General features: G+C 45.5%; 3 protein-coding genes across 4 annotated transcripts in view; all 3 read left to right on the top strand.

Annotated features, from left to right (window-relative positions):
• VAX2 (ventral anterior homeobox 2) overlaps window positions 1-49937 on the top strand; it is a 160076-nt gene extending 110139 nt beyond the window's left edge. Inside the window, exon 3 of the mRNA XM_069745113.1 lies at window positions 45633-49937. Within this exon, the coding sequence (XP_069601214.1) occupies window positions 45633-46097 (465 nt within the window). The 3' untranslated portion in view covers window positions 46098-49937. The remainder of the gene's footprint in view (window positions 1-45632) is intronic.
• A 33680-nt stretch (window positions 49938-83617) lies between these two features.
• On the top strand, window positions 83618-220381 carry ATP6V1B1 (ATPase H+ transporting V1 subunit B1). Its single transcript, XM_069745112.1, has 14 exons — window positions 83618-84116; window positions 158961-159016; window positions 193528-193626; window positions 198118-198211; window positions 204589-204666; window positions 204806-204945; window positions 205909-206010; window positions 206096-206193; window positions 206297-206420; window positions 206770-206920; window positions 215929-216011; window positions 216294-216398; window positions 218627-218756; window positions 219521-220381. Exons 1-14 carry the CDS (start codon window positions 84008-84010, stop codon window positions 219685-219687), a joined length of 1536 nt encoding a protein of 511 aa, XP_069601213.1. The 5' UTR covers window positions 83618-84007; the 3' UTR covers window positions 219688-220381.
• A 17674-nt stretch (window positions 220382-238055) lies between these two features.
• LOC138657366 (shootin-1-like) lies at window positions 238056-288146 on the top strand. Of its 2 annotated transcripts, XM_069745110.1 has the most exons (17): window positions 238116-238273; window positions 252763-252806; window positions 252898-253014; window positions 261708-261747; window positions 262299-262396; window positions 263050-263212; window positions 264791-264888; window positions 265187-265268; window positions 266231-266325; window positions 270292-270438; window positions 279569-279722; window positions 279924-280065; window positions 282330-282391; window positions 282619-282710; window positions 284353-284415; window positions 284862-285030; window positions 287741-287981. In XM_069745110.1, the coding sequence occupies exons 1-17, from the start codon at window positions 238129-238131 to the stop codon at window positions 287836-287838; spliced, it is 1809 nt and encodes a 602-aa protein (XP_069601211.1). In that variant the 5' UTR covers window positions 238116-238128; the 3' UTR covers window positions 287839-287981. The 2 variants fall into 2 exon arrangements, with proteins under 2 accessions (XP_069601212.1, XP_069601211.1); XM_069745111.1 differs by lacking the exon at window positions 252898-253014 and having other exon boundaries at window positions 238056-238273; window positions 287741-288146.
• Window positions 288147-288358: the final 212 nt, after the last annotated feature.

Here is a 288358-nt window from a genome sequence, read left to right as displayed (position 1 = left end):
TCGGCCAAAAACGGTCCGTCGTGCGGAGAAAACGTTCAGAGGAACGTTTTTCCTGCACGTCGGAAAATCGCTCAGCGAAGCATCGTACGCTGGCTATAATGGAAGCCTATGGGCGCAGGATGCGTCGCTGACGGTGAAAAACAGGAATCCAGTGACGTATCACGTTTTTGTGTTCTAAGCATGCCCGGAAGGATTTTCTAGTCAGGGAAAGTCTTTCTCTCTCCTCCAGAATCTTATACCTGAAAATCCAGGCAGGAACTCCTTTGACGCATCCGTCATAACACTGGATGCGTTGCACACATTTTCTGCTACTTTCACAACATCTGTCGATACGTCGCTTCACTGCATTGCGACGCACCCGCAGCGACGGAAGTGTGAAAGAGGCCTAAGCAGGACGATGAGCTGAGCTGTCTCTGAACGATGAGAAGAGGGGGAGACAGAGAGGGCATATCCTGATACAAGAGCGGGCATGTCCGCTGCTTCTCAATAGTACAGTGTCGAAAAGGAGATACAGGCCGGGACAGCGGGACAGAGTCTCAAAATTGGGACTGTCCCGCTAGATCCAGGACGGATGGGAGGACTGGATACACTACGTGGAGAAAAGTTTTTTGGCCCTTCCACCTCCAGAGGCTTTTCCAACCTCCCATATTACATCCATAGACAATAAAATAGAGAAAAGTATGTGCCCCCTCCACACCCACCTCCTGAAGCTTTTCTGACCTCCATTGTACATCCATAGACATTAAGGTCTTGTTCACACAGTCAGTATTTGGTCAGTATTTTCCGTCAGTATTTGTAAGTCAAAACCAAGAGTGGATGATAAATACAGAAGTGTTGACGTGTTACTATTATATTTTTCCTGATTGTTCCACTCCTGGTTTTGGCGACAAATACTGATGTACAATACTCTGCTCCTCAGAGCTCGGATCCCCCCCGCTCTGTGACTTCTCTGCTTGTGCACCCAGGGCTGGTGCAGCGTTATTCCTGGATGAGGTCATTCTACGACAGCACGTGTTATTATATAATTTTCTGAGCCCCCAAGTGGTCGTTGACTTCTCACCGGCACTATTGACCGGCTTTCCTTTTCTATCATTGTGTTTTGGTCCCCATTAGTAATCGCAGAAATCCCTCGGAGCTGCACCGGGAACGTCCTAATCCGAGCCCCGGCTTCATATACTGCAGCATATAATTATTTATCCTTTGCTAAACACTAAATCCTAATTTCCTCTGTGTGAGCATATGGGATGGGAAACGCCTGTATATCGGCCACGTCGGGTATTTAGCAGAAAAAGTCACGGATAGGTTAATAAATTCTTTTAGGTTACAAGTTCAAGGAGGAAATCTGCAGAGAAGCATCTGGTCTCTGGATATTGAGACATGGAGGAACCCGGCAGCTGCAGTGGAAGTAGGTCGCTGAATGCAGAGATTGCATCCGTCACCATCCACCCCCCCCTCCCGGGAACAGACAGTGCCATCTATACATAGACGTCTCCTATAGGCTCTGAGCCCATCTATACATAGACGACTCCTATAGGCTCCGAGCCCATCTATACATAGACGACTCCTATAGGCTCCGAGCCCATCTATACATAGACGACTCCTATAGGCTCCGAGCCCATCTATACATAGACGACTCCTATAGGCTCCGAGCCCATCTATACATAGACGACTCCTATAGGCTCCGAGCCCATCTATACATAGACGACTCCTATAGGCTCTGAGCCCATCTATACATAGACGTCTCCTATAGGCTCTGAGCCCATCTATACATAGACGACTCCTATAGGCTCCGAGCCCATCTATACATAGACGACTCCTATAGGCTCCGAGCCCATCTATACATAGACGACTCCTATAGGCTCCGAGCCCATCTATACATAGACGTCTCCTATAGGCTCTGAGCCCATCTATACATAGACGACTCCTATAGGCTCTGAGCCCATCTATACATAGACGTCTCCTGTAGGCTCTGAGCCCATCTATACATAGACGTCTCCTATAGGCTCTGAGCCCATCTATACATAGACGACTCCTATAGGCTCCGAGCCCATCTATACATAGACGTCTCCTATAGGCTCTGAGCCCATCTATACATAGACGACTCCTATAGGCTCCGAGCCCATCTATACATAGACGTCTCCTGTAGGCTCTGAGCCCATCTATACATAGACGTCTCCTATAGGCTCTGAGCCCATCTATATATAGATGTCTCCTATAGGCTCTGAGTCCATACATACATAGACGTCTCCTATAGGCTCTGAGCCCATCTATACATAGACGTCTCCTGTAGGCTCTGAGCCCATCTATACATAGACAACTCCTACAGGCTCTGAACCCATCTATACATAGATGTCTCCTATAGGCTCTGAGCCCATCTATACATAGATGTCTCCTATAGGCTCTGAGCCCATCTATACATAGACGTCTCCTATAGGCTCTGAGCCCATCTATACATAGATGTCTCCTATAGGCTCTGAGCCCATCTATACATAGACGTCTCCTATAGGCTCTGAGCCCATCTATACATAGATATCTCCTATAGGCTCTGAGCCCATCTATACATAGATGTCTCCTACAGGCTCTGAGCCCATCTATACATAGATGTCTCCTATAGGCTCTGAGCCCATCTATACATAGACGTCTCCTGTAGGCTCTGAGCCCATCTATACATAGACGTCTCCTGTAGGCTTTGAGCCCATCTATACATAGACGTCTCCTATAGGCTCCGAGCACATCTATACATAGACGACTCCTATAGGCTCCGAGCCCATCTATACATAGACGACTCCTATAGGCTCCGAGCCCATCTATACATAGACGACTCCTATAGGCTCCGAGCCCATCTATACATAGATGTCTCCTATAGGCTCCGAGCCCATCTATACATAGACGTCTCCTATAGGCTCTGAGCCCATCTATACATAGACGTCTCCTATAGGCTCCGAGCCCATCTATACATAGACGACTCCTATAGGCTCTGAGCCCATCTATACATAGACGTCTCCTATAGGCTCTGAGCCCATCTATACATAGACGACTCCTATAGGCTCTGAGCCCATCTATACATAGACGACTCCTATAGGCTCTGAGCCCATCTATACATAGACGTCTCCTGTAGGCTCTGAGCCCATCTATACATAGACGTCTCCTATAGGCTCTGAGCCCATCTATACATAGACGACTCCTATAGGCTCCGAGCCCATCTATACATAGACGTCTCCTATAGGCTCCGAGCCCATCTATACATAGACGTCTCCTATAGGCTCTGAGCCCATCTATACATAGACGTCTCCTATAGGCTCTGAGCCCATCTATACATAGACGACTCCTATAGGCTCCGAGCCCATCTATACATAGACGTCTCCTATAGCCTCTGAGCCCATCTATACATAGACGACTCCTATAGCTCCGAGCCCATCTATACATAGACGACTCCTATAGGCTCCGAGCCCATCTATACATAGACGACTCCTATAGGCTCCGAGCCCATCTATACATAGACGACTCCTATAGGCTCCGAGCCCATCTATACATAGATGTCTCCTATAGGCTCTGAGCCCATCTATACATAGACGACTCCTATAGGCTCTGAGCCCATCTATACATAGACGTCTCCTGTAGGCTCTGAGCCCATCTATACATAGACGACTCCTATAGGCTCCGAGCCCATCTATACATAGACGTCTCCTATAGGCTCTGAGCCCATCTATACATAGACGTCTCCTATAGGCTCTGAGCCCATCTATACATAGACGACTCCTATAGGCTCCGAGCCCATCTATACATAGACGTCTCCTATAGGCTCTGAGCCCATCTATACATAGATGTCTCCTATAGGCTCTGAGCCCATCTATACATAGACATCTCCTATAGGCTCTGAGCCCATCTATACATAGATGTCTCCTATAGGCTCTGAGCCCATCTATACATAGACATCTCCTATAGGCTCTGAGCCCATCTATACATAGATGTCTCCTACAGGCTCTGAGCCCATCTATACATAGACATCTCCTATAGGCTCTGAGCCCATCTATACATAGATGTCTCCTGTAGGCTCTGAGCCCATCTATACATAGACGACTCCTACAGGCTCTGAACCCATCTATACATAGACGTCTCCTGTAGGCTTTGAGCCCATCTATACATAGATGTCTCCTATAGGCTCTGAGCCCATCTATACATAGATGTCTCTTATAGGCTCCGAGCCCATCTATACATAGATGTCTCCTATAGGCTCTGAGCCCATCTATACATAGACGACTCCTACAGGCTCTGAACCCATCTATACATAGATGTCTCCTATAGGCTCTGAGCCCATCTATACATAGATGTCTCCTATAGGCTCTGACCCCATCTATACATAGATGTCTCCTATAGGCTCTGACCCCATCTATACATAGATGTCTCTTATAGGCTCTGAGCCCATCTATACATAGATGTCTCCTATAGGCTCTGAGCCCATCTATACATAGACGTCTCCTATAGGCTCTGAGCCCATCTATACATAGATGTCTCCTATAAGCTCTGAGCCCATCTATATATAGACGTCTCCTACAGGCTCTGAGCCCATCTAATAATAATAATCTTTATTTTTTATATAGCGCTAACATATTCCGCAGCGCTTTACATTTTGCACACATTATCATCACTGTCCCCGATGGGGCTCACAATCTAGATTCCCTATCAGTATGTCTTTGGAATGTAGGAGGAAACCGGAGTGCCCGGAGGAAACCCACGCAAACACGGAGAGAACATACAAACTCTTTGCAGATGTTGTCCAAGGTGGGATTAGAACCCAGGACTCCAGCGCTGCAAGGCTGCTGTGCTAACCACTGCGCCACCGTGCTGCCCCAAATACATAGATGTCTCCTATAGGCTCTGAGCCCATCTATACATAGATGTCTCCTATAAGCTCTGAGCCCATCTATATATAGACGTCTCCTACAGGCTCTGAGCCCATCTATACATAGACGTCTCCTATAGGCTCTGAGCCCATCTATACATAGATGTCTTCTATAGGCACTGAGCCCATCTATACATAGACGTCTCCTACAGGCTCTGAGCCCATCTATACATAGATGTCTCCTATAGGCTCTGAGCACATCTATACATAGATGTCTCCTATAGGCTCTGAGCCCATCTATACATAGATGTCTCTTATAGGCTCCGAGCCCATCTATACATAGATGTCTCCTATAGGCTCTGAGCCCATCTATACATAGATGTCTCCTATAGGCTCCGAGCCCATCTATACATAGATGTCTCTTATAGGCTCTGAGCCCATCTATACATAGATGTCTCCTATAGGCTCCGAGCCCATCTATACATAGATGTCTCCTATAGGCTCTGAGCCCATCTATACATAGATGTCTCCTATAGGCTCTGAGCCCATCTATACATAGATGTCTCCTATAGGCTCTGAGCCCATCTATACATAGATGTCTCCTATAGGCTCTGAGCCCATCTATACATAGATTTCTCCTATAGGCTCTGAGCCCATCTATACATAGATGTCTCCTATAGGCTCTGAGCCCATCTATACATAGACGTCTCCTATAGACTCCGAGCCCATCTATACATAGATTTATCCTATAGGCTCTGAGCCCATCTATACATAGACGTCTCCTATAGACTCCGAGCCCATCTATACATAGATTTCTCCTATAGGCTCTGAGCCCATCTATACATAGATGTCTCCTACAGGCTCTGAGCCCATCTATACATAGACGTCTCCTATAGACTCCGAGCCCATCTATACATAGATGTCTCCTATAGGCTCTGAGCCCATCTATACATAGATGTCTCCTATAGGCTCTGAGCACATCTATACATAGATGTCTCCTATAGGCTCTGAGCCCATCTATACATAGATGTCTCCTATAGGCTCTGAGCACATCTATACATAGACGTCTCCTGTAGGCTCCGAGCCCATCTATACATAGATGTCTCCTATAGGCTCAGAGCCCATCTATACATAGACGTCTCCTGTAGGCTCTGAGCCCATCTATACATAGACGACTCCTATAGGCTCTGAGCCCATCTATACATAGACGACTCCTATAGACTCTGAGCCCATCTATACATAGATGTCTCCTATAGGCTCTGAGCCCATCTATACATAGATGTCTCCTATAGGCTCAGCCCATCTATACATAGATGTCTCCTATAGGCTCTGAGCCCATCTATACATAGACATCTCCCATAGGCTCTGACCCCATCTATACATAGACGTCTCCTATAGGCTCCGAGCACATCTATACATAGATGTCTCCTACAGGCTCTGAGCCCATCTATACATAGATGTCTCCTATAGGCTCAGCCCATCTATACATAGATGTCTCCTATAGGCTCTGAGCCCATCTATACATAGACGTCTCCTGTAGGCTCTGAGCCCATCTATACATAGATGTCTCCTACAGGCTCTGAGCCCATCTATACATAGACATCTCCTATAGGCTCTGAGCCCATCTATACATAGATGTCTCCTGTAGGCTCTGAGCCCATCTATACATAGACGACTCCTACAGGCTCTGAACCCATCTATACATAGACGTCTCCTATAGGCTCCGAGCACATCTATACATAGATGTCTCCTATAGGCTCTGAGCCCATCTATACATAGGCGTCTCCTATAGGCTCTGAGCCCATCTATACATAGACATCTCCCATAGGCTCTGACCCCATCTATACATAGACGTCTCCTATAGGCTCCGAGCACATCTATACATAGATGTCTCCTATAGGCTCTGATCTCATACATTGTGGTTGAGCCACTTATTACTCTCTGACTTCATCCCTTAGCTCCACCATATATAACATTTATATATACAGTATATATTTTATTCTGCGTTTCGAGCTGATGACGAGGCTCTGAGCCCATCTATACATAGATGTCTCCTATATGCTCTGAGCCCATCTATACATAGACGTCTCCTGTAGGCTCTGAGCCCATCTATACATAGACGTCTCCTATAGGCTCTGAGCCCATCTATACATAGACGTCTCCTGTAGGCTTTGAGCCCATCTATACATAGACGTCTCCTATAGGCTCCGAGCACATCTATACATAGATGTCTCCTATAGGCTCTGAGCCCATCTATACATAGATGTCTCCTATAGGCTCTGAGCCCATCTATACATAGACGTCTCCTATAGGCTCCGAGCACATCTATACATAGATGTCTCCTATAGGCTCTGAGCCCATCTATACATAGGCGTCTCCTATAGGCTCTGAGCCCATCTATACATAGACATCTCCCATAGGCTCTGACCCCATCTATACATAGACGTCTCCTATAGGCTCCGAGCACATCTATACATAGATGTCTCCTATAGGCTCTGATCTCATACATTGTGGTTGAGCCACTTATTACTCTCTGACTTCATCCCTTAGCTATAACATTTATATATACAGTATATATTTTATTCTGCGTTTCGAGCTGATGACGATTTGCATGTGAGCACGTATAAACCGTGTCCATTGATTGTCAAGGACGTGTAGCCGCTGACATCCCTATCATGGTTTAATCCCCCCACCGAAAGGAGTGCAGAGCTTAAGGCTTAATCGACTGAGGTCACAGTCCCCGCAGCTGAACAGATTTTAAGGCCCAGGTCATCCACAGGGCAAAACCGATCCCTCCCGCAATGATTGCCAAAAAAAAACCAGCTACGACCATTGGCTCCCAACTCTTCCGGTGCAGTATAAGTGACAGAATATCAGCAGAACATCTAAACCAATAAGGACTCCAATGCAAAAGCTTGTTGTCAGGTCAATAGGGGCATTTACTTGGCAATCATTTATGTACAGCGGTGTCTTGCCCAAACCGAAGTTTCATTTATTTAACCGAAAAGTCTCAAATTTGTATTCATTTTTATGAATTTCATGGGTTCATTGTTGGTATTTTGTTTGCTACTGTTTCCAACTTTATTTAAAGAGTTCCCCCCTTCCAAAAAAATTTTTTTTTTACCTGGTGTAAATTCCTCTGTCTGGGATCCGGAGGTTCTACACTGACCTGCCGGCAGCGCTACATGCTAGAGAGGCAGACCTGTGTTACAAGCACTCTCTCATCTCAGAACAAGTATAAATTACAGAGAAAAAACTAACAATGACCGACTGGTACAGAGGGGAGAGGTCCCTGCCGCTGCGGGCTTACATTCTACAGGGTAATGGGAACAGAGACAGTAGTTTGGGAAGATTGCGGCAGCTCCGGTGGTGGTGAGGAGTCAGCTCCGGTGGTGATGAGGAGTCAGCTCCGGTGGTGATGAGGAGTCAGCTCTGATGGTGGTGAGGCGGCAGCTCCAGGAGTGGTGAGGCAGCAGCTGCAGAGGTGATGAGGTGGCAGCTCCGGTGGTGGTGAGGTGGCAGCTCCGGTGGTGGTGAGGTGGCAGCTCCGGTGGTGATGAGGAGTCAGCTCCGGTGGTGATGAGGAGTCAGCACCAGTGGTGGTGAGGAGTCAGCTCTGATGGTGGTGAGGCGGCAGCTCCAGGAGTGGTGAGGCAGCAGCTGCAGAGGTGATGAGGTGGCAGCTCCGGTGGTGCTGAGGTGGCAGCGCCGGTGGTGGTGAGGAGGCATCTCGGGTGGTGGTGGGGTGGCAGCTCCAGAAATGGTGAGGTAGCATCTCTGGTCGTGGTGAGGAGTCAGCTTCGGTGGTGGTGAGGAGTCAGCTCCAGTGGTGGTGAGGAGTCAGCTCAGGTGGTGGTGAGGCGGCAGCTCCGGTAGTGGTGAGGCAGCATCTCTGGTGGTGCTGAGGCAGCAGTTCCGGTGGTGCTGAGGTGGCAGCGCCGGTGGTGGTGAGGAGGCATCTCCGGTGGTGGTGAGGTGGCAGCGCTGGTGGTGGTGAGGAGGCATCTCCGGTGGTGGTGAGGTGGCAGCACCGGTGGTGGTGTGGAGGCATCTCCAGTAGTGGTGAGGAGGCATCTCCGGTGGTGCTGAGGTGGCAGCGCCGGTGGTGGTGAGGAGGCATCTCCGGTGGTGGTGGGGTGGCAGCTCCAGAAGTGGTGAGGCAGCATCTCTGGTGGTGCTGAGGCAGCAGCTCCGGTGGTGCTGAGGTGGCAGCTCCGGTGGTGGTGAGGAGGCATCTCCGATGGTGGTGAGGTGGCAGCTCCAGGAGTGGTGAGGCATCATCTATGGTCGTGGTGAGGAGTCAGCTTCGGTGGTACTAAGGAGGCAGTGCTGGTGGTGCTGAGGTGGCAGCGCTGGTGGTGATGAGGTGGCAGCGGTAGTGGTGCTGAGGTGTATTCCTAAGCAGCAAAAAAAGGGACTTAAAAATCCTACCAAACATTGAGATAAATATAAGTAGAGCAGAGATGTTTACCTGCCCAGGCCTCCAGACAAATGCACTAGCAGGATGCAGTGGACCCACTTAGCACAGGTGCAAAAAAAGACGATGAGACAACCACTCACGACCTGCCAATCAATGGAGGGGGTGGTTGCTGGGCATATTAATACACAAAAAAAGGTCTGCCTGTCTGTGGCGCTGTTCACACTAAGGCGATGCAGAGCATCCGTCTTCCAGCCTATTGGTCACGCCCCTACTATTAGATTAGGCGGGCTGTCCAGTGCTATCCAGAATGCTTCCCATGGTGCTGAGGTGGCAGCGGTGTCAGTGCAGGCTGTAGGTTTCTTTAAGAAACGGGTTTTCAACTTCCGTCTGAAAGTTCCAAATGTGGCGGATAATTGGACGTGTCGGGGCATAGAATTCTACAGGATGGGGGATACTTGGGAGTTTTTCAGGTGATTGGGTGAGGAACGTATGAGTATGGAGAGAATGAGGTCTTGGGAGGACCGCAGGTTGCATGTTGGAAGATATTTGATTAGTTCGGAGATATATGGAGGAGACAGATTATGGATGACTTTGTTTGTGTATGTTGGTAGTTTGAACTGAAAACAATGGGGAACTGGGAGCCAATGAAGGGCTGTGCAGTAGGTAGAAGTGGAAGAGTAGCGAGTAGAGAGGTGAATTAGTCGGGCAGCAGAGTTAAGGCAGACTGGAGAGGTGCCAGAGTGTTAGCTGGGAGGATGTTGCAGTAGTCAAGGCGGGAGATGATTAGGGCATGGAATAACATTTTAGTGGATTGAGGAAAGAACAGATTGTGGAAATATTTTTGAGTTGGAGGCAGCAGGAGGTGGTGAGAGCTTGGATATGCGGTTGTCTCCTTTCAGAAAATGTTTCCTGTTATATAAAGCTTTTTGCCAAAATCGAAGTGTGCTTTACTTACCCTTCCGGGGTCCAGTGCAGTGTCTCTGCTGTTACCCCGCTGTCTGTTATTTTGCTGCATTGGTGACGTCACAACAGCATCGCTGCAGACGATCACTGAGCTCACTTGTATAGGCAGCGCGTGCCACTGCGTTCACTGATCGGCTACGATATCATCATCACCGCATCCAAATAACGGAGACTGGGCCAGCGGTGGAGACTCAGCGCTGGACTCTGGGAGGAGACGAAAACTGCAGATCAGGAATAGTTTTACGAAAGGGGACAACCCCTTTAATGCCATGCTGACTTTCGACATATAGGAGAGGGGCCTAATCCAGATTTCTGCTATGGGGCCCCATGATTTCTATGTATACCCCTGAGCAAAGATTTCTTATAAATACCACTAGCAGAAGAACATATAAATCTATATGATATCATTATCACAGCCTGACATTAGTGAACTTAGCTGCCAGATAAAAGTTGTGTAGAAAAACAAAGAAATAATGAGAACTCAATACAGGGGTATATAGCGAAGTATCTAGGTCTATTTTATTTTAAAAAATTTTTAATCAGTCTCTAGAATTTCTTGTGAGAAAAATAAACATTTTTCACATAGAGAAATGTAGACATTTTTCAGTTTTCACATGCGCGTTTCCTGGTTACTTTAGCTCTACTTGTTTGCTTTGCTGTATAGACCTGGACAAAATAAGCAGAGTCATCTCGCTGTCATTACAGCATGCAAGAGATATCGGCAGTTCTGTTCTTCTACTACGGACCTTGATGAGTAAATATATGAAGACTGTATACCTAAGGCTCTGTATGCAGCTGCCCTGTCACTCCCGAGTCTGCGGGGGGCGTTAGAGTCTATCGTTATCCATCGACACTTCTCTGATATAGCACAAACCCTACTGCGCCATCTAGGCGGTAAAGGGATAAAATAATTATCCACATCGTTTGAAAGAAAAGCAAGCACGTGACGGCATTTGTGTTCTACAAGACGTGCATGTCATTAATGAATTAGAATGGGGCGCGTGAGACATCCCCTTTAAGGCTTAGCGGGGGTGATGTATATTATCAATGCCGTTCCATGTTTCTACTACTTGTCATTTGTCGAAGAGAAAAGGGAGTTTTTAGTGCAGACGAAGAAATAACCAGGCAGAGCGCTTGTTCGTGAGGTTTCCGCGGATGAAATATGGAAAGCTCCGGCAGGGGGCTCAGTTATAATAATAATTGAATGGTCGCCAGCTGAGATTACAAGCTGAGTCATTTGCCTGTTTATAAAAACAAGCCTTCTTCCCTTGAATTGAATCCTGAAAAAAAAAACCCGCCTCTTACAGTAAGTGTTTTCTCGAGACGCTTGGTAATAGCTCCACCAGGAATGTCGAAATCACTTCATTTCTCTCTTCCCTCTACTTTCTCTTTCTTCCCTCGCTGCCCTCGGAGTGGGATCGTGGACGCCGGTGGCCCCCTATAGTTACAGATTTCCAGATTGCAGCTGTGATGTCCTATCTTCCCGTTATTAAAGCAACCTGTTCTATCAAAGGATCTTACAAATTGTCTTTTCACCCGTGGCATAGCGCATCAAAGATGATTTACTGCCGCGGCGTAACGTCTTGTTCGAAAGGACGGCTGTCGCTTTAGCAAGCACAGGATTCTGAAAAGCATGGTGAATGCAAATAGTGGACCTGTTCTGTAACGCAAAACATTCCTGCTCTCGTCTCCAGGACAAGGTAAAGCTATTGGTGTACATACAAGACTAAGACGTCCAGGAACTGTCCCGATTTTGACATGCCGTGCACTTTTTTTCAGTTGAGTGGTTCTTCATCAGCATTCTGCCAGCTCTATCGGTGCAGGAACTTCATTTCTCTCACTTCCCAAAATACATTTTAGCAAAGCAGGAATTAAGAGGCCCGGACTTGCTCCCATTTCCGGGAGAGAGACAAAAAGTATCACCACTTCCTGTACAGAGAAGAAAAAAACACTTCCTATAGAGGTTAAAAAAATCCCACTTAGTGTAGAGAGCCACCTAATTCCGTAAGCACAGAAAAAGTCACACTCCTATTCACATTAGAGGGAGAAAAACCCACCCACACTTTCTGCAGGGATTAGAAAAAACATAATCAGTTTCTGTAGAGGGACAAGTCCCATCCCCACTTCCTGTAGAGAAACAACCCCCTTATATCTGGTAGAGAGACAACCTCCCATTTCCTGTGGAGAGACAACCCACCTACTTCATGTAGAGAGATAAGCCCCCATTTCCTGTAGAGAAATAAGCCCCCATTTACTGTAGAAAGACAACCTCCCATTTCCTGTGGAGAGACAACCCACCTACTTCATGTACAGAGATAAGCCCCCATTTCCTGTAGAGAAACAAGCCCCCATTTACTGTAGAGAGACAACCCCCAATTTTGTGTAGAGAGACAACCCCCCATTTCCTATAGAGAGACAATCACCCATTTCCTGTAGAGACAACCCCTCCATTTACTATGGAGAGCCAACCCCCAATTTCCCGTAGAGAGACTACCCCTATTTCCTGTAAAGAGAGACAACCCCCACATCCTGTAGAGACAACTCCCCATTTCCTATAGAGAGACAATACCCCATTTCCTGTAGAGAGACAACCCCCCATTTACTGTAGAGAGGCAACCTCAATTTCCTGTAAAGAGAGACAATCCCCCATTTCCTGTAGAGAGACAACCTCCCATTTACTGTAGAGAGACAACCCCCATTTACTATGGAGAGGCAATCCCCAATTTTCCATAGAGAGGCATCCCCTATTTCCTGTAGAGAGACAACCCCCACTTCCTGTAGAGACAACTCCCCATTTCCTATAGAGAGACAACTCCCCATTTACTGTAGAGAGACAACCCCCCCATTTACTGTAAAGAGACAACCCCCATTTACTGTAGAGAGACAACTCTCCATTTCCTATAGTGACAACTCCCCTTTTCCTGTAGAGAGACAATCCCCTATTTCCTGTAGAGAGACAATGCCCCATTTCCTGTAGAGAGACAATCCTTCATTTCCTGTAGAGAGACAATCCCTCATTTCCTGTAGAGAGTCAATTCCCAATTTACTGTAGAGAGACAACTCTCCATTTCCTGTAGCGATACAACCCCCATTTCCTGTAGAGAGACAACCCTCTCACTTCCTGTAGAGACAACCACCCACTTCCTGTAGTGAGAGACAACCCCCATTTCCTGTAGAGACAACCCCCATTTCCTGTAGAGAGACAACCCTCCCACTTCCTGTAGAGACAACCCCCTGCTTCCTGTAGAGAGGCAACCCCCATGTCCTGTAGAGAGACAACCCTCTCACTTCCTGTAGAGACAACCCCCGTTTCCTGTAGAGAGACAACCCCCATTTCCTGTAGAGAGACAACCCCTGTTTCCTGTAGAGAGACAACCCCCCACTTCCTGTAGAGATACAACCCCCCATTTCCTGTAGAGACAACCACCCGTTTCCTGTAGAGAGACAACCCCCGTTTCCTGTAGAGAGACAACTCCCCATTTCCTGTAGAGAGACAACTCCCCATTTCCTGTAGAGAGACAACCCTCCCAATTCCTGTAAAGAGACAACCCCCCATTTCCTGTAGAGAGACAAACCCCCATTTCCTGTAGAGAGACAACCACCCATTTCCTGTAGAGAAACAACCCCTCATTTCCTGTAGAGGTTAAAAAAACCTGCCTCCACTTCCTGTAGAGGAAAATAGACCCTCCCTCTCTTCGTGTAGAAAGCTAAAGACCCACAAAGTTATCTATAGAAAAAAAAGACCCCCCTATTTATTTTAGAGAGTCAAAAACAGAGAGAGAAAAAGATCCTTCCCCACTTCCTGTAGAAAGACAAAAACCCAACCCCACTATCAGTATAGGGAAAATGGCCCACCTCATTCTCTGTAGAGAGAAAAAGGCTTTCCCTTACTTCCTGTGAAAAGGCAAAGACCCAGCTCCACCGCCTGTAGAAGGGGAAAAAGACCCGCCTGTACTTCCCGTAGAGGGGGGGAAAGATCTGCCCAATTCACTATTAAAAAAAAGACATAAACTTGCCTACACTTCTTGAGAGAAAAGGCACCTCCCCCACCCATAGAGAGATGAAGATGTTTTCCCCAGTTCATGTGGGGGGGAAAAGCTCGGCCCTCACTTCTTGACATTCATCTGGATGTCTCTGCTGCTGGAAAGGAGTCACACTTTGCAATGAGCGACACGTTAAGAAGATCCCTTTTGGCCGGCACTTAGGACTGATTTTTCCTGGATAAGGCATCATTATTTTTAATAATGTAATTTGTCTATTTATCACATTATCTGGGTACCCTCCTTATCATTCCGGGGAAGAGGGTCACCAATAATTTTTGCTTTCCTTGGCAAACCCTTGGCTCTTCCCCTACAGGGAATAATCCAATCTAGAATGAGCTCCTTGGTCCACGGTGGTGGCAGCTCAGTTGGATGATGGATGGAAGATTGTCACTCCGAAGCTTTGACACCAATCCCTGGCTTTCTTTGTGGCCTTCTAATCTGTAGAGATGGGGTACTTTTTATTGAGTGCCCTTCTCCTCCTCTGTAGTTGACCACATCTGTGTGCACTTTTATTGTGTCCTTGTGTCACTGTTCACCTTTGGCCTTTCTTAGAAAAAATAATACATATAGTATATCACATTATCTATCAATTGAGATCTCGTTGTTGGAAAGTACAATAATTATTTTGGGTTTCCTCTAGACTTGCAAAAAGTATGTCCCACTATCTTGCTGCTTTCCACGATCTAGCAAGGCTCCGATTGTATTATTTACATACTGCTCTGACCTCCACATCAAGGACTGTATCATGTCCTAGATGTCCTCATGTGTCCTAGTGACTTCTGTAGTTATAGACATACAACAGAACACGTGGTCTGACCGAAGGTCGTAACCATCTCCCTTCTCCATACAGTATTATGTCGCTTCCTCTCCCCTGCTAATGGGGATACAAACCTCCATTCTCACCACTGGTGAAAGTCCAAGATACAAAGCGTGTTGAACGGGACATCGCTCCTAGAAATGTCCGCTAGTTGTCGTTCAGGGTCTAGCTGCTTATTGAGAGACAATTGTGGACTTATTGGAGAACATGTCAGAACAGATTTTTCAGTTTTAAGACCTATCCTTACTACTTCAGTCACACCTACGAAACTAACATGGTTGGTATTTCAAATTCTTGTAGGTGATGTCAATGGCTCTACTAGAACTGCCCATCCACATACATGAACTGTTGTCCTAGATGCTTGTTTGGCCTACAACTGTTTTGATAACCCTCCATACACAAGCATGATCATATCCGCCAACTGTGCATTGATAAAATCAAAATCACCTGCAAGAATAAAGGATTGGGAATATTGAAATCAAGTACGCCCATTTCTTCTTTCTGCCCTTAATTTTATATCAGGCGGCCATCTGGACACCTTCACGCACCAACATTACGAAACATTTATGGGCACCTTTACCTACAGCCATTCCAGGGTACTGTTGGAGAGAAACCCCGGACAATTTCATCAGACAGAACAATTCCATGATTGATCTGTTCTGTGAGGATGAATTTCAAGAAGTTGGGTGTCTAGTATTGTCTCACTGAATGCCCGATATATAGTCAAACTCCGAGCTGCATGTGGCTCTTAAAGTACTCATGGACCACTTTAAGTCTAAAAATCTCTACAATTGTAGGGAAAAAAAATCACATGGCCGTTTCATCCAGAGAGTTCCACACTTGTTTGCTGGGTTGTGTGTGATATTGCAGCTCATCCATATCCACTTCCATGTTGGATCACCATTGCGTTTGAAGGACTTGTCCAACGAAGGGGCATTAACTTATCTCCTATCCTCAAGGGAGGAGAGTAATTATAGATCGGTGGCAGTCCCACCTCTAGGTCCAACACTGATTGCCAGGATGGGGCATAGTTATCTCTAGACTGGAGCGGCAGTGTACGTACTTGTCTACAGCTCCAATCCATCTTTGACACTGCCAAGTTTTGTGCTCTTCTCTTTCAAGAGCCACATAGAGAATCAACGGAGTGGTGGTCAAGCATGCGCACTGCAGCCCAATTCTATTGGGTATAAAAGGGCCCCATTCTGGGTCAGTCCCCAAGTAAATTATTCTGTGAGTAGGGGATAACTTCTTTTCACCAGACAAGTCCCTAAGTGGAAGGAATCCCTTCCAAAATGTCACCTGCAATTGAGATTAGGAAATGTAAAAGCTACGAGAATGGTCGTCTTCTTTGTACATGCTCCCTTACCAGCCGAGTTTTTCGGCTTCTACCCAACAAATTGCTCCTTTCTCACCTTATGTCAATTTTTCTTTTTTAAAGAAAGAGAAGGATGAAATCGGTTTTAACGATATAGTGATCGGAGGCATTGGTCACCTCCGCGCACACGTTCATTGAAGGATCTTTCCTCTTCCGAAGAGTCAAGGAGGTAATCGAAAACACTTATTTTTGTCCTGATACCTTTGACTTCCCAGCCTGATTGGTTTGCACGTACGGATCTACTATATAATTGTCTAAGGGTCACTTCCGTCTGTCTGTCTGTCACGGATATTCATTGGTTGCGGCCTCTGTCTGTCATGGAAATCCAAGTCGCTGATTGGTCGTGGCAAAACGCCCACGACCATTGCCACGACCAATCAGCGAAGGGCACAGTCCGGCGGCAATATGGCCGCTCCTTCCTCCCCGCAGTCAGTGCCCACTCCATACTCCCCTCCAGTCAGCGCTCACACAGGGTTAATGGCAACGCTAACGAACCATGTTATGCCACGGTGTTACGCACTCCATTAACGCTGCTATTAACCCTGTGTGTCCAAGTTTTTACTATTGATACTGCCTATGCGGCATCAATAGTAAAAAGATCTAATGTTAAAAATAATAAAAAATATAAAAAATCGTTATATACTCACTGTCCGTCGGCCCCTCGGATCCAGAACAGGCCTTTCCCGCTCTTTGCGACGCTCCGGCTACGTCATCATCTCGCGAGACCGCAATGCACTCTTGAGACCGGAGCGCGCGAGGAGTGTCGGTAAACGCTTCCTGGATCTGGGGGCCAACGGAGGGTGAGTATATAACTATTTTTTATTTTAATTCTTTTTTTTTAACAGGGATATGATGCCCACATTGCTATATACTACGTGGGCTGTGCAATATACTACGTGGGCTGTGCAATGTACTACGCGGGCTGTGCAATGTACTACGTGGGCTGTGCAATTTACTACGCAGGCTGCGCAATATACTACGCGGGCTGTGCAATATACTACTCGGGCTGTGCAATATACTAAGCGGGCTGGCCAATATACTAAGCGGACTGTGCAATATACTACGTGGGCTGTGCAATATAGTACACGGGCTGTGCAATATACTACGCGGGCTGTGCAATATACTGCGCGGGCTGTGCAATATACTGCGCGGGCTGTGCAATATACTGCGCAGGCTGTGCAATATACTGGGTGGGCTGTGCAATATACTACGCGGGCTGTGCAATATACTGCGCGGGCTGTGCAATATACTACGCGGGCTGGGCAATATACTGCGCGGGCTGGGCAATATACTGCGCGGGCTGTGCAATATACTGCGCGGGCTGTGCAATATACTGCGTGGGCTGTCCAATATACTGCGTGGGCTGTGCAAAATACTGTGTGGGCTGTGCAATATACTGCGTGGTCTGTGCAATATACTGCGTGGGCTGTGCTATATACTGCGTGGGCTGTGCAATATACTGCGTGGGCTGTGCAATATTCTGTGTGGTCTGTGCAATATACTGCGTGGGCTGTGCAATGTACTACATGGGCTGTGCAATATGCTACGTGGGCTGTGCAATATACTACGTGGGCTGTGCTATACACTACGTGGCCAGTGCTATGCACTACATGGCCAGTGTTATACACTACGTGGCCTGTGTTATACACTACGTGGCCTGTGTTATACACTACGTGTGTGGGCTGTTATATACTACGTGAGCTGTGTTATATGCTATGTGGGCTGTTATACACTCCGTGGGCTGTGCTCTATACTACGTAGCTGTGCTATATATTCCGTGGGCTGTGTTATATACTACGTGGCTGTGCAATATACTACGTGGGCAGTGCTATACACTACGTGGCCTGTTATACACTACGTGGCCTGTGTTATACACTACGTGGCCTGTGTTATACACTATGTGCGTGGACTGTTATATACTAAGTGAGCTGTGTTATATGCTACAGTATGTGGGCTGTTATACACTCCGTGGGCTGTGCTCTATACTGCGTGGCTGTGCTATATACTCCGTGGGCTGTGTTATATACTACGTGGCTGTGCTATATACTACGTGGCTCTGCTATATACTCTGTGGGCTGTGCTATATACTACGTGGCTGTGCTATATACTACATGGCTCTGCTACAGTGGGGCAAAAAAGTATTTAGTCAGTCAGCAATAGTGCAAGTTCCACCACTTAAAAAGATGAGAGGCGTCTGTAATTTACATCATAGGTAGACCTCAACTATGGGAGACAAACTGAGAAAAAAAAATCCAGAAAATCACATCGTCTGATTTTTTTAACATTTTATTTGCATATTATGGTGGAAAATAAGTATTTAGTCAGAAACAAAATTTCATCTCAATACTTTGTAATATATCCTTTGTTGGCAATGACAGAGGTCAAACGTTTTCTGTAAGTCTTCACAAGGTTGCCACACACTGTTGTTGGTATGTTGGCCCATTCCTCCATGCAGATCTCCTCTAGAGCAGTGATGTTTTTGGCTTTTCGCTTGGCAACACGGACTTTCAACTCCCTCCAAAGGTTTTCTATAGGGTTGAGATCTGGAGACTGGCTAGGCCACTCCAGGACCTTGAAATGCTTCTTACGAAGCCACTCCTTCGTTGCCCTGGCGGTGTGCTTTGGGTCATTGTCATGTTGAAAGACCCAGCCACGTTTAATCTTCAATGCCCTTGCTGATGGAAGGAGGTTTGCACTCAAAATCTCACGATACATGGCCCCATTCATTCTTTCATGTACCCGGATCAGTCGTCCTGGCCCCTTTGCAGAGAAACAGCCCCAAAGCATGATGTTTCCACCACCATGCTTTACAGTAGGTATGGTGTTTGATGGATGCAACTCAGTATTCTTTTTCCTCCAAACACGACAAGTTGTGTTTCTACCAAACAGTTCCAGTTTGGTTTCATCAGACCATAGGACATTCTCCCAAAACTACTCTGGATCATCCAAATGCTCTCTAGCAAACTTCAGACGGGCCCGGACATGTACTTGCTTAAGCAGTGGGACACGTCTGGCACTGCAGGATCTGAGTCCATGGTGGCGTAGTGTGTTACTTATGGTAGGCCTTGTTACATTGGTCCCAGCTCTATGCAGTTCATTCACTAGGTCCCCCGCGTGGTTCTGGGATTTTTGCTCACCGTTCTTGTGATCATTCTGACCCCACGGGGTGGGATTTTGCGTGGAGCCCCAGATCGAGGGAGATTATCAGTGGTCTTGTATGTCTTCCATTTTCAAATTATTGCTCCCACTGTTGATTTCTTCACTCCAAGCTGGTTGGCTATTGCAGATTCAGTCTTCCCAGCCTGGTGCAGGGCTACAATTTTGTTTCTGGTGTCCTTTGACAGCTCTTTGGTCTTCACCATAGTGGAGTTTGGAGTCAGACTGTTTGAGGGTGTGCACAGGTGTCTTTTTATACTGATAACAAGTTTAAAGAGGTGCCATTACTACAGGCAATGAGTGGAGGAAAGAGGAGACTCTTAAAGAAGAAGTTACAGGTCTGTGAGAGCCAGAAATCTTGATTGTTTGTTTCTGACCAAATACTTATTTTCCACCATAATATGCAAATAAAATGTTAAAAAAACAGACAATGTGATTTTCTGGATTTTTTTTTCTCAGTTTGTCTCCCATAGTTGAGGTCTACCTATGATGTAAATTACAGACGCCTCTCATCTTTTTAAGTGGTGGAACTTGCACTATTGCTGACTGACTAAATACTTTTTTGCCCCACTGTATATACTACGTGGCTGTGCTATATTCTACGTGGCTGTGCTATTTACTACGTTGGCTGTTATATACTACGTGTCTCTGCTATATACTACGTGGCTGTGCTATTTACTACTTTGGCTGTTATATACTACGTGTCTCTGCTATATACTACGTGGCTGTGCTATTTACTACGCGGGCTGTTATATACTACGTGTCTCTGCTATATAATACGTGTCTCTGCTATATACTACGTGGCTGTGCTATTTACTACGTGGGCTGTTATATACTATGTGGCTGTGCTATATACTATGTGGCTGTGCTATATACTATGTGGCCAGCCGCGAACAATCAGCGACAGGCGCAGTCCGCCCGCGAATTGGCGCGGGAGTTGAACCACTCTTTGCTAATTGGTCGCGGCCGGCCGAATCCTGTGTATTCAATGTATTATTCTAAAAATTCATAAATAAACTACATTCATATTCTATAATACCCGATGCGTTAGAATCGGGCTACCGTCTAGTGGTATATAAAATGGCTGAACAGCTCCTGATTTGTCACATCACATACTGAACACTTGTTTCTTTATGTATGTTGTATGCTATGGAAGCAGCTATTGCGCCTGATCTGCTTCACAACGGTCACATGGACGGTCGTCTAGAAATGCTCCTTGACTTCTACTGGAGAGTATTGTGGGCATTCTCTATCATTGTGTCATTGTGAATGGAGACGGAGGAGGTGAGCTGTGACCATCATCTATACTAAATGGTGGATCCTGGGTTATGTGCATGTAGGTGTGACCTGGCTGTGATGATGATGAGATGATTACGGAGCGGGCAGCATCAGCCTATTAGGAGGCTCAGAAAACACCAAGATTCCAAGACTTTTATAACTATAGATAGATATAGAAGATTAAAAAAATATATCAACTTTTTTTTTACGTCTGATGACAGACTACCTATAAAGTTGGAAAATATTTTTGTGGGGGATCAGCAAAAATGAACTTGATGAAAAAAAATAAAAAGCAATATATCAATAGATGGGAGCATTGAGCGTGAATTTGGTGGATGGTCCGGCACGGGAGCGGTTAAACTATTTTGATATAAAATGAGCTTTTTCCAGGACGTTTTTCGGTTCCTGTATAATTTTTGTACAGCTGTAATTGTCATAATGTTGCGTCCAGGACCAGCAAAGAGAGAAATGGAAGCAAAGCGCAGTTTCCCCCTACGGATGCCATTGTGCTGACCCACCTGGTTGCAATGCACGCCCATCGCAAAAGCAGGGTGTAAAAATAAATCGCCGTAGCATGGCGGAGCTTGTTACCGGGATTAGCTCCTTGCATAAATGTGTGTCTCACGTCCCCATACAATCAGAGGCTCTGCACGCGCATGGCTCCATTGTCCGGGCTACTGCCGCCACTAGATTGCTAGGTGTTTGAATTGTTCACTATGAAGAGAGCAAGGAGCAGGGAGCTTGAGCGGAGCCGCACGCGAGATGCCATATTGGGTGCTAGAACCAGCCTAATTTTGATTTGATGGAGGTATGCCAGGTTACTAGAATAGAACTCACCCGAGGAGCAAAGGCAGGAGGAGGAAGAATAAAAAGCTCTGGCATTTTACTCCCACTAAAGTACACAAAAAAGTTTTTTTTTTATTCTTTTTTTTTTTTATAGGCTTTTGTTAGTATAGATTAGGCCCTTCCCTGTAATAAGAATAACAGCAGGTTGTCCCAAGTACACACAGGTCAGGTTATTATGGTGGCAAGCAAATAAAATCTTATGCTCCGGACAATGCCTTGAGTTGCATTAAATTATAATAATCATTTGTTGTTTTTGTACAGGACTAGCAAAATGCTAGGTTAAAACTTTATATTGAATATTTGACCTGTAAAAAGTTTTGTTATTTGAGGACTAAGATGGCAAAAAAAAAAAAACTTTAGTTGAGGTTAGTAAACCCACCGCGACCCATGTAAAAGCCAAGCATTTGAATCTCAAATGCATGGAATAAACAGAAAATAAGAAAAATGTAGACTAATATGAGAATATAATGGAGGGAGACCGCCAAAGAAATCATCATTGTTCTATCGCAATTGTAAAAATAACAATAATAACGGCAGCAGCAAAGACAACAACAATTGCAACAGCAGCAACAAAGGCAACAACAAACCAATCAACAATAGAAGCACAAAGAACTACAAAGGCAACAGCAAAAGAAACAGCAAGAACAAAGGTAACAGCGAGGGCAAAATTCAATGCAGCAGCAACAACAACAAAGGCAACAGTAGAGGCAAAAAAAAAGAAACAGCAACAACAAAGGCAACAGCAAAAGAAACAGCAACAATAAAGGTAACAGCAAGGGCAAAATTCAATGCAGCAGCAACAACAACAAAGGCAACAGTAGAGGCAAACACAAAAGAAACAGCAACAACAAAGGCAACAGCCAAAGCAGCAACACCAAAGGCAGCAGCAAAAGCAAAATCCAATGCAGCAACAACAACAAAGGCAACAGTAGAGGTAAAAACAAAAGAAACAGCAACAACAAAGGCAACAGCAAAAGAAACAGCAACAACAAAGGTAACAGCAAGGGCAAAATTCAATGCAGCAGCAACAACAACAAAGGCAACAGTAGAGGCAAAAACAAAAGAAACAGCAACAACAATGGCAACAGCCAAAGCAGCAACACCAAAGGCAGCAGCAAAGGCAAAATCCAATGCAGCAACAACAACAAAGGCAACAGTAGAGGTAAAAACAAAAGAAACAGCAACAACAAAGGCAACAGCAAAAGAAACAGCAACAACAAAGGTAACAGCAAGGGCAAAATTCAATGCAGCAGCAACAACAACAAAGGCAACAGTGGAGGCAAAAACAAAAGAAACAGCAACAACAAAGGCAACAGCCAAAGCAGCAACACCAAAGGCAGCAGCAAAGGCAAAATCCAATGCAGCAACAACAACAAAGGCAACAGTAGAGGTAAAAACAAAAGAAACAGCAACAACAAAGGCAACAGCAAAAGAAACAGCAACAACAAAGGTAACAGCAAGGGCAAAATTCAATGCAGCAGCAACAACAACAAAGGCAACAGTAGAGGCAAAAATAAAAAAACAGCAACAACAAAGGCAACAGCCAAAGCAGCAACACCAAAGGCAGCAGCAAAGGCAAAATCCAATGCAGCAACAACAACAAAGGCAACAGTAGAGGTAAAAACAAAAGAAACAGCAACAACAAAGGCAACAGCAAAGGCAAAATCCAATGCAGCAACAACAACAAAGGCAACAGTAGGGGTAAAAACAAAAGAAACAGCAACAACAAAGGCAACAGCAAAGGCAAAATCCAATGCAGCAGCAACAACAGCAAAGACAACAGTTAAAGGCAAAAACAAAGGAAACAGCAACAGCAAAGGCAACAAGAACAACAAACATTTGTATTGCGCTTTTCTCACAATGGCTTCAAAGTGGATTTGGACAGTAAAAAGACCCAAAACTATAATCATAACAAGACGATCTAAAGCAGATAGGTTAGGAGACAGTCACCTGTGGTTGACATGTCACTCGAAGGAAGGATCACCAAACTATGACTTGCCTACATTGGACACATGATACAATGGCTGGAGAAGGACATCATGGTCGGACGAACATATGGAACAAGGCGAAGAGGAAGAAGAACAGATGGAACAAGGCGAAGGGGAAGAAGAACAGATGGAACAAGGCGAAGAGGAAGAAGAACAGACGGAATAAGGCTAAGATGAAGAACAGATGGAACAAGGCGAAGAGGAAGAAGAACAGACGGAACAAGGCGAAAAGGAAGAACAGACGGATCAAGGTGAAGAGGAAGAAGAACAGATGGAACAAGGTGAAGAGGAAGAAGAACAGACGGAACAAGACGAAGAGGAAGAAGAACAGATGGAACAAGGCGAAAAGGAAGAACAGATGGAACAAGGCAAAGAGGAAGAACAGATGGAACAAGGCAAAGAGGAAGAAAAACAGATGGAACAAGGCGAAGAGGAAGAAGAACAGACGGAACAAGGTGAAAAGGAAGAAAAACAGATGGAACAAGACGACGAGGAAGAAGAACAGATGGAACAAGGTGAAGAGGAAGAACAGATGGAACAAGGCGAACAGGAAGAAGAACAGACGGAACAAGGTGAAGAGGAAGACCTACAACCTAATGACTTGGTACTATTAAGATAATGGTGGAGAAGACCCTGGTGGACCTCTCTTGCACAAGATCAATGTTCATCCATCAAGTCACCATGGCTCGGGATCGAGCCTATGGCCATTACATAATAATAATATCCATTATACACAGATTTGTAGTTATTAAAACGAATTTGCCTACGAGTGTAGATTTTTTTTTTTTTTTTTTGATCGGTAATGATGATGTCATGTTTTTGAATGAAATCGACGTTTCACGCTCAATCTAGACCGACCCCTTTTCTGCTCGTAAACCTCAGCACCCACATATTAAACCCAACCAAGTGACTTTTGTTTGTTTTCAGATTTTTACGTCCGCGTCCTCCACGCAGCTTGTCTGTGTTTAATAACTCAGCGTCGGGCCGAGCCCTGCACTTTAGTCCTAAGCGCGGTCTACGCTCCGCAATCTCCGAGTGTAAAAAGCAAAAATGAAAACTGTAATTGTCCTTTTCTTAAGCTGCGCAGAAAATGATTTACTTAAACAACAGAGTGGGCTTAGGGCAAAGGATTTCCCAGCAGGCTCTTGTGCTGCCTTTTGTGTCTGTCACATTCACTTAACAATAACAGCATTTTTTTTTTTAATATAATGAATGATTTCGCTCAGCCACTTATTCTTTTACACGCTGGCTCCCGCGGACCCACTACGTGTATTTTAATTTATATTTCCTAGGCATATTTACAAGGAAAACTACATTTAGACATCAACCTCATTATCTCGAAAGACAAACTGGAAAAAAGAAGTCCGCTTACCCGTATCAATTATCTTTATCAAACCTAGGAAAAATTATCGCCGGGCGGCGGGCGGCCATAAAATGACTTCTGTTTGTCTTAAACTACATACAATTCCCAAGATTTAAGGAAAAGATTGGAACCAATTGTTCAGATGTTCTCGATGATTGCCATAAAATGGTTGGAATTGGACCTTTGTGGTAAATTGCAGAAATTTTACCCAATTTTAAGACACGGGGTGTTCTTTATCAATGGCCTTGAATGAATTTTTCAATGGATTGTCAATAATGAACTTGAACACAATTATTCTTATGGGTCAATTTTTTTACTTTTAAATGTTTTATTAATCATTAGAAAAATACGTAGATATAAAATAAGTCCCCAGAACAAATCCCTTCTTCCCGATAAGGTAGAAAACTTCTTACGCCCTAACTTGACTCTTCCCCTCTTTATATATACAGGTCCTTCTCAAAAAATTAGCATATAGTGTTAAATTTCATTATTTACCATAATGTAATGATTACAATTAAACTTTCATATATTATAGATTCATTATCCACCAACTGAAATTTGTCAGGTCTTTTATTGTTTTAATACTGATGATTTTGGCATACAACTCCTGATAACCCAAAAAACCTGTCTCAATAAATTAGCATATCAAGAAAAGGTTCTCTAAACGACCTATTACCCTAATCTTCTGAATCAACTAATTAACTCTAAACACATGCAAAAGATACCTGAGGCTTTTATAAACTCCCTGCCTGGTTCATTACTCAAAACCCCCATCATGGGTAAGACTAGCGACCTGACAGATGTCAAGAAGGCCATCATTGACACCCTCAAGCAAGAGGGTAAGACCCAGAAAGAAATTTCTCAACAAATAGGCTGTTCCCAGAGTGCTGTATCAAGGCACCTCAATGGTAAGTCTGTTGGAAGGAAACAATGTGGCAGAAAACGCTGTACAACGAGAAGAGGAGACCGGACCCTGAGGAAGATTGTGGAGAAGGACCGATTCCAGACCTTGGGGAACCTGAGGAAGCAGTGGACTGAGTCTGGTGTGGAAACATCCAGAGCCACCGTGCACAGGCGTGTGCAGGAAATGGGCTACAGGTGCCGCATTCCCCAGGTAAAGCCACTTTTGAACCATAAACAGCGGCAGAGGCGCCTGACCTGGGCTACAGAGAAGCAGCACTGGACTGTTGCTAAGTGGTCCCAAGTACTTTTTTCTGATGAAAGCAAATTTTGCATGTCATTCGGAAATCAAGGTGCCAGAGTCTGGAGGAAGACTGGGGAGAAGGAAATGCCAAAATGCCTGAAGTCCAGTGTCAAGTACCCACAGTCAGTGATGGTGCGGGGTGCCATGTCAGCTGCTGGTGTTGGTCCACTGTGTTTCATCAAGGGCAGGGTCAATGCAGCTAGCTATCAGGAGATTTTGGAGCACTTCATGCTTCCATCGGCTGAAATGCTTTATGGAGATGAAGATTTCATTTTTCAGCACGACCTGGCACCTGCTCACAGTGCCAAAACCACTGGTAAATGGTTTACTGACCATGGTATTACTGTGCTCAATTGGCCTGCCAACTCTCCTGACCTGAACCCCATAGAGAATCTGTGGGATATTGTGAAGAGAAAGTTGAGAGACGCAAGACCCAACACTCTGGATGAGCTTAAGGCCGCTATTGAAGCATCCTGGGCCTCCATAACATCTCAGCAGTGTCACAGGCTGATTGCCTCCATGCCACGCCGCATTGAAGCAGTCATTTCTGCCAAAGGATTCCCCACCAAGTATTGAGTGCATAACTGAACATTATTATTTGATGTTTTTTTGTTTGTTATTAAAAAACACTTTTATTTGATTGGATGGGTGAAATATGCTAATTTATTGAGACAGGTTTTTTGAGTTATCAGGAGTTGTATGCCAAAATCATCAGTATTAAAACAATAAAAGACCTGACAAATTTCAGTTGGTGGATAATGAATCTATAATATATGAAAGTTTAATTGTAATCATTACATTATGGTAAATAATGAAATTTAACACTATAGGCTAATTTTTTGAGAAGGACCTGTATATATACAGTGGGGCAAAAAAGTATTTAGTCAGTCAGCAATAGTGCAAGTTCCACCACTTAAAAAGATGAGAGGCGTCTGTAATTTACATCATAGGTAGACCTCAACTATGGGAGACAAACTGAGAAAAAAAAATCCAGAAAATCACATTGTCTGTTTTTTTATCATTTTTTTTTGCATATTATGGTGGAAAATAAGTATTTGGTCAGAAACAAACAATCAAGATTTCTGGCTCTCACAGAACTGTAACTTCTTCTTTAAGAGTCTCCTCTTTCCTCCACTCATTACCTGTAGTAATGGCACCTGTTTAAACTTGTTATCAGTATAAAAAGACACCTGTGCACACCCTCAAACAGTCTGACTCCAAACTCCACTATGGTGAAGACCAAAGAGCTGTCAAAGGACACCAGAAACAAAATTGTAGCCCTGCACCAGGCTGGGAAGACTGAATCTGCAATAGCCAACCAGCTTGGAGTGAAGAAATCAACAGTGGGAGCAATAATTAGAAAATGGAAGACATACAAGACCACTGATAATCTCCCTCGATCTGGGGCTCCACGCAAAATCCCACCCCGTGGGGTCAGAATGATCACAAGAACGGTGAGCAAAAATCCCAGAACCACGCGGGGGGACCTAGTGAATGAACTGCAGAGAGCTGGGACCAATGTAACAAGGCCTACCATAAGTAACACACTACGCCACCATGGACTCAGATCCTGCAGTGCCAGACGTGTCCCACTGCTTAAGCCAGTACATGTCCAGGCCCGTCTGAAGTTTGCTAGAGAGCATTTGGATGATCCAGAGGAGTTTTGGGAGAATGTCCTATGGTCTGATGAAACCAAACTGGAACTGTTTGGTAGAAACACAACTTGTCGTGTTTGGAGGAAAAAGAATACTGAGTTGCATCCATCAAACACCATACCTACTGTAAAGCATGGTGGTGGAAACATCATGTTTTGGGGCTGTTTCTCTGCAAAGGGGCCAGGACGACTGATCCGGGTACATGAAAGAATGAATGGGGCCATGTATCGTGAGATTTTGAGTGCAAACCTCCTTCCATCAGCAAGGGCATTGAAGATGAAACGTGGCTGGGTCTTTCAACATGACAGTGATCCAAAGCACACCGCCAGGGCAACAAAGGAGTGGCTTCGTAAGAAGCATTTCAAGGTCCTGGAGTAGCGTAGCCAGTCTCCAGATCTCAACCCTATAGAAAACCTTTGGAGGGAGTTGAAAGTCCGTGTTGCCAAGTGAAAAGCCAAAAACATCACTGCTCTAGAGGAGATCTGCATGGAGGAATGGGCCAACATACCAACAACAGTGTGTGGCAACCTTGTGAAGACTTACAAAAAACGTTTGACCTCTGTCATTGCCAACAAAGGATATATTACAAAGTATTGAGATGAAATTTTGTTTCTGACCAAATACTTATTTTCCACCATAATATGCAAATAAATTGTTAAAAAAACAGACAATGTGATTTTCTGGATTTTCTTTTCTCAGTTTGTCTCCCATAGTTGAGGTCTACCTATGATGTAAATTACAGACGCCTCTCATCTTTTTAAGTGGTGGAACTTGCACTATTGCTGACTGACTAAATACTTTTTTGCCCCACTGTATATATATGTATATATACGTATATATATATATATATATATATATATATACTAGCTGAAGAGCCCGGCGTTGCTTGGGCATAGTAAATATCTGTGGTTAGTTATAGCACCTCACTTCTCTTATTTTCCCATCACGCCTCTCATTTTCCCCATCACATCTTTCATTTTCCCCCTCACATCTCTCATTTTCCCCCTCACATCTCTCATTTTCTCCCTCACTCCTCTCATTCCCCCCTAACACTTGTCATTTTGACCTCACATCTGTCATTTTCCGATCACTCCACTATTTTCCCTCACTCCTCTCATTTTGCACTCACACCTTTTCATTTTCACCGCACACCTCTCATTTTCACCTCAGTATATACATGTTTGTCATCTCCCTTATATATAGTATATACCTGTATGTCATCTCCTGTATATAGTATATACTTGTATGTCATCTCCCCTGTATATAGTATATACCTGCTGTGTCATCTCCCCTGTATATAGTATACACCTGTATGTCATCTCCTGTATATAGTATATACCTGTATGTCATCTCCCCTGTATATAGTATATTCCTGCTGTGTCATCTCCCCTGTATATAGTATATACCTGTATGTCATCTCCTTCTATATATAGTATATACCTGTATGTCATCTCCTCCTGTATATAGTATATATCTGTGTGTCATCTCCCCTGTATATAGTATATACCTGTATGTCATCTCCTCCTATATATAGTATATACCTGTATGTAATCTCCTTCTATATATAGTATATACCTATATGTCATCTCCTCCTGTATATAGTATATACCTGTGTGTCATCTCCCCTGTATATAGTATATATCTGTGTGTCATCTCCTCCTGTATATAGTATATACCTGTATGTTGTCTCCTCCTGTATATAGTATATACCTGTATGTTGTCTCCTCCTGTATATAGTATATACCTGTAGGTCATCTGCTCCTGTATATAGTATATACCTGTGTGTCATCTCCGCCTGTATATAGTATATACCTGTATGTCATCTCCTCCTGTATATAGTATGTACCTGTATGTCATCTCCTCCTCTATATAGTATATACCTGTGTGTCATCTCTCCTTTATATAGTATATATCTGTGTGTCATCTCCCCTGTATATAGTATATACCTGTGTGTCATCTCCTCCTGTATTAGACCTCGTTCACACGTTATTTGCTCAGTATTCTTACCTCAGTATTTGTAAGATAAATTGGCAGCCTGATAAATCCCCAGCCAGCAGGAAGCCCTCCCCCTGGCAGTATATATTAGCTCACACATACACATAATAGTCAGGTCATGTGACTGACAGCTGCCGTATTTCCTATATGGTACATTTGTTGCTCTTGTAGTTTGTCTGCTTATTAATCAGATTTTTATTTTTGAAGGATAATACCAGACCTGTGTGTGTGTTTTAGGGCGAGTTTCGTTTGTCAAGTTGTGTGTGTTGAGTTGCGTGTGGCGACATGCATGTAGTGACTTTTGTGAGATGAGTTTTGTGTGGCAACATGCGTGTAGCAACTTTTTGTGTCGAGTTGCATGTGACAGGTTAGTGTAGCAGGTTGTGTGCAGCAAGTTTTGCGCATGGCGAGTTTTGCGCGTGGTGAGTTTTATGTGTGGTGCCTTTTGAGTATATGCAAGTTTTGTGTGAGGCAACTTTTGCATGTGTTGCAACTTTTGTGCATGTGGCAATTTTTCCGCGTGTGCAAGTTTTGCGTGTGGCGAGTTTTCCATGAGGTGAGTTTTGCACTTGTGGCGAGTTTTGCGTGAGCCTAGTTTTTGCATGTGGCGAGTTTTGCGCGTGGCGAGTTTTGAGCGGCGACTTTTGTCTTTCGACTTTTATGTGGCGAGGTTGGTGTATTTGTGGTGAAATGTGTGCTGAGGGTAATATGTGTTCAAGCACGTGGTAGTGTGTGGCGCATTTTGTGTGTGTTCATATCCCCGTGTGTGGTGAGTATCCCATGTCGTGGCCCCACCTTAGCAATTGTACGGTATACACTCTTTTGCGCCATCGCTCTCATTCTTTAAGTCCCCCTTGTTCACATCTGGCCGCTGTCAATTTGCCTCCAACACTTTTCCTTTCACTTTTCCCCATTATGTAGATAGGGGAAATATAGTTTGGTGAATTGGAAAGTGCGGGGTTAAAATTTCACCTCACACCATAGCCTATGATGCTCTCAGGGTCCAGACGTGTGACTGTGCAAAATTTTGTTGCTGTTGCTGCGACGCTTCCAACACTTTTCCTTTCACTTTTTTCCCCATTATGTAGATGGGGCAAAATTGTTTGGTGAATTGGAACGCGCGGGGTTAAAATTTCGCCTCACAACATAGCCTATGACGCTCTCGGGGTCCAGACGTGTGACTGTGCTAAATTTTGTGGCTGTACCTGCGACGGTGCAGATGCCAATCCCGGACATACACACACACACACACACACACACACACACACACACACACACACACACACACACACACACACACACACACACACACACACACACACACACACACACACACACACACATTCAGCTTTATATATTAGATATATATCACAAATCCTGGCATATATGTGCCCTATCCTGTTCTCCATCCATCCTGGTATATATGTCCATACTGAGCTCCGTTGTGGTGTATATATCCCCTATCCTGGTATATATGTGCATCCTTACCCCCGTTGTGGAATATATGTCCCCTATCCTGGTATATATGTCCCCCATCCTGGTATATATGTCCATCCTCAGCGCCGTTGTGGTGTATATGTCCCCTATCCTGGTATATATATCCCCCATCCTGGTATATATGTCCATCCTGAGCCCCATTGTGGTATATATGTCCCATATCCTGGCATATATATATATATATATATATATATATATATATATATATATCCCCCCATCCTCATATATATGTCCATCCTCAGCCCCATTGTGGTGTTTATGTCCCCTATCCTGGTATATATATCCCCCATCCTGGTATATATGTCCATCCTTAGCCCCATTGTGGTATATATGTCCCCTATCCTGGTATATATGTCCCCCATCCTGGTATATATGTCCATCCTGAGCCCCGTTGTGGTATATATGTCCCCTATCCTGGTATATATATCCCCCATCCTGGTATATATGTCCATCCTAAGCCCCGTTGTGGTATATATGTCCCCTATCCTGGTATATATGTCCCCCATCCTGGTATATATGTCCATCCTGAGCCCCGTTGTGGTATATATGTCCCCTATCCTGGTATATATATCCCCTATCCTGGTATATATGTCCATCCTGAGCCTCGTTGTGGTATATATGTCCCCTATCCTGGTATATATATCCCCCATCCTGGTATATATGTCCATGCTGAGCCCCGTTGTGGTATATATGTCCCCTATCCTGGTATATATGTCCCCCATCCTGGTATATATGTCCATCCTTACCCCCGTTGTGGTATATATGTCCCCTATCCTGGTATATATGTCCCCCATCCTGGTATATATGTTTCCCTTCTTGGTATATACAGCGGGTAAAATAAGTATTGAACATGTCACCAATTTTCTAAGTAAATATTTTTCTAAAAGTGCTATTGACATGAAATTCTCACCCAATGAAGGTAATAAGCCATCCAATCCACATAAACAAGCGGATTTTTATCAAGAATGTCTCTGTACATTTGTCCTTTCACCCATCCTTCAATTATATGAGGTTTGCCAATGCCATATGTTGAAATAGACCATGGTGTTCCCACCTCCATACTTCACTGTTGGTATTGTATTTTTAGAGTAATATGTAAAGTCTTTTTGGCCTCCAAAGATGGTGTGTAGTGTTGAGCATTCCGATACCGCAAGTATCGGGTATCGGCCGATACTTGCGGTATCGGAATTCCAATACCGAGATCCGATACTTTTGTGGTATCGGGTATCGGTATCGGATACATAGAGATGTGTAAAATAAAGAATTAAAATAAAAAATATTGATATATTTACCCCTCCGGCGGCCCCTGGACTCAGCGCGGGTAACCGGCAGGCTTCGTTGTTCAAAATCAGCGCTTTTAGGACCTGAGAATCACGTCCCGGCTTCTGATTGGTCGCGGGCCGCCCATGTGACCGCCACGCGACCAATCACAAGCCGCGACGTCACCGCAAGCTATTAACGCGCTCATTTTTACAAATGAGCGCGTTAATGACTTTCAAAGACGTAGCGGCTTGTGATTGGTCGCGTGGCGGTCACATGGGCGGCCCGCGACCAATCAGAAGCCGGGACGTGATTCTCAGGTCCTAAAAGCGCTGATTTTGAACAAAGAAGCCTACCGGTTACCCGCGCTGAGTCCAGGGGCCGCCGGAGGGGTAAATATATCAATATTTTTTATTTTAATTCTTTATTTTACACATCCCTATGGATCCCAGGGCCTGAAGGAGAGTTTCCTCTCCTTCAGACCCTGGGAACCATGAGAATACCTTCCGATACTTGATGTCCCATTGACTTGTATTGGTATCGGATATCGGTATCGGCGATATCCGATATTTTTCGGGTATCGGCCGATACTATCCGATACCGATACTTTCAAGTATCGGACGGTATCGCTCAACACTAATGGTGTGTATTATGGCATCCAAAGAGTTCAATTTTGAGCTCATCTGACCAGACTACATTCTCCCAGTATTTCAACGGCTTGTCTAAATGTTGTTGAGCAAACTGTAAATGCTCTTGAACACGCTTTTTGTTCAGAAATGGTGGTTGTGTGGTGAGCGTGCATACAAGCCATGGAGATTATGTGTTGAGTGTGCATATACGCCATGGAATTATATGGTGAGTGTGCATATACGCCATGGAATTATGTGGTGAGTGTGCATATTGTACATGGTGGTTGTGTACACTAATTATAGTTTTATTTGAAACAATTGTACTTGCTGATTGTACCTCTCTACAGGTGGTCTTTGGTTCTTCTACAACTCTTATGATAATTGTTTTCACTCCTCTGTCCAAAGTCTTGCAGGGAGCACCTGGTCATGGCCAAATTATGGAGAAATTATGTTCTTTCCACATCCGGATTATGGTACCAACAGTGCTCACTGGAACCTTCAATAGTTTAGAAATTCTTCAGTCCCTAATGCCATCAGTACATTTTGCAACAATAAGGTTGCGAAAGTCTTGTGACAACTCACTGATTTTACTCACCATTAGATTTTTTTGGTGCACCTTGGTAATAAGACACCTTTTTATAGTCCATCAGTTGAACAAGATAATATTATTTGTCACTAAGTGGCAGGATTGCTTTCTAATTAGTGAAATGTCAGCGGGTGCCAGGACTTTCCATGGCTTTTTTCACCTCTCTTTCTTCAATATTTTTTCCCTGTACCATTTCTTATTATTACACATAGATTAATGTATGGACATCTATAGCTTGATTTCTTTGCCTGTGTGGATTGGATGGGTTGTTACCGACATCTGATGAGAATTTCATGTCAAAAGCACCTTCAGAAATAGATTTACTTAGAAAATTGGTGACGTCTTCAATACTTATTTCATCCGCTGTATGTCTCCTATCCTGGTATATATGTCCCCCATCCTGCTTCCCTTACTGCTATATAGTTCTTTGTTCTACATTTAAAAGAAAAAAAATATTCTTCCCATCTTCCTTCACTCCCTTGATGTGTGGAGTCCTCTTCTGGGCTTGTGCTGGAGGGGGACCTGCAGAACCTAGACCTCGCTTCAGCTACATGTGTAAGGACGCACATACAATGGAAGTGTATTGCAGCGCATAGACCCTCCTGCTCCCTGTGCTGCAATACACCCCACCAGCCAATCAGAGGCCAGCATCTGATGCCGGTAGCTTACCTACTTTGGCAATGCATGATGTCACTACCATGTGACGCCAAAGCCTGGCATGCCGACATCAGCTACCGGGATCTGATTTGCTGGTGGCTTGTATTTCAGTGCATAGAGCCCCTGCATTGCAATACACTTCAGCTGGATGTGCATCGGTGGCACATCCAGCTGAAGTAGGTGCTGGGGTTGGCAGCTCCCCTTCTGAATGGGCCCAAATACTTTGCAAGTCAATTACCGTAGACAGAAGTTTTGGGATTCTGGACCCTTACTGAACCCTTACCGATACAGTACAGTGATTGGCTGGGTTAGAGGGTTCTGGTCCTCCCCTTAGAGATCAAGGCTGGGTTAGAGGGTTCTGGTCCTCCCCTTAGAGATCAAGGCTGGGTTGGAGGGTTCTGGTCCTCCCCTTAGAGATCAAGGCTGGGTTGGAGGGTTCTGGTCCTCCCCTTAGAGATCAAGGCTGGGTTAGACCGTTAGAGGATTCTGGTCCTCCCCTTAGAGATCCATCAAGTATAGGGAGCCTTACATGCCATACTTTTTGCTAAAAGTACTGGTATCTATAGTGTTCAGCCTGTTTTCCTTACAGAAGTTTCGTGATGAAGAAGACTCCAGATTGTCCTCACTCTCCATCTGTTGCTGATGAGTCAGGGGTGACAACCAAAACTGAGCTCACTTTTTTGTGTTCTCTGCTGTTATCCCATTTTTATCTTCCCTGGCTGCTTGCGTGTTATGTGAATGGGATCAAGAAAAAAATATATAACCTGAAGAATTAGGCAAGTTTGGGTGGAATTTCTCTTAGATTTGGTTCTCTTCTCGCAACTTCACCAAAGCCGGCCATACGCAGTATATTGGTCTAACGCGATGGGCTGAGGATTCATCTGGTGGGCTTACTCAGTGGCTACCTACAGGTGGCGCTCCTCTTTTTCATTGAGGAGAGCTCATTTGCGTACTTTTTCCCATGGACCATTGCCTGCGAGGCTCTGCTCTCATTGAGGAGATCCACCTGACGTAAATATTCTGGGGATCTGTTTCTGGGAAAATGTCCAGCCGCTATAAAAGTAGATGATAAAAATGACCAAATACACTCAGTTGTTTTTCTGTAGCCACAATATCCTATAACTGTCTGTTTGACCCCCGATTCCTTTATGGAAATAGTGGTCTTCAGCTTCACGCACCGGTGGTTTGCTGTCCTCGTCATCTGTGCCAACTCCAACTAAAACAACAAATTTAGTAAATTGAAATAATTCTTCCTTTCGGATCAATAAGGGATTTAGTTAGTAAGTTATTATACAGAGTCCAAGAGAGGAAGCCGGAGATTAGGCAGGTTGGATGATCGGGGAAAAATGCAGTAAAATTAAAGTCTAATTACCGGAGTTCCCAGTACCCCACGCACCCCAGCCTCTTGTTATAAGCAGGGTACTTGGATATCTACCATGTAATTACAATGTAGGCACAACGCCAGGCACAACAAGAACCTTACCGCCACCAGGTGCCGATCTCAGATTTCTCGTCCCCTTCCTTCTGGGTCATGTCTTATGCCTGATGGTTGCAGATTAGAACAACTTGAGATTGTGATAAACTGGGGTCCCCTAGGCCATGATTCTGAGGTCCACTCGCAGAAACATGACTTTTAATAGACAACATAATAAATGCAAAATTTGGGATAATTAAAGTGCACCTTTCACTTAATTGGATTTTTTATTCATTTTTTTTACCGCCTTGTCCTAGGACAATCTCCAAAGTAATGCCTCCAGGAAATAGACATTTTTCCAAAAACCAACGGAGCGTATACCGCAGAAGTTCCTTGTGGGTGTTTTTCTCCTTTGATGCTGGCCAATCAAAACATGGCCACACCCACATAGAAGTTTTGTGATACACCCCCAATTAGTTGAAGGGAAAAGTGTGCTTCTTTCTTTCTGGGGTCCATAACATTGTAATAGAGGGGCACAGGAATAAAAAAGAGAACCTGTTCCAGAATTTGAGGAACAGCATCTACTGGAGGAGTGGTAATCCAGTGAAAGGTCTACTTTACGAACCTCCACTAGAATCGACAAAGAATGCCCACAAACTTTTAGCCATGGTTTTGCCAAGACCAACCCCATTGTGGATAGGCATGCAGGTCTGCCCTGGAATATTGTCATTGTCAGATGTGCTCTTGTACACATTGCATTATAATTATCATTGCTTGCATACAACATCATCAATAAGGTCTAAACTGTGACGAGAGAATTGGCTCCAAACAAATCCAATTTATTAAGAATTTCCCAAGATTCAAGGATTTAGGCAGATCCAAACATTGAACAATCCACTTGATCATCCAAACTTTCAGTTGTGAAGCCCCTCTCCACTTCGGTATTTAGTCATCTTCTCCTGGTGCGTCCATGAAAATGTCATGAGATCCCCCCATGACTTGCAATCACCTGGACATTACGATGTTGCGTAAGACTTAAGTACTGAGGATTTACTTAGGGTGATGTCCCGACATGGGGCCAAAGGTGCTGGGCAGCAGCGACAGAAGATGACTGGGACTGAGGGCTGCATGGAGAGACAAGTGAGGGTTGGGGCGAGAGAAGTCTCTTATTTATATAATGCTCTGGAGTCTGGACAGATATTAGACCACAATAAAGCATTTTTCATACATGACAAATAAATTTGATGAAAATCGAATTTCCCGGCCAAATTCAAGCGAATCTATTGAACTGACTTTCAGCAGATCCGCTCCTCACCAGTGATTACAGATTCCAGGGCCACCTCTGGCTTTCCTGCTGCCTTAGGGAAGAGTCAGACGGCCGTATAAATCGGACGGGGATCACAATATAGTGCTCGGACTGGCTGGCGGCTCTCCCGACAGCTGTATAGAATACATGCTGTCACGATCGGGTCAGGCGAGCCGCCGGCCAGTCCGTTCATTGCGTTCAGATCCTTGTCCAACTTATACAGCCGTCTGACTCTTCCCTTAAACAAATATTAAAATGGTGCCCTACCCTGCTGTGGAATATAAGCCTTGGGAAATTAAACGCTGCCTTAAAAATAACCTGTTTTTTTTTTACTTTTCGGAGAGCTTGTTTTACATTTTTTACTTTATTTTTTAGTGGCCACAGGGCACTAGATTAATCCTGTGATCTTCAGATTGATTATGCTATACTACAGTGTATAGGACGAATCACCGTCTCTTCTGAAACTCAGCCTACGGACAGTCACATTTCCAGCGATGGCGGCCTCTGGTAACCTTCCGGCACTTCGCCATTGCGTCATAGGGGGCCAATGGGAGCAGAAGTGGTACCAACTGAACCATCCCAGAAAAAATAAGAACCCAGAAATAAGTGATGGCACAAAGGTCATCTCCAAATGGGGTTGTCTTCTGCTGGACTCATGGGATCCATTATTGTATCTACACCTGGTCCCACCAGAAGAATCCTCCTGTTCTCGATGGACAAGTGTCCTTATTTCACCGTTATAATGTAACAATATAACTAAGTTAGCAGGCGTGGACTGGCCGACGGGCAAACAGAAGAATCCTCTGGTAGGCCCCTGCAAATTAGCTAAAGAGTGGTACAGAAATGATTTTGTGTACTAGTGTCAGGTGCAGGTTGTGTTTCACGTAGCTGAATAGTGGGTCCCAAGAATCAACATTACTGGTGGACAGTGTTCCCCAAGTCCGGTCCTCAAGAGCCAACAACAGGTCATGTTTTCAGGATTTCCTTAGTATTGCACAGGTGATAATTGCATCATCTGGACAGGCAAGCATTCAATGACCTGTGCAATACTAAGGAAATCTTGAAAACATGACCTGTTGGTGGCTCTTGAGGACTGGACTTGGGGAACACTGCTGGTGGACCTTTGGCAACCCAGTCCGGCACTGTATGTAACCATGTCACTATGTACCTATATAGCTGTGTCCTGGTCGGCCAGACCTGAGTGATGACAGAAGACCCTTCCGCGCTAATGGAACGGTAATTTGGATGGTGCAGGTCAACTATGCCCAAGAAGAGAAACGAGCACTTAGGTCCAGCCTACGGTCTATCCTAGAACTGTATCATTAGCCTAATAACATAACACGGCCACAATAGAACCTCCCTTTACCGTTACGTTTAACCCCTGGTCGTCCAGCACTACGGAGCTCTGTACAGTATCTTAGTACATTATTGTCTAAAAAATAATAATCGGCTAAAAAGTAAAATATCGGGTTTAAAAAATAATAAAATAATAACAAAAATGTTATAAAATAACAAAAAACTGGCACCAAAAGAGCTAAAACCCCATATGGATGTAGCATGTTGTCAAAAATATCACGTGAAAAAAATACTGAGAGGCAAAACCAACAAAAACAAATCTTAATGTGCTGTTCCTCAAGGGGTTAAGGAAGAGGGTGGGTCAGGTGATGGCGGTATAGTTGCATTTTGCTACATGACATGGTGTAATTCGGGGACTGGGGTACACCGTGCACACGTGGCGCAGCGCCGAGGCCGTGCACTAAATGGACGGAGAGTGCTTGTCTGGCTCCAGAGAAAATCCAGCTCTTTAATGCCGCGGCTGATTGAGGAGCCATGCCGAGAGTCTGCTTCTCCGGTCGGAGGGAGATAATGGTCCATTTTGTACTAAAAACCCCGCAGCGCAGACAATACCGAGGCGCACGTCCCTATTGATTTGTTATAACCGCCGGCATTGAACAGTCTAATAGTGACTTCACTCCTCGAAGCTGCCGCCATTGTTCCAGGTATTCAGTCTTAAATTGTGCTCAGTCATAAAACACGGCGGCTTGGCCCGAGGTGTGAGCAAGAACAAGGAGAAAAGGGGGAGAACATAGAAGGCTCCACTGTCATCGCATTGTGGACTTAAAGGGTAACTCCACCTAACAAACCAAAATACACGGCTAATTTATCCACAAATATATGGAGTCGCGCTATAATGTGGCCAGACATTCAGGAGATCCACACGCCTGACAACAGGAAGACCAATCCCGAAACACTGTATTATAGTGCCTACAGGATGGTATTACTATAGTGCCTACAGGGCGGTATTACTATAGTGCCTCAAGGGCGGTACTACTATAGTGCCTAAAGGGCGGTATTACTATAGTGCCTACAGGGCGGTATTACTATAATGTCTACAGGGCGATATTACTATAGTGTCTACAGGGCGGTATTACTATAATTTCTACAGGGCGGTATTACTATAGTGCCTAAAGGGCGGTATTACTATAGTGCCTACAGGGCGGTATTACTATTGTGTCTACAGGGTGTTATTACTATAGTGTCTATAGGGCAGTATTACTATAGTGCCTACAGGGTGGTATTAATATAGTGCCTACAGGGCGGTATTACTATAGTGTCTACAGGGCAGTATTACTATAGTGCCTACAGGGTGGTATTATTATAGTGCCTAAAGGGCGGTATAACTATAGTGCCTACAGGGCGGTATTACTATAGTGTCTACAGGGCGGTATTACTATAGTGTCTACAGGGCGGTATTACTATAGTGTCTACAGGGCGGTATTACTATAATGTCTACAGGGCGATATTACGATAATGTCTACAGGGCGGTATTACTATAGTGTCTACAGGGCAGTATTACTATAGTGCCTACAGGGCGGTATTATTATAGTGCCTAAAGGGCGGTATAACTATAGTGCCTACAGGGTGGTATTACTATAGTGTCTACAGGGCGGTATTACTATAGTGTCTACAGGGCGATATTACTAAAGTGTCTACAGGGCGGTATTACTATCATGTAAACATGTCAATATTACTATAGTGCCTACAGGGTGGTATTACTATAGTGTCTACAGGGCAGTATTACTATTGTGCCTACAGGATGGTATTACTATAGTGCCTACAGGGCGGTATTATTATAGTGCCTAAAGGGCGGTATAACTATAGTGCCTACAGGGTGGTATTACTATAGTGTCTACAGGGCGGTATTGCTATAGTGTCTACAGGGCGGTAATACTATAGCGCCTACAGAACGGTATTACTATAGTGCTTACATGGCGGTATTACTATAGTGTCTACAGGGCGGTATTACTATAGTGTCTACAGGGTGTTATTACTATAGTGTCTACAGTGCGGTATTACTATAGTGTCTACAGGGAGGTATTAGTTGTAATGTCTACAGGGCGGTATTACTAAAGTGTCTACAGGGCGGTATTACTAAAGTGTCTACAGGGCGGTATTACTATCGTGTCTACATGTCGATATTACTATAGTGTCTACAGGGTGGTATTACTAAAGTGCCTACAGGGCAGTATTACTATAGTGCCTACAGGGCGGTATTACTATAGTGTCTACAGGGCGGTATTACTATAGTGTCTGCAGGGCGGTATTACTAAAGTGCCTACAGGGCAGTATTACTATAGTGCCTACAGGGCGGTATTACTATAGTGTCTACAGGGCGGTATTACTATAGTGTTTACAGGGCGGTATTACTATAGTGTCTGCAGGGCGGTATTACTATAATGTCTACAGGGCGGTATTACTATAGTGTCTACAGGGCGGTATTACTATAGTGTCTACAGGGCGGTATTACTATAGTGTTTACAGGGTGGTATTACTAAAGTGTCTACAGGGCGGTATTACTATAATGTCTACAGGGCGGTATTACTATAGTGTCTACAGGGCGGTATTACTATACTGTCTACAGGGCGGTATTACTATAGTGTCTACAGGGCGTTATTACCATAGTGTTTATGGAGTATCACTAATATTGTTTTACCACAGGTAATTACTTTGTATAACTTGGTATATTTTGCATATATGTGCTGTGAGAGGAACATAAGATTTGGAGGTTATTGTCACTAACGTTTTCCGGCCTCTGTGTGAATTATCCACCAACGTGTATACTTTATCTTTCCATATTACACTATTTGACATCCAGAGTTTTCTCGTTATCAGGGCACTTCCCCATTCCTGTCCGTACATCCCGGCGGACGCCATTCACACTGACTCTATTTGGCTTTCCTATGAATTCATTACACTGATCCCCTTATATTTGGGGGCAGCGTTCGTCTCGTGCTTCTGTTTCTGTCCATTACAATGTTTGTATGATTCTGTGGTGGTGGCGTCTCTTAGGGGGAACCATTCTTTTATGATGTTCATGGATTCCATCGCTTCTTGTACGTGGATGATGGAGGTCTTCGCACACTCTGCAGTTTCTCTGAAGGATTACGGAGGTTTTTATATGAGGCTCCTGACAACTCTTGCCGCTCTCATGACAAGTCTTCCCCGGTCCTCCACCATGATTGTTGTGTGATATATGACAGCTGCAAACAATCACTATCTACAAAAGTGATATTAGGGGTGCGGACAGTCCGTGATTGTCTGCAGCAGTCATGTGTAGAGACGCCATTCCATCACCGGAGTCCAGGGGATCAGTGAGGAATCGTCAACATGGCACGTGTGAGAATGACTCTGTCATTCAGGACTATTGGCAGCTGTTGCTTTTTTTAAGATATGTTCTTGGACGACCCCTTTAATTTTAGATCCCATTACACCAATCGATTTGCTTTATCACTTGTTGTATTTTGGAGATTTTTGTCCTTTTTTTTTTCTTCAATTGTGCACCAATCCGTCTATGGCTCCAGCCAATATCCACTAAACCCTACGAGTGACCTATGGGGAAAACCCGACATTTCCTGAAGCCGTAGATCTGGAAAATGGAAATGACAGTAAAATAAGCAACAACAACCTGATCCTACGGAGCGGCCAGTGGCCGACGAAGCTTCTAGCCAGAGTCTGACCATTTTGGATATTTGATATCCTCGAGATGCTTTATTTATGCGATTCTTCTATTCTTCTATGTAATAATTTGTCATATTTTACTTCCATGTTAGCATCCGTCCGGGGCGCAGTCACATCTGCATGCCTCCATTGTGCCGCCACGTCTTCTGTAAATGTGGCCGAGGCCATTGTTCGCCCGCTTTGCTCCGATTCCTTTTCAGAACGGAGACATGAATGATGACTGAGAAGGGGGGAGACGTTTTCCATACTGAATCAACCCTATTTATTAGACTTTTCTAGAATGGAAGGTGGCCTGCTGGGAGTACATAAAGTGTGACATGAATGGCTGTCCACGGCAGACGGGCTAATTAGCTGCTCCATGAAAGAGCCGGAGCAATGCGCTTAATACAAGAATTCATGTGGTCCCCACCGAAATCGCAGAAATTATACCGGGAGGTGAAGCCTTGTCCCAATGTGGGAAGCTCGGCCGGGTGCACCACACATGAAAGATCTATTGTGGCTTCTGGGAAGTCTATAGTATCACATGCTCCTCGCTGGGAGATACAGTATATGCTGGTTACCAAAGAGTGGAATGGGAACATTCTTAAAGGAATTGTACGCTTTTTTAAAATCCCTTTTTGAAGTCCTTTAAGGTTATATTTATGAAACACTGGTCGGATCCTCAAGAACATATCTACGACCTGCGCTTGACCATCAGAAATTGGTGGTAGGTTACAATTTAGTCCAGAATTTTGTGTGGTTAAGATTAGAGGAGGTTCTTATTGGTTCCAATAATTTGTGGTGATTTCTATGCACAGGTTTCGATGGTTTAGTGTGGTGCATAAGCCTTGAATCGAAGTACTATCTCCATGTTGAAGAGGTGCCCCATCTGGAGCCAAAGGGAAATGTCTCCCCAGCACCATCTTTAGCTACTACTGGCTTCTGGGATGATGGCCAAGTCGGGGTGGTGACTCCCATATGCACTTATGGCACTTTCCATTACCAGCACAAATTTCTGCTGTTTCTGGAATGGTGGTCATGTAAGAAAGATGTCCCCTTAAAGCACCTAGGACACATGTCCCAATAACACCCCTGCACCCAATTCTCTGGCTTCTGGAATGGTGACCATAAAAGAAAAATGTCCCCTTAAAGCACCTAGGACACAAGTCCCAATAACACCCCTTCACCCAATTCTCTGGCTTCTGGAATGGTGGTCATGTAAGAAAGATGTCCCCTTAAAGCACCTAGGACACGTCCCAATAACACCCCTCCACCCGCTTCTCTGGCTTCTGGAATGGTGGTCATGTAAGAAAGATGTCCCCTTAAAGCACCTAGGACACATGTCCCAATAACACCCCTCCACCCGCTTCTCTGGCTTCTGGAATGGTGGCCATGTAAGAAAGATGTCCCCTTAAAGCACCTAGGACACATGTCCCAATAACACCCCTTCACCCAATTCTCTGGCTTCTGGAATAGTGGCCATAAAAGAAAAATGTCCCCTTAAAGCACCTAGGACACATGTCCCAATAACACCCCTTCACCCAATTCTCTGGCTTCTGGAATGGTGGTCATGTAAGAAAGATGTCCCCTTAAAGCACCTAGAACACATGTCCCAATAACACCCCTCCACCCGCTTCTCTGGCTTCTGGAATGGTGGCCATGTAAGAAAGATGTCCCCTTAAAGCACCTAGGACACATGTCCCAATAACACCGCTTCACCCAATTCTCTGGTTTCTGGAATGGTGGCCATAAAAGAAAAATGTCCCCTTAAAGCACCTAGGACACACGTCCCAATAACACCCTGGCCACCCGCTTCTCTGGCTTCTGGAATGGTGGCCATAAAAGAAAAATGTCCCCTTAAAGCACCTAGGACACATGTCCCAATAACACCCCTTCACCCAATTCTCTGGCTTCTGGAATGGTGGCCATGTAAGAAAGATGTCCCCTTAAAGCACCTAGGACACACGTCCCAATAACACCCCTTCACCCAATTCTCTGGCTTCTGGAATGGTGGTCATGTAAGAAAGATGTCCCCTTAAAGCACCTAGGACACGTCCCAATAACACCCCTCCACCCACTTCTCTGGCTTCTGGAATCGTGGCCATGTAAAGCACCTAGGACACATGCCCCAATAACACCCCTCCAACTTCTCCTCTGGCTCTAGAATGATGGCAGTGTCATAGAATTGTCCCCATTGGGGACCCATGGTACTTGCCTCATCAGCACCCTTCTATATGACCCCCTGACATCTAGGTTGGTGATAATTTCAGAGAAATTTGTGATTGTAATATATTTGACAATTCTCCTAATATGAGTGTAGTGCTATGTCTAACTTGCGGTACCATATTTCACCACAACCATTTTTCATAGCAACAGCGCCTCAAGATCTGGCTAATCTTTTAACTACTTTGGAATGAAATGTTGGACCTCCAATCACGCTCATAGACATGTCCACTTCACAGGACGTAGGTGAAACCTTCCCTATATGGAGAAGACATTGTAGAGAACAAAATAGATGGGTACACTATCTATCACACCATGCAGATACGACTTTTCGGACGATGATACATCTGCAGATTTTCCCTCTTCCAGACCTTTCGTATGACTGCTACATGTGGAATCAGTTGCTCAGGTTTCCTTCTGCCTTCTGTAGATCCTTTCTACTGAAGACTGTATCTCATCTGTCCTAAAGTCCAGGCTAACGTCTAGAGCCTCAGTGTCCGGCACTGCTGACTCTATGGTTGCCCTGATGTGCCCGAGACCAGAACTTGGAGCTTATTAAGAAGAAGCCCTGAAAGACCCTTTTGAAGTTGCTTGGCCACTAATACGTTGTTTCTTCTTGTCCAGGTGATACTTCATTAAGAAATGTACCTGTGTGAGACGACCTCTCCTTGCTTTAGTTCTTTCTTGGTGAGATGGTAGAATAAGATTATTGAGCAAGAAATTGAGTAGCATTGGGGGGGGGGCATGTATGTCTGAAAGTCATATTTGTAAAATAACAGAAGGTGAAAACAAGAATCGCTACACTACATGACACATTCCAATGGAATATGGTGGTGTGTGGTTTGTTAGAGTCGTACCTAAAAGTTCTAGGTATCTCTAATGTTCGGATCAGGGCACCCAATGAGACTGTAATACCTTTTTATGGCCATCTGGTACTACTCGTGTATGGTGGTAGTGCAATGTCTGGAAATACGGCACAAGACCTACTGACCATGACGTCCCTGACCTAACAAAATCCTACGTCACTACTGTATATATATATATATATATATATATATATATATACTTGATCCATAAATGTCCCTAATGTTCACTCTCTTTCTTTCTCCATTTCAGGTCAAGGTCTGGTTCCAAAATCGAAGGACCAAACAGAAGAAGGACCAGAGCAGGGACTCTGAAAAACGTTCCTCGTCAACCTCCGAGTCATTTGCTACCTGTAATATTTTACGGTTGTTGGAACAAGGCAGACTGTTATCAGTTCCGGCTCCCCCCAACTTGCTTTCACCTAATCAAAACCCATTAGGCAATTCATCGGCAAACGGGTCCAGCCTGGGAACTTCGGGAAGCACATCGCCCAGTATGAGCAGTACCCCGCCAGGAGCTGGTGCCTTTACCCTCCAAGTTCCATCCTTAGCTTCCGCCACTTCGCCAAGGCTCCCGCCTCCCCTTTGTTTCCCTGGCCCTCTATTGGGGAGCTTACATGAAATACCCACTGGGTATGGACTAGGAAGCTCAGCCTTTGAGCCTTATACCCGGCTGGAAAGAAAAGACAATATCTCTAGCAAAAAGGCAAGCTCCTAAGAACCATTGCCGATGGGAAGGTGTCAAGTCCACTGTGTTTGCTTCTCTGCCCACACACCTACGTACTGGTCTTGCAAGTCGAATATCAAGAGACTATTGAGCCAAATGTGTCTCGTGGTGTGTGTGTGTTTGTTCTCACGGTGATAATATACATTGTACAGAGGCAGCTCTATGACATGTCCAGTGGGGGACGCCGGTCCTCATTTTTCCTACCACTGTTAATTGGTCTGTAAGCACTCTCGCAACATTGCTAAGTGGGGTTGTCCATCGCGGGATTGCTCTGAACTAAGAAAACCGATGAGAAGACACTCGCTCAAGGCTGGAAAAAAATGGAAGGGTGGGAGAGGGGTACTAATTATAATTGTGAAGTCATTTAATGCATATGGAGCCATGTTACCTTGTCTTTCCTGATGTTATGAGCTATGTTGACTGTGAAATGTAATGATCTGGCCACAAGCAGAGACAAAATGGAAGGAACAGAGTCTGCAGCGTCACAGGGTATTGTAGAAGTGAGGAGTGCCGATCCCGGGAGGGATGGTGAGTGACCTACTCAGCCACGCGATGATGTAAGATCAAGACTGGATGTATCCAGATTAGAGGAGGATAGAAGAGGACAACCGGAGACAATTATCTCAATGCATTCGTTCAATATCTACTGATTGTGCGCTCAATAAAGTATGTGCACTCCTAAATGCATATTGGAATACTACAGACATAAAAATCATGTAAACACCACATATCTCTGGAGTATTTTGGTGGTGGCTTTACATCAAACCAGCAGACACCTGGCATTGAGCACTATGATCTCAGGCTTACTGTATGTATGATTCCTCGTTCATAAAAGCCTATTTCAGAAATATCCTGGGGTTTTGGTGAGTTGCAACTTTAAGGCTCTTGTTGGACGGCTCCACTTCATGCATTTGACAATCTGATTTGGACCACCTTCTAAACCAGTTTTATGTTGAAGTGGCCTCTATAGGGAGCTTACATAGCTGTTTGCAGTAGGTATATCGGAGCCACACTCTTCTGGCCCTGTACCTAGTATCTTTGGTCTGTACAGTATTTAACAATCATGCATGGTCTTCATACCCTGACAGATTGTCCATGAGATGCCTACACCACCCAACCCCACCTCCGATCCTTCTCAATACATTTTTTTCTGTAGGGATCCTCATTAATTTTTATGCCATCTTTTATTTCTTGGGGTATAAAACCCCTTGATGAAATCTCTAAATGTTTCCGTCTCGCTACAATAATCCGAGAATAATTCATTGTTTCATTGCTATTTATTATAACTTAGTCTGGAATGGAAGGTCGGTTTGTAGATGCCAAAAAATGCAATAACTGTAAATGGGAAGAAATGTTTCCGTGTAAAATTGATGGGGCAGGAAGATAAAACTTTAGAAAGATTTTCCAAATCCTAATACTGGTAATTCATGTAAAAAGTAATTGTAACCGTTTTCTGGTGGAGAAAAAGATCACTTCGTGCTCCTGGCTTGAACTTCTGTTAAGTTATCATCACTTCTATTGAGGTGATATCACTCAAATTCAGGTGACATCACTTGGCATTGGATGACATCACTGGTGTTAAGGTGACATCACTCATGTTGTGGTGACAATACTTGTGCTGAGGTGAGGTCACTGGTGTTGAGGTGATGTCACTTGTGTTGCAGTGACATAATTGGTGTTGAGATGATGTCACTTGTGTTGAGGTGATGTCACTTGTGATGAGGTGATGCCACTTCTATTGAGGTGATTTCACTTGTGTTGAGGTGATGTCACTTGTGTTGAGGAGACATCATTAGTGTTGAGGTGATATCACTGGTGTTGAGATGACATAATTGGTGTTGCGTTGATGTCTATTGTATTGATGTGACGTCACTGGTGTTGACCAGTTAAAGCTATCAATGAGGTAACACTAACCATTGCCAGCAGCTTCCGGTTGGGTGGTCCCATTAACATTGTGGGATTTGCATTGATAATCATAAACTGCTTCAACCCACCCAAATTGACAGTTTTCCAGGAAATAAAAGGGTTCAGGTGACAACTCTACAATTTGTTCCCGCGAATACGAGCCTACTTACTTGGTTCCCACTAGTTGTTTTCACCATAGAGTCATCACATTACCACATGTGGAAGCATTAGATTGAATTTCCAAATTCAGTTAAACCCTTAAAAGGTATTTGTACCCTTTTTCTGGAGTTGCAGAAGACCACTTTGTGTCCTTGACCTGGAACTTCTGGTGAGGTGACGTTACAGGTGTTGAGATAATATCATTTGTATTGAGGTGACATCATTGGTGTTGATGTGACATCACTAATGTTGAGATGACATCTCTTGTATGGAGGCAACATCTCTTGTGTAGAGGAGATGTCTATTGTGTTGAGATAATGTCTTTTGTGTTGAGATGATTTCTTTAGTATTGAGGTCATGTCTCTTGTGTTGAGGTGACATCACTGAAGTTGAAGTGACTTCTCTTGTATTGAGGTGACCGCTCTTGTAATAAAGTGATTGTCTCTTGTGTTGAGGTGACATCATTTGGCCTGAGGTGACATCACTGAAGTTGAAGTGACTTCTCTTGTATTGAGGTGACCGCTCTTGTAATAAAGTGATTGTCTCTTGTGTTGAGGTGACATCATTTGGCCTGAGGTGACATCATTTGGCTTGAGGTGAGGTCTCTTATATTGAGGTGACATATCTTGTATTGAGGTGACATCACTGGTATTGAGGTGAGGTCAGTTGTATTGAAGTGTCATCTCCTGTAGTGAGGTGACATCACTGATATTAAGTGACGTTTCTTGTATTGAGGTAACGTCTCTTGTATTGATGGGACATCACTGTATTGAGGTGACATCACTGGTATTGAGGTGAGGTCTGTTGTATTGATGTGACATCTCTTGTATTGTGGTGACATCTCCTGTAGTGAGGTGACATCACTGGTATTGAGGTGATGTCTTTTGTATTTAGGTGACATCACCGGTTTTGAGTCATTGAAAATTTAAAGTTATGAAGAGGTGAAAATATGCTTTGCCAACAGTTTTCATTTGGGGTCCCATTGACTGTGTGTATTTGCATAGACCCTCAGCTGATGCACTCTCATCATAAACTTCTTAATAGATGAATGTATAACCCACCCGAGAGGGCAAGAAGTTTTAGAGGAGATGCTGGGTTTTCAGGCAACCGCTCTTCCATGAGTATCTGGTTCTCTTAAATACCCAAAAAACCAACTCACTCAACATTGTTTCTAAGTGGAACTCATTAATTATCATCGCCATATTGTCACCATCCCCCAAGACTTGGTGGCATGCTGAGATGCCAAGAATTGGCCAAGCAATACATGCAAAGCAGACCGAGAGCCCTTCAAGCTAACAAGACTTTCTCATGTCATGATCTGATTCGCTTTGTTCTGTAGTTTCATCCAGTCTTGAGCACCATTAATGGTCCTCACCAAAATGAACTGGTGCCAATAAGACATCCTTAGTTTACAAATGTAATGGAAGAAACATGGCATCATCACATGATGGTGGTGGCATATTAGAACTAACTGGTGTAGTCAGTCACAGATGAAGTAAAGGTCCTGGCACAGTCTGGACAGCATCCAGCCACAGATTAGATGTTACATGGTGTATCCCCTACCGAGGAGACGGGCAGAGGAAGATGTTGTAGTGATCAGCTCTAGTTTATCTTTCATCCGCTTTAAGAAAACTCTAAATTCATATTTCATGTCAGTCTAAGGACAAAGTGTTGTTGTGCTTGGTGCTCGGTACTGAAAGGTGTTTTGACAAATCATTTCTTTTCTTCATCTTCACAGAATAAAACTTCTCTGCTTTTGGTAAATAAGACGTGTCTGTGTCTTTCATGTCCAGGTCTGATCTCATTTATTAATAAGCGAAATACCAGGGAACAATTATCTGCAATTATGGTTAAAGAAGATATGAAGCCTCCTACTTATTGAGGCTTATTTGTGTTTTGAAAGGTATAATCAGTTGTGGTGCTGCAGTATAAAGCAGGGAGGCACCACTGATGGGTAAGAAGGAAGGTTTCCGATGACCGCAGTATAAAGCATGGAGGCACCACTGATGGGTAAGAAGGAAGGTTTCCGGTGACCGCATTATGAAGCATGGAGGCACCACTGATGGGTAAGACGGAAGGTTTCCTATCATCACAGTATAAAGCAGGGAGGCACCACTGATGGGTAAGAAGGAAGGTTTCCGGTGACCGCATTATGAAGCATGGAGGCACCACTGATGGGTAAGAAGGAAGGTTTCCAATGACTGCATTATAAAGCATGGAGGCACCACTGATGGGTAAGAAGGAAGGTTTCCGGTGACCGCATTATGAAGCATGGAGGCACCACTGATGGGTAAGACGGAAGGTTTCCTATCATCACAGTATAAAGCAGGGAGGCACCACTGATGGGTAAGAAGGAAGGTTTCCGGTGACCGCATTATGAAGCATGGAGGCACCACTGATGGGTAAGAAGGAAGGTTTCCAATGACTGCATTATAAAGCATGGAGGCACCACTGATGGGTAAGAAGGAAGGTTTCCGGTGACCGCATTATGAAGCATGGAGGCACCGCTGATGGGTAAGAAGGAAGGTTTTCGATGACTGCAGTGTAAAGCATGGAGGCACCACTGATGGGTAAGAAGGAAGGTTTCCGATGACTGCAGTGTAAAGCAGGGAGGCACCGCTGATGGGTAAGAAGGAAGGTTTCCGATGACTGCAGTGTAAAGCAGGGAGGCACCGCTGATGGGTAAGAAGGAAGGTTTCCGATGACCGTAGTATAAAGTATGGAGGCACCACTGATGGGTAAGAAGGAAGGTTTCCGATGACCGCAGTATAAAGCTTGGAGGAACCACTGATGGGTAAGAAGGAAGGTTTCCAATGACCGCAGTATAAAGCATGAAGGCACCACTGATGGGTAAGAAGGAAGGTTTCTGATGACAGCAGTACAAAGCAGGAAGGCACCACCGATGGGTAAGAAGGAAGTTTTCCTATAATTGCAGTATAAAGCATGGAGGCACCGCTGATGGGTAAGAAGGAAGGTTTCCTATAATCGCAGTATGAAGCATGGAGGCACCACTGATGGGTAAGAAGGAAGGTTTCCGATGACTGCAGTACAAAGCATGGAGGCACCACTGATGGGTAAGAAGGAAGGTTTCCGATGACTGCAGTACAAAGCATGGAGGCACCACTGATGGGTAAGAAGGAAGGTTTCCTATAATCGCAGTATGAAGCATGAAGGCACCACTGATGGGTAAGAAGGAAGGTTTCTGATGACCTCAGTGTAGTAAAGCATGGAGGTGTAATAGAGTGCAGAGTTGAGTATGTCATCACGGAACAGACAGACCAGCTGTTGAGGGGAATTTATTAACAGGAGTAAGATTCTCCTCGCAGGGAGTAAACAGGGGGTTAATAGAGATAAAGCAAACAGTAAACAGTTCAGCGGAATCGCAACGGTTAACGAGTGTTCTTGTAACTTATCAATCCAGGGAGGTCCTGACTTGAGGGTCCTTACTCCAACGTAGGTACAGTCACCAGCAGCGCTTGAAGATCCTGAAGTCTCTCCTCTGTCTCCTGTGAACTGGAAACTTCGGGGTTAAGTCTCTGCAGCCTTTTCTCCCAGTGAAGCTGGAAGCAGGAAGTCACACAGCCACTCTGCTGCAGGTCTCTGTATATTGGGCTGGCAGTCTCTCTCTCTGCAGCAGCAATGCTACACACACACTGAGCAGTTTACTTTGACACACTCAGGGGTCCTTGCTTGTCAGTGCGGTCACCGGGGCTGCGCGCTCAGGTCACTGTAAGGGGATACGTCTTCTCTGATTATGGAGGCCTCCAAGTCCACACTCTCACATCCATCCTCCACTACGGCTGGTATCTTAGCCTCAGTGCCCTCACGGGGAGCACTCTCTCATGGGGAGCGCGGTGCTGCAGCCTGCTTTCTCTCTGGCGGGCTGTCCCCTCTCTCTCGTGCGCTCTGCTCTCCCGCTCTTTTCTGACCACACCCCCTCTCTTCCTCTCCGCCCCCAGCAGTCACATGGTCCTTTCTGTCCAGGGCAGAAAGTCTTCCCCCCCGACAACCCAGCTGTCTGACTAAGTGGTTCCAGGTAAGGAGCAGGGAAAGCAACCTCCTTACAGAGGCACCACTAATGGGTAAGAAGGAAGGTTTCTGATGGGTTCAGACTCCAAAAACTGTAATTTAGAACAGGGTGTGGCCAGTAACTATTGAGATACTCTTAAGGAGAACAGGTAAAAAGCCAACAACAGGGAAGAAAACAAAAAGGAAAGATAAACCAAAATGAGCAATGTGGCCTATATCACTTTTAAATATCATATATATACAGGAGATGCCCAGGTTATACCAGCCATATATATATAATAATATACAGCAGATGGCCCGGTTATACCAGTCATATATATATAATTATATACCGTATATATAATTATATACAGGAGATGCCGAGGTTATACCAGCCATATATATATATATATATATATATATATATATATATATATATATATATATATATATATATATATATATATATATATCTATAATATAACGCTGGCAGCGTCACTCTGTCCGAAGCCTTTATAGACGCCGGTGCAGTCTGGGCCTCACAGAGTGACGCTCCCGGGAGATCGCGGTATGCGTTCACACTGAACGCACACCGCGATCTCCAACAGAGAAGCAGGGATGCACCAGGAGGGTGAGTATCGGCCATATTCACCTGTCCTGCGTTCCAATGCTGAGCGCCACCATCTTCCCGGTCTTCGGCCTGTGACCTTCAGTTCAGAGGGCGCGATGACGCGCTTACTGCGTGCCGGCGCCGCCCTCTGACTGAACAGTCACAGCCAGGAGACCGGGAAGATGGCGGCGCTCAGGGCTGGAACGGGACAGACAGGTGAGTATAGTAAGTGCTGGGGGGCCTGAGCTGGCGGCGATACCGGCACCTGACCCCCACAGCGCGCCGGTGTCCCCGCCTGCTCAGGCCCCCGGATGGGTGCAGCACATGACAGGATGGGGACGCAGGATGGTTGCAGCACATACCAGGATGGGGACGCAGGATGGGGACGCAGGATGGTTGCAGCACATACCAGGATGGGGACGCAGGATGGGGACGCAGGATGGGTGCAGCACATACCAGGATGGGGACGCAGGATGGGTGCAGCACATGACAGGATGGGGACGCAGGATGGGTGCAGCACATACCAGGATGGGGACGCAGGATGGTTGCAGCACATACCAGGATGGGGACGCAGGATGGGGACGCAGGATGGGTGCAGCACATACCAGGATGGGACGCAGGATGGGTGCAGCACATGACAGGATGGGGACGCAAGATGGGTGCAGCACATACCAGGATGGGGACGCAGGATGGGGACGCAGGATGGGTGCAGCACATACCAGGATGGGGACGCAGGATGGGTGCAGCACATGACAGGATGGGGACGCAGGATGGGTGCAGCACATGACAGGATGGGGATGCAGGATGGGTGCAGCACATAACAGGATGGGGACGCAGGATGGGTGCAGCACATGACAGGATGGGGACGCAGGATGGGTGCAGCACATACCAGGATGGGGACGCAGGATGGGTGCAGCACATGACAGGATGGGGACGCAGGATGGGGACGCAGGATGGGTGCAGCACATGACAGGATGGGGACGCAGGATGGGTGCAGCACATGACAGGATGGGGGCGCAGGATGGGTGCAGCACATGACAGGATGGGGACGCAGGATGGGTGCAGCACATGACAGGATGGGGACGCAGGATGGGTGCAGCACATACCAGGATGGGTGCAGCACATGACAGGATGGGGGCACAGGATGGGTGCAGCACATGACAGGATGGGGACGCAGGATGGGTGCAGCACATGACAGGATGGGGGCGCAGGATGGGTGCAGCACATGACAGGATGGGGGCGCAGGATGGGTGCAGCACATGACAGGATTGGGGCGCAGGATGGGTGCAGCACATGACAGGATGGGGGCGCAGGATGGGTGCAGCACATGACAGGATGGGGATGCAGGATGGGTGCAGCACATGACAGGATGGGGATGCAGGATGGGGACGCAGGATGGGTGCAGCACATACCAGGATGGGGACGCAGGATGGGTGCAGCACATGGCAGGATGGGGACGCAGGATGGGGACCCAGGATGGAGCAGCACATGACAGGATGGGGACGCAGGATGGGTGCAGCACATACCAGGATGGGGACGCAGGATGGGTGCAGCACATGGCAGGATGGGGGCGCAGGATGGGTGCAGCACATGACAGGATGGGGACGCAGGATGGGTGCAGCACATGACAGGATGGGGACGCAGGATGGGTGCAGCACATACCAGGATGGGGACGCAGGATGAGTGCAGCACATGACAGGATGGGGACGCAGGATGGAGCAGCACATGACAGGATGGGGACGCAGGATGGGTGCAGCACATGACAGGATGTGGACGCAGGATGGGTGCAGCACATGACAGGATGGGGATGCAGGATGGGGACGCAGGATGGGTGCAGCACATACCAGGATGGGGACGCAGGATGGGTGCAGCACATGGCAGGATGGGGACGCAGGATGGGGACCCAGGATGGAGCAGCACATGACAGGATGGGGACGCAGGATGGGTGCAGCACATGACAGGATGGGGGCGCAGGATGGGTGCAGCACATGACAGGATGAGGACGCAGGATGGGTGCAGCACATGACAGGATGGGGACGCAGGATGGGTGCAGCACATACCAGGATGGGGACGCAGGATGAGTGCAGCACATGACAGGATGGGGACGCAGGATGGAGCAGCACCTGACAGGATGGGGACGCAGGATGGGTGCAGCACATGACAGGATGTGGACGCAGGATGGGTGCAGCACATGACAGGATGGGGACGCAGGATGAGTGCAGCACATGACAGGATGGGGACGCAGGATGGGTGCAGCACATGACAGGATGGGGACGCAGGATGGGTGCAGCACATACCAGGATGGGTGCAGCACATGACAGGATGGGGGCACAGGATGGGTGCAGCACATGACAGGATGGGGACGCAGGATGGGTGCAGCACATGACAGGATGGGGGCGCAGGATGGGTGCAGCACATGACAGGATGGGGGCGCAGGATGGGTGCAGCACATGACAGGATGGGGGCGCAGGATGGGTGCAGCACATGACAGGATGGGGGCGCAGGATGGGTGCAGCACATGACAGGATGGGGATGCAGGATGGGTGCAGCACATGACAGGATGGGGATGCAGGATGGGGACGCAGGATGGGTGCAGCACATACCAGGATGGGGACGCAGGATGGGTGCAGCACATGGCAGGATGGGGACGCAGGATGGGGACCCAGGATGGAGCAGCACATGACAGGATGGGGACGCAGGATGGGTGCAGCACATGACAGGATGGGGACGCAGGATGGGTGCAGCACATGACAGGATGGGGACGCAGGATGGGTGCAGCACATACCAGGATGGGGACGCAGGATGAGTGCAGCACATGACAGGATGGGGACGCAGGATGGAGCAGCACATGACAGGATGGGGACGCAGGATGGGTGCAGCACATGACAGGATGGGGACGCAGGATGGGTGCAGCACATGACAGGATGGGGAAGCAGGATGAGTGCAGCACATGACAGGATGGGGACGCAGGATGGAGCAGCACATGACAGGATGGGGACGCAGGATGGAGCAGCACATGACAGGATGGGGACGCAGGATGGGTGCAGCACATGACAGGATGGGGACGCAGGATGAGTGCAGCACATGACAGGATGGGGACGCAGGATGGAGCAGCACATACCAGGATGGAGACCATATACCAATATAAATGCTCGCCACTCGGGCGTAGAATGGGTTCAATAGCTAGTATATATATTTATTTATATTTATATACAGGAGATGCACAGGTTATGCCAGTCATATATACATAGTTATATAATTATATACAGCAGATGCCCCAGTTATACCAGTCATATATATATATGATTATATACTGTATATACAATTATATACAGGAGCTGCCCAGGTTATACCAGCCATATATATTTATATATATATATATATATTTGTCTAAGGGGTGCTTCCGTCTGTCTGTCCTCAACTTTCGTAACGGAAATCCCGCTTCGCTGATTGGTCTGGGCAGCTGCCTGTCATGGCTGCCGCGACCAATCAGCGACGGGCACAGTCCGATTAGTCCCTCCCCTACTCCCCTGCACTCACTGCCAGGCACCCGCTCCGTAATCCCCTCCGGTCACCGCTCACACAGGGTTAATGGCAGCGGTAACGGGCCGTGGTGTACGCGGACGCACTTCGTTACCGCTGTTATTAACCCTGTGTGTCCCCAACTATTTAAAAATATGTCATATTAAAAATAATAATAAAAAAACCCTGCTATACTCACCATCCACCGCCTTTCCCGCTCCTCGCGACGCGCCGGTGACCGCTCCATTGCAAGCGGCAGCTTCCGGTCCCAGGGCTGGTATGCGAAAAGGAGCTGCCGTGACGTCACGGTCATGTGACCGCGACGTCATCACAGGTCCTGCTCACACCAGCCCTGGGACTGGAAGCTGCGGCTTGCAATGGAGCGATCCCGGGAGCGTGGCGAGGAGCGGGAAAGGCGGCGGATGGTGAGTATAGCAGGACTTCAATGGGCTATAGGTGAGTATATGTTTATTTTTTATTTTAAGTCTCTATACTACGTGGCTCTGTGCAATATACTATGTCGCTGGGCAATATACATAACATAGTTAGTAAGGCCGAAAAAAGACATTTGTCCATCCAGTTCAGCCTATATTCCATCATAATAAATCCCCAGATCTACGTCCTTCTACACAACCTAATATACTACGTGGCTGGGCAATATACTACGTGACTGGGCAATATACTATGTGACTGGGTAATATACTACGTCGCTGGGCAATTTACTACGTGGGCTGTGCAATATACTATGTGACTGGGCAATATAGTATGTGACTGGGCAATATACTACGTGGCTGGGCAATATACTACGTGACTGGGCAATATACTACGTGGCTGGGCAATATACTACGTGGCTGGGCAATATACCACGTGGCTGGGCAATATACTACGTGGCTGGGCAATATACTATGTGACTGGGCAATATACCACGTGGCTGGGCAATATACCACGTGGCTGGGCAATATACTACGTGGCTGGGCAATATACTACGTGGCTGGGCAATATACCACGTGGCTGGGCAATATACTACGTGGCTGGGCAATATACTACGTGACTGGCCAATATACTACGTCGCTGGGCAATATACTACGTGGACATACATATTCTAGAATACCCGATGCGTTAGAATCGGCCACCATCTAGTATATATATAATTATATACAGGAGATGCCCAGGTTATACCAGCTGTACATATATAATTATATACAGGCGATGCCCAGGTTATACCAGCTGTACATATATAATTATATACAGGAGATGCCCAGGTTGTCCCAGCCTGACCAAAGAACTGAGGCGAGCTTCCAGGGCTGCTGAGAGGATATGGAAAAGATCTCACTGCAACGAGCGCTTCATCGCATTCAAACAGTCTCTAACTACTTTCAAGGCCTCACTCGCCACAGCTAAACAAACCTACTTCTCATCTCTCATCCTCCCTGTCTCACAACCCTAAACAGTTATTCAACACCTTCAACTCCCCTCCGTCCCCCAGCACCTCCTCCCTCCCCAATCATTTCAGCTGAAGACTTTGCCTCATTTTCCAAGCAGAAGATTGATAAGATCAGAGCCCTTCCTCCCGACTTCCCAGCCCTCCACCTCCAAAACCAACTACTCCACCATTACAGAAGATCGACTCTCCACTCTACTCTCAAGATCGCATCTCACCACATGTGCACTTGACCCGATCCCATCCCACCTCATCCCAAACCTCACCAGTCGTCATTCCAACCCTAACCAGTCTCTTCAACCTATCACTAACAACTGGTGTTTTCCCCTCAAGCTTTAAACATGCCTCAATCACACTTATCATCAAAAAGCCCTCTCTTGACCCATCCTCTGTATCTAGCTATCGCCCTATATCACTTCTCCCTTATGCCTCCAAACTACTGGAACAACACGTCTACCTTGAACTGTCCTCCCATCTATCTTCTTGCTCCCTTTTTGACCGCTTACAATCTGGCTTCCGGTCACACCACTCCACTGAAACTGCCCTAACTAAGGTCACCAATGACCTCTTAACCGCCAAGAGCAAGCGACACTACTCTGTCCTCCTCCTCCTCGACCTGTCGGCTGCCTTTGACACAGTGGACCATTCCCTATTACTACAGACCCTCTCATCCCTTGGCATCACAGACTTGGCCCTATCCTGGATCTCGTCATACCTAACAGACCGGACATTCAGCGTCTCCCACTCACACACCACCTCCTCACCTCGCCCTCTATCTGTCGGAGTCCCACAAGGTTCAGTCCTTGGGCCCCTGCTCTTCTCCATTTACACCTTTGGCCTGGGACAGCTCATAGAATCTCATGGCTTTCAGTATCATCTCTATGCTGATGACACACAGATCTACATCTCTGGACCAGATATCACCTCCCTTCTAACCGGAATCCCTCAATGTCTGTCCACTATTTCATCCTTCTTCTCCACTAGATTTCTAAAACTTAACATGGACAAAACAGAATTCATCATCTTTCCCCCATCTCACGCGACCCCCCCAATGAACCTATCCATTACAGTAAACGACTGCCCACTCTCCCCAGTCCCACAAGCTCGCTGCCTCGGGCTAATCCTTGACGCTGATCTCTCCTTCAAACCACATATCCAAGCCCTTTCCAATTCCTGCCACCTTCAACTCAAAAATATTTCATGGATCCGTACATTCCTAAACCAAGAATCTGCAAAAACCCTAGTCCATGCCCTCATCATCTCCCACCTCGACTACTGTAACCTCCTGCTCTGTGGCCTTCCCTCGAACACTCTTGCACCCCTCCAATCTATTCTAAACTCTGCTGCCCGACTAATCCACCCGTCCCCCCGCTATTCCCTGGCCTCTCCCCTCTGTCAATCCCTTCACTGGCTCCCCATTACCCAGAGACTCCAGTACAAAACCCTAACCATGACGTACAAAGCCATCCACAACCTGTCTCCTCCATACATCTGTGACCTCATCTCCCGGTACTTACCTACCCGCAACCTCTGATCCTCACAAGATCTCCTTCTATACTCCCCTCTTATCTCCTCTTCCCTCAATCGTATACAAGATTTCTCTCGCACATCCCCCCTACTCTGGAACCCTCTACCACAACACATCAGACTCTCGCCTATCATCGAAACCTTCAAAAAGAACCTGAAGACCCACCTCTTCAGACAAGCCTACAACCTGCAGTAACCACCGATCGACCAAACCGCTGCACGACCAGCTCTATCCTCACCTACTGTATTCTCACCCATCCCTTGTAGATTGTGAGCCCTCGCGGGCAGGGTCCTCACTCCTCCTGTATCCTCACCCATCCCTTGTAGATTGTGAGCCCTCGCGGGCAGGGTCCTCTCTCCTCCTGTATCCTCACCCATCCCTTGTAGATTGTGAGCCCTCGCGGGCAGGGTCCTCTCTCCTCCTGTACCAGTTGTGATCTGTATTGTTCAAGATTATTGTACTTGTTTTTACTATGTATACCCCTCCTCACATGTAAAGCGCCATGGAATAAATGGCGCTATAATAATAAATAATAATAATATACAGTATAATTATATACAGGAGATGCCCAGGTTATACCAGCTATACATATATAATTATACCAAGTGGATGTCCAGGTTATACCGGCTGTACATATATAATTATAAACAGGAGATGCCCAGGTTATACCAGCTGAAGATATATAATTATATACAGTGGATGCCCAGGTTATATCAGCTGTACATAAATATATAAAGGAGATGGCCAGGTTATACCAGCTGTACATACATAATTATATACAGGAGATGCCCAGGTTATACCAGCTGTACATATATAATTATATACAGTGGATGCCCAGGTTATACAACAGGATCATGGGGTGCATTAAAAGAGGTCTGGATACACATGATGAGAGCATTATACTGCCTCTGTACAAATCCCTAGTTAGACCGCACATGGAGTACTGTGTCCAGTTTTGGGCACCGGTGCTCAGGAAGGATATAATGGAACTAGAGAGAGTACAAAGGAGGGCAACAAAATTAATAAAGGGGATGGGAGAACTACAATACCCAGATAGATTAGCGAAATTAGGATTATTTAGTCTAGAAAAAAGACGACTGAGGGGCGATCTAATAACCATGTATAAGTATATAAGGGGACAATACAAATATCTCGCTGAGGATCTGTTTATACCAAGGAAGGTGACGGGCACAAGGGGGCATTGTTTGCGTCTGGAGGAGAGAAGGTTTTTCCACCAACATAGAAGAGGATTCTTTACTGTTAGGGCAGTGAGAATCTGGAATTGCTTGCCTGAGGAGGTGGTGATGGCGAACTCAGTCGAGGGGTTCAAGAGAGGCCTGGATGTCTTCCTGGAGCAGAACAATATTGTATCATACAATTATTAGGTTCTGTAGAAGGACGTAGATCTGGGGATTTATTATGATGGAATATAGGCTGAACTGGATGGACAAATGTCTTTTTTCGGCCTTACTAACTATGTTACTATGTTACTATGTTACTATACCAGCTGTACATATATAGTTATACACGTGATACCAAGGTTATACCAGCTGTACATATATAATTATTTACAGTGGATACCCAGGTTATACTAGCTGTACATATATGATTATACACAGGGGATGCCCAGGTTATACCAGCTGTACATATATAACTATACGCACGAGATGCCCATGTTATACCAGCTGTAGATATATAATTATATATAGTGGATGCCAAGGTTATACCAGCTGTACATATATGATTATACACAGAGGATGCCCAGGTTATATCAGCTGTACATATATAATTATATACAGGAGATGCCCAGGTTATATCAGCTGTACATATATAATTATATACAGGAGATGCCCAGGTTATACCAGCTGTACATATATAATTATATACAGTAGATGCCTAGGTTATACCAACTGTACATATATGATTATACACAGGGGATGGCCAGGTTATACCAGATGTAGATATATAATTATACACAGAGGATGCCCAGGTTATGCCGGCTGTACATATATAATTATGTACAGGAGACACACATTTTATACCAGCTGTACATGTATAATTATATACAGTGGATGCCCAGGTTATACCAGCTATACATGTTGTAGGGGTTGTACTCGCTCGGATGCATAGGAGGAAACAGGAGGCACATTCTCTTCAGCGTTCATGTAGGTTTATTGCTCCATAAACCACATACCAACAGGAACAACAGATAAACAGTCTTACATCAGACAGTTGAATCCTCAATGTCCATAGTAGAGCTCCGCTCTCTCTCAGACCTGTAGGCACACAGGCTGTGCCATGTCCAGCACGTAGGCTCTCCAGCCTAAATATGGTCTCTGTGTGCGGTTCAGGACGTCTGTCCCCACGTGGAACCGTCCAACACACAGGCCACTCTGCAGTGTCCAGCCAGGACACATGGAAGTCTGTCCACCCTGACAGACTTCCAAACACTCTCTATGTCCTACACACACCTCTTTACATAGGTGTAACCACACCCAGGAACCCATCACATGATTAGACATGTGGTTCTGACATCACCACAGGTCCTGAAACAAACATAGATAGGCACGGTTATGCCCCTTACCCAGGGGTGAGGTATATGGGTAGCCAGACCCTCCCATCTCTCATAGCTACCCGTAACCCGGACCCAAATATATTAAACAATTTCTTATTGCTTTATGTGCATTACAGAAAACACTCCGGGTCACATCACAGCGACAAGCCTTCTCTGTGATACATACCTCCCGTCGACTATACAACCTTTAGCCACGCTACAATATATAATTATATACAGTGGATGCCCAGGTTATACTAGCTGTAGAAACAGGAACACATGGGCTACTTGCACAGTGAACAAGTCTGTAGGATCATGTTCACACACCACCAAGAAACCTGAAGACACAAAAGAGAATAGTAAAACCAAAAACACTCAGTTTGAAAAAATGTTGCAGTAATCCGCAAGTGCTAGTAAAAGATGTAAAAAACAGGGTATTTGGTTGATACGTTTTTTGCAAAAAATGTATACTAAGCTGCTCTACCAATCTTCACGGTATACCCTTATCAGAGCAGTCCTAACTAATGTATGCAATCCCTATCTGATGTATTTAAAAACCTGATCATCTGTATATAACCTGTGTGAACAGGGTTCAGAGAGGAAAAATCCATGTGTGCATACAGGGTAGAACAGCTATTGTGCAGATAGCCCAAGAGGAGTGGTGGAACTCCCCAGTCTTGTAGACACAAGAGAACAATTATGGAATTATGTTTCCATAATTGTTCTCTTGTGTCTACAAGACTGGGGAGTTCCACCACTCCTCTTGGGCTATCTGCACAATAGCTGTTCTACCCTGTATGCACACATGGATTTTTCCTCTCTGAACCCTGTTCACACAGGTTATATACAGATGATCAGGTTTTTAAATACATCAGATAGGGATTGCATACATTAGTTAGGACTGCTCTGATAAGGGTATACCGTGAAGATTGGTAGAGCAGCTTAGTATACATTTTTTGCAAAAAACGTATCAACCAAATACCCTGTTTTTTACATCTTTTACTAGCACTTGCGGATTACTGCAACATTTTTTCAAACTGAGTGTTTTTGGTTTTACTATTCTCTTTTGTGTCTTCAGGTTTCTTGGTGGTGTGTGAACATGATCCTACAGACTTGTTCACTGTGCAAGTAGCCCATGTGTTCCTGTTTCCATAATTGTTCTCTTGTGTCTACAAGACTGGGGAGTTCCACCACTCCTCTTGGGCTATCTGCACAATAGCTGTTCTACCCTGTATGCACACATGGATTTTTCCTCTCTGAACCCTGTTCACACAGGTTATATACAGATGATCAGGTTTTTAAATACATCAGATAGGGATTGCATACATTAGTTAGGACTGCTCTGATAAGGGTATACCGTGAAGATTGGTAGAGCAGCTTAGTATACATTTTTTGCAAAAAACGTATCAACCAAATACCCTGTTTTTTACATCTTTTACTAGCACTTGCGGATTACTGCAACATTTTTTCAAACTGAGTGTTTTTGGTTTTACTATTCTCTTTTGTGTCTTCAGGTTTCTTGGTGGTGTGTGAACATGATCCTACAGACTTGTTCACTGTGCAAGTAGCCCATGTGTTCCTGTTTCCATAATTGTTCTCTTGTGTCTACAAGACTGGGGAGTTCCACCACTCCTCTTGGGCTATCTGCACAATAGCTGTTCTACCCTGTATGCACACATGGATTTTTCCTCTCTGAACCCTGTTCACACAGGTTATATACAGATGATCAGGTTTTTAAATACATCAGATAGGGATTGCATACATTAGTTAGGACTGCTCTGATAAGGGTATACCGTGAAGATTGGTAGAGCAGCTTAGTATACATTTTTTGCAAAAAACGTATCAACCAAATACCCTGTTTTTTACATCTTTTACTAGCACTTGCGGATTACTGCAACATTTTTTCAAACTGAGTGTTTTTGGTTTTACTATTCTCTTTTGTGTCTTCAGGTTTCTTGGTGGTGTGTGAACATGATCCTACAGACTTGTTCACTGTGCAAGTAGCCCATGTGTTCCTGTTTCCATAATTGTTCTCTTGTGTCTACAAGACTGGGGAGTTCCACCACTCCTCTTGGGCTATCTGCACAATAGCTGTTCTACCCTGTATGCACACATGGATTTTTCCTCTCTGAACCCTGTTCACACAGGTTATATACAGATGATCAGGTTTTTAAATACATCAGATAGGGATTGCATACATTAGTTAGGACTGCTCTGATAAGGGTATACCGTGAAGATTGGTAGAGCAGCTTAGTATACATTTTTTGCAAAAAACGTATCAACCAAATACCCTGTTTTTTACATCTTTTACTAGCACTTGCGGATTACTGCAACATTTTTTCAAACTGAGTGTTTTTGGTTTTACTATTCTCTTTTGTGTCTTCAGGTTTCTTGGTGGTGTGTGAACATGATCCTACAGACTTGTTCACTGTGCAAGTAGCCCATGTGTTCCTGTTTCCATAATTGTTCTCTTGTGTCTACAAGACTGGGGAGTTCCACCACTCCTCTTGGGCTATCTGCACAATAGCTGTTCTACCCTGTATGCACACATGGATTTTTCCTCTCTGAACCCTGTTCACACAGGTTATATACAGATGATCAGGTTTTTAAATACATCAGATAGGGATTGCATACATTAGTTAGGACTGCTCTGATAAGGGTATACCGTGAAGATTGGTAGAGCAGCTTAGTATACATTTTTTGCAAAAAACGTATCAACCAAATACCCTGTTTTTTACATCTTTTACTAGCACTTGCGGATTACTGCAACATTTTTTCAAACTGAGTGTTTTTGGTTTTACTATTCTCTTTTGTGTCTTCAGGTTTCTTGGTGGTGTGTGAACATGATCCTACAGACTTGTTCACTGTGCAAGTAGCCCATGTGTTCCTGTTTCCATAATTGTTCTCTTGTGTCTACAAGACTGGGGAGTTCCACCACTCCTCTTGGGCTATCTGCACAATAGCTGTTCTACCCTGTATGCACACATGGATTTTTCCTCTCTGAACCCTGTTCACACAGGTTATATACAGATGATCAGGTTTTTAAATACATCAGATAGGGATTGCATACATTAGTTAGGACTGCTCTGATAAGGGTATACCGTGAAGATTGGTAGAGCAGCTTAGTATACATTTTTTGCAAAAAACGTATCAACCAAATACCCTGTTTTTTACATCTTTTACTAGCACTTGCGGATTACTGCAACATTTTTTCAAACTGAGTGTTTTTGGTTTTACTATTCTCTTTTGTGTCTTCAGGTTTCTTGGTGGTGTGTGAACATGATCCTACAGACTTGTTCACTGTGCAAGTAGCCCATGTGTTCCTGTTTCCATAATTGTTCTCTTGTGTCTACAAGACTGGGGAGTTCCACCACTCCTCTTGGGCTATCTGCACAATAGCTGTTCTACCCTGTATGCACACATGGATTTTTCCTCTCTGAACCCTGTTCACACAGGTTATATACAGATGATCAGGTTTTTAAATACATCAGATAGGGATTGCATACATTAGTTAGGACTGCTCTGATAAGGGTATACCGTGAAGATTGGTAGAGCAGCTTAGTATACATTTTTTGCAAAAAACGTATCAACCAAATACCCTGTTTTTTACATCTTTTACTAGCACTTGCGGATTACTGCAACATTTTTTCAAACTGAGTGTTTTTGGTTTTACTATTCTCTTTTGTGTCTTCATTATACTAGCTGTAGATATATGTTTATTTACAGTGGATACCCAGGTTATACCATCTGTACATATATAATTATATACAGGAGATAGCCAAGTTATACCAGCTATAGATATATAATTATTTACAGTGGTTACCCAGGTTATACCAGCTGTAGATATATGATTATACACAGGGGATGCCCAGGTTATATCAGCTGTACCTATATAATTATATACAGGAGATGCCCAGGTTATACCAGCTGTACATATATAATTATATACAGGAGATGCCCAGGTTATACCAGCTGTAGATATATGATTATACACAGGGGATGCCCAGGTTATATCAGCTGTACCTATATAATTATATACAGGAGATGCCCAGGTTATACCAGCTGTACATATATAATTATATACAGGAGATGCCCAGGTTATACCAGCTGTACATATATAATTATATACAGGAGATGCCAAGGTTATACCAGCTGTACATATATGATTATACACAGGGGATGACCAGGTTATACCAGCTGTACATATATTATTATATACAGGAGATGCCCAGGTTATACCAGCTGTACATATATCATTATATACAGTGAATGCCCAGGTTACCAGCTGTACATATTTACTTATATACAGGAGATGCCCAGGTTATATCAGCTGTACATATATAATTATATACAGAAGATGACCAGGTTATACCAGCTGTACATATATAATTATATACAGGAGATACCCAGGTTATATCAGCTGTACATACATGTATATAATTATATACAGGAGATACCCAGGTTATACCAGCTGTACATGTATAATTATATACAGGAGATGTCCAGGTTATAGCAGCTGTACATATATAATTATATACAGGAAATACCCAGGTTATACCAGCTGTACATGTATAATTATATACAGGAGATACCCAGGTTATACCAGCTGTACATATCTAATTATATACAGGAGATATCCAGGTTATACCAGCTGTACATATATAATTATATACAGGAGATGCCCAGGTTATACCAGCTGCACATATATCATTATTTACAGTGGATGCCCAGGTTATACCAGCTGTACATATATAATTATATACAGGAGATGCCCAGGTTATACCAGCTGTACATATATTATTATATACAGGAGATGCCCAGGTTATACCAGCTGTACATATATCATTATATACAGTGAATGCCCAGGTTACCAGCTGTACATATTTACTTATATACAGGAGATGCCCAGGTTATAGCAGCTGTACATATATAATTATATACAGGAGATACCCAGGTTATACCAGCTGTACATGTATAATTATATACAGGAGATGTCCAGGTTATACCAGCTGTACATATATAATTATATACAGGAAATACCCAGGTTATACCAGCTGTACATATATAATTATATACAGGAGATGCCAAGGTTATACCAGCTGTACATGTATAATTATATACAGGAGATACCCAGGTTATACCAGCTGTACATATATAATTATATACAGGAGATATCCAGGTTATACCAGCTGTACATATATAATTATATACAGGAGATACCCAGGTTATAACAGCTGTACATATATAATTATATACAGGAGATGCCCAGGTTATAGCAGCTGTACATGTATAATTATATACAGTGGATGCTCAGGTTATAACAGCTGTACATGTATAATTATATACAGTGGATGCCCAGGTTATACCAGCTGTACATGTATAATTATATACAGGAGATACCCAGGTTATACCAGCTGTACATATATAATTATATACAGGAGATGCCCAGGTTATAGCAGCTGTACATATATAATTATATACAGGAGATGTCCAGGTTATACCAGCTGTACATATATAATTATATACAGTGGATGCCCAGGTTATAGCAGCATGCTCCATGTCACTATATACATAAGCTGCATACTCCTTATTTTTCCTCCTTCCTTAGTGACCCAGGTCGTACCCCGGCGTTGTGTCCTTGGTGGTCCAGTGTTGGTGATAATTTAGTGTCGCTCTTCCCCCCTGTGTTGTGCGCACGGACTCTGCCGTCACGTTGTGGCTGAGATCTGCGAGTCACTTCTCCATAGATAGATGTGTCTGTGGCTGCCGGACCGGTTCTTCCACCTGCGATGTGTCCACGGGGCGCACAGGCTTGTTGTGACTTTCTGTTTTATCTTCGTGTTTTCAGGAGAAATATTTACAGTGACTTCTGGCAGAGCCCCGATCTGTGATGTGTAACCTGCCGCCACCTCCTCCGTGCTCCGAAGAAAGGAGAGGCAGAGGTTTAGGGTTATCCTGAACAACTATGGGAGGGTGGAAGTATCAGCTTCAAGGGGTTCACTTATCCACAGGGAGGAATATCAACGTATGATTACCGTGGGTGGGTCACAATATTGGGTGGTCCCTGTGTGATTGCGCAGCAGTGAGCATGTGCGACCCCTCTACCATTCACTGTTGGCAGGGTTGGTGGTCACACATCTTTACTGCTGATCGACTGACATCGGGGACTGTTGGCCCCTCATTCTCCAGATCTCAGGGGCCAGATTGCCAGGGATCGGTGATAATGTCCTGTATGGACAACCCCTTTAGGAGAATGTGGGCCTGTGCTCAGGACCCTCACCTCTAGGAGTGGTGAGCCCTTACAAAGATCTTCTCTCTCTCTGGAGGACTGCGGGTATTATACAGACCACCCATTAACGTGAACGGACCAGTGTTGACAGAATCTGACAAAATTGAAATTCTGAAGTTTCCTTGAATTTGACCATAACATTTTGGCAACTCTTCAAATTTATTGAATACGAATTCATTGTGTCCTATGTTCTTGACGTCTCTCCAGCTCCACAGCATAACAAACGTGGGGTGAAAAGAATCCACCTCTCGTTGCCCCTCTCCTTGGTCAAGCAGACCCCCACCTGGTCTTCAGAGGCCACCGTTGGTCCCGGCACACATCATGAAGACTATTCAGTCTATGTCTACATGACTGCATGAGGTTGTAACGTTGCGTGAGTCCAAGTCATGACAAACACCATCACATCGTGACTCCTAGTCGGTGCCAAAGATGCAACTGCGTGGAGAACACTGGTGACTTGTGAAGACCAGGATGGAAACACTAAGCGAGAGCCTTCGCAGACAAGGCGAGTGCTGGGGAGTGGTGGACATTAACTTTTAAACCTGAGGTCCTTTTTGAATCCAGAAGAATGGCTTTTATAGCTGGAAACCCCTTGAAATTCTGACACTGATCTTCTACTAGGGACGACGTTACTGACTAACTCCCTTCTTCAAGACTATGGTTATCTTATTAACACAAATTTATTAACACAAATTGTCCATGAGGTCAGGTCAAGTTCAAGATGGCTGGCCAATCTTATCAAAACCAGCATTGCTACTAAGTGTTGGAGGGAGCTGTAGGTTGCCCTGGTGCCTCCAGGGTTCATGCCATCATGTTGCCTTCTGTCCTTCTCAGGATTTACTTCCTGAAAACATCCCTTAGCTGCAACGCTTGTATAAAGTTCCCTCGGCTGGACTTGGTCAATACAGTTGGAGAGTCTTTAGTTAGAGTTACCACTTCTAAAAGGGGGCTGCTTCAACTTCATTGGTCCCTGTTGGGTGGTGCCCGGGTGCTGTAGGTTACAACTTGAAATCAGCAAACATGTTCGGAAAATGTTCACTAGTCTCAAATTTGGCATGAACGTAGCACATTCGGATTCGTGTTCGCTGTCACAAGGGTTTTTACTCAAAGTCGACAAAAGTCGGTCATAGTTTAGTAAATCATCGGGTTTCCACTAATGCTTTTGTTATTACTTTGCCTATGATAGTGGTGCTGTATGATGAGCGGGGGTGATGGGGGGGACATGTGTGATGAGGGATGAGGTGTCTCTAGGTCTGTGGAGAAGTTATAGCAGCGGGGTGCGCTTTTTTTCTTCTTCCATTAACTTTATGTGTGCTAATTCCGGCAACCAATCAGGGTGCAGAAACCATCCACAACATCATGACACTAGGTCTTCTGTGATTGGTTGCTGAAGTCACATGTCCCTGGCCATATAAAAAGCAGACATCTTGTTTTGCTGGCGCCATTTGCTGAGTGTCACAGTGCAGAGAGGTCGCTCCTGCGCTAGAGTTGCTCCTGCTGAAAGTGAACTTATCCTGTGTGAAATGGATCTTCCAGCATCAAAGTAGATTATTAAAAAACTGTGTGCCAGTCTCCGGAAGCCCCATTACCTACTCCAAATTGTCTGAGCTAATGTAACACCCCAGGTAACCGGTTGTAACAGTGATGTTGCCTTTTTGGTCTGAATCTGTGCATCAGTTGGGGGTTCAAGGGATCATTCAGGTGAATATATAACCAAGCGTTGATATTCCTTACGTGTGGTGATTACCTTATATTTGTATACATTTGGATCCCTCGGAGTGGTTTATTACAGTGATTTGTATATTTGTATGTTTTTGTATTCGTTATTACTTTGGGGTTATATTTGCAGCATGTGAGGGGTGTACAGGCCGTATACATGGGGGGTAGGCAGCTGGTAATTGTATTGGTTTTAACTGTTTTTAACTATGCTTCCAATAAAGTTGTTCCTTTTTGATATATATTACTGGTGGTGTGCGAATATGTTGTAGTGGCATCTTTTTCTTCTTGTCTTCACAGTGATGTTGCCTTCCTTTCGGGGAGGGTGATATTTGTTATGGACCTGGTGGTTAAGAGCACCCGAAATGACCTGATAGTTAAACCGATACAGGACAAGCTCTGGGAAATGGAAACTCTGCTGACCGCAATCCCTAATCCTATCACACACACTAGAAATAGCCGTGGAGCGTACCTAACATGGCCTAGATGCCTCGACACAGCCTAAGAACTAGCTAGCCCTAGAGATAGAAAATAAAGCCTACCTTGCCTCAGAGAAATTTCCCCAAAGGAAAAGGCAGCCCCCCACAAATATTAACTGTGAGTAAAGATGAAAGTCACAAACACAGAAATGAAACAGGTTTTAGCAAAGGGAGGCACGACTAACTAAACAGACAGAGGATAGGAAAGGTATCTGTGCGGTCAGCACAAAAAACTACAAAAGACCACGCAGAGTGTGCAAAAAGACCCCCGCACCGACTCACGGTGCGGAGGTGCCACTCTGCATTCCAGAGCTTCCAGCTAGCAAAGCAAAATCATGAAAGCAAGCTGGACAAGAAAACTATGAACAGAAAATAACAATCGGGGACTTAGCTTCTTGCAGGAAGAGACAGGTCACCAGAAAGATCCAAGAGCGAACTGAACCAGTACAGGAACATTGACAGCTGGCATGGAGTAATGATCTGAGTGGAGTTAAATAGAGAAGCCAGCCTAAGAATAACCTAGGTCACCTGTGGAAGGAACCTCAGAACCAGCAACTCCACTCACAGCCACCAGAGGGAGTCCATGGACAGAACTCGCCGAAGTACCATTCATGACCACAGGAGGGAGTTCGATAACAGAATTCACAACAGATATCACGCTTGGAGGCAAGGAGAATTCCCTTTACCAGGTAACGCACCTACATGCAACACATTCTGAATCCAGGCCTGAAGGGGGAGCTCTGAACCCGGATTCAGGGGAGCTTCCCTAGCTTTATATGTTCTGATCTGGAGGAGGAGTCAGTTGGAGACAGGAGTTGAGTTTGGAGAGACAGTGGAAGCGAGAGGAAGTCTGACAGCGGAGTCATGCAGCCAGGACTGAGCTGCAGCTCCAGGGAAGGAAGTGAACCCGAGGGGATGATTGTAGTGAAGCATTAGAGCAGGGGTCCCTAACCTGTAGCTCGGGAGCCACATGTGGCTCGCGGTCCCATGAATTGTGGCTCGCGGCTGTCTGTCAGCTTGGTGCATTAGCTCCAGTTGTAGCAAACCGTTAGGAAGAGCACATCTGAAAATGGTGAATTTTGTGAGCAGCCATGCACAAAAAAGCAGATCTGGATGCACATAGGGGTTTTGAGATGATTTAAGAGGAGGTGTTTGAAGCTGGATGTGACAGTGTCTTCGGAATGATTTATAGGATACTGAATTGGGGTATTGTAGGAACCCATGGATCTTTGTATACTGCTTTGGGGTGATTGATTTTTGTGGAAAAGCTTTGGTTACCAGTATTGTGTGGGGGACAGGAACTGAATGTGGCTCGCGACCCTCTCTCAGAGCTGAATGTGGCTCTTAAGGTCAGAAACATTGGGGACCTCTGCATTAGAGGAAAGAAGCAACAGGAGAAGGAAAGGGGCTCAAAGGGGAACTGTGACCGAGCACCCTCGCGGTTAAAGCGCAGGAACTGGGCACTGGGAGCCCGAGGTCGTGTTGTTCTCCAGGACACACGGCGGAACCAGAGGGCATAGGACTGTAGGTTATTTGCCCACACCACGCCTGGAGGTGAAGCAGCACCTGAAGAGCCCGGGTTGTGATAGAGACCCTATAAAATGGCTCAAGCTGCCCTCCATACAGGTACCTGTCTCAGGAGAGAGAGCAATTTGCCAGCAAGCTACAGGCAGCAGAGACCTCGCATACTAGCATGAGTGGGAAGGCTTAAGGACCTCACCTGGGAGAGGGATCCACTATTGCCTCCAAGCCGGCCGGACCACGTCACCACCTGTTCCTGGTAGCCTGGACTGTTGACTGCAACTGCCAGTAAACCAGGTAAAGACTTTACGACTTTGTATCCTTCGTTATTTACCAGCAACCCACCATGCTGGCCATACACCTTGGGAGCCCTGGGGACCTCGCTTCACCTGTGGGAAGCGTCACCATCTTGCTGCAACAACATCACCCCAGAGGACCCCTTTAAGCAGCGTCTGTCCCCCTGACCGAGAACCACAGGTGGCGTCACAAATAAACTTAGTTCCAAAATACCCTTTAAAGACCTTTCCCCTTAACTTGAGTGACCAGGGCACGGACTGGGTTGCTGCCACCGTGACCACCCCATTAATTGCGACCGGTCCCGGTGCCGAGTACCCCAGGCCCTGGTAGGGCGACTCACTAACTATCTGTAAGGCCAGGGTCACACTACAGCGTAAGACTGGAGTCACACTAGTCTGTAATATAAAATCGAATAGCACTCTGACCAGTGTTTCTCTATGGGGCAGCTCCCATCTTCCGTTTTTTTCTCGTCCGTATTACACTTGCGAGTGAAATCGCAGCATGCTGAGACTGTCCGCGCATCTCAGCTGAGAAACACTAATGCAAGTCTATGGGTGCGAGAAAAAAAAAAATCGCACAGCACACGGACCATCAGTGCGACTTGCGAGAAATTCTCAGGTATTGGCAGGTGACAGGAAAGGCTCAGCCATTATTTGCTCATTTTGCAAGTGTGTGAGAAAATCTCACCATACGGCAGGAGTCACACACAATGTATAAAAAATCTGTCCGATTCTGTCTGCCGAGAATCGCACAAATGTTCTCTGTATGGTGACCGTATCTCATCCGTGTGCAATGCCAGGATGCGTTTTTTTCTCAAAAAAGTATCCGTTTGTCATCCGTATGGTGAGATTTTAAAATGTGGACTAGCGGGCCTTGCCAACCACCGTCCGTCCCATAAACTCCATCTGCTGCTTCTTCCTCCTCTGTCACCATTCCAAGTCTTCACACACAGGTCTCCGGAAACAGAGACTACATTTGTTTACCCACCATAGTCGGGGTGAGTGAGAGCCGGTCACCTATTAGGGTATGTGTCCACGGGCCAGATTACATCTGGATTAGCTGCGGATTGAACGCTGCATACAACCGCAGCGTTCAACCCGCAGCTTCCAGATGTTACAGCATAGTGGAGGGGATTTTATGAAATACCGTCTCCACTATGCGTGCGAACACACATCCGGCGGCCCTGCTTTTACAGACATGCGACGCTTCTTTGTAGAACGCATGTCTGTTTACCTTGCGGCAACGCTCCGTCCTATGTATAGGGTGCGGCGATTACGGATGTGTGCAATGAACACATTGGGAATCACCGCACGTAGAAAAGTGTGGACAAACCTCCTCTATCTCCTCTAGGGCCTCAACCTCTCCCTTAATGAGTCACGCGTTCCAAAAGTGCAGAGACAATCTCCCCCACCTCAGTACTGTGCAGCCAGGGCTCACCACAATCAAGCAGGGTTCAAATTAATATGTCTTGTTAATTGCAATTGTGACGCCCCAGGGTCCTGGTCGTCACAGTGGCATTGTTTTCCTCATGGGGAGAGTGATGTCACGCTTGGAAGCGATGAAGGATCTCTTTTATCAGGTAATCACAATGCACACAACATGTTCCCACTCCAGGCCAGAAGGGGGAGCTCTGAACCCAGATTAAGGGGAACATCCCTATATTCTGGTCTGGAGGGAAAGGAAGTTAGGCAGTCTGTCAGAGGACAGAGAAGAGAGCAGTCAGACATTGAGTGTCGGTAGGACTGAAGAAGCCATGTAGCCAGAGTTGCTACAGCTCCTGGAGAAAGAGAGAGAATACGAAAGGAAGAATATTGTTTAGTGAGCGTGCAGGAGAGCCAAGCACAGGAGAGTGACATTTGGGGAGGACAGCTGTGGGTGAGCTATCTCCCTGTGAAACCCAGATTACCGGTAGCCGGAAGACCGAGGTTGTAATTGAGTCTAAGACTAACAGCAGAAACCGGCAGTACAGCTGGATTACACATCCCCTGTCTGCCCTAATACCCAAGAGGCACAGTGGCACATAGAGCCCAGGTCGTGATAGAGACCCTGTAAAAAGGCTCACCTGTCATATATGGGTTTGTGTCCCACCTTTATGTAGGACAGAGAGAACTGTGAGGACCTTATCAGAAGCCAAAAGCAGTAAGGGACTACAACACCACCACGCTATGAGGAAGGCTTTTAACTCCACCTGGTAAAAGGGACTCTGAATTCGCTTCCAAGCCGCCTGGACCCTGCCTGTACCTGTGATCTGGTGCCCTGGACTGTGGCTGCCTGAAGTCTTCAGTAAACCAGGTAAAGAGACTGCAACTCTGTGTCCTCCGTTCTTTACTGCACCACTCACCATCCTTATCTATACATCGGGAGCCCTGGGGACTAACTTCACCTGTGAGAAATTATACCATGTAGCTGCCATAACATCACCCCAGAGGACCCCTTTAAGCAGCGTAGGTCCCTACTGACCGAATACCACAGGTGGTGTCACGAACACGAACTATATTCAAAACCCTTTAAGGACATTCCCTTTAATATGGGCGCCCAGGGCCATGGACCGGGTCGCCGCCCCTGTGAATACTGGACATGGTACCGGGTACCCCACAGCCCTGGCGGGCGTTCCACAATCACACTGCTCAAGAGTTGTGGACAGATATCCAGGCCGAGTTAGAGCAATGGTTGTCTCCACTAAACCTGGAGCCAGGGAAGGTCGTGTGCGATAACGGTGCAAACCTGGTGGCGGCCCTACACCGTGGCAAACTCACACACGTGCCTTGCATGGCTCACGTCCTTATCCTGGTGGTACATAAATGTCTCTGCCACTATCCCAACCTGGAAGCGCTGCTGCAGAAAGCATGGTCGCTTTGTGCTCACTTCCGACGATCACACCCCGCAGGTCATTGACTTGCATCGCTACAGAGGTTTTTCGGCCTCGGGTTAACCATTTGATTAGCGATGTTCTGACATGGTGGAATTCCACTCTGCACTTGTTGCAGCAGCTATGGCAGCAGTGACGAGCCGTGGTGCTGTATGTCCTTTTGCATAGCCTGGGCCAACGCAGTCCAGACGTAGTGCAAATCATGCTTGTGGAGTGGGCACAGGTGAAGGACCTCCGCACCCTTCAGCACAGTTTTGAAATTACTTCTAAGATTAATTACTATTCTGGTCATTTATATGCTGGAGCACACTTTGAATAGTCTGCGGCAGGAGGTAGTGGTCCTAGAGGAAGAGTTGGAAGCAGAGGAGAATGTGGAAATGATAACAATATCTCAAATTTCAGGACTGTCGTCGCACAGGTGGGTGTCATGGGAGGGTGGTTTACAGCGATCAGGTGGGACGCAGGGTACCAGACAAACTGTTAGTAAAGGTGAGGAGGATGAGGTGATGGACGCTGTTATGGCTGGCAATCAGGCAACACAGCGTGCAGTAATCAGCGCACATACAGAGATCTGGCAATAACCAAAAACAATAGGACGAGCTCTGAGACGTGGAATCTCTGTAGACTGCAGTACCTGATCTATCCTCACACAACTATAAGCAGCAGTGGATTGCGCCTAACAACTACCTATGCAACTCGGCACTGCCTGAGGAGCTGACTAGCCTGAAGATAGAAATACAAGCCTGACTTACCTCAGAGAAATACCCCAAAGGAATAGGCAGCCCCCCACATATAATGACTGATAGCAAGATGAAAAGACAAACGTAGGAATGAAATAGATTCAGCAAAGTGAGGCCCGATATTCTAGACAGAGCGAGGATAGCAAAGAGAACTATGCAGTCTACAAAAAACCCTAAAACGAAAACCACGCAAAGGGGCAAAAAGACCCACCGTGCCGAACTAACAGCACGGCGGTGCACCCCTCTGCTTCTCAGAGCTTCCAGCAAAAGACAATAGCAAGCTGGACAGAAAAAACAGAAAACAAACTAGAAGCACTTATCTAGCAGAGCAGCAGGCCCAAGGAAAGATGCAGTAGCTCAGATCCAACACTGGAACATTGACAAGGAGCAAGGAAGACAGACTCAGGTGGAGCTAAATAGCAAGGCAGCCAACGAGCTCACCAAAACACCTGAGGGAGGAAGCTCAGAAGCTGCAGTACCACTTGTGACCACAGAAGTGAACTCAGCCACAGAATTCACAACAGTACCCCCCCCCCTTGAGGAGGGGTCACCGAACCCTCACCAGAACCCCCAGGCCGACCAGGATGAGCCACATGAAAGGCACGAACAAGATCTGGGGCATGGACATCAGAGGCAAAAACCCAGGAATTATCTTCCTGAGCATAACCCTTCCATTTGACCAGATACTGGAGTTTCCGTCTAGAGACACGAGAATCCAAAATCTTCTCCACAATATACTCCAATTCCCCCTCCACCAAAACAGGGGCAGGAGGCTCCACAGATGGAACCATAGGTGCCACGTATCTCCTCAACAACGACCTATGGAATACATTATGTATGGAAAAGGAGTCTGGGAGGGTCAGACGAAAAGACACCGGATTGAGAATCTCAGAAATCCTATACGGACCAATAAAACGAGGTTTAAATTTAGGAGAGGAAACCTTCATAGGAATATGACGAGAAGATAACCAAACCAAATCCCCAACACGAAGTCGGGGTCCCACACGGCGTCTGCGATTAGCGAAAAGCTGAGCCTTCTCCTGGGACAAGGTCAAATTGTCCACTACCTGAGTCCAGATCTGCTGCAACCTGTCCACCACAGAATCCACACCAGGACAGTCCGAAGACTCAACCTGTCCTGAAGAGAAACGAGGATGGAACCCAGAATTGCAGAAAAATGGAGAGACCAAGGTAGCCGAGCTGGCCCGATTATTAAGGGCGAACTCAGCCAACGGCAAAAATGACACCCAATCATCCTGGTCAGCGGAAACAAAACATCTCAGATATGTTTCCAAGGTCTGATTGGTTCGTTCGGTCTGGCCATTAGTCTGAGGATGGAAGGCCGAGGAGAAAGATAGGTCAATGCCCATCCTACCACAAAAGGCTCGCCAGAACCTCGAGACAAACTGGGAACCTCTGTCAGAAACAATATTCTCAGGAATGCCATGTAAACGAACCACATGCTGGAAGAACAAAGGCACCAAATCAGAGGAGGAAGGCAATTTAACCAAGGGCACCAGATGGACCATTTTAGAAAAGCGATCACAGACCACCCAAATGACCGACATTTTTTGAGAAACGGGAAGGTCAGAAATGAAATCCATCGAAATATGTGTCCAAGGCCTCTTCGGGACCGACAAGGGCAAAAGCAACCCACTGGCACGTGAACAGCAGGGCTTAGCCCTAGCACAAATTCCACAGGACTGCACAAAAGCACGCACATCCCGTGACAGAGATGGCCACCAGAAGGATCTAGCAACCAACTCCCTGGTACCAAAGATTCCTGGATGACCGGCCAGCACCGAACAATGAAGTTCAGAGATAACTTTACTAGTCCACCTATCAGGGACGAACAGTTTCTCGGCCGGACAACGATCAGGTTTATTAGCCTGAAATTTCTGCAACACTCTCCGCAAATCAGGGGAGATGGCAGACACAATGACTCCTTCCTTGAGGATACTCGCCGGCTCAGATAACCCCGGAGAGTCGGGCACAAAACTCCTAGACAGAGCATCCGCCTTCACATTTTTAGAGCCCGGAAGGTATGAAATCACAAAATCAAAACGAGCAAAAAATAACGACCAACGGGCCTGTCTAGGATTCAAGCGCTTGGCAGACTCGAGATAAGTCAAGTTCTTATGATCAGTCAATACCACCACGCGATGCTTAGCACCCTCAAGCCAATGACGCCACTCCTCGAATGCCCACTTCATGGCCAGCAACTCTCGGTTGCCCACATCATAATTACGCTCAGCAGCAGAAAATTTCCTGGAAAAGAAAGCACATGGTTTGAACACTGAGCAACCAGAACCTCTCTGTGACAAAACCGCCCCTGCACCAATCTCAGAAGCATCAACCTCGACCTGGAACGGAAGAGAAACATCAGGTTGACACAACACAGGGGCACAGCAAAAACGACGCTTCAACTCCTGAAAAGCTTCCACGGCAGCAGAAGACCAATTAACCAAATCAGCACCCTTCTTGGTCAAATCGGTCAATGGTCTGGCAATGCTAGAAAAATTACAGATGAAGCGACGATAAAAATTAGCAAAGCCCAGGAATTTCTGCAGACTTTTTAGAGATGTCGGCTGAGTCCAATCCTGGATGGCCTGAACCTTAACCGGATCCATCTCGATAGTAGAAGGGGAAAAGATGAACCCCAAAAATGAAACTTTCTGCACACCGAAGAGACACTTTGATCCCTTCACGAACAAGGAATTAGCACGCAGTACCTGGAAAACCATTCTGACTTGCTTCACATGAGACTCCCAATCATCTGAGAAGATCAAAATGTCATCCAAGTAAACAATCAAGAATTTATCCAGATACTCACGGAAAATGTCATGCATAAAAGACTGAAAAACAGATGGAGCATTGGCAAGTCCGAACGGCATCACCAGATACTCAAAATGACCCTCGGGCGTATTAAATGCCGTTTTCCATTCATCTCCCTGCCTGATTCTCACCAGATTATACGCACCACGAAGATCAATCTTAGTAAACCAACTAGCCCCCTTAATCCGAGCAAACAAGTCAGAAATCAATGGCAAGGGATACTGAAACTTAACAGTGATCTTATTAAGAAGGCGGTAATCAATACACGGTCTTAGCGAACCATCCTTCTTGGCTACAAAAAAGAACCCTGCTCCCAATGGTGACGACGATGGGCGAATATGTCCCTTCTCCAGGGACTCCTTCACATAACTGCGCATAGCGGTGTGTTCAGGTACGGACAAATTAAATAAACGACCCTTAGGGAATTTACTACCAGGAATCAAATCGATAGCACAATCACAATTCCTATGCGGAGGTAGGGCATCAGACTTGGACTCTTCAAATACATCCTGAAAGTCCGACAAGAACTCTGGGATGTCAGAAGGAATGGATGACGAAATAGACAAAAATGGAACATCACCATGTACTCCCTGACAACCCCAGCTGGTTACCGACATAGAGTTCCAATCCAATACTGGATTATGGGTTTGTAGCCATGGCAACCCCAACACGACCACATCATGCAAATTATGCAGTACCAGAAAGCGAATAACTTCCTGATGTGCAGGAGCCATGCACATGGTCAGCTGGGCCCAGTACTGAGGCTTATTCTTGGCCAAAGGTGTAGCATCAATTCCTCTCAACGGAATAGGACACCGCAAAGGCTCCAAGAAAAATCCACAACGTTTAGCATAATCCAAATCCATCAGATTCAGGGCAGCGCCTGAATCCACAAACGCCATGACAGAATACGATGACAAAGAGCACATTAAGGTAATGGACAAAAGGAATTTGGACTGTACAGTACCAATAACGGCAGAGCTATCGAACCGCCTAGTGCGTTTAGGACAATTAGAAATAGCATGAGTAGAATCACCACAATAGAAACACAATCTGTTCAGACGTCTGTGTTCTTGCCGTTCTACTTTAGTCATAGTCCTGTCGCACTGCATAGGCTCAGGTTTACTCTCAGGCAGTACCGCCAGATGGTGCACAGATTTACGCTCGCGCAAGCGACGACCGATCTGAATGGCCAAGGACATAGACTCATTCAAACCAGCAGGCATAGGAAATCCCACCATTACATCCTTAAGAGCTTCAGAGAGACCCTTTCTGAACAAAGCCGCTAGTGCAGATTCATTCCACAGAGTGAGTACTGACCATTTCCTAAATTTCTGACAATATACTTCTACATCATCCTGACCCTGGCATAAAGCCAGCAGATTTTTCTCAGCCTGATCCACTGAATTAGGCTCATCGTAAAGCACTCCGAGCGCCAGGAAAAATGCATCAACATTACTCAATGCAGAATCTCCTGGTGCAAGAGAAAACGCCCAGTCCTGTGGGTCGCCGCGCAAAAAAGAAATAATAATCAAAACCTGTTGAATAGGATTACCAGAAGAATGAGGTTTCAAGGCCAAAAATAGCTTACAATTATTTCTGAAGCTCAGGAACTTAGTTCTGTCACCAAAAAACAAATCAGGAATCGGAATTCTTGGTTCTAGCATCGATTTCTGATCAATAGTATCTTGAATCTTTTGTACATTTACAACGAGATTATCCATTGAGGAGCACAGAGCCTGAATATCCATGTCCACAGCTGTGTCCTGAAGCACTCTAATGTCTAGGGGAAAAAAAAGACTGAAGACGGAGCTAAGAAAAAAAAATGATGTCAGGATTTCTTTTTTCCCTCTATTGGGAATCATTGGTGGGGCTCCTTGTACTGTTATGGCTGGCAATCAGGCAACACAGCGTGCAGTAATCAGCGCACATACAGAGATCTGGCAATAACCAAAAACAATAGGACGAGCTCTGAGACGTGGAATCGCTGTAGACTGCAGTACCTGATCTATCCTCACACAACTATAAGCAGCAGTGGATTGCGCCTATCACTACCTATGCAACTCGGCACTGCCTGAGGAGCTGACTAGCCTGAAGATAGAAATACAAGCCTGACTTACCTCAGAGAAATACCCCAAAGGAATAGGCAGCCCCCCACATATAATGACTGTTAGCAAGATGAAAAGACAAACGTAGGAATGAAATAGATTCAGCAAAGTGAGGCCCGATATTCTAGACAGAGCGAGGATAGCAAAGAGAACTATGCAGTCTACAAAAAACCCTAAAACGAAAACCACGCAAAGGGGCAAAAAGACCCACCGTGCCGAACTAACAGCACGGCGGTGCACCCCTCTGCTTCTCAGAGCTTCCAGCAAAAGTTAATAGCAAGCTGGACAGAAAAAACAGAAAACAAACTAGAAGCACTTATCTAGCAGAGCAGCAGGCCCAAGGAAAGATGCAGTAGCTCAGATCCAACACTGGAACATTGACAAGGAGCAAGGAAGACAGACTCAGGTGGAGCTAAATAGCAAGGCAGCCAACGAGCTCACCAAAACACCTGAGGGAGGAAGCCCAGAGACTGCAATACCACTTGTGACCACAGAAGTGAACTCAGCCACAGAATTCACAACAGGACGCGCAACAGTCAGGAGATTAAGAGGATAATGATGCACTCTCTGTTTTCCGTGGTTGGAGGGAAGGCACGGAGAAAGCAACCTTGAGTGTTAACCCATCACCAACACAGCATGGACATGGACCTCATGGAAGCACCAACACCTGAGCGCCTTCTTGCTGCACTTCAACATGATTCTCATATTCTTGGTTTTAGAGATAGTGCTGACTAATGGGTTGCCACTCTATTAGATCCATGGCAAAGAGCAAATTTAACCAGATGCCTCCTACTGGAAAGGGATGCGCGCAAGCTGGAGTATCGAAATACACTTGTAGACAATCTTAAGAGTGGTTTTCTCCACTTGTAGACAATCTTAAGAGTGATTTTCTCCAAGACAGCAGTGAGGCACACAGTGTACATCACAGTTGTAGGCGTCCAACCCTGGGAACATCAAAGTGTCATCGCCAAGACATTAGCAGCAGCGCAAGTGGCAAAAGCAATTTCTGTGAGTTGTTTCACACAGTTTTTAGACCAGCCCGTGAACCAGCGGATCAGAGTCCAAGTCTGACACATTGTGAACGACTGGAAAGGATGGTGCAGGAGTATTTGGAGCTCAATATCAATGTCATCGGGGGGGTTTGGACCCTTTTACATTTTGGTCTTCAAAAATGGAAAAGTGGCCTGAGCTCACCTGTCACACCTTGGAAGTTTTGTCATGCCCGGCAGCCAGTGTTCTCTCAGAACGTGTCTTCAGCGCTGCTGGTGGTGTGCTGTCCCCAGAAAGTGTAGACCACCTAACTTTCATTAAAATGAACAAGTCATGGATCTTCGATGTCTTTTGCTCCCCAGTTGCAGATTGGGCAGACTAGGCGATAGTGTTGTTTTTAGTCTCATGTCTTGATCTCGCGTTATTACAGTCTGTGCCATCTTTGTGGTGTCTTCAGTGTGTGCTGCTGTTGCTACTGCTGTTGATGTTACAAACAATTTTTTGAAATGTGGAGACTCCAAGTTGGGTCTCCATCTGGTGGGTTTCCTGTGTAAGTAGAGCTCCAAGACAGGCAGGCTCTTACTTTCAGTCAACTACCCGTGTTACTTTCCTTACATATTTCTATCAATAGTACTCTATAAAACTGTTGTTTTTTGACATCTGAGTGTGGCTGGAATAAAAAAAAAAAAAATTGGAGGTGTTGCATGAGGTGTGAGGTCTCCCAGCTAAGGGCTTACACTGCCTCCTCAACCACCAGGTTCTCAGTGAAACTTCAGTTCCAAGCTATACATGTTGGCCCAGACCCTGACATGGCCCATGGCTGACTGCTGTTGTGCCATTTGCAAATTTCTATTGTAGGTAAATTGATGCCACTTTTTCTGGTGTCTGCCCCTAATTTTAGCTGTTTGGGAAGCCTTTTGTTACCTCTTAAGGGGATGTCTAAGCTTTTGGTTTTGCTTCCAATTGAATCTAATGAAATTCGGGTACGTTCGGTAAATCCGAACCAAACTGAACCTTGAAAGGTTCGATTATCTCTAGTTACAACAGTATTCAGCTTATGGCTATGAGCGCACGGAGTCTTTTTACAGAATTTTCAGAGCAGAAACTAAGTAAAACTTTTTGAGGAATTCCACGTTTTTGAGGAATTGCGATTTTCAAAAAGAGACTTTTGAGAATGTCGGCTTTGTTTCAGCTCCAAAACCTACTCAAAAAACACTGTGTGCACAGACCCTTGTTTCCAGACCACTTTCTCCACACAGTCTCGCATTCCGCTGTCGTCCGGCTCTCAGCCTCACAGGCACGTTCACGCCACCATTACCACGGCTCTGCAGTGGTCTCAGCCACACACTGACCCACTTCGTGCTATCCAGGTCTCTTTGTGGAGCCATCAGCCATGTAATGGCAGCAGATAGCCGCAGGCAAATACTCAATTCGATGATTACCGCTCCCACACTGTCCAACATATGACACATGGCCTCCACGCTATAATATTCTGTAAAATACTGCCTCCACTTCCTTCTCCCTTATATACTATGACCGCCACACCATCCCCCCTTATGCATCATGAGAACAATATGTACTATAACTGCCACACCGTTCTCCCGTATGTACTGTACACCGCCCTCCATATCAGCCATAACCATCACATTATCCTCCATTATGAGCTGTAACTGAGAGATCAGGGCAAAGAGGAAAAGAAAGGAGCACTGTTCATGCTTTCTATAAAACCAGCCTGTGTGCTGCCAGGGACAGTGTGCAGTCATTGTGAGCAGCGGTTTACAGTACACACAGAATGTTATGGGCAGGTAGAGCCGGAGTCAGGCTGGACAGTGCGGAGCCAGAGCCGGGCAGTCTCACCTGGATGATGGGTGTACACAATACAGAGGAGCAGCCAGCCCCCTATATAACACACAGGAGCACTCAGCTCCCTATATATATACATACAGTCAGCACCGCACTCACTGCACCCCGCACAGGCAGTACCGCAGTCACTGCACCCCGCACAGGCAGTACCGCAGTCACTGCACCCCGCACAGGCAGTACCGCAGTCACTGCACCCCGCACAGGCAGTACCGCAGTCACTGCACCCCGCACAGGCAGTACCGCAGTCACTGCACCCCGCACAGGCAGTACCGCAGTCACTGCACCCCGCACAGGCAGTACCGCAGTCACTGCACCCCGCACAGGCAGTACCGCAGTCACTGCACCCCGCACAGGCAGTACCGCAGTCACTGCACCCCGCACAGGCAGTATCGCAGTCACTGCACCCGCACAGGCAGTACCACCGTCACTGCACCCGCACAGGCAGTACCGCAGTCACTGCACCCAGCATGGCTACCAAAGTGGAGATAAGAGTCAACAGCCACCAGGCCAACATGGCAGCAGCCAGGGAACATGCCTTGGCCATCACCCGGGATTACATTTCCCATCCCAGACTCTGTAAGTACCTAATATGTCTAATATACTGTGTATATATAATCTGGGCTGTATGGTCTAGGAATGCTGTAGAAGTGCAATTCCCAGCAATCCCTGACAACACGTGTCAAACTACAGCTGGCAGTGTCATTGGAAATTATAGCAAGTAACTGTTGTACTGTATTGCTGAGCTTATTATGTGTGATACCATCCAATTCACCTCAGCATATAAAGTGTGATACCATCCAATGCATCTCAGCATATAATATGTGATACCATCCAATGCATCTCAGCATATAATGTGTGATACCATCTAATGCATCTCAGTATATCATGTGTGATACCATCTAATGCATCTCAGCATATAATATGTGATACCATCCAATGCATCTCAGTATATCATGTGTGATACCATCCAATGCATCTCAGCATATAAAGTGTGATACCATCCAATGCATCTCAGCATATAATGTGTGATACCATCTAATGCATCTCAGTATATCATGTGTGATACCATCCAATGCACCTCAGCATATAAAGTGTGATACCATCCAATGCACCTCAGCATATAAAGTGTGATACCATCCAATGCACCTCAGCATATAATGTGTGATACCATCCAATGCACCTCAGCATATAAAGTGTGATACCATCCAATGCACCTCAGCATATAATGTGTGATACCATCCAATGCATCTCAGTATATCATGTGTGATACCATCCAATGCACCTCAGCATATAAAGTGTGATACCATCCAATGCACCTCAGCATATAAAGTGTGATACCATCCAATGCACCTCAGCATATAATGTGTGATACCATCCAATGCACCTCAGCATATAAAGTGTGATACCATCCAATGCACCTCAGCATATAATGTGTGATACCATCCAATGCATCTGATTGCTGTCTGATCTGCTGCAATAGACTGTGATTGCTGTCTGCTGAATGTCATCTGCCGCTTCACCATCTAGAAACATATTTTAATGTGTTTGCTAATTCATTTGTATAATTCATTTGGTGCATTGTACTTAATACTCATTGTTGCATATCCATGACTGGGATCAGTGTAGATCTTATCTGGTGGAAGGTGTTAAAACAGATGTAGCCAGGCTGAATGTCTCTCATCATGTTCCTACAATCCATCTCCTCTGACCCAGCATTCTGGCCTGTAAATTTTGAAACATCCTTAGGGGTGCACGCGAGCATCCCAGAAGCAAAGCATCATGAAGATAAGCAACTTGATACAGCAGTTATTCCAGACTCTGCTCTCCCTTCTATCCAGGTGCTTTATTCCTATCCTCCTATGTTCCCTTGCAATCCACGTCCACCGCCCAATCCCCCCTCCATCAAGACTTATATACATCAGCTCCTCTCTCCTTCCCTCTCCCATGTACAGCTCCCATGCACTTCTCACCTTCCTGAAAAACCACAGCCCATCTTGACCAAACACACTGCACAAAAAAACTTCATACAATTCCTAAAACTACTTGCTCTTTATCTTCCTACTCCTACTGATTTCAGGGGACATCTCTCCAAACCCCGGTCTACCATCCGACAACCTCAACCCCTACCCTACCTCACATCGAAACCTTAATAGTCCTACTAATATTAATTGTACTCCTTCATCTCCTTCTTTTAATTGTGCCCTTTGGAATCCACGGTCTGTATGTAACAAGCTTCCTTTCCTGCACAATTACTTTCTGAAAAACTCTCTTAATCTGTTGGCCCTCACAGAAACCTGGATTCAGGATTCTGACATGGTCTCTCCTGCTGCCATTTCCCATGGTGGCTTACAATTCTCCCATTCCCCGAGACCCACAAACAGACCTGGTGATGAAGTCGGCATAATCCTGTCCCCACAATGCACCTTCCAGGTCATCCCCCAAGTTCCATCATTCTCATTCCCTTCTTTTGAGGTCCACACCATCAGGCTCTTTCGTCCCCTCTCCCTCAGAGTAGCGGTCATATACCGGCCCCCAGGCTCACCCACCCACTTCCTGGACCATTTCTCTGCCTGGCTGCCGCACTTCATGTCCTCAGAACTACCAACCCTTATCCTGGGAGACTTCAACATCCCCATAAACAGCCCCACTTCCACATCTGCATCCCTGCTTCTCTAGGCCTCTCACAGCTCTCAACCTCTAAAACACAAAAAGACAGTAACACCCTGGACCTGATCTTTGTCCGGCTCTGTTCAATCTCCTACCTAGATAACTCACCGCTTCCCGTCTCTGACCACAACATTCTATCCTTCACACTCACAATTCCTCGCCCACCCCAGCACTCTCCTACCTACCACACATTCAGAAATCTACATGCTACTAACCCTCACACACTTTCAGACTCCCTATACTCATCATTGTCCCCAATCTCCTCTTTTTCCTGTCCTGATCTGGCTGTACATCACTTTAAGCACCCTTGACCAAGTAGCTCCCCTCACCCTCAGAAACTCCAAACAGAGTAAAACAGCCCTGGCTTACATCGCAAACTCGATTTCTCCAGCGATGCTCTAGGTGTGCTGAACGCTTATGGAGGAAAACTCGCACACCAGAAGACTTCATACACTTCAAATTTATATTAAGAACTTATAATTCTGCCCTTTACCTCGCCAAACAGACCTACTTCACTACTCTGATCTCCTCACGATCCAACAACCCCAAGAAACTTTTTGACACCTTTCACTCCCTCCTCAGGCCAAAAGCACAAGCCCCTATCACAGATATTTGTGCTGATGACCTGGCCTCCCACTTTATAGAGAAAATAGATAATATCCGTCAGGAAATCCGCTCCCAGACACCAAGTGCAATGACTCCCATCCCTCCCTGCATCTCCCCTGGCTCACTCTCCACATTCGATCCCATCACAGAAGAAGTCTCCAAGTTCCTCTCCTCTTCTCGTCCGACTACATGCACCACTGACCCCATTCCCTCACATATCCTCCAGTCTCTCTCTCCAGTCCTCACAACTCCCCTAACTACAATCTTTAATCTCTCCCTCTCCTCTGGCATTTTCCCATCCTCTTTCAAACACTCTATCATTACTCCATTACTAAAGAAACCCACCCTCGACCCATCCTGCACAAACTACAGACCAGTCTCCAATCTCCCCTTCATCTCTAAACTCTTGGAGCGACTGATATACTCCTGCCTTACCCGTTACCTCCCCACTCACTCCCTCCTAGACCCTTCACAGTCCGGTTTCCGCCCCCTACCTACATTCGACAGAAACTGCACTCCTCAAGGTGACCAACGACCTTCTGACAGCAAAATGTAACGGTGACCACTCCCTGCTCATTCTCCTCGACCTTTCTGCAGCTTTCGACACTGTTGACCACCCTCTCCTACTCTCTAGGCTCCAGTCACAAGGCATTAAGGACAATGCTCTCTCCTGGTTCTCCTCCTACCTTTCTGACCGCTCCTTCAGTGTTCTGTTCTCTGGCTCCACTTCATCTCCTCTTCCTCTCACAGTCGGGGTACCTCAGGGCTCAGTCCTTGGCCCTCTTCTCTTGTCGCTCTACATGGCCCCAATTGGACAGACCATCAGCAGATTTGGCTTTCAGTACCATCTTTATGCCGATGACACACAACTATATACTTCATCCCCTGGCCTTACCCCCGCTGTACTACAGAACGCCACTGACTGTCTGTCCGCAGTCTCCGCCATCATGTCCGAAACTCAACCTCTTTAAAACTGAACTTCTTCTGCTCCCGCCATCCACCAACCTCCCTACCAACTTGACATTTCCCTCTCCGTGGGTGGCACCATAATAACACCCTGGCAGCAGGCACGCTGTCTGGGTGTTATGTTTGACTCCGATCTCTCCTTCACCTCCCATATACAATCTCTTGCCCGCTCGTGCCACTTACACCTAAAGAACATCTCTAGAATCCGCCCTTTTCTCACCATGGAAACAACAAAAACCCTCACTGTCGCCCTGATCCACTCCCGCCTGGACTACTGCAATGCTCTATTAATTGGCCTCCCCCTTACTCGACTTTCCCCTCTCCAGTCCATCCTTAATGCGGCAGCCAGGGTCGTCCATCTGGCTAGTCATTACTCGGACGCGTCCGCTCTTAGCCAGTCGTTACACTGGCTGCCCATTCATTACAGGATACTATTCAAAGTACTTGTTCTCACCCACAAAGCTCTCCACAGTGTGGCCCCCCTTACATCTCCTCCCTCATCTCTGTCTATCGGCCTAACCGACCGCTGCGCTCTGCAAATGACCATCCAATGCATGTCAGCATATCATGTTTGACACCATCCAATGTATCTCAGCATGTCATGTGTGATACCATCCAATGCATCTCAGCATATCATGTGTGATACCATCCAATGTATCTCAGCATATCATGTGTGATACCATCCAATGGATCTCAGCTTATCATGTGTGATACCATCCAATGCATCTTAGCTCATCACATGTGAGATAAGTATCCAGCATGTTCATGTTTAGACTGCAGATCCGTTTGTTCTCTAAGAGATAAGCCACAACCAAAAATATCTGGGAACAGCTATCCCAAAGAGAAGATAGGAGTGCTTGCTCTGCTGAGTTATCTACCTGGCTGTCGGCCTAAAGATCAGCTGAACCATCGTTCAACTGACAGCTATCCAAAATTTATGCAGCAATAGTCAAGCCCATGTACATCTGACATTTAATTTACCTTGCTCAGACAACAGCATTTTCAGCCTTTATGTTGTCAATATGTGTAGTCAACATCATACTGACCCTATAATGATCTATTTTTAAGTCTGACAAATTAATCATTACTACAGTTACAATAATACAGGATCAACACCATAACCACCATCAGTACATGAATAGATCACCTAAACCACCATCAGTACATGAATACACCACCAGACCCACCATCAGTACATGAAAACAACACTATAACCACCATCAGTACATGAATAGATCACCTAAACCACCACCAGTACATGAATACACCACCAGACCCACCATCAGTACATGAAAACAACACCAAAACCAACATCAGTACAGGAATACAGCACTAGAACTACCATCATTTCATGAATACTGTATCAGAACTATCACTGAAGCATAAATGCAGCACTAGAACCACTATCAGTGCATGAGTACAGTAGAAGAACTGCCATCAATACAGGAATACAGTACTAGAACCACTATTTGGACATGAATACTGCACCAGAACCACAATCAGTACATTAATATCTCTATATATAATTGGCTAAGGGGTACTTCCGTCTGTCTGTCTGCAACTTCTGTAATGGAAATCCCACATTGCTGATTGGTCTCGCCAGCTGCCTGTCATGGCTGCCGCGACCAATCAGCGACGGCCAGAGTTCGATTAGTCCCTCCCTACTCCCCTGCAGTCAGTGCCCGGCGCCCGCTCCATAATCCCCTCCAGTCACCGCTCACACAGGGTTAATGCCAGCGGTAACGGCCCACGTTATGCCACGGGTAACTCACTCGGTTACCGCTGCTATTAACCCTGTGTGTCCCCAACTTTTTACTATTGATGCTGCCTATGCAGCATCAATAGTAAAAAAAGTCATGCTAAAAATAATAAAAAAACAAAAAAAACTGCTATTCTCACCTTCCGTAGTCCACCGAGCCGCGTGCGGCCTCCGCCAGCTTCCGTTCCTAGAGATGCATTGCGAAATTACCCAGAAGACTTAGCGGTCTCGCGAGCCCGCTAAGTCATCTGGGTAATTTCGCAATGCATCCTGGGAACGGAAGATGGCAGCAGCCGCGCGAGCTTCGCCAGAGCTTCGGTGGATCCAGGCGGGTGAGTATATAACTATTTTTTATTTTAAATATTTTTTTTAACAGGGATATGGTGCCCACACTGCTAAATACTATGTGGGCTGTGTGTGCTATATATTACGTGGCCAGTGTTATATACTGCGTGGGCTGTGCTATATATTACATGGCCTGTGTTATACATTACGTGGGCAGTGTTATATACTACATCGCCTGTGTTATATACTGCGTGGGCTGTGCTATATATCACGTGGCCAGTGTTATATACTGCGTTGCCTGTGTTATATACTGCGTGGCTGCTATATACTGCGTGGGCTGTGTTATATAGTACATGGGCTGTGGTATATACTGCGTGGGCTGTGTTACATACTGCATGGGCTGTGCTATATATTACGTGGCCTGTGTTATATATTATGTGGGCAGTGTTATATACTATGTCGCCTGTGTTATATGCTGCGTGGCTGCTATATACTGCGTGGGCTGTGCTATATATTACGTGGCCAGTGTTATATACTGCGTGGCCTGTGTTATATACTACGTCGCCTGTGTTATATACTGCGTGGCTGCTATATACTGCGTGGGCTGTGTTATATAGTACATGGGCTGTGGTATATACTACGTGGGCTGTGTTATATACTGCGTGGGCTGTGCTATGTATTACGTGGCCTGTGTTATATATTACGTGGGCAGTGTTATATACTATGTCGCCTGTGTTATGTACTGAGTGGCTGCTATATACTGCATGGGGTGTGCTATATATAATGTGGCCAGTGTTATATACTGTGTGGCCTGTGTTATGTACTACGTCGCCTGTGTTATATACTGCGTGGCTGCTATATACTGCGTGGGCTGCGTTATATAGTACATGGGCTGTGTTATATACTGTTTGGCCTGTGTTATATACTGCATGGCCACTGTTATATATTGTGTGGCCTGTATTAACGCATCGGGTATTCTACAATATGTATTTATGTATTTTTATAGCAGCCACATAGTATATAGCACAGGTCACATAGTATTTGTCTGCTATATACTACATGGCTCCTATAAACTACGTGGCCTGTGCTTTATACTATGTGGCTGCTATATACATACATATTCTAGAATACCCGATGCGTTAGAATCGGGCCACCATCTAGTACCAACATAACCATCATCAATAGATGAAAATAGCCCCAGAAGAACCAACAGAACCAAACTTCAATTGAAATGTTAGGTTAGCCTCCACCATATAATTGTACGGAATGAACCTACAACTCCCAGTATGCCCTTATCAATGGTGATTAGATGATGGGAGTTGTTGTTGTTGCCAGCCATCATTAGATTGCGGACCATATATGAACTATAGTGCTAATTAAATCTTTAATATCGCTACTCTCAAAATAGTAACTTAACTTTTAGGAGATATAGTACATGTCTTATGCCCTTTAATTCTGAGCAGATTGGTGCGGTTTTTTTTGGTTCTTTTACACTGGTAAGTGAGTAAGAAGTGATTATCGATCTACGTAAAGAGGCTGTCAGTCACCCGATCCGCGAGCAAAATGTTATTTCATCAGATCCATTTATTTTTAAGCTTACCTAAATCTCATCTATCTCGGCAGCACATTGTCCTGTGTTAACACGTGCTGCCTAACACAATGCACGTTCTCTGCGCACTAATATGCCCGTTATATGCAGACCATTGAGTGACTGGCGATCGGCTTTGTATAGCTGTCACCCTCTTTGTGATTGGCCAGTGTAAATGCACCTTATGAGTGACGTCTCCACTGATTGGCGCAGTCCTTGCTCCTTTCTTTGTCATCCAAACCTGACGCCATGATGACTTGTCACATCCACAGCTGGATTCTGCAACGTTACTCTTCTCCGGCCTTCTGCAGCTCATCCCAACATGGTGCTCTTAAAAAAAACGTAGTCCTTAAAATGCAGCCTGTATAAAAGCATCTGCCCATGCTGTGCCCTAAATAAACCATACACTATGCTCCTGAATAGATGATCGCCACCCACGGTGCTCCCTGCATAAAAAACACTCCCACACTGTCCAACCTATGACTCACGGCCTCACACTATAACCCTCTGTAAAATATTGCCGCCACACCACCCCCTTATGCACTATGATAGCAACACCTGCTCTCCTATGTACTATAACTGCCTTATGCACTACACACCACCCTCCTTATCAACCATAACCAACACATTGTCCTCCCATATGAAGCATACCTGCCACATTGCCCTCCCATATGAACCATATCTGTCACATTGTCTTCCCATATGAACCATACCTGCCACATTGCCCTCCCATATGAACCATACCTGTCACATTGTCCTCCCATATGAACCATACCTGCCACATTGTCCTCCCATATGAACCATACCTGCCACATTGTCCTCCCATATTATTATTATTATTATTATTTATTATTATAGCGCCATTTATTCCATGGCGCTTTACATGTGAGGAGGGGTATGCATAATAAAACAAGTACAATAATCTTTAACAATACAAGTCACAACTGGTACAGGAGGAGAGAGGACCCTGCCCGCGAGGGCTCACAATCTACAAGGGATGGGTGAAGATACAGTAGGTGAGGGTAGAGCTGGCCGTGCAGCGGTTTGGTCGATCGGTGGTTACTGCAGGTTGTAGGCTTGTCGGAAGAGGTGGGTCTTCAGGTTCTTTTTGAAGGTTTCGATGGTAGGCGAGAGTCTGATATGTTGTGGTAGAGCATTCCAGAGTAGGGGGGATGCACGAGAGAAATCTTGTATGCGATTGTGGGAAGAGGAGATAATAGGGGAGTAGAGAAGGAGATCTTGTGAGGATCGGAGGTTGCGTGCAGGAAAGTACTGGGAGACGAGGTCGCAGATGTATGGAGGAGACAGGTTGTGGATGGCTTTGTATGTCATGGTTAGGTTTTTGTACTGGAGTCTCTGGGTGATGGGGAGCCAGTGCAGGGATTGACAGAGGGGAGAGGCCGGGGAATAGCGGGGGGACAGGTGGATTAGTCGGGCAGCAGAGTTTAGAATAGATTGGAGGGGTGCAAGAGTGTTAGAGGGGAGGCCACAGAGCAGGAGGTTACAGTAGTCAAGGCGGGAGATGATGAGGGCATGGACTAGGGTCTTTGCAGATTCTTGGTTTAGGAATGTGCGGATCCGTGAAATATTTTTGAGTTGGAGGCGGCAGGAAGTGGAAAGGGTTTGGATATGTGGTTTAAAGGAGAGATCAGTGTCAAGGATTACCCCAAGACAGCGGGCTTGTGGGACTGGGGAGAGTGGGCAGCCGTTTACTGTAGTGGATAGGTTCGTTGGGGAGGTGGCGTGAGATGGGGGAAAGATGATGAATTCTGTTTTGTCCATGTTAAGTTTTAGAAATCTAGTGGAGAAGAAGGATGAAATAGCAGACAGGCATTGAGGGATTCTGGTTAGTAGGGAGGTGATATCTGGTCCAGAGATGTAGATCTGTGTGTCGTCAGCATAGAGATGATACTGAAAGCCGTGAGATTCTATGAGCTGTCCCAGGCCAAAGGTGTAGATGGAGAAGAGCAGGGGTCCTAGAACTGAACCTTGCGGGACTCCGACAGATAGGGGGCGAGGTGAGGAGGTGGTGTGTGAGTGGGAGACGCTGAATGTACGGTCAGTTAGGTATGATGAGATCCAGGATAGGGCCAATTCTGTGATTCCAAGGGATGAGAGGGTCTGCAGCAGTAGGGAATGGTCCACTGTGTCAAAGGCAGAGGACAGGTCCAGGAGGAGGAGGACAGAGTAGTGTCGCTTGCTCTTGGCGGTTAATAGGTCATTGGTGACCTTAGTTAGGGCAGTTTCAGTGGAGTGGTGTGACCGGAAGCCTGATTGAAAGCGGTCGAAGAAGGAGCAGGAAGATAGATGGGAGGACAGTTCAAGATGGACATGTTGTTCCAGTAGTTTTGAGGCAAAGGGGAGAAGTGATATAGGGCGATAGCTAGATGCAGAGGATGGGTCAAGAGAGGGCTTTTTGAGGATAGGTGTGATTGTGGCATGTTTAAAGCTTGAGGGGAAAATGCCACTTGTTAGTGATAGGTTAAAGAGATGGGTTAGGGTTGGGATGAAGACTGTGGTGAGGTTTGGGATGAAGTGGGATGGGATTGGGTCAAGTGCACAGGTGGTGAGATGCGATCTTGAGAGTAGAGTGGAGAGTCCATCTTCTGTAATGGTGGAGAAGTTGGTTTTGGAGGTGGAGGGCTGGGTAGTTGGGAGGAAGGGTTCTGGGGGTTGTTTACTAAAATTGTCTCTGATGTTCTCAATTTTCTGCTTGAAAAATGAGGCAAAGTCTTCAGCTGAGATGAGTGGGGAGGGAGGAGGTGCTGGGGGACGGAGGAGAGAGTTGAAGGTGTTGAATAACTGTTTGGGGTTGTGAGACAGGGAGGATATGAGAGATGAGAAGTAGGTTTGTTTTGCTGTGGCGAGCGTGGTTTTGAAAGCAGTGAGGGACTGTTTGAATGCAATGAAGTGCTCGATGGAGTGGGATCTTTTCCATCTGCGCTCAGCAGCTCTGGAAGCTCGCCTCAGTTCTTTGGTCATGCTGGTGTGCCAGGGTTGTCTGTTGATTTTGCGAGCTTTGGTATGTGTGAGAGGGGCAAGAGATTCCAAAGCTGCAGCTATTGTGGTGTTATATAGAGCGGCAGCATCATCCGCATTGTGTAGGGAGCTTATGTCTGTGAGAGGGAGGAGGGATTCAGAGAGTGAGTGAAGATCAAGGTGTTTAAGATTTCTGCGAGGGTGTGAGAGTTTGTGGGGTGGGGGTTGTAGACAAGGAGTGGAAAGGGAAGAGAATGTAAGTAGGTTGTGGTCAGAAAGAGGAAGAGGTGAGTTTGAGAGGTTAGATAGGGAGCAGAGGCGGGTGAGAATGAGGTCCAGTGTGTGACCATCTTTGTGGGTGGCTGTAGAAGACCATTGAGTAAGGCCAAAGGAGGAAGTGAGGGATAGAAGTTTAGTGGCAGCTGAGAGGGAAGTGTCAATGGGGATGTTGAAGTCGCCCATGATGATAGTGGGGATGTCAGCGGCGAGGAAATGGAGTAGCCAGGTGGTGAAGTGGTCGAAGAAGGTGGTGGCTGGCCCTGGGGGACGGTAGATGACAGCCAGTTGGAGGTTGGAGGGGGAGTAGATGCGCACAGAGTGCACCTCAAAGGAAGGGAGGGTAACAGAGGGTGGCAGTGGGATTGGGGTGAAGGAGCAGTTATCTGACAGGAGAAAACCAACTCCTCCGCCATGCTTGCTGCTGGGGCGGGGTGTGTGAGAAAGGTGGAAGCCACCGTAAGAGAGTGCCGCAGGGGAGGCTGTGTCAGAAGGGGTGAGCCAGGTTTCAGTGATGCCGAGGAAGGAGAGTTTGTTATTGATAAAGAGGTCATGGATAAATGACAGTTTATTGCAGACAGAGCGTGCGTTCCATAGTGCTCCAGATAGGGAAATTGGGGGAGTGGGGGCTGGATGAATGGGTATGAGGTTACTGTGGTTGCGAGGATGTGTAGAGGATCGTGGCAGGGGATTAGAAATGAGTGTGGGGATGATGAGTAGGGCCAGGATTTGGGGATATGTCGCCAGCAATGAGGAGCAGCAGACTGAGCGTTAGAAGGTGTGAGCTGGATAGGTCATGATGTGTGATATGAAAAATATCTGCCACATTGCCCTCCCATATGAACCATACCTGCCACATTGTCCTCCCATATGAACCATATCTGCCACATTGCCCTCCCATATGAACCATATCTGCCACATTGTGCTCCCATATGAACCATACCTGCCACATTGTCCTCCCATATGAACCATACCTGCCACATTGTCCTCCCATATGAACCATACATGTCACATTGCCCTCCCATATGAACCATATCTGCCACATTGTCCTCCCATATGAACCATACCTGCCACATTGTCCTCCCATATGAACCATACCTGCCACATTGCCCTCCCATATGAACCATATCTGCCACATTGTCCTCCCATATGAACCATACCTGCCACATTGTCCTCCCATATGAACCATATCTGCCACATTGTCCTCCCATATGAACCATATCTGCCACATTGTCCTCCCATATGAACCATATCTGCCACATTGTCCTCCCATATGAACCATACCTGCCACATTGTCCTCCCATATGAACCATATCTGCCACATTGTCCTCCCATATAAACCATACCTGCCACATTGTCCTCCCATATGAACCATATCTGCCACATTGTCCTCCCATATAAACCATACCTGCCACATTGTCCTCCCATATAAACCATACCTGCCACATTGTCCTCCCATATAAACCATATCTGCCACATTGTCCTCCCATATAAACCATACCTGTCACATTGTCCTCCCATATGAACCATATCTGCCACATTGTCCTCCCATATGAACCGTATCTGCCACATTGTCCTCCCATATGAACCATATCTGCCACATTGTCCTCCCATATGAACCATATCTGTCACATTGCCCTCCCATATGAACCATACCTGCCACATTGTCCTCCCATATGAACCATATCTGCCACATTGCCCTCCCATATGAACCATATCTGCCACATTGTGCTCCCATATGAACCATATCTGCCACATTGTGCTCCCATATGAACCATACCTGCCACATTGTCCTCCCATATGAACCATACCTGCCACATTGTCCTCCCATATGAACCATACATGTCACATTGCCCTCCCATATGAACCATATCTGCCACATTGTCCTCCCATATGAACCATACCTGCCACATTGTCCTCCCATATGAACCATACCTGCCACATTGCCCTCCCATATGAACCATATCTGCCACATTGTCCTCCCATATGAACCATACCTGCCACATTGTCCTCCCATATGAACCATATCTGCCACATTGTCCTCCCATATGAACCATATCTGCCACATTGTCCTCCCATATGAACCATATCTGCCACATTGTCCTCCCATATGAACCATACCTGCCACATTGTCCTCCCATATGAACCATATCTGCCACATTGCCCTCCCATATGAACCATACCTGCCACATTGTCCTCCCATATGAACCATATCTGCCACATTGTCCTCCCATATAAACCATACCTGCCACATTGTCCTCCCATATAAACCATACCTGCCACATTGTCCTCCCATATGAACCATACCTGCCACATTGTCCTCCCATATGAACCATATCTGCCACATTGTCCTCTCATATGAACCATATCTGCCACATTGTCCTCCCATATGAACCATATCTGCCACATTGTCCTCCCATATAAACCATACCTGCCACATTGTCCTCCCATATGAACCATATCTGCCACATTGTCCTCCCATATGAACCATACCTGTCACATTAAATTCATAGCCATGAGTCTGACCAGACGTGTCTGACCATCTTAGAAATTGCATTTTTAAATTGCAGTTTTTTAATTGCTATGAATTAGACTAGAATTCCATGGGGCATTTGAGCATTCATCACTGCTGTACTTTCATCATCCTCATCACCACCTGTATCCTCTAATCAAGCTGTTTTGTCTACCCACAGGTATGCTGCTGTCCATCTACTCTGCCTTTCCTGCAATGTGTGTTTATGTGAACTGCATATAATTCCCACCTGGTATGCTGCTGTCCATCTACTCTGCCTTTCCTGCAATGTGTGTTTATGTGAACTGCATATAATTCCCACCTGGTATGCTTTGCTTACCCATTGTTTTCTATCCATTCGTATTTCACTTCCCTTGCTTCTTCCTTGCATACCTGAGTGGCCATCTACCCCACCCCCTCTTTATGACCTGGCTTAACTGTGAACATGTGCTCTAGACACACACGCCCACATCCTCCCTCTCAGCTGTGAGCCCTTAGGTGCCCATAAATTCATAGCCATGAGTCTGACCAGACGTGTCTGACCATCTTAGAAATTGCAGTTTTAAATTGCAGTTTTTTAATTGCTATGAATTAGACTAGAATTGGACTGGAATTGACTGGAAGGTAAAGGAATAGAAAACCACTATAATGTTTCGGTTTCTTTTAACATTCACCCCCATACTACTTTATTTCTTCCTATCTCCTGTAATCACTCCACCCAGTAAGGAACTAGTCATTTCTCCCTCCATCCTCCCCAGTCATCTCACCTCCTCCACAGAACTATTCCTCCACATACAATCCTTTCTCGCCAGGCACACACGGCCACATCATGACCTATCCAGCTCACACCTTCTAACGCTCTGTCTGCTGCTCCTCATTGCTGGCGACATATCCCCAAATCCTGGCCCTCCTCATCACATCCCCACATTCATTTCTAATCCCCTGCCACGATCCTCTACACATCCTCGCAACCACAGTAACCTCATACCCATTCATCCAGCCCCCACTCCCCCAATTTCCCTATCTGGAGCACTATGGAACGCACGCTCTGTCTGCAATAAACTTCTATTTATCCATGACCTCTTTATCAATAACAAACTCTCCTTCCTCGGCATCACTGAAACCTGGCTCACCCCTTCTGACACAGCCTCCCCTGCGGCACTCTCTTACGGTGGCTTCCACCTTTCTCACACACCCCGCCCCAGCAGCAAGCATGGCGGAGGAGTTGGTTTTCTCCTGTCAGATAACTGCTCCTTCACCCCAATCCCACTGCCACCCTCTGTTACCCTCCCTTCCTTTGAGGTGCACTCTGTGCACATCTACACCCCCTCCAACCTCCAACTGGCTGTCATCTACCGTCCCCCAGGGCCAGCCACCACCTTCTTCGACCACTTCACCACCTGGCTACTCCACTTCCTCGCCGCTGACATCCCCACTATCATCATGGGCGACTTCAACATCCCCATTGACACTTCCCTCTCAGCTGCCACTAAACTTCTATCTCTCACTTCCTCCTTTGGCCTCACTCAATGGTCTTCTACAGCCACCCACAAAGATGGTCACACACTGGACCTCATTCTCACCCGCCTCTGCTCCCTATCTAACCTCTCAAACTCACCTCTTCCTCTTTCTGACCACAACCTACTTACATTCTCTTCCCTTTCCACTCCTTGTCTACAACCCCCACCCCACAAACTCTCACACCCTCGCAGAAATCTTAAACACCTTGATCTTCACTCACTCTCTGAATCCCTCCTCCCTCTCACAGACATAAGCTCCCTACACAATGCGGATGATGCTGCCACTCTATATAACACCACAATAGCTGCAGCTTTGGAATCTCTTGCCCCTCTCACACATACCAAAGCTCGCAAAATCAACAGACAACCCTGGCACACCAGCATGACAAAAGAACTGAGGCGAGCTTCCAGAGCTGCTGAGCGCAGATGGAAAAGATCCCACTCCATCGAGCACTTCATCGCATTCAAACAGTCCCTCTCTGCTTTCAAAACCATGCTCGCCACAGCAAAACAAACCTACTTCTCATCTCTCATATCCTCCCTGTCTCACAACCCCAAACAGTTATTCAACACCTTCAACTCTCTCCTCCGTCCCCCAGCACCTCCTCCCTCCCCACTCATCTCAGCTGAAGACTTCGCCTCATTTTTCAAGCAGAAAATTGAGAACATCAGAGACAATTTTAGTAAACAACCCCCAGAACCCTTCCTCCCAACTACCCAGCCCTCCACCTCCAAAACCAAATTCTCCACCATTACAGAAGACGGACTCTCCACTCTACTCTCAAGATCGCATCTCACCACCTGTGCACTTGACCCACTCCCATCCCACTTCATCCCAAACCTCACCACAGTCTTCATCCCAACCCTAACCCATCTCTTTAACCTATCACTAACAACTGGCATTTTCCCCTCAAGCTTTAAACATGCCACAATCACACCTATCCTCAAAAAGCCCTCTCTTGACCCATCCTCTGTATCTAGCTATCGCCCTATATCACTTCTCCCCTTTGCCTCAAAACTACTGGAACAACATGTCCATATTGAACTGTCCTCCCATCTATCTTCCTGCTCCTTCTTCGACCGCTTTCAATCAGGCTTCCGGTCACACCACTCCACTGAAACTGCCCTAACTAAGGTCACCAATGACCTATTAACCGCCAAGAGCAAGCGACACTACTCTGTCCTCCTCCTCCTGGACCTGTCCTCTGCCTTTGACACAGTGGACCATTCCCTATTACTACAGACCCTCTCATCCCTTGGCATCACAGACTTGGCCCTATCCTGGATCTCGTCATACCTAACAGACCGGACATTCAGCGTCTCCCAGTCACACACCACCTCCTCACCTCGCCCCCTATCTGTCGGAGTCCCGCAAGGTTCAGTTCTAGGACCCCTGCTCTTCTCCATCTACACCTTTGGCCTGGGACAGCTCATAGAATCTCACGGCTTTCAGTATCATCTCTATGCTGACGACACACAGATCTACATCTCTGGACCAGATATCACCTCCCTACTAACCAGAATCCCTCAATGCCTGTCTGCTATTTCATCCTTCTTCTCCACTAGATTTCTAAAACTTAACATGGACAAAACAGAATTCATCATCTTTCCCCCATCTCACGCGATCTCCCCAACGAACCTATCCATTACAGTAAACGGCTGCCCACTCTCCCCAGTCCCACAAGCCCGCTGTCTTGGGGTAATCCTTGACACTGATCTCTCCTTTAAACCACATATTCAAACCCTTTCCACTTCCTGCCGCCTCCAACTCAAAAATATTTCACGGATCCGCACATTCCTAAACCAAGAATCTGCAAAAACCCTAGTCCATGCCCTCATCATCTCCCGCCTTGACTACTGTAACCTCCTGCTCTGTGGCCTCCCCTCTAACACTCTTGCACCCCTCCAATCTATTCTAAACTCTGCTGCCCGACTAATCCACCTGTCCCCCCGCTATTCCCCGGCCTCTCCCCTCTGTCAATCCCTGCACTGGCTCCCCATCACCCAGAGACTCCAGTACAAAAGCCTAACCATGACATATAAAGCCATCCACAACCTGTCTCCTCCATACATCTGTGACCTCGTCTCCCGGTACTTTCCTGCACGCAACCTCCGATCCTCACAAGATCTCCTTCTCTACTCCCCTATTATCTCCTCTTCCCACAATCGCATACAAGATTTCTCTCGTGCATCCCCCCTACTCTGGAATGCTCTACCACAACATATCAGACTCTCGCCTACCATCGAAACCTTCAAAAAGAACCTGAAGACCCACCTCTTCCGACAAGCCTACAACCTGCAGTAACCACCGATTGACCAAACCGCTGCACGGCCAGCTCTACCCTCACCTACTGTATCCTCACCCATCCCTTGTAGATTGTGAGCCCTCGCGGGCAGGGTCCTCTCTCCTCCTGTACCAGTTGTGACTTGTATTTTTCAAGATTATTGTACTTGTTTTATTATGTATACCCCTCCTCACATGTAAAGCGCCATGGAATAAATGGCGCTATAATAATAAATAATAATAATAATAATAACATTGTCCTCCCATATGAACCATACCTGTCACATTGTCCTCCCATATGAACCATATCTGCCACATTGTCCTCCCATATAAACCATACCTGCCACATTGTCCTCCCATATGAACCATATCTGCCACATTGTCCTCCCATATAAACCATACCTGCCACATTGTCCTCCCATATAAACCATACCTGCCACATTGTCCTCCCATATAAACCATATCTGCCACATTGTCCTCCCATATAAACCATACCTGTCACATTGTCCTCCCATATGAACCATATCTGCCACATTGTCCTCCCATATGAACCATATCTGCCACATTGTCCTCCCATATGAACCATATCTGCCACATTGTCCTCCCATATGAACCATATCTGTCACATTGCCCTCCCATATGAACCATACCTGCCACATTGTCCTCCCATATAAACCATATCTGCCAAATTGCCCTCCCATATGAACCATATCTGCCACATTGTCCTCCCATATGAACCATATCTGTCACATTGCCCTCCCATATGAACCATATCTGCCACATTGTCCTCCCATATAAACCATATCTGCCAAATTGCCCTCCCATATGAACCATATCTGCCACGTTGTCCTCCTATATAAACCATATCTGCCACATTGTCCTCCCATATAAACCATATCTGCCACATTGTCCTCCCATATAAACCATATCTGCCACATTGTCCTCCCATATAAACCATATCTGCCACATTGTCCTCCCATATGAACCATATATGGCACATTGTCCTCCCATATGAACCATATCTGCCACATTGTCCTCCCATATGAACCATATCTGACACATTGTCCTCCCATATGAACCATATCTGCCACATTGTCCTCCCATATGAACTATATCTGCCACATTGTCCTCCCATATGAACCATATCTGCCACATTGCCCTCTCATATGAACCATATCTGCCACATTGTCCTCCCATATAAACCATATCTGCCACATTGCCCTCCCATATGAACCATATCTGCCACATTGTCCTCCCATATAAACCATATCTGCCACATTGCCCTCCCATATGAACCATATCTGCCACATTGTCCTCCCATATGAACCATATCTGCCACATTGTCCTCCCATATGAACCATATCTGCCACATTGTCCTCCCATATGAACCATATCTGTCACATTGCCCTCCCATATGAACCATACCTGCCACATTGTCCTCCCATATAAACCATATCTGCCAAATTGCCCTCCCATATGAACCATATCTGCCACATTGTCCTCCCATATGAACCATATCTGTCACATTGCCCTCCCATATGAACCATATCTGCCACATTGTCCTCCCATATAAACCATATCTGCCAAATTGCCCTCCCATATGAACCATATCTGCCACATTGTCCTCCCATATAAACCATATCTGCCACATTGTCCTCCCATATAAACCATATCTGCCACATTGTCCTCCCATATAAACCATATCTGCCACATTGTCCTCCCATATAAACCATATCTGCAACATTGTCCTCCCATATGAACCATATATGCCACATTGTCCTCCCATATGAACCATATCTGCCACATTGTCCTCCCATATGAACCATATCTGCCACATTGTCCTCCCATATGAACCATATCTGCCACATTGTCCTCCCATATGAACTATATCTGCCACATTGTCCTCCCATATGAACCATATCTGCCACATTGCCCTCTCATATGAACCATATCTGCCACATTGTCCTCCCATATAAACCATATCTGCCACATTGCCCTCCCATATGAACCATATCTGCCACATTGTCCTCCCATATAAACCATATCTGCCACATTGCCCTCCCATATGAACCATATCTGCCACATTGTCCTCCCATATGAACCATATCTGCCACATTGTCCTCCCATATAAACCATATCTGCCACATTGCCCTCCCATATGAACCATACCTGCCACATTGTCCTCCCATATGAACCATACCTGCCACATTGCCCTCCCATATGAACCATATCTGCCACATTGTCCTCCCATATGAACCATATCTGCCACATTGTCCTCCCATATAAACCATATCTGCCACATTGTCCTCCCATATGAACCATATCTGCCACATTGCCCTCTCATATGAACCATACCTGCCACATTGTCCTCCCGTATGAACCATACCTGTCACATTGTCCTCCCATATGAACCATATCTGCCACATTGTCCTCCCATATGAACCATATCTGCCACATTGTCCTCCCATATGAACCATACCTGCCACATTGCCCTCCCATATGAACCATATCTGCCACATTGTCCTCCCATATAAACCATATCTGCCACATTGTCCTCCCATATGAACCATACCTGTCACATTGCCCTCCCATATGAACCATATCTGCCACATTGTCCTCCCATATGAACCATACCTGTCACATTGCCCTCCCATATGAACCATATCTGCCACATTGTCCTCCCATATAAACCATATCTGCCACATTGTCCTCCCATATGAACCCTAACTGCCACATTGCCCTCCCATATGAACCATACCTGCCACATTGCCCTCCCATATGAACCATACCTGCCACATTGTCATCCCATATGAACCATACCTGTCACATTGTCCTCCCATATGAACCATATCTGCCACATTGCCCTCCCATATGAACCATATCTGTCACATTGTCCTCCCATATGAACCATACCTGCCACATTGCCCTCCCATATGAACCATATCTGTCACATTGTCCTCCCATATGAACCATATCTGCCACATTGCCCTCTCATATGAACTGTAACTATTACATCATCCTCCCTTATGGAATAAATTCGTCACATCATGCTTCCTTATAAACTATCACCTGCACACTCCCTTCCTTATGAACTACAGCTGCCACACTGTCCCCCTTTATGAACTATAACTGCCACACTAGCCTGCCTTATGAACCATGGCCTCCACACTGTCTCTCACATTGTTCACTCTCTATACTGTGCCCCCCCTCTCCACATTGTGCCCTTACACTGTCCCTCAATCTCTATAATGAACCCCTGTCTATAATAAAAATGCCTTTTTTGTTGAGTTCCATGTAGCTCTTACCTTTGCCTCCTTTGCCACCTCTGTGGCACTGCAGCTATGTCAGCGGTGTGGTTACACTGTTGCACGTCGGGGCCGGGAGCTGATTCATGCTCCTCTGACCCCGAAAGTCCCAGTGTTCTTGTCTGAAAAATGTATTTTTCTCTCATGCCTCATGTGCCGCCACCCACAACCTGCCACCCGAGGCACAGGACCTCAGGTACCTAGTGGCAAATACAGCCAAGTCTATCATGTGTCGTACTGTCTAGTGTATCTCAGCCTATCCTATGTCACACGGTCCAGTGTATCTCAGCCTATCATATGTGGCACGGTCCAGTGTATCTCAGCCTATCATATGTGACACGGTCCAGTGTATCTCAGCCTATCATATGTGGCACGGTCCAGTGTATCTCAGCCTATCATAAGTGACACGGCCCAGTGTATCTCAGCCTATCATATGTGACACGGTCCAGTGTATCTCAGCCTATCATATGTGACACGGTCCAGTGTATCTCAGCCTATCATATGTGACACGGTCCAGTGTATCTCAGCCTATCATATGTGACACGGTCCAGTGTATCTCAGCCTATCATATGTGACACTGTCCAGTGTATCTCAGCCTATCATGTGTCGTACTGTGAAGCGTATCTCAGCCTATCATATGTGACACTGTCCAGTGTATCTCAGCCTATCATGTGTCGTACTGTCCAGCGTATCTCAGACTATCATATGTGACACTGTCCAGTGTATCTCAGTCTATCATGTGTCGTACTGTCCAGCGTATCTCAGCCTATCATATGTGACACGGTCCAGTGTATCTCAGCCTATCATATGTGACACGGTCCAGTGTATCTCAGCCTATCATATGTGACACGGTCCGGTGTATCTCAGCCTATCATATGTGACACGGTCCAGTGTATCTCAGCCTATCATATGTGACACGGTCCGGTGTATCTCAGCCTATCATATGTGACACGGTCCGGTGTATCTCAGCCTATCATATGTGACATGGTCCAGTGTATCTCAGCCTATCCTATGTGGCACGGTCCAGTGTATCTCAGCCTATCATATGTGGCACGGTCCAGCGTATCTCAGCCTATCCTATGTGGCACGGTCCAGTGTATCTCAGCCTATCATATATGGCACGGTCCAGTGTATCTCAGCCTATCATATGTGGCACGGTCCAGCGTATCTCAGCCTATCCTATGTGGCACGGTCCGGTGTATCTCAGCCTGTCGTATATGGCACGGTCCAGCGTATCTCAGCCTATCATATGTGGCACAGTCCAGTGTATCTCAGCCTATCATATGTGGCACAGTTCAGTGTATCTCAGCCTTTCATATGTGGCACGGTCCAGTGTATCTCAGCCTATCCTATGTCACACGGTCCAGTGTATCTCAGCCTATCGTATGTCACACGGTCCAGTGTATCTCAGCCTATCGTATGTGACACGGTCCGGTGTATCTCAGCCTATCATATGTGGCACGGTCCAGCGTATCTCAGCCTATCCTATGTGGCACGGTCCAGTGTATCTCAGCCTATCATATATGGCACGGTCCAGTGTATCTCAGCCTATCATATGTGACATGGTCCAGTGTATCTCAGCCTATCCTATGTGGCACGGTCCAGTGTATCTCAGCCTATCATATGTGGCACAGTCCAGTGTATCTCAGCCTATCCTATGTGGCACGGTGCAATGTATCTCAGCCTATCATATATGGCACGGTCCAGCGTATCTCAGCCTATCATATGTTACACGGTCTAGCGTATCTCAGCCTATCTTATGTGACACGGTCCGGTGTATCACAGCCTGTCGTATATGGCACGGTCCAGCGTATCTCAGCCTATCATATGTGGCACAGTCCAGTGTATCTCAGCCTATCATATGTGGCACAGTCCAGTGTATCTCAGCCTATCATATGTGGCACGGTCCAGCGTATCTCAGCCTATCATATGTGGCACAGTCCAGTGTATCTCAGCCTATCATATGTGGCACAGTCCAGTGTATCTCAGCCTATCATATGTGGCACGGTCCGGTGTATCTCAGCCTATCCTATGTCACACGGTCCAGTGTATCTCAGCCTATCCTATGTCACACGGTCCAGTGTATCTCAGCCTATCCTATGTGGCACGGTCCAGCGTATCTCAGCCTATCATATGTCACACGGTCCAGTGTATCTCAGCCTATCCTATATCACACGGTCCAGTGTATCTCAGCCTATCCTATGTGGCACAGTCCAGTGTATCTCAGCCTATCCTATATCACACGGTCCAGTGTATCTCAGCCTATCCTATGTGGCACGGTCCAGTGTATCTCAGCCTATCATATGTCACACGGTCCAGTGTATCTCAGCCTATCCTATGTCACACGGTCCAGTGTATCTCAGCCTATCCTATGTCACACGGTCCAGCGTATCTCAGCCTATCATATGTGGCACAGTCCAGTGTATCTCAGCCTATCATGTCACACGGTCCAGTGTATCTCAGCCTATCATATGTGGCACAGTCCAGTGTATCTCAGCCTATCATATGTGGCACGGTCCAGCATATATCTCAGCCTATCATATGTGGCACGGTCCGGTGTATCTCAGCCTATCATATATGGCACGGTCCAGCGTATCTCAGCCTATCATATGTGACACGGTCCGGTGTATCTCAGCCTATCATATGTCACACGGTCCAGTGTATCTCAGCCTATCATATGTGGCACAGTCCAGTGTATCTCAGCCTATCATATGTGGCACGGTCCAGCATATATCTCAGCCTATCCTATGTGGCACGGTCCGGTGTATCTCAGCCTATCATATATGGCACGGTCCAGCGTATCTCAGCCTATCATATGTGACACGGTCCGGTGTATCTCAGCCTGTCACGTGTGATACATTCTCAGATACGCTCCTCTCGCACACTCGTCCCCATCTCTGTGGGGTTTGTGTCTTGTCACTGGGGTGGCATCCAGGGGCCGAGGTCAGTGGCTCCCCCAGAGGTTCGGCTGGGAGTTGGCAGTGAAGTCTGCCATTCATTAGAGGCTGGGGGTGAAGGTTTGGAGGGTTGTCAGCGCCACACCATCTGGTCATTAGCCGCCTGAAAGCCGTGCGCACCGGTCAGCTCCTCTTAATGAGAGCAGCCACACAATTAGCATCTTGTCTACACTGCGGCCCTCTGTGCCGAAAGATGCAGACTGTGTGACCAGTAATCCCGAAATCCCTCATCTGTCCAACATCGGAGGTCTTAACCCTTCAAGAGATGAAAAATAGACAGAAAAAAAGCTAGAAAGAAGGCTAGATACAAAGCAGCCTCTGTAAGCACTAAACACTGACTACCAGACATCTGGTCAGCATCACTGCCGCATAGAAGATACTTGTAGAATAAACTAAGCCCACAAGGTGACCAATTAGTGTTTGCCCACTGGTCATGACAAGGTGACCAATTAGTGTTTGCCCACTAGCCATGACAAGGTGACCAATTAGTGTTTGCCCACTGGCCATGACAAGGTGACCAATTAGTGTTTGCCCACTGGTCACGACAAGGTGACCAATTAGTGTTTGCCTACTGGCCACGACAAGGTGACCAATTAGTGTTTGCCCACTAGCCATGACAAGGTGACCAATTAGTGTTTGCCCACTGGCCATGACAGGGTGACCAATTAGTGTTTGCCCACTGGCCATGACAAGGTGACCAATTAGTGTTTGCCCACTGGCCACAACAAGGTGACCAATTAGTGTTTGCCCACTGGCCACGACAAGGTGACCAATTAGTGTTTGCCCACTGGCCACGACAAGGTGACCAATTAGTGTTTGCCCACTGGCCATGACAAGGTGACCAATTAGTGTTTGCCCACTGGCCACTACAAGGTGACCAATTAATGTTTGCCCACTGGCCATGACAAGGTGACCAATTAGTGTTTGCCCACTGGCCACGACAAGGTGACCAATTAGTGTTTGCCCACTGGCCATGACAAGGTGACCAATTAGTGTCTGCCCACTGGCCATGACAAGGTGACCAATTAGTGTTTGCCCACTGGCCACGACAAGGTGACCAATTAGTGTTTGCCCACTGGCCACGACAAGGTGACCAATTAGTGTTTGCCCACTGGCCATGACAAGGTGACCAATTAGTGTTTGCCCACTGGCCACGACAAGGTGACCAATTAATGTTTGCCCACTGGCCATGACAAGGTGACCAATTAGTGTTTGCCCACTGGCCATGACAAGGTGACCAATTAGTGTCTGCCTACTGGCCATGACAAGGTGACCAATTAGTGTGCCCACTGGCCACGACAAGGTGACCAATTAGTGTTTGCCCACTGGCCATGACAAGGTGACCAATTAGTGTCTGCCCACTGGCCATGACAAGGTGACCAATTAGTGTTTGCCCACTGGCCACGACAAGGTGACCAATTAGTGTTTGCCCACTGGCCACGACAAGGTGACCTTTCTTTGGTGTCATCCAAACCACTTCTATAGCAAACTTCGCTCTTGGGTCAAAACCTCACAAGTATAACGGACAGGTAGGATCTGGCATTCATTTACTCCAGTCTTAGGACTCATTCAGACCTCTGTTTCTCGCATACGAGTTCTTTCCATGTTTTCGCACCTAGTTTAGTCTATGGGTAATTCACACGTCCGATCTTCTCATTGGACCGAGAGGTTCGTGCAAAATCGCGGCGACTTGTCCGATATTGATCCGAGGCTATAAATCCATAAAAAATCAGACATCACTCAGATGACATCGGACGCATAGACAGGAGCAGGTGCGGAAAGTTTTCTTTCTCATCTGAAAAAAACTATGCAAATTGGGCCAGACTCAGTTGAAAAGTCGGATCAAAAACGCTGGTGAAAGTCGGCCAATTTTTCTCGGAAATGAAAAAAAAAAAGGACTTCTGAAAGAGCCCCTAAGCTGATGAGAGGAGCTGACAGTATGCGCTGTGTGCGCTGAGATAGGCAAAACCTGACTACATGGAATATAAATGGCCAATTCATGGGAGCCCACCGGCCATGACAAGTAACTCATTCCAGGACAGACACATCTGATAGAAATGGTTAGGTTCTTTCCAGAGAGCGGTCGCCTTGTCGTGGCTGGTGGGCACATACAGTAGTAACGCTCCAATTTGTGCGCCAAGTCCCTTCATTTTATAAGTATATTCCATACACCAGTGATTGGTCACGTTTCAGCCTCTACACACGGAGGCCGTGGTATCCTTAGGTTGGTGTTTAGCAGGTGCTCAGTTTTTTTTTTGTAGTTGACAGAAACATCATTTTTAGAATGATATTGGCAATGGATATTGTTATTTCTGAACTTCTCAGATGCCTTCACTCCGGGGGTCAGCTCAGATTCCTTGTGTCCAGTCTTCAGAGGTTTCCATCTTTCTGGTGCAGAATTTGGGGATTCCGGCTCTGCAGCTGTGACTTGTTTCCTGGATGATCTGGAGCAGAGCTGATCCCATGTGACAGGATTCCGATAGGAGTCGGGGGTCCCGCAGCTCATGGCTTCTCCTCTATCACATACCATGCCTGGCGGTGTGAAAATGATTAGCAGCTCATTACTGCGCCTCAGCTCTCTGCCTCATCAAACCTGAGTGTCCTCTGTCAGACGTCGCCGCCTATTTCCTCTTTTCGTGCCTTTTGGTAACTGGCCATACACTAGAGATTGTGAGTGATCGCAAAGACCAGTTTAGACCATTTTCTGGTGACCGATGGCCATTGACCTGAAATCTGCGCCTCTCTCTATTTCTGTATCTCTTCTGCCAATTTGGGTTCAACACTCTCAGAGTTTCCCACCTTCCGTGACGGAGGTGCCCTGGACTTTCAGGCCTATTTTCTCTGACTAAGTCAGTCCTCTTCTTTACCATGACTGATGAGTAGTAGTGTTGAGCGATACCTTCCGATATCGGAAAGTATCGGTATCGGATAGGATCGGCCGATATTCAAAAAATATCGGATATCGCCGATACCGATACCCGATCCCAATGCAAGTCAATGGGACCAAAATATCGGAATTAAAATAAACCCTTTCTTGCCTTGTAGGTTCATTCTACATGAAGGAAAACAACTAAGAATAATGCCGGATGTATTTGGGGAGGTGGCGGAGACATTAAAGTCATAGAGGTTTATCCCAATCAAATAGAATAGCATGTTTTTTGGTTTTTTTTAAGACGTTCGGAGTGACAAAGATATTGACTATGTAAATTTTTTTTTTTTTTTTGTCAGATATTGATGTTTCACTATTCCACGCCCTTCCCCTTCTTTTTTTTCTTTTTTTTTTTTACTTTTCCCACACTTTCATCTTCATCATGATCATCAGCATCTTTGACATCAACTTCTTCTTCACCTTATTCATCTTCTTCTTCATCCTTTACCTTTTTTTTTTTTTTTTTTATTACATTCTTCATATTCATTTTATTCAACTATTATTATTCTTCCTATTCTACATATTCTTTTTATTCCACTGTTATTATTCTTCCTATTCTACTTCTTCATCATATTCTCATTTGTGACAGGCATTCCCGTAGTTGTTATCTATAAAAGTTTGAAGATTACACCTTCCGTTCTGCCAGTCACAAAAGTTACATTTGTCCGCGTTCAGTTTGGCCTGCAGCATCAGGCTTTATCCAGGGGCACCACGAGGAGGAACGGACTCACCCCCATACACTGCTTAGTCTTCTTCTGCATATAATTTAGATAATATCTTTTGCGCTGATATTAAGTCTTATGCTTAATGTTCTTCTGCTCTTTGTTCTGCAGCCTCTTGTTCTTCTGCTTCTCGGTCTTCCATGTCGTCGTCTCCAGGGTCGTCGTCTCCAGTGTCGTCATCTCCGCCGTCGTCGTCTCAGCCGTCGTCGTCTCCGCCGTCGTCGTCTCCGCCGTCGTCGTCTCCACCGTCGTCGTCGTCGTCGTCATCGGGGTGGTCTTCCGGGTCGTCGTCGTCGTCATCGGGGTGGTCTTCCGGGTCGTCGACTTTAGGGTCTTCAACTTGGAAATGTAGCAGAAGGTACAAGAAGGCTGAGAAAATGCCAAGAACCAGCTGATGGAACTGGAACTCGGATGGCTACCCGAAGGTTCAAGAGCCTATGGAACTACCGAGGACCAGCTGACGTTACTGGAACCCGGTTACTAAGCAGGAGGTACCCGTGCTAAAAAGCACTACCAAGGACCGCCTGACATTGGCGGAACTCGGATACCCAGAAGGAGGCACCTAAGCCAAAGGCTCTGCCCGGAACCAGCTGACGTTACTGGAACCAGGATGCGGAGCAGAAGGTACAAGAGCAAAAGACACTGCCGAGAACCAGCTGACGGTACTGGAACCCGGATGGGTAGCCGAAGGTCCAAGAGCCAATGGAACTACCGAGGACCAGCTGACGTTACTGGAACCCGGTTACTAAGCAGGAGGTACCCGTGCCTGAAAGCACTACCAAGGACCACCTGACGTTGGTGGAACTTGGATACCCAGAGGGAGGCACCTAAGCCAAAGGCTCTGCCTGGAACCAGCTGACGGTACTGGAACCAGGATGGGGAGCAGAAGGTACAAGAGCAAAAGACACTGCCGAGAACCAGCTGACGGTGCTTGAACCAGGTGGTGGACCCGAAGGCCCACAGGAGAGGAGAGAACAGCTAGGCCGCAAGGCAGCCGCAGTTACCGAACCCCAACAGTCCTACAGGGGGAGCTGGGCCTACTGGCACTACAGAACCAGCCTTGACTACCAGTTCACGCAGCCCACATAGGAAGCTCCTAAACTGGAGGCACCCTGGAGTTGGCTAACCCGACCGCACCACGACGGGGCAAGCATAGGCGTCTCAGTGAGCTTGACACAACCCGGAAACAGCTGACGGTGCTGAAACCAGGCTTGGCATGAGGGAGTACCTGTGACAAGAACACTGCCGAGAACCAGCTGGCGGTGCTGGAACCCGGATGCGTTGCCCCAGTGTGCAAGAGCCAATGGCACCGAGGACCAGCTGACGGTGCTGGAACCCGGTTACTAAGCTGTAGGTGCCCGCGCTTAAAAGCACTACCAAGGACCGCCTGGCGTTGGCGGAACTCGGATACCCAGGAGGAGGCACATAAGCCAAAGGCTCGGCCCGGAACCAGCTGACGGTGCTGGAACCAGGTGGTGGACCCGAAGGCCCACAGGAGAGGAGAGAACAGCTAGGCCGCGAGGCAGCCGCAGTTACCGAACCCCAACAGTCCTACAGGGGGAGTTGGGCCTACAGGCACTACAGAACCAGCCTTGACTACCAGTTCACGCAGCCCACATAGGAAGCTCCTAAACTGGAGGCACCCTGGAGTTGGCTAACCCGACCGCACCACGACGGGGCAAGCATAGGCGTCTCAGTGAACTTGACACAACCCGGAAACAGCTGACGGTGCTGAAACCAGGCTTGGCACGAGGGAGTACCTGTGACAAGAACACTGCCGAGAACCAGCTGGCGGTGCTGGAACTCAGATGCGTTGCCCCAGTGTGCAAGAGCCAATGGCACCGAGGACCAGCTGACGGTGCTGGAACCCGGTTACTAAGCTGTAGGTGCCCGCGCTTAAAAGCACTACCAAGGACCGCTTGGCGTTGGTGGAACTCGGATACCCAGGAGGAGGCACCTAAGCCAAAGGCTCGGCCCGGAACCAGCTGACGGTGCTGGAACCAGGTGGTGGACCCGAAGGTCCACAGGAGAGGAGAGAACAGCTAGGCCGCGAGGCAGCCGCAGTTACCGAACCCCAACAGTCCTACAGGGGGAGCTGGGCCTACTGGCACTACAGAATCAGCCTTGACTACCAGTTCACGCAGCCCACATAGGAAGCTCCTAAACTGGAGGCACCCTGGAGTTGGCTAACCCGACCGCACCACGACGGGGCAAGCATAGGCGTCTCAGTGAACTTGACACAACCCGGAAACAGCTGACAGTGCTGAAACCAGGCTTGGCACGAGGGAGTACCTGTGACAAGAACACTGCCGAGAACCAGCTGGCGGTGCTGGAACCCGGATGCATTGCCCCAGTGTGCAAGAGCCAATAGCACCGAGGACCAGCTGACGGTGCTGGAACCCGGTTACTAAGCTGTAGGTGCCCGCGCTTAAAAGCACTACCAAGGACCGCCTGGCGTTGGCGGAACTCGGATACCCAGGAGGAGGCACCTAAGCCAAAGGCTCGGCCCGGAACCAGCTGACGGTGCTGGAACCAGGTGGTGGACCCGAAGGCCCACAGGAGAGGAGAGAACAGCTAGACCGCGAGGCAGCCGCAGTTACCGAACCCCAACAGTCCTACAGGGGGAGCTGGGCCTACTGGCACTACAGAACCAGCCTTGACTACCAGTTCACGCAGCCCACATAGGAAGCTCCTAAACTGGAGGCACTCTGGAGTTGGCTAACCCGACCGCAACACGACGGGGCAAGCATAGGCGTCTCAGTGAGCTTGACACAACCCGGAAACAGCTGACGGTGCTGAAACCAGGCTTGGCACGAGGGAGTACCTGTGACAAGAACACTGTCGAGAACCAGCTGGCGGTGCTGGAACCCGGATGCGTTGCCCCAGTGTGCAAGAGCCAATGGCACCGAGGACCAGCTGACGGTGCTGGAACCCGGTTACTAAGCTGTAGGTGCCCGCGCTTAAAAGCACTACCAAGGACCGCCTGGCGTTGGCGGAACTCGGATACCCAGGAGGAGGCACCTAAGCCAAAGGCTCGGCCCGGAACCAGCTGACGGTGCTGGAACCAGGTGGTGGACCCGAAGGTCCACAGGAGAGGAGAGAACAGCTAGGCCGCGAGGCAGCCGCAGTTACCGAACCCCAACAGTCCTACAGGGGGAGCTGGGCCTACTGGCACTACAGAACCAGCCTTGACTACCAGTTCACGCAGCCCACATAGGAAGCTCCTAAACTGGAGGCACCCTGGAGTTGGCTAACCCGACCGCACCACGACGGGGCAAGCATAGGCGTCTCAGTGAACTTGACACAACCCGGAAACAGCTGACGGTGCTGAAACCAGGCTTGGCATGAGGGAGTACCTGTGACAAGAACACTGCCGAGAACCAGCTGGCGGTGCTGGAACCCGGATGCGTTGCCCCAGTGTGCAAGAGCCAATGGCACCGAGGACCAGCTGACGGTGCTGGAACCTGGTTACTAAGCTGTAGGTACCCGCGCTTAAAAGCACTACCAAGGACCGCCTGGCGTTGGCGGAACTCGGATACCCAGGAGGAGGCACCTAAGCCAAAGGCTCGGCCCGGAACCAGCTGACGGTGCTGGAACCAGGTGGTGGACCCGAAGGTCCACAAGAGAGGAGAGAACAGCTAGGCCGCGAGGCAGCCGCAGTTACCGAACCCCAACAGTCCTACAGGGGGAGCTGGGCCTACTGGCACTACAGAACCAGCCTTGACTACCAGTTCACGCAGCCCACATAGGAAGCTCCTAAACTGGAGGCACCCTGGAGTTGGCTAACCCGACCGCACCACGACGGGGCAAGCATAGGCGTCTCAGTGAACTTGACACAACCCGGAAACAGCTGACGGTGCTGAAACCAGGCTTGGCATGAGGGAGTACCTGTGACAAGAACACTGCCGAGAACCAGCTGGCGGTGCTGGAACCCGGATGCGTTGCCCCAGTGTGCAAGAGCCAATGGCACCGAGGACCAGCTGACGGTGCTGGAACCTGGTTACTAAGCTGTAGGTACCCGCGCTTAAAAGCACTACCAAGGACCGCCTGGCGTTGGCGGAACTCGGATACCCAGGAGGAGGCACCTAAGCCAAAGGCTCGGCCCGGAACCAGCTGACGGTGCTGGAACCAGGTGGTGGACCCGAAGGTCCACAAGAGAGGAGAGAACAGCTAGGCCGCGAGGCAGCCGCAGTTACCGAACCCCAACAGTCCTACAGGGGGAGCTGGGCCTACTGGCACTACAGAACCAGCCTTGACTACCAGTTCACGCAGCCCACATAGGAAGCTCCTAAACTGGAGGCACCCTGGAGTTGGCTAACCCGACCGCAACACGACGGGGCAAGCATAGGCGTCTCAGTGAGCTTGACACAACCCGGAAACAGCTGACGGTGCTGAAACCAGGCTTGGCACGAGGGAGTACCTGTGACAAGAACACTGCCAAGAACCAGCTGGCGGTGCTGGAACCCGGATGCGTTGCCCCAGTGTGCAAGAGCCAATGGCACCGAGGACCAGCTGACGGTGCTGGAACCCGGTTACTAAGCTGTAGGTGCCCGCGCTTAAAAGCACTACCAAGAACCGCCTGGCGTTGGCGGAACTCGGATACCCAGGAGGAGGCACCTAAGCCAAAGGCTCGGCCCGGAACCAGCTGACGGTGCTGGAACCAGGTAGTGGACCCGAAGGCCCACAGGAGAGGAGAGAACAGCTAGGCCGCGAGGCAGCCGCAGTTACCGAACCCCAACAGTCCTACAGGGGGAGCTGGGCCTACTGGCACTACAGAACCAGCCTTGACTACCAGTTCACGCAGCCCACATAGGAAGCTCCTAAACTGGAGGCACCCTGGAGTTGGCTAACCCGACTGCAACACGACGGGGCAAGCATAGGCGTCTCAGCGAGTTTGACACAACCCGGAAACAGCTGACGGTGCTGAAACCAGGTTTGGCACGAGGGAGTACCTGTGACAAAAACACTGCCGAGAACCAGCTTGCGGTGCTGGAACCCGGATGCTTTGCCTATCAAACATTGTCTTCCTACAGCCCCAACTAGCGGTGTTGGAGCAAAGGGTAAGCAGGGGGAGCAGAGTGTAGGCCGAAGCCTGCACTGGAGTCACCTTTGTGTCTGCGTTGCGTTTGCAGGACACTTTGCCGGCTACACAGTGGGGGAACAGCAGGCGGTGCTGAACCCCACTAACACATTGGCTGGTGTTTTTCTCTGTGCAGCTAGCACTTCCGGGCAAAATCTAGCGTTGTTACAGCCCAGGGTCAGCAGGAGGAGGAGAGGAGCAGAGTGTAGGCCGAAGCCTAGTTGAACCAATTTCAAAGGTAACCTTTAACCCCCCCTCAGGTGTTACAAAGTACAAGAGCCACACCTTGTGCAGCATTAATGCTGCACAAGAAAAGGTTGCTCTATTAATTTGTCTACTTGCACACGCTGAATGCAACACGTACACAATTTAGCCCATCCTACAGTCAAACTGTAGTTGAGGCGTGACTTGTATTTTTAAGGAGACGCAGTATAGGTGTCCCAAATAACGCCTTTGTGCTTGGCGCAGCTTCCTGAGCGTTGTTTTTTGCTGTACAGGAGTCTGCGCTCTTGTGTTATCCCTTGGCAATGCCCTGTTAGCGCTGCCCGTCTTATGACCTCATTTCATGTTGGCCGCTGCGGTTAACGATGGCCATAAATCCCAGACCCACACTGCCTTTTCATAAAGTCACACTGCGGTGCTGGGATTCGTGGCCTTGAGCAGTAAATATTTTCGACGCTCACACACGTGCTTACACCTGCTTCAGACTGGGCGGCCTCTGCTGATCCCATTTCGCATGCCGCGGCCAGGAGGCCGCACAGTCTGAAGAAGGCGGAAGGAGATGAGTGACGACAGGCGAACATATGCACTGCTCGTGCCCATAAACCACACCCTCGCTGACAAAATAAATAAGACAACGAGGGGCGTTGTTTCACGCAGGGCGGATGCACAGGCGCAGCCAGCTAACCATGATGTCAAAAGACGGGAAGCGCTAACAATGGGGGTGCTGCGTGTCATTAAAAAGGAAAGTCACACCTCAGGGACATTGTAATGGTCTCAATGAGACACATTTTGTACGTGTTGAGTTCCACGTGGGCAAGGAGAAAAAGTCAGCCACCTTGTACAAATGCAGCAGTACTGCTGTACAAGGTGGCTGTTATACATAGAAACACCTGGGGGTGGGGGGCAGGCTCCCTTCAATTTCAGTTCATGTGCCTGCATGGCGTTTGCAGGGCATTTTGCCGGCTACACAGCTGGGGAACAGCTGGCGGTGCTGAACCCCACTGACACATTGGCTGGTGTTTTTCTCTGTGAAGCTCGCATTTCCGGGCAAAAACTAGCTGTGTTAGAGCCCAGGGTCAGCAGGAGGAGGAGAGGAGCAAAGTGTAGGCCGAAGCCTGCACTGGTTGCAGCTTTTGGTCGGTTGTGCCAGCGTGGCTTGTGCTGGACACGATGCCGGCTACACAGCAGGGGAACAGCTGGCGGTGCTGAACCCCACTAACACATTGGCTGGTGTTTTTCTCTGTGCAGCTAGCACTTCCAGGCTAAAACTGGTGGTGTTATGAGCCCAGGGTCAGCAGGAGGAGGAGAGGAGCAGAGTGTAGGCCGAAGCCTGCACTGGTGGCAGCTTTTGTTCTGTTGTGCCTGCGTGGCGTTTGCAGATCACGTTGCCGGCTACACAGCTGGGGAACAGCTGGCGGTGCTGAACCCCACAAACACATTGGCTGGTGTTTTTCTCTGTGCAGCTAGCACTTCCAGGCTAAAACTGGCGGTGTTATGAGCCCAGGGTCAGCAGGAGGAGGAGAGGAGCAGAGTGTAGGCCGAAGCCTAGTTGAACCAATTTCAAAGGTAACCTTTAACCCCCCCTCAGGTGTTGCAAGGTACAAGAGCCACACCTTGTGCATCATTAATGCTGCACAAGTAAAAGGTTGCTCTCTTAATTTTGCTACTTGCACACGCTGAATAAAACACGTACACTATTTAGCCCATTCTACTGTAAAACAGTAGTGGAGGCGTGACTTGTCTTTTTAAAGAAAAGCAGCACAGGTGTCGAAAATAACACCTTGGTGCATGGGCGCAGCTTCCTGAGCGTAGTTATTTGCTGTACAGGAGTCTGCGCTCTTGTTATCCCTTGGCCATGCGCTGTGAGCGATGCCTGTCTTCTCACCTCATTTCATGTTGGCCGGTGCGGTTAGCGATGGCCATGAAACCCAGACCCGCAGTGTCTTTTAATAAAGTCACACTGCAGAGCTGGGATTCGTGACCTTGCGCAGTAAATTTTGTCGCCTGTCCCTCATGTCCTTACACCTGCATCAGACTGGGCGGCCTCATCTGATCCCTTCTCGCATGCCGCGGCCATGAGGCCGCACATTCTGAAGAAGGCGGAAGGAGATGAGTAAAGACAGGCGAAGATATCCACTGCTCGTGCCCATCAATCACACCCTCGCAGTCAAAATAAGCAAGACAGCGAGGAGCATGGTTTCAGGCAGGGCGGACGCACAGCCGCAGCCAGCCAACCAAAGATGTCAGAAGACGGGCAGCGCTAACAAGGGGGGTGCTGCGTGTCATTTAAAAGGAAAGTCACACCTCAGGGACATTGTAATGGTCTGTAATGAGACACATTTTTTCCGTGTTTAATTAAACGTGGGCAAGTAGACAAAGTCAGCCACCTTGTACAAATGCAGCAGTACTGCTGTACAAGGTGGCTGTTATACATAGAAACACCTTGGGGTGGGTGGCAGGGTCCCTTTAATTTCAGTTCATGTGCCTGCGTGGCATTTGCAGGTCATGTTGCCGGCTACACAGCAGGGGAACAGCTGGCGGTGCTGAACCCCACTAACATATTGGCTGGTGTTTTTCTCTGTGCAGCTAGCACTTCAGGGCAAAAACTAGCGGTGTTAGAGCCCAGGGTCAGCAGGAGGAGGAGAGGAGCAGAGTGTAGGCCGAAGCCTGCACTGGTGGCAGCTTTTGTTCTGTTGTGCCTGCGTGGCGTTTGCAGGTCACGTTGCTGGCTACACAGCTGGGGAACAGCTGGCGGTGCTGAACCCCACTAACACATTGGCTGGTGTTTTTCTCTGTGCAGCTAGCACGTCCGGGCAAAAACTGGCGGTGTTAGAGCCCAGGGTCAGCAGGAGGAGGAGAGGAGCAGAGTGTAGGCCGAAGCCTAGTTGAACCAATTTCAAAGGTAACCTTTAACCCCCCTTAGGTGTTGCAAGGTACAAGAGCCACACCTCGTGCAGCATTAATGCTGCACAAGTAAATGGTTGCTCTATTAATTTTGCTCCTTGCACACGCTGAATAAAACACGTACACTATTTAGCCCATTCTACTGTAAAACAGTAGTGGAGGCGTGACTTGTCTTTTTAAAGAAAAGCAGCCCAGGTGTTGAAAATAACACCTTAATGCATGGGCGCAGCTTCCTGAGCGTTGTTATTTGCTGTACAGGAGTCTGCGCTCTTGTTATCCCTTGGCCATGCGCTGTGAACGCTTCCTGTCTTCTGACCTCATTTCATGTTGGCCGATGCGGTTAGCGGTGGACATGAATCCCAGACCCACAGTGTGTTTGGAAAAAATCACACTGCGTGGCTGGGATTCGTGCCCTTGTGCAGTTAATATGTTTGCCGCTCACACATGTCCTTACACCTACTTCAGACTGGGCGGCCTCATCTGATCCCTTATCGCATGCCGCGGCCATGAGGCCGCACAGTCTGAAGAAGGCGGAAGGAGATGAGTTAAGACAGGCGAACATATGCACTGCACATGCCCATCAATAACACCCTCGCAGCCAAAATATATGGGACGAGGGGCGTTGTGTTGGGCAGGGCGGACGCACAGGCACAGGCAGCCAACCAATGATGTCAGAAGACGGGCAGCGCTACCAAGGGTGGTGCTGCGTATCATTAGAAAGGAAAGTCACACCTCAGGGACAGTTGAATGGTCTCAATGAGACACATTTTGTACGTGTTGAGTTCCACGTGGGCAAGGAGAAAAAGTCAGCCACCTTGTACAAATGCAGCAGTACTGCTGTACAAGGTGGCTGTTATACATAGAAACACCTGTGGGTGGGGGGCAGGCTTCCTTCAATTTCAGTTCATGTGCCTGCGTGGCGTTTGCAGGACACGTTGCCAGCTACACAGCAGGGGAACAGCTGGCGGTGCTGAACCCCACTAACACATTGGCTGTTGTTTTTCTCTGTGAAGCTCGCATTTCCGGGCAAAAACTAGCGGTGTTAGAGCCCAGGGTCAGCAGGAGGAGGAGAGGAGCAGAGCGTAGGCCGAAGCCTGCACTGGTGGAAGCTTTTGTTCTGTTGTGCCTGCGTGGCATTTGCAGGTCACGTTGCCGGCTACACAGCTGGGGAACAGCTGGCGGTGCTGAACCCCACTAACACATTGGCTGGTGTTTTTCTCTGTGCAGCTAGCACGTCCGGGCAAAAACTGGCGGTGTTAGAGCCCAGGGTCAGCAGGAGGAGGAGAGGAGCAGAGTGTAGGCCGAAGCCTAGTTGAACCAATTTCAAAGGAAACCTTTAACCCCCCCCTCAGGTGTTGCAAGGTACAAGAGCAACACCTTGAACAGCATTAATGCTGCACAAGTCTAAGGTTGCTCTCTTCATTTTGCTCCTTGCACACGCTGAATAAAACCCGTACACTATTTAGCCCATTATACTGTCAAACAGTAGTGGAGGCGTGACTTTTCTTTTGAAGAAGACACAGCACAGGTGTCAAAATTTACACCTAGGTGCTGGGCGCAGACTCCTTACCGTTGTTATTTGCAGTACAGGAGAGTACGCTCTTGTGTAATCCCTTGGCAATACCCTGTTAGTGCAGGCCGTCTTATGACCTCATTTCATGTTGGCCGGTGCGGTTAACGATGGCCATAAATCCCAGACCCACACTGCCTTTTCATAAAGTCACACTGCGGTGCTGGGATTCGTGGCCTTGAGCAGTAAATATTTTCGACGCTCACACACGTCCTTACACCTGCTTCAGACTGGGCGGCCTCTGCTGATCCCTTTTCGCATGCCGCGGCCAGGAGGCCGCACAGTCTGAAGAAGGCGGAAGGAGATGAGTGACGACAGGCGAACATATGCACTGCTCGTGCCCATAAACACACCCTCGCTGACAAAATAAATAAGACAACGAGGGGCGTTGTGTCGGGCAGGGCGGACGCACAGGCACAGCCAGCCAACCAATGATGTCTGAAGACGGGCAGCGCTAACAATGGGGGTGCTGCGTGTCATTAAAAAGGAAAGTCACACCTCAGGGACATTGTAATGGTCTCAATGAGACACATTTTGTACGTGTTTAGTTCCACGTGGGCAAGGAGAAAAAGTCAGCCACCTTGTACAAATGCAGCAGTACTGCTGTACAACGTGGCTGTTATACATAGAAACACCTGGGGGTGGGGGGCAGGCTCACTTCAATTTCAGTTCATGTGCCTGCGTTGCGTTTGCAGGTCACGTTGCCGGCTACACAGCAGGGGAACAGCTGGCGGTGCTGAACCCCACTAACACATTGGCTGGTGTTTTTCTCTGTGCAGCTAGCAATTCTGGGCAAAAACTAGCGTTGTTAGAGCCCAGGGTCAGCAGGAGGAGGAGAGGAGCAGAGTGTAGGCCGAAGCCAGCACTGGTGGCAGCTTTTGGTCAGTTGTGCCAGCGTGGCTTGTGCTGGACACGATGCAGGCTACACAGCAGGGGAACAGCTGGCGGTGCTGAACCCCACTAACACATTGGCTGTTTTTTTTCTCTGTGCAGCTCGCATTTCCGGGCAAAAACTAGCGGTGTTTGAGCCCAGGGGCAGCAGGAGGAGGAGAGGAGCAGAGTGTAGGCCGAAGCCTAGTTGAACCAATTTCAAAGGTTACCTTTAACCCCCCCTCAGGTGTTACAAAGTACAAGAGCCACTCCTTCTGCAGCATTAATGCTGCACAAGTAAAAGGTTGCTCTATTAATTTTTCTACTTACACAAGCTGAATGCAACACGTAGACTATTTAGCCCATTATACTGTTAATCAGTAGTGGAGGCGTGACTTGTCTTTTTAAAGAAAAGCAGCACAGGTGTCGAAAACAACATCTTTTTGCATGGGCGCAGCTTCCTGAGCGTTGTTATTTGCTGTACAGGAGTCTGCGCTCTTGTTATCCCTTGGCCATGCGCTGTGAGCGCTTCCTGTCTTCTGACCTCATTTCATGTCGGCCGATGCGGTTAGCGATGGACATGAATCCCAGACCCACAGTGTGTTTTCTAAAAATCACACTGCGTGGCTGGGATTCGTGGCCTTGTGCAGTAAATATGTTTGCCGCTCACACATGTCCTTACACCTGCTTCAGACTGGGCGGCCTCATCTGATCCCTTATCGCATGCCACGGTCATGAGGCCACCCAGTCTGAAGAAGGCGGAAGGAGATGAGTGAACACAGGCAAACATATGCACTGCACATGCCCATCAATCACATCCTCGTTGTCCAAAAAAATAAGACACCGAGGGGCGTTGTTTCGAGCAGGGCAGACGCACAGGCGCAGCCAGCTAACCAATGATGTCAAAAGACGGGCAGCGCTAACAAGGGTGGTGCTGCGTATCATTAGAAAGGAAAGTCACACCTCAGGGACAGTGGAATGGTCTCAATGAGACACATTTAGTACGTGTTTAATTAAACGTGGGCAAGGAGAAAAAGTCTTCCACCTTGTACAAATGCAGCAGTACTGCTGTACAAGGTGGCTGTTATACATAGAAACACCTGGGGGTGGGGGCAGGCTTCCTTCAATTTCAGTTCATGTGCCTGCGCGGCGTTTGCAGGACACGTTGCCGGCTACACAGCAGGGGAACAGCTGGCGGTGCTGAACCCCACTAACACATTGGCTGGTGTTTTTCTCTGTGCAGCTAGCAATTCCGGGCAAAAACTAGCGTTGTTAGAGCCCAGGGTCAGCAGGAGGAGGAGAGGAGCAGAGTGTAGGCCGAAGCCAGCACTGGTGGCAGCTTTTGGTCAGTTGTGCCAGCGTGGCTTGTGCTGGACACGATGCAGGCTACACAGCAGGGGAACAGCTGGCGGTGCTGAACCCCACTAACACATTGGCTGTTTTTTTTCTCTGTGCAGCTCGCATTTCCGGGCAAAAACTAGCGGTGTTAGAGCCCAGGGTCAGCAGGAGGAGGAGAGGAGCAGAGTGTAGGCCGAAGCCTAGTTGAACCAATTTCAAAGGTAACCTTTAACCCCCCCTCAGGTGTTGCAACGTACAAGAGCCACACCTTGTGCAGCATTAATGCTGCACAAGTAAAAGGTTGCTCTATTTAGTTTGCTCCTTGCACACGCTGAATAAAACACGTCGACTATTTAGCCCATTATACTGTCAAACAGTAGTGGAGGCGTGACTTGTCTTTTTAAGGAGACGCAGCACAGGTGTCAAAATTTACACCTAGGTGGTGGGCGCAGATTCCTGAGCGTTGTTATTAGCTGTACAGGAGTCTGCGCTATTGTGATCCCTTGGCCATGTGCTGTGAGCGCTTCCTGTCTTCTCACCTCATTTCATGTTGGCCGTTGCGGTTAGCAATGGATATGAATCCCAGGCCCACAGTGTGTTTTTCAAAAAATAACACTGCGTGGCTGGGATTCGTGGCATTGTGCAGTAAATATGTTTGCCGCTCACACATGTCCTTACACCTGCTTCAGACTGGGCGGCCTCAGCTGATCCCTTATCGCCTACCACGGCCAGGAGGCCGCACAGTCTGAAGAAGGCGGAAGGAGATGAGTTAAGACAGGCGAACATATGCACTGCACATGCCCATCAATCACACCCTCGCAGCCAAAATATATGAAACGAGGGGGGTTGTGTCGGGCAGGGCGGACGCACAGGCACAGGCAGCCAACCAATGATGTCAGAAGACGGGCAGCGCTACCAAGGGGGGTGGTGCGTGTCATTAAAAAGGAAAGTCACACCTCAGGGACATTGTAATGGTCTGTAATGAGACACATATTTTACGTGTTTAATTCTACGTGGGCAAGGATAAAAAAACAGCCACCTTGTACAAATGCAGCAGTACTGCTGTACAAGGTGGCTGTTTTACATAGAAACACCTGGGGGGGTAGGGCCAGGTTCCCTTTAATTTCAGTTCATGTGCCTGCGTGGCGTTTGCAGGTCAAGTTGCCGGCTACACAGCAGGGGAACAGCTGGCGTTGCTAAACCCCACTAACACATTGGCTGGTGTTTTTCTCTGTGCAGCTAGCACTTCCGGGCAAAAACTAGCGGTGTTTAAGCCCAGGGTCAGCAGGAGGAGGAGAGGAGCAGAGTGTAGGCGGAAGCCTGCACTGGTGGCAGCTTTTGTTCTGTTGTGCCAGCGTGGCTTGTGCTGGACACGATGCCGACTACACAGCAGGGGAACAGCTGGCGGTGCTGAACCCCACTGACACATCACCTAGTGTTTTTTCTGTGTAGACAACACTTCCAGGTGGCAACTGACAGTGTTGAAACCCAGGGAATCAAAGAGGAGCAGAGTGTAGGCCGAAGCCTGCAGTGGAGCAAGTTGAAAGGGAACCTTTAACCCCCCCCCCAGGCATTTGTTGCTGAAAGAGCCATCTTGTACAGCAGTAATACTGCACATGGAAAATGGTGGCTCCGAAAATTATGCTCCTTGCAAACGCTGAAGTACACACTCATATAATGTGTCCCCTCACACTGTCAAACCGTCCCGGAAGTGGGACTTTCCTTTGTAATGTGACACAGCAAAGCCGTCATTCCAACCCCCTTGGTGCCGTGCGCCACCTCCTCAACGTTGTTTGGTTCTGTCACGGAGCCCGCGCTGTAATGTTATCCCTTGGCCATGCACAGTTAGCGGTGCCCGTCTTCTGACATCATGTAGGTGTCAGGCTGGCAGTGCCTGTGCGTCCAAGCTGCCCGAGATCCAACCTTGCAGTGTCATCTAATGTAGTCCCACTGCGGGCCAGGGATCCATGGGCATGCGCAGTGCATATCATCGCCTCTCACTCACCTCCTTCCTGCTTCTTCAGACTGTGCGGCGTCACGGCCGTGGCATGCTTTTAGGGATCAGCTGACGCCGCCTAGTCTGAAGAAGCGTGAAGAAGGGGAGTGAGAGGCTAGTATATGCACTGCACATGGCCATGGATACCAGGCCCACTGTGGGATCACATTAGACGACACTGCGAGGTGGGATTTTGGGCAGCGTGGACGCACAGGCGCAGCCAGGACGACAACAAATGATGTCAGAGGACGGGCAGCGCAAACTGTGCATGGCCAAGGGATAACATAACAGCGCAGGGTCCATGACGGAATCAAACAACGCTAAGGAGCCAGCGCACGGTGGCAAGGGGGTAGCAATGACGGCTGTGCTGCGTCACATTACAAAGGAAAGTCCAACCTCCGGGACGGTTGGACGGTGTGAGGGGACACATTACATGAGTGTGTAGTTCAGCGTTTGCAAGGAGCATAATTTCAAGAGCGACCTTTCCCTTGTGCAGTATTAGTGCTGCACATGGTGGCTCTTTCAGTAACAAACGCCTAGGGGGGGGGGACAGGTCCCCTTACATTTTAGGTGTGCCAGCGTGGCGGTCGCATGACACGTTGCCGGATACACAGCTGGGGATCAGCTGACGTTACTGAACCCCAATAACAGAGGAGCGACTGTTGACTGTGCAGACAGCACTTCCAGGCACCAACTGGCGGTGTTAGAGCCCAGGGACAGCAGGAGGAGCAGATTGGAGGTATTGCCGCACACACAGCTGGGGATCAGCTGACGTTACTGAACCCCAATAACAGAGGAGCGACTGTTAACTGTGCACACAGCACTTCCAGGCACCAACTGGCGGTGTTGGAGCCCAGGGACAGCAGGAGGAGCAGATTGGAGGTATTGCCGCACACACAGCTGGGGATCAGCTGACGTTACTGAACCCCAATAACAGAGGAGCGACTGTTAACTGTGCACACAGCACTTCCAGGCACCAACTGGCGGTGTTAGAGCCCAGGGTCAGCAGGAGGAGCAGAGGAACAGAGTGTAGGCCGAAGCCTGATTGGAGCAAGTTGAAAGGGAACCTTTAACCCCCCCCCCCAAGACGTTTGTAGCTGAAAGAGCCATCTTGTGCAGCACTAAGGATGCAAAAGGAAAAGGTTGCTCTTTTAATTATGCTCCTTGCAAACACTGAAGTAAACACTAAAAATGTGTCCCCTTATACCGTTAAACCGTCACGGAGGTGCGAATTTCCTTCGTAATGGGACACAGCACAGCTGTCATTCCTATCCCCTTGGTGCCGTGCGCTGCCTCCTCAGCGTTGTATTAAGCTGTCACGGAGCCTGCGCTGTTCTGTTAGCCCTTGGCCATGCCCAATTAGCGCTGCCTGTCTTCTGACATAATTTGGTGTCAGGCTGTCAGTGCCTGTGCGTCCACGCTGCTCCAGATCCCACCTCGCAGTCTCGTCTAATGTAATCCCACTGCGAGCCTTGGATCCATGGGCATGCGCAGTGCATATCATCGCCTCTCACTCACCTCCTTCCTGCTTCTTCAGACTGTGCGGCGTCACGGCCGTGGCATGCTAGGGATCAGCTGACGCCGCCTAGTCTGAAGAAGCGTGAAGAAGGGGAGTGAGAGGCTAGTATATGCACTGCGCATGCCCATGGATCCCAGGCCCGCAGTGTGACTCAATCAGAAGACACTGCGAGGCGGGATCTCAGGCAGCGCGGCCGCACAGGCGCAGCCAGCCTGACACCAAATTAAGTCAGAAGACAGGCAGCGCAAATAGGGCATGCCCAAGGGATAACAGAACAGCGCAGGCTCCGTGACAGCTTAAAACAACGCTGAGGAGGCAGCGCATGGCACCAAGGGGGTAGGAATGACGGCTGTGCTGCGTCACATTACGAAGGAAAGTCCCAGCTCCGGGACGGTATAACGGTATCAGTGAACACATTTTATAAGTGTTAAGTTCTGCGTGTGCAAGGAGCTAAACCAAAAGAGCTACCTTTTCCTTGTGCAGCATTACTGCACAAGATGGCTCTTTCAGTAACAAACGACGGGGGGGGGGGGGGGGAGGGACAAGTTCCCTTACATTTAGGTTGTTGTGCCAGCGTGGCGGTCGCAGGACACATTGCCGGCTACACAGCTGGGGATCAGCTGACGTTACTGAAACCCAATAACACTGGGTCGTATGTTTTTACTGTGCAGCCTGCACTTCTGAGCCGCAACTGGTGGTGTTGGAGCCCAGGAATAGCAGTTCAGGTGGTAGAAAGATGAACACAGCAGAAGACCTGGATGACACCCAATTAATTAATCAGGCAGAGGAGTGGCAAATTCCTGCGAGATCCAGGCCTGGTTCATTTTCAGGAAAGTAAGCCGGTCAACGTTATCGGAGGACAGTCGCATGCGACGGTCTGTTAGTACACCACCTGCGGCACTAAAGACATGTTCCGATAAGACACTAGCCGCAGGGGAAGCCAGCACCTCCAATGCATACTGGCTTAGCTCTGGCCATGTATCCAGCTTAGAGACCCAAAACTTGAACGGGGAAGAGCCGTCTGGGAGTACAGTAAGAGGGCAAGCCATGTAGTCTGTCACCATCTGACGGAACCGTTGCCTCCTGCTGACTGGAGCCGCCGGTGATGGTGTAGACATTTGGGGCGGGCACACAAAAGTGTGCCAGAGTTGTGCCATACTGGGCTTGCCTTGGGCAGAGGCACTGCTTCTGCTCCCTCTTTGGGCAGAGCCTCCCCCACTGCCTCGACGCACTGAGCTGCTTTGTAAAGCACTAGCAGCACTCCTCTCAGTTGGACAGGAGAAGATGATGGAATTCACCAGTGTGTCGTGGTACTCCCGCAATTTACGCTCCCAGGTCAACGCTGGGATGAGGTTTTGGACGTTGTCCCGGTAGCGAGGATCGAGGAGGGTGAACACCCAATAATCAGGCATGTTGAGAATGTGGTCGATGCGGCGGTCGTTTCTCAGGCACTGCAGCATGAAATCCACCATGTGCTGCAGAGTGCCAACTGGCCCAGAAACGCTGTCCCCTGCTTGAGACATGATCTCTGCCCGCTCGTCATCACCCCACCCTCGCTGTACACACTGACCACTGGACAATTGTGTCGCTCCTTCCTCTGGACGGAGCTCTTCCTCCTCCATTGACTCCTCCTCATCCTCCTCACAAATTGGCCCCTGCGTACCCCTTTGTGAGGAACCACGTGGCGCTGACTCTCCAGAAGCTGATGGAAAAGGTGACTCCTCACCCTCCACCTCTTCCACAACATCATCCCTTAACCCTTGCAAAGTTTGCTGAAGCAGGCAGATAAGGGGGACAGTCATGCTGACTAGTGCATCATCTGCACTTGCCATCCGCGTGGAATAATCAAAAGGACGCAAAACCTGGCAGACGTCCTTCATAGTGGCCCACTCTGTGGTTGTGAAGTCTGAACGGCGCTGACTGCGACTTCTTTGCGCCTGATGCAGCTGGTACTCCATAACTGCTTGCTGCTGCTCACACAACCGCTCCAACATATGTAACGTGGAATTCCACCGGGTAGGTAGGTCACATATGATGCGGTGTTCCGGAAGGCGGAATCGGCGCTGAAGAGCAGCAATGCGGGATCTGGCCAAGCTGGAACGCCGCAAGTGAGCACACTCTAGGCGGACCTTGTGCAGCAGGGCATCAAGATCCGGATAGTCCCTCAGAAAACTCTGCACAACCAAATTGAGCACATGTGCCAGACATGGGATGTGAGTGAGGTTGCCAAGGGCCAAAGCTGCCACCAGATTTCGGCCATTGTCACACACTACCATGCCTGGCTGGAGATTCGCTGGCAGTAACCACACATCGCTCTCCTGCTTGATGGCATTCCAGAGCTCCTGCGCTGTGTGGCTTCGATGCCCCAATGAAACTAGTTTCAAGACGGCCTGCTGACGTTTGGCCACGGCTGTGCTCATGTCGGTCATAGGTAAACGTTCACGGGTCCATGTGGGGGTGGACTGTGACGGATCCTGCAGAGAGGAATCTGAGGAACTGGTGTAAGAGGAGGAGTCGATGTGTACAGACTGGATTCCTGCAATCCTTGGAGTGGGCAGGACACGTCCTGCGCCACTCGCACGATCTGTACCTGGCTCAACAACATTAACCCAATGGGCAGTGAGGGAAACGTATCGCCCCTGTCCATGCTGACTGGTCCACGCATCGGTGGTGAGGTGGACCTTGCTACTGACGGCGTTCAGTAGCGCATGTTTTATGTTTGCCTCAACATGCCTGTGCAGGGCAGGGACAGCCTGCCTGCTGAAGTAAAAGCGGCTGGGCACCTTGTACTGTGGGACTGCCAATGCCATCAAGTCACGGAAGCTGTCAGTCTCCACCAGCCTGAACGAGAGCATTTCCAGGGACAACAGTTTGGCAATGCCTGCATTCAGAGCCTGTGCTCGGGGGTGGTTGGCCGAGAATGCCCGCCTTTTCTCCCATGCCTGTACTACCGATGGCTGTAGAGTAGACTGGGAGTGTGAGGATGACTGGGAAGGTGGTGCTGTGGGTGGAATTACACAAGGTCTCTGGACAACAGTGGCAGAGGTTCTTCCATGGCGATCCTGGGAGGAAGCCAAACCAGCTGTGCGTGAGCTGGAGGAAGAGGCAACACGAGCTGAAGAGGTGGTAGCTGCCGCTGTTGGTTGGCCTACATCTTCAGTCTGTTTCTGCAACTCCACCGCGTGCCTGGTCCACACATGTTTCCACATATTTGTGGTATTGAGGTTGCTGACATTTTTCCCTCTTTGTACTTTCTGATGACACAGCTTGCATTTGACAAAACAAATGTCATCTGCAACTGTGTCAAAAAAGGACCAGGCACTGCAAGTCTTGGGAGCGCCCTTTTTGGCTTTGGAAAGAGACAGGCTCCTAACGGGTGCCAAAGTGGAGGCTACAGGCTCCGCAGTCTTCCCCCTCCCTCTCCCTCTTTGGCCCGTAAGGGGAATCTCTTCCTCAGAGCTGCTCCCACCACCTTCCTGTTCCTCACGCCACGATGGGTCAAGGACCTCATCATCTCCACTACCCTCTGCCACCAACTGCTCCTCCTGGGTAGTCTCGGCAGCACAGTACGCATCAGAAAGCGGCACCTGAGTTTCATCATCAGATGCGTACTGCGCTGTGGTCACCGGAGGCACTGGCCCACCTGCCTCTTCAGAGTCAGAGAGACAAAGCTGTTGGGCATCACTGCACACTGCCTCTTCTTGCATTTCTCCAATACTGCTTGGCTGGCCCCCTGTTTCCAAGCCAAGAGATTCAGAGAACAGAAGTAGAGACGGCTCCTGTCCTGGGCTCTCTGACTGCCTGGCCAATTTGGCAGGTGGTGAAGAGACAGATGGCAGCTCTCCAGTGCTCTGTGCCTGAGAGGATGTGGCACTAACTGAAGTCGATGCCGAGGCGTTAGCTGCCATCCACCCGACAACGGCTTCAATTTGGTCTTCACGCAGCAGCGGTGCACGGCGCTCTCCGACAAAGCTGCGCATGAAGGACTGTTCCCTGCTGAAACTGAGTGACGACGAGTCACCGGTGCCCGCAGCAGGCACAGAATCACCACGTCCTCTCCCTGCTCCTCTCCCTGCTCCGCGCCCACGCCCACGTGCCTTACTCCCTGCCCTCTTCATCTTGGTTGACAGATAAAGATAAGCAGAAAAGTACTAAGGCCTTAGTGTGCTTATTCCTGAAATGCTCCTCCTAACAGGTGTAAGAAACACTAATGTTGTAAAGTGTGGACTAAACTTTATTATTTTTCAAATGTGGCCTACACAAGTGTTAAGTTGTGTTTGGTGAACTTTACTTTTTTTTTTGTGCAGATCGGGCTACAGAGCTAGTTTAAATCACACGGAGACCGTGCAGACAGCCGTAAACGGCGCTGCAAGGCCAAAAAACCCTCCTCTAGGTTATCCTATGTAGTGTTTTTCCACTATTTAGCTGGAGACGGGTGGAAAGACACTAATAGGAATTTTTTTTTTTAAATTTTAAACAGGCTGCACTATTTGAAAAAAAGGAAAATTTTTCTCAAGGTATGAGCCAGTAACGAACCCTGAGCTGAATCCAACCGGCTATGGCTGCACACAGACTACAGGGCGAGCTGGGCTCACACGGAGACCGTGCAGACAGCCGTAAACGGCGCTGCAAGGCCCAAAAACCCTCTCTAGGTTATCCTATGTAGTGTTTTTCCACAATTTAGCTGGAGACGGGTGGAAAAACACTAATAGGGAATTTTTTTTTAAATTTTTAAACAGGCTGCACTATTTGAAAAAAAGGAAAATTTTTCTCAAGGTATGAGGCAGTAACGAACCCTGAGCTGAATCCAACCGGCGATGGCTGAACACAGACTACAGGGCGAGCTGGGCTCACACGGAGACCGTGCAGACAGCCGTAAACGGCGCTGCAAGGCCCAAAAAAACCCCTCTAGGTTATCCTATGTAGTGTTTTTCCACAATTTAGCTGGAGACTGGTGGAAAAACACTAATAGGAAATTTGAGAAAAAATGTGCAGCAGGCTGCACTATGAGCAAAAAAGGACAACTGTGTGAGGCAGTGTGAACCCCCCCTGAGCTGAATTCAACCGGCTATGGCTGCACACAGACTACAGAGTGAGCTGCACACACACACACACACACACACACAGAGACCTTGCAGAACGCTGTTAAAACAGCGCTGCAAGGCAAGAGCAAGGTGAACAGTGAAGAACACACAGCGTTTTGCTAAATTAGCCTTTGGAAAGGAAAATAAAGCAATTAGCTAGCTCAACTGGCCCTCAGTTAGAACACAGCGTCCTGTCCCTAACTGAAATCACAGCAGAGTGAGCGCAAAATGGCGGCAGCGTTTTTTATAGTGCAGAGTGACATCATTTCAGCAGCCAATCACAGCCTTGCCAGTACTTACATGCCCACCATGCTAAACAGGATGTGCCCACACTTCCAATCATTCCTCATTGGCTGCTGCGTTCAGTTTGAATTCTGGGAACTTCCGATTCCGGTATCCGATACGCGGGAAGTATCGGAATTCGGTATCGGAATTCCGATACCGCAAATATCGGCCGATACCCGATACTTGCGGTATCGGAATGCTCAACACTACTGATGAGACCAGAGAGGGGGCTGGCTTAGCCACTAAACTGAGTCTAGCAGTCCGCTCCCTTCATATACAGTATATGCACAATAGACGAAGGTGGAAAGCTCTGGTGTACAATATCCTCCATAATCATTTGGATTGATTAAGAAAAAACAAGGACATTCTTTGGAAATAAATCCCTAATCTGGACATTTATCTGTTATCCGCAGTGACATGTAATAGAAAATGCAGCTCTGCAGGGATGGGGTGTTGTAACGCACAGTGTAGAACAGACTAAGTGCAACACAAAGGGATAAGGGGGGCCCAACACTAGTGAAGCGGGGAGTGGAGACCCCCAGGCAGAACTAACATCACCCTGTCTGCCCTAAGAGACCCTAAATGGGTTCCGCACCTATCGCAAAGCAGGACACCTAATCACTGCCAGATTAGCCCTGCTTAGGAAAGGAAGGGGTAAACTCTGGTGGAACCCCACTAACACTAAAGACAGCTAGGATAAACGAAACAAGGGAGACACTTAGGTAGAGTAAGCTCAGAGAGAAGCACCAATGCCCTCCAAACTCCGAAGAGGATGCTAGCAGACCGCCACAGCTCCAAGCCTCAACAGGGAAGTGCAAATAGAAAATATCACCCGCAACTCCCAACAGCAAGTTGGGAGTTATAATAAACACCCAGATCCAAGTGTATATATCTATTTATTTTATTTTTTTCTTCATTTTTACATTTTAAAAATTACAAAAAGAAAAACAGGTTGATGCAAAAGTTTGGGCACCCTGCATGGTTAGTAGCTAGTAGAACCCTCTTTTGAAAATATCACAGCTTGTAAACACTTTTTGTAGCCAGACAAGAGTCTTTCAATTCTTTTTTTATGGATTTTCCTCCATTCTTCCTTGGAGCATTCTTCCAGTCCTGTGAGATTTCTGGGTCTGCTATTTTGAGGTTTAGCCACAGATTTTCAATGATGAGATCAAGAGACTGTGAGGGCCATTGTAAAACCTTCAGCTTGTGCCTTTTGAGGTCGTCTATTGTGGCCTTTGACGTGTGTTTAGGATCATTCTCCATTTGTAGAAGCCATCCTTGTTTCACCTTCAGCAGATGGTGTTATGTTTGCATCAAGAATTTGTTGAAATTTCATTGAATCCATTCTTCCCTCTACCCATGAAATGTTCCCCGTACTATTCTGCAACACAACCCCAAAGCATGATTGACCCACCTCCATGCTTAATGGTTGGCGAGATGTTTTTTTCCTTAAATTCTGTGCCCTTTTTCTCCTCACATACTTTTGACCATTGTGGCCACATAGATCTATTTTAACTTCATTGGTCCACAGGACGTATTTCCATAATGCATCAGGCTTGTTTAGATGTTCTTCTGCATACTTCTGATGCTGAATTTTATGGTGAGGATGCAGGAGATGTTTTCTTCTGATGACTCTTCGATGAAGGCCATATTTGTGTAGATGTCTCTGAACAGTAGAACATTGTACCACAACTACAGAGTCTGCTAAATCTTTCTGAAGGTCTTTTGCAGTCACACGGGGTTCCGATTTACCTCTCTAGCAATCCTACGAGCAGCTCTCACTGAAATTTTTCTTGGTTTTCCAGCCCTTATCTTGACCTGAGAAGAGGTGCTGTCTCATAAAACCTGTGTCTTAAAGACCTGACAATGTTGCCATATAAAAGGTACAAGAAATGCATTATTCTGTCATCTTCCCGTGCTTTTAAAGCAGATGTAGTAAAGCGAACAGGAAAAAAAACCATAAATAGTGTGAAGTGCGAGCTCGGAGCGGCTGTCACCTACACATAGCGGCAGCGCTGTGCTTGGAGGAATCAATACAGGACGACACCAGGTGATCGGTAAATACCAGTCATCCCGAAACCAGATGACGGGGGGCCGGTGATAATACCACACCAGTCCCGGACACTCATTGTTGTCACGTCTCACCTCAACGCTTCATGTCCCCAGCTTCAAAACCACTGTAAAATCTGTCATGGTGGTCAATGGTAACAGCAGCACAGAGTGTTTTTGGGGAGAGATACACTATAATCATGTGCTTGCTTGCAAACTCTTCCAAAACATAGAAAAAACACTGTCCCACAAAAAAGATCTTAAGTCCCATCCCAAGGACCCACCAGCACCGCCCAATTTAAGGCAAGGTTAAAGAAAATTCTGACTTTTATTTAACAGAGATTGTGTTGTTGTCACAGAGAGGAGCCAGAAGACCGCAGTATCTGATTGCTCCTACTCCTGCGCTGAGAAGAAGCACTTCTCCTTCTTATTAAATGGTGATTAGTTCTTTTGGCAGAACAGGGGTTAATCGGCCATGATGGAAACTCTGGGAGTCTGCGCCCTCAGCTGAGCTCAGTTAGCCACTCCTGTCACCTATATAATGTGGGTCCTGATTCATATCCATGTCAGTGCTAGCTTATGCTGCATGGCTTGGAGGAGAGGTGTTTATTTGAGGAGTTTTGGAGAAGTTATCTATAACAGGTGCCTGGTTTGTAAGTGTGATCATTCCCTTCTCTACTTCGGTTATTCCCCGCCCTCCACTCCCTGGTGCTTTCCTCTGTTATTTGTGAGTGAATATTTGTATTCTTGCTACTTTCAATTTAGTCTTGTTTGTGTAGCCTTGTTCGTCGGGTTGATGTATGGCGATGCAAAGTAGTGCCCCTCTTCCCTGGGTGGGAGAAGAGAACAGGCAGAGGGCTGATTCAGGAGATAAGGCAGGGGTGATGGCCCCGGCATCTTCACCTTCAGAAGTAACCAGGGGAGCAGGGCAAGCTAGGTTGCCCCCCTAGTGGTAGGGACAGGGATGGAGCCCCTAGTCCAGGGTCATCCGACAGCTGGGTCATGACAGTTGGGATTGTTTCCAAAACGTGCCAGTCCCAACATATTTGGGACTGTTTACCAAATCTAACCCTAAACTTCACACTAGCCCTAAGCGTAACACTAGCTCTAAACCTAGCCTTAAGCCCAAACCAATTTTTAGCCCAAACACTAAATCAATCCTAAATTCTAAAACAAGCCAATTCCTAGCCCTATTTAGGGAGAAATAGAAAAAAATGAAAATCATTGCTAATGATAGTGTGTGCACTGCATATCTCCCTGGGTCACAGAGTCCAGTCACAGGTCCCAAATGGGCGAGTGTAGGCTCAATCTTAGTTTTGTATGACAGTAACAGGTCACTCCCTTAATTTAAGGCTCATCAGGTAATGGATCAAGTATGGCTTCTGACTGATCCAATAATACATTCAGGATTTTCTCCTCAACCACCGCCCACCAGGAAGAGGACTATGTCTCCAGATCTACTCTAACCAGCCAACACAACTTTCAGTGCCCCCTTCTTCCCCTGCGGAACCCTCTGTTTTGGGCCTCAGCTCCTCTTTAAAGTTTTCAGGAGGTCTTTAAGACTCGACACCAGGTGATCCTCTCTGTCCAGAGTCAATGTGGGCTCCTCTGCACAGTTTGGTCTAGGGTATTCAGTTTGGGGTGTAATGAAGGTGGTAATTAGAGTGGTCATTTATACTGTATGTTGGGTGTGTCCTACATTAATGGCCAAGGCATGAGGCCCAGTATTTTGTTTAATCTTCCTGATTTCCTTTCTCAAATTTTAAATATTAGATTTTGTGCAAAGATGAAAATGGAGCTCCAAATGCCCCTGTCACCGATTCCTCCAAATTGAAAGAAAAAAATCCCTGGAAGTGACCTCTTCCTTAAGCATCGGACGTACTATACCGTCCGATGCCGGCTCCCCTGCTTTGATGCAGGGCTCCGTGGTGAGCCCGCATCAAAGCCGGGACATGTCAGCTGTTTTAAACAGCTGACATGTGCCCGTAATAGGCGCGGGCAGAATCGCGATCTGCCCGCACCTATTAACTAGTTAAATGCCGCTGTCAAACACAGACAGCGGTATTTAAGCACCGCTTCCGGCCGGGCGGCCGGAAATGACGTCATCGCCAACCCCCGTCACATGATCGGGGGTCGGCGATGCGTCTGGATGGTAACCATAGAGGTCCTAGATACCTCTATGGAACCTGATGACCAGTGGCTGTGAGCGCCACCCTGTGGTCGGCGCTCACAGCACACCTCCATTTCTGCTACATAGCAGCGATCAGCAGATCGCTGCTATGTAGCAGAGCCGATCAAGTTGTGCCTGCTTCTAGCCTCCCATGGAGGCTATTGAAGCATGGCAAAAGTTAAAAAAAAAAGTTAAAAAAAATTTGAAAAAAATAAAAAAAACATAAAAGTTTAAATCACCCCCCTTTCTCCCCAATCAAAATAAATCAATAAAAAAAATATCAAATCTACGCATATTTGGTATCGCCGCGCTCAGAATCACCCGATCTATCAACTAAAAAAAAGTATTAACCTGATCGCTAAACAGCGTAGCGGGAAAAAAATTCGAGACGCCAGAATTACGTTTTTGTTGGTCGCCGCGACATTGCATTAAAATGCAATAACGGGCGATCAAAAAAACATATCTGCACCGAAATGCTATCATTAAAAACGTCATCTCGGCACGCAAAAAATAAGCCCTCAACCGACCCCAGATCATGAAAAATGGAGACGCTACGAGTATTGGAAAATGGCGCAATTTTTTTTTTTTTTTTTAGCAAAGTTTGGAATTTTTTTTCACCACTTAGGTAAAAAATAACCTAGTCATGTTAGGTGTCTATGAACTCGTACTGATTGGAGGGAGAAAGGCGTGCACTCTGTAGAGAGGAGCTGGTGCCGGCTGAACCTGGACTGGATCCAGATCAATCATAGATTTGGGCAAACAACCGCACTCAGACAATATTTTGCATCAGAGATGTGAAGTATTTATTAAGGTAACACCACAGTGGTCAACAGATTTCTGAGGAGGAACGTTTCGACCTGAAAGGTCTTTCTCAAACCTCACTGAAAAAACATGAAATATACTACATTAGAGATGGTGAAAATCAAAACATCAAGACAAAAATACAGCAAACTCAAGATAGTAGAACATAATAGGAGGTAAAAACACAGTGGACGCAATGAACAAAAAAAGGGGGGGGGGGGGGCGGCGGGGGGCAGAATATGCATAGTATGATACACATGTAAAAAGTAACTGTGTTGCCAGAGATCTATAGAAATGCTGTATACGTCAAAAGAACAAAAATAAAGTACAGTAAATAACCATATTCTGTGAGAAAAATATATACATATGTACAAATCTTAAAAATAAACCATGAACGAGGCCCAGAGGAGTATACATGTAGTATGAATATTGAATCAGCGTTCAGGCAGGCAGATAAACGGATGGCGGCAGGCTTCACAGACTACTGTAAACATACAGATATATATATAAATACATAGCTTTTTGAAAACAATGGGTAGAGCAAAACTGACCTTAGTGAGTTGTAATGGAGGAAAGAGGAGGAGGACGAAACTTGTCCGGTAAATGGAGACAGAGGCTCCTATAGAGAGTGACAGAGAGTGAGACAAAGCACACATACTATGGAGGAGGCCAGAGGCCGAACCTAATAGACACATACCACAAATGGTCCAGGAGACAGGGGAACGGAGGTCCGGAACGGCACGGACAGGGCACAGAGTCCCTAAAAGCACTGTGGATAAGAGACCAGGAGTGAGGATGCTGATCATGTGGAAGTAAAGCAGGGAGTGAGCCAGAGGGAGAAAAATACCTGTGGGTCCTGTAAGTAAGAAGGAGGCGGTAGTGTCCGGCATAGTGGACGGTCAGGGGAGAAATACCCAGGAGACAGGAAGTGTGGTGTGAAGAAGAGGCTAGGAACGCACGCTGAGGGGCTGGGACAGGCGCGCCCGGAAAGGAACGAGGGAGAGGCCCGGCACGCAGGCTGGAGCGCAGTAGACAGAGCGCACGCGTGGGAAGAAGGAAGGAGGAGGCGTCAGGAATGAAGGGCCGGCAGAGGGCAAGCAGCGGCGCATAGAGGGCAAAGCGCTATGTCGGCGTGTGCGTAGAGTAACACAATGGGGGCGTGTCAGCACTAGGAGCTCTGTGTAGAAGGGGAGGGGAGGGGAAGGGGATAGGAAAAGGCCGGTGTATAGAGCAGAGGGAAATAGAGTGAGAGTAAGGATGACGGTTAGATGCCAGAGGAGATTGTATGAATGGATTGTAATATACAAGGATGGAAAAATGAGGAAAAAGAAAAGAAGGAGATAAGTAAAGAATAAAAGAATAAAGTAAAGAATGACAAAAAATATGATAAAAACAAAAAAAGGGGGGGGCCAGATGTGGAAGAGAAGAGATATGGAAGAGAGAACAATATGAAAAATGGATAAGAATGGAGAAAAATAAAATAGAGATAAATATAAAAAAATATATAAAGAAAACGGAAGATAAAAGTAATGAAAAAAAGAAGAAAAAATATATGATGAAAAAAGTGAAAAAATGAAGAGAAATAAAAAATGAAAAAAATGAAAAAATGAAAAAAATGAAAAAATGAAAAAAATAATAATAAAATAAAGAAGAGAAAAAAAAGCAATAAAATGAAAAATAAGAGAAAAAAGCAATAAAATGAAAAATAAAAAATAATGAGGAGAAAAAAAAAAAAAAAAAAAGAAATATAAAAATGAAAAATAAAAATTAAAAATAAAGAAGAAAATAAAAATAAAAATAAAAATTGTAATAAAACCAAAACAAAAACAAAAATGAACAAAAACGGGAGGGGGGTCAGGCGAGTACTTACCCCAAATGGAAGAAACAGTATATGGAAATCAGACCGCCTGAAAGTAGGAGAAAGGTTAGTGATCATGGAACAAAATGAGAGGTCAGCATGCTCTACGAACATAAAATGGCACATATGATAATAAATACAGTATCATTGATCATCAATTTGTAGGTATATGTAGCAGCATTGAAGTTCTACAAGTCTTGACATAGCGACAATGTAGTTCAAGAGGACCCAGAGCAAGCAGGACAGCACGTGGTCCCATGACGAACAGGTATCGGACTCAATTAAATCAGATCAAGTTCCCTATTCAAACCCCTATTCAAACCCCTTGAGTCCTCCTGAACTATCGGTCCTCCAAAAGGGCTTATCCTTTTGCCCTACCCCACCATGGGACAAGTTCAAACTGTCCCAGGACCTTCAACACTTCTATCGCAACCTCCGCCTCAAGACTCACTTTGGACTACAGAATGACACGCCAAGGAATAGGATCCCCGCAACCGTGGAGAATCCTATCCCTGAACTGAGCATAATAAGATTAGGTTTACGCACATCCAGCAGCTTCAATCCCCCACACAACTACCATGCTACTGAGGCCTACATTAGTCTGATTCAGAGGGACATTGATATCATGCTAGAACAACATCGCCTAGGTATTTTTCCTACCCACAGCAATATATCCGCGGTTGACAGACAAGCTATCGAATCACTCAAAACTAACAAAAATATTACAATTAAACCTGCTGATAAGGGCGGATCAATTGTCATACAGAACACAGCCGACTACTCAGCTGAAATTCTGAGACAACTGGCTGATACGACCACCTACAAAAAGATTCACTCGGACCCAACCCCCAACATCAGACTCCAAATTAGTACTATTCTCCAAAAATACCAATCCCTCAACACAATTGATTCTAAGACAGCTACTTTTCTCACCAATCCACATCCTGTGACCCCGGTCATCTATACCTTACCTAAAATACATAAATCCCTCAATAATCCACCAGGACGACCTATAGTCGCATCCACAGATTCCATCCTGGCCCCTATTTCAGTTTACTTAGAAAAAATCTTTACCCCATTGACAAAGAACATGAAGTCCTACATACTTGACACAGGTCATTTTCTCCAGACCCTTAGGGCACTCCCCACAGTTCCACTAGAATGCATCCTTGCTACATTTGACGTCAAAAGTCTCTATACATCTATAAGACATGATTTGGGCATACAAGCGGCGGGTGAACTCCTCGAACAATCAACCCTCACACATCATTCCAAAAACCTGTGCCTTGATTTACTTTCTTTAATTTTACATAACAATTTCTTTCTTTTTGGTGATCAATATTACCTACAGACCCAAGGCACCGCCATGGGTGCAAACGTAGCCCCAGCCTACGCCAATAGCTACATGGATTCCTTTGAGCGCAATTATGTATACCCCAATCCTCTGTTCCAATCTTACAACCTATGTTGGCTTCGCTACATAGATGACGTTTTTTGTCTATGGACAGGGCCCCTAGAGTCTTTGGATACGTTCACCAATTACCTGAACACCATTCGAGATGAACTTCAGTTTACATTAAACCACGATAATACCCAAATTTCATTTTTGGATACGCTGGTCAGTAGGGGTCCCAATGGGACTCTCAACACCGACCTATTTGTTAAACCTACTGATTCCAACAGTCTTCTTCATTATCATAGCTGTCATCCCACCTCTACCAAACAAAGCCTACCTCGGTCACAATTCAAACGCGTGGCTCGTATAGTTTCAGACCCCGGACTACTACCCGCTCGTCTCGATGACATGTCCCGTAAATTTGAAGTACGGCATTACCCTAGGAATCTACTGGACAGAGAAAAAGTGTTGGCCTTAAATCCATCCCCACGCCCTAGTGCCTCTACAAAACCAGAACGCGTTCCCTTTATTCACACTCACCACCCTGTCATGCCTATAGTCTATAATATTATCCGCAAACATTGGCCCCTCCTGAGACGTTCATATCCACAGATCGAGGCTTTCACGACACCTCCTCTCATGTGTAAACGGAGACCTACCAACATCAGAGATCGAGTCGTTAAGGCAGACATGGGCAGTTCTTCTAGAATACCCAAACAAACCTTTTTAGGTACTGCAAAACGTGGCACGTTCCCATGTTTGGCCTGTGCATGCTGCTCTAACGTCATTAAGTCCAGCACCATCACTCATCCACACTCGGGTAGACAATACCAAATCAAGGGATTCTTCACTTGTGAATCCAATAACGTAGTTTACGTTATCAAATGCCCCTGTGGGCTACTTTATGTCGGAGAGACCACACAACACATCCGTGACCGCATCTCTAGCCACAAATCTACCATAAGATGTAAAAAAACATGGCTCCCTCTTCCCCATCATTTTGTGTCCGCCAACCACTCAGTCTCTCAGCTTCGCTTCCAGGTTTTAGAACAGGTGGATCGCCCTAGGAGGGGTGGTGATCACACTAAACTGCTTAGGCAACGGGAGTCCTATTGGATTTATACTTTACAAACCCTCACACCCAGGGGTTTGAATAGGGAACTTGATCTGATTTAATTGAGTCCGATACCTGTTCGTCATGGGACCACGTGCTGTCCTGCTTGCTCTGGGTCCTCTTGAACTACATTGTCGCTATGTCAAGACTTGTAGAACTTCAATGCTGCTACATATACCTACAAATTGATGATCAATGATACTGTATTTATTATCATATGTGCCATTTTATGTTCGTAGAGCATGCTGACCTCTCATTTTGTTCCATGATCACTAACCTTTCTCCTACTTTCAGGCGGTCTGATTTCCATATACTGTTTCTTCCATTTGGGGTAAGTACTCGCCTGACCCCCCTCCCGTTTTTGTTCATTTTTGTTTTTGTTTTGGTTTTATTACAATTTTTATTTTTATTTTTATTTTCTTCTTTATTTTTAATTTTTATTTTTCATTTTTATATTTCTTTTTTTTTTTTTTTTTTTTCTCCTCATTATTTTTTATTTTTCATTTTATTGCTTTTTTCTCTTATTTTTCATTTTATTGCTTTTTTTTCTCTTCTTTATTTTATTATTATTTTTTTCATTTTTTCATTTTTTTCATTTTTTCATTTTTTTCATTTTTTATTTCTCTTCATTTTTTCACTTTTTTCATCATATATTTTTTCTTCTTTTTTTCATTACTTTTATCTTCCGTTTTCTTTATATATTTTTTTATATTTATCTCTATTTTATTTTTCTCCATTCTTATCCATTTTTCATATTGTTCTCTCTTCCATATCTCTTCTCTTCCACATCTGGCCCCCCCTTTTTTTGTTTTTATCATATTTTTTGTCATTCTTTACTTTATTCTTTTATTCTTTACTTATCTCCTTCTTTTCTTTTTCCTCATTTTTCCATCCTTGTATATTACAATCCATTCATACAATCTCCTCTGGCATCTAACCGTCATCCTTACTCTCACTCTATTTCCCTCTGCTCTATACACCGGCCTTTTCCTATCCCCTTCCCCTCCCCTCCCCTTCTACACAGAGCTCCTAGTGCTGACACGCCCCCATTGTGTTACTCTACGCACACGCCGACATAGCGCTTTGCCCTCTATGCGCCGCTGCTTGCCCTCTGCCGGCCCTTCATTCCTGACGCCTCCTCCTTCCTTCTTCCCACGCGTGCGCTCTGTCTACTGCGCTCCAGCCTGCGTGCCGGGCCTCTCCCTCGTTCCTTTCCGGGCGCGCCTGTCCCAGCCCCTCAGCGTGCGTTCCTAGCCTCTTCTTCACACCACACTTCCTGTCTCCTGGGTATTTCTCCCCTGACCGTCCACTATGCCGGACACTACCGCCTCCTTCTTACTTACAGGACCCACAGGTATTTTTCTCCCTCTGGCTCACTCCCTGCTTTACTTCCACATGATCAGCATCCTCACTCCTGGTCTCTTATCCACAGTGCTTTTAGGGACTCTGTGCCCTGTCCGTGCCGTTCCGGACCTCCGTTCCCCTGTCTCCTGGACCATTTGTGGTATGTGTCTATTAGGTTCGGCCTCTGGCCTCCTCCATAGTATGTGTGCTTTGTCTCACTCTCTGTCACTCTCTATAGGAGCCTCTGTCTCCATTTACCGGACAAGTTTCGTCCTCCTCCTCTTTCCTCCATTACAACTCACTAAGGTCAGTTTTGCTCTACCCATTGTTTTCAAAAAGCTATGTATTTATATATATATCTGTATGTTTACAGTAGTCTGTGAAGCCTGCCGCCATCCGTTTATCTGCCTGCCTGAACGCTGATTCAATATTCATACTACATGTATACTCCTCTGGGCCTCGTTCATGGTTTATTTTTAAGATTTGTACATATGTATATATTTTTCTCACAGAATATGGTTATTTACTGTACTTTATTTTTGTTCTTTTGACGTATACAGCATTTCTATAGATCTCTGGCAACACAGTTACTTTTTACATGTGTATCATACTATGCATATTCTGCCCCCCGCCGCCCCCCCCCCCCCCTTTTTTTGTTCATTGCGTCCACTGTGTTTTTACCTCCTATTATGTTCTACTATCTTGAGTTTGCTGTATTTTTGTCTTGATGTTTTGATTTTCACCATCTCTAATGTAGTATATTTCATGTTTTTTCAGTGAGGTTTGAGAAAGACCTTTCAGGTCGAAACGTTCCTCCTCAGAAATCTGTTGACCACTGTGGTGTTACCTTAATAAATACTTCACATCTCTGATGCAAAATATTGTCTGAGTGCGGTTGTTTGCCCAAATCTATGAACTCGTACTGACCTGGAGAATCATAATGGCAGGTCATTTTTAGCATTTAGTGAACCTAGCAAAAAAGCCAAACAAAAAAACAATGTGGGATTGCACTTTTTTTGCAATTTCACCGCACTTGGAATTTTTTTCCCGTTTTCTAGTACACGACATGCTAAAACCAATGATGTCGTTCAAAAGTACAACTCGTCCCGCAAAAAATAAGCCCTCACATGGCCAAATTGACGGAAAAATAAAAAAGTTATGGCTCTGGGAAGGAGGGGAGCGAAAAACGAACACGGAAAAACTAAAAATCCCCCGGTCATGAAGGGGTTAAAGGGGTTCTCCAGGACAATAACATTGATGACGGAACATATAGTTCCAGGCAAGGTCACTGCAGTCCCTTCATTGTGCCCAATGGTGGCACGAGGCTGGACGCCCAGATGTTTATGGCCAATAATGGTTTAGTTCCTTTTTAGGGACCTGCCATATATTTGCAATATCCTCACAGTTATCACCTCCGTCATGTACTGGTGGCACTGGTGGGCGTCCTGACATCCTGTAGGTTCTGCATTTTGAGCATTCGTAGTATATACCTGTTGAAGGTCTCATACTGATTATAGGGCAGCACAGAGGATGTCAGCATTCTATCCTTCTACCCTTAGGTCTGGCCTTCGTACCAGGGAGCTGACGGTACCCATAATACTCGGGACTCGGAGATAAAATTGGCTGCCTTGTGCCCGTCCACCGAGGAGCGGCCCCTCGCCTCTGATTTCCTTCTACATCAAAGTCATTGCTTTCTGGCACCTTCCCGAATTGCTGCCCTTTGATGCGTCTCCCACTCCCACTTGGCTCATGTTCTTGGCCTGGCAGCTCCATGAATTGGCAGCAAGTCCCCAGCCCGGCTTTTGTCTCTTCCCCAGAATGGAATCTCCAGCTGGAGCGAGAGCGGAGCGGCTGAAGGCTTGGCCTGCGCTTCTTCAGCTTTTTTGGCACTGCTGCGCTGTGCAGTTGTCACCATGTGCTGACCCGTATGTGAGATGTGTGAGTCGCTGCCCACTGTCCATACAGGGATATATGTGTCAGCAATGCACTGTCCCCTGTGCACCTATATCCCCTATTATAGTGGCGAAAGTAAAAGTGTTTATATAATGCTGGTCCTCCTAGTGGTGGCTGCAGGCCTAAAATTTTAGTATTTGCAGGGATATTCCCAAAATCTAAGTAATCTGTTATCCATAGGGTTTTGCCAAGGGTCCAACCTATGGGACCTCCAGCATTCCTCAAAACCGAGCTCAGCAAAGCTTAGTCTTGAAGGGATTTAAGAAGCTGAGGTTCGACCTCTGTTATCCTTGGGGCTGCTGGAGAAATCCAAGTACTACACTATTTCCATCAGTCCCAAGGCAATGAATAGGGCTGAGTTCAAGCATGAGCATCTCCCACCCTTTTAAGACCCTTTCAAGACCATGGTCTGCTATGTCATGTTTCCGGGGACCTCGCTAGTCCATTACCCAACCGAGGATCCACCCAACAGTTCCAGATGTCTAATATATGCACATTGTCTTGACCGGCTAGCGGCAGCATCTGCGTGCATTCGGGGACTCGAAATGGGAGTCGAAAGCGAGGAAACAAAATACGGTAAGTACTGTTTTCTTTTAAGGACTCTGGCCTGATTTAGATATACAGTCTGGGGTCTAACTTTGGTCTTACTTATTTAGCTTGACCTAGTCTGGAGCCTGGGGTTTGATTTAGTTCTGGAGTCTGGTCTTCGGTCTGAATTAATTTAGGAGTCTGGTCTTCGGTCTGAATTAATTTAGTGGTCTGGTTTGAGGTCTGAGTTAATTTCACGAATCCGTTCATTCCTCAACCATGAATCTGCAAAAACCCTAGTCCATGCCCTCATCATCTCTCGCCTTGACTACTGCAACCTCCTGCTCTGTGGCCTCCCCTCTAACACTCTCGCACCCCTCAATCTATTCTAAACTCTGCTGCCCGACTAATCCACCCGTCCCCCCGCTATTCCCTGGCCTCTCCCCTCTGTCAATCCCTTCACTGGCTCCTCATTGCCCAGAGACTCCAGTACAAAAGCCTAACCATGACATACAAAGCCATCCACAACCTGTCTCCTCCATACATCTGTGACCTCGTCTCCCGGTACTTACCTACACGCAACCTCCGATCCTCACAAGATCTCCTTCTCTACTCCCCTCTTATCTCCTCTTCCCACAATCGCATACAAGATTGCTCTCGCGTATCACCCCTACTCTGGAACCCTCTACCACAACACATCAGACTCTCGCCTACCATCGAAACCTTCAAAAAGAACCTGAAGACCTACCTCTTCCAACAAGCCTACAGCCTGCAGTAACCACCGATCGACCAAACCGCTGCACGACCAGCTCTACCCTCACCTACTGTATCCTCACCCATCCCTTGTAGATTGTGAGTCCTCGCGGGCAGGGTCCTCTCTCCTCCTGTATCCTTACCCATCCCTTGTAGATTGTGAGCCCTCGCGGGCAGGGTCCTCTCTCCTCCTGTACCAGTCATGACTTGTATTGTTTAAGATTATTGCACCTGTTTTTATTATGTACACCCCTCCTCACATGTAAAGCGCCATGGAATAAATGGCGCTATAACAATAAATAATAATAATAATAATAATAATAATTTAGTGGTCTGGTTTGAGGGCTGAGTTAATTTAGGAGTCTGGACTTGGGTCTGAATTAATTTAGGATTCTAGATTTGGGTCTGAATTAATTTAGGAGTCTGGACTTGGGTCTGAATTAATTTAGGATTCTAGATTTGGGTCTGAATTAATTTAGGAGTCTGGACTTGTGTCTGAATTAATTTAGGATTCTAGATTTGGGTCTGAATTAATTTAGGAGTCTGGACTTGTGTCTGAATTAATTTAGGAGTCTGGACTTGGGTCTAAATTAGTTTCATTGTCTGGTCTTCGGTCTGAATACACTTAGGAGTCTGGTGATGTCTGAATTAACTTTTGGGTTTGCTCTTGGGTTCGTATTTATTAGGGGTCTGAATTACTTGTCGGGTCTGCTCTGGGGTCTCATTGGGTTCTGATTTACCTAAGCGGAGATGTAGAACAACTTTTTCCTGACTTTTGATGAACCTTTCTTACCTTAATATGTAGGGGTTCCCCAAAGTCACAGGGCTTTCTCAATGCACAGAGGTTGCAGTAGTTGACTGCTGTCTGGCCTCCTCTGTGTGTGGAGGGACTGACCGCGGTAATAATTGACCTATAGCTTTTCCTACACTCTGACTCTTCCTGAACCCGGGCACTTTGCCTGAGCTCATTCTGGTCGAAGCCTCATCCTTTGAGGGGACGTGTCGGAGCTTTTACACCACTCTGCCGCAGACAGTATTTGGCACATGTCGGTGATACCATTAGAACCATAAAAAAGTGTCGTCCGAGAAAAGTCTGAAATAAAGGCCACACAAATGGGGCAGCAACAAAGGAAGCATCGACACTTGCAAATTAATCTTTTCCTGCGAGTGAAAAGCCCAATGAAGTATCAGCGGTTGTGTCTATCTTCATGAGGCCTCATTGTGCCCCCCTCACCAGCACAACCCCACCATTTGTCCCAGTCTTCACGCTTGGTCAGGTCCGGCCTTTCTATAGGTCTTTCTTCTTCTCACTCACATGACTGTGCAGGTGTGTATGGGAACCCTGCGCTCCAGGCTTAATTAGTGGCATAGCATGAGATTCCCTGCAGGGCTTTTCACAGGGGCTGCCGGCCGCGGATAGGCCGCTGCTTGTCACCGCCGCTCCAGACTGACACATCGCACAAAGGAGCCGGAGCAAAGGGCAAACGAGAGAACGGAACAGCGACCAACATCCCGGAGCCGAGGAACTTCCTCCAAGGAGATCCTCTAATAAGTGTCAGATTTACTAATTATCAGCAGATTGTACAGAACCAATATCATCTCATCAACGGGGAATCGCGGCCAGCGTTAACGAGGCCGGAAATAAGGCATAATATAATATATGCACCGTGTGTCATATACCTCTGTGTACTGTATCATCGATTTATTATCTATCTATCTATCTATCTATCTATCTATCTATCTATCTATCTGTTATCTATTATCTATTTATTATCTATTTATTATCTATCTATCTATCTATTATCTATCTATCTATTATCTATATATTATCTATATATTATCTATCTATCATCTATTTATTATCTATCTATCTATCTGTTATCTATTATCTATATATTATCTATCTATTATCTATCTATCTATCTATCATCTATCTATTATCTATCTATCTATCTATCTATCTATTATCTATATATTATCTATCTATTATCTCTCTATCTATCTATCTATTATCTATCTATTATCTATCTATTATCTATCTATTATCTATTTATTATATATTATCTATCTATCTATCTATTATCTATTATCTATCTATCTATCTATCTATTATCTATATATTATCTATCTATTATCTATATATCATCTATTTATTATCTATCTATCTATCTGTTATCTATTATCTATTTATTATCTATCTATTATCTATCTATTATCTATCTATTATCTATTTACTATCTATTATCTATATATCTATTATCTAGCTATTATATATTACCTATCTATATATTATCTATTATCTATATATCTGTTATCTATCTATTATATATTATTTATCTATTATCTATCTATTATCTATCTATTATCTATTTATTATATATTATCTATCTATCTATCTATTATCTATTATCTATCTATCTATCTATCTATCTATTATCTATATATTATCTATCTATTATCTATATATCATCTATTTATTATCTATCTATCTATCTGTTATCTATTATCTATTTATTATCTATCTATTATCTATCTATTATCTATCTATTATCTATTTACTATCTATTATCTATATATCTATTATCTAGCTATTATATATTACCTATCTATATATTATCTATTATCTATATATCTGTTATCTATCTATTATATATTATTTATCTATTATCTATCTATTATCTATCTATTATCTATTTATTATATATTATCTATCTATCTATCTATTATCTATTATCTATCTATCTATCTATCTATTATCTATATATTATCTATCTATTATCTATATATCATCTATTTATTATCTATCTATCTATCTGTTATCTATTATCTATTTATTATCTATCTATTATCTATCTATTATCTATCTATTATCTATTTACTATCTATTATCTATATATCTATTATCTATCTATTATATATTACCTATCTATATATTATCTATTATCTATATATCTGTTATCTATCTATTATATATTATTTATCTATTATCTATCTATTATCTATCTATCTATTATCTATTTACTATCTATTATCTATATATCTATTATCTAGCTATTATATATTACCTATCTATATATTATCTATTATCTATATATCTGTTATCTATCTATTATATATTATTTATCTATTATCTATCTATTATCTATCTATTTATCTATCTATGTATTGTATTTTATCTATCTATTATCTATCTATTATATATTATCTATATATTATCTATCTATCTATTTATTTATTATCTATTATCTATTATCTTTCTATCTATTATCTATCTATCTATCTATTATATATTATCTATCTATCTATTATGTATCTATAATCTATATATATAATTGCCTAAGGGTTTTTCCGTCTGTCTGTCTTTCTGTCTTTCTGTCTTTCTGTCTGTCTGTCTGTCTGTCCTGGAAATCCCGCCTGTCTGATTGGTCGAGGCCGCCAGGCCTCGACCAATCAGCGACGGGCACAGCATCGACGTAGAAATCCCGCGTCTCTGATTGGCCTCGACCAATCATCGACGGGCACAGCGATGATGATGTCATAAAGGACGTAGATATCCTGCGTCTGATTGGTCGAGGCCACCAGGCCTCGACCAATCAGCAACGGGCACAGTATCGACGTAGATGTCATAATGGTTGCCATGGCGACGATGATGTCATAAAGGTTGCCTCGACCAATCAGCGACGGGCACAGTCTGCCGCGAATTCTGGAATCATCATTGTCCATATACTACGGGGACATGCATATTCTAGAATACCCGATGCGTTAGAATCGGGCCAACATCTAGTCTATTATATATGTCTATTATATATATCTGTCTGTCTGTCTGTCCTGGAAATCCCGCGTCTCTGATTGGTCGAGGCCACCAGGCCTCGACCAATCAGCAACGGGCACAGCGACGATGATGTCATAAAGAACGTAGAAATCCCACGTCTCTGATTCAGCGACGGGCACAGTATCGACGTAGATGTCATAATGGTTGCCATGGCGACGATGATGGCCTCGACCAATCAGAGACGAGGGATTTCTACGTCGATACTGTGCCCGTCGCTGATTGGTCGAGGCCGCCATCATCGTCGCCATGGCAACCATTATGACATCTACGTCGATACTGTGCCCGTCGCTGAATCAGAGACGTGTGATTTCTACGTCCTTTATGACATCATCGTCGCTGTGCCCGTTGCTGATTCAGAGACGCCGGATTTCCAGGACAGACAGACAGACAGACAGAAAGACAGACAGAAAGACAGACAGACGGAAAAATCCTTAGCCAATTATATATATAGATTATCTATTTATTATCTATCATCTATTATATATGATATACAGTATATGTCTATTATCTATCTATTATCTATTTATCTATTATCTACAGTGGGTATGGAAAGTATTCACACCCCTTTACATTTTTCACTCTTTTTTTCATTGCAGCCATTTGGTAAATTGAAAAAGGTTCATTTTTTTCTCATTAATGTTCACTCTGCACCCCATCCTGACTGAAAAAAACAGAAATGTAGACATTTTTGCAAATTTAATAAAAAAGAAAAACTGAAATCTCACATGGTCATAAGTATTCAGACCTTTTGCTCAGACACTCATATGTAAGTCACATGCTGCCCATTTCCTTGTGATCCTCCCTGAGATGGTTCTCCTCCTTCATTGGAGTCCAGCTGTGTGTAATTAATAGTACATGATTTGGGAAGGCGCACACCTGTCTATATAAGACCTCACCGCTCACAGTGCATGTCAGACCAAAAATAAGAATCATGAGGACAAAGGAACTGGCCAAGGAGCTCAGAGACAGAATTGTGGCAAGGCACAGACCTGGCCAAGGTTACAGCAGAATTTCTGCAGTACTCAAGGTTCCTAAGAGCACAGTGACCTCCATAGTCCATAAATGTAAGAAGTTTGGGACCAGCAGAAGTCTTCCTAGACCTGGCCGCCCAGCCAAACTGAGCAATAATGGGAGAAGAGCCTTGGTGAGAGAGGTAAAGAAGAACCCCAAGATCACTGTGGCTGAGCTCCAGAGATGCAGTAGGGAGATGGGAGAAAGTTCCACAAAGTCAACTATCACTGCAGCCCTCCGACAGTCCGGCCTTTATGGCAGAGTGGCCCGACAGAAGCCTCTCCTCAGTGCAAGACATATGAAAGCCCACGGAGAGTTTGCTAAAAAACACATGTAGGACTCCGAGACTATGAGAAATAAGATTCTCTGGTCTGATGAGATGAAGATAGAACTTTTTGGTGATAATTCTAAGCGGTATGTGTGGAGAAAACCAGGCACTGCTCATCACCTGCCCAATACAATCCCCACAGTGAAACATGGTGGTGGCAGCATCATGCGATGGGGCTGTTTTACAGCTGCAGGAACAGGCGACTGGTTGCCATTGAAGGAAACTGTCACTCTGTTCTGTCTGTTTCTGGTTTTCGGTGTGACAATGCATATGTTTGCTTTAACCCTTTATTCTTTTCCCCCTAATTTGAGCTGGGATACTGTTGGCTGTTACTTGGCTGGAGCCATTTAAGTTCCCTGCTCTGCTGCGCAGTCGTACATGGGTGTTTAGGTATTTGCCCTGCTGCATACCTTCCTCGTGTGCGGTCCCTGGTTGCTGCTGTGAAGCTGTCCATGGTTTGTGAGGTCATTTGCAGCTGGTGCATGACTGTCCACGTGGTTCAGTGCTTGCAGTTTCAGTCAGGTGCCCTGAGCCTCAGATCCTGCACTGATTGTGCTGTAATGGTTTCTGTTTGTACTTAGGGCGTGCGCGGCCACACCTCCCCTGCTTTTATCAGGGTTAGGGTGTGTACTTCAAATGCTGTCCCCAGCCAATTGCTGAGGGGCAGCTCATATATAAAGTTCCCCTGCCCTATGGGCGGGGCCTGAGCTACACTCACAAAGCCCTTGAACTTTGCTATGTGTGTTTGTGTTCCTGCACCTCTCCTGTCTATGTTTTGGTATCAAAGTCCTTGCCTTGATTCCTGTTTTGTCCTGTTCTGGCGCCTGTCCTGGAGGTGGTATATCCAGGCCCGAATCCTTGATCCTGTACCTGTCCTGTACCTGAACCTGTCTGAGTTGTGTCTGCTGTGATTATGTTCCTGGAATCCCTCTGCATCTGGAGCCTCACACTCTGTGACTTTGAGTCTCCTGAAACTGGTGTTTCTGCTGAGCATCTACTACTCTGTGCTCTGACTACCATGCGGTGTTAACCCCGTCTGGCTCATGTCCAGTACGGCGGTGTTTGCACCATCACGCTTGAGTTCCTTCCTAGATCCTATGCCCGGAGCCTGACGAGCGCAGTCTGGAACCTGATGACCACTGTCTGGAGCTTGGAGCCTGATGACTCTGGTGGTGCCTGTAGGTCGTGTCGGATGTCCAGAACCGAACGACTCCTGTCTGATGTCTGCCGGTCACCCTGGGTCCAGATGTCCTGATATCCTGTCTGTACCCTGATGTCCTGCCTGTGCCTTGATGACCTCATGGACCCTGATGTCCTGATGTCCTGTCTGCTCCCTGATGTCCTCCCTGTGTCTGATATCCTGATGTAGCTGATGGCCTGGGCTGCCACGCCAGTGTCCCAGATGTCTGTCCAGTATTCCTGTGTCCTGATGGTCCTGAGGTCCTGAGGTCTTTCCTGAGTCCAGATGTCCTGTCTGTAACCTGATGTCTTGCCTGTACCCGGATGTCATCGTGTACCCTGATGTCCTGCCTGTGTCCTGATGTCCCGCCTATGTGTGCCTTGGTGATCCGTTGGTGCCTTGGGATCCACTGGGTGGTACCCTTTTGAGGTGTGGAATCGGGAGCCTGACATCGTCATGTTTTGTTTATGTACTGTGTCACTTTACTTTAGTAAACTTTACTTTCTCTATACCTGAAGTTGTGCGGTGTAATGAAGTCTTATGTGTCTCTTTCCTTGTCCACATGCTCAGCTGCCACATAACCCCGGTCTCTGCCCTCCCCTAGTTCAGGTAGGCCGGATTCCCCTCTGCATTTTAAAGGGTCCGTATTGCGTCCCCGGGGACGCGCGCCCCACGCCTTCTGAGGTTGGCTGGCTTGGGGGCGTCTATAGGCTGGGCCGCATCTGCGGCTGCGGCTGACCGTGACAGAAACATGAATGCTGCCAAGTACAGAGATATCCTGGATGAAAACCTCTTCCAGAGTGCTCTGGACCTCAGACTTGGCCGAAGGTTCAATGACCCTAAGCACACAGCTAAAATAACAAAGGAGCAGCTTCAGAACAACTCTGTGACCATTCTTGACCGGCCCAGCCAGAGCCCTGACCTAAACCCAACTGAGCATCTCTGAAGAGACCTGAAAATGGCGTCCACCAACGTTCATCATCCAACCTGACGGAACTGGAGAGGATCTGTGAGAAAGAATGGCCGAGGATCCCCAAATCCAGGGGTGGAAAACTTGTTGCATCATTCCTAAGAAGACTTATGGCTGTACGAGCTCAAAAGGGGCTTCTACTGCACACTGAGCAAAGGAGATGAAGACTTACGACCATGTCATATTTCAGGTTTTCTTTTTAATAAATTTGCAAAAATTTCTACATTTATGTTTTTTTCAGGCAAGATGGGGTGCAGAGTGTACATTAATGAGAAAAAAATAACTTAATAGAATTTACCAAATGACTGCAATGAAACAAAGAGTGAAAAATGTAAAGGGATCGGAATACTTTCTGCACCCACTGTATTTATCTATTATCTATTATCTTACTATTTACAATTATTAGGTTCTGATGAAGGACGTAGATCTGGGGATTTATTCTGACAGAATATAGGCTGAACTGGATGGACAAATGGCTTTTTTTGGCCTTACTAACTATGTTACTATCTATCTATCTATTATCTATCATCTATCTATCTATTATCTATCTATCTATCATTATATATCTATTATCTATCTATCTATCTATTATCTGTCTATTATCTATCTATTATCTATCTATTATCTATGTTATCTATCTATTATATATCTATCTATCTATTATCTATGTTATCTATCTATTATATATCTATCTATCTATTATCTATAATCTATCTATCTATCATCTATCTATTATCTATCTATCTATCTATCTATTATCTATCTATTATCTATCTATTATCTATTATCTATCTATCTATCATCTATCTATTATCTCTCTATTATCTATCTATTATCTATCTATCTATTATCTATCTATTATCTATCTATTATCTATCTATCTATCTATCTATCTATCATCTATCTATTATCTATCTATCTATTATCTATGTTATCTATCTATTATCTATCTATCTATTATCTATCTATCTATTATCTATCTATCTATCTATTATCTATTATCTATCTATTATCTATCTATTATCTATCTATCTATTATCTATCTATCTATCTATCTATCTATCTATCTATCTATCTATCTATTATCTATCTATCTATTATCTATCTATCTATCTATTATCTATCTATCTATCTATCTATTATCTATCTATCTATCTATTATCTATCATCTATCGGGGTGGAGACACATTTCTTTGGGGAGGTTTGTGTCTCCCCCATTCTCCGTGTGGTGGGTCCCCAGCTAATGGGGGGTGTTCTCCCCCTTTTTTTCCCTTCTAATATCTAATTTTAATGGGAATCCTCTGTGAAACGTGCGTGATAATGGGTCTTATATGTTTGGTGCGATTTGATTTTATTAGCATTATATTTATTGAACAATATTTGTGTCATTATATCAATGTGCTGCTATATTAACCCTCTATGTGCTGTGTATTTAGTTTCTCTGCTCATATTTATAAAGAAGTTGTAGCTTATCTGTCATTATAGGAATATATTGTAGCGCTGAGGTTTCGTTCCTTTGTAACATGCTTGAAAACGATAGACTTATGACTGTGGTATTTTATATTAACACAAGATGAAAACTGAATTATAACTGTGCTATAACACTGCTGTACGTTTATTTTTTCTTTATATATATATATATATATATATATATATAGCTGTGACTTAGTAGCGCTGAGGTTTCGTTCCTTTGTAACATGCTGTTTACTTGGATCTTTTTGCCTTTACTCAAGAGAGCGGGACAAGTCATGGATATGATTAACAAGGCTGTACACCTGTTCTATCATTACCAATAAATGCCCATTTTTCATTGCCTTCTTTATATCCATGCACTGCACTTTATGTGATGAATAATTCCTGTATCACTGCCTGCACTGTCAATTACAATGTGAATACAGGCTCTTACAATGATGATTAATGCAAATGATTATAATCAGGTATACGCTCTATATACCCGGCACCTTCACATGTTCACTGCTGAGAAAGGTTCCTGTTGGGGCCAAAACGTCGTCCTCTGGGCTGAATAAATAAGATCCTCTTCACTACAAACGGTGTGCGGCCTCCAATTCTTCTGGATTTTTATCTATCTCTCATCTATCTATCCATCCATCTATCTATCTATTTATTATCTATCCATTATCTGTCTATTATCTATCTATTATCTATCTATCTATCTATCTATCTATCTATCTATCTATTATCTATCCATTATCTGTCTATTATCTATCTATTATCTATCTATTATCTATCTATTATCTATCTATCTATTATCTGTCTATTATCTATCTATTATCTATCTATCTATCTATCTATTATCTATCTATCTATATATCTATTTATTATCTATCTATTATCTATCTATCTATTATCTATCTATCTATTATCTATCTATTATCTATCTATTATCTGTCTATTATCTATCTATTATCTATCTGTCTATTATCTATCTATTATCTATCTATTATCTGTCTATTATCTATCTATTATCTATCTATCTATTATCTATCTATCTATTATCTATCTATCTATATATCTATTTATTATCTATCTATTATCTATCTATCTATTATCTATCTATTATCTATCTATATATTATCTATCTATTATCTATCTATTATCTATCTATTTGTCTATCATCTATTTCTTATCCATCTATCTATCTATTATCTATCTATCTATTATCTATCTATTATCTATCTATTATCTGTCTATATATTATCTATCTATTATCTATCTATTATCTATCTATCTATTATCTATCTATTATCTATCTATTATCTATCATCTATTATCTATCTATTATCTATCTATATATCTATCTATATCCATCTATCTATCTATTATCTATCTATCTATCTATCTCTCTGTCTAACTATCTATCTATCTATTATCTATCTATCTATATATCTAACTATCAATATCCATCTATCTAACTATCTATCTATTATCTATCATCTATTATCTATCTATTATCTATTATCTATCTATCTATCTATTATCTATCTATTATCTATCTCTCTATCTATCTATCAAATCAAGTCAAATCAAATCAAATGAGCTTTATTGGCAGGACTAAGTACATGTTAGCATTGCCAAAGCATATGGTAAAAATACGGGGTGGGGGAGGGGGGCATATAGAGGTCCAGGGAATATCAAATTCCTTTTAGAGGATAGGGGATGTTTCCAGGGAGGGGTATAGGAGTCCATGACATATCAGGCTCTTTATCTATCTATTTATCTATTTATCTATCTATCTATCTATCTATCTATTATCTATCTATCTATCTATCTATCTATCTATCTATCTATCTATCTAGCACTGTGTCTATCCATCTATTATCTATCTCTATCTCTCTGTCTATTATCTATATCTATCTATCTATCTCTATCTATGTATTATCTATCTATCTATCTATTATCTATCTATTATCTATATCCATCTATTATCTATCTATTATCTATCTATCTCTATCTATGTATTATCTATCTATCTATTATCTATCTATCTATTATCTATCTATCTATCTATCTATCTATCTATCTATCTATCTATCTATCTATCTATCTATCTATCTATCTATCTATCTATTATCTGTCTATTATCTATCTATCTATCTATTTATCTATCTATCTCTCTCTATCTATCCATCCCTTTATCTTCCCCGTTCTTACACCATATGTCGGGCTTGGCCACAATTAGTCAGTGACTGCGTACAGTCGGACTTGCGCCCCTTTGTCAGCACATGGAGGTTCTTCTCTGCTCCACCAGACGGGCGTTAATAGGGCATTATTCTCCCGGCTAATGGTGATTATATGTGACAGGAACTGTGAAATTTGGGTGGGTGTGTGCATCGGGTCAGGTTGAAAGACTTTTTTTTTTCTTTACAGAATTGGCAATCACTCACAACAGCTTTTTATTTTACCTTCCTTAAAAAAACAGCCCACCCACACACTCCATCTTTCCAAGGAATAAAGCCGAACATTTTTTTTCCTTTTTCTATTACCCAACCCGATCATCAATTACTAGAATTCACTCTTCTCTATTTGATGTTTTGTATCACAAAATTGTGTTGTTTTTATTATTGAGGTATAGAATTATTTAGCAAGAAATGTCATTTTCTCCACACAATGAGCCGGAGAAACAAGAGAGCAAACACCGAGAAAAAAGAAAAGGAAAGGACGAGAAAGAAGAAAAAAGAAACAAGAGGAGAACAATCAACTGAAAAAAACAGAAAGGGAAAAACAAACCAAGAAAGAAGAAAAAGAAAAACAACTGAGGAAAAAGAAAAGAAAGAGACGAGAAAGAAGAAGAAACAAACAACCAAGAAACAAGAGGAGAACAAACAACCGGAAAAGCGGAAAGGGAAAAACAAACCAAGAAAAAAGAAAAAGAAAAACAACTGAAGAAAAAGACGACAAAGAAGAAGAAACAATCAATCTAGAAATAAAGAGGACAAACAACTGAGAAAGAAGAAAAGGAAACACAATTTGAGAAAAAAGAAAAAGAATAAGAGAAAATGAAAAGAGAAGAAAGACGAAATACCCAAAAACAGAGAAACAGGAGGAGAACAAACAACCGAGAAAGAAGAAAAGGGAGAAACAACCCGTGAAAGAAAGTGGATAAAAAAATTAGACAGAAAAAAGTAAAAACAACCAAGAAAGAAGAAAAGGAAAAGAACTGAGAAATATAAGAGGAAAAAGAATCAAGACTAGAAATGAAAAACAACCGAGAAAAAAGGAAAAACAAAAACAATCAAGAATGAAGAAAGGGAAAAACAACCGAGAAAAATGAAAATTAAAATCAATCGAGAACAGAGAAAAAAACTAACAAACAAGAAACAAGAGAAGGAGAAACAACTGAGGAAGAAGTGAAGGAAAAGCAAACCGAGACAGATGAAAAAGACAAACACAGAAAGGACAAAAAGAAAAACTAATCAAGAAAAAAGTGGACAAGAAACTGAGAAAAAAAAGGAAAAACAATTGAGAACAGAAAAGAAGAAAAACCAACCGAGCAAAGAAAAGAAGGAAAAACAATTGAGAAAAAAAAGGGAAAAGCTATCAAAAAAAGAAAATAACGGAAAACAACCAAGTAAAAATAAAAGGATAAACAATTGAGAAAGAAAAAAAACCAACAAAGATAAAGAACATAGAACCATGAAAAAAGGAAAAACATCCCAGTAAGAAGAAAAGGACAAACAGCCAAGAAAGAAAAATGGACCAAAACTTCACCGAAAATGTAAAAGTTCTGACATTTGTAAGATTGTACAGTGTTACTGTCTTGCGTTCTCAGCCTCATACAGGTGTCCAGCTTTCTATATTCCCTGAGAGGCTCGGTGACTTTCTGGTATAATTGGTTTACATGCTATTTTGCTTGTAAGACCTCCACTTGCTGTCAGTGAAGGTTTAGAGGCTGCAGATACAATGGTATCCCGCCTGGACAATGCTGGGGAGCCTGACTGATACATTGTAGCAAACTCCCTGCGACACTTCTTTAGCTCGCGGAGCATTGCCTGCACCGGATGCATTTGTAACCACTTCTCCTTTAAGAGCAAAACTAGATCCGTCTGAGCCTGAGGCTCCAAATGGAAAGAAAAGCAAAGTATCGTCCTAAACGTGGCCGCGATCTGTCACATGTGGAGCCCCGGTCACTTCTGCATTTTGCGCCTTTTTTTCTATAATTGTTGGTGTTTTTCATTTTCTTCCTTTAATTTCTTCCTGATGTTTTAAAATTCTATTTGAAATAAAATAAACAATAAAATATATTTAGAAATCAGGACGTGATGTAAATATCCTGCAGAGCAACGTCCCCTCTGTGACGGAGATTCTCCGGAGAAGCCGCGATACCGGGGAGGAAACATCAGAATAAATCGCCGCACACAAGTCTGATCATTGTTTATTATTTATTTCCAGGCTACCGGACGGTGTGCGGGGTGAACGGGCCCCTGGTGGTGCTGGATAATGTGAAGGTACGGAGACGACGGGGGCGTGGGGGGGTCATGGGGAACGTAGATAGATAGATAGATAGATAGATAGATAGATAGATAATAGATAGATAACAGATAGATAGATAGATAGATAGATAGATAATAGATAGATAGATAATAGATAGATAATAGATAGATAGATAATAGATAGATAGATAATAGATAGATAATAGATAGATAGATAGATAGATAGATAGATAGATAGATAATAGATAGATAATAGATAATAGATAGATAGATAGATAATAGATAGATAGATAGATAGATAATAGATAGATAATAGATAGATAGATAGATAATAGATAGATAGATAGATAATAGATAGATAGATAGATAGATAATAGATAGATAATAGATAGATAATAGATAGATAGATAGATAATAGATAGATAGATAGATAGATAATAGATAGATAATAGATAGATAATAGATAGATAATAGATAGATAGATAATAGATAGATAGATAGATAATAGATAGATAATAGATAGATAGATAGATAATAGATAGATAATAGATAGATAGATAGATAATAGATAGATAGATAGATAATAGATAGATAGATAGATAATAGATAGATAATAGATAGATAGATAGATAGATAATAGATAGATAGATAATAGATAGATAGATAATAGATAATAGATAATAGATAATAGATAGATAATAGATAGATAGATAGATAGATAATAGATAGATAGATAGATAATAGATAGATAGATAGATAGATAATAGATAGATAGATAGATAATAGATAGATAATAGATAGATAGATAGATAGATAGATAGATAGATAGATAGATAATAGATAGATAGATAATAGATAGATGATAGATAATAGATAGATAAAAGATAGATAATAGATAGATAATAGATAGATAATAGATAGATAATAAATAGATAGATAGATAATAGACAGATAGATAATAGATAGATAATAGATAAAATATAGATAATAGATAGATAATAGATAATAGATAGATAAAAGATAGATAATATATAGATAGATAATAGAAAATAGATAATTAGGTAGATAGATAATAGATAGATAGATAATAGAAAATAGATAGATAATTAGGTAGATAGATAATAGATAGATAATAGATAGATAAACTCTCTCTCTCTATATATATATATATAATCACCAGTTGGGCTTCTGGCCGTTGTCCCCGAATCCCATAATGCATTGCGGCAGTGTCACTTGCGCCGGCGCAGTTCGTGGCCACTGCACATGTCAGCACCACTAAGCATACACAGATGTTAATCTCACCGCACTCCCGATGCCATGGCATCGGGCCTATTTCTAGTAGATAGATAAGATAATACATAGATAATATATTAATAGATAGATAATAGATAAAACGAAAAGCGCACTGGCGCTAAAAAGAGCATGAAGCCGCTGATATCGCTACAAGCACCGTGCCGACTATGTCAGAATCACAAAGATCATAAAAAGGAGGTATAGATATCGCGCTACAGTTCTTGACCAATATTAGAACAATTATTATCCCCAAAAGCCCCTCTAGTGAAATGTCCCACCACTCGGGCTCCGTGTTTGTAGCACAATGAACACCCAATAGCGGCGGTCACTTATCGGGCGCTGACAATGTAATGTGTGCGGGTTGTATTCCCGCTGTATACTGCTGCTATCATTACTAATATGATTGTACGAGCTGTGGACACTTACTGCACCGCTAGTATATCAGGACCATGTCAGCAGCAGATCATGAGCAAGACCGAGTTCTTACCGAGCTCGCAATTCTAAGGTGGCCGCTTCTTGTAAATTCTATCAAAAGTGCAGGTGGTAGCCTGGTAATAGTATCTGACACTCCGGTGTCTATTCAGAGAGATAGATAGACTTCAGGCAGTCATTGCCAACAAAGGGTTTTCAACCAAGTACTAAAAATGAACATTTTATTTAAAATTACTTAATTTGTCCAATTACTTTTAGTCCCTTTAAAAACAGGGTGGCACATGTTAAGGAGCTGAAACTCCTAAACCCTTCATCCAATTTTAATGTGGATGCCCTCAAATGAAAGCTGAAAGTCTGAACTTCAACTGCATCTGAATTGTTTTGTTTAAAATTCATTCTGGTAATGTCTATAACCAAAATTAGAAAAATGTTGTCTCTGTCCAAATATATATGGACTTAACTGTATAGATAATAGATAATAGATAGCTAATAAATAATAGATGGATAATATATAGATAATAGATAGATAGATAGATAGATAGATAATTGATAATAGATAGATAATAAAGAGATAATATATATATACATATATAGATAGATAATAAATAGATAACAGATAGATAATAGATACTAAATAGATAGATAATAGATAGATGAAAGATATAGCTATCTACCAATAAATATATAGTGATTTGCCCCCTTCACATTTTACGTTTTTTGCTGCCTCACAACCTGAGATTTAGGTGAACCTCCATCCCACTCTCAAATCATTGATGGACTGAAGCAGGTTTTGCTAAAGAATATCCCTGCATTTCGCATCATCCATCTTTCACTTGACGCAACCATTTTCCGTTTCCCTGCTGCCAAAAACATCCCCACAGCATGATGCTGCCACCACGTTTCACTGTGGGGATGGTGTTCTTGGGGTGACGAGCTGTGCTGGTTTGACGTCAGACTTAGTGTTTACCTTGGTGGCCAAAAAGTTTGATTTTGTTCTCATCTGACCACAGCGCCTTCCTCCATACATTTGGGAAGTTTCCCACATGTCTTTTGGATAACTCAAAACGAGTTTTACAATATTTGTAAGTAAAGGCTTTTTTCTGCCCACTCTTCGGTAAGGGCCATTTCTATGGAGTGTGCGGCTTATTGTGGTCATATAGACAGATACTCCAGTTTCTGCTTGAGAACTCTGCAGCACCTTCAGGGTTACCTTTGGTCTCTGTGCTGCCTCTCTGATTAATGCCCTACTTGCCGGGCTTAACATTTTTTGGAGGCCTTCCCTTGGCAGGTTTGTGGTGGTACCATGTTCTTTCCATTTGGTGGTGAACCCAACCCTGACTTGTACTTCTGAACAACTTTGTCTCTGACTTGTTTGGAGATCTCCTTGGTCTTCGTGGTGTTGTTTGGAGATCTCCTAGGTCTTCATAGTGTTGTTTGGAGATCTAAGTCTTGATGGTGTTGTTTGGAGATCTCATTGGTCTTCATGGTGGTGTTTGGAGATCTCTTTGGACTTCATGGTGCAGTTTAGAGATCTCATTGGTCTTGATGGTGTTGTTTGGAGATCTCCTTAGTCTTCATGGTGTTGTTTGGAGATCTCCTTAGTCTTCATGATGTTGTTTGGAGATCTCCTTGGTCTTCATGGGGGTGTTTGGAGATCACCTTGATCTTCATGGTGTTGTTTGGAGATCTCCTTAGTCTTCATGGTGTTGTTTGGAGATCTCCTTAGTCTATATAATGTTGTTTGGAGATCTCCTTGATCTTCATGGTGTTGTTTGGAGATCTCCTTAGTCTTCATGATGTTGTTTGGAGATCTCCTTGGTCTTTATGGTGTTGTTTGGAGATCTCCTTGGTCTTCATAGTGTTGTTTGGAGATCTCCTTGGTCTTCATGGTGTTGTTTGGAGATCTCCTTGGTCTTCATGGTGTTGTTTGGAGATCTCCTTGGTCTTCATAGTGTTGTTTGGAGATCTCCTTGGTCTTCATGGCGTTGTTTGGAGATCTCCTTAGTCTATATGATGTTGTTTGGATATCTCCTAAAGGTACCGTCACATTTAGCGATGCTGCAGCGATCTAGACAACGATCCTGATCGCTGCAGCGTCGCTGTGTGGTCGCTGGAGAGCTGTCACAAAGACAGCTCTCCAGCGACCAACTATGCCGGTCCCCGGGTAACCAGGGTAAATATCGGGTTACTAAGCACAGGGCCTCAGGGCCGCGCTTAGTAACCCGATGTTTACCCTGGTTACCAGCGTAAATGTAAAAAAAAACAAACACTACATACTTACATTCCGGTGTCTGTCCCCCGGCGCTGTGCTTCTCCGCACTGACTGTGAGCGCCAGCCGGAAACCACAGCGGTGACGTCACCGCTGTGCTCTGCTTTCCGGCCGGCGCTTACACAGTGCAGAGAAGCACAGCGCCGGGGGACAGACTCCGAAATGTAAGTATGTAGTGTTTGTTTTTTTACGTTTACGCTGGTAACCAGGGTAAACATCGGGTTACTGAGTGCGGCCCTGCGCTTAGTAACCCGATGTTTACCCTGGTTACCAGTGAAGACATCGCTGAATCGGCGTCACACACGCCGATTCAGCGATGTCTGCGGGAGATCCAGCGACGAAATAAAGTGCTGGACTTTCTGCAGTGACCAACGACATCACAGCAGGATCCTGATCGCTGCTGCCTGTCAAACTCAACGATATCGCTATCCAGGATGCTGCAACGTCACGGATCGCTAGCGATATCGTTCAGTGTGACGGTACCTTTAGTCTATATGATGTTGTTTGGAGATCTCCTTGGTCTATATGATGTTGTTTGGAGATTTTCTTTGTCTTCATGGTGTTGTTTGGAGATCTCCTTGGTCTTCATGGTGTTGTTTGGAGATCTCCTTGGTCTTCATGATGTTGTTTGGAGATCTCATTAGTCTATATGATGTTGTTTGAAGATCTTCTTTGTCTTCATGGTGTTGTTTGGAGATCTCCTTGGTCTTCATGGTGTTGTTTGGAGATCTCCTTGGTCTTCATAGTGTTGTTTGGAGATCTCCTTGGTCTTCATGATGTTGTTTGGAGATCTCCTTAGTCTATATGATGTTGTTTGGAGATCTTCTTTGTCTTCATGGTGTTGTTTGGAGATCTCCTTGGTCTTCATGGTGTTGTTTGGAGATCTCCTTAGTCTTCATGGTGTTGTTTGGAGATCTCCTTGATCTTCATGGTGTTCTTTGGAGATCTCCTTGGTCTTCATGGTGTTGTTTGGAGATCTCCTTAGTCTTCATGATGTTGTTTGGAGAGCTCCTTAGTTTATATGATGTTGTTTGGAGATCTCCTTGGTCTTCATGATGTTGTTTGGAGATCTCCTTAGTCTATATGATGTTGTTTGGAGATCTTCTTTGTCTTCATGGTGTTGTTTGGAGATCTCCTTGGTCTTCATGGTGTTGTTTGGTTAGTGGTGCTTCTTGTTGTGTTGCAGCCTCTATTTTCTTTCAGAAAAGGTAAAGTTTATATACTGACAGACATGGGACACTGAGATTGCACACAGGGGGACGTCCTGTCACTAAGCATGGGACTTATAAAGGGAATTGCTTGCACCAGAAATTTTTAGGGGCTTCATAGCAAAAGGGGTGAATAGATATGCACATGACAATTTTTAGTTATTTAATCCCATAAATTTAATCTATGTCTACATTTTTCTGACTTCACCAATTTACACTATTTCGTGCTGATGCATCACACACAAATCAGATTACAAATATATTTACACACAGGTTATAATGTAACAAAACAGGTAAAAATCCAAGGGGGTGAAAACTTTATTCTGGACGTTGCACAAACAAATTGCAACATTTCGATCAGTTTCCCCTGAGAATTCTGCTTGGTGAGCGGGGATTGTTCCTCGTGTGGATTGTTCAGAGCCCACGGCGATGTTCCGATTCCGGCTTTGACCTGTGCGGATCAGTAACACGGCGGCCATATTACTGTATGGGCTGCACTTTCTCCTCCATTGCTTACAGTGTACACAGTGACTGCCGTCAGTGCACAGAATTCGCACCCTTGGGTGGGTGACATCGGGGGTCACTTTCCCTGGGTCAGGATAGATCGAGTGCTTCTGTATAGTAAACAGCACAAGCAGCAGCACAATCAGCCTGTTATGGGGAACACAAGCCGAGCCCTGCGGCAGCCGAGGAAGCGCTGTGTACACTGATCACATTGCACAATGATGGAGGTGAGCGCCAGGGTCGGGCGTGTCACCGGGAGCAAATGTGTGTCTGCAGACCTGTAAGCTGGGGGCATCGTCCCTCCATGTATGCAGTGAGTATACATACAGTACAGTATACAGCACACATACAGCACATACAGTACACATACAGAACACACAGCACACATACAACACACATACAGTATAGTATACAGCACACATACAGCACATACAGTACACATACTGAACACACACAGCACACATACAACACACATACAGTGCACATACAGTAAACATACAGAACACACAGAACACATACAACACACATACAGTGCACATACAGTACACATACAGAACACACACAGCACACATACAGTACACATACAGAACACATACAGAACACACAGCACACATACAGAACACACACAACACACAGCACACATACAACACACATACAGTGCACATACAGTACAGTAGACAGCACACATACAGCACATACAGTACACATTCAGAACACACACAACACACAGCACACATACAGAACACACACAACACACATACAACACACATACAGTACAGTATACACTACACATACAGCACATACAGTACACATACAGAACACACAAAACAGATTTAGAATACATAGGGAATACATCCAGCAAACAATCAGAAAACATACAGAACACACACAACTCACACATAGAGAACACACACAGCACACATACAGCTCACACATACAGCACACAAGCAGAAAACAGAGAACACATACAGCAACATACAGCACACATACAGAACACATACAGCACACATACAGCACACATACATAACACACATACAGAACATATACAGAACACATACATAACACACAAAGAACACATACAGCAACATACAGAACACATACAGAGAACACATACATAACACACATAGAACACATACAGCAACATACAAAACACACAGCACACATACAGAACACACACACAGCACACAAGCAGAAAACATAGAGAACACATACAGAACACATACAGTACACATACAGTACACATACAGCACACACATAGAGCACACATACAGCACACATACAGAACACACATACAGAACACACATACAGCTCATATACAACACACATACAGAACACATACAGTACACATACTGCACACAAACAGCACACATATAGAGCACACAGAGCACACATAGAGAACACATACAGCACACATACAGAATACATACATAACACACATACAGCTCATATACAGCACACATACAGAACACATACAGAACACACACACAGCATACAAGCAGAAAACAGAGAACACATGCAGCAACATACAGCACACATACAGAACACACATAGAGCACACATACAGAACACATACAGCACACATACAGAAAGCACACATAGAGAACACATACAGAACACACAAAACATATACAGCACACATATAGCACTCATACAGCACACATACAGAACACATACAGAACACAAGCAGAAAACATAGAGAACACATACAGCACACATACAACACACACACAACACACATGCAGCACATATAGAGAACACATACAACACACATACAGAACGCACACACAACACACATACATAACACACACAGCACACATACAGCAGACATACACCACACATACAGAACACGTACAGCACATATAGAGCACACATACAGAACACACAACACACATACAGCACACATACAGAATACATACAACACACATACAGAACACACACAGCACACGTACAGCAGACATACAGCACACATACATCACACATACAGAACACATACAGCACTAATACATAACACACAGCACACGTACTGCAGACATACAGCAGACATACACCGCACATACAGAACACAAACAGAACACATACAGCACACATACAGCACACGCAGCACATATAAAGAACACATACAGCAACATACAGCACACATAAAGAACACATACAGCACACATGCAGCACACATACAGCTCATATACAGCATACATATAGCACACATAAAGAACACATACAGCAAACATACAGCCCACATACAGCATACTGTAAGATTGCTCTCACTAAGTGTATTGGAGGACACTCGCTTGGCACGGGATTAATGTAGTCAGGCACGATTTTTGAACACGAAACAGTCCATATGGTTTATTAAAGGGTCATAAACCGGGTTATGCACAGTCCATATTATACATTCCATAGAACACAATAGGCACCAACTGGTGATATTAACTTGCAGCTTTATATTGTACACTTCATATACGGCTTTGACTCACGGACACTAAACATGCTGGACCTCTCACTTCGTCCAGTTACCATGGGTGTCCGTACGCCGTACACTCCACCAATGTCCCAAGTCACATACAGCGCATATGACACTGGGTCACGGTCTCTAAACACGCTGAACCTCACTCCGTTCAGTCACCGTGGGAGACCACACAGCTCATAGAACATTACAAGCACCAACAGTCTGTATAGGTACCTGACGGGAGCTCCTGCTCCACCTGCTGACACCTCATCAGTCCACTCCTCCGGGAAAGCTGCCTCACAGGGATCACCAACTTGCCTGGGCGGCATATCTTAGTCAGTCCAGACCCACCGAAGGACAGTAGCTTCCCCACATGAACCGCACATGTGACCTGTCCAGGTGCCATTCAGGACCTCGTCCAACACCCCAGGCCACCAGCAAGTCCAAAGCCCCACCATGTGCTCTTCAGGACTCTTACTCCCAGGATATCCAACACAGGCTGTACAGTATGCTATTCAGGACTCCTACTCCCAGGAAATCCAACACAGGTGGTTCAGTGTGCTATTCAGGGATCCGGTCCTACTCCCAGGACCTCCCAACACACAGGCTCTCCAGGACCTTCCACTGGAACCACACGGGAACACGTGACCCACACCCTGGTCACATTATATACCCTTAACCACTCCCCTGGATGGGAGTGTGGATGTGTGGCTAGTTTGTCCCACCCATCTCACACAACTAGCCTAGTAAGTCTCCCTTACAGCTACACCATAAATATACACACTTGAGGGACTACAGGTCCCAGAACAAGAACATTGCAAAAGACTTACTACGCAGACTCCCTCTGCGACACATATCGGCCATTTACAACACAGCCAGTCACTGTTTCACCACGATTATCACAATAGATATGCCTCCATGCACATCCCAAAGAGCACTCACAGCGCCCCCTAGCTGTCACAGGGGTCACTGCATCACAATACATACAGCGCACATACAGCACACGCAGCACACATACAGCACACATAAAGAACACATACAGCACACATACAGCACACATACAGAACACATACAGAACATATACAACCCTCATACAGCTCACCTACAGCATACATACAGCACACGCAGAACACATACAGCACACATAAAGAACACATACAGAACATATACAGAAAACACAAAGCACACGTACAGTACACTTACAGAACACATACAGCACACATACCTCATACATACAGCACATGCAGCACACATACAGCACACATAAAGAACACATACAGCACACATATAGAACACATACAGAACATATACAACCCACATACAGCTCACATACAGCATACATACAGCACACATACAGCACACCCACCACACATACAGCACACATAAAGAACACATACAGCATACATACAGAACACACACAGAACATATACAGAAAACACAAAGCACACGTACAGTACACATACAGAACACATACAGCACACATACAGCTCACATACAGCATACATACATCACACATACAGCACACGCACCACACATAAAGAACACATACAGCATTACATACAGCACACATACAGAACATATACAGAAAACAAAAAGCACACATACAGAACACATACAGCACACATACAGCACACATACAGCACACATACAGAACATATACAGAAGACAAAAAGCACACGTACAGTACACATACAGAACACATACAGCACACATACAGCACACATACAGAACCAAGTGGTGACAAAGGCCAGGAGACAAGGAACTGACTGAAGATGAGGTGGTGTCAGCTATTCTCGCCTCGTCCATTCAGGGGTTTCAAACGTACTGGGTAACGGTCCAGCAAGGTTCACCGCAGGTGTGGCCCAGGGACTCATAGTTGGTGGTACCAAATCAGTTCAGGATGGAGCTGTTGCCGATTGCATACAAGATTCTGATGGCTAGACATCTAGAGATCACAAATGCAAAGGCCGGGCTAGTCCAGCATTTCTACTGGACAGAGACAAGGGCTGTAGAGGCTGTCTACTGATATTCGTACTATACCTGTGTGAGAGTGGGGAACGTGGGATGGCGCCCCGAAGCCCCACTGGTAACTCCACCCATTATTGAAGAAGCCTTTCAGAAGGGTGGTTGTGGATTTGGTTGACCCATTGGCCACTCCCAGACGCTCCAGGAAACGCTGCTTACTGATGGTATTAAACTATGTCACCCGCGACTTGGAAGCAGCCAACAAGGTGGACACTGCTTTTCTGGAGATTTTTCCCAAGAAATGCTTACCGACCAGGGGACCCAGTTCATGTTGCAGCTGATGGAGTTCCTCTGTAAGCAGATACAGATGCAACAAGTGGTAACCAGTCTATACCACCCACAAACCAGTGGCCTGTGTAAACAGTTCAATAGCACCCTGAAGCAGATGCTTAAGATGTTGGTAGATTCCCATGGGTGTTACTTGGAGCTATACCCTTTTCCCCATAGTTTGTAAGCTTGCGAGCAGGGCCCTCACTCCTCCTGGTATCTGTTTTGAACTGTATTTCTGTTATGCTGTAATGTCTATTGTCTGTACAAGTCCCCTCTATAATTTGTAAAGCGCTGCGGAATATGTTGGCGCTATATAAATAAAATTATTATTATTATACCTACTACACCTGTTATTTGCCTATAGGGTGGTTCCATGGATGTCAATGGGATTCTCCCCCTTTGAACTCCTGTATGGGTAAAGTGTGAGGGGGCCCCTGGATCTGGGGAAAGAGGTCTGGGAAAGAGACTTAGCCACCCCATGAGTGTTGGTCGTCGAGTATGTTGTGAGCTTCCGTGACAAGATGCGGGCCTTGGCGCAGCTAGTGTACGCTAATATGAAACAAGTCCTGGTCAACCAGTAGCGATGGTATGACCAGAATGCTTGTGAGGTGGGTCAAAAGGCCAGGATAAGCCTCAGGCGGCCTGGGAAGGCCCGTGGGGAAGGCTGAAAATGTTACATGTGAACATGACGAAGGCACATCTTGAGTGGGAGGACTGCCAAAAACCTGCCAAAAGAGGGAAAGGCAAAGATCCTCCCGAATATGCTAGCCCAGGATAGCGCAGGAAGGACCATCGACTATGTGGAAATTTGCAACCAGCTACCAATGATCTCAGCTGTGGGCAACCCTACACCCCTTCTGGGATTTGTTCAGCAGCAAGCCCGGAAAGACATAGTCGACCGTCCATCACGTGGACCCCTAATCAGCATATCGGGTCGGTACAGCAGCACAGGCGCCAGGTGACTGTCGAGATGCTGAAACTAGGAGTCATCCAACCATCCAGCAGCGCTTGGGCCTCACCTGTAGTCCTTGTCCCAAAGAAGGACCAGACAACCCATTCCTGTGTGGACGACAGGGGGCTCAACACTGTCATGGTCACTAATGCATACGCAATTCTGCGCATCGATGAGCTGCTCGATCAGTTGGCAGAGGCCAAGTACCTGACTAACATGGATCTGAGCCGGAAATATTGGCAGATTCACCTGACCCATGAGGAAAGGGAATGTTCTGCCTTTATCCCACCTTTCAGATGAGTTCACAATGATGCCATGAAGAATGCCACAGTCACTTTTTAGCTGCTGAAGGGACTTGGAGAGTACGCGGCTGCATACCTGGATGACGTTGCCATCTTCAGTTCCACCTGGGAAGATAACGTAGAGCATCTGATGCAGGTGCTTGGGCAGATCTGCCGGGCAGGCAATGACCATTAAGCTGGAAAAGCACCAGCTGAGTGTGAGCAAGGTTCCCTACCTGGGACACCGGGTAGGCGCGGGGGCTCTAAAGCTGGAGCCCAAAAAAGTGTATGCTGTCGCATCCTGGCTCACCCCAAGGGTCAAAAACAGGTGTTGTCTTTCTTGGGCACCGCCGGGTACTTTAGGAGGTTCGTCTCTCACTACAGTAGCCTGGTGAAGCCCCTGACAAACCTCACCAAGAAGAAGCTACCCTCTGCAGTCGATTGGACAAACAACTGTGAGACAGCTTTCACGGCGCTGAAGACTGCCCTTTCCTGCTTACCAGTACTATAAGCAACCAACTTTACACGGCTGTTTAACATAGTAACATAGTTAGTAAGGCCGAAAAAAGACATTTGTCCATCCAGTTCAGCCTATATTCCATCATATGTTTGTTATACAGAACAACACCAGCGACTTTGGCCTCAGTGCTGTGCTCAGCCATGTCGACTCTATGGGCCAAGAACACCGCAATATGTACCTGAGCCGGAAGCTCCTGCCGAGGGAGGCTGCCTACTCCACGATGGAGAAGGAATGTCTGGCAATTGTGTGGGCCATGTCGCATCTGAAGCCATACTTGTACGGCCACCAATTCACTGTTTAACCCCTTCAGCTGGTTACACACTGTATCCGGGAAGAATGGGAGGTTGCTATGCTGGAGCCTTGCACTACAGCAGTACCACTTCATCATTCACCACAAGAAGAGGCGTAACCATGGTATTGCCGATGGGTTATCCCAACGAGGGGAAGTTGCGGACACCGGAACGTGCTGCTCCCTAGCGTCCTCTAAAGGAGGGAGATGTGAAGAATATAGAGATATAATTTCATGCTAATCATTTGTATCCTCTTTCTACCTCTTTCAGTACCACCCCGTGTTTCAGGAAGTCCACTCTGCTTTTAATGTAGATTCTGAATGAAGGACGCTGGCTGGAATTCCTTGGTTACGTGAGAGCATATAAAAGCTGACTGCTTCTCCACTTATTTCCAGTCTAAGAACAACCTTTATTTACAGCACACAGAATATATAACACAGATACACAGGGCAGGCCAATAGGAACACAACAGGCCAGACCTACATTACAATAGCCGCAGGGGGCCGGAGCCTGCCATTATTTACTGTGGGAATTACAAAGGTGGGGGGAGGGCTAGGGGGTTCTGTAACAGTAACAATATTGTATCTTACAGTTATTGGGTTCTTTAGAAGGACATAGATCTGGGGATTTATTCTAACGGAATATAGGCTGAACTGGATGGACAAATGTCTTTTTTCGGCCTTGCTAACTACGTTACTATGCCCTTCAGTCTGCAGCTAGCAGCAGGAGAGGGCCATGACTCAAAGTCTATGAGTGACAGATCACACACCTTGAGCAGCTCAGAGCAGGGTAAAGGCGGTCTTGCAATATTGCGTCATGCTGAAGCTGCCAAAGAACATTCCAGAACTAGAAACAAGATTCAATACAGAGTTATGGAGATACCATATGTCCTAGCCGTACATCGTGTATATTTCCAAGATCCCCAGAAAATTTCGAAAACCTGCCTGGGTCTCAACCCATTCTAGCACTTAAGGATATGGAGATACATAGAACATCTAGTAGAAGCCAGGTAGCGAAGGCTTGTTTAGTCACCACGTGTAGCTGGTGCCCGGCTGAATCTGATGGTGACAGATCCACTGTCCTATGGCCATCCAGAAAGGAGTAATGATCTTTCATGGAGTTTTGGTGTTTTAGCTGCAGAGGCAAGGCAAAGGGATTTAGGTTCAACTCAGAGGGCAGAGGGGACTGACGCAAAGGGGATACAGGCTAGTGTAAGGCCATGTGGTTGCTCTCTCTACTATGCATGCGGTCCACTTTGACATTGGGAGCCGCATCGAGTAACGTGCTGGGAAGAACCTAGTAGCCAGCAGGCAACTCATGCCCTCTTGCGGCCTAGCACACCCTTCATCTAACATCACCTGATAATTGACATATATCTTTTGTCCTACCACTATTGTATTTGCATATCTGAACATTGTATATGTATAAATATTGTGTATACAGTGTATTATCTAGTGTGCCCTTAAGGCGATTAAATATATAATGCTGCTCTTTTATCTAAGTCTAACAATCCACACGTTCGTTTCTCGGTTTAACTTTCCATGCTACTGAGTCTGGTTTCTGGCCCAATATTATCCTGTTAATGGCCTGGGCTTATATCTAAGGAGTAAACGGTGGCAGTCCTACCGGGCTGGCAGTGCTCTGTTTCACTGCTGATAGTAAAAAGAGCTTCTCAGCCTGTTGTGAGCGAGTGTGGTGCCACGTCAGTGACTGAGAGGGCTACATCCTCCCACTCTCCGTGCCTCTCTTTGCCCATGTGGACAGGAGGTGTCTGTGTAAAACTATACCAAGCTGATCTTACATGTCCCCAGGGGGTGGGGAGACTGCATTACATGATCCTTCTGATGTACTAGTGCGGGTTCCTCACAAGTGGTGGCAGTGGTGGGATTCTGTGTGATCTCTGTGTCATCCTTCATACCACATTAGCCCTCAAACTGTATAATGGACCCCACATTAGCCCCCAAACTGTATAATGGTCCCCACATTAGCCCCTAAACTGTATAATAGCCTCCACATTAGCCCCCAAACTGTATAATTGCCCTCACCTTAGCCCGCCAACTGTATAACGACCACCGCATTAGCCCCCAAACTGTATAATGACCCCTACATTAGCCCCCAAACTGTATAATGACCCCTACATTAGCCTCTAAACTGTATAATGGCCCCAACATTAGCATCTAAACTGTATAATGACCCCTACATTAGCCTCTAAACTGTATAATGACCCCTACATTAGCCCCTAAACTGTATAATGGCCCCAACATTAGCCCCTAAACTGTATAATGGCCCCAACATTAGCCTCTAAACTGTATAATGACCCCTACATTAGCCTCTAAACTGTATAATGACCCCTACATTAGCCCCTAAACTGTATAATGGCCCCAACATTAGCCTCCCCATAAGTATAATGGATCTCACATTACCCCCAAACTGTATAATGGCCCCTACATTAGCCCCCAAACTGTATAATGGATCCCAGATTAACCTGCAAACTGTATAATGGATGCCACATTAGCCCCCAAACTGTATAGCAGCCCCATATTAGCCTTTATTCTGAATGATGGCCTCCACATTAGCCCCCAATAGTATAATGGACCTCATATTACCACCAAACTGTATAATGGCAACACATTTGCACACAAACTGTGAAATTGCCCCCACATTAGTCCCGAAACTGTTTAATAAACCCCATGTACGCCCACAAACTGTAAAATGGCCCCCACATTAGCCCCCAATGTTTATAATGGCCCCATATTAGCACCCAAACTGTATAATAGCCCCCCACATTAGCCTCCAAACAGTACACTGGACTTTACATTAGCCTCCAAACTGTATAATTGTCTCCACTTTAGCACTCAAACTGTATAATGGCCCTCACATTAACCCCAAACTGTTTAATTGCTCCCACATAAGCCCCCAAACAGACTTCGCAAATCTTGCGCGACTTCGGCACTATCTTCAGTGCAGCATGGTGACCTGCCCCACTGCGCAGGCGCCAGATTCCCAGCCCCGCAGTGTGAATACATCATGACACACTGTGGGCAGGATCTGGGGCCTCCGCAACACACAGGCGTGATAGCCTGATGTCAGTTCCCAGGGAAGCGCGCACTGTGCATACCCGAGTTCTGTAGCACAGCGCAGGCACCGGGCATATAACACCAACACAGGAGGCGGCGCACAGACGTAAGAGGGGGATGATGGACGGCTGGTAGGCGGCTGAAACAGAGGGAGACGCCATAACTCTGGGACTCAATACAGGTATGGGGCGCAATTTATAAAAGTCAATATTTCAGTGTTACTAGGGATCAGAAACATAAGAGCCACCTTCACAGAATGCAGCCTTAGCGCTGCTGAAGGTGGCTCTTTTACTTAAAAACGCTCTGGGGGGTGACAAGTTCCCTTTAATACTGTATGGAGGACTATTTGGTGCCCATTATACTGTATGGAGGACTATGTGGCACCCATAATATTGTATGGAGAGCTATGTTGTGCCCATAATACAGTAAGGAGGAATATGTGGTGCCCATAATACTGTATGGAAGAATATGTTGGACGCATAATACTGTATGTATTACTATGTGGTGCCCATAATACTGTATGGAGGACTATGTGGTGCACATAATACTGTATGGAGAGCTATGTTGTGCCCATAATACAGTAAGGAGGAATATGTGGTGCCCATAGTACTGTATGGAGGACTATGTGGCGCCCATAATATTGTATGAAGAGCTATGTTGTGCCCATAATACTGTATGTATTACTATGTGGTGCCCATAATACTGTATGTATTACTATGTGGTGCCCATAATACTGTATGTATTACTATGTGGTGCCCATAATACTGTATGGAGGACTATGTGGTGCACATAATACTGTATGGAGGACTATGTGGTGCCCATAATACTGTATGTAGCACTATGTGGTGCACTTAATACTGTATGGAGGACTATGTGGTGCCCATAATACTGTATGTATTACTATGTGGTGCCCATAATACTGTATGTATTACTATGTGGTGCCAATAATACTGTATGGAGGACTATGTGGTGCACATAATACTGTATGGAGGACTATGTGGTGCCCATAATACTGTATGTAGCACTATGTGGTGCACTTAATACTGTATGGAGGACTATGTGGTGCCCATAATACTGTATGGAGGACTATGTGGTGCCCATAATACTGTATGGAGGACTATGTGGTGCCCCTAATACTGTATGGAGGACTATGTGGGGCCCATAATACAGTATGGAGGACTATGTGGTGCCCATAATACTGTATGGAGGACTATGTGGTGGCTATAATACTGTACGGAGGACTATGTGGTGCCCAAAATACTGTATGGAGGACTATGTGTGCCCATAATACAGTATGGAGGATTATGTGGTGCCCATAATACTGTACGGAGGACTATGTGGTGCCCAAAATACTGTATGGAGGACTATGTGTGCCCATAATACTGTACGGAAGACTATGTGGTGCCCATAATACTGTATGGAGGACTATGTGGTGCCCAAAATACTGTATGGAGGACTATGTGGTGCCCAAAATACTGTACGGAGGACTATGTGGTGCCAAAAATACTGTATGGAGGACTATGTGTGCCCATAATACAGTATGGAGGATTATGTGGTGCCCATAATATTGTATGGAGGACTATATGATGCCCATAGTACTGTATGGAAGATTATGTGGTGTCCCTAATACTGTATGGAGGACTATGTGGTGTCCATAATACTGTATGGAGGACTATGTGATGCCCATAGTACTGTATGGAAGACAATATGGTGCCCATAATATTGTATGGAGGACTATGTGGTGTCCATAATACTGTATGGAGGACTATGTGATGCCCATAATACTGTATGGAGGACTATGTGTGCCCATAATACTGTATGGAGGACTATGTGTGCCCATAATACTGTATGGAGGACTATGTGATGCCCATAGTACTGTATGGAGGACTATGTGTGCCCATAATACTGTATGGAGGACTATGTGGTGCCCATAATACTGTATGGAGGACTATGTGGTGCCCCTAATACTGTATGGAGGACTATGTGGTGTCCATAATACTGTATGGAGGACTATGTGATGCCCATAATACTGTATGGAAGACTATGTGGTGCCCATAATACTGTATGGAGGACTATGTGGTGCCCATAATACTGTATGGAGGACTATGTGGTGCCCATAATACTGTATGGAGGACTATGTGGTGTCCATAATACTGTATGGAGGACTATGTGATGCCCATAGTGCTGTATGGAAGACTATGTGGTGTCCATAATACTGTATGGAGGACTATGTGATGCCCATAGTGCTGTATGGAAGACTATGTGGTGTCCATAATACTGTATGGAGGACTATGTGGTGTCCATAATACTGTATGGAGGACTATGTGATGCCCATAGTGCTGTATGGAAGACTATGTGGTGTCCATAATACTGTATGGAGGACTATGTGGTGCCCATAGTGCTGTATGGAAGACTATGTGGTGTCCATAATACTGTATGGAGGACTATGTGGTGCCCATAATACTGTATGGAGGACTATGTGATGCCCATAGTGCTGTATGGAAGACTATGTGGTGTCCATAATACTGTATGGAGAACTATGTGGTGCCCATAATACTGTATGGAGGACTATGTGATGCCCATAGTGCTGTATGGAAGACTATGTGGTGTCCATAATACTGTATGGAGAACTATGTGGTGCCCATAATACTGTATGGAGGACTATGTGATGCCCATAGTGCTGTATGGAAGACTATGTGGTGTCCATAATACTGTATGGAGAACTATGTGGTGCCCATAATACTGTATGGAGGACTATGTGATGCCCATAGTGCTGTATGGAAGACTATGTGGTGTCCATAATACTGTATGGAGAACTATGTGGTGCCCATAATACTGTATGGAGGACTATGTGATGCCCATAGTGCTGTATGGAAGACTATATTGTCCGGTTCCTGAGCATTGAAATCACTCATGTAATGGAAGAAGTAAGTGAAATCTTCGGCATTGTACTCTACACATATTTCTTATCTGTTCATCATGAATTGTGGTATGTGTTACAGGGGCCACTCAGACTCTTACATCTGGGACCCAAGATAACCTGGAGCCGACCCTGGTCATATAGGGGACAGACACTACGCTCATACACAAAGCACACAGCTGTCACACACTGCACTTATACAGTAATCACACACTGTGCTCACACACCGGCCACACTTATCACACAGCACACACACACTGCACTTATACAGTAATCACACACTGTGCTCACACACCGGCCACACTTATCACACAGCACACACACACCGCACTTATACAGTAATCACACACTGTGCTCACACACCGGCCACACTTATCACACAGCGCACACACACCGCACTTATACAGTAATCACACACTGTGCTCACACACCGGCCACACTTATCACACAGCACACACACACTGCACTTATACAGTAATCACACACTGTGCTCACACACCGGCCACACTTATCACACAGCGCACACACACCGCACTTATACAGTAATCACACACTGTGCTCACACACCGGCCACACTTATCACACAGCGCACACACACTGCAGTTATACAGTAATCACACACTGTGCTCACACACCGGCCACACTTATCACACAGCACACACACACCGCACTTATACAGTAATCACACACTGTGCTCACACACCGGCCACACTTATCACACAGCGCACACACACCGCACTTATACAGTAATCACACACTGTGCTCACACACCGGCCACACTTATCACACAGCGCACACACACCGCACTTATACAGTAATCACACACTGTGCTCACACACCGGCCACACTTATCACACAGCACACACACACCGCACTTATACAGTAATCACACACTGTGCTCACACACCGGCCACACTTATCACACAGCGCACACACACCGCACTTATACAGTAATCACACACTGTGCTCACACACCGGCCACACTTATCACACAGCGCACACACACCGCACTTATACAGTAATCACACACTGTGCTCACACACCGGCCACACTTATCACACAGCGCACACACACCGCACTTATACAGTAATCACACACTGTGCTCACACACCGGCCACACTTATCACACAGCACACACACACCGCACTTATACAGTAATCACACACTGTGCTCACACACCGGCCACACTTATCACACAGCGCACACACACCGCACTTATACAGTAATCACACACTGTGCTCACACACCGGCCACACTTATCACACAGCGCACACACACCGCACTTATACAGTAATCACACACTGTGCTCACACACCGGCCACACTTATCACACAGCACACACACACCGCACTTATACAGTAATCACACACTGTGCTCACACACCAGCCACACTTATCACACAGCACACACACACCGCACTTATACAGTAATCACACACTGTGCTCACACACCGGCCACACTTATCACACAGCACACACACACCGCACTTATACAGTAATCACACACTGTGCTCACACACCAGCCACGCTTATCACACAGCGCACACACACCGCACTTATACAGTAATCACACACTGTGCTCACACACCAGCCACTCTTATCACACAGCACACACACACTGCACTTATACAGTAATCACACACTGTGCTCACACACCGGCCACACTTATCACACAGCGCACACACACCGCACTTATACAGTAATCACACACTGTGCTCACACACCGGCCACACTTATCACACAGCGCACACACACCGCACTTATACAGTAATCACACACTGTGCTCACACACCGGCCACACTTATCACACAGCGCACACACACCGCACTTATACAGTAATCACACACTGTGCTCACACACCGGCCACACTTATCACACAGCACACACACACCGCACTTATACAGTAATCACACACTGTGCTCACACACCGGCCACACTTATCACACAGCGCACACACACCGCACTTATACAGTAATCACACACTGTGCTCACACACCGGCCACACTTATCACACAGCGCACACACACCGCACTTATACAGTAATCACACACTGTGCTCACACACCGGCCACACTTATCACACAGCACACACACACTGCACTTATACAGTAATCACACACTGTGCTCACACACCGGCCACACTTATCACACAGCGCACACACACCGCAGTTATACAGTAATCACACACTGTGCTCACACACCAGCCACACTTATCACACAGCACACACTGACACCGCACTTATACAGTAATCACACACTGTGCTCACACACCGGCCACACTTATCACACAGCACACACACACCGCACTTATACAGTAATCACACACTGTGCTCACACACCGGCCACACTTATCACACAGCACACACACACTGCAGTTATACAGTAATCACACACTGTGCTCACACACCGGCCACACTTATCACACAGCACACACACACCGCACTTATACAGTAATCACACACTGTGCTCACACACCGGCCACACTTATCACACAGCACACACACACCGCACTTATACAGTAATCACACACTGTGCTCACACACCGGCCACACTTATCACACAGCGCACACACACCGCACTTATACAGTAATCACACACTGTGCTCACACACCGGCCACACTTATCACACAGCGCACACACACCGCACTTATACAGTAATCACACACTGTGCTCACACACCAGCCACGCTTATCACACAGCACACACACACCGCACTTATACAGTAATCACACACTGTGCTCACACACCGGCCACACTTATCACACAGCGCACACACACCGCACTTATACAGTAATCACACACTGTGCTCACACACCAGCCACGCTTATCACACAGCACACACACACCGCACTTATACAGTAATCACACACTGTGCTCACACACCAGCCACGCTTATCACACAGCGCACACACACCGCACTTATACAGTAATCACACACTGTGCTCACACACCGGCCACACTTATCACACAGCTGTCACACACTGCACTTATACAGTAATCACACACTGTGCTCACACACCGGCCACACTTATCACACAGCACACACACACCGCACTTATACAGTAATCACACACTGTGCTCACACACCGGCCACACTTATCACACAGCACACACACACCGCACTTATACAGTAATCACACACTGTGCTCACACACCGGCCACACTTATCACACAGCGCACACACACCGCACTTATACAGTAATCACACACTGTGCTCACACACCGGCCACACTTATCACACAGCGCACACACACCGCACTTATACAGTAATCACACACTGTGCTCACACACCGGCCACACTTATCACACAGCACACACACACCGCACTTATACAGTAATCACACACTGTGCTCACACACCGGCCACACTTATCACACAGCACACACACACACCGCACTTATACAGTAATCACACACTGTGCTCACACACCGGCCACACTTATCACACAGCGCACACACACCGCACTTATACAGTAATCACACACTGTGCTCACACACCAGCCACGCTTATCACACAGCGCACACACACCGCACTTATACAGTAATCACACACTGTGCTCACACACCAGCCACACTTATCACACAGCACACACACACTGCACTTATACAGTAATCACACACTGTGCTCACACACCGGCCACACTTATCACACAGCGCACACACACCGCACTTATACAGTAATCACACACTGTGCTCACACACCAGCCACGCTTATCACACAGCACACACACACCGCACTTATACAGTAATCACACACTGTGCTCACACACCGGCCACACTTATCACACAGCGCACACACACCGCACTTATACAGTAATCACACACTGTGCTCACACACCAGCCACGCTTATCACACAGCACACACACACCGCACTTATACAGTAATCACACACTGTGCTCACACACCAGCCACGCTTATCACACAGCGCACACACACCGCACTTATACAGTAATCACACACTGTGCTCACACACCGGCCACACTTATCACACAGCTGTCACACACTGCACTTATACAGTAATCACACACTGTGCTCACACACCGGCCACACTTATCACACAGCACACACACACCGCACTTATACAGTAATCACACACTGTGCTCACACACCGGCCACACTTATCACACAGCACACACACACCGCACTTATACAGTAATCACACACTGTGCTCACACACCGGCCACACTTATCACACAGCGCACACACACCGCACTTATACAGTAATCACACACTGTGCTCACACACCGGCCACACTTATCACACAGCGCACACACACCGCACTTATACAGTAATCACACACTGTGCTCACACACCGGCCACACTTATCACACAGCACACACACACCGCACTTATACAGTAATCACACACTGTGCTCACACACCGGCCACACTTATCACACAGCACACACACACCGCACTTATACAGTAATCACACACTGTGCTCACACACCGGCCACACTTATCACACAGCACACACACACCGCACTTATACAGTAATCACACACTGTGCTCACACACCGGCCACACTTATCACACAGCGCACACACACCGCACTTATACAGTAATCACACACTGTGCTCACACACCGGCCACACTTATCACACAGCGCACACACACCGCACTTATACAGTAATCACACACTGTGCTCACACACCAGCCACACTTATCACACAGCACACACACACCGCACTTATACAGTAATCACACACTGTGCTCACACACCGGCCACACTTATCACACAGCGCACACTGACACCGCGGCGCCATCTTCACAAGGCCACACACTGACACCACCGCAGCTCCTCATAGTGTCACACGATAAAGACCTCCGCTGATACCTTCTCTCCACCGATCCTCATGTGGAACAAGTACTTGTCTGACTCACTTTATAGCGCCATTAATTGTTGTTCTTGGTGGGATTCGATCCCAGGACCCCAGAGCTGTAAGTCTTCAGTATTAACCATTGCTGTGCGCAGTTCTTTTCCACAAGATGTATACCCGCCCTGTCTGCCAAAATAGTACAGATGTTCAGCTTTACAAAGAGAATGGGCTCCTGTAACCACTTATAGTGATTGGGGAATGCTGGGCCTTGTAGTGCTCCTATGGATCACCATTGTAAAGGTGTCATTTGGGGATCACTTATCAGTGCTGGTGATTGTCCTCCTATAGCTCCCTCTATTGGTACAATGTGGCATTACAGGCTTCATCATAAGATAAAAAAAAGCCTCTTCTCCATCGCCCGAGGGCGGCTCCTGATTTATCATTTTACTGTTATATGAAAATGTTAAAAAATATTGTATACAACGCGCATTAAAAATTAATAGAAAAGTGAGAAATATGGAAAACTAATGATTTCTGTGCCATATACTCTTATAACAATGTCACGTGAACCATGTAACTAAGTGCGGACGCAGATGTAGCTGAGCTGTGCCGTCACTAGCACTGGAACGATTGAGCTCAGCTCTGCTACATCTGCATAAATTGGACCAAGTGCACATAGAGCAGGTAAGTGTCCTCCATGGAGCTGCGCAGTGTGATCACAGGCCAAGGCGGCTGTGCAGAGGATCGCAGTCTGTCCAGGCATTTTTATAGGTTTTCTCCATAGACTCCGACTCCGCTGCCAAGAAAAATTGCAAGAATATCATTTGAAGTAAGTAGAACAGCGAGAATGGCAAAGCACCAATTAGTAATCTTATTAAATGGACTCTCTGGGAAAAGAAACAAAGGTTACAATTCAGCTGCGGTTATACAACACATTGCACAGATTAGCCAGAAACCAGCAAAGAAGAAAGCGGCTTCAATGGTGGAGACCAAACCGGCAGATGCCATAGGAACAGAAATCAGCCATGAAGAAAGCACGCCATTAATTACTACTTACAACATTCACAAAAACATTACAAAAATATAAATAATATAATACCGCCCCATGTACAACAATACAAGTACTATAATACTGCTCCTATGTACAAGAATATAACTACTATAATGCTGCTCCTATGTACAAGAATATAACTACTATAATGCTGCTCCTATGTACAAGAATATAACTACTATAATGCTGCTCCTATGTACAAGAATATAACTACTATAATACTGCTCCTATATACAAGAATATAACTACTATAATACTGCCCCTATGTACAAGAATATAACTACTATAATACTGCCCCTATGTACAAGAATATAACTACTATAATACTGCCCCTATGTACAAGAATATAACTACTATAATACTGCCCCTATGTACAAGAATATAACTACTATAATACTGCCCCTATGTACAAGAATATAACTACTATAATACTGCCCCTATGTACAAGAATATAACTACTATAATACTGCTCCTATATACAAGAATATAACTACTATAATACTGCCCCTATGTACAAGAATATAACTACTATAATACTGCTCCTATATACAAGAATATAACTACTATAATACTGCCCCTATGTACAAGAATATAACTACTATAATACTGCTCCTCTGTACAAGAATATAACTACTATAATACTGCCCCCTATGTACAAGAATATAACTACTATAATACTGCCCCTATGTAGAAGACTATAACTACTATAATACAGCCCCTATATACAAGAATATAACTAATATAATACTGCTCCTATGTACAAGAATATAACTACTATAATACTGCCCCTATGTACAAGAATATAACTACTATAATACTGCCCCCTATGTACAAGAATATAACTACTATAATACTGCCCCTATGTAGAAGACTATAACTACTATAATACTGCTCCTATGTACAAGAATATAACTACTATAATACTGCCCCCTATGTACAAGAATATAACTACTATAATACTGCCCCTATGTACAAGAATATAACTTCTATAATACTGCCCCTATATACAAGAATATAACTACTATAATACTGCTCCTATGTACAAGAATATAACTACTATAATACTGCTCCTATGTACAAGAATATAACTACTATAATACTGCCCCTATGTACAAGAATATAACTTCTATAATACTGCCCCTATGTACAAGAATATAACTACTATAATACTGCTCCTATGTACAAGAATATAACTACTATAATACTGCCCCTATGTACAAGAATATAACTACTATAATACTGCCCCTATGTACAAGAATATAACTACTATAATACTGCTCCTATGTACAAGAATATAACTACTATAATACTGCCCCTATGTACAAGAATATAACTTCTATAATACTGCCCCTATGTACAAGAATATAACTACTATAATACTGCCCCTATGTACAAGAATATAACTACTATAATACTGCTCCTATGTACAAGAATATAACTACTATAATACTGCCTCCTAGCTGTGAGGTTGTGTGTCTGTAGTTCTCCTGATGTCTGGAGCAAGCCCAGGGAGGGGCCACCCTGGGCGGGGAAGCTCCCCAGGCAAGGCCCAGGCTTCTCGGCCTACACTGGGACAAGGCTCCCAGACCTCTCTGAATGGGAATATTAATCCCAAAGCCTCTGTGAGACAAGTGAATGCAGCGGCCAAAGCTGCAGCATTTCTGTGAAGGAAGAAAAACTAGCAAGTAAAGTTTTGGGAGGAAAATCTACTCCAAGTCCGGCAAAGAAGCCAGAAGGTAAAGTGTTGGTGAGTGATGTTCCACAGCACAGTGTGAAGCCCTGTAACTCCCCGGTCAGTAAGCAGCCCCTGCCTGAGGCACAGGTGAGATCGGGCTCAGCTGTACCAATCACCTCTCCTGCATCCAGGCAGAGACGGACGTCTTTGGAAAGACAAACCATCCAGGAGAACTTGCAGCAACATGGCAGTGTGGCGCTGTCAGGACGCACCCGGTCACAGTCAGGTGGCAGCGATAAACCTGCTGCAGAGCCGGCATCCAGCCGAGGAGCCACAAAGCCATCTGTGGTGGAACCGCACAAGTCTGTGTTCAAAACCCCTGTACCCGTGGTGAAGACAAAACCTGTGCAGCCGGCGCGTGCACCCGAGCTGCAGCTAGCGGACGAGATACCGGGACTTGTCAGAAAGCTGGGTGAGTTACAGCAGCAAAAAAAAGCGCTGCAAATGGAGGTAGACTTCATCTATAGTCTAAAGACCACTAATCCTGCCAGTAATGATGTGTATGACCTGAGGCTGAACACACTGGGGGTGCAGCTGGCAAGTGTGGTGCAGGACATTGAGTCTGTGCTGGAGGGCATGGGGCCCCTGGCGGAGACCTACAGGAACCGGGAGCGGTTCGCCTCCTATAAGCAGGACTGTGCTGTAGAGACCGGGACCCCCCAGCAGCGGACACGGCCAGTGTTACAGGCTGCCCGCTTCTGCTTCCAGGAAGGAAAAAAACTGCAGCAGCAAGCAGCTGAGTGTGAACAGGAGCTTGCACTTCAGACTCCAACAGAGGCACCACAGGTCCCAGAATGCCCCACGCAGGAGCCAGACAGTATATGTAAGACTGTTTGTGCTGCTGAGGCAGCTGAGTGTGAACAAGATCATACACTTCAGACTCCAGCAGAGGCACCACAGGTCCCAGAATGCCCCACGCAGGACATTATATATGAGACTGTTTGTGCTGATGAGGCTGAGGCACAGACTGGGGCTGGTGATGTTGTGCCCATGGGGTCGGGGGTTGGGGAGGCTTCAAATTCTGTCATGAACGTGGCACTGTCTGATATGATGCTGCTAATAATAATATGCATGATATGTGTGACTATCCCCCGTTACCATCTAGTCCACAAGGTGTGGCAGCCCCCCCTGCTGCAGACCCTCTCCCTGTCAGTCGGCCCAGTGTGACCCGGCAGGTGCCCCCCAGGAATGCCTGGAGCCGCGGCGCCCCATCCTTCACTTCCAGCGCCAGGTATACCGGCCAGACATTTAAACGTATTAATGTGGTGCGGTTTAAGTACATAGGTGCCAAGGAGGATCTGCCACAGCGCAGGTATGTGGTGAGAGAGCTGCTATGCAGCCAGATGGGGTTTGTGGCAAACGAGATACTGGCGGTGTCCAATCTTCTGGACAGACAGGGCTACGAGGTCAGCTTCAAGCTGCAGTGTGACCTGGACAGGTTCTGGTCCAATTACCCCAGGTTCAGAGACGCTGAAGGCTGGAATAAGTTTATATTGGTTCCTATCTCCAGGCCGGACACTGTCACAGTAAACATCACCTTCTGGAATGAGGCCGTTCCCCCACAGGACATCGAGGTGTGGCTCCGGAGACACTGTGACCTCGCCTCTGGACTCTCCAAGGTCAGAGATGAGGATGGTATCTGGACAATGGGGTGGAAAGCTGTGGTTAAACTGCGCCAATTTAATAATATTACTGCCCATTTACCCAACTCCTTCTTCATTGGGAGGGAGAAGGGAAGATGTTATTACCCCGGGCAGCCCAGAAAATGCTTCAAATGTGGTGAGAAAGGTCATCTGGCCAACGCCTGTACTGTGGTGAAGTGCAGCTTGTGTGGGGAAATCGGCCATGTCGCTGTGGATTGCCGGGATGTTAGGTGTAACCTCTGCGGTAAGATGGGCCACCCTCACAGGGACTGTCCAGACGCCTGGCATAATATCTGCAGAGTCTTCCCTGATGAGGCTGTACTGGCAGAGGCTCAGGAGGATGAGGATGTGGTGGCAGGGGCGCATGAGGGGGAGGATTTAATTTCAGGAGAGATGGTGACCAGCCCAGATTCCCACCAGGAGTCCATTCATGTAACACCAGAGAAGCAGGGTATAGAGGGTGCAGAGGGGAACATGGAGGTCCAGCAGCCTCAGGTAGCCCCCCCTTCAGCATCACTGTCTGAATCTGATGACTGGAGTGTTAATCACAATAAAAGGAAGAAAAAGAGCACGTCCTCCCGTAAACCTGAGGCAGAATATGACACCGGTCAGAGTGCTACCAGGAAGGTTCAGAATTCTGCAGGAGTGATGGTTGTGTCCAACAAGTATGGAGTTTTATCGGAGTCTAATGATGATGATTATGAGACAGAGTTGAGGAAAGTTGATGCAGAGTGTGACAGGGACATAGAGGACCACCCTCCGTCAAAGCGGAGGCCCTTATCTGTAGACCCTCGGGTAGAGTCTGACATGGACACCGGTGGTGGACAGAACATCCCTGACTCATGATGATGGCAGTTACTGTGCTCCTTCTCTATCGTGTTGTGATGGCGGGGTTCTCATTAACACTAACATCAAGTAATGTCAATAGCATTAAGGCAAGGAGGACGAGACATGTGGTGTATGAACATCTCACACATCTGGACACCGATGTCATTTTCCTGCAGGAGACACGACTGACATCTCTGGGGCTTATGAGAGAGGCTGAGAGGGAATGGCGGTGCGGTCCTTCTTTCTGGTCACTGGCTGTGGAGCCTTACGCCGGAGTCGCTGTCCTGTTTAACACCAATGATGTGACTGTGCATAGGATGACGGAGGTGGTCATGGGAAGATGTTTGGTCCTGGAAGTCACTATTCATGGTAGGCGACTCCGGCTTATTAACATCTATGGGCCACAGACAGTGACTGACAGGATCCAGCTGTTTAATAACGTTAAGCCTTACCTCTTCACTTCTCTTCCGGTGGTGATGGCAGGGGACTTTAACGCCATACTGACATCGGGTGACAGTTCCTCGGGCAGGACAGTGACCCGGGATGGTAAGGTCCTACATAACATTATAATGCAGGCTGGACTGACTGACGTTTTCGCACAGTTAGGTCGACAGCCAAAATTCACATATTCATGTTCCAACAGGAGCAGTAGGATCGATTTTGCTTTTGTGAGTCCTACTGAGGCTGTTGACACCCTGAGTGAGAAGGTCGGCCCTTACTCTGATCACCTCGTCTTGTGCTTCTGTCTGGGGACCTCTAACCGTCCGGACATCGGTAGAGGGTTGTGGAAGCTCAATTCCAGTCTCCTGGATGATGCTTATGTTCAGAGTCGTGTCTACTCCCTTATCCAGCTTCATCTAGATAGGGTTGACTTCTATGATAACATGACCGACTGGTGGGAGGACGTCAAGGAGGATATCCGATCCCTCTTAAAGAGACTGTCAGTTAATAAAGGGAGGAATAAGTACAGCCAGTACCTAAAGCTGCGTAAAGAATTGGAGTCACTATATTCGGCGGGCGGGGATGACAAAGTGAAGATCGACCAACTGAAATCTGAGATAAGGCAGTATCAGTATAGTAGGTATACCTCCCTGGTTCTTGAACGGGATTATGGGTCTTTAAGGTACCGTCACACTAAGCGACGCTGCAGCGATACCGACAACGATCCGGATCGCTGCAGCGTCGCTGTTTGGTCGCTGGAGAGCTGTCACACAGACCGCTCTCCAGCGACCAACGATGCCGGTAACCAGGGTAAACATCGGGTTACTAAGCGCAGGGCCGCGCTTAGTAACCCGATGTTTACCCTGGTTACCATCGTTAAAGTAAAAAAAACAACCACTACATACTTACCTTCCGCTGTCTGTCCCCGGCGCTGTGCTTCTCTGCTCTGGCTGTGAGCGCCGGTCAGCCGGAAAGCACAGCGGTGACGTCACCGCTCTGCTTTCCGGCCGGCGCTCACAGCCAGAGCAGAGAAGCACAGCACCGGGGACAGACAGCGGTAGGTAAGTATGTAGTGGTTGTTTTTTTTACTTTAACGATGGTAACCAGGGTAAACATCGGGTTACTGAGCGCGGCCCTGCGCTTAGTAACCCGATGTTTACCCTGGTTACCAGCGAAGACATCGCTGAATCGGCGTCACACACGTCGATTCAGCGATGTCAGCGGGAGATCCAGCGACGAAACAAAGTTCTGGACTTTCTTCCCCGACCAGCGACATCACAGCAGGGGCCTGATCGCTGCTGCCTGTCACACTGGACGATATCGCTAGCCAGGACGCTGCAACGTCACGGATCGCTAGCGATATCGTCTAGTGTGACGGTACCTTTAGGGGCCCCTGATCCCTTTGAGAGTTGCAGGGAGAGGGTAGTCAAAAAAATGGTCACGGGTCTCACTGACTTCCAGGGTGTATTGCAGGATTCACGGGAGGGTATCCTGGAGGTGGTGAGATCTTACTATGCTGACTTGTTTCAGAGGAAAGTTTTGGATAAAGATAAGATGGCTCAATTCTTGGAGGCAACTCCTGCGCCTGATACTAATGATCTGGACTTTCTTCCTTTGACAGCAGAGTTAATGGTGGAGGAAGTTAAGGAGGCTATTGATAAATTACATCTGAAGAAGGCACCAGGTCTAGATGGCATAACCGCAGAATTTTATAGGAAATTCCGAGACCTCCTGGCTCCAATCCTCGTGGATGTGTATAAAAGTTGTGTAGAAAATCACCTGATGTCTCCATCCATGAGAGTGTCCTCGTTGATTCTGCTGTCTAAGGCTGGAGTCACACTAGCGAGTTTTACGGACGTATGAGTGCAGAAAATACGTCCGTAAAACACGCCTAACAAACGTCCCAATTATTTTCTATGTCCCTGCTCCTATCTGCCGTATTTTACTGATCAGTATTATACGGCTTTCTACGGCCGTAGAAAATCGCAGCAGGCTGCGTTTGTCACCGTATTGCGCAAAAAAAACGCCAATGAAAGTCTATGGAAGCCAGAAAAATACGGATTACACACGGACCAGCAGTGTGACTTGCGAGAAATACGCAGCGGTGTTAGAGAGAAAAGCCGGTAATTCAGTGCGGTGTACAGTAAAACCACACTGACAGCTTACAGTAGAATAGGTAGAATAAATGTGTACACATAGAATAGGTATATATATATATATATAATGTCAGTAGACACATATATGTATGTATATTATTACTTCATACAGCGCTAGATAGCTTTAAAGCCGGTAATTCAATTACCGGCTTTTGCTTTCTCCTTCCTAAACCCGACATGATATGTGACATGGTTACATACAGTAAACCATGTCATATCACCATTTTTTTTGCATATTCCACACTACTAATGTTTGTAGTGTGTATATGCAAAATTTGGCCGTTCTAGCTATTAAATTAAAGGGTTAAATGGCGGAAAAGATTGGCGTAGGATCCCACGCAATTTTCTCCACCAGAGTAGTAAAGCCAGTGACTGAGGGCAGATATTAATAGCCTGGAGAGGGTCCATGGTTATTGGCCCCCCCCTGGCTAAAAACACCTGCCCCCAGCCACCCCATAAAAGGCACATCTGGAAGATGCGCCTATTATGGCACTTGGCCACTCTCTTCCCATTCCCGTGTAGCGGTGGGATATGGGGTAATGAAGGGTTAATGTCACCTTGCTATTGTAAGGTGACATTAAGCCAAATTAATAATGGAGAGGCGTCAATTATGACACCTATCCATTATTAATCCAATAGTAGTAAAGGGTTAAAAAAAAAACACAAACACATTATTAAAAATTATTTTAATGAAATAAAAACAAAGGTTGTTGTAATATTTTATTCTACAATCAATCCAATCACTGAAGACACTCGATCTGTAACAAAAAAAAATAATAAACCAACATTATCCATACCTTCCGCAGATCTGTAAAGTCCCACGATGTAAATCCATCTGAAGGGGTTAAAATATTTTGCAGCAAGGAGCTCTGCTAATGCAGCGTTGCTCCTTGCTGCAAAACCCCGGGGAATGAAGGTAAAGTAGGTCAATGACCTATATTTACCTTCATTTGCGGTGAGGCGCCCTCTGCTGGTTGTTCCTAGATCGTGGGAACTTTCCTAGAAAGCTCCCAGGCTCGAGTTCATATGAGGACAACCAGCAGAGTTCCCACGATCTAGGAACAACCAGCAGAGGGCGCCTGTACATTGTACAGAGAGGCGGTGAGCTTTCCTCTGATTAATGGTTGGCAGGGTGACACTTTTGGAATTGAGGCAGGGGTGAGACAGGGTTGCCCACTGAGTCCGCTCCTGTATGTTTTTGCCCTAGACTCGTTTCTGAGATCACTGCAGGAGTGTGATTTTCAGGGGGTGCCGGTCCCCCATTGCCTGCCTCTGAATGTTGTTGCTTATGCGGATGATGTGACGTTGGTGATCTCTAATCCTCGAGAGGTGCAGATGTTATCTGCGTCTATCAGAAGTTACTCAGAGGCCTCCGGGTCTCTGGTCAACCTTGAGAAGAGTCAAGCTCTGTGGACATTAGATACTGATCCCAGCTATGATCTGCGGCAGTTTGCCAAAGCCTCCACCCATATTAAGATCCTTGGGGTTAAATTTGGGAGGGATGATAATGCCACCCTAAATTGGGAGGAGAAATTGGAAGCCGGAAATGCAAAGGTTCAGCGATGGAAGAACTGGAGGCTGACCTACAGAGAAAGGGTCGCAATGTTGAAGACTTATCTGGTCCCTGTTTTCTTGTATGTCTCTGTCATTTTCCCTTTGCCAGAATCTTTCTCAGCGAGGCTCTTCAGCCTGTTCTTCCAGCTCTTGTGGGGGAATAGGTTGAATCTAATAAAGAGGGGAGTAACGTAACTACGGCAGAGAGAGGGTGGGCTGGATATGTTGAATCCAAGGGTTTTCTTTGACTCCTTGTTTCTAAAGGTAAATTTTGGGAACATGGACTCAAACAGTAGCTCCCTGTGGGTAAATAGTATCAGGTACTGGATATTGCCTTTTGCAGAATCTTGGGTGCGAGGCGGCAGTCTCAAGAGGAGGAGATGGACAGGTGACCACCTCCCCCAGTATCTGGACTACGGTCTGAAGTGTGTTAGGAGGTGGGGACTGGAGAAGTCTTACATTGAGAGCAGTACGAGAAGAGACCTGTATGCTCATGTATGTAGGACTTTCTTCTACTCTCCACTGGCCCTGAGAGATTGTGTCACCACCACCCTGCAGGAAAGCCTTAGGTTCCTAAACGGGAAAAGACTTCCTCCTAAACTGTTTGATGTCACTTGGCTTTCACTGCATAGTCGGCTCTTTGTCAGGGGGAACCTGAAACACTTGAGTGTCTCCGATCGGAATTGTCCCCTTGGTTGTCAGCAGGAGGAGACTATGGAGCACTTTATATGTGATTGCTGGGGAGGGAGGAAGATCTGGGAGGAAGTGTCAGATAATCTAAAAATCCCCAGACTGCGGACTCTAAAGTATTCTGACATAATCTATGGTGTCCCCTCCACTGTTAGTAACATCGACAGAGAGACGATGTACATTATAATAAGCGTCATTAAATACTATCATTGGCACATGAGAACCCGGGTGTTACTGCACAATGAGCTGTTCGATCACACCGCTGCGGGATGTCAGGTAATGTCAGAACTCCGGTGGATAAAATCGCTAGAAGTTGGAAGGAGTCCGAGAAATAATAAGTTATGGAGGAACATAAAATTCAGTTAGGAAATATGATGGTATATATATGTTTTGTTTTGTTCAATTTTCTTCTCCCTCCAGGTGTGGACACTTTAATTTATATATGAATATGATCTGACTATTTAGTACTTGTGTATATGTAACCTAAGTGATTTGTGTTTTTGTAATGCTGGGTGATTTTTGTTTTTATTATAATTGTATTTATGTTTGGTTTTATAATAAAAATTGCCCCTATGAACTACAGTAATGCTTCTGTAATAAAGTTTTTATATATTATTGGAATGGTGTGAAAAGTGCTCAGGTTTCGTTTGTCTAAAATTTATTCTCTCAGTATTTATTTTAGACATATTTATGATTCTGGACTTTTACTGACATTTTTTTTTATACGATTTGCAGGTAAATTTGTATCATTTGTCAAATGTATTAATCGAAATGTACAAAAAAAAATGGCTAAAAAAATGAACAATAAAATTAGAACTTCCTGTAGTTTGTCAGAAATATCTTTGAATTACCAATGTTAATTCTCACAGTGTTCAGGTCTAAGGAGCCGAGTGTTGACCATGGTTACATTTCCTATTCTTATAAATATGTCTCATACATAACGAGCCTGGTGTTTTTGGCACATTTTGCCCCAGAACAGACGCACTGCCGCCTTACATGCGCCCACTGTCTTCTACAGATGGGAACGTATTTGCTTGTTTCTCTGTAAAGCTTTGGAGATGCACAATGTGATGACCACAGATCAAAATTTTGTTGTAGTTATTGTCTTTTGCTTTTTTGACAGTTTGCCCAGTATGCAGAGATTGTGAACTTCACCCTTCCTGATGGGACTGTGCGTAGTGGTCAAGTTTTGGAAGTTGTAGGATCTAAAGCCATTGTCCAGGTAAATGCTGATATCGATATGGAATTATCCAATCACTGCTCTCCTCATCTTCATTATTTCTCTCCTTTGTTTACTTCAAAAATGTTTCTACTCCATGGTCTAAATATTTTCTCTATACTGTTTTAGATTTAATAACTCTATCTCCTCCTATGTCTCCATTAGTCCTATATATTCCTTGCTCTATCTCTGTTCTGCTCCACCAGCTCCATATCTCTCCTATTCCTCCAGCTCCATGTCTTCCCTGCTCCACCAGCTCCATCTCCCTTCTGCTCCACAGGCTCTATCTGTCTCCTGCTCCACACTCTCAATCTCTCTCCTACTCCACCAGCTCCATATCTGTAGTGCTCCAAATCTCCCCTGTTCCACCAGCTACATATCTCCTTTGCTTCACCAGCTCCATCTCTCTCCTGCTCCACCATCTTCATTTATCTCCTGCTCCACCAGCTGCATCTCTCTCCTGCTCCACCAACTCCATCTCTCTCCTGCTTCAATAGCTCCATTTATCTCCTGCTCTACCAACTCCATCTCTCTCCTGCTCCACCACCTCCATCTCTGTCCTGCTCCTCCATCTGCATCTCTCTTCTTCCCCACCAGGTCCATCTCTCTCATGCTCCATTAGCTGCATCTCTCTCCTTATTCACCAGCTCCATCTCTCTCCTGCTCCACCAACTACCAATCTCCTGTTCCACCAGTTCCATCTCTCCTGCTTCACCATCTTCATGTAGCTACTGCTCCACCAGCTCCACTTCTCTCCTGCTCCACCAGCTCAATATTGCTCCTGCTCCACCAGCTCCCTCTCTCTCCTGTTTCACTAGCTCCATCCATCTCCTGATTCACCAGCTCCATCTCTCTCCTGCTCCACCAGCTCCATCTCTCACCTTCTCTACCAGCTCCATCTTTCTCGTGCTCCACCTGCTGCCAATCTCTCCTGCTCCACTTGTTCCATCTCTCTCGTGCTCCACCAGTTCAATTTATCTCCTGCTCCACCAACTGCATCTCTCTCCTACTCCACCAGATCACTCTCTCTTCTACTTCCCTAGCTCCATCTCTCTCCTGATCCACCAGCAGCATCTCTCTCCTGATCCACCAGCTCCATCTCTCTCCTGCTCCACCAGCTCAATCGCTCTCCTGCTCCACCAGCTCCATCTCTCTCCTGCTCTACCAAGTGCATCTCTCTCCTGCTCCACCAGATCCCTCTCTCTCCTGCTTCCTTAGCTCCATCTATCTCCTGATTCATCAGCTCCATCTCTCTCCTGCTTCACCAGCTCAATCGCTCTCCTGTTCCACCAGCTCCATCTCCCTCCTGCTCCACCAGCTCAATCGCTCTCCTGCTCCACCAGCTCCATCTCTCTCCTGCTCTACCAAGTACATCTCTCTCCTGCTCCACCAGATCCCTCTCTCTCCTGCTTCCCTAGCTCCATCTCTCTCCTGATTCACCAGCTCCATCTCTCTCCTCCTTCACCAGTTCGATCCCTCTCCTGCTCCACCAGCTCCATCTCTCTCCTGCTCTACCAAGTGCATCTCTCTCCTACTCCACCAGATCCCTCTCTCTCCTGCTTCCTTAGCTCCATCTCTCTCCTGCTTCACCAGCTCGATCCCTCTCCTGTTCCACCAGCTCCATCTCTCTCCTGCTCCACCAGCTCCTTCATCTCTGTGGTAATCCACCAGCTTTAACTCTCTGCTGCTCCAGCATCTCCATCTGCCATACCAGCTCCATTTATCTCATGCCCAACTAGCTCTATATCTCTCCTGCTTCACCAGCTCCATGTCTCTTCTGCTACACAAGCTCCATCTCTCTCCTGCCATATCAGCTTAATTTCTCTCCTGCTCCACCACCTGCTTCATCTCTGTGGTAATCCACCAGCTTTAACTCTCTGCTGCTCCACCATCTCCTTCTCCCAGTGCTCCGTCAATCAAGTCTATACTCTTCACAATCAAGATTTCTGGCTATTTCTGTCTACACATCTCCCCTTAGTTCATTGCCACCAGCCACATCTCCAGCAGATGAATGTTGTCAGATCTCTCTTTTTCTATCTCTGCTGCAGCTCCATCTCCCTCCTACCCCATTTACATGCACATTAGCTTTCCTTCTATCCTGATCTAGTTTGTTGTTTTATTGATCCTTATCCTTCTTCCTTTCACAACCACCAATGGTGTTGCCATCCACGTTTCCGTGACCCCCAATTCTTTTTCTCCATTTTTTGTGCACCCTTCTGTAGTTTAATTGCAGCAGGTACTTTACACTTCTGACCAGGGTTACATAGATCTCTCCTCCATTGGCAATCACACTCTCACATGAAATAATCACCTTTGTTTTAAAGCTTTTGTTGAGTGTACCACAGAAAATAAAGATTTTGTCACTTTTTGGAAAATATTCAGACTTTTGAGGATTCCCTAAATTACACAACTGGTGTGAACTGATGGTCAAGTTGGGGATGGGGCCAACAGGACGATAAATATGTGACCCCCGGCCTTAAAATCCATGCATAATTATGTAGCACGTTCAATAGATCTATTCCTGATACATGGCCAGTAAGAATTAACAGCCACGTAATAACGACATGCAGACATTGCTGCCCTTTATATAACAAGGTAGACCGCACTAGTGACCTGTGCACAACCTCTCCTGGCCAGCGGCCAACCTGCCCTCATGTAATCCCAGCGAGACCTTCCCAGAGCCCTCCTAATCCCATTAGAGAGTCAGCCCCAGAGCCCAGCGAGCAGCAGATGATGTGCGCAGAACATTCCCAGGCCACACCGATCTAATGAAAGTGTTCGCAGGTTAATATCTACAAATGGAGTCAAATATTGTGCTGATCAGTGAGCTGCGCCTCATGCTCCGAGATCCCTGTATCACGGCCCAATAACTGCTATCAGCACAGACCAGAGAATGCAGATCTGACCCCAATGTCCCAAACATGGCACCTAAATACTAACGATCCATCCATCTATCTACCTACTAATGATCCATCTACCTATTAATGATCCATCCATCCATCTACTAATGATCCATCCATCCATCCACCTACTAATGATCCATCTACCTACTAATGATCCATAGATCCACCTACTAATGATCCATCTACCTACTAATGATCCATCCGTCAATCTACTAATGATCCATCTACCTACTAATGATCCATCCATCCACCTACTAATGATCCATAGATCCACCTACTAATGATCCATCTACCTACTAATGATCCATCCGTCAATCTACTAATGATCCATCCATCCATCCACCTACTAATGATCCATCTACCTACTAATGATCCATCCATCCACCTACTAATGATCCATAGATCCACCTACTAATGATCCATCTACCTACTAATGATCCATCCGTCAATCTACTAATGATCCATCCATCATCCATTAAGTAATGATCCATCCATCTACCTACTAATAATCTAACTATGTATTATTTATCTATCTATCTATCATCTATCTATTATCTGTCTATTATCTATCTATTATCTATCTATCATCTATCTATTATCTGTCTATTATCTATCTATCTATCATCTATCTATTATTAATCTATTATCTATCTATTATCATCTATCTATTATCTATCTATTTATCTATAATCTATTATCATCTATCTATTATCTATCTATCTATTATCTATCTATTTGTTAACGATTATCTATGATCTATCTATCTATCTATCTATTATCTATCTATTATCTATCTATTATCTATCTATTATCTGTCTATCTATTATCTATCTATTATCTATCTATTATCTATCTATTATCTATCTATTATCATCTATCTATTATCTATCTATTATCTATCATCATCTATCTATTATCTATCTATCTATTATCTATCTATTTGTTAACGATTATCTATCTATTATCTATCTATTATCTATCTATTATCATCTATCTATTATCTATCTATTATCATCTATCTATTATCTATCTATTATCATCTATCTATTATCTATCTATCTATCTATCTATTTATTATCTATCTATCTATTATCTATTGTCTATCAGAATGTAGAATCCTAATCTATGAAACCACTCCCCTAATCTACAAGCCACACCCATTCCTTAAAGGGGCTCCTTATTTTTAGGGCTGGACTTCTGCACTTTACTCTGCCCTTTTCCCGGTCCAGGGCCTCCGTCATGTACAGCTCGTTGCCGCTATCTGTCTGATTACCATGGATGATAAATCTGACACATGGTAACATTAAACTATAAATCCAGCATCCTGGACGCACAATGAAAATGTAAAAGTCATTAATCCGGCCGTTAACCCCTTCACAACCAACACTCACATTACGCCCCCCCATCACCTTAAAAGCTTCCCTGGCAGCTTAGAGGTCCGGTGTGAATGAAAAAGCAAAGAGGTCCCCCTCCTTGCCCAAATCCCTACACATTATCCCTGGCTTTCACTTGGATCTGACTTTCTCCTGTGGTGTCTGCTTTAATCCTCACTAATTGCCAGTAATTGGGTTCTTGCCCCGGGTCTCTGCAGGTGTTTGAAGGCACATCTGGGATAGATGCCAAGAAAACCACTTGCGAATTCACAGGGGACATCCTAAGGACACCTGTTTCCGAAGACATGCTGGGTACGTTGGACGGGGGTTAATATAATGATGTCAGTGCAGGTAAAGTCCATCGAGACGTCCGAGTAGATGGTCACACACGTTCTTCCTGAGGTGGTGGATAACATTCCACGGTAGACCATCATCAGATGATAACTCCGACTGTCCGGTGCCCAATCAAGGCCCTGAGTGCAATCAGCTTGGCTGAATTTTCATGGTTTCTTTTCTCTTAATGTGGTTGTCTACTGAGGACATCCCTCTTTTTGAAAACAGTCAATTGACTGAGATCTGATCGCTGATGATTTGGTCTCTGATACTCTCCACGGTCCTCTGTTATTCCTGCAGAAAGTTGCAAAGTCGTCCATAGTGACCACTAGATGCAAGTTTGGTCAACCATGTACTGAATGGTCTCGCTCTGCATATGTTGGTCCACATACCCTAACCAGACTTTGAGGCTTTCACGATGAGAGACCTCCTTTAACGATCTCCTCTTCCGTCCCCCCCTCTTTGGCCCATCTGTCCTCAAGTGCCATCATGATGTCGCAGGACGGCTAACGTCAACTCATAACGTCAGAGTCGGAAATGAAAAGTGAAGATGGAAAAGAAGATCGATGGAGGAAGCAAGCGGGGAACTGGGTGGGTGAGGGATGCGGTGAAAGATCTCCGAATACAATAAATAACTTTAATTCATGCGTCCGATGCAAATCAATTTTTTCGGTTGAATTTAAGCAAATCTGGCAAATTTTTGGAACATCTGTTGGGGGTTTTTAACTTTTTTTTTTGCATTTTATGGGAAGACTTAAAATTGGAATGTAGCAGGTATCACTACTGTGTTCACTTACACTCTTGGAGTAGGGGGTAAGTGAAGGGGTTACCACTGGGTGACTGTGCATCCACCCGGACCCTACATCCATTTATACGACAAAGAGGCGGAATGTCTATAAGCTGCGGAATAAAAGAATTGCAAGGGAATTTGCCAATGATGACCTTGATGGCAGACTGTTAAATATACTGCAGGCAGAGGAGATTGGCGTTGAGGAACAGTGGACAATTCTGAGAGATGCTGTTTATAATACTGCTCTGGAGCATCTCAGATCTGCAGCCAGAAATAATCAAGACTGGTTCGATGAAAACGACGAGGAAATAAAGACACTCCTAGAAGAGAAACATCAGCGGTACAAGGTGTATCAAAATGACCCCACGTCGTTAGCTAAGAAAGGTGCCTTTACCAACATAAAAAGAAAGGTACAAATCAAGCTACGCGAGATGCAGGATATCTGGTTTAGCAAGAAGGCCGACGAAATTCAGGGCTATGCAGAAACCCATGACCAGAAACGCTTCTATGATGCGCTCAAAGCTGTATATGGACCCCAGTCATCAAGCTCTTCGTCTCTGCTTAATGCAGATGGAACTAAGCTACAAATTATGGAACGGTTGGATGAGCACTTTAATAATATTCTTAATCGACCTGCCAATATCAATGATGAGACTACTGCTCGCCTGCCCCAGGTAGAAATCAACAAGGAGCTTGATGTTCTTCCAAGTGGAGATGAAGTCAGGAAAGCAGTAAAACAACTTTCGTGTGGAAAAGCACCCGGAAATGATGCTATACCTGCTGAGGTATATAAATCTGGCGGCCCTGTTCTGATGCAAACGGTGACCAAACTATTCCAATATATGTGGACAAAGGAACAGGTTCCACAACAGATGAAAGATGCCAGCATAATCCACATATACAAGAGGAAAGGTAATCGCTAATCTTGTGACAACCATCGAGGCATCTCCCTTCTGTCCACTGCAGGCAAGATATTGGCTCGTGTCTTGCTCAACCGCCTTTTACATCACCTTGAGCAAGGACTATTACCCGAAAGCCAGTGTGGTTTCCGTGCTAAACGTGGAACAGTAGATATGGTCTTTTCAGCACGTCAACTTCAGGAAAAGTGCCAGGAGCAACACCGTGACCTTTATGTAACTTTTGTTGATTTGACCAAGGCTTTTGACACAGTCAGTAGGGACAGCCTGTGGAAGATCATGGCAAAATTCGGCTGCCCGAGCAAGTTCATCTCAATCATCCGGCAGTTCCATGATGGTGAAGGTTCTGAACGATGGAGACATATCTGAGGCTTTCCCAGTAACAAATGGCGTAAATCAAGGCTGTGTGCTTGCTCCAACCCTGTTCAGTATGCTGTTCTCTGCAATGTTAAGTGATGCCTTTAACAACTGTGAAGATGGAATCCAGGTTAGGTACAGGGCTGATGGCAAGCTATTCAACCCAAAACGCCTGAAGGCGGTTACGAAAGTGCATGAGACTGTTATCCGTGAATTACTATTTGCTGATGCACTTAACGCTAGCACGGAACAGCAGATGCAGCATGAAATGGACTGTTTTTCGCAAGCTTGCGACAGTTTTGGTCTCGAGTTCAACATTAGAAAAACCGAAGTCATGCATCAACCGGTTCCAGGAAAACTGTACAAGGAGCCACGTATCACGGTGAAAGAGCAAAACCTCAAAGCAGACGATAACTTCACCTACTTAGGCAGCACACTTTCCCGTGAAGTAACCATAGACGCTGAGGTTAATAACAGAATTGCCAAAGCCAGTGCCACCTTCGGGAGACTGCGTAAGAACGTCTGGGAACAAAGGGGACTCGGCCTTACCACCAAGCTGAAGGTCTACTGCGCGGTGGTCCTCACCACACTTCTCTATGCTAGCGAGACCTGGACAGTGTACAGCCGGCATGCTAAACGGCTTAATCATTTCCACATGAGTTGCCTCCGCAGACTCCTCCACATCAGGTGGCAAGACAATGTCCTGGACACGGCAATTCTGGAACAAACTGGGCTCTGCAGCGTTTACACTCTCCTACTGAAAGTCCAAGCCAGGAGGCTGGACACGTGGTTAGAATGCCTGACAGCCGACTACCGAAACAACTGCTGTACGTAGAACTGTGCTAAGGAAACCGAGCAGTTGGGGGGCAGAAGAAGCGCTAATAAAGACTGCCTTAAGGTGTCTCTCAAAAACCTGTAAGTCAACACCAATGAATGGGAAGAGCTTGCCCTGGATCGTCCAGGTTGGCGGGGCAGGATCACCTCAGGAGGACGAGCAGCTGAAGACGCAAAAAGAAAGCTCACTGTCCACAAGGCACAAGTAGAATCTGGTGTGCTGACCACATCTGCTTCCTTATGTCAAGTATGTGGGCGAACCTTCAGGGCCCGGATTGGACTCATCAGCCACCTCCGGACCCATAACTACTAATTCTCTTCTAACCCTGAAGTCATGATCATCTTCGACTATGAAGGACGAACATCATCAATCACATCCATTTATTGAAAAACATGCAATGACTCTCTTGGAAATCTCAGATCCACCAGGGCAAATTATACTGGTGGCCTAATCTATTAATTCATGAAAAACGTTAATCGTCCTACATTTAATCTGCTGATATTGCCAAAGGCACGTGCAGGCTACAAATAGTCTTTACATGTGGGCCGATGTGTCTAGTGGATGCTAAAAGTGTTCTCTAGCACTCCTGGACATATATCGTAGTAGTGCCTTTCTTTCTAAACCTCACCAAAACATGTCATTGTCAATGGGTCCCTAGCTGGGATCTACAGTTTTCACTCCTCGAATATTTTGTGTGGTCTTTCTTTGTACTTTTACCCTTCACCTGGGGTTTTCAGATGGTGTAAGATGCGGGCAACTGGCACAAATACCTCTGAAGTGGGAACAAGTGACTACTGCATCTCATCTACAACCAACAACTTAATTTTCGACCATCATCCTCGAAGATGTAAATCGAGGCCCAATGGAAAATTTGCGCAGAAGGTGGCCTAATCCAAGAGACGTCTTTCTTGCGGTACAATTTGGACCCGTTCATTCACTACTTAACACCTTCAGTTACTATAGCTACAGCCAAGCAGTATAAGCCTCAAAAAAAGTACAAGGTCACCCAGACACTGGCCGAAAAGGAAAATGTTGGTGACAAGTCCTCCACCTAAGTCCTGGCTTCAGAATTTAGTCTTAGGTCAGAAGTGGTCCGACACTGAGCCCCTTCTGTCGGGCCCCCGAATCTCTGCGGTAGGTATGACACCGATTCTAACCATTCTTCTCCATTGTATTGTCTCTACACCGGTCACTGAACACCGGCATCATGAAGAGTGGCGACAATATAGGACCTACATCACTCCCACCCAAACCCAACCATCGCTTTTCGTCCCCCTGAAAAAAAAAAAAAAAGGTAACAAAAAAAGCTTAATTAGTTTCACAACATTTGCCGAAAACATTGTAATAAATAAATAAAGAAATCAGTCATTCATTTCCCATTTATAGATCCCTTTGTCCGGCGCTAATAGCGTCTTTAGATAAAGTGAATTACGGGCCGGTGGGAGGTTGTTAATTAGGTCGGAGATTTGGAGACCTACAAGCTTAATGAGGGCCAGATTTTTCTCTTTTTTATTTTTATTCCTCAGTCTGGATGGAAACCAGCAGTGAAAGGTCCCAGGCAAGGCCGCCCCGGCCATTCACAGCGCTCCTCAATGACAAGCTGTACTCCCAGATGGTCCTGGGGTGGGGGTGGGCTGGGGGGCTCGGAGGCTGGAAAATGCTGGCTTAGCCGGTGCTGATCCGGGGACCGTTAACCCCTCTTGTCCCAAAGCAGAATTACAATTTATAGATTGGATCTGTGGGTTCCTTCACTTTGCCCCGCGATGACAATTTTTTTCCAAAAATTCAATTTCTTTCCAATTTATAACATGATTTATTTTTATTTGGGTTTATTAGATTTATTTTTAAAACATTCATTTTATTTTTATTTTTACTTAAGATGTTTTTCTTAACTTTCGAGCTTTAGTTTATTTTTACTACTTGGCAAGAAAGAATAAAGACCCCGAAATTTGAATTGTTTTGACTCCATCCAATCGAATTTATTTTAGCTTTTCCTCTTCGTCTTCGGGAACTTTTTTTTTTTTTTTTCTGGATCGTTAAGGACCTTCTTTCCCCACCAGAGTTGTATTTGGCTAATGTCACCATTTAATTCACCCAGTTAATATTTTTTACTTTGAAGGCTGAAAAGGAATTTTGTGGCTTTTTTTTTGTTATTTTTTTTATGCTTTAGGTTTTGGTTTGTGCCGACATATTCTGTGACCCATTACTTTTTTTTTGTCCATGTGGTCATGTGAGGGCTTGTTCTTTGCGGGGCGATCTGTGATTTTCCATTGTGCCATTTTCGGATTCTTATGACTTTTTGGTCTCTTTTCATTCCATTATTTCGGCTTAGGTCCTATTTTCCCCTACAGGGATATTTCAGGCATCTCTTGTATCATGGCTTTTTAATGTCATGCATTATCTATGAAATCAGAGGCACCCAGAGTTACTCAGTACAAGTCCATAGATTCCATGACGCTTTTTCCTGTTATCCTAGCCACTAGGTGGCGCTATTGAATGACCATTTTGTCTGGATGGATGAAAGCGTACATGTCCGGCCATTATACCCCTGCATAATGGGGCAGCTTCACACTTTTTGAGTCTGGAAAAGCTGAATCCCAAGCTGTGATTTCCTTGTGTTGCCAGAATTCATGTATCCAATAAACACTGCTATTACTTTTGCTGCCGCTTTCCCCGATCGGGTGGTCATCACTGCTTTTTGTATCATCACCGATCAGATGTAACTTTGCGTCGATCAATTTTTTTTTTTTTAATGGTTTTAAATTTTTAATACAGATTTTATGGTGCATATGGCGCCATCTGCTGTTGACAAGGGGTACTGCTGCCCTAAATAATTGTATGTAATGGTCCTTTAAATGACGTTTGAAGTATTAATGTTAAGCGGGAGTATTCATGAGCCTCAGCGGCCACCAAGCGTTCTAGACCGCGGAGAGGTTAAGGGCAGCTGATGTAGTGCGATATCTCAGAAGTCACTGGAGACATATGGCATTTTCTATGTTAGATGGGCCCAGAATTGGAGGCGTCTGTAGGGGGCGCCCCGAAGTTACTACTTCTCTCACCTGGAGCCCTTTAAGTTTATCTCTTACATCTCTGTATGTGCACAAGTGACAAGAAGGAAGAGGCGCTGAGGTGGTGGAGAAGGTTACTGACCTTTCATGGTCGCTGAGTCTGGATCCTGGCAGGATGTGAAGGTTATGTGCAGTGACAGGAGGAGCAGCAGGATGGTCCCTGAACGACATCAGAGCACGGAGCGGTCACAGGTAGCCAGACCCCCGCACATGTCCTACATGCCACTAATGGAAGGACACCAGGGGCCCGGTACGTGACCAGCACTCGCCTGTGTCACAGGGATCCGGAGAAGATGGACGCTGCATGTGATGGACAGGCAGATGGTGTAGATGTGTCTAGATGTTGATGAAGCTGTATTCTAAACTCTCTGCTCCCCTATTTCTTGTAGGACGCGTCTTTAATGGCTCGGGGAAACCTATAGATAATGGTCCGGCAGTGATGGCAGAAGACTTCCTAGACATCAATGGTGAGAACGATACGTCCACATGCTGAGCAGTGGCCGCCATGGACTTCTGTGTCCTTCCCGATCGGAGGGCAGAATGAACGTCTTCGTCCTCCGAAGATGACCTCACAGAGCACTGATGTCCGGCTCTATCTCTTACCAGGTCAGCCGATCAACCCCCAAGGGAGAACCTACCCCGAGGAGATGATACAGACCGGAATCTCCCCAATCGACGTCATGAACAGCATCGCTCGAGGCCAGAAGATCCCCATCTTCTCTGCCGCTGGTCTACCACACAACGATGTACGAGGGACAGAGAACCTGGGCAAATAGGGAGTAGCGAAAGCCCAAATGTCAGCCCTAGATCCCAAGTGTCAGCTTCCATTGTTCTAGATCACAAGTGTCTCCATTGCTCTAAATCACAAGTGGCAGTGTTCCATTGTTCTAGATCACATGTGTCAGCGTTCCACTGTTCTAGATCACAATTGTCTCCATTGCTCTAGGTCACAAGTGGCAGTGTTCCATTGTTCTAGATCACAAGTGTCTCCATTGCTCTAAATCACAAGTGTCAGCTTCCATTGTTCTAGATCCAAAGTGTCAACATTACATTGTTCTAGATCCCAAGCATATGTGTTCCATTTTTCTAGATCTCAAGTGTCTCCATTGTCAGAAGTGTCAGCATTCTGTTGTTATAGATTAGAAATGTCAGCATTCTATTTTTCTAGATCCCAAGTGTCAGCATTCCATTGTTCTAGATCCCAAATATCAGCATTCCATTGGTCTCTAGATACCATGTGTCAGCATTCCATTTTTCTAGATCCCAAGTGCCAGAATTCAATTGCTCTAGATCCCAAATGTCAACCTTCCATTGTTCTAGATCCCAAGTGTCAGCATTCCATTATTCTGGATCCCAAGTGTCAGAATTCCATTGTTCTAGATCCCAAGTGTCAGTATTCCATTATTCTGGATCCCAAGTGTCAGCATTCCATTGTTCTAGATCACAAGTGTCAGCATTCCATTGTTCTAGATCACAAGTGTCAGCATTCCATTGTTGTAGATCCCGAGTGTCAAAATTCCATTGCTCTAGATGCGAAGTGTTGAAATGTGAAGGTCAAAATTGTGCGTTTTGTTGCCCATTATTACAAGACTCCCCACTTCCCCCATGCCCAATACCAGAGATAAACTAATATGTTGGGTGGAGAGGAGTCTAGAACAGCAGAGCAGAGAACCTGCTCTTATCCGGGGTATCTCTTCTTGCCCCCACAGATTGCTGCTCAGATTTGCAGACAGGCCGGGCTGGTGAAGAAATCGAAGGATGTCATGGATTACCACGATGATAATTTTGCCATTGTGTTTGCTGCAATGGGTGTAAGTCATCCAAGTAAAGTCACCTCCCCTCCGGTCATCTGTGAGTCGTAATGGATGAATCGGTCCAAATTGTCACCCCTTATAGGTAAACATGGAGACGGCCCGGTTCTTCAAGTCCGACTTTGAGGAAAACGGATCCATGGATAACGTCTGCCTGTTCTTGAATTTAGCCAATGATCCGACGTAAGTGGCATAGAGGGATCCTGGTCTTGGTCCCTCGGGGGTCGTCCTCCTGGCGCAGCTACAAGTGTGAATAACTCTGTCATGTGCTATTATTGTCCCACAGCATCGAGAGGATCATCACTCCTCGCCTGGCGCTCACAGAAGCAGAGTACCTGGCCTACCAGTGTGAGAAGCATGTGCTGGTCATCCTCACGGACATGAGCTCCTATGCTGAGGCTCTACGTGAGGTAATAAGCTTTGTCATTTCTCATTCCAGAGGGCAAGATAGTCAAGAGGGGTCGTAATGGCAGCTGATAGAGTCCCACTGTGCCCCTAAGGACTTAGGTCTGAAGGTTTAGCGTAGGTTTTCCATACGCAGTAGGTCCAATGGTGGAGCTTCTTGCATCTGGTGACATCACTAGCTCCAGAATAGTGGAGTAGGACAGGTTCACTATGTCCCTTCTAGGTAGGAGAACCTCAACTGATACAGAACCTGACAATCAGGCCAACCCAAACCTGACCCCAGGTGGGAACCTTCCATGACAAACAAATCCAGTTGGTATATTGAACTATTTTTAATTTTTAATTATCTTGTAGGTCTCAGCAGCTCGAGAGGAGGTACCTGGCCGACGTGGCTTTCCTGGCTATATGTACACTGACTTGGCCACTATCTATGAACGAGCTGGTCGGGTGGAGGGAAGGAGCGGATCTATCACCCAGATACCAATTCTCACAATGCCTAATGATGGTGAGTACCTACAGTCTGCCAACATCTCTAACTAGAGGAGGATTCTCGGTGTGCAGATGTTTCATGCCTGGGACTGTTCTGCCTGGTGATGTCCAGTCTTCTTCTGGGTTCTTGACGTCCTTCTTCTTCTATTGGTAAATCGCGTGTGGAGGTAGAACCCCTCCCCCCCAGGAGCCGCCATCATTGTGTTTCCGAATATTCCCAAGCCTAAAATACATCAAAGTATCCGAAAGTCTATGATGGCACGTTTCCCCAGGAGGACACATGCTGCACACAGATCAGCTACGCGCTACAGGATGGAGAAGACCTGATGTGACATCACTGCTCTCTGATAATGACCTGATGCGATGTCACTGCTCTCTGGGAATGACCTGATGTGACATCACTGCTCTCTGATAATGACCTGATGCGATGTCACTGCTCTCTGGGAATGACCTGATGTGACATCACTGCTCTCTGAGAATGACCTGATGTGACATCACTGCTCTCTGAGAATGACCTGATGTGACGTCACTGCTCTGTGAGAATGACCTGATGTGACATCACTGCTCTCTGAGAATGACCTGGTGTGACATCACTGCTCTCTGAGAATGACCTGATGTGACATCACTGCTCTCTGAGAATGACCTGGTGTGACATCACTGCTCTCTGAGAATGACCTGATGTGACATCACTGCTCTCTGAGAATGACCTGGTGTGACATCACTGCTCTCTGAGAATGACCGGATGTGACATCACTGCTCTCTGAGAATGACCTGATGTGACATCACTGCTCTCTGAGAATGACCTGATGTGACATCACTGCTCTCTGAGAATGACCTGGTGTGACATCACTGCTCTCTGAGAATGACCTGATGTGACATCACTGCTCTCTGAGAATGACCTGATGTGACATCACTGCTCTCTGAGAATGACCTGGTGTGACATCACTGCTCTCTGAGAATGACCTGATGTGACATCACTGCTCTCTGAGAATAACCTGGTGTGACATCACTGCTCTCTGAGAATGACCTGATGTGACATCACTGCTCTCTGAGAATGACCTGGTGTGACATCACTGCTCTCTGAGAATGACCGGATGTGACATCACTGCTCTCTGAGAATGACCTGATGTGACGTCACTGCTCTGTGAGAATGACCTGGTGTGACATCACTGCTCTCTGAGAATGACCTGGTGTGACATCACTGCTCTCTGAGAATGACCTGATGTGACGTCACTGCTCTGTGAGAATGACCTGGTGTGACGTCACTGCTCTCTGAGAATGACCTGATGTGACATCACTGCTCTCTGAGAATGACCTGTGTGACATCACTGCTCTCTGAGAATGATCTCATGTGACATCACTGCTCTCTGGGAATGACCTGATGTGACATCACTGCTCTCTGAGAATAATCTCATGTGATATCACTGCTCTCTAAGAATGACCTGATGTGACATCACTGCTCTCTGAGAATGATCTCATGTGATATCACTGCTCTCTAAGAATGACCTGATGTGACATCACTGCTCTCTGAGAATAATCTCATGTGATATCACTGCTCTCTAAGAATGACCTGATGTGACATCACTGCTCTCTGAGAATAATCTCATGTGATATCACTGCTCTCTGAGAATGACCTGATGTGACATCACTGCTCTCTGAGAATGACCTGATGTGACCTCACTGCTCTCTGAGAATGACCTGATCTGACATCACTGCTCTCTGAGAATGACCTGATGTGACCTCACTGCTCTCTGAGAATGACCTGATGTGACCTCACTGCTCTCTGAGAATGACCTGATGTGACATCACTGCTCTCTGAGAATGACCTGATGTGACATCACTGCTCTCTAAGAATGACCTGATGTGACCTCACTGCTCTCTAAGAATGACCTGATGTGACATCACTGCTCTCTAAGAATGACCTGATGTGACATCACTGCTCTCTAAGAATGACCTGATGTGACCTCACTGCTCTCTGAGAATGACCTGATGTGACCTCACTGCTCTCTGAGAATGACCTGATGTGATATCACTGCTCTCTGAGAATGACCTGATGTGACATCACTGCTCTCTGAGAATGACCTGATGTGACATCACTGCTCTCTGAGAATGACCTGATGTGACATCACTGCTCTCTGGGAATGACCTGATGTGACATCACTGCTCTCTGAGAATGACCTGATGTGACATCACTGCTCTCTGAGAATGACCTGATGTGACATCACTGTTCTCTGGGAATGACCTGATGTGACATCACTGCTCTCTGAGAATGACCTGATGTGACATCACTGCTCTCTAAGAATGACCTGATGTGACATCACTGCTCTCTAAGAATGACCTGATGTGACCTCACTGCTCTCTGAGAATGACCTGATGTGACCTCACTGCTCTCTGAGAATGACCTGATGTGACATCACTGCTCTCTGAGAATGACCTGATGTGACATCACTGCTCTCTGAGAATGACCTGATGTGACATCACTGCTCTCTGGGAATGACCTGATGTGACATCACTGCTCTCTGAGAATGACCTGATGTGACATCACTGCTCTCTGAGAATGACCTGATGTGACATCACTGCTCTCTGAGAATGACCTGATGTGACATCACTGCTCTCTGAGAATGACCTGATGTGACATCACTGCTTTCTGAGAATGATCTCATGTGACATCACTGCTGTCTGAGAATGACCTGATGTGACGTCACTGCTCTCTGGGAATGACCTGATGTGACATCACTGCTCTCTGGGAATGACCTGATGTGACCTCACTGCTCTCTGAGAATGACCTGATATGACATCACTGCTCTCTGAGAATAGTAACATAGTAACATAGTTAGTAAGGCCGAAAAAAGACATTTGTCCATCCAGTTCAGCCTATATTCCATCATAATAAATACCCAGATCTACGTCCTTCTACAGAACCTAATAATTGTATGATACAATATTGTTCTGCTCCAGGAAGACATCCAGGCCTCTCTTGAACCCCTCGACTGAGTTCGCCATCACCACCTCCTCAGGCAAGCAATTCCAGATTCTCACTGCCCTAACAGTAAAGAATCCTCTTCTATGTTGGTGGAAAAACCTTCTCTCCTCCAGACGCAAAGAATGCCCCCTTGTGCCCGTCACCTTCCTTGGTATAAACAGATCCTCAGCGAGATATTTGTATTGTCCCCTTATATACTTATACATGGTTATTAGATCGCCCCTCAGTCGTCTTTTTTCTAGACTAAATAATCCTAATTTCGCTAATCTATCTGGGTATTGTAGTTCTCCCATCCCCTTTATTAATTTTGTTGCCCTCCTTTGTACTCTCTCTAGTTCCATTATATCCTTCCTGAGCACCGGTGCCCAAAACTGGACACAGTACTCCATGTGCGGTCTAACTAGGGATTTGTACAGAGGCAGTATAATGCTCTCATCATGTGTATCCAGACCTCTTTTAATGCACCCCATGATCCTGTTTGCCTTGGCAGCTGCTGCCTGGCACTGGCTGCTCCAGGTAAGTTTATCATTAACTAGGATCCCCAAGTCCTTCTCCCTGTCAGATTTACCCAGTGGTTTCCCGTTCAGTGTGTAATGGTGATATTGATTCCTTCTTCCCATGTGTATAACCTTACATTTATCATTGTTAAACCTCATCTGCCACCTTTCAGCCCAAGTTTCCAACTTATCCAGATCCATCTGTAGCAGAATACTGTCTTCTCTTGTATTAACTGCTTTACATAGTTTTGTATCATCTGCAAATATCGATATTTTACTGTGTAAACCTTCTACCAGATCATTAATGAATATGTTGAAGAGAACAGGTCCCAATACTGATCCCTGCGGTACCCCACTGGTCACAGCGACCCAGTTAGAGACTATACCATTTATAACCACCCTCTGCTTTCTATCACTAAGCCAGTTACTAACCCATTTACACACATTTTCCCCCAGACCAAGCATTCTCATTTTGTGTACCAACCTCTTGTGCGGCACGGTATCAAACGCTTTGGAAAAATCGAGATATACCACGTCCAATGACTCACCGTGGTCCAGCCTATAGCTTACCTCTTCATAAAAACTGATTAGATTGGTTTGACAGGAGCGATTTCTCATAAACCCATGCTGATATGGAGTTAAACAGTTATTCTCATTGAGATAATCCAGAATAACATCCCTCAGAAACCCTTCAAATATTTTACCAACAATAGAGGTTAGACTTACTGGCCTATAATTTCCAGGTTCACTTTTAGAGCCCTTTTTGAATATTGGCACCACATTTGCTATGCGCCAGTCCTGCGGAACAGACCCTGTCGCTATAGAGTCCCTAAAAATAAGAAATAATGGTTTATCTATTACATTACTTAGTTCTCTTAGTACTCGTGGGTGTATGCCATCCGGACCCGGAGATTTATCTATTTTAATCTTATTTAGCCGGTTTCGCACCTCTTCTTGGGTTAGATTGGTGACCCTTAATATAGGGTTTTCATTGTTTCTTGGGATTTCACCTAGCATTTTATTTTCCACCGTGAATACCGTGGAGAAGAAGGTGTTTAATATGTTAGCTTTTTCCTCGTCATCTACAACCATTCTTTCCTCACTATTTTTTAAGGGGCCTACATTTTCAGTTTTTATTCTTTTACTATTGATATAGTTGAAGAACAGTTTGGGATTAGTTTTACTCTCCTTAGCAATGTGCTTCTCTGTTTCCTTTTTGGCAGCTTTAATTAGTTTTTTAGATAAAGTATTTTTCTCCCTATAGTTTTTTAGAGCTTCAATGGTGCCATCCTGCTTTAGTAGTGCAAATGCTTTCTTTTTACTGTTAATTGCCTGTCTTACTTCTTTGTTTAGCCACATTGGGTTTTTCCTATTTCTAGTCCTTTTATTCCCACAAGGTATAAACCGCTTACACTGCCTATTTAGGATGTTCTTAAACATTTCCCATTTATTATCTGTATTCTCATTTCTGAGGATATTGTCCCAGTCTACCAGATTAAGGGCATCTCTAAGCTGGTCAAACTTTGCCTTCCTAAAGTTCAATGTTTTTGTGACTCCCTGACAAGTCCCCCTAGTGAAAGACAGGTGAAACTGCACAATATTGTGGTCGCTATTTCCTAAATGCCCGACCACCTGCAGATTTGTTATTCTGTCAGGTCTATTAGATAGTATTAGATCTAAAAGTGCTGCTCCTCTGGTTGGATTCTGCACCAATTGTGAAAGATAATTTTTCTTGGTTATTAGCAGAAACCTGTTGCCTTTATGGGTTTCACAGGTTTCTGTTTCCCAGTTAATATCCGGGTAGTTAAAGTCCCCCATAACCAGGACCTCATTATGGGTTGCAGCTTCATCTATCTGCTTTAGAAGTAGACTTTCCATGCTTTCTGTTATATTTGGGGGTTTGTAACAGACCCCAATGAGAATTTTGTTACCATTTTTCCCTCCATGAATTTCAACCCATATGGACTCGACATCCTCATTCCCTTCGCTAATATCCTCCCTTAAAGTGGACTTTAGACAAGACTTTACATAGAGACAAACCCCTCCTCCTCTCCGATTTTTACGATCCTTTCTAAACAGACTGTAACCCTGTAAGTTAACTGCCCAGTCATAGCTTTCATCTAACCATGTCTCGGTTATTCCCACTATGTCAAAGTTACCTGTAGATATTTCTGCTTCTAGTTCTTCCATCTTGTTTGTCAGGCTTCTGGCGTTTGCGAGCATGCAGTTTAGAGGATTTTGTTTTGTTCCAATCTCCTCACTGTGGATTGTTTTAGAAATGTTCTTACCTCCCTTCTGAGTATGTTTTCCTGGGTCGTCTTTGTTCGAGTCTAATGTTTTTCTTCCCGTCCCCTCTTCTTCTAGTTTAACGCCCTCCTGATGAGTGTAGCGAGTCTTCTGGCGAATGTGTGTTTCCCAGGTTTGTTGAGGTGTAGTCCGTCTCTGGCGAGGAGTCCATCATACCAGTAATTCACACCGTGGTCCAGGAATCCAAATCCTTGTTGTCTGCACCATCGTCTTAGCCAGTTGTTTGCATCAAGGATCCTGTTCCATCTCCTGGTGCCATGCCCGTCTACTGGAAGGATAGAAGAAAAAACTACCTGTGCATCCAGTTCCTTTACTTTCTTCCCCAACTCTTCAAAGTCCTTGCAGATTGTCGGTAGGTCCTTCCTTGCCGTGTCATTGGTGCCAACATGTATCAGAAGAAATGGGTGGACGTCCTTGGAGCTGAAGAGCTTTGGTATCCTATCGGTCACATCCTTGATCATCGCACCTGGAAGGCAGCATACTTCTCTTGCAGTTATGTCCGGTCTGCAGATGGCTGCTTCGGTGCCTCTCAGTAGTGAGTCTCCCACCACCACCACTCTTCGTTGCTTCTTGGCTGTACTTTTTGCTGTCACTTGTTGCTGTGTGCCCTTTTCTTTTTTGCTTGCTGGTATTGCTTCATTCTTAGGTGTGCCATCTTCATCCTCTACAAAGATTTGATATCGGTTCTTCAGTTGCGTGGTTGGTGATTTCTCCATGGTCTTCTTGCTTCTTTTGGTCACATGCTTCCACTCATCTGCTTTTGGAGGTTCTCTGACACTTTTTTCACCTTCTGTGACCAGTAGAGATGCCTCTGTTCTGTCTAGAAAGTCTTCATTCTCTTTGATGAGTTTCAAAGTTGCTATTCTTTCTTCCAGACCCCGCACCTTTTCTTCTAAAAGGGCCACTAGTCTACACTTCTGACAGGTGAAATTGGATTCTTCTTCTGGTCGATCTGTGAACATGTAGCACATGCTGCAGCTCACCATGTAGGTTGTCACATCTGCCATGTTGCTCCTAGATCCTGCTGACTTGCTGTGTGTTTTCCTTCTTGTGTAATCTACTCAGCCAAGCTCTCTTGCAATAATGTCCTACAGGCAAAAATTTGCGCGCCGTAAGGCGCGCGGTTTGGTGATGCTTTCGAAGCAGCTGGTCCCGGCTGTACCCAACGATCTTCTAGCTTAGGGAGACTTCGCTTCTCCCAGAAGGCACCTGGAATATGCAAATTAGCCTCCTGAAGCTTGAATCCCTGGTTTGGTGATGCTTTCGAAGCAGCTGGTCCCGGCTGTACCCAACGATCTTCTAGCTTAGGGAGACTTCGCTTCTCCCAGAAGGCACCTGGAATATGCAAATTAGCCTCCTGAAGCTTGAAATCCCTGGTTTCAACAGTGATGACCTGTGTGACATCACTGCTCTCTGAGAATGACCTGATGTGACATCACTGCTCTCTGAGAATGACCTCATGTGACATCACTGCTCTCTGAGAATGACCTGATGTGACATCACTGCTCTCTGAGAATGACCTGATGTGACATCACTGCTCTCTGAGAATGACCGGATGTGACATCACTGCTCTCTGAGAATGACCTGACGTGACATCACTGCTCTCTGAGAATGACCTGGTGTGACATCACTGCTCTCTGAGAATGACCTCATGTGATATCACTGCTCTCTGAGAATGACCTGATGTGACATCACTGCTCTCTGAGAATGACCTGATGTGACATCACTGCTCTCTGAGAATGACCTGATGTGACATCACTGCTCTCTGAGAATGACCTGGTGTGACATCACTGCTCTCTGAGAATGACCTGGTGTGACATCACTGCTCTCTGAGAATGACCTGGTGTGACATCACTGCTCTCTGAGAATAATCTCATGTGACATCGCTGCTCTCTGAGAATGACCTGGTGTGACATCACTGCTCTCTGAGAATGACCTGGTGTGACATCACTGCTCTCTGAGAATGACCTGATGTGACATCACTGCTCTCTGAGAATGACCTGATGTGACGTCACTGCTCTCTGAGAATGACCTGATGTGACATCACTGCTCTCTGAGAATGACCTGATGTGACATCACTGCTCTCTGAGAATGACCTGATGTGACATCACTGCTCTCTGAGAATGACCTGATGTGACATCACTGCTCTCTGAGAATGACCTGATGTGACATCACTGCTCTCTGAGAATGACCTGATGTGACATCACTGCTCTCTGAGAATAATCTCATGTGACATCACTGCTCTCTGAGAATGACCTGATGTGACATCACTGCTCTCTGAGAATGACCTGATGTGACGTCACTGCTCTCTGAGAATGACCTGATGTGACATCACTGCTCTCTGAGAATAATCTCATGTGACATCACTGCTCTCTGAGAATGACCTGATGTGACATCACTGCTCTCTGAGAATAATCTCATGTGACATCACTGCTCTCTGAGAATGACCTGATGTGACATCACTGCTCTCTGAGAATAATCTCATGTGACATCACTGCTCTCTGAGAATGACCTGACGTGACATCACTGCTCTCTGAGAATGACCTGGTGTGACATCGCTGCTCTCTGAGAATAATCTCATGTGACATCACTGCTCTCTGAGAATGACCTGGTGTGACATCACTGCTCTCTGAGAATGACCTGATGTGACATCACTGCTCTCTGAGAATGACCTGATGTGACATCACTGCTCTCTGAGAATGACCTGATGTGACATCACTGCTCTCTGAGAATAATCTCATGTGACATCACTGCTCTCTGAGAATGACCTGATGTGACATCACTGCTCTCTGAGAATAATCTCATGTGACATCACTGCTCTCTGAGAATGACCTGACGTGACATCACTGCTCTCTGAGAATGACCTGGTGTGACATCGCTGCTCTCTGAGAATAATCTCATGTGACATCACTGCTCTCTGAGAATGACCTGGTGTGACATCACTGCTCTCTGAGAATGACCTGATGTGACATCACTGCTCTCTGAGAATGACCTGGTGTGACATCGCTGCTCTCTGAGAATAATCTCATGTGACATCACTGCTCTCTGAGAATGACCTGATGTGACATCACTGCTCTCTGAGAATGACCTGATGTGACATCACTGCTCTCTGAGAATGACCTGGTGTGACATCGCTGCTCTCTGAGAATAATCTCATGTGATATCACTGTTCTCTGAGAATGACCTGATGTGACATCACTGCTGTCTGATGAGATCACTTATTCTAATTTCTTCCAGATATCACTCACCCCATCCCTGACTTGACCGGCTTCATCACAGAAGGGCAGATCTATGTGGATAGACAACTGCACAACAGACAGGTGAGTGGCGTCACTCCTTGAGTTCCACCTTCATTTCTTTGCCCACCATAATGACGTACAGATGGAGTGGAACTTAGTTTGTCATTGAACTGTTTGTTTTATGTTGCGGGATAAAAATCAGAGCAAAGAAATCAGAATTGAGTTCGCCGGCAGTCCTATGTAAATTCACAGCTGTATTAATGCATATGTCGCAAGGTGTAAATTGAGAATTAGATATGGCGGCACAATTTATAGTTATATCATGTTCAAAACATAGTAATGAACTTCATAAATACTTTTCAGATCTATCCTCCGATCAACGTGCTGCCATCTCTGTCCCGTCTCATGAAATCTGCTATTGGGGAAGGCATGACGAGAAAAGACCACGGGGACGTGTCCAACCAGCTGGTGAGTATGTTGTGTGTATGATCCCTGGTGGTCAGTGTTATAGTCAGTGTATGGTCCCTGGTGGTCAGTGTTATAGATAGTGTATAATCCCTGGTGGTCAGTGTTATAGTCAGTGTATGGTCCCTGGTGGTCAGTGTTATAGATAGTGTATAATCCCTGGTGGTCAGTGTTATAGTCAGTGTATGGTCCCTGGTGGTCAGTGTTATAGATAGTGTATGATCCCTGGTGGTCAGTGTTATAGATAGTGTATGATCCCTGGTGGTCAGTGTTATAGATAGTGTATAATCCCTGGTGGTCAGTGTTATAGTCAGTGTATAATCCCTGGTGGTCAGTGTTATAGTCAGTGTATGGTCCCTGGTGGTCAGTGTTATAGATAGTGTATAATCCCTGGTGGTCAGTGTTATAGTCAGTGTATAATCCCTGGTGGTCAGTGTTATAGTCAGTATATGATCCCTGGTGGTCAGTGTTATAGTCAGTATATGATCCCTGGTGGTCTGTGTTATAGTCAGTATATGATCCCTGGTGGTCAGTGTTATAGATAGTGTATAATTCCTGGTGGTCAGTGTTATAGTCAGTGTATGATCCCTGGTGGTCAGTGTTATAGTCAGCATATGATCCCTGGTGGTCAGTGTTATAGATAGTGTATAATCCCTGGTGGTCTGTGTTATAGTCAGTGTATAATCCCTGGTGGTCTGTGTTATAGTCAGTATATGATCCCTGGTGGTCAGTGTTATAGATAGTGTATAATTCCTGGTGGTCTGTGTTATAGTCAGTGTATAATCCCTGGTGGTCAGTGTTATAGTCAGCATATGATCCCTGGTGGTCAGTGTTATAGATAGTGTATAATCCCTGGTGGTCTGTGTTATAGTCAGTGTATAATCCCTGGTGGTCTGTGTTATAGTCAGTATATGATCCCTGGTGGTCAGTGTTATAGATAGTGTATAATTCCTGGTGGTCTGTGTTATAGTCAGTGTATGATCCCTGGTGGTCAGTGTTATAGATAGTGTATAATCCCTGGTGGTCAGTGTATAATCCCTGGTGGTCAGTGTTATATTCAGTGTATAATCCCTGGTGGTCAGTGTTATAGTCAGTATATGATCCCTGGTGGTCTGTGTTATAGTCAGTATATGATCCCTGGTGGTCTGTGTTATAGTCAGTATATGATCCCTGGTGGTCTGTGTTATAGTCAGTATATGATCCCTGGTGGTCAGTGTTATAGATAGTGTATAATCCCTGGTGGTCAGTGTATAATCCCTGGTGGTCAGTGTTATATTCAGTGTATAATCCCTGGTGGTCTGTGTTATAGTCAGTATATGATCCCTGGTGGTCTGTGTTATAGTCAGTATATGATCCCTGGTGGTCTGTGTTATAGTCAGTATATGATCCCTGGTGGTCTGTGTTATAGTCAGTATATGATCCCTGGTGGTCAGTGTTATAGTCAGTGTATGATCCCTGGTGGTCTGTGTTATAGTCAGTATATGATCCCTGGTGGTCTGTGTTATAGTCAGTATATGATCCCTGGTGGTCTGTGTTATAGTCAGTATATGATCCCTGGTGGTCTGTGTTATAGTCAGTGTATGATCCCTGGTGGTCTGTGTTATAGTCAGTGTATGATCCCTGGTGGTCAGTGTTATAGTCAGTATATGATCCCTGGTGGTCTGTGTTATAGTCAGTATATAATCCCTGGTGGTCTGTGTTATAGTCAGTATATGATCCCTGGTGGTCTGTGTTATAGTCAGTATATGATCCCTGGTGGTCAGTGTTATAGTCAGTATATAATCCCTGGTGGTCTGTGTTATAGTCAGTATATGATCCCTGGTGGTCTGTGTTATAGTCAGTATATGATCCCTGGTGGTCTGTGTTATAGTCAGTATATGATCCCTGGTGGTCTGTTATAGTCAGTATATAATCCCTGGTGGTCTGTGTTATAGTCAGTGTATGATCCCTGGTGGTCTGTGTTATAGTCAGTGTATGATCCCTGGTGGTCAGTGTTATAGTCAGTATATGATCCCTGGTGGTCTGTGTTATAGTCAGTATATGATCCCTGGTGGTCTGTTATAGTCAGTATATAATCCCTGGTGGTCTGTGTTATAGTCAGTGTATGATCCCTGGTGGTCTGTGTTATAGTCAGTGTATGATCCCTGGTGGTCAGTGTTATAGTCAGTATATGATCCCTGGTGGTCAGCATATGATACTACTTTGTCCCTGGTGTTGTCGTTGGTCCACAGTACGCCTGTTACGCCATCGGGAAGGATGTCCAGGCCATGAAGGCCGTGGTTGGAGAAGAAGCTCTGTCGTCAGATGATCTTTTGTACCTCGAGTTCCTGCAGAAGTTCGAGAGGCAGTTTATTGCTCAGGGTAAGAATCGTCCTCACTACTGGGACCAGTGATCTCCTCTGGATGTATGAGGGTCATCAGAGGAACGGCAGATCCCTCCAGATCCGGGACAGATCCTGGCAGATCCGAGGCAGATCCCAGCAAATCTCATCAGATCCCGGAAGATCCCATCAGATCCCGGCAGTTCCATCAGATCCCGGCAGATCCCATCAGATCCTTCACCCGTGATTAATCCTGAATCATGAGCATTGACGCTGAGTCCAAGACAGGATGTGGATCCTCAATACTCAGATCCCCATTCCCACAGTTGTTGGGGTCCTGGCAGTCGGACCCCCGCAGTCACTAAGTTATCCCCTATTCTATGCAGACACCTTTAAGCAGTATGTTCGCCTTTGAGGATATGATTCTTCTTTTTTTCATGAAGATCTTTGCACGGTTCGGCTTTTACCGGCTGCTTGTTTCCCTGCACATTGCAGGCTGCAGAACGAGTTAACTACCAATCTGTCAGTGAGCTCATTGTAGCTGGAGAATATAACACTTTTATCCGTCCTCTGCGCTGACTTATGGCCACAGAGTTTAGCTCAACCTTCTTGTAGCCATAAATCACCTTAAAGGGGCCCACACTTCACTTGAGCTCCCTGACTGATCCTCAGTTAACTCATTCTGCAGCCGGCAACGTGCGGAAAACCAAGGAGCCTTTAAAAGTCAAAATTTTAAAATGTAATCCGACCACAAAGATGATCCTTGGCCCGACGTTCCTAACTGCTGGTGATGTTCTTGTCTAGGAGCCTACGAGAACAGATCCATCTTCGAGTCCCTGGACATCGGATGGCAGCTGCTGCGCATCTTCCCCAAGGAGCTGCTAAAACGGATCCCGGAGTCCATGCTGGCCGAGTTTTACCCACGAGAATCCAGACCCCAAGTGGGAGACGTTGCGGCCAAAACCAAATGAGCGTCAGACGAGAGGATCCCGAGACCCCCAAGACCTCCGAGACCCCAAGATCTCTGACACCTCCAAGACCCCTGAGACCTCCAAGACCCCCAACATCTCTGAGACCTCTGAGAACCCTGAAACCTCCGAGACCCCCAAGATCTGTGAGACCCCCGAGACCCCTGAGATCTCTGAGACCCCAAGACCTCGGGGACCTCCCAGACCCCCGAGACCTCGGAGACCCCCAACCATCCGGTCACAGACTCGGTAAAAAGAAAACTTTTGGCCAAGAAATGACTGTTCAGCAAGTTATTCACCACATTTATTCCTGAAAAATAAAGTTACCCCTTGTCCACTAACTGGGGGGCCTGACAGACCCTCATTGCCCCCTAGATCCTGGAGAACGTGGCTCCGCAGACTGGTCCTGAGCGGGCCGCAGATGCGCATGCTCGGCCTCCACTCACTCATGCGTTCCTCCTCCGCTCTGCGCCGAATCTGCTGCATTCATGGCCTGTCCGGAAACTCTACAAAAGGCTTTCCTCTAGGATTAGAGCAGAGCGTGGTCAGCAGCCTGTCGGTCGCGTGCCCGTCCGCCATCTTTACGGTGACGCTGTCTGTGTCGGTCAGGATCGCGCACCTTTTGGCGGTAGAGCAGGAATTCTTCACTGTTAATATCTGAACTGTAATAAAACCATAAATAAAGAAAGGAAATGAGGTTTTGTTCTTGGTGATCTCTGATCTCCCGATCCCTGGAGGACCTGAAGGACTAGGAGCCAGACAGGAGCGATGTCTGCCCGCACCACAAAATGTCGTCACATCAGTAATTCCGGAGCCAAAAGAATGACCGGAGACACGGAGCCCGGCGGATAAAGGAACCTGCCTAGTGATGGCTGTCAGTGCCTGCCTAGTGATAGATGTCAGCGCCTGCCTAGTGATAGGTGTCGGTGCCTGCCTAGTGATAGCTGTCAGCGCTTGCCTAGTGATAGCTGTCAGCGCCTGCCTAGTGATAGCTGCCAGCGCCTGCCTAGTGATAGATGTCAGCGCCTGCCTAGTGATAGCTGTCAGCGCCTGCCTAGTGATAGATGTCAGCGCCTGCCTAGTGATAGGTGTCAGCGCCTGCCTAGTGATAGCTGTCAGCGCCTGCCTAGTGATAGATGTCAGCGCCTGCCTAGTGATAAGTGTCAGCGCCTGCCTAGTGATAGGTGTCAGTGCCTGCCTAGTGATAGGTGTCAGTGCCTGCCTAGTGATAGGTGTCAGTGCCTGCCTAGTGATAGCTGCCAGCGCCTGCCTAGTGATAGCTGCCAGCGCCTGCCTAGTGATAGATGTCAGCGCCTGCCTAGTGATAGATGTCAGCGCCTGCCTAGTGATAGATGTCAGCGCCTGCCTAGTGATAGGTGTCAGCGCCTGCCTAGTGATAGGTGTCAGCGCCTGCCTAGTGATAAGTGTCAGCGCCTGCCTAGTGATAGGTGTCAGCGCCTGCCTAGTGATAGGTGTCAGCGCCTGCCTAGTGATAGGTGTCAGCGCCTGCCTAGTGATAGGTGTCAGCGCCTGCCTAGTGATAGGTGTCAGCGCCTGCCTAGTGATAGGTGTCAGCGCCTGCCTAGTGATAGGTGTCAGCGCCTGCCTAGTGATAGGTGTCAGTGCCTGCCTAGTGATAGGTGTCAGCGCCTGCCTAGTGATAGGTGTCAGCGCCTGCCTAGTGATAGATGTCAGCGCCTGCCTAGTGATAGATGTCAGCGCCTGCCTAGTGATAGCTGTCAGTTTCTTCTGACCAGAGCACCTTCTTCCACATGTTTGGTGTGTCTCCCAGGTGGCTTGTTGCAAACTTTAAACAACACTTTTTATGGATATCTTTGGGAAATGGTGTCACGGATCCCACCGTGCTGCCACCAATATGTCACGGATCCCACCAATCTGTCACAGTTCACGGGGAAGACACCTTTATCATCCCCACCACTCACACCAATTTGTCATGAACCAGGGTGGTTTGGTTGCCCCTAGCTCCTTCTGAAGGGGATTTATCTATATCCCACTTCCTAGTTCCGCTTTGGAACTTGCAGGTCTCTGGCACCCCCCTTACTCTTAAGTCAGTCAGGGTACTGCACCTAGGGTAATTAGTCACCAGAAGGGCTGCCTGCTATGTTGCTATTTACTGGTGATTGGGCATGCTGCAGCGAGGGCAATATAACTACTCCCACCCAGGCAAGAACAATAATTATTAACGCCACCGGTTGCAGCAAAGTCGCCCAATTGCACAGGTCAAGGTATGCTGCCACCAGTTCCGATTTTCAAAGGATTAATGGTTCCAGAGCCAACCCAAATCAGTAGCGTAATTCACTTCAGAGGATGCAACAGTTCGTTAAGACCATGGAGATACAAGCTAGAAAATTATATATTTTACTCCAAAAAAAGGTAGGCAGTGTTTACAAGGTATAAAAAGATATTTTAAAGAAGACAAAATCATGTGTACCTTACTATTACAAATAAAAGAAGGATTCAAATTGAAAAAACACTTACATAGCATTCAGATCATTTCATCTCCTGTTTGCCCATGTGCTCAGGAGATACATCAAGATGCATGTCACATCTATAGAGCAGCTGGACCCCAGGCAAAAAGACACTGAAAACTCCTGCTTCACACAGTTATTCCTAGCCCAAAACCCTTGCGCTCCCTCTGTGGTGACATCACTTAGAGGCTGATACCTCCCCTTTACTTGGAATATGAAAACTATTTTTACGTATATCTCGCTGTAGGAACCTCGTATAAGAAATTCACCAGGATCATGAGGTGCACCACGTCGGGGCAATTCTTTTAAGTGTAAACACGGAGCAATTACCTGAACCGCTTACGAAGAAACCTACACTTTGCATTCGTTGGGTTTAGCTTCTAGCGCTTTCAGTGAGAGATAGATCTATCGATGGACATCCAGAATATATAATTCTTATATCCCTAGCCCAGATCGGTGCCCCTATATATCCCGTTAATAGAACATAGAAGCACATGGTTCCTATACCAGTTTTGGCTGATATTGGTTGGGAGGAGGGAATGAGTAGTTTTCACAGAGTCTGGTATTTGCCTCTAAGAGCCATAAAACTTCAAGGATTCTAGTGAGGGTTTTGAATTACACACATAGGCAGCAGGCAGAGGGAGAAGAGGGGGGCTCGGAATGGCCCACAGTGTGTCTGTAAAGCCATATAACCTTCTGAAACTATACTCACAATATGGCATTTTTACATTATCGTGACAAATGGCTTTCTTCTTGCCACTCTTCCATAAAGGGCAGATTTGTGCAGTGTACGACTGATTGGTGTCCTATGGACAGACTGTCCCACCTCAGCTGTAGATCTCTGCAGTTCATCCAGAGTGATCATGGGCCTCTTGGCTGCATCTCTGATCAGTCTTCCCCTTGTGTGAGATGAAAGTTTAGAGGGACGGCCGGGTCTTGGTAGATTTGCAGTGGTATGATGCTCCTTCCATTTCAATATGATCGCTTGCACAGTGCTCCTTGGGATGTTTAACGTTTTGGAAATCATTTTGTATCCAAATCCGGCTTTAATCTTCTCCACAACAGTATCACGGACCTGTCTGCTGTGTTCCTTGGTCTTCATGATGCTTTCTGTGCTTCACACAGAACCCTGAGACTATCACAGAGCAGGTGCATTTATAAGGAGACTTGATCACACACAGGTGGATTATATTCATCATCATTAGGCATTTAGGACAACATTGGATCATTCAGAGATCCACAATGAACTTCTGCACTGAAAGTAAAGGGGCCGAATAATATTGCACGCCCCACTTTTCAGTTTTTGAATTTCCACAAAAATTTAAAAAAAACAATAAATTTCGATCAACTTCACAATTGTGTCCCACTTGTTGTTGATTCTTCACCAACAATTTGCATTTGGTATCTTTATGTTTGAAGCATGATATTGGGAAAAGGTTGAAAAGTTCCAGGGGGCCGAATACTTTCACAAGGCACTGTAGATGTCAGTGCCTGCCTAGTGATAACTATCAGTGCCTGCCTAAAGATAGCTGTCAGTGCCTGCCTAGTGATAGATGTCAGTGCCTGCCTAGTGATAGATGTCAGTATCAGTACCTGCATTGTGATAAATGTCAGTGCCTGCCTTGTGATAGATGTCTGTGCCTGCCTAGTGATAGATGTCAGTATCAGTACCTGCATTGTGATAAATGTCAGTGCCTGCCTTGTGATAGACGTCTGTGCCTGCCTAGTGATAGATGTCAGTATCAGTACCTGCATTGTGATAAATGTCAGTGCCTGCCTTGTGATAGACGTCTGTGCCTGCCTAGTGATAGATGTCAGTATCATTACCCGCATTGTGAGAGATGTCTGTGCTTGCCTAGTGATAGATGTCAGTATCAGTACCTGCATTGTGATAAATGTCAGTGCCTGCCTTGTGATAGACGTCTGTGCCTGCCTAGTGATAGATGTCAGTATCAGTACCCGCATTGTGATAGATGTCTGTGCTTGCCTAGTGATAGATGTCAGTATCAGTACCTGCATTGTGATAAATGTCAGTGCCTGCCTTGTGATAGACGTCTGTGCCTGCCTAGTGATAGATGTCAGTATCAGTACCCGCATTGTGAGAGATGTCTGTGCCTGCCTAGTGATAGATGTCAGTATCAGTACCTGCCTTGTGTTAGATGTCAGTGCCTGCCTTGTGATAGATGTCTGTGCCTGCCTAGTGATAGATGTCAGTATCAGTACCTGCCTTGTGATAGATGTCTGTGCCTGCCTAGTGATAGATGTCAGTATCAGTACCTGCCTTGTGATAGATGTCAGTGCCTGCCTTGTGATAGATGTCTGTGCCTGCCTAGTGATAGATGTCAGTATCAGTACCTGCCTTGTGATAGATGTCAGTGCCTGCCTTGTGGTAGATGTCTGTGCCTGCCTAGTGATAGATGTCAGTATCAGTACCTGCCTTGTGATAGATGTCAGTGCCTGCCTTGTGATAGATGTCAGTGCCTGCCTAGTGATAGATGTCAGTGCCTGCCTTGTGATAATTATCATCAGTATCTGCGTTGTGATAACTGTCAGTGCCTGCCTAGTGATAGATGTCAGTGCCTGCCTAGTGATAACTGTCAGTGCCTGCCTAGTGATAGATGTCAGTGCCTGCCTAGTGATAGATGTCAGTGCCTGCCTAGTGACAACTGTCAGTGCCTGCCTTGTGATAGATGTCAGTGCCTGCCTAGTGATAGATGTCAGTGCCTGCCTTGTGATAATTATCAGTATCTGCGTTGTGATAACTGTCCGTGCCTGCCTGGTGATAGATGTCAGTGCCTGCATAGTGATAACTGTCAGTGCCTGCCTAGTGATAGATGTCAGTGCCTGCCTAGTGATAGATGTCAGTGCCTGCCTAGTGACAACTGTCAGTGCCTGCCTTGTGATAGATGTCAGTGCCTGCCTTGTGATAACTGTCTGTGCCTGCCTTGTGATAATTATCAGGATCTGCGTTGTGATAACTGTCAGTGCCTGCCTAGTGATAGATGTCAGTGCCTGCCTAGTGATAGATGTCAGTGCCTGCCTAGTGACAACTGTCAGTGCCTGCCTTGTGATAGATGTCAGTGCCTGCCTTGTGATAACTGTCTGTGTCTGCCTAGTGATAATTATCAGTATCTACGTTGTGATAGATGTCTGTGCCTGCTTAGTGATAGATGTCAGTGCCTGCCTTGTGATAGATGTCAGTATCAGTACCTGCATTGTGATAGATGTCAGTGCCTGCCTTGTGATAGATGTCTGTGCCTGCCTAGTGATAGATGTCAGTATCAGTGCCTGCCTAGTGATAGATGTCAGTATCAGTACCTGCATTGTGATAGATGTCAGTACCTGCCTTGTGATAGATGTCAGTGCCTGCCTAGTGATAGATGTCAGTATCAGTACCTGCCTTGTGATAGATGTCAGTGCCTGCCTTGTGATATGTCTGTGCCTGCCTAGTGATAGATGTCAGTATCAGTACCTGCCTTGTGATAGATGTCAGTGCCTGCCTTGTGATAGATGTCAGTGCCTGCCTAGTGATAGATGTCAGTATCAGTACCTGCCTTGTGATAGATGTCAGTGCCTGCCTTGTGATAGATGTCAGTGCCTGCCTTGTGATAGATGTCAGTGCCTGCCTTCTGATAGATGTCAGTACCTGCCAATCAAAACAATGGTCCAGGTCATAAACAGTAATAAAAGTTACTAAGTTGGAGCACTATAAAGGGGAGTGAACCAGAATAAGTTGTATTTATAACTGGCAACTGAAGGCAGGGAGGTAGGAGGTGATGCAGCATGACACTAGAGGTTCACGGAAGGGAGAACATTAGAAAACCATGTTCATGAGTTTTTCCCCAATCTCCCTGAATGGAAAGCACAAGAATTTCCAGAATACGACACAAAAAAACGCTGAATTGTTGTCCTGCGTCATGAAGGTGCAACATCATCTGGTGACCAAAGAAGCAGAAGGAGCGAGTGCACAGGGATGATACACACCATCGGTCCAAGCTCAATATTAAGAAATGAGCCTTGAGCTCAGCCAGTTATTTATAATCTCACCATTTTTAATTAAAAAAAAAGTGTGAAATGGCAAGGCGGACAATTATCACAAGGCAGGCTCTGACAGTTATCACAAGGCGGACAATTATCACAAGGCAGGCTCTGACAGTTATCACAAGGCGGACAATTATCACAAGGCAGGCTCTGACAGTTATCACAAGGTGGACAATTATCACAAGGCAGGCACTGACAGTTATCACAAGGCAGGCACTGACAGTTATCACAAGGCAGACAGTTATCACAAGGCAGGCACTGACAATTATCACAAGGCAGACAGTTATCACAAGGGAGGTACTGACAGTTATCACAAGGCGGACAATTATCACAAGGCAGGCACTGACAGGTATCACAAGGCAGGCACTGATAGTTATCACAAGGCAGGCACTGACAGTTATCACAAGGCGGACAATTATCACAAGGCAGGCACTGACAGTTATCACAAGGCAGGCACTGACAGTTATCACAAGGCAGGCACTGACAATTATCACAAGGCAGACAGTTATCACAAGGCAGGCACTGACAATTATCACAAGGCAGACAGTTATCACAAGGCAGGTACTGACAGTTATCACAAGGCGGACAATTATCACAAGGCAGGCACTGACAGGTATCACAAGGCAGGCACTGACAGGTATCACAAGGCAGGCACTGATAGTTATCACAAGGCAGGCACTGACAGTTATCACAAGGCAGGCACTGACAGTTATCACTAGGCAGGCACTGACAGTTATCACAAGGCAGGCACTGACAGTTATCACAAGGCGGACAATTATCACAAGGCAGGCACTGACATCTATCACAAAGCAGGCACTGACAGTTATCACTAGTCAGGCACTGACAGTTATCACTAGGCAGGCACTGACATCTATCACTAGGCAGGCACTGACATCTATCACTAGGCAGGCACTGACAATTATCACAATTATTCTACTGCCTGACGGCTTTGTTCCTGATCTAGTCCTCTTGGTACTGTCCTGGCTTTCCGATCATCATCTGCAGTCGGATGCTCTGCCCAGCAGCCACTCTGTGATCTCAACCCAGGGGCCCCTGTGTAACTACAGATCCCTATATTGCAGTGATGGGCGAAGGTTTGGTTTCTTCTTGGCTCTACTAAATGGAGGGGCTGGTGCAAAACCTTGGACATGCTGCCAGCCATCCACTGTCCTTGCAGTGTAAGAAACCCCAAACATGGGTATAAAGGGTACATCGATAACATAACCACCATCCATATCATTGGCCTACACAGTTATGGAACATGTGGTCCGATGATAGGAAAATCTATTTTTGACTCTTGACCCAACGTCAATGCTGCAAGTGCTTCTCACAAAATTAGAATATCATCAAAAAGTGAATTTATTTCAGTTCTTCAATACAAAAAGTGGATCTCATATATTCATTACACACAGAGTGATCTATTTCACGTGTTTATTTCTGTTAATGTCAATGATTATGGCTTACAGCCAATGAAAACCCAAAAGTCATTATCTCAGTAAATTAGAATACTTTATAACATCAGCTTGAAAAATGATAGTAAAATCTGAAATGTATAATCAGTAAATGCAGTCAGTACTTGGTCGGCTCCTTTTCCATCAATTATTGCATCAATGCGGGGTGGCATGGAGGCGATCAGCCTGTGGCACTGCTGAGGGGTTATGGAAACACAGACTGCCCCCAAAAAGCTTAAAGGGGTGTTGCACAAGCCCATCCTGCCCCCAAAGGCTTAAAGGGGTGTTACACGAGCATACGCTGCTCCCTCCTTGGCAAAAAAAAAAGTTTCCATGAATATACTCATTCTCTGATCTTCCCACCGTTCCTGACCCGAGTCGCCACAAGGCGTTACACCAGCTTTACCATCAGCTGCTCTCCGCCTCAGATGTTCTTTCTGTCTCAGCTGCTCTTCCCGTGTTTGGCCCTGTAGTTCCCATGTGCAGAATCGGACAGTCCCCTCCTGACGCGCACCCCAGGTCCTCGCACAGCAGGGCGGCGCTCTCCTGCACTTTTTTCTGCCCCTCACACCCCGGTCCCCGCTGTGTCACTTACAGGCCCCTAATGGACTACGGTCATCCTCTCCTGGCTTCGGCTACCTCAGGTGGCGCACACTAGGCCTCTCTCAGCTCTGCCCTGTCAGGCCGCATGTCTCCACCATCCTGGCACTCTACCAGGGCCACTCTCGCCTCTCCTTTATGAGACACTGGGACAGTAACAGAGGCGATCTCCCCACTGTAACCTTGTCTCCATCATGTGCAGAAATCCCGGCACCTCCAGCCTCGGCCGGTGTCACTGAGGTCATTAACTGACGCCTGAGGAAGGTCCTGTCGCTGAATGATCAGCTGCCGGCAGCTCCTGTGTAATCACCGACCAATGATGTCCCTGATGTGCTCGATGGAGACAAGTCCGGAGACCAGCACAGGCTCTAGGTTTTCGTGTGCCCCTGGCGAAAGAGTCTCAGTGGGTTTAACACATACCCCAATTGATGATACACACATACAGCAGAGAAATCTAGGTATAGTACAATGCCAAATATTTCACATCTTACATTACATGAGTGATACCAATAGCTCAGAAACCAGACAGTATAGTCCTCCATACAGAATAATGAGCCCCATATAATGCTCCATACATAATAATGAGTCCCATGTAATGCTCCATACATAATAATGAGCCCCATATAATGCTCCATACAGAATAATAAGCCCCATATATTGCTCCATACAGAATAATGAGCCCCATTTATTGCTCCATACAGAATAATAAGCCCCATATATTGCTCCATACAGAATAATGAGCCCCATATATTGCTCCATACAGAATAATAAGCCCCATATATTGCTCCATACAGAATAATGAGCCCCATATATTGCTCCATACAGAATAATGAGTCCCATATAATGCTCCATACATAATAATGAGCCCCATATATTGCTCCATACATAATAATGAGCCCCATATATTGCTCCATACAGAATAATAAGCCCCATATAATGCTCCATACAGAATAATGAGCCCCATATAATGCTCCATACAGAATAATGAGTCCCATATAATGCTCCATACAGAATAATAAGCCCCATATATTGCTCCATACAGAATAATGAGCCCCATATATTGCTCCATACAGTATAATGAGCCCCATATATTGCTCAATACAGAATAATGAGCCCCATATATTGCTCCATACAGAATAATGAGCCCCATATATTTATTCATAGAGTATAATGGGCCCCATATAATGCTCCATACAGTATAATGGGCCCCATATATTGCTCCATAAAGTATATCATAGGCCTCATATATTGCTCCTTACAGTATAATGAGCCCCATAGATTGCTCAATACTGTATAAACTGTATATAATGGGCCCAATATATTGCTCCATACAGAATAATGAGCCCCATATAATGCTCCATACATAATAATGAGTCCCATATAATGCTCCATACATAATAATGAGCCCCATATAATGCTCCATACAGAATAATAAGCCCCATATATTGCTCCATACAGAATAATGAGCCCCATATATTGCTCCATACAGAATAATAAGCCCCATATATTGCTCCATACAGAATAATAAGCCCCATATATTGCTCCATACAGAATAATGAGCCCCATATATTGCTCCATACAGAATAATAAGCCCCATATATTGCTCCATACAGAATAATGAGTCCCATATAATGCTCCATACATAATAATGAGCCCCATATAATGCTCCATACAGAATAATAAGCCCCATATATTGCTCCATACAGAATAATAAGCCCCATATATTGCTCCATACAGAATAATGAGCCCCATATATTGCTCCATACAGAATAATAAGCCCCATATATTGCTCCATACAGAATAATGAGCCCCATATATTGCTCCATACAGAATAATGAGTCCCATATAATGCTCCATACATAATAATGAGCCCCATATATTGCTCCATACATAATAATGAGCCCCATATATTGCTCCATACAGAATAATAAGCCCCATATAATGCTCCATACAGAATAATGAGCCCCATATAATGCTCCATACAGAATAATGAGTCCCATATAATGCTCCATACAGAATAATAAGCCCCATATATTGCTCCATACAGAATAATGAGCCCCATATATTGCTCCATACAGTATAATGAGCCCCATATATTGCTCCATACAGAATAATGAGCTCCATATATTGCTCCATACAGAATAATGAGCCCCATATATTTATTCATAGAGTATAATGGGCCCCATATAATGCTCCATACAGTATAATGGGCCCCATATATTGCTCCATAAAGTATATCATAGGCCTCATATATTGCTCCTTACAGTATAATGAGCCCCATAGATTGCTCAATACTGTATAAACTGTATATAATGGGCCCAATATATTGCTCCACAAAGTATATCATAGGCCCCATATAATGCTCCATACAGTGTAGTAAGCCCCATAGATTGCTCCATAATGTATATAACAGGCCCCATATATTGTTCCAGTATAATGAGCCCCATATAATGCTCTATGCAGAATAATGGACCCAATATAATGCTCTGTACAGAATAATGAACTCTATATAATGCTCCATACAGAATAATGAGCTCCATGTATTGCTCCATACAGAATAATGGACTCCATATATTGATCAATACAGAATAATGAGCCCCCTATATTGTGCTCCATAAAGAATAATGGAACCCATATAATGCTCCAAACAGAATAATGGACCCCATATAATGCTCTGTACAGAATAATGAGCCCCTTACATTGCTCCATACAGTATTATGAGCACCGCATAATGATCCATATAGAGTAATGAGCCCCATATATTGCTCCATACAGTATATAATAGGCCCCATATATTTGCTCTATACATAGTGAGCCCCATATAATGTTCCATACAGAATGGGCTCCATATAATGCTCCATACAGTATAGGATGGGCCCCATACAGTATAATAAGTCCCATATAATGCTCCATATATAATGGTCCCTGTATGATGCTGCAGTATATGATAGGCCCCATATAATGCTCCATAAATAATGGGCCCAATATGATGCTCCATATATAATGGACCCCATATAATGATCCTTATATAATAGGCCCTGTATGATGCTGCAGTATATGATAGGCCTCATATAATGCTCCAATATATGATGGGCCCAATATGATGCTCCATATATAACGGACCCCATATAATGATCCAAATATAATGGGCCCCCTATGATGCTCCATTATTATTATTATTACTATTTATATAGCACCATTAATTCCATGGTGCTATACATGAGAAAGGGTTACATACAGGGTTATAGATATAATTTACAGTACACAAATTTACAGTGACAGACTGGTACAGAGGGGAGAGGACCCTGTCCTTGCGGACTTACATTCTATGGGATAATGGCGAAGAGACAGAAGGTCGGGAGTGTGGCAGCTCTGGTGTGAGGCGGCAGCTCGGGTGGTTGGAAAGGCGGCAGCACGGGAGGTTGGTGAGGCGGCAGCTCTGGCGGTGGCGAGGCGGCAGCTCGGGTGGTGGTGAGGCGGCAGCTCTGGCGGTGGCGAGGCGGCAGCTCGGGTGGTGGTGAGGCGGCGGCTCTGGCGGTGGCGAGGCGGCAGCTCTGGCGATGGCGAGGCAGCGTCTATGGAGAGGCGGCGGCTCTGGCGATGGGGCAGAATGGTTATTGCAGGCTGTAGGCTTTCTTGAAGAGATGGGTTTTCAGGTTCCGTCTGAAGGATCCGAGGGTGGTGGATAGTCGGACGTGTTGAGGCGTGGAATTCCAGAGGATGGGGGATATTCGGGAGAAATCTTGGAAGCGGTTGTGTGAGGAACAAATAAGTGTGGAGGAGAGTAGGAGGTCTTGGGAGGATCGGAGATTACGTGAGGGAAGATATTGGGAGATTAGTTCAGAGATATATGGAGGGGACAGGTTGTGGATGGCTTTGTAGATCAGTGTTAGTAGTTTGAACTGGATTCGTTGGGGAATTGGGAGGCAGTGGAGGGATTTGCAGAGGGGGATTACGATTAAGGGTGCTGCGTCACCTGAAACGCGTAGATAGTGTTTTTTTACCTATATTGTGCTGATGTTTTATCCTCTGCTTCTTATATGAAGTGAATAAAGTATTTAGTTTTTACTTTTCACCGCTTCGTTGAGCTGGAATTCCTTTTTCTTGCCCTAGGACAGAGCCTTGAGGGACTCCAACAGAGAGAGGGCGGGATGAGGAGGTGGTGTGGGAGTGGGAAACGCTAAGGGTATGTGCACACGTCCGGATTTTTAGCGTTTTTTTTGCGGAATTTCGCAAAAATGTCAAAAATGTCAAAAATGTCTCCAAGACTTTACACGTGCTGCGCCGATTCTTTGGAATGCACTACCTAGGTTAATACGATTAATCCCCAATCCCCACAGTTTTAAGCGTGCTCTAAAAACTCATTTGTTCAGACTGGCCACCGCCTCAACGCATTAACCTAACGATCCCTGTGTGGCCCATTTATAAAAAAAAAAAAAAACACAATCAGGTTCCTCGCATCATGTTCTCATACACTTTATGCAGTATTAGCCCTCTGTGTCTGTACTGCTACATACTTAGGCAGATAACTGGTTCATGCAGCTTTACATGAACACCTGAGCCTTACACTATAGCTGGTCCGAATAACTAAAGCAATTGTTACCATCCACCTCTCGTGTCTCCCCTTTTCCCCATAGTTTGTAAGCTTGCGAGCAGGGCCCTCACTCCTCCTGGTATCTATTTTGAACTGTATTTCTGTTATGCTGTAATGTCTATTGTCTGTACAAGTCCCCTCTATAATTTGTAAAGCGCTGCGGAATATGTTGGCGCTATATAAATAAAAATTATTATTATTATTATTAATAAAAACGCTATAAATCCGGTAAAAAAACGCTAACATTATGCATCCTATCTTTTAGAATGCATTCCGCATTTTTTGTGCATATGTTAGCGTTTTTTTCCGCATTTTTTGCGGATTTCCTATCAAAAAGGATATTCCGAAAAAAAAAAAAAACGCAAAAATTCCGCAAAAAATCCGCGCAATTTCCGCGAGAAATCCGCGCAAAAAAAAAACACGGATTTCTGGCAGAAATCTCAGGATTTTGTCAGGAAAAAATCCGGACGTGTGCACATACCCTAAATGTGCGGTTGGAAAGGTATGAGGCATCCAGGACAGGGCAAGGCCTTTGATGCCAAGGGAAGAAAGAATCTGTAGCAGTAGGAGGTGGTCAACTGTGTCGAAAGCAGAGGACAGGTCGAGGAGGAGGAGGATGGAGAACTGTCTGTTAGCTTTGGCTGTGAGTAAGTCAGTAGTAATTTAGCAGCCTATTATGTGGCAGAAGGGTGGGCAGAGACCACCTACACGTCCTCACACGAGGATGGCAGATAATTAATGCCCATCAAAACAAAAGGCTCAAAAAACGCATTAATGCATATGGGGGGGTGATGGGGATATAGATAGATAGCCGGGGCGAACCTACACGAAACAAAGAGGTGGCATTTGTACCTGTGCTTAAAGGAGACCCCAATGATGTGCATGGCCCCTCGGCAATCGGGTTCCTATTACAGATCAGCCAGAAGAAGATATTCCAAGCTCTCACCGATCCACAGGAGAGAAATACTAGACTGGTCCCAAGAGCGGCGCTCTCCGTTCAGACAGGTCCTGGTGACCCCACTTCTGCGATCGGTTGAACCCCCACTGATCAACCATCCTGTAAGTCTCTGATCGCTTTTCTTTTTTACTGGAAAACCTCTTTAAAGGGACACTGTCACCTGAATTTGGAGGGAACAATCTTCAGCCATGGAGGCGGGGTTTGGGGTTTTTTGATTCACCCTTTCCTTACCCGCTGGCTGCATGCTGGCTGCAATATTGGATTGAAGATCATTCTATGTCCTCCGTAGTACACGCCTGCACAAGGTAATCTTGTCTTGCGCAGGCGTGTCCTATGGAGGACAGAGAATGAACTTCAATCCAATATTGCAGCCAGCGGGTAAGGAAAGGGTGAATCAAACACCCGAAAACCCCGCCTCTATGGCTGAAAATTGTTCCCTCCAAATTCAGGTGACAGTGTCCCTTTAAGTTACACTTCTGCCATTGGCTATTTCACACTTTATCTTCCAGGCGACTTTCTGTGCTTTTTATTTTTCTCGTTTCTATTTTCTTTGCTCCTCCTGGTTGTTCTTCCTTCTTAGCTCATGTCTCATTTCTCCATTTGTCTCTATTAATTGTTAATAAGTTTCACATCCCTTGTACCGTCACAGACCACAGCTGATTCCTTCAACTTCAGAGGCCTAGAGACAAAATATATATATGTGACTTATGAATAATGCTAAAACTGTCTGCTGGGAGACGAGAGGAGAGAGCTGCGCAAAAAATCTGTGTAATTTGTGCATAATGCAGGGACTGTCTGCTGGGAGAGGGGAGGAGAGAGATGCCCAAAAAACTATGTGACATGTGAATAATGCAGGGACTGTCTGCTGGGAGAGGGGAGGAGAGAGATGCCCAAAAATCTGTGTGACTTGTGAATAATGCTGGGACTGTCTGCTGGGAGAGGGGAGGAGAGAGATGCCCAAAAAACTATGTGACATGTGAATAATGCAGGGACTGTCTGCTGGGAGAGGGGAGGAGAGAGCTGCACAAAAATCTGTGTGACTTGTGAATAATGCTGGGACTGTCTGCTGGGAGAGGGGAGGAGAGAGATGCCCAAAAAACTATGTGACTTGTGAATAATGCTGGGACTGTCTGCTGGGAGAGGGGAGGAGAGAGATGCACAAAAAATCTGTGTGACTTGTGCATAATGCAGGGACTGTCTGCTGGGAGAGGAGAGGAGAGAGCTGCACAAAAATCTGTGTGACTTGTGAATAATGCTGGGACTGTCTGCTGGGAGAGGGGAGGAGAGAGATGCCCAAAAAACTATGTGACATGTGAATAATGCAGGGACTGTCTGCTGGGAGAGGGGAGGAGAGAGATGCCCAAAAATCTGTGTGACTTGTGAATAATGCTGGGACTGTCTGCTGGGAGAGGGGAGGAGAGAAATGCCCAAAAAACTATGTGACATGTGAATAATGCAGGGACTGTCTGCTGGGAGAGGGGAGGAGAGAGATGCCCAAAAAACTATGTGACTTGTGAATAATGCTGGGACTGTCTGCTGGGAGAGGGGAGGAGAGAGCTGCACAAAAATCTGTGTGACTTGTGAATAATGCTGGGACTGTCTGCTGGGAGCGGGGAGGAGACAGCTGCACAAATATCTGTGTGACTTGTGCATAATGCAGGGACTGTCTGCTGGGAGAGGGGAGGAGAGAGCTGCGCAAAAAAACTGTGTGCCTTGTGAATAATGCTGGGACTGTCTGCTGGGCAGGGCCGGCGTTAGGGGCAGGCAAACCAGGCAGCCGCCTAGGGCTCCCACTCCTCCAGGGGCCCTCAGTTAGTGGCCACCTTGGGGCCCCTGAGTAAGAGAGGGTGGTGCCGCCCCCTCCCCGCATCACGTATTCAACCTTGATAGTTGAAAGCGGTGATGGAGGAGAGAGCATCATATGACACTCCCTCTCCCATCACTCCCTCTTTGCCTGTGACTCAGCATGTATCAGCAGTGGAGCTGGTGAGATGCTGAGACACTCTGCTTAACCCTGCTGTTCTGTTCGGTCTGGGGAGACCTATTTTGAACTTTGGTATTTTTTGGGGTGTTCAAGATGCGGTTCTGAAACTTGTGGTTGATTGACTTAAATGAGGATGGGTCGGTCGGCCACGGGTTTCAGAGCCGCATCTTGAATATTTTAAAGAATATTGAAGTTCAAAGTCGGTCATTTTTGACCAACAGAACAGCAGGGTTAAGTCAGAGCAGCAGGGGAAGGAGGAGGAGAATTGTGTGTGTGTGTCTGCATTATAGTGTGTGTGTCTGCATTATAGTGTGTGTATGTTTGTGTGTGTGCATTATAGTGTGTGTCTGCATTATAGTGTATGTGTGTGTGTCTGCATTATAGTGTGTATGTGTTTGTGTGTGTTTGTGCCTGCATTATAGTGTGTGTATGTTTGTGCCTGCATTATAGTGTGTGTGCTGCACAATAGTGTGTGTGGGGGGACTGCACTATACTGTGTGTGTGGAGGCTGCACTATACTGTGTAGGTGGGAGTTGCATTGTACTGTGTGGGGGCTGCACTGTGTGCGGGGGCTGCACTATACTGTGTGTGGGGGGCTACATTATACTGTATGTACTGTGTGACTTGTGAATAATGCTGGAACTGTCTGCTGGGAGAGATGAGGAGAGAGCTGCACAAAAAGCTATGTACCAGATAAATAATGCTGAAGGGCTCACGGCAGACAGCGCAGAAGTATGTCACCCACCCGCATGGATATATCTTTCTGTTTATAGTGGGGAGAGGTAGGTGAAGATTTCCCAGTTTGCCCAGTATAACTGACTGGTGCTTTTATTACTACAGTAAATATTCTCACGTGCGTTTTTGTTGACATCATAAAATCACATAGCAACTCTCCTATCTGCTCCTGTCACCACTTTATCACCTTCCCCATATTTCTCCTTCGTCACTTCCTTCATTTTCTATCTACAATTAGAACATTTATTCCGTCTGAGATCAAACACTGGAGCAATTGTCAATAATGAATAAAGTGCGCGGTTTGGGAAAGTTATAGCCCCTCCACCCTCCATCAGGAGTCACCAGTTATTACACTTGGGCAAAAATATACAGGAGCCTCTACGGGGGCAGCCGTGACCGACAGCATGTACAGGGGATAGAAAATCATCTTCTCTAGAATGTGATGGGGGGGGGGGGATATTCAGTGTCCTGAAGACCCAAGACAAGCCGTGGTATCGGCAACGTGCAAAGCAAAATGCAATGTTCGGCAAAGGAAATCGAACTAATGTAAGAAGTTACCGACACCACGAACTAAACCAGTGCCAAGCCTGTAACCAGGGTGATGAACCTTCCCAAAAACTGATAAAATTACTCCAAAAGCTCAGCAATAAGTCATCCAAGCCCCAGCTCACTCCCTCCGGACTTACTGCAAGGATTATAAGGGAACAATAAGGTAATGACGGGGCAAAAAGTCTGGTCCAGGGGAGGGAAGGGAGACGAGAGCGGCAGATAATCACCACCAAAACGAAGAATTCGGGCCTAAGAATGTCCAAAGTCAAGAAGAGTCTTAGTTGGGGGGAGTAGTTGGGGGTGTAGCTACCTCTATATAACTAAACCCCCCCAAGTAGGACTCTTGTTGACTTTGGACTTTTTTTTTAGGTCCTAATTTTCGTTTTCCACGAAATGTGATAATGAAGGTGCTGATTTTTTGTGGCTCTCTTCCCGCTTCCCTCCCCTGGTGTCCAAGCGGGCAAAGTATCATCTGCGTGTTCTAAATGAGGGGGAAAGGTGTGGAGATGAGACCACGTGCCGGTACCTCAGGACCTGGACATGTCACCCCGACGCAGTCTGCTCCATCGGAGGGTCTGCCCGAAAATTATCCCCGAAGAGCGCAGATTAGCTCCGATGGCACCATTATAGTCTACGGCCTGGTCGTTCCGAATCCCGAATTCCGAAGTGATTTCTTTTAACACATTACTTAGCAAAAAAACCTCACAAAAAACAAATCCTTAAGAAAATGTAAAGAACATGTAAGATCTCTCGTCCATTCATACATTACACATTAAAGGCGCATTATAGGGAGACGGGAACCATAAGGCTCAGCTATGGGGAAGTGGCCGACTCCCGGCCCTGCCCGGCCGCCGTGTCCACATTAGGAGAAGTGACGAAGGCGCAGAACCTGCAGGATCTGGGAGTGGAGTTTCAATTCTCTAATAATAGAAAAATAAAGCAGAGAGAAGTTCCTGGTTTTACTGCAGAAGATGATGGCGGAGGCTGCGGGGGAGATGATGGCGGAGGCTGCGGGGGAGATGATGGCGGAGGCTGCGGGGGAGATGATGGCGGAGGCTGCGGGGGAGATGATGGCGGAGGCTGCGGGGGAGATGATGGCGGAGGCTGCCGGGGAGATGATGGCGGAGGCTGCCGGGGAGGCTGACCTTAATATCTCCTGTATAGAAGAGGAGCTCCGCCAACTCACAGGTGGGATTCGGGTTCCCGGGGGTCACATTCTGCAGACACCGTCATGTACAGATGAATGTATAGCTCTGATCACCAGATATGTATAGTATGGAGTATAGTGGTGTATGCAGTAACGCACGTGCACAAGGGCGCGTATAGGGATCTAACATACAGGTGAAACCAGAGGTTTCCATCCACTACATATAAAGACACATCTGCAGGTTTTTCTCAATATCTGACATGAAATCAGAGTAAACCTTTCCCGTTTTAGGTCAGTTAGGACCATCATTATTATTTACCTTCAGTGCATGGAAACTTCTGCTTTACACTGCACATTATATGGACAAACAACTTCATATTAAACTTCCAGAAGCTTTTCTGGCCTCCCTTTCTAAATCCATAGACATTGATATGGAGCTGACACATGCTTCTTGGAGTATACAACAGCTGCAGGCTTATGCTTTGCAGGGAATATCTTTGGCAGACAGCAGATGGCGCCATGTTCTGAACTCTATATTGTTATCTCTCTGGTTTGTCTTGTTGTGATGATGCAGAAAACAGTTCATTCTCCTACAAAATACTTTTCCCCATATTAATGTCTATGGATGCAGAGGAGGACAGAGAAGCCCCCGGAGGAGGATGTGGGGGGCACATACTTTTCCCCATATTAATGTCTATGGATGCAGAGGAGGACAGAGAAGCCCCCGGGGGAGGATGTGGGGGGCACATACTTTTCCCCATATTAATGTCTATGGATGCAGAGGAGGACAGAGAAGCCCCCGGGGGAGGATGTGGGGGGCACATACTTTCTCCATATTAATGTCTATGGATGTAGATGAGGACAGAGAAGCCCCCGGAGGAGGATGTGGGGGGGCACATACTTTCTCCATATTAATGTCTATGGATGTAGATGAGGACAGTGAAGCCCCCGGAGGAGGATGTGGGGGGCACATACTTTCTCCATATTAATGTCTATGGATGTAGATGAGGACAGAGAAGCCCCCGGAGGAGGATGTGGGGGGGCACATACTTTCTCCATATTAATGTCTATGGATGTAGATGAGGACAGTGAAGCCCCCGGAGGAGGATGTGGGGGGCACATACTTTCTCCATATTAATGTCTATGGATGTAGATGAGGACAGAGAAGCCCCCGGAGGAGGATGTGGGGGGCACATACTTTCTCCATATTAATGTCTATGGATGTAGATGAGGACAGAGAAGCCCCCGGAGGAGGATGTGGGGGGCACATACTTTCTCCATATTAATGTCTATGGATGTAGATGAGGACAGAGAAGCCCCCGGAGGAGGATGTGGGGGGCACATACTGTCTCCATATTAATGTCTATGGATGTAGATGAGGACAGTGAAGCCCCCGGAGGAGGATGTGGGGGGCACATACTTTTCCCCATATTAATGTCTATGGATGCAGAGGAGGACAGAGAAGCCCCCGGGGGAGGATGTGGGGGACACATACTTTTCCCCATATTAATGTCTATGGATGCAGAGGAGGACAGAGAAGCCCCCGGGGGAGGATGTGGGGGGCACATACTTTCTCCATATTAATGTCTATGGATGTAGATGAGGAAAGAGAAGCCCCCGGAGATGGATGAGGGGGGCACATACAGTACAGACCAAAAGTTTAGACACACCTTCTCATTTAAAGATTTTTCTGTATTTTCATAACTATGAAAATTGTAAATTCACTCTGAAGGCATCAAAACTTTGAATTAACACATGTGGAATTATATACTTACCAAAAAAGTGTGAAACAACTGAAAATATGTCTTACTAGCTGAAGAGCCCGGCGTTGCCTGGGCATAGTAAATATCTGTGGTTAGTTATAGCACCTCACTTCTCTTATTTTCCCATCATGCCTCTCATTTTCCCAATCACATCTCTCATTTTCCCCCTCACATCTCTCATTTTCTCCCTCACTCCTCTCATTCCCCCCTAACACTTGTCATTTCGACCTCACATCTGTCATTTTCCGATCACTACACTATTTTCCCTCACTCCTCTCATTTTGCACTCACACCTTTTCATTTTCACCTCACACCTCTCATTTTCACCTCAGTATATACATGTTTGTCATCTCCCTTATATATAGTATACACCTGTATGTCATCTCCTGTATATAGTATATACCTGCTGTGTGTCATCTCCCCTGTAAATAGTATATACTTGTATGTCTTCTCCTTCTATATATAGTATATACCTGTATGTCATCTCCTCCTGTATATAGTATATATCTGTGTGTCATCTCCTCCTGTATATAGTATATACCTGTATGTCATCTTCTATATAGCATATACCTGTATGTCATCTCCTCCTGTATATAGTATATACCTGTAGGTCATCTGCTCCTGTATATAGTATATACCTGTGTGTAATCTCCTCATGTATATAGTATATACCTGTAGGTCATATGCTCCTGTTTATAGTATATACCTGTGTGTCATCTCCTCCTGTATATAGTATATACCTGTAGGTCATCTGCTCCTGTATATAGTATATACCTGTGTGTCATCTCCTCCTGTATATAGTATATACCTGTAGGTCATCTGCTCCTGTATATAGTATATACCTGTATGTCATCTCCCCTGTATATAGTATATACCTGTGTGTCATCTCCTGTATATAGTATATACCTGTAGGTCATCTGCTCCTGTATATAGTATATACCTGTATGTCATCTCCTCCTGTATATAGTATATACCTGTGTGCCATCTCTCCTGTATATAGTATATACCTGTGTGATCTCCTGTATTAGACCGCATTCACACGTTATTTGCTCAGTATTTTTACCTCAGTATTTGTAAGCTAAATTGGCAGCCTGATAAATCCCCAGCCAACAGGAAGCCCTCCCCCTGGCAGTATATATTAGCTCACACATACACATAATAGACAGGTCATGTGACTGACAGCTGCTGTATTTCCTATATGGTACAGTTGTTGCTCTTGTAGTTTGTCTGCTTATTAATCCGATTTTTATTTTTGAAGGATAATACCAGACTTGTGTGTGTTTTAGGGTGAGTTTCGTTTGTCAAGCTGTGTGTGTTGAGTTGCGTGTGGCGACATGCATGTAGCGACTTTTGTGAGATGAGTTTTGTGTGGCAACATTCGTGTAGCAACTTTTTGTGTGTCAAGTTGCATGTGACAGGTTAGTGTAGCAAATTGTGTGCAGCAAGTTTTGCGCATGGCGAGTTTTGCGTGTGGTGAGTTTTATGTGTAGTACCTTTTGAGTATGTGCAAGTTTTGTGTGAGGCAACTTTTGCATGTGTTGCAACTTTTGTGCATGTGGCAATTTTTCCGTGTGTGCAAATTTTGCGTGTGGCGAGTTTTCCATGAGGTGAGTTTTGCACTTGTGGCGAGTTTTGCGTGAGCCTAGTTTTTGCATGTGGCGAGTTTTGCGCGTGGCGAGTTTTGAGCGGTGACTTTTGTGTTTCGACTTTTATGTGGCGAGGTTGGTGTATGTGTGGTGAAATGTGTGCTGAGGGTGATATGTGTTCAAGCACGTTTTGTGTGTGTGTTCATATCCCCGTGTGTGGTGAGTATCCCATGTCGGGGCCCCACCTTAGCAACTGTACGGTATATACTCTTTGGCGCCATCGCTCTCACTGTCCCCCTTGTTCACATCTGGCAGCTGTCAATTTGCCTCCAACACTTTTCCTTTCACTTTTCCCCATTATGTAGATAGTGGCAAAATTGTTTGGTGAATTGGAAAGCGCGGAGTTAAAATTTCACCTCACAACATAGCCTATGACGCTCTCAGGGTCCAGACGTGTGACTGTGCAAAATTTTGTGGCTGTAGCTGCGACGGTGCAGATGCCAATCCTGGACATACATACATACACACACACACACACATACACACACACATTCAGCTTTATATATTAGATACCTGTAGGTCATCTGCTCCTGTTTATAGGATATACCTGTGTGTCATCTCCTCCTGTATATAGTATATACCTGTAGGTCATCTGCTCCTGTATATAGTATATACCTGTATGTCATCTCCCCTGTATATAGTATACTAGCTATTGAACCCGTTCTACGCCCGGGTGGCTAGCATCTATATAGGTATATGGTCTCCATCCTGGTATGTGCTGCTCCATCCTGCGTCCCCATCCTGTCATGAGCTGCTCCATCCTGCGTCCCCATCCTGTCATGTGCTGCACCCATCCTGCACCCCCATTCTGACATGTGCTGCTCCATCCTGTGTCCCCATCCTGTCATGTGCTGCACCCATCCTGTGCCCCCATCCTGCCATGTGTTGCACCCATCTTGCTCCCCCATTCTGTCATGTGTTGCACCCATCCTGCACCCCCATTCTGTCATGTGCTGCTTCCATCCTGCGCCCCCATTGTGACATGTGCTGCTCCCATCCTGCGCCCCCATTATGACATGTTCTGCACCCATACTGCTCCTCCATTCTGACATGTTCTGCACCCATCTTGCGCCCCCATTCTGACATGTGTTGCACCCATCCTGCGCCCCCATTCTGTCATGTGCTGCTCCCATCCTGCGTCCCCATTGTGACATGTGCTGCACCCATCCTGCGCCTCCATTCTGACATGTTCTGCACCCATCCTGCGCCTCCATTCTGTCATTTGCTGCTCCCATCCTGTCATGTGCTGCTCCCATCCTGTGCCCCCATTCTGTCATGTGCTGCTCCCATCCTGTGCCCCCGTTCTTTCATGTGCTGCTCCCATCCTGCGCCCGTTCTGTCATGTGCTGCTGCCATCCTGCGCCCCCGTTCTGTCATGTGCTGCTCCCATCCTGCGCCGCCGTTCTGTCATGTGCTGCTCCCATCCTGTCATGTGCTGCTGCCATCCTGCGCCCCCGTTCTGTCACGTGTTGCTCCCATCCTGCGCCCGTTTTGTCATGTGCTGCTGCCATCGTGCGCCCGTTCTGTCATGTGCTGTTCCCATCGTGCGCCCGTTCTGTCATGTGCTGTTCCCATCCTGCGCCCCCGTTCTGTAATGTGCTGCTCCCATCCTGTGCCCCCGTTCTTTCATGTGCTGCTCCCATCCTGCGCCCCTGTTCTGTCATGTGCTGCTCCCATCCTGCGCCCGTTCTGTCATGTGCTGTTGCCATCCTGCGCCCTCGTTCTGTCATGTGCTGCTCCCATCCTGCGCCCCTGTTCTGTCATGTGCTGCTCCCATCCTGCGCCCGTTCTGTCATGTGCTGCTCCCATCCTGTGCCCCCGTTCTGTCATGTGATGCTTCCATCTTGCGCCCCCATTCTGTCATGTGCTGCTCCCATCCTGCGCCCCTGTTCTGTCATGTGCTGCTCCCATCCTGCGCCCGTTCTGTCATGTGCTGCTGCCATCCTGCGCCCCCATTCTGTCATGTGCTGCTCCCATCCTGCGCCCCCGTTCTGTCATGTGCTGCTCCCATCCTGCGGCCGTTCTGTCATGTGCTACTGCCATCCTGTGCCCCCGTTCTGTCATGTGCTGCTCCCATCTTGCGCCCCCATTCTGTCATGTGCTGCTCCCATCCTGCGCCCCTGTTCTGTCATGTGCTGCTCCCATCCTGCGCCCCCGTTCTGTCATGTGCTGCTGCCATCCTGCGCCCCCGTTCTGTCATGTGCTGCTACCATCCTGCGCCCGTTCTGTCATGTGCTGCTGCCATCCTGCGTCCGTTCTGTCATGTGCTGCTCCCATCCTGCGCCCCCGTTCTGTCATGTGCTGCTCCCATCCTGCGCCACCATTGTATTATATGCCCCCCATAAGATGCTCCATTATATATGCCCCGTATGCTGCTGCCATATATATATATATATATATATATAAAAAAAAAAATACCCTACTCACCTATCGTCACTGGGCGCCGAGTGCTGGGGGCCTGAGCAGGCGGGGACACCGGCGCACTGTGGGGGTCAGGTGCCGGTATCAACGCTAGCTCAGGCCCCCAGCACTTGCTATACTCACCTGTCTGTCCCGTTCCAGCGCTGCGCGCCGCCATCTTCCGGCTGCTCTGGCTGTGACTGTTCAGTCAGAGGGCGGCGCCGACGTGCATTAAGCGCGTTATCGCGCCCTCTGAACTGGGAACGTCACAGCAGAGGACCCGGGAGACGGAGCCGCACGCAACGCTGGAACGGGGGACAGGTGAATATACTTACCCTCCTGGCGGTCCCTGACTCTCCGGTGGAGATCGCGGTGTGTGTTCAGTGTTTACGCACACCGCGATCTCCTGGGAGCGTCACTCTGTGAGGCCCAGACTGCGCCGGCGCTTGTGCTTGCGCAGTCTATAAAGGCTTCGGACAGAGTGACGCTCCCAGCGTTATATTATAGATACCTGTGTGTCATCTCCTCCTGTATATAGTATATACCTGTAGGTCATCTGCTCCTGTATATAGTATATACCTGTATGTCATCTCCTCCTGTATATAGTATATACCTGTGTGCCATCTCTCCTGTATATAGTATATACCTGTGTGTCATCTCCTCCTGTATTAGACCGCATTCACACGTTATTTGCTCAGTATTTTTACCTCAGTATTTGTAAGCTAAATTGGCAGCCTGATAAATCCCCAGCCAACAGGAAGCCCTCCCCCTGGCAGTATATATTAGCTCACACATACACATAATAGACAGGTCTTGTGACTGACAGCTGCCGTATTTCCTATATGGTACATTTGTTGCTCTTGTAGTTTGTCTGCTTATTAATCAGATTTTTATTTTAGAAGGATAATACCAGACTTGTGTGTGTTTTAGGGCGAGTTTCGTTTGTCAAGTTGTGTGTGTTGAGTTGCGTGTGGCGACATGCATGTAGCGACTTTTGTGAGATGAGTTTTGTGTGGCAACATGCGTGTAGCAACTTTTTGTGTGTCGAGTTGCATGTGACAGGTTAGTGTAGCAAGTTGTGTGCAGCAAGTTTTGCGCATGGCGAGTTTTGCGTGTGGTGAGTTTTATGTGTAGTACCTTTTGAGTATGTGCAAGTTTTGTGTGAGGCAACTTTTGCATGTGTTGCAACTTTTGTGCATGTGGCAATTTTTCCGCGTGTGCAAGTTTTGCGTGTGGCGAGTTTTCCATGAGGTGAGTTTTGCACTTGTGGCGAGTTTTGCGTGAGCCTAGTTTTTGCATGTGGCGAGTTTTGCGCGTGGCGAGTTTTGAGCGGTGACTTTTGTGTTTCGACTTTTATGTGGCGAGGTTGGTGTATGTGTGGTGAAATGTGTGCTGAGGGTGATATGTGTTCAAGCACGTTTTGTGTGTGTGTTCATATCCCCGTGTGTGGTGAGTATCCCATGTCGGGGCCCCACCTTAGCAACTGTACGGTATATACTCTTTGGCGCCATCGCTCTCACTGTCCCCCTTGTTCACATCTGGCAGCTGTCAATTTGCCTCCAACACTTTTCCTTTCACTTTTCCCCATTATGTAGATAGTGGCAAAATTGTTTGGTGAATTGGAAAGCGCGGAGTTAAAATTTCACCTCACAACATAGCCTATGACGCTCTCAGGGTCCAGACGTGTGACTGTGCAAAATTTTGTGGCTGTAGCTGCGACGGTGCAGATGCCAATCCCGGACATACATACATACATACACACACACACATACACACACACATTCAGCTTTATATATTAGATACCTGTAGGTCATCTGCTCCTGTTTATAGGATATACCTGTGTGTCATCTCCTCCTGTATATAGTATATACCTGTAGGTCATCTGCTCCTGTATATAGTATATACCTGTATGTCATCTCCCCTGTATATAGTATACTAGCTATTGAACCCGTTCTACGCCCGGGTGGCTAGCATCTATATAGGTATATGGTCTCCATCCTGGTATGTGCTGCTCCATCCTGCGTCCCCATCCTGTCATGAGCTGCTCCATCCTGCGTCCCCATCCTGTCATGTGCTGCACCCATCCTGCACCCCCATTCTGACATGTGCTGCTCCATCCTGTGTCCCCATCCTGTCATGTGCTGCACCCATCCTGTGCCCCCATCCTGCCATGTGTTGCACCCATCTTGCTCCCCCATTCTGTCATGTGTTGCACCCATCCTGCACCCCCATTCTGTCATGTGCTGCTTCCATCCTGCGCCCCCATTGTGACATGTGCTGCTCCCATCCTGCGCCCCCATTCTGACATGTTCTGCACCCATACTGCTCCTCCATTCTGACATGTTCTGCACCCATCTTGCGCCCCCATTCTGACATGTGTTGCACCCATCCTGCGCCCCCATTCTGTCATGTGCTGCTCCCATCCTGCGTCCCCATTGTGACATGTGCTGCACCCATCCTGCGCCTCCATTCTGACATGTTCTGCACCCATCCTGCGCCTCCATTCTGTCATTTGCTGCTCCCATCCTGTCATGTGCTGCTCCCATCCTGTGCCCCCGTTCTGTCATGTGCTGCTCCCATCCTGTGCCCCCGTTCTTTCATGTGCTGCTCCCATCCTGCGCCCGTTCTGTCATGTGCTGCTGCCATCCTGCGCCCCCGTTCTGTCATGTGCTGCTCCCATCCTGCGCCCCCGTTCTGTCATGTGCTGCTCCCATCCTGTCATGTGCTGCTGCCATCCTGCGCCCCCGTTCTGTCACGTGTTGCTCCCATCCTGCGCCCGTTTTGTCATGTGCTGCTGCCATCGTGCGCCCGTTCTGTCATGTGCTGTTCCCATCGTGCGCCCGTTCTGTCATGTGCTGTTCCCATCCTGCGCCCCCGTTCTGTCATGTGCTGCTCCCATCCTGTGCCCCCGTTCTTTCATGTGCTGCTCCCATCCTGCGCCCCTGTTCTGTCATGTGCTGCTCCCATCCTGCGCCCGTTCTGTCATGTGCTGTTGCCATCCTGCGCCCTCATTCTGTCATGTGCTGCTCCCATCCTGCGCCCCTGTTCTGTCATGTGCTGCTCCCATCCTGCGCCCGTTCTGTCATGTGCTGCTCCCATCCTGTGCCCCCGTTCTGTCATGTGATGCTTCCATCTTGCGCCCCCATTCTGTCATGTGCTGCTCCCATCCTGCGCCCCTGTTCTGTCATGTGCTGCTCCCATCCTGCGCCCGTTCTCTCATGTGCTGCTGCCATCCTGCGCCCCCATTCTGTCATGTGCTGCTCCCATCCTGCGCCCCCGTTCTGTCATGTGCTGCTCCCATCCTGCGGCCGTTCTGTCATGTGCTGCTGCCATCCTGTGCCCCGTTCTGTCATGTGCTGCTCCCATCTTGCGCCCCCATTCTGTCATGTGCTGCTCCCATCCTGCGCCCCTGTTCTGTCATGTGCTGCTCCCATCCTGCGCCCCCGTTCTGTCATGTGCTGCTGCCATCCTGCGCCCCCGTTCTGTCATGTGCTGCTACCATCTTGCGCCCGTTCTGTCATATGCTGCTGCCATCCTGCGTCCGTTCTGTCATGTGCTGCTCCCATCCTGCGCCCCCGTTCTGTCATGTGCTGCTCCCATCCTGCGCCACCATTGTATTATATACCCCCCATAAGATGCTCCATTATATATGCCCCGTATGCTGCTGCCATATATATTAAAAAAAAAAATACCCTACTCACCTATCGTCGCTGGGCGCCGAGTGCTGGGGGCCTGAGCAGGCGGGGACACCGGCGCACTGTGGGGGTCAGGTGCCGGTATCAACGCTAGCTCAGGCCCCCAGCACTTGCTATACTCACCTGTCTGTCCCGTTCCAGCGCTGCGCGCCGCCATCTTCCGGCTGCTCTGGCTGTGACTGTTCAGTCAGAGGGCGGCGCCGACGTGCATTAAGCGCGTTATCGCGCCCTCTGAACTGGGAACGTCACAGCAGAGGACCCGGGAGACGGAGCCGCACGCAACGCTGGAACGGGGGACAGGTGAATATACTTACCCTCCTGGCGGTCCCTGACTCTCCAGTGGAGATCGCGGTGTGCGTTCAGTGTTTACGCACACCGCGATCTCCTGGGAGCGTCACTCTGTGAGGCCCAGACTGCGCCGGCGCTTGTGCTTGCGCAGTCTATAAAGGCTTCGGACAGAGTGACGCTCCCAGCGTTATATTATAGATACCTGTGTGTCATCTCCTCCTGTATATAGTATATACCTGTAGGTCATCTGCTCCTGTATATAGTATATACCTGTATGTCATCTCCTCCTGTATATAGTATATACCTGTGTGTCATCTCCTCCTGTATTAGACCGCATTCACACGTTATTTGCTCAGTATTTTTACCTCAGTATTTGTAAGCTAAATTGGCAGCCTGATAAATCCCCAGCCAACAGGAAGCCCTCCCCCTGGCAGTATATATTAGCTCACACATACACATAATAGACAGGTCTTGTGACTGACAGCTGCCGTATTTCCTATATGGTACATTTGTTGCTCTTGTAGTTTGTCTGCTTATTAATCAGATTTTTATTTTAGAAGGATAATACCAGACTTGTGTGTGTTTTAGGGCGAGTTTCGTTTGTCAAGTTGTGTGTGTTGAGTTGCGTGTGGCGACATGCATGTAGCGACTTTTTGTGTGTCGAGTTGCATGTGACAGGTTAGTGTAGCAAGTTGTGTGCAGCAAGTTTTGCGCATGGCGAGTTTTGCGTGTGGTGAGTTTTATGTGTAGTACCTTTTGAGTATGTGCAAGTTTTTTGTGAGGCAACTTTTGCATGTGTTGCAACTTTTGTGCATGTGGCAATTTTTCCGCGTGTGCAAGTTTTGCATGTGGCGAGTTTTCCATGAGGTGAGTTTTGCACATGTGGCGAGTTTTGCGTGAGCCTAGTTTTTGCATGTGGCGAGTTTTGCGCGTGGCGAGTTTTGAGCGGCGACTTTTGTGTTTCGACTTTTATGTGGCGAGGTTGGTGTATGTGTGGTGAAATGTGTGCTGAGGGTGATATGTGTTCAAGCACATTTTGTGTGTGTGTTCATATCCCCGTGTGTGGTGAGTATCCCATGTCGGGGCCCCACCTTAGCAACTGTACGGTATATACTCTTTGGCGCCATCGCTCTCACTGTCCCCCTTGTTCACATCTGGCAGCTGTCAATTTGCCTCCAACACTTTTCCTTTCACTTGTCCCCATTATGTAGATAGGGGCAAAATTGTTTGATGAATTGGAAAGCGCGGGGTTAAAATTTCACCTCACAACATAGCCTATGAAGCTCTCGGGGTCCAGACGTGTGACTGTGCAAAATTTTGTGGCTGTAGCTGCGACGCCTCCAACACTTTTCCTTTCACTTTTTCCCCATTATGTAGATAGGGGCAAAATTGTTTGGTGAATTGGAAAGTGCGGGGTTAAAATTTCACCTCACAACATAGCCTATGACGCTCTCGGGGTCCAGACGTGTGACTGTGCAAAATTTTGTGGCTGTAGCTGCGACGCCTCCAACACTTTTCCTTTAACTTTTATCCCCATTATGTAGATAGGGGCAAAATTGTTTGGTGAATTGGAAAGCGCGGGGTTAAAATTTCGCCTCACAACATAGCCTATGATGCTCTCAGGGTCCAGATGTGTGACTGTGCAAAATTTTATGGCTGTAGCTGCGACGGTGCAGATGCCAATCCCGGACATACACACATACACACATTCAGCTTAATATATTAGATATTCTAGGTTCTTCAAAGTAGCCACCTTTTGCTTTGATGACTGCTTTGCACACTCTTGGCATTCTCTTGATGAGCTTCAAGAGGTAGTCACGGCGAATGGTCTCCCAACAATCTTGAAGAAGTTCCCAGAGATGTGGATCGCCACCAGACACAGGGCCACGAGTTCTCGGTACCGGGCCTCTCTGGTTCGGTTCTGAGGCTGTCACGGTGGCTAGACCCGGTCCGCGACCCTGCTAAGGGGCGTCCAATAAAGGTGGTGCAGTCTGTCAAGGGTTCGTGACGCCACCTGTGGTGTTCGGTCAGGGTGACTGACGCTGCTGTGGGGTCCGCTGGGGTGATGGAATGGCAGCTGGATGGTATACCTTCCCACAGGTGAAGTATGTCCCCAGGGCTTCCCAGTAAGGTGGATGGTGATGGTGTGAGGTGCAGTCAATAACGAGGACACAAGGTTGCAGTCTCTTTACCTCTTTACTGAAGACTTCAGGATCCTCAATCCAGAGCACTGCTAACAGGGCTGTCGGAGACCGGCCGGTCCGATGGGCACTTCCAGAGTTTCCCTCTCAGATGGAAATCGTTGCCCACCACTAGCGCATGTGTGTTGTAGTGCTACCCTGCTGAGCATTCGGGATAGTCCTCACAACTGCTGTTCTCGTTCGTTCGTTCTCTACAGCTCTCTCTCTCTTTAGTTCCAGATGTTGCTAGTTTCTCGTCCCTCAGGTATGTTATGGCTAGGACGCACCCGTATGACAGGAAGGCCTGGAGGTCTTCCGGGACCCTAGAGACGCCCCTCTCCCACTGTTGCCCCCTATGTCTTCGTAGGAAATTTAAGGTAGACAGCCAACCTATAATTAACTGTCCTACGGAGTTCGAAGTAAGGCCTAGAGTCAGTTACTCCCGCGGTGTTCCGGCCACCGGCTACGCGCCTCAGTAGGATGTTGCCTCGGTCTCACGGCACGTCTCCTACTGGCTCTCCTTTGTGCTTGATCTCAATTACACTGTTCCACAATATCCTTCCCTTCGTGTCACTCTCTTAGGATACTGCCACGGGGTGTGCAGGCGCGGTTCCGTTACGTTCTGTTCTGTTCGCTAGGCGCCTGCCAGGTTCCCACGCCTGACAGGGACCCCCCGTGTCTTCTCCCTGCAACACCCCCTGCCACGGGATGTTGCCTGAATCCAACCCAGTCAGCTTCTGACTAACTTCCTCCCCAACCACTAGTTTTACCAGTGTGAGGAGTGGCCCAATAAATAAAGCCTTTTTCTCCCCCTAGTGGCCGGAGTGTGAAGTGTAATGTGTTCTGGTGATACCTGGTCAGGAGAATTCCTTTAGTGCCATCAGACATACCGCTGCTTCCCTTAGTGGCAGAGCGTCATACTGCAACGACCAGGTCTCTGGGGCGATGGAGATGCTTAGCACTTGTTGGCCCTTTTGCCTTCACTCTATGGTCCAGCTCACCCCAAACCATCTCGATTGGGTTCAGGTCTGGTGACTGTGGAGGCCAGGTCATCTGGCGTAGCACCCCATCAATCACAATCCTTCTTGGTCAAATAGCCCTTACACAGCCTGGAGGTGTGTTTGGGGTAATTGTTCTGCTGAAAAATAAATGATGGTCCAACTAAACGCAAACCGGATGGAATAGCATGGCGCTGCACGATGCTGTGGTAGCCATGCTGGTTCAGTATGCCTTCAATTGTGAATAAATCCCCAACAGTGTCACCAGCAAAGCCCCCCCCCCCACACCATCATACCTCCTCCTCCATGCTTCACGGTGGGAACCAGGCATGTAGAGTCCATCCGTTCACCTTTTCTGCGTCGCACAAAGACACGGTCGTTGTAACCAATGATCTTAAATTTGGACTCATCAGACCAAAGCACAGATTTCCACTGGTCTAATGTCCATTCCTTGTGTTCTTTAGCCCAAACAAGTCTCTTCTGCCTGTTGCCTGTCCTTAGCAGTGGTTTCCTAGCAGCTATTTTAACAGTTGTTGTAGAGATGTGGCTGCTGCTAGAACTCTGGGTGGCATTGACCTGGACTCTAATCTGAGCTGCTGTTAACCTGCGATTTCTGAGGCTGGTGACTCGGATAAAGTTATCCTCAGAAGCAGAGGTGACTCTTGGTCTTCCTTTCCTGGGGCGGTCCTCATGTGAGCCAGTTTCTTTGTAGCGCTTGATTCTTTTTACAACTGCACTTGGGGACACTTTCAAAGTTTTCCCAATTGACCTTTATTTCTTAAAGTAATGATGGCCACTCGTTTTTCTTTACTTAGAATTTGTTTTATGGCAAGAAAAAAGCAGCTAAGAGTCTATTCAGTAGGACTATCAGCTGTGTATCAACCAGACTTCTACACAACACAAGTGATGGTCCCAACCCCATTTATAAGGCAAGAAATCCCACTTATTAAACCTGACAGGGCACACCTGTGAAGTGAAAACCATTCCCGGTGACTACCTCATGAAGCTCATCAAGAGAATGCCAAGAGTGTGCAAAGCAGTCATCAAAGCAAAAGGTGGCTACTTTGAAGAACCTAGAATATTATTATTTATTTATATAGCACCATTGATTCCATGGTGCTGTACATGAGAAGGGGTTACATACAAGTTACAAATATCACATACAGTAAACAAACTAACAATGACGGACTGATACAGAGGGGCGAGGACCCTGCCCTTGCGGGCTTACATTCTACAGGATAAAAGACATAATTTCAGTTGTTTCACTTTTTTGGTAAGTATATAATTCCACATGTGTTAATTCATAGTTTTGTTGCCTTCAGTGTGAATGTACAATTTTCATAGTCATGAAAATACAGAAAAATCTTTAAATGAGTAGGTGTGTCCAAACTTTTGGTCTGTACTGTACTTTCTCCATATTAATGTCTATGGATGTAGATGAGGACAGAGAAGCCCCCGGAGGTGGATGAGGGGGGACATACTTTTCTCCATATTAATGGAGGGGCTCCTGGAGGTGGGTTTCACACTTCCCGACTGGTAATTGTTGCTCTTTGCCCCCAGATCTCCAGTTATCCAGCAGTTCCGAGTCGGACATCATCAGTGAGGTAATGTACTGACTGTAAGGCCCCACCACCACTACACTAAATAGCAAAGCCACTAGAGACTCAAGCTCTATAAAAATTCTATTTTCAACAGCAGAAAAAAAAGGCAGCAACACTTACCTGCCCAGATCTTGGAACACATGCAGTGCAGGGTGCAGCCAGCCCACCACCACTACCAGTCGTCTCCCGTCCTACACCCTACAGATATCATGTATGTCTACACATAGGAGAATTAATGCTATAAAGACTAAAATGCTTCTTACATTGATGTTTCACCCAGCGAGCACCATATGGTAGTGCCAGAAACTCACTGTTATGGCGTCATTATTGCTGTTGGGTAGAGAACAAATTATGGCGAGTAGATCCATTGTACCACCTCAGGGAAGACAGAAAAAGAAGCGTGTACACAGCTGATGGCGCAAGGTGGCGGCCGAGGGTGAGACTTGGTCTTCTCCTGTCATAGAGCACTACATGAAAGCGTGGGTCCTGGCTGTTAGAGTCGTGTGGGCCTTATGCCCATGCAGGCCACCTTTAGTCGATGATGTTGGCTGGCTAAGACCACGAATTCCACAGATTAACAAAGTAGATTCCGCTCATACATGGGGGCGTTACTGAACTTGATAAGGGTCATGCACCATGGAGCGGCTGCACAGACTTATGGACATTTCCTTCACAGTAAGACGCCTTTTCAGTCCACCCTTCCTACTCCAGGGCTCTGCAGGTTATCTCTTTCATGTCTACGTTGCCACAACACAGCCTGTAGGCCACAGTCCTAGTCAGGAAGTTTCTCTCCACGCGCTCAGCGGTTCCGCGTCCTATCACTATGGATGCACTGGATCTACCTCTCGGGATCTCCACAAGTCCCATCCTCTCATCAGTCCTCTTTAGGTCCTTTACCTTCGGCACTAGCAAGCTCTCAGGTTTCTTGTTAGTCAATGTCTTACCCGATAACGTCTGCTGGAAGGTCTCTCAGTCTCATCTGTAACTCTCTTTAGGATCTCTCTATTCCTTGCTCCAGTCTCTTCTAGCTTCACCCCTTGTCAGCAATGCACACTTGTTACTCCCCAAACTCTATCTCCTATCTTACTATCGGTAAATAGCCTGTTTTCCCTTGAACTGACTTCTCTCACTGTCGGCTAGTCCCAACCTTTAACTCTCACTTACGCTGCTGTCTGTTGCTGGGCAGACCTTCCCTACAACACACTATTTCACAGTCAGTTATCGTCATCCTACACTATTCCTTACACTCCCTATCTTGTACACTATGTATCACTCTAATTTCACTACCTATGTCTTATTCGGTACACAATCAGCACTATGCATTACATTACTTAGATTACACTATACCTTCCCTATAATACTGCTACACACTATGTCATAATACATCACACCAGAACATATCACATGGCACAACACTATTCACATAACACGACTGGCGTCTTCAAGGGTAGGAGTGGAAGGTGGGGTCAAGTGGAGATCCCGTCAATATGAGGAGGTGGCATTATATAGAAGGGCTGATGACCTCAGTATGAGGAGGTGACATTATATAGGAGGGCTGATGACCTCAGTATGAGGAGGTGACATTATATAGAAGGGCTGATGACCTCAGTATGAGGAGGTGGCATTATATATGAGGGCTGATGACCTCAGTATGAGGAGGTGACATTATATAGGAGGGCTGATGACCTCAGTATGAGGAGGTGGCATTATATAGGAGGACTGATGACCTCAGTATGAGGAGGTGGCATTATATAGGAGGGCTGATTACCTCAGTATGAGGAGGTGGCATTATATAGGAGGGCTGATGACCTCAGTATGAGGAGGTGACATTATATATGAGGGCTGATGACCTCAGTATGAGGAGGTGACATTATATAGGAGGGCTGATGACCTCAGTATGAGGAGGTGGCATTATATAGAAGGGCTGATGACCTCAGAATGAAGAGGTGGCATTATATAGGAGGGCTGATGACCTCAGTATGAGGAGGTGGCATTATATAGGAGGATTGATGTCCTCAGTATGAGGAGGTGACATTATATAAGAGGACTGATGACCTCAGTATGAGGAGGTGGCATTATATAGGAGGGCTGATGACCTCAGTATGAGGAGGTGGCATTATATAGGAGGGCTGATGACCTCAGTATGAGGAGGTGGCATTATATAGAAGGGCTGATGACCTCAGAATGAAGAGGTGGCATTATATAGGAGGGCTGATGACCTCAGTATGAGGAGGTGACATTATATAGGAGGACTGATGTCCTCAGTATGAGGAGGTGTTATTATATAGGAGGGCTGATGACCTCAGTATGAGGAGGTGGCATTATATAGGAGGGCTGATGACCTCAGTATGAGGAGGTGGCATTATATAGGAGGATTGATGTCCTCAGTATGAGAAGGTGGCATTATATAAGAGGACTGATGACCTCAGTATGAGGAGGTGGCATTATATAGGAGGGCTGATGACCTCAGTATGAGGAGGTGGCATTATATAGGAGGGCTGATGACCTCAGTATGAGGAGGTAGCATTATATAGAAGGGCTGATGACCTCAGTATGAGGAGGTGGCATTATATAGGAGGGCTTATGACCTCAGTATGAGGAGGTGGCATTATATAGGAGGACTGATGTCCTCAGTATGAGGAGGTGGCATTATATAGGAGGGCTGATGACCTCAGTATGAGGAGGTGGCATTATATAGGAGGATTGATGTCCTCAGTATGAGAAGGTGGCATTATATAGGAGGGCTGATGACCTCAGTATGAGGAGGTGGCATTATATAGGAGGACTGATGTCCTCAGTATGAGGAGGTGGCATTATATAGAAGGGCTGATAACCTCAGTATGAGGAGGTGGCATTATATAGGAGGATTGATGGCCTCAGTATGAGAAGGTGGCATTATATAAGAGGACTGATGACCTCAGTATGAGGAGGTGGCATTATATAGGAGGGCTGATGACCTCAGTATGAGGAGGTGGCATTATATAGGAGGGCTGATGACCTCAGTATGAGGAGGTGGCATTATATAGGAGGGCTGATGACCTCAGTATGAGGAGGTGGCATTATATAGGAGGACTGATGACCTCAGTATGAGGAGGTGGCATTATATAGAAGGGCTGATGACCTCAGTATGAGGAGGTGGCATTATATAGGAGGGCTGATGACCTCAGTATGAGGAGGTGGCATTATATAGGAGGGCTGATGACCTCAGTATGAGGAGGTGGCATTATATAGGAGGGCTGATGACCTCAGTATGAGGAGGTGGCATTATATAGGAGGGCTGATGACCTCAGTATGAGGAGGTGGCATTATATAGAAGGGCTGATGACCTCAGTATGAGGAGGTGGCATTATATAGGACTGATGACCTCAGTATGAGGAGGTGGCATTATATAGGAGGGCTAATGACCTCAGTATGAGGAGGTGGCATTATATAGGAGGACTGATGACCTCAGTATGAGGAGGTGACATTATATAGGAGGGCTGATGTCCTCAGTATGAGGAGGTGGCATTATATAGGAGGGCTGATGACCTCAGTATGAGGAGGTGGCATTATATAGGAGGGCTGATGACCTCAGTATGAGGAGGTGGCATTATATAGGAGGGCTGATGACCTCAGTATGAGGAAGTGACATTATATAGGAGGACTGATGACCTCAGTATGAGGAGGTAGCATTATATAGAAGGGCTGATGACCTCAGTATGAGGAGGTGGCATTATATAGGAGGGCTGATGACCTCAGTATGAGGAGGTGGCATTATATAGGAGGATTGATGACCTCAGTATGAGGAGGTGGCATTATATAGGAGGGCTGATGACCTCAGTATGAGGAGGTGGCATTATATAGAAGGGCTGATGACCTCAGTATGAGGAGGTGGCATTATATAGGAGGACTGATGACCTCAGTATGAGGAGGTGGCATTATATAGGAGGGCTAATGACCTCAGTATGAGGAGGTGGCATTATATAGGAGGACTGATGACCTCAGTATGAGGAGGTGGCATTATATAGGAGGGCTTATGTCCTCAGTATGAGGAGGTGGCATTATATAGAAGGGCTGATGTCCTCAGTATGAGGAGGTGGCATTATATAGGAGAATTGATGTCCTCAGTATGAGGAGGTGGCATTATATAGGAGGGCTGATGACCTCAGTATGAGGAGGTGTCATTATATAGGAGGATTGATGTCCTCAGTATGAGGAGGTGGCATTATATAGGAGGGCTGATGTCCTCAGTATGAAGAGGTGACATTATATAGGAGGGCTGATGACCTCAGTATGAGGAGGTGGCATTATATAGGAGGGCTGATGACCTCAGTATGAGGAGGTGGCATTATATAGAAGGGCTGATGACCTCAGAATGAAGAGGTGGCATTATATATGAGGGCTAATGACCTCAGTATGAGGAGGTGGCATTATATAGGAGGGCTAATGACCTCAGTATGAGGAGGTGACATTATATAGGAGGGCTAATGACCTCAGTATGAGGAGGTGGCATTATATAGGAGGGCTGATGACCTCAGTATGAAGAGGTGGCATTATATAGGAGGGCTGATGACCTCAGTATGAGGAGGTGGCATTATATAGGAGGGCTTATGACCTCAGTATGAGGAGGTGGCATTATATAGGAGAGCTGATGACCTCAGTATGAGGTGGTGACATTATATAGGAGGGCTGATGACCTCAGTATAAGGAGGTGGCATTATATAGGAGGGCTGATGACCTCAGTATGAGGAGGTGGCATTATATAGGAGAGCTGATGACCTCAGTATGAGGAGGTGACATTATATAGGAGGGCTGATGACCTCAGTATAAGGAGGTGGCATTATATAGGAGGGCTGATGACCTCAGTATGAGGAGGTGGCATTATATAGGAGGGCTGATGACCTCAGTATGAGGAGGTGGCATTATATAGGAGGGCTGATGTCCTCAGTATGAGGAGGTGGCATTATATAGGAGGGCTGATGACCTCAGTATGAGGAGGTGGCATTATATAGGAGGGCTGATGACCTCAGTATGAAGAGGTGACATTATATAGGAGGGCTGATGACCTCAGTATGAGGAGGTGGCATTATATAGGAGAGCTGATGACCTCAGTATGAGGAGGTGACATTATATAGGAGGGCTGATGACCTCAGTATAAGGAGGTGGCATTATATAGGAGGGCTGATGACCTCAGTATGAGGAGGTGGCATTATATAGGAGGGTTGATGACCTCAGTATGAGGAGGTGGCATTATATAGGAGGATTGATGTCCTCAGTATGAGGAGGTGACATTATATAGGAGGGCTGATGACCTCAGTATGAAGAGGTGGCATTATATAGGAGGATTAATGTCCTCAGTATGAGGAGGTGGCATTATATAGGAGGGCTTATGACCTCAGTATGAGGAGGTGGCATTATATAGGAGGATTGATGTCCTCAGTATGAGGAGGTGACATTATATAGGAGGGCTGATGACCTCAGTATGAAGAGGTGGCATTATATAGGAGAGCTGATGACCTCAGTATGAGGAGGTGACATTATATAGGAGGGCTGATGACCTCAGTATGAAGAGGTGGCATTATATAGGAGGGCTGATGACCTCAGTATGAGGAGGTGACATTATATAGGAGGGCTGATGACCTCAGTATGAAGAGGTGGCATTATATAGGAGGGCTGATGACCTCAGTATGAGGAGGTGGCATTATATAGGAGGGCTGATGACCTCAGTATGAGGAGGTGGCATTATATAGGAGGGCTGATGACCTCAGTATGAAGAGGTGACATTATATAGGAGGGCTGATGACCTCAGTATGAGGAGGTGGCATTATATAGGAGGGCTGATGACCTCAGTATGAGGAGGTGGCATTATATAGGAGGGCTGATGACCTCAGTATGAGGAGGTGACATTATATAGAAGGACTGATGACCTCAGTATGAGGAGGTGGCATTATATAGGAGGACTGATGACCTCAGTATGAGGAGGTGGCATTATATAGGAGGGCTGATGACCTCAGTATGAGGAGGTGGCATTATATAGGAGGGCTGATGACCTCAGTATGAGGAGATGGCATTATATAGGAGGGCTGATGACCTCAGTATGAGGAGGTGGCATTATATAGGAGGGCTGATGACCTCAATATGAGGAGGTGGCATTATATAGGAGGACTGATGACCTCAGTATGAGGAGGTGGCATTATATAGGAGGGCTGATGACCTCAGTATGAGGAGGTGACATTATATAGGAGGACTGATGACCTCAGTATGAGGAGGTGGCATTATATAGGAGGACTGATGACCTCAGTATGAGGAGGTGGCATTATATAGAAGGGCTGATGACCTCAGTATGAGGAGGTGGCATTATATAGGAGGGCTGATGACCTCAGTATGAGGAGGTGGCATTATATAGGAGGGCTGATGACCTCAGTATGAGGAGGTGGCATTATATAGGAGGGCTGATGACCTCAGTATGAGGAGGTGGCATTATATAGGAGGACTGATGACCTCAGTATGAAGAGGTGGCATTATATAGGAGGGCTAATGACCTCAGTATGAGGAGGTGGCATTATATAGGAGGGCTTATGACCTCAGTATGAGGAGGTGACATTATATAGAAGGGCTGATGACCTCAGTATGAGGAGGTGACATTATATAGAAGGGCTGATGACCTCAGTATGAGGAGGTGGCATTATATAGGAGGACTGATGACCTCAGTATGAGGAGGTGGCATTATATAGGAGGGCTGATGACCTCAGTATGAGGAGGTGGCATTATATAGAAGGGCTGATGACCTCAGTATGAGGAGGTGCCATTATATAGGAGGACTGATGACCTCAGTATGAGGAGGTGACATTATATAGGAGGGCTGATGTCCTCAGTATGAAGAGGTGACATTATATAGGAGGGCTGATGACCTCAGTATGAGGAGGTGGCATTATATAGGAGGGCTGATGACCTCAGTATGAGGAGGTGACATTATATAGGAGGACTGATGACCTCAGTATGAGGAGGTGTCATTATATAGGAGGACTGATGACCTCAGTATGAGGAGGTGGCATTATATAGAAGGGCTGATGACCTCAGTATGAGGAGGTGCCATTATATAGGAGGACTGATGACCTCAGTATGAGGAGGTGGCATTATATAGAAGGGCTGATGACCTCAGTATGAGGAGGTGTCATTATATAGGAGGGCTGATGACCTCAGTATGAGGAGGTGGCATTATATAGGAGGGCTAATGACCTCAGTATGAGGAGGTGGCATTATATAGGAGGACTGATGACCTCAGTATGAGGAGGTGGCATTATATAGAAGGGCTGATGACCTCAGTATGAGGAGGTGCCATTATATAGGAGGACTGATGACCTCAGTATGAGGAGGTGCCATTATATAGGAGGACTGATGACCTCAGTATGAGGAGGTGGCATTATATAGAAGGGCTGATGACCTCAGTATGAGGAGGTGCCATTATATAGGAGGACTGATGACCTCAGTATGAGGAGGTGGCATTATATAGAAGGGCTGATGACCTCAGTATGAGGAGGTGTCATTATATAGGAGGGCTGATGACCTCAGTATGAGGAGGTGGCATTATATAGGAGGGCTGATGACCTCAGTATGAGGAGGTGGCATTATATAGAAGGGCTGATGACCTCAGTATGAGGAGGTGGCATTATATAGGAGGGCTGATGACCTCAGTATGAGGAGGTGACATTATATAGGAGGACTGATGACCTCAGTATGAGGAGGTGTCATTATATAGGAGGACTGATGACCTCAGTATGAGGAGGTGGCATTATATAGAAGGGCTGATGACCTCAGTATGAGGAGGTGTCATTATATAGGAGGGCTGATGACCTCAGTATGAGGAGGTGGCATTATATAGGAGGGCTGATGACCTCAGTATGAGGAGGTGTCATTATATAGGAGGGCTGATGACCTCAGTATGAGGAGGTGGCATTATATAGAAGGGCTGATGACCTCAGTATGAGGAGGTGCCATTATATAGGAGGACTGATGACCTCAGTATGAGGAGGTGGCATTATATATGAGGGCTGATGACCTCAGTATGAGGAGGTGTCATTATATAGGAGGACTGATGACCTCAGTATGAGGAGGTGGCATTATATAGGAGGGCTGATGACCTCAGTATGAGGAGGTGTCATTATATAGGAGGACTGATGACCTCAGTATGAGGAGGTGGCATTATATAGGAGGGCTGATGACCTCAGTATGAGGAGGTGACATTATATAGGAGGACTGATGACCTCAGTATGAGGAGGTGGCATTATATAGGAGGGCTGATGACCTCAGTATGAGGAGGTGTCATTATATAGGAGGGCTGATGACCTCAGTATGAGGAGGTGGCATTATATAGGAGGACTGATGACCTCAGTATGAGGAGGTGGCATTATATAGGAGGGCTTATGACCTCAGTATGAGGAGGTGTCATTATATAGGAGGGCTGATGACCTCAGTATGAGGAGGTAGCATTATATAGGAGGGCTTATGACCTCAGTATGAGGAGGTGGCATTATATAGGAGGACTGATGACCTCAGTATGAGAAGGTTGTCTGTGAGGACTGTTGAATCATCATGAGGAGACGCGTTTGTCTGTGAGGACTGATGGCATCAGATTAAGCGGTTACGTACACATAGCTAGTGGGGGTGACATCCGAGTGGGGCAGAGTTATGTAGAGTGGGCTGGAGACATCAGAGAAAGCAGGGGAGGGGGATTATTAGGAGGTTTAATATCCCAATGCAGTGATAACGTTATCTGAGAAGACCTTGTGCCATCACAGCGACCGTGTTCCATAATTAGAAATTTTCGAGAATTTTTTTGTCATTTTTTCCCGTCAGTAATGTTATTATGTATATACTGTTCATCCATAGTAGTAGTGTCTTATTCTGCTTTTTCATCGTTCACAGGATGAAGACAGTAGGAGGCAGCTCGAAGAATCCGCTGACTGTAGGTGTAGACCAACCAAAGAATTGATCACCATTTTGTTATTGGCTTTTTCACATCCATCCATTCATCATCCAACCAAATATCTCATAGGAAACTCCATGTGTTTTCTGTGGGGCGCAGGGAGAGGTGTGAATGATCAGCCAGGGTCGGGTGATGCCATGGATGGCACCTGGAAAATGATATTGACCTACAGTAGAATACCATACTTATGATGGTGGCATGTTGCGTGATGAGCAATGCTCCGGTAATTGCCTGGGTTCTTGTTCCATTGCAATGGGTCACCGCCTGGTGGGGACTGTCACGACTATGAGATAGTTGCTTGGGTTTTGGGACCACCATAATGATGTCACAGGCACATTAGCTGGGGTGATAGCGGAGGGCCTGGGATGGACATATCGGTTAGAAATGCTGCTTCTTAGACCTATTTTTGTTCATCAAGGCTATGGGCTTGGTTCCTGATACTGGGCAGATGATTTATTATTTTCATTATTATTATTATTAACTTCTATCTTGTCAGTACATTGTTTTTATGGTCACATATGTTTCCGCAGTATCGGAGAAGCTTCTGGAAGAACTGACAATACTGAAAGCAGAGTATGAGGCTGCGCTGAGAAGAGAGAAACAGGCCGAGGAGGAACTTACTACTCAGGTCAATACTTGAGGAACAAGAAAAGAAAATTGAAAAAATTTATCAAAGAAATCTGAGAAGGCAGAAAAAAGAGAAAATGTATCTGTAGTCTTCATGTTTCTGGCTGGTGGTAGAGGTAGAGGAGGGATCGGGGTCCAACTTTTTAGATAATCCCTACTTGTTAGAAGGATCCTTTGACAGAAAGTGCCTATCTTCTGGGATACTCAGTGATCGGCAGTGATCGGCTGTGATCGGTGGTGAAACCTTCTAGCAAGTGTTTAATTTCTCTGCAGTGCCACCACTGGAGAAATTAAGTATCACACTCTGTACATTCGTATTAATGGGTGGTTTGTGTTATACAAAACAACACAGGTCCTCCAGAGCAAGAGACTTTCTTTTTATCCACTCTCTGCTCTGGTCAAGACATAAAGGTCTTAAAATAGGAGCCCCTTATTATTAAGTTTAATTAATAAAATATTTCATAGAAATGATGGAAAAATATTTTATATTTTTGAGGTTCATGATGATTATTACAACTAGGGGTCGACTCTTACTCTACTTTATGGTGGGTTTTGATATCTTCTACCTAAGTTCGAAATGACATGAAAACATCCAAAATAAAGTGCCAGCCATCGAGATTCTAGAACGTCCACCAGGTTCTCTTTGGATTTCAGGTCCAGGAAGGGAACGAAAATCTGAACACAACTGAGGTCGATCAATGTATTTTTCCGATGCAAAGTGAGCAGCCGGTAGACGTCCGGCCTGCCGGCATCGGTGACCAACCTATGGCAGAGGTGAACACAGATTCTTCTTATGAGAACCAGCAAATAATTGAAGGTAAAGAATGGCCAAATGTGCAACAACTATGTCCTTCATAAGTTTTGACTTGGGGTGAAGACTGATGGATCTCTGGTCTCTGGGGCCCTGGGTAAGAACAGTGGTGTCAATTTCGATGAGTTTGGCCTCTCATTTTATTTTTTGTATACTTTTACCTTAAATATTAACCTCCGTTAGGACCTCAGGGCAGTCTACTAAACCTGGTATTAGGGTAAAGTGACAGGCCAATTTATTAAGAATTTTGCACGAAAAATAAAAAAGTTTTGCTTTGTGAATTTTGGAATTTTTACATTAATTTTTTTAAAAAGTGAGCAGAGTTTATTAAACAGCAAACTGGTCTAATAGATTCACTAAAACTATGGGATTATGGAAGGAATATACTCCAATCTTGATTAATCCCCCCAAAAAGGAATGTGCCTGGCTGCACTAGGACTTACCCATTTCCTATAAGCTTCACCCATTATATAAACATTTTGGAGCTCTGGCAGAGAAAGGATGCCAAAAGTGGCAACAATTCAACCCCATCGTAAAAAAAAAATGATATCAATTATCTAAATTATCTACAAGAAGCTCAAAGTTCCAAAAATTATAATTTCTCCGTTCTATAAAAGACCTCGTACAACCATGTCCATAAAAAAAAAAATTAAAGAATGCTGAAGGTTAAAATTTAGAATAAAAAAAGGGTTCCTTAAAGAGATATTCCCAACATTTAAAGTTATCTCCTAAGCACAAGATAGGCAAATGCTTGCAGATTGGTGCCGGGAACCCCCAAAAAATGGGACTCTGAAAGGTCTTGAAGGAATGTGTGGCCACCGATCCACTCATTGTCAAATGAAATGTGACAACTCTAAATGTTGGGAATAACGGGCTCGGCCATTAAGGGGGTCTCACAATATTATTACAAATATTCCTGCTGCCGTAAGGCGTTTCCTCCCCATATACTGTCACAGCCAAGTGTGGTATAAAGGGCTGAGATCCTGCTGATACATCTCAACTGATCCACTTTTGGACATGGACGACATTAATGATTTATCCTTCATGCCATAAACGTCTATATGTAAGGAGGTGTACTGTCCGAGGAAGGCTAGCAATTCTAAAAAAAAAAAGGGCTTCCAAAGATAGACTTTACACCAGACACTCCATCTAGTAGACTTTGAAAATTCCTGGCCTTCAGCCTTCATGCAGGGTTCTGGATTTACGCAAAGGCCCTTGGACCATGATGGGGCTGCTGGCCGCTGGCTGGTGTAGTGACCTGGCAGAAAATGGTCAGAAAGGCCAGATCAAAGCCAGAATGTTAAAGACAGGACGAGAAGGAGAAGGCAAACGTTCAATCAAAAGCAAGTGCTGAGGTCAATGACGAGCATAAATAATCTTATAGAGTCATAGCTCAGAATCAGATGTGCACCAGGCTAAGTCAACCTATAACTGGCAACTACAGGCAAGGAGCTCTGGGATTATAGAATAAGCAGCTCTGCCCAAGGCTCGCAGTGTTGAGGCGTTAACCCACAAGCTCGCTGCCCGGACAGCATACCGAGATGCCCTCAAAGTAGATGGTGGCTTTTTTTTGTGTCTTTCTAGATTTGAAAGAAAATATCCAAAAATTGTCGAAAGAAAAGGAACAAATTGCATCTGAATTGCAAGAGTTAAGAATACAGGCAACCAGGCTAAGCGAGAAGGTAAGAAGATGACAGAGCTGATGGCTCACGGCCGGAGACGTGGTGGACACAATTACCGATGTTTTTCCACATTCTCTGAATTTTGAATGTTTATGACGTTTCCCTAAATGCTAAAGGTTTCATTATTATTCTAAGTAGAATGAAAAGGCTGAAATCAATAGAAAAAAAAAAGTGAAAAACCAAAATCTGCAGTTTAAAGTTTTAACGAATAAGTCAGAATTCATGGCCATGTCACAGACCGTTCACAATTTTCGGACTTAATATTGAGTTTTTTATGTTTTCACCTTTTTTTTTATAGTTTGAAAATGAAAGGCGAGAAAAAGAAGCCATATGTGCGAAACTGGAAAAAAGCCAAAATAAGTTTCTGAAGCTGAATCGAGGTGAGTGGTCCCAGAACCTTCCTGCCCCTGTCTGCAGTCTCCAGCCATCCTTGCAGATGGACTATGGATGGTCTGGAGAGTTTGCATATGGAGGCGACAGATGTTGTATTTCGAGTTGTTGGGACATTTTGTGGCATTTCTACGGGATTTGTAATTTTCTGGATAGAGTTGGGAAGACGTGGCCTCCTCTCTGCTGCAAGTGGTGATGACGGGGCAAGGATCACGAGATAGATGATGGTCCCATCCCAGGCCAGCAGTAGCCATACTTACCAACGTCCTGGAGGCTCTGGGAGACTCCCAGAAAATAATAGATGAAAACAAATACTTCAACTTGGCGACAAACACCTGCAGTCCATGTGCTGCAAATGTGACAGCATGCCGTGTGCGCAAAGATGTCTGCAAACACTGAATGTATGGCGTAGAATCTGCATTACTGCCTTATAGTCTATACTTACAAAATTTAGGTTTGGCCAATTCATGGGTGCCCACCAGCCACAACAAGGTATCCTTATTTTTTATGGGGCCCTAAACATTTTTCTTAATTAACATACATCTACCAAAAGCATGAAGAATATACAGTACATACCAAAGAGTGCAGTAGCCAATATGTGCACTAAGATGTCTGTAGAAACCGGATATATGTAATGTAAACTGGACAATACTTATGTAACTGAGTGCACAAGTTGGCCCAGAACGTCTCCAATCAAATTACTGCTGGATTTTACCTGCCCCTTACATGTGTGGACCATTTTTTGCCCAGGAGAGGCATCTCTGATAAAAAAAAGTTCCATTAAAAAAAAGGTCACCTTGTCGTGGCCGGTGGGCGCATGCGATTTGGATAATTTGTGCCTCTACTACCAATTTTATCAGTATAATGCAGCATAAGGTTCTAAAAGGTGCCGGTCAGTTTTTGTTTCTTGATGCGCTGAATATTGAGTCAGCATTCTTCATCTTTTGTTCAGTGTCGCTTGCGGTCACCCGGGAATACGCCGACGCGCTCGATCAGCTGGAATTGGAGCAAAGCTTAAGAGAAGAGGCAGAATCTTACGCAAGCAAGGTACAGTGATGTGGTCAACACTCATTTCAAAAATTCTCTTGGAAAGTTTGAGAGGCTTCGGGAGACCTTCAGAGCCCTCAGAACAGTGGCCAAGTCATCCTCATACCCTTGTAGCCTCCAAAAACTTTTTGGTAAATTTTGGAAAGTTGTTTCCTAATCTAAGAGGAAGGTGACATCTCTGGGGGAACATGGATCGGTATTACACGCTCGGTGTCGTGGTCACTTGAACAGATCCCAGAAAAACTAAAGCATAAGGCAAAAGAACAGGTTTCTGAAACAGCAGGAAATGTGGGATTCCTCATAGATCTGGAGGAGAACAGTGTTGTGTAAACTAAGATGGTAATGAACTGGGCAAAAAGGGGAAAAACAGGTTAGTGAAATAGTAGGAATTATGGGATTCTTGGAGGCAGCTTTAAGGGCGGAAGGTGAGGTCCTAAACTAATGTAGGGTCTACTGGAGGCAGAAGCCGAGACTGGAGACACAGGAGCAGGAGGATTTCACAAGTATCTGGAGAATCTTCGGAGGAAATGAATGACTAATCTAACATCACGTTCTGGATAATTATTGGAATGGTACAATTATATTGGGGACACGGATGTGAGGACATAATGCAGGTAAATAAAGCAGATGAGGAACCATTGTGTAGTTAAATAAACCTGAAACTGCCCCTGTGTCCAAGAATATAACTACTATAATACCACCCCTATGTACAAGACTATAACTACTATAATACTGCTCCTATGTACAAGAATATAACTACTATAATACTGCCCTTATGTACAAGAATATAACTACTATAATACTGCTTTTATGTAGAAGAATAGAACTACTATAATACTGCCTCTATGTACAAGAATATAACTAATATAATACTGCTCCTATGTACAAGAATATAACTACTATAATACTGCCCCTATGTATAAGAATATAACTACTATAATACTGCTCCTATGTACAAGAATATAACTACTATAATACTGCTCCTATGTACAAGTATATAACTACTAGAATACTGCCCCTATGTACAAGAATATAACTACTATAATACTGCCCCTATGTACAAGAATATAACTACTATAACACTGCTCCTATGTACAAGAATATAACTACTATAATACTGCCCCTATGTACAAGAATATAACTACTATAATACTGCCCCCTATGTACAAGAATATAACTACTATAATACTGCCCCTATGTAGAAGAATATAACTACTATAATACTGCCCCTATGTACAAGAATATAACTACTATAATACTGCCCCTATGTACAAGAATATAACTACTATAACACTGCCCCCTATGTGCAAGAATATAACTACTATAATACTGCTCCTATGTACAAGAATATAACTACTATAAACTGCCCCTATGTACAAGAATATAACTACTTTAATACTGCTCCTATGTACAAGAATATAACTACTATAATACTGCCTCTATGTACAAGACTATAACTACTATAATACTGCTCCTATGTACAAGACTATAACTACTATAATACTGCTCCTATGTACAAGAATATAACTACTATAATACTGCCCCTATGTACAAGAATATAACTACTATAATACTGCCCCTATGTACAAGAATATAACTACTATAACACTGCTCCTATGTACAAGAATATAACTACTATAATACTGCCCCTATGTACAAGAATATAACTACTATAATACTGCCCCCTATGTACAAGAATATAACTACTATAATACTGCCCCTATGTACAAGAATATAACTACTATAACACTGCCCCCTATGTGCAAGAATATAACTACTATAATACTGCTCCTATGTACAAGAATATAACTACTATAAACTGCCCCTATGTACAAGAATATAACTACTTTAATACTGCTCCTATGTACAAGAATATAACTACTATAATACTGCCTCTATGTACAAGACTATAACTACTATAATACTGCTCCTATGTACAAGACTATAACTACTATAATACTGCTCCTATGTACAAGAATATAACTACTTTAATACTGCTCCTATGTACAAGAATATAACTACTATAATACTGCCCCCTATGTACAAGAATATAACTACTATAATACTGCTCCTATGTACAAGAATATAACTACTTTAATACTGCTCCTATGTACAAGAATATAACTACTTTAATACTGCCCCTATGTACAAGAATATAACTACTATAATACTGCCCCTATGTACAAGAATATAAGTACTTTAATACTGCTCCTATGTACAAGAATATAACTACTTTAATACTGCCCCTATGTACAAGAATATAACTACTATAATACTGCTCCCTATGTACAAGAATATAACTACTATAATACTGCCCCTATGTACAAGAATATAACTACTATAATACTGCCCCTATGTACAAGAATATAACTACTATAATACTGCCCCCTATGTACAAGAATATAACTACTATAATACTGCCTCTATGTACAAGACTATAACTACTATAATACTGGTCCTATGTACAAGAATATAACTACTATAATACTGCCCCCTATGTACAAGAATATAACTACTATAATACTGCCCCTATGTACAAGACTATAACTACTATAATACTGCCCCTATGTACAGGAATATAACTACTATAATACTGCTCCTATGTACAAGAATATAACTACTATAATACTGCCCCCTATGTACAAGAATATAACTACTATAATACTGCCCCTATGTACAAGAATATAACTACTTTAATACTGCTCCTATGTACAAGAATATAACTACTATAATACTGCCCCTATGTACAAGAATATAACTACTTTAATACTGCTCCTATGTACAAGAATATAACTACTTTAATACTGCCCCTATGTACAAGAATATAACTACTATAATACTGCCCCCTATGTACAAGAATATAACTACTATAATACTGCCTCTATGTACAAGACTATAACTACTATAATACTGGTCCAATGTACAAGAATATAACTACTATAATACTGCTCCCTATGTACAAGAATATAACTACTATAATACTGCCCCTATGTACAAGACTATAACTACTATAATACTGGTCCTATGTCCAAGAATATAACTACTATAATACTGCACCTATGTACAAGAATATACTATAATACTGCCCCCTATGTACAGGAATATAACTACTATAATACTGCCCCCTATGTACAAGAATATAACTACTATAATACTGCTCATATGTACAAGAATATAACTACTATAATACTGCCCTCTATGTACAAGAATATAACTACTATAATACTGCCCCTATGTACAAGAATATAACTACTATAATACTGTCCTTATGTACAAGAATATAACTACTATAATACTGCCCTCTATATACATGAATATAACTACTATAATACTGCCCCCTATGTACAGGAATATAACTACTATAATACTGCCCCTATGTGCAAGAATATAACTACTATAATACTGCCCCTATGTGCAAGAATATAACTACTATAATACTGCCGCTATGTACAAGAATATAACTACTATAATACTGCTCCTATGTACAAGAATATAACTACTATAATATTGCTCCTATGTACAAGAATATAACTACTATAATACTGCCCCTATGTGCAAGAATATAACTACTATAATACTGCCGCTATGTACAAGAATATAACTACTATAATACTGCCCCCTATGTACAAGAATATAACTACTATAATACTGCTCCTATGTACAAGAATATAACTACTATAATACTGCTCATATGTCCAAGAATATAACTACTATAATACTGCCCTCTATGTACAAGAATATAACTACTATAATACTGCCCCTATGTACAAGAATATACTATAATACTGCCCCCTATGTACAGGAATATAACTACTATAATACTGCCCCCTATGCATAGGAATATATCTAACAATTAACCATGCTAATATATCTCCTCACCAATAGACACTTTAGAGTGATGACACCAGACATGTGGGACTTTATTTTTTGTGGACTTTTATGCTTCATAGCTACTTTCTTTCTCAGGTTCTAAAAGAAAAGAAAGCAATTTCCCGGCAGAGCGTGATCCTAATGCAGAGTGTGCAACCCAATGAGATGCTGATTAAAGCACTGGATGACGTCCGCTCGTTGACCATAACTCTGGAGGTCACCAAGCAAGAACTGCTGATGAAGGTGACCGTTGATCTTTATAGCACATACACATACTGACTGCTGGACATTCTGCTCTGTCATGTCCTCCACAGCTGTTGACCTTGGTCTCAGAGGACTACAACATGTCCCAATATGAATGACTTTAGCAACTTTCTACAATATAAGAGGAAGCCCAACCACAAAACGGTCAGATCCAACAGACACGTGTTTAGTGTGTCACTGGGTTATTACATGCCAACCGAAAGGTTCATAAAACAATCCACCACACAAAGGACAAAATAGTCCAGAAACAGAGATAAAGTCCAGGAAGAGATAAATGCCCTGGGAGATAGGAGGCCCAAATCAGTGCGGCTCGAGATACTTCTCCGTATGGGCTCCTCCAGCAGTATTTCCAGGGTAATCCAGGTTTATCCCATTCTCTCTGGGGTATTTACCGTAGACTCAGCATCCCACACAGGATGTTCCTCCCCAGCGGCGTTCACCTTGCTAAGAACTGTCCCAATTCCAAAGGTGGATGCATCTGTCTGCATGAGGAACCTCCACTTATAGTCATTTGAGGCCAAGACAGGAGCGGTGATGAGGGTGGTCTTTAATGCTAAAAAGTCATCCTCGCATGCAGTCGAACACGTCACATTCTTAGTCATGTTGTTGTGGGTCACCTTGGTTAGGGGCTTGGCCAAGGTGCTGAAATTAGAAACAAATTTTTCTAGTAGCAGTTCCCAAAAAAGTGAGTACCTGGTTCTTATTCTGGGATCTATGCCAGTTGCTAATGGCTTCCACCATGGCAGGCTCAGGCTTTAAGGTCCCACCCCTTACGTTATGCCTGAGGTACTGCACCTCAGCCCTCCCCAGATGGCATTTATCAGGGTGAATGGTCAGTCCTGCAGTATGATACATCTAGCACTATGACCAAGTGTTTAAGGTGATCCTCCCAGGTTGTACTGAAAATGATAATATCATCTGTTGTGAATTCTGTTGTCGAACTCCCTCCTGTGGTCGTGAATGGTACTTCGGCGAGTTCTGTCTATTGACTCCCTCTGGTGGCTGTGAGTGAAGCTGCTGCTTCTGAGGTTCCTTACACAGGTGACGTGGTTTATCCTTTGGTTGGCTGCTCTATTTAACTCGCACAAGATTATACGCCCCTCGAAGATCTATCTTGGTGAACCAACTAGCCCCCTTAATCCGAGCAAACAAATCAGACAGCAGCGGCAAAGGATACTGAAATTTGACTGTGATCTTATTAAGAAGGCGGTAATCAATACAAGGTCTCAAAGAACCATCCTTCTTGGCCACAAAAAAAGAACCCTGCTCCTAACGGTGATGACGACGGGCGAATATGACCCTTCTCCAAGGATTCCTTTATATAGCTCCGCATAGCGGCGTGCTCAGGTACAGATAAATTAAACAGACGGCCCTTAGGAAACTTACTACCAGGAATCAGATTAATAGCACAATCGCAATCCCTATGAGGAGGTAGGGCACCGGATTTGGGCTCTTCAAATACATCCCGGTAATCTGACAAAAACTCAGGGACTTCAGAAGGAGTGGAAGGCGAAATTGACAACAATGGAACATCACCATGTACCCCCTGACAACCCCAGCCGGACACAGACATAGATTTCCAATCCAACACTGGATTATGGACCTGTAGCCATGGCAACCCCAAAACGACCACATCATGCAGATTATGCAACACCAAAATGCGAATATCCTCCTGATGTGCAGGAGCCATGCACATGGTCAATTGAGTCCAGTACTGAGGCTTATTCTTGGCCAAAGGCGTAGCATCAATTCCTCTTAATGGAATAGGATACTGCAAGGGCTCCAAGAAAAAACCACAGCGCCTGGCAAACTCCAAGTCCATCAAATTCAGGGCAGCGCCTGAATCCACAAATGCCATAACAGAATAGGACGACAGAGAGCAAATCAGAGTAACGGACAAAAGAAATTTAGACTGTACCGTACCAATGGTGGCAGACCTAGCGAACCGCTTAGTGCGCTTAGGACAATCGGAGATAGCATGAGTGGAATCACCACAGTAAAAACACAGCCCATTCCGACGTCTGTGTTCTTGCCGTTCAGCTCTGGTCAAAGTCCTATCACACTGCATAGGCTCAGGCCTATGCTCAGAGAATACCGCCAGATGGTGCACAGCTTTCCGCTCACGCAAGCGCCGATCGATCTGAATGGCCAAAGACATAGACTCATTCAGACCCGCAGGCGTGGGAAATCCCACCATGACATCCTTAAGGGCTTCAGAAAGACCCTTTCTGAAAATTGCCGCCAGGGCACACTCATTCCACTGAGTAAGCACAGACCACTTTCTAAACTTCTGACAGTACACCTCCGCTTCATCCTGACCCTGACACAAAGCCAGCAAGATTTTCTCTGCCTGATCCACTGAATTTGGTTCATCATAAAGCAATCCAAGCGCCAGAAAAAACGCATCTACATCACGCAATGCAGGATCTCCTGGCGCAAGGGAAAATGCCCAGTCTTGAGGGTCACCACGCAACAAAGAAATAATGATTTTTACTTGTTGAACGGGGTCACCAGAGGAGCGGGGTTTCAAAGCTAGAAACAGTTTACAATTATTTTTGAAATTCAGAAACTTAGATCTATCCCCAGAAAATAAATCAGGAATAGGAATTCTAGGCTCTAACATAGGATTCTGAACCACAAAATCTTGAATGTTTTGTACCCTTGCAGTGAGATGATCCACACAAGAGGACAGACCTTGAATGTCCATATCTACACCTTTGTCCTGAACCACCCAAAGGTTTAGGGGAAAAGAAAGACAAAACACAGTGCAAAGAAAAAAAAATGGTCTCAGAACTTCTCTTATCCCTCTATTGAGATGCATTAATACTTTGGGCCAGCTGTACTGTTATGGACCTGGTGGTTAGGAGCACCCGGCACGACCTGATAGTTAAACTCACACAGGACAAGCTCTGGGATGTGGGAGCTCTGCTGACCGCAGGCCCTAATCCTATCACAACAACTAGAAATAGACGTGGAGCGTTCCTGACTCTCCCTAGACGCCTCTTCACAGCCTAAGAGCTAGCTAGCCATAGAGAAAGGAAATAAAGCCTACCTAGCCTCAGACAAATTCCCCAAAAGGAAAAGGCAGCCCCCCACATATATTGACTGTGAGTAAAGATGAAAGTCACAAACGCAGAAATGAAACAGGTTTCAGCAAAGGGAGGCCAGACTTACTAAACAGACAGAGGATAGGAAAGGTATCTTTGCGGTCAGCACAAAAACTACAAAAGACCACGCAGAGTGTGCAAAAAGACCTCCGCACCGACTAACGGTGCGGAGATGCCACTCTGCTTCCCAGAGCTTCCAGCTAGCAAGACAAAATCATGATAACCAGCTGGACAAGGAAACAATGAACAAATAATAACTATCAGGAACTTAGCTTCTGCTGGAGAAGACAGGTCACCAGAAAGATCCAAGAGCGAACTGAACCAATGCAGGAACATTGACAGCTGGCATGGAGTAACGATCTGAGTGGAGTTAAATAGAGCAGCCAACCAATGGATAAACCACGTCACCTGTGTAAGGAACCTCAGAAGCAGCAGCTTCACTCACAGCCACCAGAGGGAGTCAATAGACAGAACTCACCGAAGTACCATTCACGACCACAGGAGGGAGTTCGACAACAGAATTCACAACAATCATCCAAGTAAGCCGAGGCAAAGTCCTATCATTGCTCTAACAGTCGATGTTCCAGTCTCTGGAAAGTAGCGGGGTCATTTTTCATTCCGAAGGGCATTCCCAGGAACTCAAAAAGCCCAAATGGAGTAATGAAGGCCGAGCGCTCTCAAGCGTCCTCCATTAGGAGTATCTGCCAGTACCCCTTGCTCAAGTCTAACATGGTTACAAATTGGGCACTGGCTAGTCAATTTGATAGATCATCAATCCTGGGCCTGGAGTAAGCGTTACTCTTGGTGGCATTGTTTAAACTCTGGTAATTGATGCAGAACCACGTTGTACCATCCTTCTTAGGGACCACGAGCTGTTAGATGGTTGAATAACCCCCAGTTGTTTAATTTCCTCCAGTTCATTCTTTATCATGCCTTGAATAGCTTCTGGAACCCGGTGGGCAGCCTTCTGGATGGGTCGTTTTCCTGAGGTTTTCACATGGTGGTTGGTGAGAGTAGTCCGCCCTGGCTTTGAGGAGAAAGCAGAAGCCCTCAGTCTTAGTACAGAGAAAATATCTTCCTTTTGTATATCTGATAAATGGGAGCCTTAGGGGCACTTGTTCCAGGGATCATCTGGCATTGGCAACTTGGAGAAGGTCGGGGAGATACTTGTCTTAGGAGGTAACACTAAGGGAGTGGCAGATGGCTAGAACAGGTAGACATTAGTTGTGATAGTTTTTTAGCATGCTGATGTGGACTGTCTTTTGTCATCGACTACTAGGGTCCAGGGCAATTATGTAGTTAGCATCATTAGTTTTCCTGACAGCCTGATAAGGGTCTTCCCATGTTGCTTGAAGCTTGTTGGCAGGTGAAACAATAATCATAAGCACCTGTTGTTCTTCCATAAATTTCTGAGTCCTGGCATTACGGTAATATCAGGTCTTTTGACAGGACTGGTAGCCAGCTGGGCGTGACTGTCTGGCAACTCTAGAACATAGGGAATGACGTGCATTCCGGTGTCTGAGAAATCTCCCTTTCAGTGTTCCTTCAGAAGAGCGAGAGACCCATGGACCTTATGACCAAACAGTAGTTCCAAGGGGGAGAACCCTTTGGAATCTTGGGGAACATTCCCATTGGCAAAGAGGAGATGTGACAGGTATTCCTCCCAGTTCTTGTCAAAGTCATCAAAATCCTGCAGCACATTTTTTAGGGTTCCATTAAAACGTTCACAGTCAATTGGTCAGCAGGTGGTGTAGGGTGGTACGAATGGCTCAATCACCACAGTTATGCCAGAGGGACTGGACCAGGTCTGGCATGAACTGAGTCCCTTGATCCAGTAATATTTCACTGGGGAACCCTACCCAAGTAAAGATGGTAACAAGAGCCTCGCCTACCTTTGCTGCTGTAATACTGGACAGGGTCACAGCTTCAGGATACCGAGTGGCAAAGTCCACCACTGTCAGGATGCACTTTTTTCTGGCTGGTGTGGGCCAGAGGTCCTATGATGTTCGCAGCTACAGGTTGAAATGGTTCTTCAATTATGGGCATTGGTTTCAGGGGTACCTTATGTCGAATTCCTGGATGCCGCATTCGCTGGCACACATCGCAGGTGCTGCGATAATGGGCTACCAACCTTGAGATTCCAGGCTAGTAAAAACTTTGGGTGAGTCTCTTTTCAGTCCTTTCCACCCTTGATGTCCACCCAAGGGGATGTCATGGGCCAGTTTGAGCAGATTTGCCCTGTACTTCAGAGGGACAATGAGTTGCCTGGTCGCCGTGTCAGGGATGCCCTCGTCACCAAACTTTCTTAAGCGAAAATACAATCCCTTTTCTCAGGTGAAGCTATCCCCATTATCTCCCACATACTCAGTTTCTGCTCATAGTCTAAGTGCTTCCAAAGTAATGTCAACTTCTGTTTCTCTTCTAAACTCCTCTCTATCCCAAGACTCTCTGAATGCAGTAGTAGCGGATGGATTGCTTACCAACTCTGATGGGGGTTGTGGTGGTTGCTCCCCAGTGAAGTCCTTGAAGGCCCTGTAGTCATTGGTGACTCCCACAAAATGGCACTGTAACTCTTCCTCAGACAGGATGGAGTGAACAAGATTCACTGGACAAGGTGGGGGTGCATGGGGCTCCCTCCAAGTCCTTGAGGGACAGCTGCATTGAAGGTGTCCAGGCTGCCCACACCCATCACATCTTCTCTCTCTGATTCCCCCATGTCATGGTCGGAACTGTTGGGGCCCAAGTTTGGGAGGCATGGTTGTAATTGTCCTGCAGCTAAGTGGAGGGATGGATATAGCCCCAAAGGGGCTGTGGAGCAGGAGCAGGCTGTGGATTATTGTTCCCGAAGACCTCAGGACTTGCAGCGATATCCAAGATGCGCGGCGTGCACTCCTGGACCCATTCGTATTTCTGCGTGGCACTTTTATGAGAAACGATTTTATAGCATCTTTCACAACGAAGGCGTTTTCTGCTTCCAGCCATCTCCGACATGCCTGGGACAACTTATGGGCATACATCCTAAACGATTTCTTCCCCGTTGCACAAGGGAGGTCTCAGAACTGGGCCCTATTAGAGTCTCGTGTGACATTATTATATTACAATGTTATAATCCTGGTTCCACTGTGAGTCAATGGTTAGGTAAGCTTGCGCCATGCTTCCATCTAGGAGTCCCCCTAACAAATGCATCCGGTCACTGTATCGCATCTTCATCATGGCACACTGATTCTCAAAGTCCTTGAAGAACCCCTCCACTTCTTCGGAAGCCTCATCAAATGGCTTGAAGTCCGTCCGCGTGATCCATACAGGCTACCGGATTGTTAGTTTACACTTCAAATCACATTACCCCCTCTTTCTGGCTCCATTGCTTCTTGTCCCCGTTGTCCTCGTCGAGCAGCCGCTTCCTTATACTCCTGAGAGATGTCTGGGCCCAAAACCACCATTTCTTCTTCGTATTACACCAATCATTGGCACTTTGGGGTGGGGACCACAGTCTTCAGCGCTTGTCTGTTAGACATCTGAGAGGACATGGTCTGATTAGCAACCACCAGTAAATCAATTAATGCCTCTTTAGTCAGTCTGAACCAATCTTCCGCAATATAAGGGGACGCCCAACCACAAAAAGGTCAGAACTACTCTGGTATCACACAATCAACAGAGCGAGAGAAGAGTGAACAGTCCCAAAAATCTTTATTACACCATGTTCCAAATTATTATGCAAATGATATTTTTCTCGGATTTTCCTAAATGGTCGGTGCCAATGACAGTCAGTCTAATAAAAGTCATCACCCGTTAGAGTACGCATCGAATTTTATTGAGAAACCTCCCAATGATAACAGCATAATCTCCAAAATTAATAAAACCTCACAATGCACTGTTCCAAATTATTAGGCACAGTAGAATTTCTAAACATTTGACATAAAGAACTGAAAAGTCCCATTTGTGGAATTTGCAGCATTAGGAGGTCACATTCACTGAACAAAAAAGCTATTTAACTCCAAACCTCCTAACAGCCAAGTTACATGTAACATAGGAGCCTTCTTTGATTTCACCTTCACAATTCCTGCATCTATTGAGCTTGTGAGCTTTTAGAGAGTTTCTGCTTGTATTTCTTTCCCTCCCGGAGCTGCTGTTTTGATGTGATCGGCCTCCCACCCTCATAGATCTTTTGATTGATGATACTCCAAAGGTTCTCTATAGGGTTGAGGTCAGGGGAAGATGGTGGCCGCACCATGAGTTTATCTCCTTTTATGCCCATAGCAGCCAATGACTCAGATTCTTTGCAGCATGAGATGGTGCATTGTCAGCATGAAGATGATTTTGCTCCTGAAGGCACATTTCTGCTTTTTATACCATGGAAGAAAGTTGTCAGAAACTCTATATACTTTACAGAGGTCATTTTCACACCTTCAGGAACCTTAAAGGGCCCTACCAGCTGTTTCCCCATGATTCCGGCCCAAAATGTGATTCCGCCACCTCCTTGCTGACGTCGCAGACATGGTGGCAATCCACCAACCATCCACTACTCCATCCATCTGGACCATCCAGGTTTGCTCGACATGCATCATTAAACAAGACTTTGAACATTAGTCTTCATGTATGTCTGGGCCCGCTGCAACCATTTCTGCTTGTGAACACTGTTTAGGGGTGGCCAAATAGCAGGTTTATGAACCACAGCAAGCCTTTGAAGGATCCTACACCTTGAGGTTTGAGGGACTCCAGTGGCACCAGCAGCTTCAAATATCTGTTTGCTGCTTTGTAATGGCTTTTTAGCAGCTGCTCTCTTAATCGAATGAACTTGCTCGGCAGAAACCTTCCTCATTATGCCTTTATCAGCACGAATGTGTCTGTGCTCAGATTCAGCCACAAATCTCTTAACAGTACGATGATCATGCTTAAGGTTTTTCAGGACATATCTAATGTTTTCATCCCTTGACCAAGGCATTGCACTATTTGATGCTTTTCGGCAGCAGAGAGATAATTTTTCTTTCCCATGTTACTTGAAACCTGTGGCCTGCTTAATAATGTGGAACATCATTTTTGAGTAGTTTTCCTTTAATTAGAATCACCTGGAAAACTAATTATCACATGTGTTTAAGATTGATTTCAGTGATCCATTGAGCCCTGAGACACAATACCATCCACGAGTTTATTTGAAAAACAAAACAATTAAATCTTTATGACTCTTAAATCCAATTTGCATAATAATTTGGAACACGGTGTACATGTAAACCAGAAGGTCCATAAAACAATCCACCACACACACGATAAAATAGTCCATGAACACATATACAGTCCAGGAACGGGATAAATGCCCAAGGAGATAACAGTCACAATCCTCCACTTAGAGATCGATATGGCAGTGGGGTTCCAGATACGTCTCCGATAGGGCTCCTCCAACAGTATTTCCAAGGCAATCCAGGTTTTTCTCTGGGATGTTTGCCGTAGCTTCAGCATCCCACACAGGATCTTAAAATTCCTCTTTATACCCACATTTGTGTTTCAGGTCTTCATCCACAGGTCACAGGGGAGGTGGCAGGGGCTCATCTCACACTGTTAGTTTGTCTTCTGCTCTGCAGGTCAACAAGCCACAGGGTAACACACAATGGTCAATGGTCAACATATTATCAGATGTTCATTGTTCAATGATCTTGTGACTTTTTCTTGCAAAGATAGCAGACGATACCCTGTAGGAGCTGATATAAGAGGCAAACAGCGGCCATTCAAAAATATCAACAGTAAACTTTTAAAGCTGATATCACAACAGTCTATGGTTTTTCACCGACTGAAAATAGACATCTGGGTAATTAAGATTAAATTCTGTGCCGTCACATTAGAGAGGATACACAGAATGATACAGAGCAACAAAACAACACTCCTACAATCGGTAAAAATAAGAACTAAGACAGAATTATACCCCACACACCATATCACACCATCACAGGTGTCTTGGTTCAGGAGGAGTAGGAGTAAAATCTCTTTGTTTCCTTCCTTATTTTTGACAGGTAGCAAGCTTAGAGTTGAAACTATCAGAAAGGCCAACTCAAGAAGAATTTCTCGCAGCCAAGGAAAGCTTGAATGTCGTAAACACAGAAAAAAGTCAGATAGAAGAAGAGCTGAAAGCGACGAAGGAGAATTGCACACTCCTTGAAGAAAAAGGTATGGAGGAGAGTGGTTATCTAATGTCCTCCAGATAGCTAGACTTACCAGAAACCGATCTGTCATTTATCTAGTGATGTGTCTCCAGCTTCTTCTGGAGGAAAACTCAACAAATCATATCTACATGGCATTCAGAAGTATGGAACGACCAGGTCCTGGCATGGATTTCACCTTGTCAATGAGCAATGTGTTTACTTGCAGTTAAATCCCTGGAAGAAAAACTACAGAGAAATGAGGCATCGGCCATCTCAATGGTGGCAGCACCTGTCTCACTGCCGGCATCTCCTCCTCCACCACCGCCACCACCGCCACCTGCTTTCCCTCTTATCAAGGCTCCTGAAGAGTAAGGCTCTACCATGTTGGGTCCTTGGATTGGCAGTGCTGTCTGAGGACTTTAGAGATGTGGGAACTCATAAAAGTTCTACATTTGCTCTATATACAGTTGTGCTCAAAAGTTTACACACCCGGCAGAATTTTTGCTTTCTTGGCCTTTTTTCAGAGAATATAAATGATAACACCAAAACATTTTCTCCACTCATGGTTAGTAGTTGGGTGAAGCCATTTATTGTCAGACTACTGTGTTTTCTCTTTTTAAATCATAATGACAACCCAAAACATCCAAATGACCCTGATTAAGAGTTCACACACCCCATTTCTTAATACAGTGTAGTGCCCCCTCTAACATCAATGGCAGCTTGAAGTCCTTTGTGGTACTTGTGGATGAGGTTCTTTATTTTCTCAGCTGGTAAAGCTGCCCACTCTTCTTGGCAAAAAGCCTCCAGTTCCTGTAAATTCCTGGGCTGTCTAGCATGAGCTGCGTGCTTGAGATCTTCCCAGAGTGGCTCAATGATACTGAGGTCAGGAAACTAAGATGGCCACCCCAGAACCTTCACTTTGTTCTGATGTAGCCAATGACAGGTTGACTTGGCCTTGTGTTTTGGATTGTTGTCATGTTAGAATGAACGTCCTATGTACAGCTTCTGGGCTGATGAGTGCAAATTTGCCTCCAGTATTTGCTGATAACGTGCTGCATTCATCTTTCCTTCAATGTTGACCAAGTTTCCTGTGCCTTTGTAGCTCGCACATCCCAAAACATCAGTGATCCACCTCCATGCTTTACAGTAGGAATGGTGTTCCTTTCATCATAGGCCTGATTGACCTCTCTCCAAAAGTAACATTTAAAAAAGTTCAATTTTGGTCTTATCAGACCAAATTACTTTGTTCCAGAAGTTTTGAGGCTTGTCTTTGTGCTGTTTTGGGTATTGTAAGCGAGATACTTTGTGGCATTTGCGCAGTAATGGCTTTTTTCTGGTGATTCGACCATGCAGCCCATTTTTCTTCAAGTGCCTCCTTATTGTGCATCTTGAAACAGCCACACCGCTAGTTTTCAGAGAGTCCTCTATTTCAGCTGATGTTATTTGTGGGTTTTTTCTTTGCATCCCAAACAACTTTTCTGGCAGTTGTGGACGACATTTTTGTTGGTCTGCCTGACCGTGGTTTTGTTTTTACACAGCCCCTGATTTTCCATTTGTTAATCACAGTGTGAACGCTGCTGACTGGCATTATCAATTCCTTATATATCATTGTGTATCCCTTTCCTGTTTTAAACAGTTCAACTACCTTTTCCCATAGATCCATTGACAATTCTTTTGCTTTCCTCATGACTCACAATCCAGAAATATCAGTGGCTGGATGAAAGATGCAAGAGTCTGTCTGGATCCCAGAAACTCACTCAGCTTTTATGCACACACACTGATTACAAGCAAACGGGTCACAGGTGAGGATTTTACCTTTAGTAACCATTCACACCCATCTGAGTCAACTTCTGTGCATGTTCTCAGTCCAAAATCACCAGGGTATGTGAACTTTTGATCAGTAGTTTGACAATAAATGGCTTCACCCAACCACTAACCATGAGTGGAGAAAAGGTTTTGGTGTTATCATTCATATTCTCTGAAAAAAGGCCAAGAAAGTAAAAATTCTGCCGGGGTATGTAAACTTTTGAGCACAACTGTATTCCCTCTACTATTTTGGGATCTTCAGTGGCCCCTTATTTTTATCTCAATCTTAATATCTACTCCATACTTCACTTGCATTGAGGCTGGTTTTACATTGTTCCTGAGTAGTGATGAGCGACTATACACATTGCTCAGGTTTTCCCGACCACGCTCGGGTGATCTCCGAGTATTTGTTAGTGCTTGGAGATTTAGTTTTCATTGCCTCAGCTGCATGATTTACGGCTGCTAGACAGGCTGAATACATGGAGGGATTGCCTGTTTGTTATGGAATTTCCACATGTATTCAGGCTGTTTAGCAGCTGCAAATCATGCAGCTGAGGCGATGAAAACTAAATCTCCGAGCACTAACAAATACTCGGAGATCACCCGAGCGTGCTCGGGAAAACTCGAGCAACAATGCTATTCTCTCATCACTATTCCTGAGCACTATGTCCAGGTGTAAATCACCTATCAAAGGGATTCATGAGGACCTCTTGATGGAGACCTTCCATATAAAAGAAGTTATAATTTCATGTTTTGAATGTTTTTGATAAATGTGAACTAAGCCTAATGGTGACATATTGGTAAAGAATGTTTATTTTTCATACAGCCCCCTGGCAATTATAAAACAGAGGCGAGGGCAGCGCAAGTCCGAGGGGTCACCAGTGACTGGTAAGCAATGATGGCTTTAGAAGATGTCCTGCGGTGGTCAATATGTGACCAGTATGGAGCTTGTGCTCTGGGCACAGTCATGGGGAACTCAGATGCATGACCGTCTCGATATAGCGGACGTGTTTGTGATGTTAGCGGGTTTGTGGCTCTTGCCTGGATTCTCTACTCTGTGCCCTGGTAGCGTTGCCATTCTCTGTCCCGCTCATATGAAGTTATTGTATCGGCAGGTGACCCTGACGTCAGAGCGGACGCAGTACGAGAAATGATGGAAAGAATCAAGACCGGAGTGGTATTGAGGCCGGCTCGGAATAACAGAAAGGTTCATCTTCATCATCGTTACCTCCTCTCCACAATCTCATAATCCTAACTAATCAGTGTCACCCACCCAGAGCTTCGAGCCCCCATGGGCAAAAAGTCCAGAGGTGGAGAACTAGTAGAGACACTGGGGCCTGATTTATCATTTACGAGTCTTTTACGTCAGTTTTTTTTTTTGCGTTGTGATATTCGTTTATTTTTGTATTTTTTTTTTGCCAAATTCTTCACCATAGCGCATGTGGTCCATCCATTTTTTAGTTAAGTAAAAAAAAATGCAATTTTACTTTATTTCAACCTTGTTATGGCAAAATGTGGCCTATTTTGCTAAAGTATCACAAAAATAGCTTAAAAACTTTCAGGTGTCCATAAAAATCAATTCAGGGGAACTTGCATAAAAAATGTTGCCACTTTTTAAAAAGTCACAATTAACTAATTGGCCAGAAACATTGAGGCAACAAAAATCACAATCGCATTGGTGAATAGAAAAAAATAACTTAAAAAAAAAGAGCAAATTAGAAGAATTTTTCACAAATGAAAAACAGACTAAAAACACCAAAACTAGGAAAAAAGGACACAAAAGCATTAATGAATCACTGAATACAGAACTTTTTCGGAGCAGGGTGTCTCCTCTGCTTTGGTAAACATGGTGCCCGTCCTTCCAGTAAGACCAGTCCTGCAGGACAGACTGGTCTCCAACGATGCACTGCCTATGGGGTTATTTTATCCAGACCCATCAGTCCGTCTCACCATAGGGTGGTGCCGGTGGCTGGCCGTCCTCTGTCTGCCTAAGTAATCTTTCTTCTGCATGGTAATACTCCTTTACTCCAGAGATAATGGACCATTATTGGTTCTGTGCAAAGAAATATTCTGGATTCTTGTCACTCATTCATAATTAGAAAAAATGTGTCAATTGCAGACCTTACAGAAAGGCAGACTAAAAAAAAAAAATTTTACCAAAATTTTGGAAAAAGACAATCAACATTTCTTTACAATTAATTTCTGGACTTAGGCGTGTCACAGACACAGGTCCGGAGTTTTACTTAGACATCTTGGTGGGGGTCTTACCAAAATTAAAATGTATCAATTACAGAACCATCAGAAAGGCAAACTAAAAGTTTTAGAAAATTTTGGAAAGGGACAACATTTCTTTAGAATTACTTTCAGGATTGGGAAGCGTCAGACACAGGTCCGGAGTTTTGATAAGACCCCCACCAATACAGTATGTCTAATCGAAACTAATGTGCATCAATTATAGAACCATGAGAGAGACAAATTAAAAAACAAAATTTTACCAAAATTTTGGAAAGGGACAACATTCCTTTAGAATTACTTTCAGGATTGGGAAGCGTCAGACACAGGTCCGGAGTTTTGATAAGACCCCCACCAATACAGTATGTCTAATCGAAACTAATGTGTATAAATTATAGAACCGCGAGAAAGACAAACTAAAAAACAAAATTTTACCAAAATTTTGGAAAGGGACAACATTCCTTTAGAATTACTTTCTGGATTGGAACACATCAGGTTTTGATCAGAGATATTGGTGGGGGGTCTTACTGACACTTCTGACTTGTCTGTAAGTCATTTATTTTTTCTTACTGATAGCTACAATTTTTTTAATTTTGTTTATTTTTTTGCTCCATCAGGATCAGGCTGTGGTGACCAGCAAGCGTAAGAGCGTCATCTGTCAGCTCCAAGGAATATTGATGGTGAGTGTGAAGTGGAAGTGATCCACAGATCTGCAGGATCGGGACAGACCGACAATATCCAATGTAGCCAATGTCCGTCAACTGCAATAGTGGAGTCTAAAACGCCCCCATTGTGTAGCAGTGGGGATGTGTTCACTTCCCCCCATCCATTGTCAAAGGGACCACCTGATAATCCAAGGGCTATCTGCTTCATGAACAAAGGGGTGAAGAGCAAATGAGGCCCCTGCTCCATTCTGACTGAGCACTTATGAATCCCAAAATTGGGGGGTCCCAGAGGTCCAGATCAAAGGTACAAAGTCTCATTACTGTGATATTGCCCCTCTAACAGGTTGAATAATAAAACAGCAGAAATCTGCAAACAGCTCTAAACCTAACTGAAGTATTAAGGAATAGAACAATCACTAAAAAATTCTTTAAGAAAGTAATGACCTTCGTTTCTCCATCAGGACACTGCGAGGAAACCAACTCGAAAACCAAGCCGCCGGCGAACGAGCCGAAAAGCCAAGGAAAGCGAGCTGGAGTCAGTGTTACAAAGACGTCGTCGAATAGTAGATATTCCTCAAAAGACGGACAGTGTCCAGAAGACAGAAACCAATACAGTAATCTCGGAGAAAAGTAAGCTCTGATACTTACATAGGAGCAGTATTATAGCAGTTATATTATTGTACATAGGGGCAGCATTATAGTAGTTATATTCTTGTACATGGGGCAGTATTATAGTAGTTATATTCTTGTACATAGGAGCAGTATTATAGTAGTTATATTCTTGTACATAGGGTCAGTATTATAGTAGTTATATTCTTGTACATAGGAGCAGTATTATAGTAGTTATATTCTTGTATATAGGGGCAGTATTATAGTAGTTATATTCTTGTACATAGGAGCAGTATTATAGTAGTTATATTCTTGTACATAGGGGGGCAGTATTATAGTAGTTATATTCTTGTACATAGGGGCAGCATTATAGTAGTTATATTCTTGTACATAGGAGCAGTATTATAGTAGTTATATTCTTGTACATAGGGTCAGTATTATAGTAGTTATATTCTTGTACATAGGAGCAGTATTATAGTAGTTATATTCTTGTATATAGGGGCAGTATTATAGTAGTTATATTCTTGTACATAGGAGCAGTATTATAGTAGTTATATTCTTGTACATAGGGGGGCAGTATTATAGTAGTTATATTCTTGTACATAGGGGGCAGTATGATAGTAGTTATATTCTTGTACATAGGGGGCAGTATGATAGTAGTTATATTCTTGTACATAGGGGGCAGTATTATAGTAGTTATATTCTTGTACATAGGGGGCAGTATTATAGTAGTTATATTCTTGTACATAGGAGCAGTATTATAGTAGTTATATTCTTGCACATAGCGGCAGTATTATAGTAGTTATATTCTTGTACATAGGAGCAGTATTATAGTAGTTATATTCTTGTACATAGGGGCAGTATTATAGTAGTTATATTCTTGTACATAGAGGCAGTATTATAGTAGTTATATTCTTGTACATAGGAGCAGTATTATAGTAGTTATATTCTTGTATATAGGAGCAGTATTATAGTAGTTATATTCTTGTACATAGGGGCAGTATTATAGTAGTTATATTCTTGTACATAGGAGCAGTATTATAGTAGTTATATTCTTGTACATAGGAGCAGTATTATAGTAGTTATATTCTTGTACATAGGAGCAGTATTATAGTAGTTATATTCTTGTATATAGGAGCAGTATTATAGTAGTTATATTCTTGTACATAGGAGCAGTATTATAGTAGTTATATTCTTGTACATAGCGGCAGTATTATAGTAGTTATATTCTTGTACATAGGAGCAGTATTGTAGTGGTTATATTCTTGTACATAAGGGCAGTATTATAGTAGTTATATTCTTGTACATAGGAGCAGTATTATAGTAGTTATATTCTTGCACATAGCGGCAGTATTATAGTAGTTATATTCTTGTACATAGAGGCAGTATTATAGTAGTTATATTCTTGTACATAGGAGCAGTATTATAGTAGTTATATTCTTGCACATAGCGGCAGTATTATAGTAGTTATATTCTTGTACATAGGAGCAGTATTATAGTAGTTATATTCTTGCACATAGCGGCAGTATTATAGTAGTTATATTCTTGTATATAGGAGCAGTATTATAGTAGTTATATTCTTGTACATAGGGGCAGTATTATAGTAGTTATATTCTTGTACATAGGAGCAGTATTATAGTAGTTATATTCTTGTACATAGCAGCAGTATTATAGTAGTTATATTCTTGTACATAGGAGCAGTATTATAGTAGTTATATTCTTGTACATAGGAGCAGTATTATAGTAGTTATATTCTTATACATAGGGGCAGTATTATAGTAGTTATATTCTTGTACATAGGAGCAGTATTATAGTAGTTATATTCTTGTACATAGGAGCAGTATTATAGTAGTTATATTCTTGTATATAGGAGCAGTATTATAGTAGTTATATTCTTGTACATAGGGGCAGTATTATAGTAGTTATATTCTTGTACATAGGAGCAGTATTATAGTAGTTATATTCTTGTACATAGGAGCAGTATTGTAGTGGTTATATTCTTGTACATAAGGGCAGTATTATAGTAGTTATATTCTTGTACATAGGAGCAGTATTATAGTAGTTATATTCTTGCACATAGCGGCAGTATTATAGTAGTTATATTCTTGTACATAGGAGCAGTATTATAGTAGTTATATTCTTGTACATAGCAGCAGTATTATAGTAGTTATATTCTTGTACATAGGGGCAGTATTATAGTAGTTATATTCTTATACATAGGGGCAGTATTATAGTAGTTATATTCTTGTACATAGGAGCAGTATTATAGTAGTTATATTCTTGTACATAGGAGCAGTATTATAGTAGTTATATTCTTGTACATAGGAGCAGTATTATAGTAGTTATATTCTTGTACATAGGAGCAGTATTATAGTAGTTATATTCTTGTATATAGGGGCAGTATTATAGTAGTTATATTCTTGTAAATAGGAGGAGTATTATAGTAGTTATATTCTTGTATATAGGGGCAGTATTATAGTAGTTATATTCTTGTACATAGGGGCAGTATTATAGTAGTTATATTCTTGTACATAGGGGCAGTATTATAGTAGTTATATTCTTGTACATAGGAGCAGTATTGTAGTAGTTATATTCTCGTACATAGGGGCAGTATTATATTCTTTTATATAGAAAGCAGTCTTGTAGGAGTTATAGATGTATTTTTTATAATATATAATTTGTGTAGTATACCGTATTTATCTTTTATCTTTACATTTATCTTTGATTCCAGATGATTCTCCGCCTGTAGATGTGACACCATCGAATGACGAGGATAAGTCCAGTTCTGAGAATCAGAATCCAAAGACCTCGGACCTGTGTGAAAGTTAGAAGCCAGGAGAAGTAACATGGCAGTAGCACGGATCTAAGAACATTGGCATCAACCGACGCTGCAGAGAGACTTGTACTTTGATGCTTTGTTATCTGTGATCTGTGGAGCAGCTAATATGACAGTGAACAAATCTGTCCCAGGACTAAAGGATCTGCTGACACGGAGACCCCCGGCTGATCCAGGGCCCGAGGCACCGTTGTTTAAGAGGGTCCATCTACTTTTGGTATCCACCACAAATGACTGAACAAAAATCTGACATTTTTGTGATTAATTCTCCTCCAACAATAAATGCACCCAGTAATAATTACCAGTAGTGTATCTGTGGCTGCAGTGTGTGCACAAGAAGTCAATTCCCTCCAAACAGTGATCCTAGGATTCTTGTCCGTCTAGATCTACAAGAGGCTGATGCTAAAGCTCCATATTAGGTGGAAAACACCTTCCCAAGCAGAAAAATGGCCTCCACTTCGGGATCATTGACCCATCGCTAGACGTTCTTTGTAGCGCAGTGTCCAGGCTCTT

This window comes from Ranitomeya imitator, chromosome 1 (genome assembly GCF_032444005.1).
Source record: "Ranitomeya imitator isolate aRanImi1 chromosome 1, aRanImi1.pri, whole genome shotgun sequence".
In the NCBI taxonomy this organism is placed as follows: Eukaryota; Metazoa; Chordata; class Amphibia; order Anura; family Dendrobatidae; genus Ranitomeya; species Ranitomeya imitator.
This window is presented reverse-complemented; position numbering and strand designations above follow the sequence as displayed.

Coding starts and splice junctions, on each gene's coding strand:
- ATP6V1B1 (XM_069745112.1), top strand. CDS start 84,008: ATGGCTACCAAAGTGGAGATAAGAGTCAACAGCCACCAGGCCAACATG. Junction 193,627..198,117: donor GATCTAAAGCCATTGTCCAG/GTAAATGCTGAT, acceptor GGGTCTCTGCAG/GTGTTTGAAGGCACATCTGG. Junction 204,946..205,908: donor CTGGTCTACCACACAACGAT/GTACGAGGGACA, acceptor TTGCCCCCACAG/ATTGCTGCTCAGATTTGCAG.
- LOC138657366 (XM_069745110.1), top strand. CDS start 238,129: ATGATGGCGGAGGCTGCGGGGGAGATGATGGCGGAGGCTGCGGGGGAG. Junction 266,326..270,291: donor CAGAATCTTACGCAAGCAAG/GTACAGTGATGT, acceptor TTTCTTTCTCAG/GTTCTAAAAGAAAAGAAAGC. Junction 280,066..282,329: donor CTTATCAAGGCTCCTGAAGA/GTAAGGCTCTAC, acceptor TTTTTCATACAG/CCCCCTGGCAATTATAAAAC.